The 288358-nt window shown below is 40.7% G+C and overlaps 2 protein-coding genes and 2 pseudogenes across 3 annotated transcripts; 1 reads left to right on the top strand and 3 right to left on the bottom strand.

Annotated features, from left to right (window-relative positions):
• Nucleotides 1-25265: 25265 nt before the first annotated feature.
• On the bottom strand, nt 25266-88733 carry LOC122556505 (NEDD4 family-interacting protein 1-like). Its single transcript, XM_043703211.2, has 8 exons — nt 88576-88733; nt 75966-76056; nt 47906-48036; nt 42294-42381; nt 37387-37511; nt 35442-35508; nt 26736-26847; nt 25266-25915 (listed from the first exon to the last, which is right to left on the bottom strand). Exons 1-7 carry the CDS (start codon nt 88603-88605, stop codon nt 26744-26746), a joined length of 636 nt encoding a protein of 211 aa, XP_043559146.1. The 5' UTR covers nt 88606-88733; the 3' UTR covers nt 25266-25915; nt 26736-26743.
• A 45175-nt stretch (nt 88734-133908) lies between these two features.
• On the top strand, nt 133909-279289 carry rbm27 (RNA binding motif protein 27). Of its 2 annotated transcripts, none has more exons than XM_043703209.2 (21): nt 133909-134434; nt 151456-151574; nt 156387-156523; nt 159128-159222; nt 160946-161154; nt 172667-172933; nt 173870-174124; nt 178997-179128; nt 195433-195582; nt 197386-197530; nt 198361-198523; nt 201686-201895; nt 204031-204174; nt 205212-205337; nt 209481-209555; nt 213601-213771; nt 216587-216691; nt 220013-220198; nt 243056-243139; nt 252366-252476; nt 255719-256069. In XM_043703209.2, the coding sequence occupies exons 1-21, from the start codon at nt 134376-134378 to the stop codon at nt 255734-255736; spliced, it is 2961 nt and encodes a 986-aa protein (XP_043559144.1). In that variant the 5' UTR covers nt 133909-134375; the 3' UTR covers nt 255737-256069. The 2 variants fall into 2 exon arrangements, with proteins under 2 accessions (XP_043559144.1, XP_043559143.1); XM_043703208.2 differs by lacking the exon at nt 255719-256069 and adding an exon at nt 276123-279289 and having other exon boundaries at nt 133910-134434.
• LOC122557015 (5S ribosomal RNA) lies at nt 145695-145808 on the bottom strand (annotated as a pseudogene).
• Nucleotides 176805-176889, bottom strand: LOC122557008 (U6 spliceosomal RNA; annotated as a pseudogene).
• Nucleotides 279290-288358: the final 9069 nt, after the last annotated feature.

The raw sequence follows: 288358 nt of genomic DNA, 5'->3' as shown, positions 1-288358 counted from the left end.
AGGACATTGGTTATGTCATTTTGGAATATTGTATGCAATTCAGGTCTCCCACCTATCAGAAGGATATTGTGAAATTTAAAAGGGTTCAGAAAAGATTTACAAGGATGCTGCCAGGATTGGAGGATTTGAGCTATAGGAAGAGGTTGAATAAACTAGGGCTGTTTTCTCTGGAGTATCGGAGGCTGAGGGGTGACCTCATAGAGGTTTATAAAATCATGAGGGGCATGGATAGGGTAAATAGACAATGTCTTTTCCCTGGAGTGGAGGAGTCCAGAACTAGAGGGCATAGGTTTAGGGTGAGAGGAAAATTATTTAAAAGGGACCTAAGGGGCAACACTTTCATGCAGAGGGTGGTACGTGTATGGAATGAGCTGCCAGAGGAAGTGGTGGAGGCTGGTACAATTGCAACATTTAAAAGGCATCTGGATGGGTATATGAATAGGAAGGGTTTGGAGGAATATGGACCAGGTGCTGGCAGGTGGGATTGGAGTGGGTCGGGATATAGAAAATAGAACAGTACAGCACAGAACAGGCCCTTAAGCTCACGATGTTGTGCCGACCATTGATTCTCATGTAAGGTAAACCTAATGTATGAACCCTCAAATTTCTGTGACCATATGCATGTCCAGCAGTCTCTTAAGTATCCCCAATGACCTCGCTTCCACAACTGCTGCTGGCAACGCATTCCATGCTCTCGCAACTCTCTGCGTAAAGAACCCTCCTCTGACATCCCCTCTATACTTTCCGCCAAACAACTTAAAACTATGACTTCTCGTGTTCACAATTTCTGCCCTGGGAAAAAGTCTCTGGCTATCAACTCTATCTATGCCTCTCATTATCTTGTACACCTCAATTAGGTCCCCTCTCTTCCTTTTTACAATGAAAAATGTCTGTGTTCAGTCAACCTCTCTTCATAAAATAAGCACTCCGTTCCAGGCAGCATCCTGATAAACCTCCTCTGAACCGTCTCCAAAGCATCCACATCTTTCCTCTAATAGGGCCACCAGAACTGGACATAGTATTCCAAGTGCAGTCTAACCAAAGTTTTATAGAGCTGCAACAAGATCTCATGGCTCTTAAACTCAATCCCCCTGTTAATGAAAGCCAAAACACCATATGCTTTCTTAACAACCCTGTCCACTAGGGTGGCAATTTTACGGGATCTATGTACCTGCACACCAAGATCTCGCTGTTCCTCCACACTGCCAAGAATCCTGTCTTTAATCCTGTACTCAACTTTCAAGTTCAACCTTCCAAAATACATCACTTCGCATTTATCCAGGTTGAACTTCATCTGCCACCTCTCAGCCCATCTCTGCATCCTGTCAATGTCACGCTGCAGCCTACAACAGTCCTCTATACTGTCAACGACACCTCCAACCTTTGTGTCGTCAGCAAACTTGATGACCCATCCTTCAATCTCCTCATCTTTTCGGCATGGACGAGTTGGACCGAAAGGTCTGTTTCCATGCTGTACAACACTATGACTCTAATTTCCTTTTTATCACTGTTTTTTTCCATTTAAATAATATTCAGTTCTTTTGTTCTCCTTTTCAAAATAAACAACTTTGCATTTTTACACGTATTATTCAATTTGCCAACTTCTTGTCCACTTGCTTAACCCATCGAGATCTTTCTGTAAACTGTTTGTATTCCTCTTCCAACCTGCCTACCACCTATTTTAGTGTCATCTACAAATTTGACTACAGTACATTCACTTCCTTATTCCATGTCATTAATACATATTAGTCACAGGTCACCAATCTGAAAAAGAGCCTATCTCCTGTCCATGAGCCATGCCTATATACTACTTTCAACACCATGGGTTGGTATGTTATGATTTAATCTTTAGTGTTGTACTTTATTGAACCCATCTACTGCTTCTCCTCTATCCACTGTGGATAGTTTCTGACCTTGATTTCACTTGGAGCCATATTAGATTTTTTAATATAAACACCCAATAATCTTTACTCAATGTATTCTTGTCATTTTATAATTTTTGGTGTTTTTGAGTAGAGTTCAACTAATCTAGTTATTTGTCAGGCTTGTAAGCAAAGGTTTAAACAATGAATGTAAGCCATGCATTGCTACTGAACTAACATTGTGTTACACTAAAGTTCTGATGAATTTTGATGAAATACACCAAATTTGTATTATCATTGACCTGAAGAGTTAACTCTGTTTGTGTCCCCACTGTTCCTGCCTGACTTGCTGAGTGTTTCCAACACTTCTATTTCAGATTTCTAGCATCTGCAGCACTTTGCTTTTCCATACTGCAGTTCTCTCTGGGTAAGCAGTGGTTTAGTTCCTGATTCCCCCAAAGCCTTCCCATCTTGTTAGAATTTGGTGGTTCACGACCACGGTTACCTAAATACTGATAGTCAACCATGAGGAAAGAATTTTCAGATAGTTTATTAAGTTGGGAAGCAGCAGTTTAGATTGATATGTTAGTTAATTAAAGAACAAAAAGAAACAATTGTGAAAATTAAATATGCTTCACTGTTATACTGTTATATAACGAAAAGGCTTTTGACAAAGAATGTTTCAGTCTGTTTAAAGTTGTGAAGGCAGTATCCAGTTTTCTAACCAAGGTGTTAGGAAACTCCTCCCTGGGTCTTCCCTCAATCTCTTCCTGGCCATCTTTCAGTTGAAGAAGACAGCTCCCTGATAACGACTGCCCTCTGACATTGAGAACTTGTTGATGAACCGTGTTTTTAGGGGCTAGTAATGTGCACTGTGTTAATCACATTTTTTTAATTCACTTTGGGAAATAGTTGTCTCTGGCTGGGCCAGCATTAATTGTCCATCCCTAGCTGCCCTTGAGAAGGTGGTGATGAGCTGCCTTCTTGAACCATTGCAGTCCATGTACTGTAGATAGACCCACAATGCCCTTTGAGAGGGAATTCTAGGATTTAGACCTCTGGACAATGAAAGAAGAGCAAAAAAGTTCCAAATCAGCATTGAGACTATTTTGGAAGGAGATTGCAGGTAGCAGACTTCCTATGTAACTTCTGCCCTTGTCCTTCTAGATAGAAGTGGTGGTGGGTATAAAGATCTTTGGTGAATTTCAGCTAAGCATCTTGCAGAAAGTGCAGACTGCTGCTACTGAGCTTTGGTGGTGGTGGGAGTGGACACTTGTGGATGTGATATCAATCAAGGGGCTGTTTTGTCCTGTATGGTGTCAAGTTTCTTGAATGTAGTTGGAGCTAAGCCCATCCAGGCAAGTGGGGATTATTCCATCACACTCCTGACTTGTCCCTTGTAGATGGACATTCTCTGGGGAGTCAGGAGCTGAGTTACTCTCCGAAGTATTCCTACCTTCTGACTTGATCTTGCAGTCACTATGTTTATGTAGTGAGTCCAATGGAGTTTTCTGTCAATAGTGGTAACCCCAAGGATGTTGATACTGAGGATTCAGTAATTGTAACATCATTGAATGTCAAGGGGCGGTCATTAGATTATCTCATGGTGGAGATGACCATTGCCTGGCACTTGTGTGGCGTGAATGTTACTTGCCACTTGTCTACCCAAGCCTGGATACTGTCCAGATCTTGTTGCATTTGAACATGGACTGCTTCAGTCATGAATGATGCTGAACATTGTGGACTCAGCCAAGAACATCCCCACTTCTGACCTTATGATGGAGGGAAGGTTGTTAATGAAGCAACTGAAGAGGTTGGGCCTAGATAACCTGGAGCTGAGATGACTGACTCAACCATTTGCACCTTCCTAAGTACCAGGTATGACTCTAACCATCAGAGTGTTTGCCCAATGATCCCATTGATTCCAATTTTGCTGGGGCTCCTTGATGCCACACTCAGTTGAATGCAGCCTTGATGTCAAAGACTTCACTCTCGAATTGAATTGAATTGAATTTATTGTCACGTGTACAGAGGCACAGTGAAAAGCTTTGTCTTGCGAGCATACAAGCAGATCACAGAGTTAAGTAGCATAGTTAAGTAAATAATAGGTAAACAGCAGCAAAAACAAAAACACATGTACAGTCAAATGTTAAGAGTTTGTGAGTCCATTCAGTATTGTAACAACAGTAGGGTAGAAACTGTTTTGAAACCGGCTGGCGTGTGTGTTCAGGCTTCTATACCTTCCCCCCGAGGGTAGAGGTTGTAGAGAAACATTACCAGGGTGGGATGGATCTTTGAGAATGCTAGCAGCCTTTCCTTGTCAGTGGGCCTGGTAGATGGATTTATAGATGGAAGGTTGGCCTTTATGATTGTCCGGGCTGAGTTCACCACTCTCTGTAACTGTCTCTGATCTTGAATGGTACAGTTGCCATACCAGGTAGTGATACATCCAGACAGAATGATCTCGATGGTGCATCTCATAAAGTTGGCTCGGGTATTCACCATTATGCCAAATTTCCTCAGCTGCCTGAGGAAGGAGAGACTTTGGGCCTTTGTAACCAGAGTGTCCACATGAAGAGTCCAAGAAAGGTTGTTGTGGATGACCAATCCCAGGAGCTTGATGGTCTCCACTCGTTCCACCTCTGTCCTGTTAATGTGTAGTGGGGCATGAGTAACATCCCACCGAAAGTCAATAGTGAATTCCTTGGTTTTGCCGGCATTGAGAGCTAGGTTGTTCTCAGTGCACCATTTTTCCAGGTCTTCCACCCCCATCTGTAGTCTGTTTTGTCACCATCTGAGATTCGACCGACTATGGTGATGTCATCAGCGAACTTGTAAATGACATTAGTCTGGTATTTGGTGAAGCGGTCATGGGTATACAGTGAGTACAGTAGGGGGCTGAGTGTCCACCTCTAAGGGACTCCAGTGTTGAGTGTTAGTGGCGCCAAAAGGAGAGAGGGTGCAGTTAAGTCATGAGAACACCAGCACAAATAGCGAAACATAAACCAAGTTTTGTCTCTTGATATCAATCCAGTAAGCCATTGGGAAATACATGCATTTGGACATTGCTTGAGGACAAGACTCTCTATGTGATGCCAACCCAGTCAAATAACCTGCTGTTTCTGAGGGCTTTGGCATAAATATGAAGAAAGTGCATGAGGATGCAAAGTTGGAAAACATTGAAAAGTATTAAATGATACTCCAGGAGTGAGAGCTGGCGTGGAAGAGATGAAAACACAAAGTTATGAGGAGAACAGGAAAACACAGAACAGCTGCAATATCTGTTGGTGGCACGGTGGCTCAATGGTTAGCACTGCTGCCTCACAGCACCAGCGTCCCAGGTTCAATTCCAGCCTCGAGCGACTATTTGTGCGGAGTTTGCACATTCTCCCTGTGTCTGTGTGGGTTTGCTTTGGTTTCCTCCCACAGGCCAGATGAATTGGCCATGCTAAATTGCCCATAGTGATAGGTACATTAGTCATAGGGGAGTGGGCTGCTCTTTGGAGGGTCGGTATGGACTTGTTGAGCTGAAGGGCCTGTTTCCACACTGTAGGGAATCTAATCTTAGTATTTTTTTTAAATATCAAAACTAGCTTCTTACTCCATCAGTTAGCTTCATGTAACTTGAAGATGGAAGTAAAGAAAAAGAAGCAAGGTAGCCCTCAAAGGATGCATTGTGTGTATTTATTTTCCAATTTCAAAGGCAAGTTGGATATTTAGTGGCTGGGAACATTACGTTGGGTATTTTAATCCTTTTTTCTAGGGAACGATGATTTGCATGTCGTTCTCTCTCATTCTATTTTCACTTGGCTTTTCCAGTGAATCCAGTGCCTGTGTCCAAGCACTCACTACTCATCCTGTCAAATCTGATCAGTGGAAGATTTGTAAACGCGGGCACTTCCTGCTGAAGGATGATGTTTTATTTCACTAAATGAGAAAAATTGCATGTCTTTCTGTTCTCCATTGTGTGCACTGTTTATGCCAATTAAAGGGTTAACCCTCAACTTTCATATGTCAGCACTTTCAGAACACAGGCCTACAATAAAGATTTCATTCATTCACAAAATTCTCCTTCCCCTTCCATTATTCTCCCTGTTGTCTCTGAAATTCCTGTGGGTTTCCACCATTTCCCTGAAGAGGTGCCAGATATCATCTTACACTCAGCCAAGCAAATTTCTGAAAAGGAAAGAAGGCAGACAAATTGCTTAACGAGCAGGTGAACTGAGTCCTGGGAACAGTAGGTTTCTTTAAGAACATCGGGCCACACCATCGATATTATGCACCTGGGGCTAAAGCCTGTTCACCTCCTTAAAACACTTTGACAAAAAAATGTCCGTCTGTCCGACTGTTTTTTTTAAACATATTTTTATTGAAAAATAGATTTTTTAATATTACAACAAATACAAAACAATACAAAGAAAGAGCACTCATAAAATGTAAAAAACCCAAACTGCCCTCTCCCCGCCCCCGACCTATCACCTTCATCCCCTCCCCCACTCACCTATTGTACTCTATGCTACTTTCTCCCCACCCCCACCCTCCTCTAGTTTATCTCTCCACGCTTCAGGCTCTCTGCCTTTATTCCTGAAGAAGGGTTTTTGCCTGAAATGTCGATTTTACTGCTCCTCAGATGCTGCCTGAACTGCTGTGCTCTTCCAGCACCACTAATCCAGACCCTCCTCTCTTTGTCGGATTTTAGGGATCAGTCAAAAGTGTAGTTTTTTTAAATAAAATCCCTAACTTGAAAAAAAACGAAAGAGATCCCTATTAGATAGCTTGTATTTCCATGCTAACTGATCAAAGGACAGTGTCTCCATCAAATAAATCGCCCATGCAAGACACACCCCTAGCTGCCCAATGTTTGAATCCTGAATCCAGCATCCCCGGTTGAAAACCTGGCATACCTACTATAGGTGTAAGAAAAGATGTTTTGCCAATATTGCCTTCCTTCTACTGATTTGCCCTCCATGCTTTAACAGTTGGGTGATGGCAATATTCCCCAACTGTCCAAAAAAACCAGCAAGCTAGCAAAGGGGCATTCTGCCTGAGAGGTTTCAATATCTAACATAGAACATAGAACAGTACAGCACAGAACAGGTCCTTCAGCCCACGATATTGTGCCGACCATTGATCCTCATGTATGCACCCTCAAATTTCTGTGACCATATGCATGTCCAGCAGTCTCTGAAATGTCCCCAATGACCTTGCTTCCACAAATGCTGCTGGCAACGCATTCCATGCTCTCACAACTGTCTGTGTAAAGAACCCGCCTCTGACATCCCCTCTATACTTTCCTCCAACCAGCTTAAAACTATGACCCTTCGTGTTAGCCATTTCTGCCCTGGGAAATAGTCTCTGGCTATCGACTATATCTATGCCTCTCATTATCTTGTATACCTCAATTAGGTCCCCTCTCCTCCTCCTTTTCTCCAATGAAAAAAGTCCAAGCTCAGTCAACCTCTCTTCATAAGATAAACCCTCAAGTCCAGGCAGCATCCTGGTAAACCTCCTCTGAACCATCTCCAAAGCATCCACATATTTCCTATAATAGAGCGACCAGAACTGGATGCAGTATTCCAAGTGCGGTCTAACCAAAGTTTTATAGAGCTGCAACAAGATCTCATAACTCTTAACACTCAATCCCCCTGTTAATGAAAGCCAAAACACCATATGCTTTCTTAACAACCCTGTCCACTTGGGTGGCCATTTTAAGGGATCTATGTACCTGCACACCAAGATCCCTCTGTTCCTCCACACTGCCAAGAATCCTATCCTTAATCCTGTACTCAGCTTTCAAATTTGACCTTCCAAAATGCATCACCTCGCATTTATTCAGGTTGAACTCCATCTGCCACCTCTCAGCCCATCTCTGCATCCTGTCAATGTCCCGCTGCAGCCTACAACAGCCCTCTATACTGTCAAGGACACCTCCAACCTTTGTGTCGTCTGCAAACCTGCTGACCCATCCTTCAATCCCCTCATCCAAGTCATTAATAAAAATTACAAACAGTAGAGGCCCAAGGACAGAGCCCTGTGGAACACCACTCACCACTGACTTCCAGGCAGAATATTTTCCTTCTACTACCACTCGCTGTGTTCTGTTGGCCAGCCAATTCTGTATCCAGACAGCTAGGTTCCCCTGTATCCCATTCCTTCTGAATGAGCCTACCATGGGGAACGTTATCAAATGCCTTGCTGAAGTCCATATACACCACATCCACAGCTCGACCCTCATCAACTTTTCTAGTCACATCCTCAAAGAACTCGATAAGGTTTGTGAGGCATGACCTGCCCCTCACAAAGCCATGTTGACTGCATTTAATCAAGCCATGCTCTTCCAGATGGTCATAAATCCTATCCCTCAGAATCCTTTCTAACACCTTGCAGATGACAGACGTGAGACTTACTGGTCTGTAATTGCCGGGGATTTCCCTATTTCCTTTCTTGAAGAGAGGAATTACATTTGCCTCTCTCTAGTCCTCAGGTATGACTCCAGTGGAGAGCGAGGATGCAAAGATCTTCGCAAGTGGCGAAGTAATCGCAATTCTCGTTTCCCAAAGCGGCCGAGGACAAATCTGGTCATATTGAAAGAGGGTCCCCACAAGCCCAATCACTCATGTAAAATAAAAGCGAGCTTTGTTGATAGTTTTTAATGTCTGGGAGATCCACTTCCCCCAATCTCTGAGGCAATTGCAGTTTAGCTAATTTAATAAGGGAATGCTTACGATGCCAAATAAAAGAGTCTCCTGAACATTTGCTTGTCGCAAATCAGAGGAGCATCCAAATGGGTTCAACAAACGAGGGAGAATATTCATCTTAATAAGTGCTATCCAACGTAACCATGAGACCGGAAGCGCATCTCATCTTTGAAGGTCTTGTTTGATTTTGTCGAATAATTGAACAAAATTAGCTTTGAACAACCAATCAAGAACTGGAGTGATGAATATGAACACAACCCCCCCCTCCCCCCCCGCCGTAACCACTTTAATGGGATTCGAGATTCATCCTCAAGACCTAGCACCTTCGTAAGACCACCGATAGGCATAGCCTCTGATTTTGCAAAATTAATCTTATACCCCAAAAAGGTGCCAAATGTGCTGATGCATTGTATCAGGAGAGGCAACGAAACTGCTGGATTTGACAAAAAAAATGACATCATCCGTAAACAATGAACTCTTATGTAATTTTGACTCCATTTCTGGAACTGATATATTGATTAGATTAGATTACTTACAGTGTGGAAACAGGTCCTTCAGCCCAACAAGTCCATACCAACCCGCCGAAGCGCAACCCACCCAGACCCATTCCCCTACATTTACCCCTTCACCCAACACTGTGGGCAATTTAGCATAGCCAATTCACCTAACCTGCACATGTTTGGATTGTGGGAGGAAACCGGAGCACACGGAGGAAACCCACGCAGACACAGGGAGAATGCAAACTCCACACAGAGAGTCCCTACAAATGGCCTCCGCCAATGATTCAAACCCCAATGTAAAAAGCAATGGCGAAAGGGGACAGCCCTGCCAGCTGCCCCTAAAAATGTTAAAATTGCTTGATTGTACCCCATTGGTGATGACCGCAGTGAGAGGGTCACTGTAGGGAACTTTTACCCATCGTATAAAGGCTTCGCCCAAGTTAAACCACTCCAGTGTATAAAAAGGTGCGGCCACTGAACTTGGTCAAATGCCTTCTCTGCGTCTAGAGAAATCACCAATCCATGTGTTGACTGTTGTTGACACGCTTGAAATATATTAAGCAGCCTCCTTACATTATTGGAGGATCTGCGACCCTTTATGAAGCCTGTCTGGTCCTCTTTAACAATAGAAGATAACACAGTCTCCAGCCTTAACGCAAGAGTCTTAGACAGGATTTTAAAGAGTGAAATGGGCCTGTACAAAGCACAGTCCTTCGGGACCTTCCTTTTTTAAGAATAAGCAAAATATTGGCCTCTCTCAGAGATGGCGGGGGTCTATCATGACTGTATGATTCATTGAACATGTTGAGTATCGGGCCTGACAATATGTTTATAAATTCCTTATAGAATCCGCTGGGAGGTCCATCATGACAGGGCACCTTTCCACTCTGAAGCTGCTTCATGGCCTTCTGCACCTCTTACTCTCATAAGGGGGCATTGAGAAAGGACTCTTGTTCAGGTGCTCCAGATCCTTGAGAAAGGACTTCATCTTGGCATGTCCCTCTTCACAACCCTCAGATTGGCATAACTTAGACTAAAATCACTGGAATGCCACATTAATCTTTTTGGAATCACATTAGGTTCCCAGACCCTTCCCTAATCGACGTAATGGCTTGAGGGGCACTCCTTTTCCTGGCGAGATATGCCTGGCTTGTCACCATGCTCATATAACCTGTGTTTTGCAAAAGGAAGCTCCTTCTTTGCTGTCTGCATGAGCACAGAATTCAGAGCAGACTGCAGCGCCGTAACCCTCTGTAGCTTGGCCAACAAGGGCCTGTCAGTAAGCCTTCTCAACTGCCTTCAACCGTGCTTCGAGGAGATGTTGCTGCTCACCCTTCTGCCGCTTCTAACTGGCAGAGTAGGAAATAACTAACCCCCTGACATAGGCTTTGGCAGTTTTCCAAAGGACGGACGGGCCACTAACCGAGCCTAAGTTAATATTTAGGAACGCCCGAAATTCCCTAGAGAAGCACTCCACAAACTTATTATCCTTGAGGATTAAGGGATCCTTTCGCCTGTGCCTTGAACCCACTGTAATGTCCTTAATCTTAACCAACAGGTACACTGGAGCATGATCAGAGATGGTAATATTACCAATTGTATAAGATGCCACCAAATCCAGGGTTTCCACGGGGGTCAGAAAAAAAACAATCCTGGTGTGACATCTGTGTGGATTGGTAAAAAATGTAAAATCCCTGCCTCCAGATGTCCACCAACCCTAACTCCACACACAGATCCACTAATTGTTTAGTTTGTACAGAGAGTATGGGGGGGTCTTTGGGCAACCAGTCTACTGCAGGATCCACGAGACAATTAAAATCTCCCCCATAATAATATGCCAGGACTCATAGAATCATAGAGATGTACAGCGTGGAAACAGACCCTTCGGTCAAACCCGTCCATGCCGACCAGATATCCCAACCAAATCTAGTCCCACCTGCCAGCACCCTGCCCATCTCCCTCCAAACCCTTCCTATTCATATACCCATCCAAATGCCTCTTAAATGTTGCAATTGTACCAGCCTCCACCACATCCTCTGGCAGCTCATTCCATACACGTACCACCCTCTGCGTGAAAAAGTTGCCCCTTAGGTCTGTTTTATATCTTTCCCCTCTCACCCTAAACATATGCCCTCTAGATCTGGACTCCCCGACCCCAGGGAAAAGACTTTGTCTATTTATCCTATCCATGCCCCTCATAATTTTGTAAACCTCTATAAGGTCACCTCTCAGCCTCCGACGCTCCAGGGGAAACAGCCCCAGCCTGTTCTGCCTCTCCCTGTAGCTCAGATCCTCCAACCCTGGCAACATCCATGTAAATCTTTTCTGAGCCCTTTCAAGTTTCACAACGTCTCTCCGATAGGAAGGAGACCAGAATTGCATGCAATATTCCAACAGTGGCCTAACTAATGTCCTGTACAGCCGCAGCATGACCTCCCAACTCCTGTACTCAATACTCTGACCAATAAAGGAAAGAATACCAAACGCCTTCTTCACTATCCTATTTTACATTTTTTACCAATCCACACAGATGTCACACCAGGATTGTTTTTTTTCTGACCCCCGTGGCAACCCTGGAATTGGTGGCATCTTATACAATTGGTAATATTACTATCTCTGATCATGCTCCAGTGTACCTGTTGGTTAAGATTAAGGACATTGCAATGGACGCGACTGCACTTTCAAGGAGCTATGAACATGTACTCCAAGGTCTCTTTGTTCAGCAACCCTCCCTAGGACCTTGCCATTAAGTGTAGAAGTCCTGCTAAGATTTGCTTCCCAAAATGCAGCACCTCACATTTATCTGAATTAAACTCCATCTGCCACTTCTCAGCCCATTGGCCCATCTGGTCAAAATCCTGTTGTAAGCTGAGGGAACCCTCTTCGCTGTCCACTACACCTCCAATTTTGGTGTCATCTGCAAACTTACTAACTGTACCTCTTATGCTCGCATCCAAATCATTTATGTAAATGACAAAAAGTAGAGGACCCAGCACCAATCCTTGTGGCACTCCACTGGTCACAGGCCTCCAATCTGAAAAACAACCCTCTACCACCACCCTCTGTCTTGTACCTTTGAGCCAGTTCTGTATCCAAATGGCTAGTTCTCCCTGTATTCCATGAGATCTAACCTTGCTAATCAGTTTCTCATGGGGAACCTTGTCAAACGCCTTACTGAAGTCCATATAGATCACATCTACTGCTCCGCCCTCATCAATCCTCTTTGTTATTTCTTCAAAAAACTCAATCAAGTTTGTGAGACATGATTTCCCACACATAAAGCCATGTTGACTATCCCGAATCAGTCCTTGCCTTTCCAAATACATGTACGTCCTGTCCCTCAGGATTCCTTCCAACAACCTGCCCACCACCGAGGTCAGGCTCACTGGTCTATAGTTCCCTGGCTTGTCTTTACCACCCTTCTTAAACAGTGGCACCACGTTAGCCAAACGTCTTCCGGCACCATCCCTGTGACTATTTGATGATACAAATATCTCAGCAAAAGGCCCAGCAATCACTTCTCTAGCTTCCCACAGAGTTCTTGGATACACCTGATCAGGTCCTGGGGATTTATCCACTTTTAACCGTTTCAAGACATCCAACACTTCCTCCTCTGTAATCTGGACAATTTGCAAGATGTCACCAACTATTTCCCTACAGTCTATATCTTCCATATCCTTTTCCACAGTAAATACTGATGCAAAATATTCATTTAGTATCTCCTCCATTTTCTGTGGCTCCACACAAAGGCCGCCTTGCTGATCTTTGAGGGGCCCTATTCTCTCCCTAGTTATCCTTTTGTCCTTAATATATTTGTAAAAACCCTTTGGATTCTCCTTAATTCTATTTGCCAAAGTTATCTCATGTCCCCGTTTTGCCCTCCTGATTTCCCTCTTAAGTATACTCCTACTTTCTTTATACTCTTCTAAGGATTCACTCGATCTATCCTGTCAATACTTGACATATGCTTCCTTCTTTTTCTTAACCAAACCCTCAATTTCTTTAGTCATCCAGCATTCCCTATACCTACCAGCCTTCCCTTTCACACTGACAGGAATATACTTTCTCTGGATTCTTGTTATCTCATTTCTGAAAGCTTCCCATTTTCCAGCCGTCCCTCTACCTGCGAACATCTGCCTCCAATCAGCTTTCGAAAGTTCTTGCCTAATATCGTCAAAATTGGCCTTTCTCCAATTTAGAACTTCAACTTTTAGATCTGGTCTATCCTTTTCCATAACTATTTTAAAACGAATAGAATTATGGTCGCTGGCTGCAAAGTGCTCCCCTATTGACACCTCAGTCACCTGCCCTGCCTTATTTCCCAAGAGTAGGTCAAGTTTTGCACCTTCTCTAGTAGGTACATCCACATACTGAATCAGAAAATTGTCTTGTAAACACATAACAAATTCCTCTCCATCTAAACCTTTAACACTATGGCAGTCCCAGTCGATGTTTCGAAAGTTAAAATCCCCTACCATAACTACCCTATTATTCTTACAGATAGCTGAGATCTCCTTACAAGTTTGTTTCTCAATTTCACTCTGACTATTGGGGGGTCTATAATACAATCCCAATAAGGTGATCATCCCTTTCTTATTTCTCAGTTCGACCCAAATAACTTCCCTGGATGTATTTCCGGGAATATCCTCCCTCAGCACAGCTGTAATGCTATCCCTTATCAAAAATGCCACTCCCCCTCCTTTCTTGCCTCCCTTTCTGTCCTTCCTGTAGCATTTGTATCCTGCAATATTAAGCTGCCAGTCCTGCCCATCCCTGAGCAATGTTTCCGTAATTGCTATGATATCCCAGTCCCATGTTCCTAACCATGCCCTGAGTTCATCTGCCTTCTCTGTTAGGCCCCTTGCATTGAAATAAATGCAGTTTAATTTATTAGTCCTACCTTGTCCCTGCCTGCCCTGACTGTGTGACTCACTTCTGTTCTCAGCTGTACCAGTCTCAGATCAATCTCTTTACTCACTATCTCCTGACCTGCTGCGCTTTTCCAGCAACACATTTTTCAGCTCTGATCTCCAGCATCTGCAGTCCTTACTTTCTCATAGTTGCTTTTTCTCTGCTGGCCACAGAAACGCCTGTCTGTACCTCTGACTACAGAATCCCCTGACACAATTGATCTTTTGGAAGCTGACATACCCCTCGTTGCATTAGAGCCAGTCTCAATACCAGAAACTTGGCTGTTCGTGCTACGTTCCCCTGAGAATCCATCACCCCCTACATTTTCCAAAACAGCATACCTGTTTGAAATGGGTATATCGACAAAAGACTCCTGCCCTAGGTGCCGACCTCTTTCACCCTTCCTGGAATTAACCCATCTCAAGACTGATCAATTTAGAGAACGCATCTACCAGAAATTTGAGGGGGTGGGCCGGAGGGCAATAAATGTTTAAAACACCACATTCTTCCCCATTTATCAGGACTTTGAGAATCACAAACCTCCCGCATGTGTCTTTAACACACTCTGGTAACTTAAATGGGAGGTTCCTCCTAACCAATATAGCCACTCCCATACTTCTCGTGTTAAAAATGAAAAGTAAACCCGATTAAAGCCATTCTGCTGTAGTTTCAAATGTGCCCTATTATCCAAGTGTGTCTCGTGTAACAAAGCAATATTCACCTTTTCCTTTCTAAGACTCGAAAGTACCTTCTTCCTCATCATTGGTGAGTGACTCCCCTTGATGTTCCAGATACAACATTTAATCAAGCCATTAGCCATAAGCTTCAGTGGTAACATTTAGATTCCAGAGAGGAGGAACTCAAAACACAAATTGCCGAGCCTTATTATTGCAAGATCAAACAAACACAAAAACTACATAAACTAAAACCACTAAAGAAACCTACAAAGCTATCAAAGATTATATACAACAAAAACCAAAAAAAAAACAACATATAAAGCGCCAATGGCGCTGAATAGGGCAACTCATCCACTGCTCAAAACGGGCAACCATACATCCCAAAACCCAACTTCCCATCCCGCTGCCAATACTGCAGCCAGGGCCCTTAAATATCTGAACCGGGCATCAACTGCCTGTAAGTAGGCATCTAGCCATTCCAACCATTTTCCCTCCTCCTAGCTAGAGTCGCACCGCAAACGCAAGCAGAAAAGAATGAAATACACAATGGAATAACAATGTGAATAAAGAAATTTTGAAAAAAAAGGGTAAGTACCCCACTCATCCTTTGGTATAACTTAGAAATTGAAAGTACACATCTCAACCGCTGCCAAACATAGTTTCGACCAGATTATTAACAATAAAAAAGATAGGAAAAAAAAAGCCCCAAACAGACTTCCTCTTTTTTTAATAAAGAAAAAGAAATGACAAATCCAAACAACACTACTATTTGTACATACTAAATTGTTCAGATTAAGTTAATTTGTCAAGTCTCTTGCCTTCTCTGACATGTCAAAGAGATGTACAGATCCATCTAACGTGACTCGTAGCACCGCTGGATATCTCAGAGATTACTGGATCCCAAGCTCCCTCAGTCTTCTCTTGACACCATCATAGGATTTTCTTTTCTGAATCACCGCTGCTGAGAAGTCCTAGAAGAACATGATCTTAGAGCCCTCGTAAACTAGGACCTTCGGATCCTTCCCCTGGATTCTGGAAGCTTCCACGATTCTCCCCTTATCACTATAATGATGAAACTGCGCCAAGATAGGACGAGGACGTTGATCTAGATCTGATCTCCGCACTGTGACCCGGTGAGCTCTCTCGATCTTCAAGCCCCTCATTCCAGCCTCCAAGTTAGGAATTTTGGCAACCAGTTTGCAATAAATTCCGCCAGCCACTCACCTTTCTTACCCTCCAGCAGACCGACAATCCGAATATTTTTTCTCCTACCCCTGTTCTCAAGGTCATTGACTTGGTCAAGCAAATTATGGACCTGCGTCTCCAGGGCTTGAATCCTATCCTTGGAGGAACCGATATCAGCTTCCACCACTTCGACTCTGTGTTCTACCTCATCCGTCCTTTTCTCCAGGACTCCCAGTGGCTGTTAATGCTTCTGCAGCATGATAGAGATCAGGGCCAGCTTCTCCTCTATTTGTTTAACCAACATCTCGCAATGGGCCATGGTAATAGATTTTAATAGTTTCCTGGGACTCTACGACCTTTCCAGAGTCCCAGGATATTGTGGTGGTCTGGGTAGGGCGGGTTAAAAGTTTGTCTAGCTTGCGCTGCAGTGCGGAGCGTTTTTAAGCTTTCACTGCACAGCCAGTTAGTCTTGTGCTTGAGGTGTAGCAAACAATTACTGTTGTTTCCTCCCCAACTTTCAGAATCTGGCAGTTTTAGTGGTTCAGTTCTGAGGTATACATCCTCACCTAAAACAATTGACTATCCTTCTCTTTTCAGACACTGATAGGACCTGCTGTTTATTACCAACATTTTCTGTTTTCATCCCAGGGCTTTTGATAGCATTAGAATTTCTTCCCTATTTCTGCCCTCCCTGTCTAAAGCCATTAGTTTATGCTGACAAGTGGTTCCATACCCACCTAACCAATGTTCTGACGAAGATCGCATTGCTTGTGTGGATCATTGCAAATTGGCTCACAACTGTAGCTACACTTTGAAGTAAATTTATTGGCCATAAAGCATGGGATGTCCTGAGATTGCACAATCTAAATTCCAGCTCTTTGCTGTGACTCAGTGCCAGATTGGAGCAGGGCTTTATTCATTGAACTCTAAACATTAACTATGGTTCTCTCCCCACAGATGCTGCCAGACCTGTTGAGTTTTGCCAATACTTTGTTTTTATTTCAAATGAGGCGTCGGTTTTTTGTCATGCAGGGTGAGTTTTTTAAATTCCCTGTCAAAATGATAAATGGGTTCTTAGAAATCTCACAGCAGGTCACTGCCAAATTTGCATTAAATTGGCAGCTGAGTCTGCTGTCTGACTAGCTAGGGCTCAGCTCATGTCTTTTTTTTTGTTTCAGTTTAAGCTTTTCCAAAGGCAGGTCTTTTAGCATTAGTTGAGTTGGCATAACCTGTGACTTCCACTCCTGCTGCCCTAGAGCATCAGTCCCATATTCGATTTGTGACCCATTGGTCCATCTTCATGTGTAACCGAGAAGTGAACTTCAACTGGCAACTACTCCCAAGAAACAGCTTCTGCGCAGTTACCAAGAGCAGGAACAGAAATCACAGACTATGGTGCGGCTCTAGACCAAAGCCCCCACACCTCTAACACATGCACTGCCAGACACATATAGCCCCGTTATTGGGCTGTGATATACCGTGCTGTATTAGGCTGGTGGTCAGAGTGAGAGCAAGCCAGCCTGCACATTTTTGGAAGTGAACACAATGGCCAGGAAACCCTCATTTCAATAATTAACAACTAATTTAGGGCAAACCAAGGATCAGACATAAAGGTAGATTATAGAGTTATACAACATGGAAACAGATCCTTCAGTCCAACTCATCCATGCCGACTAGGTTTCCAAACTAAATTAATCCCATTTGCTTATATTTGGCCCATGTTTCTTCTCACCCGTTCCTATTTGTGAACTTGTCCAAATGACTTAAATATTGTAACTGTCCCTGCATCTACCACTTCCTATGAAAGTTCATTCCAATTATGAACCATTCTAACTGAAAAAGTTGTCTAGATTAGAGTGGTGCTGGAAAAGCACAGCAGGCCAGGCAGCATCCAAACAGCAGCTGCCTGACCTGCTGTGCTTTTCCAGCACCACTCTAATCTAGACTCTGGTTTACAGCATCTGCAGTCCTTGTTTTTACCTGAAAAAGTTGTCTGTCAGGTCCCTTTTAAATCTTTCTCCTCTTACATTAAAAATACGTCCCCTAGTTTTAAAATCCCCTACCCTAGGGAAAAGGCCTTTACTATTCACCTTTTTTATGCCCTTCATCATTTTATACATTATGCCACCCCTCAACCTCCTACGCTCCAGTGAAATAAGTCCCAGCTTATCCAGCCTCTCCTTGTAAATCAAACTTCCAGTCCTGGTAACATCCTTATCTGTTTTCTGCACTCTTTTCAATTTAATATCCTCCCTGTAACAGGGCAACCAGAATTGTGCACAGTACTCCAAAGGTGGCCTCAATGTCCTGTACAACTGTAATATGACATCCCAATGCGTATACTCAATAGATTGAGCAAAGGCAAATGTACCAGAAGCCTTCTTTACTACCATGTCTACATGTGTCAACTTTCAATGGACTATGTACCTGAATCCCTAGGTTGTAGGAATCCGAGTAACATGAGCTCTGTTGAAATTTGTGGCCAAAATGGATGAGAATTCTGGCGAGGCCTATCTCAATGCATCTCGCTTCCATTTTTACGTTTTTGATGAGCAGGTTTCCCATGAAGCAACAGTTCAAATGAATCAAGTTTCTCATTAGGCAGCAAAGAATTATTAATCAAGGGGGAATTTTGCTTGTTAAACACCTGATCAATACAATAATTTATCTCATTAATATTCACATTCCCATCTTACCAAAACAACCAAAGAAGCTAGGCATTGAGCATTCTTGATATGGAGGTCAGAGCATGTACCTGGTGACTTCAGTCAACCTCTTGCTCCAAAACAAACTCCACATTGGACAGCTGGCACTAAGAGTCCTTCGGCCTTTCAGGTCTGAGCAGACCTATGTACTTGAACCCCACTTTCCAGCACTTGGCCCATACCTTGGGTGTTATTACAATTCAAGGGCTCATCCATTTACTTTTTAAAAGGTTGGGAGGTTTCCTACCTCAACTATCCTCTCGGGCATCTCCAGGCACATTCCATGGGCAACAGCCAACACACCACTCATCCACAGACTTTGATATCTGACATGTGCCAGCCTCTAAGGATCTTCATGGCACATCTACAATCCCACTTACAGGCCACTTTGTACTTCAATTCTGAACCTTGGGCTGCACCGACAACTCTCATTGCAATGCTGCTGCAAAGACATTGGGCACTCATTGAGCTCATGGACTGGACCAGGCTATATTCTCAGTCTGTTCATTTACTGACATAATGCTCTCCCACTATGAACTGACCTAGATGCTCACAGCATACCTTCCTTGCTTTGCCTTTTTTGATCTTTGCCCCCTCAGCGAGAGATACCATCAGCCAGGCTCACATTACTTCTGTTCTGCTTTACCATTTTACACAGACACAAAGTCAGCAACAGTCCTCACTCACATCAAGGGAGAAAGCCTTTGTTCACGGGGTACCAGCATAGTACGTCCAGAGCAGACTTTCTGATACCTGTACAAGGATTTGGATACGGTCAGTCAGCTACTTGGGGCAGTCAAGAGTCAAATACTCTCCACATAAAGGTTAAGGAGGCAAATGTCAGGTAGTCCAACACCTGTCTTGACACGTTCTGGCCTATTTGGGCTGCTTTCCTCCTGAATGAGAGAGGTTGCTATTATGGGAAATGAAAGTGGGTGGCACAGCTGTTATGAATCAGGTAGTGTCTGGAGCAAATGAGTCAGCAGCACACAAAGGAAATGCCAGGTTAGTGCTGTCAGAGTTGGGGTGGGTGACAATGAACAGAAAAATGGTACAGACTTGTGAGGGTGGTAGAGCATGGGCCTAGGTGGGAGATGGGCATAGTAGCAGTGAGAGAATGTAAGGTATCAAAGAGAAGATGGTGGGACTAACACTAGCGAAATGTAAACGATATTGACCTTCTCCCTACACTGCTGGATATTCCTCCAGATGGCTGAGACTGCACTGACCGTAATAGCAACTTCAGACCAAGCTCACGTGGTTTGATATCATGGCTTTCAAGGCTGGTACTAGAGGAAGAGAACATCCTGCCTGTGTATCAGATGGTCCAGCAGGATTTCCAGATCTCTGCCTGCAAAGTGAGACACCAATTTCCCATCACCCAAGGCAAATGTCCAGAGCCATACAGAGCTCCAGGCTGTCTATCAAAGTGCACAATGTGCTTTTAAAGATGGCATAAGTTCCAGTGATTCCAGTTAACTCTGGGATAGCTAGTGAGTGGCAAGTCGTTCTGGGAAAGTATCTCGTAAGTTGAAGGTAGAATTGGATGACAGGAACACCAGAGGAGAAGGTAGGTAATTAATGAGGTGAGTTTGGTAAGATGTGGCAAGAAATCCCACCACGCCTTGTGATTGAAAAAAAACTTTCAGAAAATTTGATCCAACTTGCACTTACCTAAAAAAATGGAATATTCAGCTCAAGGTCTTCCTACTGTAAAGGGTAGCCATCATGTGGAGTTGCTGGTAGCGCTACAAACGCTGCTGATTTCAAATAAACCTGGTATCATGTGACTTCTGACTTACACTATGGGGATCAGTGACCTGATCATTGAACTCTACAATACTTTGGGGAACCAAATATAATACAATTCCTTCTGTCAGAGATGTGAGAATATATTTCACTAATGCAATAATATTAAACTCTTGTCTTTATGGTATAATATTCCCGAGAGATGCACTGAGGCGTGATATGCCTGGATTAACTATGTTTACTGGGGGATTAAAATTCAATTTAAGTGCTATGGCACGGGTTTAATATGCTACAATTTCCATGATTTAGAACAGATTACAGTCTGATGTGAACCATTAATATATTGGTTTACACAAGGGAACAATTCATTTGACATCACATAAATCTGAACTCACTTTCTAATTCCAATTTTCTGTATTCTTATCTCTTGAAAGCATCATGTTCTTGCACTCTGTTTCCCAGATAAATCTTTACATGTGAATGTCATGTGCTCACTGGGGAGGAAGGAGTGGGTCTGATGATATCACTATGAAACCGTCTCAGCATAACTCACAGGTGAGATGTAGTGCTATTTCCCCCTTACCACAAGATTACTGACCATATCACTACATCTCCATTTTAGAACTTCAGACTAGCAAAGAATAAGAGATTAAATGTGGAAGCTCCCTGTCGAGGCGTTTATCCAGAATTTAATGTTTTTCCCAACCACATTAAAGTTTCTGATACACTTATCCAAGGAAGTGTGTGGGTTTGCGTGTGGTCATACAGAGTCAGTATATTTAGATTCTATTTAAAGTCTTTTCCAAAGTAACTGATGCTTTGTTTATTGAAATACACTAAGGATTATTTCCCAAGCTTCTGTTTGGCTGTCCCTCTAGTTGTGCAGCAGAGGTGCCAAGCAGAAAAGAAAGCAGTGGCAGAGTGGTAAAATCAGTGGACTAGTGATCTAGAGACCCAGGCTAATATTCTGGGGACATGGGTTTGAGTCCCACCATGGCAGATGATGAAATCTGAATTAAATTAAAACATTGGAATTCAAAGCTGTTCTGAGGGGGCCCTCTTGTGGTGCAGTGGTGGTGTCCCCATTGGACCAAGAAGCCTGGAGACTGAGAGCATCACGGTGATTAGCACTGCTGCCTTACAGTAGGGATCCAAGTTCAATTCCAGCTTCAGGGGACTGTGATGATTAGCCATGGAAAATGCAGTGTTACAGGGATGGGGGAGGAGTGAGTCTGGGTGGGATGCTCTTCAGAGGGTCAGTGTGGACTCAATGGACAAAATGGCCAGCTTCTGCACCATAAGGATTCTATTCTGTGAAGGATCATCCCTCAGGGTCCAACGCTCCAGGGAAAACAGCCCCAGCTGATTCAACCTCTCCAATCCTGTCAATATCCTTGTAAATCTTTTCTGAACTCTTTCACGTTTCACAACATCCTTCCGATAGAAAGGATACCAGAATTGTGTGTAATGTTCCAAAAGTGGCCTAACCAATGTCCTGTACAGCCGCAACATGACCTCCCAATTTCTGTACTCAATACTCTAACCAAGAAAAGGAAAGCATACCAAACGCCTTTTTCACTATCCTTTCTACCTGCGACTCTACTTTCAAGGTCTCTTTGTTCAGCAACACTCTCTAGGACCTTACCATTAAGTGTATAAGTCCTGCTAAGATTTGCTTTCCCAAAATGCAGCACCTCACATTTATCTAAATTAAACTCCATCTGCCACTACTCAGCCCATTGGCCCATCTGATCAAGATCCCGTTGTAATCTGAAGTAACCTTCTTCGCTGTCCACTACACCTCCAATTTTGTTGTCATCTGCAAACCTATCAACGAGAATAAGAGCTGAAAATGTGTTGCTGGAAAAGCACAGCAGGTCAGGCAGCATCCAAGGAGCAGGAATTAAAGACTTATACATTATTAACTATTATTCAGGGATGCTGCATAAATGTGGGTTTATTTTGTTAGGTCACAGTACAGTTATGATCTCAATGGTGGAAAAAGCTTACTCTGGCTCCTATTTTCCTAAACACGGTGCAAAGAGGACAAGAAATGAAATGCAGGGATCTTTAAAGGTTGCATGGTTAGAAAAATTGGTAGATGGATGGGTGTGAGACTATTAAGGGAGTTGACAAGAAGGATAAGAAAAATAAAGGCTTTGCCAGACAGAGGTCAGCAACAGTTTAATTTCAAGCTAGTTTGGATCAGCTTCCTGTTAAACTTGGTTTAAACCCAAGGAGCAGGAGAATCGACAATTCCTGAAGAAGGGTTTAAACCAGTTTTTTTTGATTTGCTGTCAAACTGAAGATTGGTCAGGGCAGTGTTCAGTGAGAAATGATTAGACAAGGGAACCAGTATCTTCTGCTAAATACTACAAATCCTTTCGGATTCGATGTTCATTCATTCAACATTTTTCTGAATCTGGCAACCAAGGACTTGCTAACATGGTTCCACCCATATAAATAAAGCCAGGCTGTAGCTGCTACTGATATTGCAGTTCAAAGTAGTGCTCATGAACATGTTGGAAATTTGTCCCCTCTCTTAGCTCAACGTGAGTCTATTCTCATTTTGGTATCCAGGGCAAATAATTATCTCTAGTCTCATTCCGACTTTTCTTTTCTAATAGTGGTAACTGGTAACTCTGAAGGCCCAGAGGGTTGCATAAACTTTCAAGCTTTTTTTTGCTTTGCACAGAAACTACCCTTATTCAACAAGTGCATTTTGTGTCACTGATCACTCAATCTCAGTTAAGTAAAACCTTTCTCAACAGCAGTAAAAGCTATTTACATGGTATTGATAACACAGACCACTCTGTGACTCTATGACTCTCCCCTGCTATCCAGATAAGCACAAATTGCTTTTTTAACTCCTGGGCTACGGAATAAAACATGAAACCATTGCTGCACAGAGACATAGCTAGAGAACAAAAACCTCCATTTACACAACCAAGTTTATACAGCAATGAAAGCAGCATTGAGACCATTCCAACACATAGCTGGTTTTGTAGTGCAAGCTAGTATGCATGGGAATAAAAACTTCTTAGCTCCAACAAAGTTTCCTTTTGCGTTGTAGCTTTTGTTACAAAGTTACTTAAAATTAATCAACGCTAGTAATCCAAGAGCAGGGTTAGAACTAACAAGGAGACAAAAGAGCAGTTACATTATGTCATGCTACAGAATTCGAGATTTCCTTCCATGCAGTTTATATCTTGAATACTCCAGCAGTGACACCATTACATTGAAATGTACTCTAATTCCGTTTGCTGTTGCCCAAAAGTTGCTGTGCCTCTGAAGGTGTCAACTCAGCAGGTGGTGTACTGTCACCACAATGGTGTACCTCTAGTAATCACTCTCAATGCAGCTAAGACAGCAAGTGTGTTGTTTAACTAGACATCACAGAGAAGCCTCGTTCTGCTGTTGCTAGACAGCCACACAGCTGGACATATCAGCAGGAGTTACATTATTTGCATTATTGGGAATTAGGTTTCTCTCCCCAAAGTCCAGCATTTCTGAAACAAGCGTTAGCACCTCCGCCATCTTCCGTGCTTAGATCAGCTAACACAGCAAAAGGTCATAGGTAGCACTGTCCCATTACCAATACAGCAGGTAGAATCCAAAATAATTGGGGCTGAAAAGTTCTAAGTGATTAACTGTAAAAATGCTCAATTGTCATTACTTAAAAATAATAAGCTTGTTAACCTATAACAGAATCCTCCTTAAGTAATAACTAACTTCCTCCTGGATCAGATAACTCGATCTTGGATAAATGGGGTTAAACAGATTTGAAGCTTCACATCAGTAATGGAAATGCATCCGTACCCTGAGACGAGTGGGGAATTTCTTTTAGTTGGATGTTAGAACTTAGTCATTGGTTTTAAGTGTTGCCATATCATAAAGCATTTAAATCATCTCAATAAGTTGAGCTTGTTTACTTAAGTGCCACTGTCGTACTGTTAAATGTATGCAAATAAAATCATACCCTCAATGATAATTAAAGCTCTTGCAGGGGTTTAAGAGACATTGTATTATTAAAAGTTATTATTTTGGATCGGGGTGAAAAGGCTACTTTAATTCTAATAAATAGCAGACCTTTTGCAATGGATAGTTTGCCTCCAAGGATATTACTACTTCATTTTTGTTTTAGAGTTAATCTGTATAGCTCAGTGACAGATAACAATGAAACGATATCCACAGGCTGTTATTTTAATCAGTTAAGAAACTAAGAGGACCCTATAGGAAATCAATGATCAATACAATCTACTTTCCAATTATCACCCTTGACTTTACACAATTGGTATTTTTAAACATAACATCCACCACAAGACATAACCAAAAACAAATTAATAGGATAAATCAAGGGTGAGATGCAATTTACAGCTTCTCTGTTTGAAGTTAAAATGCTGAATCCCTGGAGATTTGGTGCAACTACATATTTTTGGCAAATTATATTCCTTCAGTCTGATTCAGGTACTGATCCAATATCTGATTGAGTTTACACTGGTACTTTTCCAGTATTTTGTCCAAGTACCAAATCTTCCTGTGTAAAAACTAGTAAGTGTGTTGGCAAACTGTCTGACCTATCACTGCCAAGATCGATCCTCATCAGCGATCCATATGTGAACATTCAAGTACGTGACACTGAATAATAATGAGTGGAATCTGCTGACTACCTTTTTTTCCCTATTTGAAACAGTTAGCATTTCTAGCACCCTCTGTTGACACAGGCCACACACTGGAAAGCAAACTGCTGCTCTCAAGTGTCCATACTATTTAACAGAGTCTTACACAGTCAGCTATAATGCAAGTGAAATTTGCTAGCATTTGCCAAGGCCAGCGGTTTAGAGATGCTGTTAAAATAAACATCAATGTGAAAGTGCATCAGGAGGAAGAGTGAGAAATAATTAATACTGAAACTATGGAAGGATAGAAATTAGAATGTCAAAATGCTTTTTTCACTGAACAAGCACTGATTCAGAAGGCTGTTATAGAATTTACATTTATTAGAGGTTCTGATCTATTTACAGTCATATACCAGAGAACATAATAAAACCAGAAAGTACAGTCCAATAACTCTTGGCAGAAAGCACAAAAAGTGCATTAGTCTGTTCTTAAAATGCAGGAGTGTTCTGCAAATGATAACACATCATCTCACCACTAGCCTCCAAGGAGTACAATTATTTTAAACATATATCATGACCAGCATCATTTCTACGCTATGTTGTCTTCTTAAAATTCACTGATGATAAAGCCCAAAGGAAAAAGAAAAGCAATTGTGCCCTCTACTGGTTATCAGGGCAAGGTGCATGCTAGGTAATGAAGCCAAATGAATAAGGCATTGTTAGTACATCACAGACCAGTTTTGCGATAGCACTTCAACAGTAGCCACTAAAACAGTATAATGATTACTAGTTTTCAGCATTCACTATTAAAATTGTACATCTAAAAACAGATACGAAACACTGTTGTCCTTTGTTGTCCTTTTCTGATGCAGTAATTTAACCAGCCGCGCCCCCCATCCCCCCACTTTTTTTGTGCCCCAGTTGCGAGGTCCGCTTCCTGCAGGTGTCAGTTGCTAGTGAACAAGTTGTTCAATCTACGGATGCAGGAAATCACTCTCCAGGAAACCATCTGTAGTGAGGAAGAAAAAAAAGACATTATGAACTATAATGGGACCCATTCTATTTTCAGTCAGAACAGGAGAAAAAAGCAGCAAGAGAATTACAGAGCTATGGTCAGACATGGAAGTATCCAATTCTATATAAATAAAAGATAGTGAATAACACAACACTGAAAAGATGAATTCTGTATTCCAATCCCTTCCGATCACATGGTATTGGAATCTTTCATCTTAAAGCTGGCATCATTCTTCTTCTTTTCATTTGATTTCAGTGACAAACAGCACAATAGAGCTGCTAAAATGAGAGAATCAACACTGCCTGCTTATTCCTGCCGAGTGACACATCCAAAGCACATTTTGTTCGACTGAAATGGTAAATTTGGTGTTCAAAGCATACAGCAAACTGCAAACCAAATTGTACTCTTCCACCACTTGCCCACCCCCACCGCTCCCTGGTGGAGCTGAACGACCTCAGAATAAAAACAGCTAAAAATATGTAAGTTTCAACATGGTAAATAAAATACACTTGTAAAACATGGAAACAATTTCTTTGGTTGTGCTGGAGAGTTTAATATCTCCTGTGAACCTTAGTATGGTTTAGAAAATACACAGGTCCCTCATTTTGAGCTGCTTTCAGAAAAAGTAAACTCCTACTTAATTCAGTACTTTATACGAATCGAATCACCATGCTTTTTTTCCATCCTCTTCCCTAGGTTAAAATAGTGCCATATGAATTTCAAATCAAATGGATAAGGTCTTTTGAGACCTTGTTGCCTGAAAAGCAGTTATTTGCAATGCAAGATTGTTAGTGAATCTGAATTGGTAACAGACCTTAATTCTCAGTAGATGAAAAGGACCCTAGTCCTTGGCAGAGGGGCAAAACTGTCTGGCATTTTCCGAACCTTTGCATAATTAATGAATCCTCGGAGAAACAGTAGAAATCCTGCAAGATAGTGAGCAAAACTATTAGACAAATTTGTCATTATTAAAAACAATGGAATTGGCTGCATTATGGTTCCCTTTTGCATGATTTACAAGAATACGCTCTCATTCAGCTGGTACACTATTAATAATATAATCTTATATAACACAACCCTGCAGTTCAAAGATTCTTACCGACATGGAACAATTCAGGTTACACTTTTTTTTAATTCAACAATCCTACAAATTCTAGAAATAAAATTGTGGAAATAAGATCGACAAATTGTTTGTGACGAGGAATACAAACATCATACATGAATCAGGGAATGCAAGTCAATTTATCCTACTGGTTGACATTTGGTTTTTTCATAGTTATATATTAATAAGCAACAGTTACAATTGACTTACATAATAGAAATGTTTAAATCAGAAGACTCAGCTTAAGGTTTAGCTCTCTGTCATCTTAAAGAGTTATCCAGCTTAAGCTTAACATCCAACTCCTGGTTCTCTGGCCGTACATTACATCACTTCAAGCCCATATTCAAGAATTGTAACCTGCCCACCCCGCAAAAATCCTGAGTGAAAACATTTCTCAACACCTCTATAAATTTTCTCTCAATTTTTAAATTTTTTACAAAAAATGGGATATGGCCATCGTTGGCAAGGCTAGCATTTGTTGCCCATCCTGAGCTGCCCTTGATTAAAAGCAGAAGACTGATAACACTGGAAATCTGAAACAGAAGTGCTGGTTAAACTCAGCAAGTCTGGATGCAGCTATGGAGACATAAATAGAGTTAGTGCTTGTGTCCAAAGAGTATTCTTTGGAAAAATGCCCTTGAATTGATTGGATCTCTTCAAAATTTCAGGAGGCAGTGGAGCCATGGGCTCAAATTCCACCCAAAGAGATGGCGAAACTTGAATAAAATCTGGAATTAAAGGCTAGTTTAATTGCAACCATGTAAAAACGATCATAAAAACCAATCTGGTCCACTCGTTGCCTAAAGGGAAGGACAGCTGTTGTCCTTACCAGGTCTGGCTTACACATGACTCCAGGCCCACAGATTAGCAAGCAACATGTTTGTATACTTTGGCATTTACATATTGTTAGACAGGGCTTTGCTCCAGGCAAGTCTGAACACTGAATGCTGCCATCAGTCTGCTTTAACACAATTTCCAACATCCTTTCTGTTTGATTTTGGAGGCAAAATCAGAAAGTACTGCTTGTTGGGAGAGCAAAATCACGGAGGTAAAGTTTAATGCAAGTTAGTGATCCAGTACAGATGTCAGTAAGTTGGATGCAACATTTAGTAGAGAAACATGATCCTGGCATTATGGAGCATTTGCAAAATTATTGACTGAGCTCTGCTAAAATACACAAAGCATTCATCTGCAGCAGCATTTGTGGTGCAATTAGGGCAACTGGCCATACGAAAATGGAGGACACAATGTTAATTGGTGCAGCTTAAAAAGGTTAACGAATATCATTCAGACCAGGAGCAGAGACACCCATGTCACCAGGAAGTTTTAGTGATTATGAACAAATGAGAAGACAAGTCAGTAAAGGCTACAAAACAGCAAGGACTTTAATAAGCTAGGGAGAATTTGGGCATATGCAAAGGTAGTAGATTGTGATAAGGCTGGCAATCCACTTTGAAGGATATGTGCGGGGCATATAAGGCTACATCTAAACTAGAGGCATGAGATTTTGACAATAAACTAGGGAGACCAAGATAGGAATATAACTCACAAACAGCAAGAGAAGCAATTTTGAAAATGTTCTTCACATTATTAGCCACAAATGCATGGAAATATAGATCAATTCAGAATAAAATGGCATTTCAGAAGGGACCATCTGCTGAAGGAACAGTGCTCCGAAAGCTAGTGCTTCCAAATAAACCTGTTGGACTATAACCTGGTGTTGTGATTTTTAACTTTGTACACCCCAGTACAACACCAGCATCTCCAAATTATTTCAGAAGGGAGGTCAGCTCAAAAGAGAAGCTTCTCGGTGCCCTCCAGAGCAGATCTTTGATGTTAAGTGTTTATATGGCATTAAGAATGATTCTAGTAGAGCTTGGTATTAAAACTGGGCTGTCCCAGTTGAAAACAAACCTGCAGTGTTTTAATGGTATTGGAATGGGGGTAGGATAGCTTTTGTACATTTTCATGATGCACCTCAATGACTTCTTATAGGAAGGGAGCAGTGAATTTGAAAGCATGGCCATAAATGGACTTGAAGCAGAATTACATATTGTAATTCAGGTTCTGAGGACTTCATGTTCATCAGATTGAAATCAGGAAGGATGCACAGTGTGTTGCTGTGCATCATCATTTATTTGGAAAACGTCTTTCCCATTTAACTAAGTAGAAGTGGAGCCTCACAAAACGATACAGCAGCTTTCAAAATGGAAGAATCATTAGGTCGAATTGGACAGCTGAATTAGCTGAGCACCCAAATGAAGCCAGATGTCAGTTTTCCAGTCTTAGAGTTGAGAACAGCTATGAAAACTCCCAAAGGTGGAAAATATTATTTGGACAAACAAAATATTAAAAGAACTCAAGATGGAAAGTTTAAAATTTCGATCAGTGGGAGATACCAAGAACAGAGTTTATTGATTTTAGTGATATTTGTTATGCAATGTGATGGATTCTCAAGTCCAGGAGATACCTAATGTTTCTTTTCGTAAATGCTGCCTTTAACTCGGAAATTTTAAAAAAAATATCAGGACAGATGTAAAAATCTTAATTTAGAAACTCCTGCTCGTGTTGGTAGATGGGGATGGATTTAGGGAGAAAGGAGCAGTTTCTAAGAAACTATTAGAAATATTGGATAAAAGACATATGGAACTTTAGTGTACAGTAAAAAAAAATAATCTTAAAGAACAAAAAGGCAAACTCTGAACATGAGGGGTGAGCTTATAGAGGTTTATAAAATCACGAGGGACATGGATAGGTTGAATAGCCAAGGTCTTTTTCTGGTAGCGGAGTCCAAAACTAGAGGGTATAAGTTTCAGGTAAGAGGGGAAAGATTTAAAAAAGGGACCACTGAGTCCACTGACACTCCAAACAGCATCCCATCCAGAACCCCCCACCCTATCATTGTAACCGTGTACTTCCCATGGCTAATTCACATAACCTACACATGGACACTGTGGGCAATTCAGCATGGCCAATTCACCTAAACTCCACTTCTTTGGTCTGTGGGAAGAAACCAGAGAACCCAGAAGAAACCCATGCAGACACAGTGAGAACATGCAAACTCCAAAGACAGTCACTCAGGGTGTAACTGAGCCTAGTTCCCTGGCAATGTGAGGCAGCAGTGCTAACCACTAAGCCACTGAGAGCGGCTTTAGAGGGGTATGGGCCAAATGTTGGCAAAGGAACTGGATCAATTTCAGGTATCTGGTTGATATGGACAGATTGGACTGAAGGGTTTGTTTCTGTGCTGTATAACTATGTCTCTAGTGGGGTGTGGCAGGGATGGAATTAGTGAACAGGTAGTACTTATATTAAGGGGAGCAATTGAATGTGTACATATGGAAAATAAGGGTGGGCTAGTGTGGGGTCGTAGTAGTGTCCCTAACTCCGGGCCAGAAGGCCTGGGTTCAACTCTCATAACGTGTCTGAGCAGGTTGATTAAAAATAACTGTAAGGGAAAGAAGAATCAACTAGGGATTTTGTGATGCAAGTCAAAATAAAACTGATTAGAAAGCTTGCATTCTGTCAAGTATTTTTTAACCTCTGGTGATTAATAGTGTGTACAATCTTCAAGATACACATTTGGCAAGGCCCTTTCAACAGCACCTTCTGAACCAACACACTTCACTAGCTACAAGCACAAAGGTAGAAGATACATGGGAACACCACCACACGCAGGTTCCCACTAACTCAGACTTTTCTAACTTTGAACTACATCACTGTTCCTTCGCTATCGCTGGATCAAAATCTTTGATTTCCTCCATAACAGTCCTGTGATTGCAGCAATTCAAAACGTTGGTTATCATCAACTTCTCAAAGGCAATTAGGGACGGGCAACAAATGTTGGCCTCAACAGCTATACATTCATCCTATGAATTAAACATACTTCCTATTAAATCAATTCAGTAAGGTTAGTAATCAAAGCTGGCAGTTTTTGGATCTGTATAGCTCAATTACACACGAGACACAACTATTGGGCTCTTGGATCAAATTATAATTTTAAACGAATAATTGCCAGTCATGAATGGTGGGGCAGTGGGTCTACCTAAATTGTTCATGTTTGTGCTGGCTTTCTGCAAGGGACCAAATGGCCTTTTGAGTTGTAACCTTCCATGACATTTTGGGGGCAGAATATAAAGGTACAAACCCTTTCCTGGACTATTTCTTTGATAGGCTATTCAATAAAAAAAAAAGTTCAAACCTACAGCTTTGCCTTTTATTTGTGAGGACAGTTTGGTTACGTACATAATGGCTTATGTCAGCCTGAGTTGTTCATTTAAACGTTTAAATAAAAACTAACGGCAAAAACTGATAAGATTCTAGCTGAAAGCATTATTGAAAGTTGTAGAGATTCGTAATAAATGAAATATTGCACATTGAATTATTTCATATTTTCTCCTATATTTACACAAATAAAACTATTGGAAAGCCTGGCCTGCAAAACAAAATATTGGTTCACTTTAAGTAGTATGCAATATGAAAGTACTCAGAATTCACAGATTTGCAAATGTAACCAATTTTTTTTTTAAAGCTGCTTATTTTAAGTAAGGTCAAAAAATACTGGAAAGATAAAATTGCTGACACAAAATGTAATACAAGCCTGTGACCAGTTCAAGACTGACGTCAAATTGCTGCACTCAGCTTGTTACATCCCTGTTTAATCAGATTACTTGTGGGAACACAAATGGCTCAATATATTTTCACAATATGTATAATAGCTCTTGAAATACATTAAACTGAATTAATATCACAACCTGGAATCATCAAAAATCATGCAGTTCCCTGGAGCTCTATATATATTCTCTGCAATTAGACTGTGCAGCAACCACAGAGAGAGAGAAACAATCAGTCAAAATGGTAACAATGACAGGAGACATCTTCAAAGCTATAGCTAATCTTTTCATCCTGGATGAGAAGCTTTGCTCTTGCAACGTACCGTACTTTGTGGCTTCAAGCAGAATCTGCAATATTAGTGTGACTATGGCAGAATTCCCTACGATTAATCTAACTACTTAACCAAGTATTCAACAGATTATGCATGAAACATTTTATTAAATTTTTCATGAGATGTGGGTGTTTATTGCACATTCCTCATTGCCTTTGAGAAGTTGAAGATAGGCTGCCTTCTTAAACTACTGCAGTCCATACAGGGTAGGTACACCCACAGTGCTGATAGGAAGGGAATTTGAAGATTTTGACCTAGTAATTCAACTTTCTCTTGCCATGTGATTTTGTGAAGCTTAGTTTTCTTCCTTTTATAGGAGCAATTTGTTTGCCCCAGTGCTACACAGGTAGTTGCATGAAAATCTGCTCCCTAGAACTGACATATTATCCTGAACTATTTTCGATGGTGAGCAAACATGTCTTATTCCTCATGCAAATACCTTAAAATCTTTATTTTCAAAGCACTTCTCCCAATATTATATGCATCCTGGTCAAATGTATACTTTCCTCTCATTTAGCAAGATGAATATTTATCAAGGCTACATGACAATTAAGAAAGAGAAGCAGATCAGAAAAGGAAGAGGCACTGCCCTGCCAATAAAGGTATAACATTGGTATAACAGTAAGAGATTACCTTAGCTTGGGAGATCAAGATGTAGGATCAATTTGGGTACAGATGAGAAATAGTAATGGTGAGAAGTTGCTTGTGGAGCAGTACACAGGCCCATAATCTTACTCACATTGCAGCCCAGAGTACACGAGAAAAAATAATGGGGGTTCATGAGAAAGGTACAGTCATAATTATATGATTTTAATTTACAAAAAGAAAGATTGAACAAACCAAACTAGCAAAGGTAGCCTGGAATGATGAGTTCATGGCACATTTTTGGAGAGCTTCTTAAAAGAACATGTTCTGGAGTCAACCAGCAAGCAGGCTATGCTAGATCTGGTAATGTGCAATGAAACAGGACCAGTTAGTGATCTTAACAAAGGTTTGCAGTGGGGAGGAGTGATCATAACATGTTTGAACCTTGAATTAAGTTTGAAGGAATGAAGAATTGATCTAAAATCAGTTTTTAAAACTTCATTAAGGTCAAATTCGAGTCAGTGTCAGAGCTGGGTAAAGCGAACTGGCATATTAGGTTACAGGATAGCTCATGCAGATGCCGTAGCAGATATTTAAGGATATATTTCAGAATACCTGTAAGAAAAATATTCCAGTGAAAAAGTACAAACTCCATTGGAATAACACCCCATCTGTGGCTAATGGACAAGTTAAAGACCAGTACTAAATTGAAAGAAAAAGCATATAAATCTACAAAGATGAGTGCTTGGACAGAATATACAAAACAGCAAAGAATGACAAGGATTAATAAGGAGGGAGAAATCAGAGTACAATAAAAAAAAACTAGCTAGTAATGCAATAAGATATTACAAGTTTCAACGGATATTTGGATAGGAAAAAATGAAAGTGTGCATTGATCCTCAATTTTTAGGGTTGAAAAATGGAGAAAATGGAAGTAGTAGATGAATTAATAGCTATTTCACATCTGTCTTCACTTAGAGGTGACAAATCACTTCCTAGAAATGATGGTCAATCGGGAGGTAAAAGATAGCAGGAACTTTAAAAATTGTATTCACCGGGAAAGGGTACTCAGAAAATGAACAGAACTGAAAGCTGATAAGTCCCAGGTTTTGATGGACTTCACCCTAGGGTCTTAATGGAAGTGGCTGATGGAATAATAGATGAAATAACAGTTTTAAAGTTTTCAAAATTCTCTCGACTCTAGAAAGGACCCTTCACATTGAAAAATAGCAAATGTGGCTCCTTAATTCAAGAAAGGGGAGAAACAGAAGATAGGAAATTACAGGGCACTTAGATTAACGTCTGTAATAAAGAAAATACTAAAATCTATAAAGGTAAACATTATAGGACTCATAAAAATCTCAGTTGACATTGTTTTGTGAAAGGAAAATAATGTCTAATTAATCGACTACACGTTTTTGAGGAAGGAAGATGCAATGTGAGTAAAGGGGAACCTGTGGATGTGCTGCACTTAAAGTTTCCAGACAGCATTTGACAAGGTGCCATATTGAAGATTACCATGCAAACTAGGAACTCATGGCATAGGGGGTAATAATTTGGGGATGGAGAATCAGTTAGCTAACATGGAACACAGAAGGCACAAATGGGTCATTTTCAGGCTGGCAAGATGTGATGAGTGAAATATCACAGATCACCAGGAGGCCTCAACCTTTTACAATTCATATTCATGACTTTTGGGGCAGCAGAGTGGCTCAGTAGTTTGCACTGCTGCCTCAGTGCCAGGGACCCAGATTCGATTCCACCCTTTGGTGACTGCCTGTGTGGAGTTTGCACAATCTGTCTGTGTTTGTGTGGGATTTCCTTCGGGTGCTCTGGTTTCCTCCCACTTTCCAAAGATGTGGAGCATTGATAAGGTCACAGCTGGAGTATTATGTACAATTTTGGCTTTCTTGTTTAATAAAATAAATAGATACATTACAGGCAGTTAGCAGAAGGTTCATTTAATTGATATTTTGGGTGAGAGGGTTAACTTAAGAGGAAATGCTGGAAAGGCAGAGTATGCATTCATTTGCGTTCAGAGGAGTAACAGGTGATCTTATGGAATCACACAAGATTCTGACAGGACTTGACAAGGTGAATGCTAATAGGATAGTTCCACCTGTGGGAGAGACTAGAAATATATGACAGTTTAAAAATAAGGAACTTTTTTTTAAAAAGATGAAGACGAGGAGAAATGTTTTCTGAGAGTTGTGTATTTGGAATTCTTTTTCCTTAGAAAATAGTGGCAGCTGATTAACTGAACACTTGTAAGTCAGAGGTAGTTAGATAGTTGACTCACAAGGGAGTCAAAGGTTACTGAGGGATAATAGGAATATATTGGGAATGTGAAGTTAAGGCCACAGTTAAATCTACCATAATCTTAGTGAATGGCAGAGCAGGCTTGAGGAGCCACATGACTTCTACCCTTAATTTATGCCTATGTATGTTTGTATGTTCATTCTGTCCCCTATGGCACAGCATTCAGCTACTGCATTCATTCTGAACTTAATTTCCGAAATATGCTAGTTAACTTTCTTTCAAAAGTCCCCAGATTCCATTCTCAATTACTTTTTATCACATCCCCAAAATAACTGCTTCCTCTTCCTTCTTGGATACCTTATAAAGCACTGAGTTGCTTCATTGTATGAAAATGTGCTGTACAAAACAGCAATTATTATTATTTAGTAGACACGCAAGATGCTCAAGATTTTCCTTGCCACATGAGGAACTGCACTGCAAATACACTGCATAGATTCTTAGTCTGGTATACAAGAAATGCTGAGTTGAAAACAGCTAATACATCACTAGATTATTCAAGTTCTGCATGTCTGTTTAAAAAGAATGATTAAAAATAGCCACGTTTCTAAACGTGATAGTAAGTCACTTACCCAGGACTAGGAACACCCACCAGAGCCAGTATTGACCATCAAAGTATCCAGGAAAATAAGTAGAGAACTGAAAGACAAAATTTTGTTTTGATTAAAGTCCAGAGATGTAAACGAATATATAGCTTTAAATCTTGCAGTGCCATCTTTGTATCAGCAATAAAAAAGGTAACTTAAATGATACTTAGAAAGCATTACTTAAAGTAAACAGGAAATAATTTCACCTATTTATCTCATCTCTCTATAGTTACCTACGACATTTCAATATTACAAATTCAATATTAATATTCAATTCTATTGCTGCAATGTTTCCTTCACTACAAAATGACTATGCTTTGAAAGCATTTCATTGGCTGTCAAAAACTTTGGGATGTCTGGAGATCCTGAATGATGCAATGAAGGTCTTTTTTTTCTGACCACACAAATGGATTTTCCTATTTAAATCAAGGACAAAAAGGAAATTCAAGACTCTAGCCTAAGCAACAGAACAATTTGAAAACCATGAAAGCCAATAAACTATGGTTGCACAGATCCAAAATCAGTGTTGAGAATATTTGTGAAGAAATTGTTTGTACTTGATGTTGTCAGGAGCACCACATAGTTCAGTACATTTGCGGCTGTTATTGCTTCAGAGTTTGTATTATTTTCTAAGGTTACTCGTTAGATTTCAGAAAATAAATCTAAGTCTTGCCAAAAAAAAAGACGTTTTGTTAAAAGCTTTTCTTTAGTTCATTTGGACAATCCATGAGAAATGCTAGTATAAAGGGAAAACAACTTTTCATGTGCATGAATATAATGTTGTTATTTCTTCACACTGGTATTCCTTGCAAATTTCCCAGTTAAGTGCAGGCAAATAACTTCAACAAAATTTGCCTTTTTCCTGCAATCCTCAAGTTCTGTATTACTAAAAACTATTTGTATACATAAATCTAACCTGGTTTACATGGAATTGTAACTCTGCTTGTTGGTAATACTGCATGCATTGGTAATTCGCATAGCAAATGTGAATACAGTGTGCGCTAGCTATTAAAAATTGTGCAAACTCTCAATCCCATAGTCACATGCTGCTGCTACAAAAATGTAGGAGTAAAACTTCAACTCCTTATGGGAAGGAGCAGGAACTCATTCAAACTTTGAATTAGATCACACTTACAGCAGCAAGTTGAGATTTTCTACTGTCAATTTAAGTCATAAAAATGACTTCAGACCTGTCAAAAGTCTCAAAAATATTTGAATATCTCAAAGTAGGGGTGGCACGGTGGCTCAGTGGTTAGCACTGCTGCCTTACAGTGCCAGGAACCCTGGTTCAATTCCTGCCTTGGACAACTGTCTTATTAGAACATTTGCACGTTCTCCCAGTGTCTGCGTGGGTTTCTTCCGGGTGCTCCGGTTTCCTCCCGCAGTCCAAAGATGCAGGTCAGGTGAATTGGCCTTGCTAAATTGCCCATAGTTAGGTGCATTAGTTAGGGAATGGGTCTGGGTGGGAGAGTCAATGTGGCCTTGTTGGGCCAAAGGGCCTGTTTCCACACTAAGGAATCTAATCTAATCTAATATAACCTAATCTAAACTGGAATTACAATTTACAGAACACATCATTTGACTGCAACAGCTTCTTTCATTTCATGAACACCTCACTATAACAGATCTAATTACATGACATCATCAAAATTACACTTACATCTCTGCTGAAACATTACTATTAAATGGAAAATAGTATGGTGTAAGAGTGAGAATATTGCCTTAAAGACTGGGTAAAACATATTCTTTTGTCATTACACAGCAGCATAATTTTCACCATATAGCATCAGTAAGCTCAATGATCACAAAACCCAATGGAAATTTAGAACTGTTACTAACAAAGCTCAATTTCATCTTATTTCAGGTTTGGAAGCAGTTTGATTTTTTGCTTGGGAGGGTCAAAATGAGATGTAAAAAGTATTTCACTCACCCGGACAATGAGGATCCATTTTATCAGAGAGAGGCCAAATCCAGAAATGGCCCCATACCGACCAGCAGCTGAAGTGGTCAAACAAAATGATAAGAAGAAACCAATCCAGTTGAACAGGAATGCCACTAGGAAACACAGGTAAAGAATGTTTAATTAAAATCATGATTTTCCTTCATACTTGTGACTCCTCTAACACTGTCAGATTTCTCAAATAATAACTTCCCAAATAAACCAGAGTTTTGAGCATGCGGATTTAAAAAAAATACCTTGGGTTGAAATTTTAAAACAATAACTTCAACAAAGAGTGAGGCAGGACATCAGATCTAGCCACCAGTCGACCTTAGACTTGCCAGGTTCCAGACTGAAATTGAGGGAACAGTGTCAATGACATATGGGAGGGCTGCCTGTGACATTTTCAGTTATTATATGTAGACTGTACAGGAATTTCAGAATGACACTTGGAATCTGCTACTCTAATGGGAGGGGTGAGTCATTCAGTGTCAATACTAGTGCACTGAAAAAAAAACATCCATTCTGGAGACAAAACTTTGCTTGCACGGAGTCCTAATTACTACCCCAGAATGCACATATAGGTCCCATTTACCTTCAGAGTAATAGTGGTGAAGGATTTCCTATGGGCAATTTTACGACTTCCACTTCTTCAGAGGTGAGCATGTCACTGTGGCAGCAGAAGTAAGTAGAGATTTCATGCTGGGCAAAACAAAATGGAGTCCCGATCCAAATTTCAGCCCGCTCATACATTTTAGTTACAGGATTTTCAGGCCTCGAAATGGTAAGGCTACTCACAGTAATGTGTGCACATTCAAATTGTAGAAAAAGGTCCAACTCCATTTCAGATAAGGAAGTTCTAAAGACTTAAGGGGAGATGGTGATACAGTGCCAATGTGACTGAACTAGCAACCAGAGGTTAATGCGCTGGGGATGTTCTTTAGGGAAGGAATTCCATCATCCTTAGACACAGACATAGAACAATACAGCGCAGAACTGGCCCTTCGGCCCTCGATATTGCGCCGACCTGTGAACTATTCTCAGCTCGTCCCCCTACACAATCCCAAAATCATCCATGTGTTTATCTAAGGATTGTTTAAATCTCCCTAATGTGGCTGAGTTGACTACATTAGCAGGCAGGGCATTCCACGGCCATACCATTCTCTGCATAAAGAACCTGCCTCTGACATCTGTCTTAAATCTATCACCCCACAATTTGTAGTTATGCCCTCTCGTACAAGCTGACGTCATCCTCCTAGGAAAATGTCTTTCATGGTCTACCCTATCTAATCCTCTGATCATCTTGTGTGTCCCTATCAAATCCCCCCTTAGCCGCCTTCTTTCCGATGAGAAGAGACCCAAGTCTCTCAGCCATTCCTCATAAGACCCCCCCCTCCCCCCAGACCAGGCAACATCCTGACAAATCTCCTCTGCACCTTTTCCAATGCTTCCACATCCTTCCTGTAATGGGGCGACCAGAACTGTACACAATATTCCAAGTATGGCCGCACCAGCATTTTGTATAGTTGCAGCATGATATTGCGGTTCCGAAACTCAATCCCTCTACCAATGAAACCTAACACACCGTATGCCTTCTTAACAGCACTATCCACCTGGGTGGCAACTTTCAGGGATCTATGAACATGGACTTCAAGATCCCTCTGCACATTCACACTACCAAGAATCTTTCCATTGAGCCAGTACTCTGCCTAGGAGAAAGTGAGGACTGCAGATGCTGGGGATCAGAGCTTGATGTGTTGCTGGAAGAGCGCAGCAGGTCGGGCAGCATCGAAGGAGAATCGATGTTTCCTGAAGAAGGGCTAATGCCCGAAACGTCGATTCTCCTTCGATGCTGCCTGACCTGCTGCGCTTTTCCAGCAACACATTTTTAAGCCCAGTACTCTGCCTTCCTGTTATTCTTCCCAAAGTGCATCACCTCACATTTAGCTGCATTGAGCTACATTTGCCACCTCTTAGCCCAATTCTGCAGTTTATCCAAGTCCCCCTGCAACCTGTAACATTCTTCCAAACTATCCACTACTCCACTGACTTTAGTGTCATCTGCAAATTTACTAATCCATCCACCCATGCCTGCGTCTAAGTCATTTATAAAAATGACAAACAGCAGTGGTCCCAAAACAGATCCTTGTGGCACACCACTAGTAACTGGACTCCAGACTGAATATTTTCCATCAACCACCATTCACTGCCTTCTTCCAGAAAGCCAGTTTTTAATCCAAACTGCTAAATCACCCTCAATTTCATGCCTCTGCATTTTCTCCATCCGCTTACTATGTGGAACCTTATCAAAGGCTTTACTGAAGTCCATGTATACCACGTCAACTGCCCTACCCTCATCTACATGCGTGGTCACCTTCTCAAAAAACTCAAATGAGGTTTGTGAGACACGACCTGCCTTTGATGAAATCATGTTGACTATCCAAAATCAAATTGTAGCTTGCTAGATGATTATAAATCTTATCTCTTCTAATCCTTTTCAAAACCTTTCCTACAACAGAAGTAAGGTTCACTGGTCTATAATTACCTGGGTCATCTCTGCTGCCCTTCTTGAACAAGGGCACAACATTTGCAATCCTCCAGTCCTCTGGTATTAAACCTGTACACAATGACAACTCAAATATCAAAGCCAAAGGCTCTGCTATCTTCTCCCTAGCTTGCCAGAAAATCCTCAGATAAATCCCATCCAGCCTAGGGGACTTGTCTACTTTCACTCCTTCTAAAATTGATAACACCTGTTCGTAACTAACCTCGATCCTTTCTAGTCTAATATCTCGTACCTCATTCTTCTCCTCTACAATATTCTCCTTTTCCTGAGTGAACACCAATAATAAATGTTCGTTTAGCACCTCTCCGATCTCTACAGGGTCCACACTCAACTTCCCACTTCTGCCTTTGACTGGCCCTATTCCTACCCTAATCATCCTTTTATTCCTCATATATCTATGGAAAGCTTTAGGGTTCTCCTTTATTCCATTTGCTAAAGACTGCTAGTGTCCTCTCTTTTCTCTTCTTAACTCTCTCTTTAAATCCTTCCTAGCTGATCTGTAACTCTCCATCGCCTCATCTGAATCATCTTGCGTCATCAACACAAGTCTCTTTCTTCTTCTTAAGAAGAGATACAATTTCTGTAGTAAACCACAAATCTCTTACCTTATCACTTCCTCCCTACCTGACAGGGACATACCTATCAAGGACACGCAATACCTGTTACTTAAACCAGCTACACATTTCGATTGTCTGCATCCCTTGCATTTTGCTACCCCATTCTATGCATCCTAATTCTTGCCTAATCGCATTATAATTGCCCTTGCCCTATCGATAACTCTTGACCCGTGGCATGTATCTATCCCTTTCCATCGCTAAACTAAATTGTATTATGGTCACTTTCTCCAAAGTGCTCACCTATAACTAAATCAAACACCTGGCCTGGTTCATTACCAAGCACCAGATCCAGAATGGCCTCCCCTCTTGTCGGCCCTTCGACATACTGTGTCAGGAAACCCTCCTGTATACATTGGACAAAAACTGATCCATCTGACTTACGAGAGCTATAACATTTCCAGTCAATGTTGGGGAAGTTAAAGTCCCCCATAATGACCACCCTGTTCCTTTCACTCCTACTCAGAATAATTTTGCTAATCCTCTCTTCCACCTCCCTGGAACTCTGTGGAGGCCTATTAAAAAAAAAACTCCAAGCAGTGTAACCTCTCCTCTCCCGTTTCTAACCTCAGCCCACACTACCTCAGTAGACGAGTCCCATTAAAAATTCTCTCAGCCACCATTATACTATCTTTAACTAACAAGGCCACACTTCCCCCTCTTTTACCACCTTGTCTGTTTTTAGTGAAAGATCTAAACCCTGGAACTTGCAGCATCCATTCCTCACCCTGCTCTATCCATGTCTCTCAAATGGCCACAACATCGAAGTCCCAGGTACCTATCCATGCTGCAAGCTCACCTTATTTCGAATCATTCTGGCGTTGAAGTAGACAGACTTCAAAACAGTTTGCTGTTTGCCAGCACAAATGGTCTGGTCTACATGTGACTCCAGACCCACAGCAATATGATTGACTCCGAATTGTCCTTTGAAATGGCTAAGAAAGCCATACAATTCAAGGACAAATACTGACAAGCACAAATTGCTGGCATTACTAGTAATGCCTACATCTCCTGAAAGAGAAGACAAACAAATCACATTGTTTGGTGATTGGAAATTGGTGAAACAGGGCAGCATGCTGCCTCTCAGCGCCAGGGACCCAGGTTCAACGCCTGTCTTCGGCAACTGTGTGTGGAGTTTTCGTACTCTCCCATGTCTGCATGGGTTTCCTCCGGGTGCTCTGGTTTCTTCCCACTTTCCAAAGATGTGCAGGTTAGGTGAATTGGCCATGCTAAATTACCTATAGTGTTCAGGGATGTGTAGTTTAGATGCATTAGTCATGGGAAATGTAGATTAATAGGGTAGGGGAATGGGTCTGGGTGGGATATACTTTGAAGGATCAATGTGGACTTGTTGGGCTGAGTGCCCTGTTTCCACACTGTAGGGATTCTTTGATTGTTAACGTAGAAGATCAAAATGTCTATTAACGCTCATATCTAATCTCCCTTCATATTATCAATACTCAAAATTACTGGAGTTGCTAACTCAAATTAAACACACATCTTTTAAAAGAAAACATGTTTCAGAGTTTAGCGCTAAATTATACAGATACCAATAAATAACATGAAATGGTAAACTAAAAAGCTCATCTCTGTTGATATGCAACATACTTCACATTATATTTGTAGTTTATTTTTTGTTTCAAAGGTCTGCCTTATTATTAGGACATAATTCTAAAAAGCTTATTTTAAAATAAATGTAATTTTAAAATAATCCTTACTGAAGAATGTCAGCATGAATATGCCATCATTCCCTATCCTGAGCTGATCTGCATCATCAAAGTCATCCCTTCCTGAAAAATCATCATCCTGTTTGGATAAAAGAAATACATTTTAGATTTGTCTTCTTTCTGAAAGATTAAAAACATGTAAACAGGATGAACACGTTCAGCATCTTGAAATTTTGAACAGAATGCTAGCAAACAAATCACGTTATCAAATTGAAATCTAATGCTATTTGTAATCCGGAGCCTTTACCTATTTTACAACCTCTAGCCTTTCCTCCCTTTACAACTTTAATATGAATTTCCCTTATATTATTGATTTGGAACCAACTTATGGCTGAACATGCTTTCTCCAGGAGTATCTGCACCTACTTTATGTCCCTTGTCCTAATGGTCAATACATCATCCAAAGCTTGTGGTTAGTTGCTCCTCCTGCACTCAAAGCACTGATTACTATTCAATTTCCACATTCAATCTTCTCTCCTTCACCTGCCTCCGCAACCTTACACTCTCATTTTCACAGCACAGCTGCACTGCTCCAAGATTTCCCTCCTTTAATCACTGTCCTTGGAAAGATTGCAGCATTGACTACTTGTTTGCTGAAACATGTTCACTGCACTGGCTTCTTAGTTTTGTACCACCTTGAATAGTTGCTATATCCATCTTTTAATACTCTTACCTCTCTCTCTCTCTACCCTTTGGGCAAACACCATCTGGACCTTTTCACCTAGAACAAAACTTTTTAAAAAATGTATTCTTTCACAGCATATGGATGTCACTGACTAGGCCAGCATTTACCAGCCATCACAAATTGCCCTTAAGATAGTAACAAGCTGCTTTTTGAACAATTGCAACTCATCTGATGTACTGGACTGCTTTAGTCATTCTTGACATTTTCTGTCAAGACCTCTTGTTCTTTAGGGGTATACCCTGGTTTTGAATAATATATAGTTTACATAATTTTGCCCAGTTTCCCGCACACAATTTTTGCTTCATTGCATTGAAGATACTTTACTTAAATTTGGAATCTTAATTTGCAACTCTACCTTTTAAATATTTAATTGAACTTGATCATACGACCATTAAGTCGGATTCAGTGATGGTAATGCCATTGAAAGTCAAGGAAGATACCATTGCCATAAAATAGGTTTGCAACATATAACCAGTGGGGCTCCCACAGGGATTAGTGTTGGGACTGTAATTGTTTACAATTTATATTAAAACTTGGAGGAAGGAAGTGCTGTACTGTAGCCATATTTATAGATGGCACAAAAATATGTGCAAAGACAAGTTACAAGAGGAATACAAAGAAAGATTACAGAAAGATATTGTTAGGTTTAGTAAGTGGGCAAAAGGTTGCCAAATGGAATATAGTGTGGGAACATATGAAACTGCTCATTTTGGAAAGGTGAACAAAAGAACAAAATATGATTTAAATGGAGAAAAATGCAGAAAGCTGCAACACAACAGGACTTGTGTATGAAACACAGAAAACTAGCACACAAATCAGCAAGTAATCCAGAAGAAGAATGACTGTTTGAGTACAGAGTAGGCAAGTCTTACTGCAATTGCACAAGGTGCTGTTAAGGCCACATCTGAAATACTGTGAGCAGTTTAGGTCCCCTTATTTAAGGAAAGAAATGTTTCATCAGAGGCAGTTCAGAGAAGGTTCACCAGGATGATTCCTAGTACAGAGGGATTGTGTTATGAGCAAAAACTAAATAGGTTGGAACTCTCCTAATTAGAGTTTAAAAGAATGAGACGTGATCTCATTGAAACATATAAAGATTCTTAATAGGCTTGACAAGGTAAATACTAAGAGGATGCTTCTGCTCATGGGAAAATCCTGGACTAGAGGGCATCATCTCATAATAAAGGAATGACAATTTAACATTGAGATGAGGAAGAATTTCTTCTCCGAGGGTTAAGTGTCTTTGGAATTCTATGCCAGCAAGAGGTGCAGTTAGCTTGTGTACATTTAAGGCTGAGATGTATAGATTCTTGATCAGTAGGGGAATCAAGAATGGGGCAACTGAAGAAAAGTGGATATGAGGAATGTTAGGTCAGCCATGATCCTGTTGAATGGTGCAGCAGGCTCAAGGGACTGAACAGCCTCCTCTTGTCCCCATTTCTTATGGTCTGATCTGGTTTAACAACATAATCTTTAAATATTTCATTTGACAAACAGCAAATACATTCATTTAAAATTGGAAGATGATCAGCCAAATATGAAACTAAAAACATTTCCAGCTTTCAAGGTTGCTATAGACTGTAGCAGTACATGTTAGGCTGTTGAATCCCTTTAGTACACATTAGGCCATTTGAGAGTAATTTCCTTTAGAGCTGATAAGACTTGGAAGGATGAGCCCATGCTCAGGTCAACAATAGGTTGTTTGCAAACTGAATAAAATGACCTGGTACTGAATCTCTGGATTCGCACTATGGATGTACAATTGCACTGACTGAGAACAAAGTGATAGAACATTTCTGCTTGTTCTCTCTCTTGCTTTCCACATCATCCCCGCCCCCCCCTCCATAAATCCCTACAAATCTCATAAGTTGCTCATATGTTCATGAACATACCAAATAAACAAGACCCTGGCTAACACAGACCAGGAAGAACTCAAATTTGATCCCTTTCTACACCATGAGCTAAATATAGCTCTTGCTGTTCTATGTAATAGTTACGTTTTCAAAACTACACATTGGCACAATTCATGCTTGAAGGTCATTTAAATATACAGTAAAGTTAAAATTAATACCAAGAAATAAACTGGTCATCATAATTCATTGTCAAGAGTTTAACAGAAGAGAGGGTCAGTCACTTGATACCAACAAGTTTGGCATGATATTTTTTATTTTCTTGTGGAATATAGGCAGCACTGGCTGGCCAGCATTTATTGCCCATAGATAATTGCCCTTGAGAAGATGGTGGTGAGCTGCTTTCTTGAACTGCTACAGTCCATTTGCTGTTAGGTAAACACACACCACCATTAGGGAGGGAATTCTAAGACTTTGACCGACCACACTAAAGGAACAGTGATATATTTCCAAGTCAAGATGGTAAGTGGCTTGGAGGGCAACTTGCAAGTCATGTCCCCAGTATCTGCTGTCCTTGTTCTTCTAGGTGGAAGTGGTTGTGGGTTTGTAAGGTGCTGTCAAAAGATCTTTGGCGAATTTTTGAAGAGCATTTTGTAGATAGCAGTCACTACTGCTAATGAGTGTCAGTGGTGGAGGTAGTACATGTTTGTGGGTGTCATGGTGCCAATCAAGTGGGCTGCTTTCTCCGAGACGATATCAAACTTAGAGTGCTCTTGGAGCTACAGATGTCCAGGCAAGTGGAGAGTATTCCATCACACTCCTAACTTGTGAATTATGGATGCCAGACAGGTTCTGGGGAGCTAAGAGGTGAGTTACTTGCTGCAGTATTTCCAGCCTCTGACTGGCTCTTGTAGCCACTGTTTTTATATGGTGAGTCTAGCTGAGATTCTCCCAAGGATGTTGATAGTGGGGAATTCAGTAATGCTAACACCAGTGAACATCAAAGGGTGGCAGTAAGATTGTCTCTTAATGGAGATGGAGTGATGTGAATGTTATTCGCTCATTCAACAATTTGTGAATTAACATGCTTTGTTTTCAATGCATTCTAGTTAATTTCTGATGCTTGAATTTCAAAAAGATCAGCTTCAATCTGTTAGTAGCTGACAGTATCACTATATAATGACAATATGGCCACTGCCAATGTGAAGGAAAGCCAAATTTAGTTTAATTTAATAGCGAGATGCAATACAAAGATATAAATGTTACAGGGGAGTTGGTGGCATGGTGGTAATGTCACTAGACTAGCAACCCAGGTCAATGGCTTAAAAACCACCATGGCAGATTGTGAAATTTGAAGTCAATAAAAACTGGATTAAAAACAACAAGCCTAACATTGTGGACTGTTGTGTAAAAAAAAACCTGGATCACTAATGTCCTTCAGGGAAGCAAATCTGCCATTCTTACTTGGCCTGGCCTACGTGTGACTTCAGACCCTCAGCACTTATGGCATTTTGGGCAATTAGGCATGGGCCATAAATGCTGATATGCTATAAGATGAGCAATTTGGGAAGCACAATACTCAACTCCATTATCAATGATCAAACATGCAGTGTTTCATGATATAACAATGTGTTCAGAAGGATAGTTATCTTAAGAAACTACTAATCATGCTTGCCTTTGATTGCAAGTCTTTTAGAATTTTGCTGCTCAACTTTGTAACAGATGTGTTGTAACATTTCTAATATTTGTGCTATTGGATGAATTATATCCACCCTAGCTAATTAATTCTATCTGAACAGCAGCATCACAAAATTGTGTGATCATGAGAGAACAGTCACTGCCACAAAATTTAATTGGATGAGGTTTAAATAAATGCATGATGCTTCAGAAATTGCAATACAATTTAAAAATTCCAGCAAGAAGAGATTTAACAGTCAGTGATGGAAGTTAAGTCAATATTGTTTTAATTGGCAGCAGATCAATAATCCAGTAACAATGCCAGTTGCTACTTTAGTGTATCGGCATTTTACTCAATACGGTCCGACCTAATTCACGCATTTAAATGTGTGGAATAAAACAAAGCAAAATAAAATGGTTACTAAAATTAATCATCACTCCACAGAGTTAACCAATCTTGTAGGTTCTCCATTGTCACAAGAGGTTTCTTGTATTTATAATGCTAAGAGGATCCGAAACAAAATTAGATTAGAGCATAGAAAAGTGAAGCACAAAACTCATTTCTTGGTTTATTGGGAAAAACAGACTACCTTTCTGCATTATTTTGCATTGTCACAAACAATGCTGTTTATGTACATTTAAAAAATGTTTGTTTTAAAGTGAAAAAATATCAGCTACAGCACTAAAATTATAAGTATTTTGAATCACATTGAGCCACATTTTTAGCACAGGTGGAATTCAACTCACTAAAATTGTATCCACCACCTCAAAAAACACAATTCTAGCAGCTGCAGAAAAGCAACCAAATCCTTAGGAAATGCAGCTTTTAAATAGCAAACCTCGAGGTGGGTTACTGATTGGGGTTTCATAGCGACAGAATCTACAACTAAGAATTGCTGGTGTTTTCTCAGAAAATCAAACTCCTCCAGCATTTTATACAAAGAGTGGAATACATAACTGACTGAACTGAACATATGGGTTTGAATGCAGTGGCTTAGTGGGCACAAACTTTGAAAACTAAGAATAAGTGCCTGTTGCTATTAGAATTGTATGCAATTGGGACATTAGGGAACATAGATTAACAGAAAATCATTTGAGTAATTTCTCGGAGGATGTTTGAAATAGCAAAAATTATATAAATTTCATGGATATCCTGACACCATCTGAGTTATCATATTAATGAAATTGCAGGGGGCTCCTTCTCAAAGGACAAATCATTTTAACTTAAAGAAATGGTAAAGCTCGTACACAAAGTAAGTGAGGTTGGGAAATATTTTATTCTCTACAGAAGGCTACGAAAATTAATATTCTCAAAAATCGTTAATTAGTCCTATACATATTTTGTATACAGTGGTCTAGCTTGTGTATATAAGCGTAGGTTAGATTCTCACCCTTCCAGAGACTAGGGGCAAGGTTGCTTCAACTTTCGTTCGTTCAGCTTCATCATAAGAAGGGAGCGTGGTTGCCACACTGTAGGAAGGCGGCTTTGGAAATGCAGGATCCTCTTTGTAATCAAAATAAGCTGGAGAACATATCAAACATTAGAAATTAATGCTCAACATAATTGGTCTTTTGCAGAATAGCATTTTTTTATATAAACATTAATAGGATGGTGGACAAAGTTACTCTAAATCTCTGCCAAAAGCACAACACAACTAGCTACGTGGTCAAAGGACGTTCACAGCCATTATTCCTTTGATCTTCTCTTCATTTACACAAAGCTAACCTCAATTTTCTTTTCATTAAGATACTACATAGCCTACACCAAAGTTTTCAACTACTTCACAATAAAATCCAAAAGTCAAATTTGCTGTGCGGAATATTTTTTTAAAAAGTTAGCCAGAAGCAGCCTGGGATCAAACATTTTCAGCTGCATTCTTTCTTCACTAATAGATGGAAACATGATGCAGCAGTGATTGCCAGATATGCTCCAAAACCATTCTAACAAATCATGTGTGCTAAAAAACATCTTTCCTTCAATACCTATGCTTACTACGATCCAGTCACGATTGTAATGCTCCAACATTTTCTACCCTTAGATGGCCTCAGGGAGCTACAGAAGTTTAGTAGTGTCAAAATACAGAAGCTCTCTCCATTCAGTTTGCACAGCTCCGTGAATTTCAGATTGAAGCACTTTCAAAATCTGAGAGGAACATTACGGATTTAAAAAGGACTGAATAAAGACGAATAATTTCCCAGTGGATCACATGACATCTAACTTAGTTGTAGGGAAGTGTATTTATGCTGCACTAGCTTGGATCACAAAAAGATGCATGAAATGTTAGAAACGTGGAGAGATTTAAACACAGGATGATGCCACATTGGGAATTATTACATAGGCACATTCTTCACATTTGACTCTGCAAAACTTTCATTATTATCTGGAACCATGCATCAAAATTGGGAGAAATGTCATACAAACAGTCAAGCAATATCTGACAGTCACACATAGCATACAGCTACGGCAAGTGATTAAAAAGACAAATGGGATATATTTTAAAAGGGAAAGGGGTAGAGATTTTGCTTTGGCTGTATAAAACTTTGGCGATACTACACCACGAGTACTGAGAAAAAAGTTAGTTCTACTGATTCTGATTTTAGCAAATTGTTTTATGAGAAAAAGTTGGACAAGTTGGCCTTATATTCATTGAAATTTACATGAATGAGATGATGTTGTGGGAACATGTGAGGCGTGACTTAGCAAAGTCAATGTGAAAAGCATGTTTGCATTAGTAGGAGAAATAATAACTAGGTCCATTTAAATATAAGGGGTCCCCATTAAAGAGGAGATATTTTTTTGAGAGCTGCTGTCCGTGGAACACTTCCCTAAAAGGAAGCGAAGACAAAGCCAGTGAATATTTTTAAAGCAGGGGTAAATAGAATCTTGACGAACAAGTGAGTTTAAGGCTCCAGAATGCTGCCAGGATTGAGTATTCGGGCCACAATTGGATTAGCCATGATCTTATTAGTTAGTAGATTGAGGCCAAATGATAAGGAGACATAAAACGGGTAACAATGAAGCACTTATCTTACCAGCTTAACATCTGCTTTTAGGAAAATGCTAGTGAATATGAAGGGTGAAAAACTACAGTATTTCAAAATATATAAATGAATCAAGCAGTGTTGATATGGATCCTTGAAGAGGAAATTGTGCCTGACAAATTTAGTACCATTCTTTAAAGGTGGTAACAAAGCATTTGGATAAAGGAGAAGCAATGGATGTAACATATTTAAATTTCCAAAAGGCGTTTGATAAAGGTTTCATAAGTTAAGAACCTATAGTGTTGGAGGGAGCATGGACTTATGCATAAATCACCAAATGCTAGCATACAAATTCAGCAAGTAATAGGGATGGCAAGTAGAACGTGAGCTTTTATTTCAAAGGGAATGGAGTAAACAAAACTGCCATGTCTTACTAAAACTACAAACTACTTGTTTGACATCTGCTGGAATACTGTGACCAGTTCTGATACCTTTATGTAAGGGAAGATATATTGGCAATGGATGCAGTACAGAGAAGATTTGTGAAGATGACCATAGGTATGGAAGGATTGTCTCAGGAGGAGAGACTGAGTAGGCCTACACTCGTTGGAATTTTGAAGAATGAGGGGTAACTTTTTTGAAATAGGGTACATGAGGACATGTCATTTCCCCTTGTGGGAGTATCTTGGACCAGAGGGCATAATTTTAAGAGTAAAGGGTCGCAGTTAGGACAGAGATAAGGAGAAATACTTTCTCTCAGATGGTAGTGAATCTGTTAATCTTTATCATAGAGGGCTGCTGAACCTGCTCATTAACTATATAGACAGCTGAGACAGACAAGATATTTAATCAATAAGTAAGAGAATCAAGGGTTCTGGGGAAAAGACAGGGAAGTGGAAATGAGGATTCAGATCAACTATAATCTCATTCAGTGACAGAGTACACTCAATGGGCTAAATGACGTACTTCTACACAAATCTTATCTCTCTGCAACTCAGAATTCTGAACTCATGTGCTACTTAAGTAATACTATGCTTTTTCATTCTTCCTGAAAAATTTCATATTTCCCCATATTATACTCTGACCTTGTGGTATCTGTGAAGTTATCAACTATGATGTAAATTGTAAGAAGTAGAGACCCCAGCAGAGACCCATGTAGGACTCCACTCGACAATTCCTGATTATCAAACAGCAACTGGCAATTTGATGTTTTTGTTTTAATTTTATATGTAGATTAAAACCACCCATGGTTATTACTGTCCTTTTATCAAAACTACACAATATTTTTTATATACTTTCCTACTTGTGCTTACTGTTAGGGGACCTCTCAACCACTCCCACTTAGGACTTCTTCTCCCATCTTTAATTGTTGCTCAAATGCCACACCTGCTCAACAATCAACCTCTTCACATTTAGCTAGCTTCCTATGCCACTTCAATATCATAAACCACTCAATATTAAGAGCTCAATCTTTATCATCTTGCAGCCACATATCTGTAATGGCTATCATCTTTATTTATTTCAAAGCACATTATTAATTTGCTTCCTTTGTCATAAATATTCAGTATATTCAGCTGAACAACCTTACCTTTGCTTTTATGCTATCTTCTTAATATCTCGTACTAATTGTTGTGATTCCATAAATATTGGACAAAAAACTTCAGACAGACAGAGCTATAGTATCAAACCAGGCCTGTTGCACAAAGTATCCTTATTAGTACAGTGACATGGATGTCAAGCCTAATTGGATGGCTAACGAATCTGCAGATAACACCAAAAGTAGCATGCTATAAAGATGCAAAATCTAGTTAAGGTTTGGCAGAAAGATGATTGTCAGGCAACAGTGCAGTGAAATAGCAAATAAAGTTCAATATTGACAAATGGGAACTGTAATGATATGGAAGGTTGAATTGGTTAACCAACAGAACAAGTAGTAACAGATTTTTGGACAATGGGGTTTTAGAAATAAAGTGACTTATGAAAATGACACCTAATTCTCAATTTTCAAAGTGAAAAGAATGGAGCAACAAACAAATACACTTCCTCTATTTTTGTCTCGAAAACAAAATTGATATGCATCTAGTTAATGGTACTTTCTAACATGGAAACATCCAAACAAAATCTGAGTGTTTTTTTTGAGGTGACCAAGCATGTGGATGAGGGCAGGGCAGTTGATGTGGTGTACAAGGACTTCAGTAAAGCCTTTGATAAGGTTTCACATGGTAAGCTATTGGAGAAAACGTGCAGGTATGGGATTGAGGGTGTTTTAGCTGTTTGGATTAGAAACTGGCTTTTTGTCAGGCAACAAGTGGTGATTGATGAAAAGTATTCAGCCTGGAGTCTGGTTACTAGTGGTGTGCCACAAGGATCTGTTTTAGGACCAATGCTGTTTGTCACTTTTATAAATGACTTGGATACAGGCATTGGTGGATGGGTTAGTAAGTTTGCAGATGACACTAAAGTCAGCGGAGTGGTGGATAGCATGGAAGAATGTTGCAGGCAGCTTGGATAAACTGCAGAAATGGGCTGAGGGGTGGAAAATGAGAATTCAATGCAGCTAAACAGGTGGTGATTCATTTTGGGAAGAATAACAGGAAAATAGAATACTGGGTCAACAGAAAGATTCTTGGCAGTGTGGATGTGCAGAGGGATCTTGGTGTCCATGTACATAGATCCCTGAACGTTGCCATCAGGTTGATAATGCTGTTAAGAAGGCATACGGTGTGTTAGGTTTTACCGGCAGAAAGATTGTGTTCCTGAGCAGTGATGTCATGCTGCAACTGTACAAAACACTAGTGTGGCCTCACTTGGAAGACTGCGTACAGTTCTGGTTGCCCCATTACAGAAAGGATTTGGAAGCATTGGGAAAGGTGCAGAGGAGATTTACCAGGATGTTGTCTCGTCTGGCGGGAAGGTCTTATGGGGAAAGGCCGAGGACTTGAAGTCTGTTCGCACTGGAGAGAAGGCGGCTAAGAGGGGATTCAATAGAGACATATTAGATGATCAGGGGATTAGATAGGATAGACAGTGAGGATCTTTTTCCTAGGATGACGATGTCAGCTTGTACGAGGAGGCATTGCTGCAAACTGAGGGGTAATAGATTTAAGACAGATGTCAGAGGCAGGTTCTTCACTCAGAGTGGTAAGGACATGGAATGCCCTACCTGTCAATGTAGTTAACCCAGTCACATTAGGGGCAGTTAAGTAGTCCTTGGATAAGTATATGAACGGTGATGGGATAGTGTAGGGCAGAGGTGGGGAACCTTTTCATGTTGGAAGGCCGCATTATGTTAGTTGTAATCGAATAAGGCTGCATCCAAGAAACTTCAATTATATATTCTTCAAAGTTCACGTTATTTTGTAAAAATCTAACTACTATGTACTAACTAACTAAAAAAAAATGAAAAAACAAGTTAATTCTAAAGTTAACTAACCTTTTAATGACTTTGTTGTGACTGCTTTTTGTAGGAAAGCATTTGAATATTTGGGTGCAGCATGGAGGTCTGCAATTTTAGCTGATCCTCCAGATGGGTATCCGTCATTTGTGACCTTAAGGGCATCTTGATTTTGGTTAAGTAGGAGAGAATGTAGATTCGCAGCAATAAGTGGTTGAAAAGCAAGAAAGCACTTTTTGTGCATGTTGCCGAAGGCATGGGTATTCTATTGCATTTTTCCATATTTCAATCAGATCTTTCTTAGCGTCAAATAAGGACTTTAAAATGTCATCTTCTGAGAGCTCAATCAATTCCATCTGTAGTTCTTTAGGCGCCTTGGAGACATCAACTAGGTGAGATTTAAATGCTAATTTAAGTTGATGTCATGATTCTCAAAGTCAAATTACCTTTCATTGTATTCTCCAATTAATAAGTCTATAACAAAATTTGGATTCATTCAAAAGACCACACACAATGGTCAAGAGGGCCGCATGTGGCCTTAAGACCGCAGGTTCCCCACCGCTGCTGTAGGGGGATGGGCTTACATTAATTCACAGGTTGGCACAACGAAGGCCGAAGGGCCTGTTCGGCACTGTATTGTTCTATGTTCTATTTATAGCACCAAAGAGGCCATTTGGTCCAAGTTATCTGAACCTGGCTATAATCATTTTTGCAGATACACAATTGGACCCAGGATACTCTTACCCAGATTACTGAAAATGTAACAAGGTTGCAGCAGGCAATCATGTTCTAGCCACCGTCCAGATGAAGCACAATACGTGCGAGAAGGTAGCTAGAGCTCCTTCTGCTTTGCCATAAAAACTCAATTTCAGCACACACAAACAGTAAGCAGGAGGGAAACACATCATTTAAGTGCAGCATTGCAATAACTTAGTAAGTACACTACCTGACCTGTAATGCTGCCATCTTCTTTTCTACCCACATATCACAGGACTCAAACTGATTAATTTAGTGTTAGCTGAAAATGTGTTGCTGGAAAAGCGCAGCAGGTCAGGCAGCATCCAAGGAACAGGAGAATCGACGTTTCGGGCATAAGCCCTTCTTCAGGAATGAGGAAAGTGTGTCCAGCAGGCTAAGATAAAAGGTAGGGAGGAGGGACTTGGGGGAGGGTGTTGGAAACGCGATAGGTGGAAAGAGGTCAAGGTGAGGGTGATAGGTCAGACTGGGGTGGGGGCGGAGAGGTCAGAAAGAAAATTGCAGGTTAGGAAGGCGGTGCTGAGTTCGATGGATTTGACTGAGACAAGGTGGGGGGAGGGGAAGTGAGGAAACTGGTGAAATCCGAGTTCATCCCTTGTGGTTGGAGGGTTCCTAGGCGGAAGATGAGGCGCTCTTCCTCCAACCGTCGTGTTGTTGTGGTCTGGCGATGGAGGAGTCCAAAGACCTGCATATCCTTGGTGGAGTGGGAGGGGGAGTTGAAGTGTGGAGCCACAGGGTGGTTGGGTTGGTTGGTCCGGGTGTCCCAGAGGTGTTCTCTGAAACCCTCCGCAAGTAGGCGGCCTGTCTGCCCAATATAGAGGAGGCCATATCGGGTGCAGAGGATGCACCCACCCCTTCGCCGATCTACGACAGCATGCCTAACCCCGCCCCCACGCCGATATCCGTCACCACGTCTAACCCCGCCCCATGCCGATCTCCATCCCCGCCCCCAGGCCTAACCCCACCCCCACACCCAGCTCCAGCCCCAAATCAGGTCCTAGCTCCCAGCCCTGCCATGTTTTCACCATCTCTCCAGACCTACCCCTCTCTGAGGATGAAAGATCAGTCCTCAGTAGAGGCCTCACCTTCATTCCCCTACGCTCTCGGATTAATGAGTTCAACACGTGGCGTGACATCGAACAATTCTTCCGCCGCCTTCGCCTCCGTGCCTACTTCTTCAACCAAGACTCTTGCCCACCCTCTGACGATCCCTTCTCACGCCTCCAACACACCCCATTCACCTGGACACCCCGTGCTGGCCTCCTACCTGCCCACGACCTCTTCATAGCCAACTGCCACCGTGATATTAACCGCCACCTGAACTCCCCCACCCATCTCACCCACTCCAACCTCTCACCCTCTGAACGCGCAGCCCTCCACTCACTCCATTGCAACCCCAACCTCACTATCAAACCAGCAGACAAGGGAGGCGCGGTAGTAGTTTGGCGCACCGACCTTTACACCGCTGAGGCCAAACGCCAGCTCGCAGATACCTCCTCCTACTGCCCCCTTGACCATGACCCCACCCCCCACCACCAAACCATCATCTCCCAGACCATCCATAACCTCATCACCTCGGGGGATCTCCCATCCATCGCCTCCAACCTCATAGTCCCACAACCCCGCACCGCCCGCTTCTACCTCCTGCCCAAAATCCACAAACCTGACTGCCCCGGCCGACCCATTGTCTCAGCCTGCTCCTGCCCCACCGAACCCATCTCTGCATACCTCGACACGGTCCTGTCCCCCTTAGTCCAAGAACTCCCCACCTACGTTCAGGACACCACCCATGCCCTCCACCTCCTCCATGATTTTTGCTTCCCCGGCCTTATCTTCACCATGGACATCCAGTCCCTGTACACCTCCATCCCCCATCACGAAGGACTCAAAGCCCTCCGCTTCTTCCTTTCCCGCCGTACCAACCAGTACCCTTCCACTGACACCCTCCTTTGACTGATTGAACTGGTCCTCACCCTGAACAACTTCTCTTTCCAATCCTCCCACTTCCTCCCAACGAAAGGCGTAGCCATGGGCACCCGCATGGGCCCCAGCTATGCCTGCCTCTTGGTAGGATATGTGGAACAGTCCATCTTCCGCAACTACACTGGCCCCACTCCCACCTTTTCCTCCGCTACTTCGATGACTGTATCGGCGCCGCCTCGTGCTCCCATGAGGAGGTTGAACAGTTCATCCACTTCAACACCTTCCACCCTGACCTCAAATTCACCTGAACAGTCTCATATTCCTCCCTCCCCTTCCTCGACCTTTCTATTTCTATCTCAGGCGACCGAATCAGCACGGACATCTACTACAAACCGACCGACTCCCACAGCTATCTGGACTACACCTCCTCCCACCCTGCCCCCTGGAAAAACGCCATCCCATTCTCCTAATTCCTTCGTCTCCGCCGCATCTGCTCCCAGGAGGAGCAGTTCCAAAATCGTACAACCCAGATGGCCTCCTTCTTCAAGGACCGCAATTTCCCCCCCGACGTGGTCGACGATGCCCTCCACCGCATCTCTTCCACTTCCCGCTCCTCCGCCCTTGAGCCCCGCCCCTCCAACCACCACCAGGACAGAACCCCACCGGTCCTCATCTACCACCCCACCAATCTCCATGTACAGCGTATCATCCGCTGTAATTTCCGCCACCTCCAAACGGACCCCACCACCAAGGATATATTTCCCTCCCCTCCCCTATCAGCATTCCGTAAAGACCACTCCCTCCGTGACTCCCTCGTCAGATCCACACCCCCCACCAACCCAACCTCCACTCCCGGCACCTTCCCCTGCAACCGCAGGAGGTGCAAGACTTGCGCCCACACCTCCCCCCTCACCTCCCTCCAAGGCCCCAAAGGAAACTTCCATATCCGCCACAAATTCACCTGCACCTCCACACACATATCTATTGCATCCTCTCCAGCAATTTCTGCTTTTGTTTCAGAGTCCTAGTATTCACAGTTCCTTTTTCTTACCCCTGTTAGTTTATGCCTCTATTTCAAGGAAACAGATATAAAGTCCCATAATTTAACAGAGAGAAAAAAAAAAATCTTTAAATACTGCCATGGAGATCAGGCTAACTGCCTTGAAAAAATGTTCAGGTATGTCTTGCACCACAAAAAGCAAGACAAATCCAACCTGGCTAATTATGTCATCAGTCTATCCTTGATGACGTCAGCTTTGGTCCAAAGGCAAAAGAGAAATTCATAAGGTGAGAGATACATGAGAGGTGGCAGCATTTGACAAAGTCTGGAAACTGCAAAGCTGAAGTCAATGGGAATTTAGTGAGTATTCCCCACTGGCTGGAGTCACAATTAGCACAACAAAAGATGCTTGGGATTGTTGGTATCGATTGTGGTATCAATTCTTTAAGTCTCAAGACATCACTACAAGAGTTCTTCAGGGTAATACCCTAGGCCCAATCATCTTCAACTTCTTTTGTCTTCAATTCTGAAGTGGTGATTGGTCATCAATGATGGGGCTAAATATTGCACAATTTGCAACTCTTCAGATCCTGCAACTGCCCATGTTCATAACAGCTGGACAATACTCAGACTTAGACTGATAAATAGCAAATAACATTTGCACTGCACAAGTGTTAGGCAATAGCAATTTCCACAAGAAAATTTGACCACTAAAAAATTACTTTCACAGAACTGGAACCAAAAACCCATTGACTTTACTTTCAAATCTAAATGACCAATTAACAAAACATTACGCACCTTTGTCACAACATTTTGGGGGAGGGATCACCATTCACCACAAAGTAAACTGGGCTAACCACAGAAATACTGTGGCTACGAAGGCAGTTAAAATTCCAAAATACTAGAGCAATGAACTAATCTCCTTACTTCCTAAAGCCTGTCCATCATTACAACTCTCAATTCATGAATGTGACAAAATACTTTCCCCTTGCTTGGACAATTACAGCTCTAATAATATAAGTTTGAAAAACCATCCAATCGAAACAGTCTACATTGTGACATCATATAGTGACAGGAACTCACCAAAGATCCTTCGACAGCACTTTCCAAACCCATGGCCTCTACCACCTTGAATGGTACCATATCATCTTCAAAATCCACTCCAAACCACACACCATCCTGACTTGGCATCAACTTCACTAGTTTCCAAACCCCCACTTCTCAAACTGCCCAAAAATCAGAAATTTTTCTTTTGAAGATTCAACTGTGCTGCAAAGTGAATCTAATCTGATACATACACACATGAAAGAAAAGTAAACTGCATTATTTTAGTTTTTTCCTCTTCTTTCTATTAACAGTTTGTTTAAAAATAAACTTGTTATTCCTTTCCTGTTATGAACTAGGCTGTGGCACATTTTCCCAATAGCACACTTTCTGAAGTTGGTAATAATGACCTGTAGGATTAAAGCTGAAGTGTGGTTTATTCATGCATTCAAACCTGAAGGACAATTGTCAAAACACATATACAAAGAAGAAACAAAAACAGAAAAGAGAGATTTCACTGAAGAACAGTTAAAAGAAAACAAAAATACAGATATTGATTTATATTATTTGAGAGTCTGGAAAGACAATATTCAATGAGGTTCTTCTTTTCTGCAGGAATGTGGATGCAGATAGGTGCAATGGATTGGAGATACAATTCTGTGGCAGAAATTATTTCACATTTGTTGAAGGCACAGCAATCAAGTTAATCCGGTTTACAGATGCATATAAGATTTCTTCCAAAAACCTACGTTTTCAAAAGATTAAGAACGGAGGTGAGCTTAGCTTTGCCAGCGTTCTGACTGTGATGTTAATTATGTATATTCTTCGCAGATTGGGATGGTAACTAGATCTTTCCCAGACCTGACCAAGGGTCCCGAAAATGTATAATCAAACCCTCTTATCAAAGACCAACAGCCAAATAGATCAATAAACAGACTACCAAATATAATGAGATACAGTAATGCTGTCTAACAATATTTAACATTTGCATCATAGCTGATCCTGAAGCTCAATGCAAAAGGTGTGCTCAGTTACTGAATGGTAGGGGAGTTACATTAACCATAGGATAAAGATCAGTTAACATGCCTTCTCATTAGGGGTGCTTGTTGCCAAGTGCACATGAATGGGTACTGCGTGAGTGATAGAGCTGGCTTGACAATGCTCTAGTCTGCAGCTTGGATTTACATGAAACAAGGGAACTTAGAAAAGATAACGAAAGCCAATCAAGTAATATCTAGTAGTAAAGGATTCAGTGCATAGGAAGAGTTGTTTTCCATCAGGAATGGACATTGTCTAATTTTTCACTTCCCATTGCCTGAAAGGTACCAAGGTGATTTGCAAACAACTCACTGTAACTCATTCATGATTTAAAATCAAATAATGGAGAAAGTGTATAGGGTATAAGCAGGTAGGGAAAGAGTTAAGTTCTGAGTTTTGTGAAACAAGAGGTTCAGCTGAGCATGATTCAAATCAGATAACTTGCAGTTAACAATGGGGTGCTGGAGGCAAGGGTAATAGGTTAACAAGGTGGAAACACATTCATTATGTTGAGCCATTTAACAATATTGGAAGCATTCAGTATGTAAGGTCAGTTTAATAAGGTGAAAAGTATTCATTATGTGAAGCCAGTTAATGTTAAGAACATTCATTGCGTAACAGCAAATGGCTTAATCTCTACGATCGACACTCACGGATTGTAACTGTCACCCAATCAATATGGATGCTGCCTTATCTTGATGCCCCTCCCTGTAAAATAACTACATAATTCATTAAGAATGCTGTTCGAGAGAGAAGACTGAGAACTCATGTCTCTGTGCACGTGGACGATCGTTCTTTCTCCCCCCGGGCGCGGAATAAAGATGGAAGAGGTAAAGCCATACTGTCTCCGAGCGTTTTGCTTCAACTGAGGGGGAAGTGGGATGACAATGTCTGTACAAAAACTGTATAAAAAGACTCAAATTAAAAAAAACAAACAGAATCGCTAGTGGTACATATGCATCAGGATAGACAAAGATAAAAACATCAAAACTAGGCTGTTTCAAAATTTCCATTATGCGAGACAAAAATTCCATTTCATTGCTACCATTTGGTATCATGAAAGGTAACTCTGCATTTCCATTAACAAAAACAAAATTGCATTGAGGAAAATAAGAAATAACATCGCAAGCTTAAATTGCAGCATTTGCACATCTAACAGATAGATGATTTTTGTTTGGCACAGTATCCAGCCAAGCTGTAACTGAGCACCCTTAGGCAGATAAAGTGAAAGAAAATGAGAAAAATCCATTTAATTAAGCAGAATTGCTGGTTGGTAAAAAGACCAGGGACTGACTCGTTTATCTATTAACAGGATGCATAAGATAGGGTCAGTTAGTTCAGTTACCTGGATGGTGGGGTTGCAGTGTAGTGGTGTCAATTGCACAGGTTCAATTCCTCTACCAACTGAGGTCACAGTGAAGGTCCCACCTTCTCAACCTCAACCCTCACCCGAGGCATGGTCACTCTCAGGTTAAACTCACCACCAGTTGTCACATTCTAATGAAAGGACACACCTATGGTTTTGTGGGACTACAGAAACGTTAATCTTCAGTGAGTGGTGTTTACCGATCATGGTAAATTGGTTATGATCCTGCTGAAGGTAATACAGGACAAGTCATATTCCTGAATGAAACCTGGCTTAAATAACCTTAATGTTCAACCTTGAAATATGGCTACTTTGCTTGTCAGTCACTCAAAATGATCATACAAGGTTGCCAATGTACTTTTAACACAAGAGTCCAAGTTTATCTCACAAAAGAATGTTTGGATCTTATAAAAAGCAAAAATAAACATTCAATCCTTTTACCCAGCAATATCCTTTACAGGTACTCAATCCATGAAATGTCATTCGACTTTCACTTCAAACTTTCTTACTGAACCAATTAGTCTGTAAGTATTTCCTTTTGGCGACATTCACCAAATGTGATTGTCTCCAACTTTCCTTGACAGAGAGGCTAACTTTTCTGAGAAAAGCTATGTTTTTTTTCCTCTCAAGCCCGGTTTACTTGGACTACTGAAACAGCTTAAGACTTCCTTGCTGCAGTGCTGGCTTGGAGGCTGCCAAAACCAAAACTGCCCTTCTGTTGTTAAGAATCTTTTCTTCCAAACTTAAATCAACTCGCGTGCCCCCGACATCCTCTTCTCTGTAAAACTCAAATCAAAAATTCCCTCACAATTATCTTACCAGGTAGCTTGCTGAGTCAGAGTTTAAAATCACAATTTCTTTTAAAGGCTATCTTCATCTTCATGCTCAAAATGACCTTTTAACCATTTCATAAAAACAAAATCAGACTTTCACAGCACTAAAAGCCATAAATGCATTTTCCTCTACTTTAAAATCCAACATCCCAAATATTATAACTTATCATAAATCAATTATTATTGCTGAATCTTTTTGTTTGTGCCTACGATGCAAGCATCACTGGTAAGACCAACATTTGTAGTCTATTCCTGATTATCTTGAGAAGCTGGTGGCATGCTGCAATCCATGTAAATTGCAACGATATAGAACGAGCTTTTGGATTTTGATCCAATGACAGTGTAGAAATTTAGAGCTGAAAATGTGTTGCTGGAAAAGCGCAGCAGGTAAGGCAGCATCCAGGGAACAGGAGAATCGATGTTTCGGGCATAAGCACTTCTTCAGGAATGAGGAAAGTTTGTCTAGCAGGCTAAGATAAAAGGTAGGGAGGAGGGACTTGGGGGAGGGGCGTCGGAAATGTGATAGGTGGAAAGAGGTCAAGGTGAGGGTGATAGGTCAGACTGGGGTGGGGGCGGAGAGGTCAGGAAGAAGATTGCAGGTTAGGAAGGCGGTGCTGAATTCGATGGATTTGACTGAGACAAGGTGGGGGGAGGGGAAATGAGGAAACTGGTGAAATCTGAGTTCATCCCTTGTGGTTGGAGGGTTCCTAGGCGGAAGATGAGTCGCTCTTCCTCCAACCGTCGTGTTGGTGTGGTCTGGCGATGGAGGAGTCCAAAGACCTGCATATCCTTGGTGGAGTGGGAGGGGGAGTTGAAGTGTTGAGCCACGGGGTGGTTCGGTTGGTTGGTCCGGGTGTCCCAGAGGTGTTCTCTGAAACGCTCCGCAATAGGTGGCCTGTCTCCCCAATATAGGGGAGGCCACATCGGGTGCAGAGGATGCAATAGATGATGTGTGTGGAGGTGCAGGTGAATCTGTGGCGGATATGGAAGTTTCCTTTGGGGTCTTGGAGGGAGGTGAGGGGGGAGGTGTGGGTGCAAGTCTTGCACCTCCTGCGGTTGCAGGGGAAGGTGCCGGGAGTGGAGGTTGGGTTGGTGGGGGGTGTGGATCTGACGAGGGAGTCATGGAGGGAGTGGTCTTTACGGAATGCTGATAGGGGAGGGGAGGGGAGGGAAATATATCCTTGGTGGTGGGGTCCGTTTGGAGGTGGTGGAAATGACGGCGGATGATGCGCTGAAAATGGAGATTGGTGGGGTGGTAGGTGAGGACCAGTGGGGTTCTGTCCTGGTGGCGGTTGGAGGGGCGGGGCTCAAGGGCGGAGGAGCGGGAAGTGGAAGAGATGCGGTGGAGGGCATCGTCGACCACGTCGGGGGGGAATTGCGGTCCTTGAAGAAGGAGGCCATCTGGGTTGTACGATTTTGGAACTGGTCCTCCTGGGAGCAGATGCGGCGGAGACGAAGGAATTAGGAGAATGGGATGGCGATTTTACAGGGGGCAGGGTGGGAGGAGGTGTAGTCCAGGTAGCTGTGGGAGTCGGTCGGTTTGTAGTAGATGTCCGTGTTGATTCGGTCGCCTGAGATAGAAATAGAAAGGTCAAGGAAGGGGAGGGAGGAATCTGAGACTGTCCAGGTGAATTTGAGGTCGGGGTGGAAGGTGTTGGTGAAGTGGATGAACTGTTCAACCTCCTCGTGGGAGCACGAGGCGGCGCCGATACAGTCATCGATGTAGCGGAGGAAAAGGTGGGGGGTGGGGCCAGTGTAGTTGCGGAAGATGGACTGTTCCACATATCCTACCAAGAGGCAGGCATAGCTGGGGCCCATGCAGGTGCCCATGGCTACTCCTTTCGTTTGGAGGAAGTGGGAGGATTGGAAAGAGAAGTTGTTCAGGGTGAGGACCAGTTCAGTCAGTCGAAGGAGGGTGTCAGTGGAAGGGTACTGGTCGGTACAGCGGGAAAGGATGAAGCGGAGGGCTTTGAGTCCTTCGTGATGGGGGATGGAGGTGTACAGGGACTGGATGTCCATGGTGAAAATAAGGCGTTGGGGACCGGGGAAGCGAAAATCATGGAGCAGGTGGAGGGCATGGGTGGTGTCCCGAACGTAGGTGGGGAGTTCTTGGACTAAGGGGGACAGGAGCAGGCGGAGACAATGGGTCGTATTTTCAGCTCTGATCTCCAGCATCTGCAGACCTCACTTTCTCCTCAGTGTAGAAATTTATACTGTTCTACTTGGAAATAAGAGACATGGAGGTGAACTTGCATCTAGTGGTATTCCCATGCTGCTCTTACTCACCTCAACTCTTGAATTCAGTTTTGTCTATTTTTGGACCAAGGCAATACTGGGGTCTGGAGCTAAATGCCTCTGGCAGAACGCTGATGAGCAGTGGGTAGCAAGCAGCTTGACTTCACTCTCAAAGATGCCTTCTACCATTTCGTTTGTAATTTTAGAATTTCAAAATGTTTCTTTGCTCCACTGCCCTAACTCACCCTCCTCCCCTAACCCCCATTCTTCCTTTGAAAATGAATCACTTTCTACTTGCTATGGATCAGGCCAACCCCCTCAAAATTTATTGAGAAGGTAGTCGAGCCTAACTTTTTTTCCAAAAACCTCAACTTCCACCTCATTCAACACTTTTTTAAAAATCAACTTAAATTACAGACGCAATTGATTGCTCAATCTACCAGGCTCAAAACAAAACAGACTTTACTCTTACACTATAATTAAAATACAGACAAACTAACAAAATACTTAGCGAAATAATATATTAACGAATTATTTTGCTCCAATGTAGCTAAATCCCATAAACACACCCTTAGCAACGGTAAATTCAGCAAAATAGACCGACTCACATGCAATTCTAGCAGCACTAAGAGAATCTCAGCTTTTGGCTGTAACAAAGAGGAATAAGAGCTTTCACATTTGGCTTCAAGACCCCTACAACCGCTACTGAAGACTAAAACTAAATAAATCCTGGTTCTGTAGAAACTTGACTCCATTCAAGTTGTTCCTATTGTTCCATATTTTTCAAAACATCCAATGCCTCACAAGCTGTTTATTGGTTCTGGAGCACATTGCTCGTCACCTCTGTCTCAACCTTTTGAAAAAGTAAACCGGGACAAAATACACCTCTTAAAGCCATAGTATCAACACACCCTTTAGTCTGCCATGTTTCCCCATTCCCATCAACCCTGTCTTTGTCTTAGAGGTTCATCACTATTTGCAACACAGCTCACAATGGTAAGAAATTTTGCATCATTTGCGAAATTTTAAATATTGCCCCACACACTCAAGTGCAAGTAATTAAAGCTCACAAGCAGTGGTCCTCAAACACTGCCATGGGGAAGTGCACTATATTCCGTCCACCAGTCTGACAAACAGCTGTTCAACCACATTGGTCCCAAATATTGTTTCCCATTACTCAGTCAATTTTGCACCCATGTTGCCATTGTCTTTTTATGTTTGCTGATATATCTGTTATAGATAAGTTTTCAAACATCCTTTGGAAGTCATTGCACACCACATCAATTGCACTATCTATCTTCAACAACCCTCTTGGTTACTTACTTGAAAAACTTAATCAGGTTAGTTAAATAATTCACTCTTATCAAATCCATCTGGCATTCCTGAATTAATCTACATTTATCCAAGTGACTGTTCATTTGGTCCGAGATTATTGTCTCCAGAAGTTTTACCACCACGGAGTTTAATCTCACCAGCCCGCAGGTACTGGATTCATCCCTTTTTTCTCATTGAACAAGGGTGAAACACTGCAGTTCTTTAGGTTCATAATATCAACCCTGTATCTGAGGAGCATTTCAAGGGGAGAGCAAGTGTCACCTCAACTTCTACCCTCATTCAGTCTTTTTTAAAAATCAACTTAAATGCACAAGACTTTATAATATTCCCTTCATCAATTTTTAATTGTCATTACTTAGTTGTATGTTTATAGAAGACTTTTGAATTCATCTTTTATGTTTACCCCCCCCAACTCTTCTCCCACTCTGCTTTTGTCATTCACTTTCCATGGTTCTCAATTGTATTATTTGTCTGACATAGGTCATAACACCATCCCACCACATTCCTTTTATAGCTTTGTATTACTCTACTTCTCTTGCATCTACTGTTTTATTTTCCCTGTCATGGAAATGACAACATTAATAGCCAAGGCAACAAGCACTATACACCTTCCAATTATGTTACATATATTACTCATATTTATTTTCTGCCCCAGTTGCATAATTAGAAAGTTAGGGCTATGATGTTGTGACTCAATCTTTCAGACAGCACAAAAAGACACATTATGCTGAAGGTGCAAAGTCCAGATATGAAACACACTTATGCTTGATATACATTATCTGTGCTTCTGCCTAGCTACCTACAGAACTGAAATGCATTCTTGAAGAATCATTAAATCTGCAAACTTGAATTGCACAAAGTTGCTGAACACTGTACAGAGACTTCAGCCAATGAATCTTACTAAATCCAGTGTCACCTAGTAATTCTTGAAGTCTGCAAAAGTGCTATTAAGCTTTCAGTGTATGAAGTTTTAAAGAAAACTGTCCGCACGATGTGTTCATACAAATCCAATTATCTCATTTGCATCACATCCAACAGATTTTTTCCAATATCAATGTGTGCTAAAGAACAAAAAGACAATAAATGGAAAGCAGACTCGTGAATTGTTCTTCCCTCTTAGTTGTGGTCAGGCCAATAAAGTAACTTTTTTTATCCTAAGTGTTATTACTGTAGGATTTAAACTAAATTGGCAGGGGGACAAAAACATGCAGGTTAAATAGACAGTGGGAAGATAAAATGCACAAAGAATTGTGAAACACAGTTTGCACTAGAACAAGAAATACCTAAGGTAAGAAAAAGAGAGAATTCATTAATAGCGAACTACATGGAGGATCTCAGATAGCAATTTCTCTACCTCAAATACTACGTACATCAAGTTTTTATTTCAAATTTTTCTTATGCACGTGATACTTTTTAAGCACGATAACCATTAGTGATATGCAATGGTTCATTCTTGTCCCAGGTCACACCACAAAATACAACATCCATAAAAATCTAAGGAACTGCTCAAAAGCTCAATCAGGTATTCTGATGTATTCATTATCCATTGCTTTCTGCCATATGCATAAAAATAAAATCAACACTGCTTCTATTTATTCAACGATCAAGTTACAAAATCCACCTCGTTAAAATCCTATACTTTGCTGAATTAAGTTTTCAATTTCATATACAGTTGACATTAGTTTAATCCATATTTGAAAGCAAACAAAACTTGATAATGATCATTTTCATTACCTACAAATAATTTCTATTTTTCTAACATTTTATATTCAGGAACTAAAGTTGTTATTCTCTTGGTTAGTATAATGCCACAAATGGGATACGTAGGACACTGGAAGCAGGTAAAAAGAATTTGCGAAGTGACAGGAAACAGTAAACAATTGTTTTTTTAAAACTGAAAGCAGGTCTACTAGGGTTCCAATGACTCGAATTAGGATCACTGCTTTGTGTAATCTACGTTCATGACATAGACTTGGGTATATAGGATATTGTTTCAAACTTGAGAGATGAGAAAAAACAAAATATTGTGAAACAAAGGATAGAGATAGACTTCAAGACTCCATAAAGAGGCTGAAGGAATGGAAACACACGACAAGTGAAGTTTAATGCAGAGAAATGTGGAATGATTCATTTTGGTGAGGAGGACAAATAACGCAAAGTAAAGGGTGCAATTCTAAAAGAGATGCAAGAACAGGGAAATCTGGGGTTTATTGCATAAATTATTGAACAGGGCAGAACATGATGAGAAAGCTGTTACTAAGGCATAAAAGATCTTGAAACAACTGGTCAAAAGTTCAACTTTATGAATAGAGGCTGAGAGTACAAAAGCAAGCAAGTTATCGTCAACTTGCATAAACATGTTAAGGTCTCAACTGGAGTCCTGTTTCCAATTCTGGGCAAAACAATTAAAAAAAAAGGCACTGCAGAGGACATGGAAAATAATTACTAGAATGGCTCCCGGGCTGAGAGAATCAAGTTACAACTTGGCATTTTTGGGGCTGTTCTCCACTAAAAAAGGATGAAAGGAGATTTAAGAATCACAGAGTCCAACAGCACTGAGATAGGCCCTTTAGCCCAAACTGGTCCATGCTGACCAAAATGTTCAAAATCACAGGTGTCTGTATAGAGCAGATTCAGAGAAACGGTTCCCATTGCTAGAAGGATTGAAAACCAGAGCTTTATTGCTTTGGCCACACTGTGAAAATTATTTTTTTACACACAATGTTTACTATATGGGAGTGTAGCTGAGGCAGGTTCCATTGATGCTTGCAAAAGAGGACTTAATAATTATCCCAAAAGTAAACAATATGCACATTGATGTAGAAAATTGCTTTCAATTGTTAATTTTGTGGGTTACCAGACAATTTGCCATCACTAATTGCTTTTGTCAATATTATAATAGATGACAACATGTTTAACATTGCAGGGATCGTAACTTAAATTCAAGTTAGAATGCAAATTGAAGATGGTACTAAGTTTTGACTGAAGGTTTTGGAACTTGCATATTCTTCAAATTATTAAAACCAAAGATAAACACAGATGCTGTTAATCAGAATCAGAAACAGCAGTTGATAGAATAGCTCAACAGGTACGGCAGCATCTACAAAGAGAAATCAGAGTGAACGTTTTGGATCCGGTGACCTTTCCTCAAAGGGTCTGAACAAGGGTCACTGGCCCTGAAATGTTAACTTTGATTTCTCTGCACAGATGCTGCCAGACCTACTGAGCTTTTCCAGCAACTGCTGTTATTGTTTTTCAATTTATTGTTCAGTTACAAATGTCACTGACCAAGCCTGTTTTTACTGCCCTTCTCTAGCGACCCAGTCATAGACCAGATATCCTAAATTAAGCTAGTCCCATTGGCCAGCATTTGGTCCATATCCCTCTAAGCCCTTTCTATTCATATACCTATCCAGGTGTCTTTTAAATATTGTAATTGTACCAGTCTCCACCAGTTCCCCTCGCAGCTCATTCCATACATACACCACCGTCAGCATGAAGAAGTTGCCCCTTAGGTCTCCTTTAAATCTTTCCCCTCTCACCGTAAACCTATGCCCTATAATTTTGGACTCCCCCTGGGAAAAGAGCTTGACTATTCACCCTATCTCTGCCCCTCATGATTTTATAAATCTCTATAATATCACCGCTCAGCCTCCGACACTCCAGGGAAAATACGCTCAGTCTATTTAGTCTCGCCCTATAGCTCAAAGTCTCCAACCCTGGCAACATCCTTGTAAATCTTTTCTCACACCTTTCAATTTTCACAACATCCTCCCTATAGCAGGGAGACCAGAATAGCATGCAATATCCCAAAAGTGGCCTAACCAATGTCCTCTACAGCCACAACATGATTCCCCCAACTCCTATACTCAATGCAGTGACCAATAAAGGCAAGCTTATCAAATGCCTTCTTCACTACCTTGTCTACTTGGGAGTCCATTTTCAAGATGCTGTGAACCTGCACTCCAAGGTCTCTTTGTTCAGCAACATGTCCTAGGACCTTAGCATTAAGTGTATAAATGCTGCCCTGATTTGCCTTTCCAAAATGCAGCACCTCACATTTATCGAAATTACACTTCATCTGCTATTCCTCGGCCCATTGGCCCATCTGATCAAGATTCTGTTGTAATCTGAGGTAACCTTCACTGTCCACTACACCTCCAATTTTGATGTCATCTGCAAACTTACTAATCATATCTCCTCTGTACACATCCAAACCATTTGTATAAATGGACCAATCACCAATCCTTATGGCACACTGCTGGTCACAGGCCTCCAGTCTGAAAAGCGAGTCTCCACCACCACCTTTTGTCTTCTACATTCCAGCCAATTCTATATCTAAATGGCCAGTTCTTCTGGTATTCCACGTGATCTAACCTTGCTAACCAGTCTACCATGTGGAACCTTGTTGAACACCTACTGAAGACCATATAGATCAAGCTCACCGCTCTGCCCTTATCCAGTCATTGTGGATCTTCTTTGTAGCAGTTTGATACAACTGAGTATCCATCCGGATAACACAGACGTAAATCATAATGGAAGAGGAAAAGAGTCACATGTAAACTAGAGCAGGGGTTTGCTTCCACAGCACAAATTACCCAGTGTCTGTTTACAACAATCTACCAGTATCACAGCCATCTTTACTCATGGCTTTTTGTTGTCAAAATTCTGTTTAAACACTTCCAGTTTTCAAAAATGCTATGGTGTTGGAGCTCTCATTCTTGGATTACTATTCTGGTTTGTGAATTATTAGTTCAACAACATCATCACGATACTAACATACCCCAAACTCAAAGGTAAAAGACAGAGGGTGATGGTGGAGGGTTGTTTTTCAGACTGAAGGCCTGTGACCAGTTGAGTGCCACAAAGATTGGTGCTGGGTCCTCTACTTTTCATCACTTATATCAATGATTTGGATGCGAGCACAAGAAGTACAGTTAGTAAGTTTGCAAATGACACCAAAATTGAAAGTGTAGTGGACAGCGAAGAAGGTTACCTCAGATTACAATAGGATGTTGATCAGATGGGCCAATGGGCTGAGGAGTGGCAGATGCCGAGTTTAATTTAGATAAATGCGAGGTGCTGCATTTGGGGAAACTAAATCTTAGCAGGACTTAAACACTTAATGGTAAGGTCCTAGGGAGGGTTGCTGAACAGAGACCTTGGAGGGCAGGTTCATAACTCCTTGAAAGTAGAGTCGCAGGTAGATAGGATAGTGAAGGCGGCGTTTGGTATGCTTTCTTTTATTGGTCACAGTATTGAGTATAGGTGTTAGGAGGTCATGTAGCGACTGTATAGGACCTTGGTTAGGCCACTTTTGGAATATTGTGTGCAATTCTGGTCTCCTTCCTATGCAAAGGATGTTGTGAACCTTGAAAGGGTTCAGAAAAGATTTACAAGGATGTTGCCAGGGTTGTAGGATTTGAGCTGTAGGGAGAGGCTGAACAGGCTGGGGCTGTTTTCCCTGGAGCGTCGTAGACTGAGGGGTGACCTTATAGAGGTGTACAAACTTATGAGGGGCATGGATAGGATAAATAGACAAAGTCTTTTCCCTGGGGTCGGGGAGTCCAGAACTAGAGGGCAGAGATTTAGGGTGAGAGGGGAAATATATCAGAGAGACCTATGGGGCAACGTTTTCACACAGAGTGGTACGCGTATAGAATGAGCTGCCAGAGGAAGTGGTTGAGGCTGGTACAATTGCAACATTTAAAAGGCATTTCGATGGGTATATGAACAGGAAGAGTTTGGAGGGATATGGGCTGGATGCTGGTAGATGGGACTAGATTGGGTTGGGATATCTGGTCAGCATGGACGGATTGGACTAAAGGGTCTGTTTCTGTGCTGTACATCTCTAAGACTGTAATAGTGAGCCAATGTGGCCTTAAGAGAAGTTATTTGAAAACACAGGTTTTGATGATCTGCCAACTTTTGGTGAGTGTTGAATACTCAAGCCAAAGAAACAAACGGGATCATAACCACTTAATTGTTTATAAATCCCTTTTCCAATTCTGCTAGAGATCAAATAGATCCTCGTTCTAATAGTACACGTCACAACAAATTACTATTCTTCCCACATTTGTTAAAAAATTAACATTTTCACAGGTTTCCTGGTAGATTAGTAGATAAGTGCAGTGCCCAGTGTAGTACAAAATTATTCAAACTACTTTCAGTTAAATTCATGATCATATCCAAGCATTAAGAAATTGAGAAATGGTCTCAGCATAACAAAGCTTTGCAGTAAGTCAAAACAAAATCATAAGAAATTATAACACAACCATCTGATGTAGGTACAGCACTCCAAAAGCTAGTGCTTCCAATTAAACATGTTGGACTATAACCTGGTGTTGTGTGATTTTTAAACTTTGTACACCACAGTCCAACACCATCATCTCCAAATCATAAAAGATCCCATCACTCATCAGGATATCCAGTGGTTTAGCTAAGTGCATGTCTCCTGATGTTTGAAGAGATTTGGACTTGCCTGCAAAGCTTTTCTGAGTGATTGTTGGTATTTGTTGTCTTGACTCAGAATGAATGGCCATTTGACTAAAATATTGGAAGGCAATTAAGCATGGAATTAAGTCTAGTTCATGTCACAGACTTCAAGAGAGAAGGGAAACAGGATTTCAAAACGGAAATTCTTTATTTTGTAAATCTTAAAATTACAGTATTTTGCTTGGATTAACCATAATTTGAAATGGTCTTAAAATAATTATTTATTTAATAACACAAGTTATGCTAAAGGAACACAGGATGTGGAAAGGGTTTGGACAAGAAAGGAATTGTTTAAGGCTTCTCTATGAAAGAGGAATATACAAGTACTCACAAAATGAAACACATGGAATGAAACCATTTCAGCAAGATTTCATTGTTAATTTTCATGTATATACAATAAGATCCTAAACCTTTTGCACACATACCACATCTTTAATGCACAACATTTAAAATTACTTTTCACATAGGAAACTGTCTCTACCTAAGTTAACAAAAATAGCTACCATACTTTGTTCAGTGCACAGCAGTCAAAAACAACCCCTATTGATGAAGGGTCAGAGTAGTTTAAATTCATGTTAATTAATAGCCCCATGGAACTACCTTCTATGTTGGGACTGACCTGTTTAGTAGAAATACTCAAAACTATCTTAATAAACTGCAGTAAGATTAAATGTTGTAAGATTAAACAATGTTCCAACTACTAACTACGAAGGGCCAAGTCGTGATGCAAATAAATAATTTTCTTCATGACATCATGTCATTCTGTAGCAGAGTGGTTATTTGGCCCAAAACCCATGTAAAATATTCTTGCTTTCCAAAATCACAATCTCTTAGGAGCACGATTAATCACATGTAATATTCCTCGTGAAAATGCACTTAAGGTTACTTTCATTTTCGCCTTACATCAATTTGAATACAAAGAGCCCTATAGATGGGAAAGATAGCCAAACATGTAAACAAGTAGATTGGGAGCCTCTACTTGTTGAGAATTATTGATGTGCAAATATTTTCACCAACCATTCAATTTCAAACAAAAGCTGAAGTTAATTAAGTGGAGCACAATACAGCTGATGCAAGGAAAGTCATAGACTGATCATCTATTACACAAATTATGCTATATTTCAATGATGCTGCAACATAACAGGTATTAATGATTCAGTTTTTTCAATATTGTGATCAGTTTTGGGTCCCATATCTAAAAATAGAATACGCTGGCCTTGGAGGGGATCCAGAGAAAGTTTGGAAGAATGAGGGGCTCGTCATACGCAGTAGTCATGGAGTCAGAGATTTGGAGCACAGAAACAGACTCTTCGGCCCAACTCGTCCATGCTGACCAGATATCCCAACCCAATCTAGTCCCACCTGCCAGCATCTGGCCCATATTTCTCCAAACCCTTCCTATTCATACACTCATCCAAATTCTTTTTTAAACACTGTAATTGTACCAGCCTCCACCACATCCTCTGGCAGCTCATTCCATACACGCACCACCCTTTGCGTGAAAAAGTTGCCCCTTAGGTCTCTTTTATATCTTTCCCCTCTCACCCTAAACCTATGCCCTCTAGTTCCGGACTGCCCCACACCAGGGAAAAGACTTTGTTTATTTATCCATGCCCCTCATGATTTTGTTAACCTCTAAGGTCACCCCTCAGCCTCCGACGCTTCAGAGAAAACAACCCTAACCTATTCAACCTCTCCCTATAGTTCAAATCCTCCAACCCTGGCAACATCCTTGTAAATCTTTTCTGAATCCTTTCAAGTTTCACAACATCTTTCCGATAGGAAAGAGACCAGAGTTGCACTCAATATTCCAACAATGGCCTAACCAATGTCCCGTACAGTCGCAACGTGACCTCCCAGCATCCAGTACTCAATACTCTGACGAATAAAGGAAAGGATACCATACGCCTTCTTCACTATCCTATCTACCTGCGACTCCACTTTCAAGGAGCTATGAACCTGCACTCCAAGGTCTCTTTGTTCAGCAACACTCCCTAGGACCTTACCATTAAGTGTAGAAGTCCTGCTAAGATTTGCTTTCCCAAAATGCAGCACCTCACGTTTATCTAAATTAAACTCCATCTGCCACTTCTCAGCCCACTGGCCCAGCTGATCAAGATCCTGTTGTAATCTGAGGTAACCTTCTTCGCTGACAACTACATCTCCAACTTGGGTGTCATCTGCAAACTTACTAACTACACCCCTTATGCTCAAATCTAAATTTTATATAAATGACGAAAAGTAGTGCATCAATCCTTGTGCTCCACTGGTCACAGGCCTCCAGTCTGAAAAACAACCCTCCACCACCACCCTCTGTCTTCTACCTTTGAGCCAGTTCTGTATCCAAATGGCTAGTTCTCCCTGCATTCCATGAGAGGTAACCTTGCTAATCAGTCTCCCATGGGGAACCTTGTCGAACGCCTTACTGAAGTCCATGTAGATCACATCTACTGCTCTGCCCTCATCAATCTTTTGAGCTTTTTTGAAGAAGTAACAATCAAGTTGTGAGACATGTCTTCCCATGGACAAAGCCATGTCGACTATCCCTAATCAGTCCTTGCCTTTCCAAATAAATGTACATTCTGTCCCTCAGGATTCCCTCCAACAACCTGCCCACCACCGACGTCAGGGTCACTGGTCTATAGCCCCCTGGCTTGTCCTTACCATCTTTCTTGAACAGTGGCACCATGTTAGCCAACCTCCAGTCTTCCAGCACCTCACCTGTGACTATCGATGATACAAATATGTCAGTAAGGGACCCAGCACCACTTCCCGAGCTGACCAAAGTTCTAGGGTACACCCGATCAGGTCCTAGGGATTTATCCACCTTTATGCGCTTCAAGACATCTAGTCGTTGAGAACTCTGGGTTTGTACTCTATGGAGTTTAGAAGAATGAGCGGGGGGAACTGATTGAAACATACAGAAAACTGAGAGGCCTGGACAGAGTATGTGGAGATAGCGACTCCACTAGTGGTAGAGACTTGAATCCGAGGGCACAATTTCAGACTAAAAGGGATGATCCTTTTGGATTGAGGTGAGGAGGAAGTTCTTCAGCCACAGTGTGGTTAATCTGTATAACTAATTGGTGCAAATCCACCAAAGATCTTCAGACAGCTTCCAATCCACAAACACCTCCATCTAGAAGGAGGAGGACACCGGATACTTGTGAACACCACCATTTGCAAGTTCCATTCCATATCACTCACTGTCCTGATTTTGTCACTGTTTCTTCATTGTTGCGGGATCAAAATCCAGGAATTTTCCTTCCTCTGGGATTTGGGGGGGGGGGGGGGTGTGGGCGAAAAAGAGGAGGAATGCAGCAGTTTAAGATGGCAGTGCACCACCATCTTCTCATGGGCAACAAATGCTGGCCAGCCAGCCACGTCCAAGCCCCATGAATAATAAATAAAAAATGCTGTGGAGGTCAAGTCATTGCCTTTCTAAGATAGCTCGATTCTTGATTGGCAAGGGAATTGGGAGATATGGGAAGAAAGCAGGAAAATGGGGTTCAATGATCAAATGTAAAAACAGACTCGACGGACCAAATGTCCTAATTCTGCTCCTTTATCTTATGGTCTCAAAATCAATTCTGAAAATGTGTGTAGTTTGTACAAGAAGCTACCCATCTCATGTACTCATGGGGCAGTCCATCCGTTCCTCCACAAAATCCCACAGAATTCAGTCACAGTAACAGGGTCTGTATTCACTTCTTTTGAATTTGAAAAGGAATCACTTCCTTTATTTGCCACAAGAAGTTAGAGATTTGCATCAATAGAAACACAACTTGTAGTTACATAGCACCTATGAGCATGGAACAAAAAAGTTTTACAAATCTACAAATAGAAATAAATGCCAACCCAGATAAAGAGAAAAGGATGACCAAAAGCCTGGTATGATTGATGCAGAGAAAAAGCATATTTTTGTGATTATCCTTGCTCTTAAGGTGTGATTTACAAGGTTCAAAATTATGACATAATTAAGTTGAAATATAGATGCAAACCTAAAATTAAAAGAGTCTGTAACACCGGAAAGGAGGTGATTGCAGAGAAGAAAAGAATCCTTATGTCATGAATTTTAGTTGCCTGATTTATCAAATATTTTTCTGACTTTACATTTGAAGAAAATTTCATCAGGTACTCAGCCTTCATTTTGCTGGAAAAGTATTGACGAAACAGTATTAAAACTGTGACAAAGGACTGTGAAGTAAGTGCGTTTAATGTTTTAATCTGCAAAATACACCACAATCACAGGAAAACGAAACAGCACAATGAGGGACATCAACACAGGAAGTCCTGAATACATGAAAAAATCAAATCAAGATAAATCATGCTGTAAATTCTCTATCCTTGACTGGATAAAGAGGTCTGGAGATATGAGGTCAAGCGCTGTACATCAACAATTGAGGGAAGGTGTTAGAGGGGTAGGTTGTGTTCAACTGTGTCAAATGTTACAGAATGGTCAAGGAATACAGGAGAACTAGTGCACTACGGTCAATTCGCAGGGGTGTTATGTTACTGTGATAGAGGCAGTTTCAGTGCTGTACCAGGGAGAAAATCTGACGAGTGAAATACAAACAGTTAACTCCAAGAAATATGGGCATCGAGACTGCAGATGAACATGTATTTGGTATGGTAATTGGGGATGGTAAATCAAGATGGAGTTTTTTGGGAGATGATGGTAATGTGAATTTTGAAAGACCTGAACTAACATTGTAAGCAGCTATCCTAAAAAGAAATCATGTTGGGTGGGCAGCAGTGGACAATTTGTTGAAAACAAGCATTTTTAAAAATGAGTCCCTGAAGAAAGTTGGCCTTTTCAAGTGATCGCTTGGCTCAGAAGAAAGAAGGCTGAGATGAAAAGCTCCTGACTTTCCTCTGGAAAATATTTTCCAACATGTAAATAAAATGTTTATTCACACCCATATCATCATTCAAGACCTCAGTGAAAAACTGGTGAGCTATAACATATGCTCATCCTATAAAACCACTGCAGAATGCGTGGCAAAGTGAGGTGATACTTTCCTTCCAGTTAGTGCACAATTCAACATACCTGCACTTTCCACTGCAATACTGCTGTAAGGTGGAGGAGCAGCTTCAGCCCCAGATTCTGACACCTCCAATGGCTCTTCTTCATTCTGCAACTGCATTGACAAATGACAAATTAAAACCTGTGAAATCTGAAGTATTATTTAAAAGCAAACTTCAGGAATCATCATAAAATACTTGATGACTAGTTTGTTTTCAACCTCCAATGCAATACAGTTCAACAGAATGATTGCTTTCTCCCTTAACACACACAAGGCTATTCAGCCTGCTTACTTCATTAAACTAAAATGAAGTTGCTCATCCACACCCCTAAAAGGAGCTGCCATATGAGAAACTGTTAATGAGTTCAGATATTTTCTTTGTGTGCAGGTAAAACACTTTACATGTAATTAGTTTCGCAGCTGAAAGCATTGACTCTTTACTGAGCTTCAGCTCCATTTGAAACAGAACACCAGTCACCTCAATGTGAAGCTGCACGTTGGGTGGAGAAGGGAGAAAGAGATCAGTCGGCTCAATGCCCTCTTCACGACAAAAGAAGTGTCCAGATAGTGACCAGTAAAATAAGTCATAGTTTGTATGTTTTCCTTTCTCAATCATTGGTCCTGAGGCCCGATTTGGCTGGGATGAAATCTGTTGACATCCCAGCTCAACAACTTACTAAACTATTTAATCATCTGGGGACACTGTTCGAAAATTAGAATAATTCTTACTCTGTCTGGATATCATGGTCATAGAAATCCATAAACCTCACATTTCGGTTAAATTATTTTGGCCAAGGTAGGTAGCATTTGTAAAATTTTAAATAAGGGATTTTGGATGTCTGTTTCTGGCAGAAACTGTTCTTGGAAGTGTTCCTTTAATGTCATTTTTGATAAGAAAACAGAAGGACTTGATTTCAGCCAAGGCAGCAATGTGTAAGGTCAAGATCCCCAACCTAAAGAAAGCAGAGAAAAAAAAGACACTTATCAGCCAATCCTGCTGAAAGTGAAAGAATGGACAGCATCCACGACCAGGATTGGACTTCGTTGCGACATCCTACATATTACATTCTGTAATCATTAGCTGAAAAATGTGTTGCTGGAAAAGCGCAGCAGGTCAGGCAGCATCCAAGGTGCAGGAGAATCGACGTTTCGGGCATAAGCCCTTCTTCAGGAAAGAGGAGGGTGTGCCAAGCAGGCTAAGATAAAAGGTAGGGAGGAGGGACTTGGGGGAGGGCGTTGGGAATGCGATAGGTGGAAGGAGGTTAAGGTGAGGGTGATAGGCCAGAGAGGGGGTGGGGGCGGAGAGGTCGGGAAGAAGATTGCAGGTCAAGAAGGCGGTGCTGAGTCAGAGGGTTGGGACTGAGATAAGGTGGGGGGAGGGGAAATGAGGAAGCTGGAGAAATCTGCATTCATCCCTTGTGGTTGGAGGGTTCCTAGGCGGAAGATGAGGCGCTCTTCCTCCAACCGTCGTGTTGCTATGGTCTGGCGATGGAGGAGGCCAAGGACTTGCATGTGCTTGGCGGAGTGGGAGGGGGAATTAAAAAGTGTTCAACCACAGGGCTGTTGGGTTGGTTGGTGCGGGTGTCCCAGAGATGTTCTCTGAAATGTTCCGCAAGTCGGCAGCCTGTCTCTCCAATGTAGAGAAGGCCACATCGAGTGCAGCGGATGCAGTAAATGATGCGTGTGGAGGTGCAGGTGAATTTGCGACGGATATGGAAGGATCTCTTGGGGCCTTGGAGGGAAGTGAGGGGGGAGGTGTGGGCGCAAGTTTTGCATTTCTTGCGGTTGCAGGGGAAGGTGCCGGGAGTGGAGGTTGGGTTGGTGGGGGGTGTGGACCTGACGAGGGAGTCGCGGAGGGAGTGGTCTTTCCGGAACGCTGATAGGGAAGGGGAGGGAAATATATCCTTGGTGGTGGGGTCTGTTTGGAGGTGGCGGAAATGACAAAGGATGATACGATGTATCTGGAGGTTGGTGGGGTGGTAGGTGAGGACCAGTGAGGTTCTGTCCTGGTAGCGATTGGAGGGGCAGGATTCAAGGGCAAAGGAACAGGAAGTGGAGGAGATGCAGTGGAGAGCATTGTCAACCACGTCTGAGGGGAAATTGCAGTCTTTGAAGAAGGAAACCATCTGGGTTGTTCGGTATTGGAATTGGTCCCCCTGAGAGCAGATGCGGCGGAGGCAAAGGAATTGGGAATATGGGATGGCATTTTTACAGAGGGCAGGGTGGGAGGAGGTGTAATTTTTCTGTAATCATTATCCAAGTTCAGAACAACGAAAGTTACAGGAGACTGCATGTGCTTGTGATCATTGGGTTTCCTAGAGATAGGGGAAATAGGGCAGGGTCATGCAGAGTCAGAGTCACAGAGATGTACAGCATGGAAACAGACCCTTCGGTCCAACCTGTCCATGCCAACCAGATATCCCAACCCAATATAGTCCCATCTGCCACCACCCGGCCCATATCCCTCCAAAACCTTCCTATTCACATACCCATCCAAATGCCTCCACCACATCCTCTGGCAGCTCATTCCATACACGTACCACCCTCTGTGTGAAAAGTTGCTCCTTAGGTCTCTTTTATATCTTTCCCCTCTCACCCTAAACCTATGCCCTCTAGTTCTGGACTCCCCGACCCCAGGGAAAAGACTTTGCCTATTTACCCTATCCATGCCCCTCATAATTTTGTAAACCTCTATAAGGTCACCCCTCAGCCTACGATGCTCCAGGGAAAACGGCCCTAGCCTGTTCAACTTCTCCCTATAGCTCAAATCCTCTAATCCAGGCAACGTCCTTGTAAATCTTTTCTGAATCCTTTCAAGTTTCACAACATCTTTCCGATAGGAAGGAGACCAGAATTGCACACAATATTCCAACAGTGGCCTAACCAATATCTTGAACAGCCACAACATGACCTCCCAACTCCTGTACTCAATACTCTGACCAATAAAGAAAAGCATACCAAACGCCTTCTTCACTATCCTATCTATTTGCAACTCCACTTTCAAGGAACTATGAACCTGCACTCCAAGGTCTCTTTAGAACATAGAACATTACAGCGCAGTACAGGCCCTTCGGCCCTCAATGTTGTGCCGACGTGTCATACCAATCTGAAGCCCATCTAACCTACACTATTCCATGTACGTCCATATGCTTGTCCAATGACGACTTAAATGTACTTAAAGATGGCGAATTTACTACTGTTGCAGGCAAAGCATTCCATACTCGTACTACTCTCCGAGTCAAGAAACTACCTCTGACATCTGTCCTATATCCATCACCCCTCAATTTAAAGCTATGCCCCCTCATGCTCGACACCACCATTCTTGGAAAAGGGCTCTCCCTGTTCACCCTATCTAACCCTCTGATTATCTTAGATGTCTCTCTGTTCAGCAACACTCCCTAGGACCTTGCCAGTAAGTGTAAAGTCCTGCTAAGATTTGCTTTCCCAAAATGCAGCACCTCACATTTATCTAAATTAAACCCCATCTGCCACTTCTGAGCCCATTGGCCCATCTGGTCAAAATCCTGTTGTAATCTGAGGGAACCCTCTTCACTGTCCACTACACCTTCAATTTTGGTGTCATCTGCAAACTTACTAACTGTACCTCTTATGCTCACATCCAAATCATTTATGTAAATGACAAAAAGTAGAGGACCCAGCACCAATCCTTGTGGCATTCCACTGTCACAGACCTCCAGTCTGAAAAACAACCCTTCACCACCACCCTCTGTCTTGTACCTTTGAGCCAGTTCTGTATCCAAATAGTGAGTTCTCCCTGTATTCCGTGAGATCTAACCTTGCTCATCAGTCTCCCATGGGGAACCTTGTCGAACGCCTTACTGAAATCCATATAGATCACATCTACCGCTCTGCCCTCATCAATCCTCTTTGTTACTTCTTCAAAAAACTCAATCAAGTTTGTGAGACATAGTTTTCCACACACAAAGCCATGTTGATGATCCCTAATCAGTCCTTGCCTTTGCAAATACATCCTGTCCCTCAGGACTTCCTCCAACAACTTGCCCACCACCGACTCAGGCTCATTGGTCTAGAGTTCCCTGGCTTGTCCTTACCACCCTTCTTAAACAGTGGCACCACATTAGTCAACCTCCAGTCTTCCGGCACCTCACCTGTGACAATCGATGATACAAATATCTCAGCAAGAGGCCCAGCAATCACTTCTCTAGCTTCCCACAGAGTTCTCGGGTACACCTGATCAGGTCCTGGGGATTTATCCACCTTTCCCCTTTTCAAGACATCCAGCACTTCCTCCTCTGTAATCTGGACATTTTGAAGATGTCACCATCTATTGCCGTACAGTCTATATCTTCCATATCCTTTTCCACAGTAAATACTAATGCAAAATACTCGTTTAGTATCTCCCCCATTTTCTATGGCTCCACACAAAGGCCGCCATGCTGATCTTTGAGGGGCCCTATTCTCTCTCTAGTTACCCTTTTGTTCTTAAGGTATTTGTAAAAACTCTTTGGATTCTCCTTAATTCTATTTGCCAAAGCTATCGCATGCCCCCTTTTTGCCCTCCTGATTTCCCTCTTAAGTAAACTCCTACTTCCTTTATACTGTAAGGATTCACTCAATCTATTCTGTCTATACCTTACATATGCTTCCTTTTGTTTTCTAAACCAAAGCCTCAATTTCTTTAGTCATCCAGCATTCCCTATCCAGCAAGACCTACCAGTCTTTCCTTTTACCCTAACAGGAATATACTTTCTCTGGATTCCCGTTTTCTCATTTTTTAAGGCTTCCCATTTTCCAGCCGTCCCTTTACTGAAACTAAACAATAGACAATAGGTGCAGGAGTAGGCCATTCAGCCCCTCGAGCCTGCACCGCCATTCAATATGATCATGGCTGATCATTCCTAATCAGTATCCTCTTCCTGCCTTATCTCCATAACACTTGATTCCACTATCCTTGAGAGCTCTATCCAACTCTTTCTTAAATGAATCCAGAGACTGGGCCTCCACTGCCCTCTGGGGCAGAGCATTCCACACAGCCACCACTCTCTGGGTGAAGACGTTTCTCCTCATATTATCTCAAACGGATAATATGTGAGTACCATATATTCAATGGAGCCTTTTTAGGAACTCAATGTATTTTACTGGGAAAAAAAAATTATTCATTGGCTCTCAGTCCATGGGCAACACAAGTAAGGCCGTACTTACTGATGTTCCCTAGATACATTCAAACAAACATTTTGGACCTTGAAGAAACAGTCATCTTGAGAGTGGTGACTGCTTCCATAGAACGCCAGATTAGCATTCAAAACATGTTGACAAATGCACAGTGAAAGAAATAGGGATATGTGTCAAGATGGAGTGGCAATTGAAGGTGATGATGCTTCCAGGAATTTACTGCTCATTCATCTGCGAAGGTGGAGATCATGGATCATTGGGAGCATTTAATTTATCATATACTACCGGTGTTCTGAAGGAGGGGCTCTGGACTTGAAACACTTATTGTGTTTTCTCTCCACAAATGCTGCCCGACCTGCTGTTTCTCTAGCATTTCTTTAATTTAGGGGACTGAGCACTCAATACTGGACTGGTCATTCCAAATGCCCATTTATTATTCAGCAATTAATTTCTTAATGACTACAAAGACAATAAGATCAATACAAAACTACAGTAATTCACACAGAAGACTAATCTAATCTGAAAACATTGCTCGAAATGTTACTTGCCTGTATTACCTGTAATATATAAAAGTTATTCACTGCATATGCTTTGGAAATTGAGAGGAAAACTGGGATAAGCAGCTATTAACTACTCTAAATAAAGCGGCAATCAAACAGGAATTCAAATCGAAACTCCATTAACACATATAAAGATTTGAACCCGATTAATCAACCTCTCAGAAACAGAACCGAAAGCGATATCACCCACCTTAACAAACCAAGACACACATAGCAAGCGGGACAGAACACCAACGCTTCATCAGAGGCTGACTGATGATATTACCTGGTATGGTGACGGAACGTCTGAGAATAAATCTAACAGCTCAGCAAGCAAACTTAAAACCTCAAGCTGCAATCTTAGAATTGCACTTGTAACTTCTAAAATAGTGAAAAATTGTTCTGCGTTCTGGTTACCAACAGCCAGTAATATTAAATTCTCCAAACAGCAAAGGGACAATCAAAAGAAATTCTTACATGGTATGTGGCCTAGCAGTTGTTGCTAGGCCATTTCAGAGGGCAGTTAAGAGACAACCAAATTACTGTGAGGATGCTATCACATGTAAACAGACCAGCTAAGGTTGGCAGATTTCTTTCCCGAAAGAAATGAGTGAACCAGATGGATTTTTATAATAATTGCAATGGCTGCATGGTCATAAGGCTACCTTTTAATGATCGACATTATGATAACAACATAAAATAAGTCAGCACAAATTCAAGAACAAGTCAGACAAGCTGAAGGAGATGAAGATTACCAAGACACCTCACGAGGAAAGTTAACCAATAACGCAGCCCACAACCAAAAAAAAAATCAATCCTTCAGGTAAGCATAGTCCTCTGATGGCTTGATTGATAACATATACAAGAAGCTTGACGTGAAGTAATTATTTGTGGCCAACCAGATAAACAAGATCATACCATAAAATACAAAAGGATGCATTGGTGCCAAGACAACACTAAGCTGTCCTTACCCAAATAAGTCACTGTCAGTATTAACAAAGACGACAATATGTATTGCACAGCTCATCAACATTCTATTTACAAAACACCTAAGTAATGAAAGGAATTGGATCTAAATAATAACCAATACAATGATACTGTCTATTCCAATTACAGTTTGCTTCCATAAACCATTAGTTAATACAATGCCATCTGTTCTCAACTACAAGGTTGAATGCAACAACAGCTCATGGAGGTGACATACTTACACATACATCAAATTTACACCTTCCATTTTCTTTGAAATGTTGCAAGGAATGCACTGACAGGAGTACTCAAACTATTTTATTGATCTATCATCAATTCCTTAAAAATAATAAAAGGGATCATGCATCCAATATTCTTGTCCTCCTTGGACAAGGTTAGTGACAATTTCCTTCTAGAGTGGAAGGGTTGGGGCAGATATTTGTAAGATATGTAGAGTTCACAGAGGTCAAGTTGGCTTCAAGATAAATTGACTGATGTCAGCTCAAGGTCAAGAGTGTGGTACTGGAAAAACACAGATCAGGCAGCATCTGAGCATGATGAGAAAGTCTATAGCCTTAAAACTTGTCTTTAAACATTTAGACTAAAATATAATGCTGAATTATAGAACACATTTACTGCACTAGAAAACAGACAGGCAGGAAGGCTCAGAAAAAGGGGGGATCTCAAGGAATGCAAAAGATAGGGACATCTGTGCTCACTAAGTGATAACAGGATGCTATAAGGCAATTAAGAACATTTGCCTTAGCATCGGTGAATCTGTGTGAACAGGACACCAAGTGATAACACAAGGCTGCTCCCTTGTGAAATTAATGAGTGTGTTTGATTCTGACCCTGAAACAAAACTTAGTACTATCAAAAACCTTGTAATTAACAGTCAGATCCTGTCAATTATAATGTATTCTTATTACCCCTTGCAAGTGGGGCAGATACAGAAAAACATCTTTGCTGTTATAAGACCATGACTTGAGAGTTCAAAAGGACACGAGAGAGAGACCATTTTAAGGCTGAGTCTGCTGAAGCCAGTAGAAAATTAACTCTTAGTATTTATCTGCTATGGATTGAATTTAAGCATTTTCAGACTTTATGATATTGAATAGCCAATACCGGTTATTAAATATAAACTCTGTAAAAGGTAATATTGACAAAGCTTTAACTTACTTGCTGTTCTTGCAGACCATTCTACAGACCTTACAGACTGCCCCACTGTCAATTCTAACTCATCAGATCTTATGTCTTATTTGAATTTGAATCACAACCCTGAAAAGAAAGCATGTTTAATTCAAAGACTAATGAATCAGTTTAAATGCAACCTTACGGTAACATCTCAGTCTCAGTACACAATGATTCAGTGCTTAAAAAGCTGGAGTCTGTTCCTAACTTTAATAAAAGTTATTCTAAGCCTAACATTGAAAAGATTCTGGCACATTTTGTAAAATAATTGTATCAGACATGTGAGCTGAGCAAGGTTACCTTATGAACGCTCCAATTAGCTCAGACTAGTACCTCTTTATGATAGGAGTTTATCTCACTAGTAGGCGCCTAACTCGGCTGGACATGTTTTTTCCACTTGATGAATTGCTTAGGGGCTGTAGGAGTGATTAGTCAAGCATACACAGACCTGTCAATTAACTTTTCTTCCTTACGAGTTATTGTCTTTCACTGTTATCTGTCTAATTAAGAACTTGCAATGTTTTTGTAAACTTTTGTATAAAGGAAGCAACTTTGTAGCAGTACATCGGAGTAGCCTGCGGGGCACTTGAAAAGCCGGTACCCAATCTTATTAGAACATTGGGGAAACTGAGCAAAGGCTACAACAACGGATGAATGGGCACCGCACAACAATCAACAGACAGGAGGGTTCCCTCCCAGTTGGGGAACACTTCAGTGGTCCAGGACATTCAGCCTCGGACCTTCGGGTGACCATCCTCCAAGGTGGACTTCGGGACAGGCAGCAGAGGAAAGTGGCCGAACAGAGGCTGATAGCTAAGTTTGGTACCCATAGGGAGGGCCTCAACCGGGACCTTGGGTTCATGTCACATTACAGGTGATCACCATTGCACTACACACACATACACAGATATTCCTACACACACACACACACACACTCACATGCACACGGACACAGATATACACAGACACGCATACAGACACCCACACACACCCTTATAGACACACAGACTCCCACACATGCACGCCCTTACAGACTTAAGACACTCTGCACTCACTACACACACACACATTCTCACACTCAACCCCCACCCCAGACGGACACACACAGACAGACAAAGACCCACATGCACACATATATATTGTGTGGGGTGAATTTTTTTGGTACTTTCAGAGTTATATTACACTTTGCTCAAAAACCACATAGATTCATGTCGAACTCTGAGCTCAAAAACTGCATGAATTTATGTAAAACTCTGTTATCTCACTTTTTAGATTGGAATCAATCTAAACATGAGGTCACAGACAGAGAACACAGGGGGCTAACGCCTTCAACATATTGTCTAGCTATCACCATTGTTAACAGCTAACCCGAGAATGCAACTTTAAAAAAAAGGGTTTTGTGATTTACACATGAAAGAAGTGAAACTATCACTGTATTCTAACAGATGAAAGGCTTAACAGACAATCAATTCTTCAATGTATAATTTCAGTTACATCACACTGCACATTTTTGCTATAAATTCTGTGTTACGATCGAGCCCTCCACAATCACCTGATGAAGGAGCGTCGCTCCGAAAGCTAGTGTGCTTCCAATTGAACCTGTTGGACTATAACCTGGTGTTGTGTGATTTTTAACTTATTAGAACCTAGTTAGTTTAGCTTATAGGCATCAATGTTATGTGTAACAGTGACAGTGATGCTATTGGTAAATAAAGGGGATGACTAAAATTAAACTAGTCTCTCAGTAAGAGGTTTCTTTTATTCCAGTACGATCTCCGGGATGAACCAAGAGAGAGGCTAGCAGGTCCGAGTCCATAAGGGATTCCCTGGGCCGTCTCAAATCTGTACTTTAACAAGGAGAATCGATATTTCGGGCATAAGCCCTTCATAAGGACTTATGCCTGAAACTTTGATTCTCCTGCTCCTCGGATGCTGCCTGACCTGATGTGCTTTTCCAGCACCAAACTTTCGACTCTGATCTCCAGCATCTGCAATCCTCACTTTCTACCACCTGATGTTAACTCAAGGCAGCTAACCAACACTATTGCAAACTTGTCAGTCCAAATCTAAGTTAGTAGCTCAACCAAACCAAAAGGATATTTTTGCTGGTTCACCAGCCAAATTTAACTCTATTCTACCATTATCACTAGTCAACATATTGGGTTCTCCATTGAACATTATTGTGAGAGGACCACGTAAAATAATTTGCATTTATTTGATGTTTTTAATGGCTGTACAACACATCATGATGCATCACAAGAAGCAGATGGAAAATGGACAGATCGTTAGGAGTGATTGCCAAGACCTGGTTCCCAGAGAAGAGTTTCAAAAATGGTCTTAAACACAGGGGAATTTAAGGACAGACTTTCAAAGAATGGCTTCTCTAAGATTTTCAATTCAGTAGAGGGGAGGGAATTCTTCTTTCAAAGGTAGGATTCATCTTTCAAAGCAAAGGCGTGTGTTCCAAAACAATTCGCATTTGACACAATGTGAGAACATAATCTCATATTGGCATTCACTGCAGGTGGGAATAAAAGAAATTGTTTAAAAGAAACACAAATACCCTTCCAAACTGAATTACAAAATGTAAAGTTTGTTTTACACATGACCAAACAAGATGATAACCTCCCAACCCAAGGGGAAGTAGAATCTCTGACAGTACTCTTATAAATGTAACAATCAATTTGATGGCAAGTTATCTAACAAAACAGGCAGAGGGCCAATATCTAATGGAGTCATGTTTCTGGGAACTAATCAGTTCAAGAGTAGAGATACAAATCTACCTTTGGAAAGCTCTGCCTACTGGAACAAAAGTAGATTATGACATTAGTTCCAGTAAATATAAAGGGAAGACAAAAAAAAACCCAAAAAGTATACGACTTATTTTACTGTTTTTAGTAATATGTAGCAATTCCCACAGAACACTAATTTACATATTTCCAGAAAATTTCAACAAAAGAAGTGAGCTCTTATGATTTGAATTATGCCCAAGTCACCTCTTTAACTTCCAAAAGACAGTAACACAACTGGTCACAAGTTTGCCTTTAAAATGCAGAGTCAGCTATTTAAATGAATCATGCGCTGACTCCTTCCTGATCATTTTCTTCTTCAGATATAAATTGTGTGTTTCTGTATTAATGCTGATAGTCTTAAAATGTCTTACTTCTCAAAAACTTCCTGTATAGATCCCAGGAATGAATTCTTCCTAAGGATTAATCAGCTGTCCAATCAAACACTATCAAACATTTAAAATCTAAACGCTTTAAAAGAGGACAGTTTTGTTCCATTTTGTCAAGTTCTACCATTACAGCATTTTATCCTAAAGTCATTATATATCTGGAACAAACAAAAATTATATCCCTTTCTATTCAACCACAAAATAACATGCCTACGAAGGTTTACAAGTCACAACAACTACTTAAGATAGAACTCACATAGCTTTATGCCTTACTGTGCAGCACCTCCTATTCAATTATTCTGCACTGTATTCTAAAAATGCATACAAAAATATTTTACTTAAAAAACAAATTCTAAATCAAGAATGGAGATTATCATCATAGAACTATGTAGTAAATGAGGCAATTAATTAAAAAAAGCTTTCACAGCCAAACTGAATTTTATAACATTTAACATAGTAAAACATCCCAAAGCATTTCATTGAAACTTGTACAAACAACATTAAAAAGGCACAGTGACTTGCAAAGAAGCATAATTACAGATTAAATTGGATTCAGGAGTGACTTGTCTGCAGTGTCTGGTAGCCACCCTCTACTGTCACAAGCTAATACTGTTGGAAAACATTCCTGGTGCTTTCCTTCAATATTAGTTTCCATTAGGGGTGGAGCAGTCACTATATCAAGGTTGCACCTCACCACTCAAAACGTAAACTGATCAGCTGTGAAGTATTTATAGTACTGGCAATTATTTATAAAACTGGTAAATTAGACATCCTGTTCAGACGGTCTTAGTCTTTCCTTGTTTTTAAAATCAGAATTCATGTCTCCAAATGTTGCTTTGGGCCCCATAATGCGTTCTACCCAGACATCAATGTATTTTTGCTTAAAGTAAAACTTTTTTTCTTGTTGGAAATAATTGACTTGCAGTGTCCTTGAGGGACAGACTGTGAGAATTAGACATTCCAGTCGTTTGTGGGAAAGGTCTCAAAAGTAGATTTGTGACTCCAAAGCGTGCAACTTGTAATCTAATTTCAAGCAAGTCGCTCCCCCAAAAACGTTTGCAATTCTAATCAAGAGTGTTTTAAACTGCTAGTCTCAGCACTGCAATGTTGACAGCTTCCGCAATCCTTTTACCTCAGGTTGTCGACAAGAGATTGACGCGGGCTCTCACCAGGACTAAGAGACTGTGAAACCTTATTTCAAGGCTTATGGGGACGTTTTTGGCGAGTGACATGAATCCAGTCCAGATGTTAAAACAAGGTGTGTGACCGTGACTGGCAACGATCAAGGTGTTCAGAAATGCTAAATTTCCCAACACCGGTAAAGGCATTTCCGGCCCAAACACGACCTTTGGTACGTAACACTTTTAATAAAAGGACTGAATAGCACCGGATGAACAACCATATTGTTTCCTATTGATCACCGATATTTATTAAAGCCAGTGCCACGTCCCACAAACGCTTTCGTCGTCTCCCCCACCCCCATCCATTTTAGAGGGTTCTCGGCCTGGAGGAAAACGCCAAACCTCGGTGTCGCCCAGCTATCGCCAGCCGGGCCGCCTGTGCGGGGCTGATAGACTCTCCCTCCCCGGGGGAAACGCCACTCACCGCCTGATATCGATTACTGCTGTCCGCCATGGCGCAGCGAGCGAACAGGTCTTCCTGCGACGGAGCGGGAGGATGGATGAGAGGGAGGAAAGCCGAGACGCCGCTGTTTATTTTCCTTGGGATTTCCGATCACCAACTGGTTCACGTCGCAGCCGCACCGGATGTGAGTGCCACAGATTTCGGGGACAGAGGCTGCCAACAGCGCCTCCCAGCCCGGCAGTATAGTCACTGCAAGCGCTGCAGACCTTGACAGAGCTTCGATCTGAGAATGCTGATACTACAATACTTTAGCAGAAGTAACTCTACTTTGCAGAGAGTGTAACATTTGCTCTTTTACTTCCTCCCTACTCAATATCTAAGGCGCCAACGCAGCTTCCAGGTGAAACAACGCTTTACCATCTAGTCTGTTGTACTCGTTGCTCACAATGTGGTCTTCTCTACATTGAAGAACAAATCGTAGGCTGTGTGACCAGTTCTCAGGACACCTATGTTCTGTATACAAAAAAGACCCTGAGCTTCCAGTTGCTGGCACTTCAACACACACCATGTTTCCTTGGCCAATTTCTGTCTCAGGTTTTCTGTAGTGCTCCAGCGAAGCTCCACACAAGCTGGCGGAACAGCACTTCATTTTCCACTTAGGAATCCTGCAGTCTCCTGGACTTAATATCAAGTTCAACAATTTTAGGATTTGAGCACCTTCCCCATCCAGCAGGCCTTGTCATCACATTGGCTGTTACCACACACTAATCATCGTCAACCACTATTTGTCTCCATGAACAGCCCAGATTGACCTTCAACTACTCCTTTGTCTGTCCAACTGTTTTTCTCTCTCATTGGGGTCTACCTTCACCAATCATTTACTCTCCCTCCACCCCATCTTCTATATAACAAACATCCCTTTCCTAGCTACCATCAATTCTGAAGAAGGGTCAATGGACCCAAAACGTTAACTCTGATTTCACTCTACATTGCTGCCAGACCTACTAAGGTTTTTGTCTTTGTTTCTGGTACTGCAAGTTTTGGATGCAAGGTAAGAAACCTATTCAGCAATATACCTGTAATCTATGCTCACTTTGGGTTCCACCACAACTACCACTTGGCTCCAGACCTCATGCAGCGTTAGTCCATACACATACAAAAGAACTGAATTCGTGAGACAAAATCCTGAATTCCATCCCTAACGACATTGTGGGTCTGCAAATGGAGTCTCCAGTGGTTGAAGAAGGCAGCTCACTACCACTTTCTCAGGAGCAACGAGGATTGGACAATAAATGCTGGCCCAGCCAATGATGCTCACATCTCGTGAATACATGGTAAAGAGTCAATGTCTGCCTTTGACATCAAGCAAGCATTTGACCAAATGTGACTTTGAGAAGTTCAAGTAAATTTGGGAACTTGAGGATAATTATACACTGGCAAGTGACATACTAAGCATGAAAGAAGACAGTTGTAGTTGTTTGGGGCCAATCATCTCAGCCTCAGGATATGGCTGTAGCAGTTCTCTATGGCAATGTGCTAGGCCCAAATACGTGCAAACACTTCAGCTTCCTTACAATAAAGATAAAATATTGCAGATGCTAGAAATATGAAAATACAAACAGAAAATGCTGAATAAACTCAGCAGCTGTGGCAGCTTCTGTGAAGAGAAAAACAAGTTTAACTTTTCAAGTCTGATATAACTTCTTAAGACCAACAGAGTTACTCCAGCATTCTCTGTTTTCTTCAACTTCCTTGTCGATCATTGTTTGGTTTGAAATGTAATCCTGTGCAAATGATTATTCTGGCTTTTTGTCGTCATGTCACTGCTACCATGAAGCACAGTCACGGCTTACATCCATTTGGACCAGTTCAATAATGGAATAGGTACTCTGAATGCAAAAATGGCCACTGACCACCTTGCTTCCATGTTCAGATGTGACCAGTAACTTCAGATTGCTCACCTTTATTTCATGTTAATTGGTTTTTAAAAGCCGTTACCAATCCCCAGGCTGCCTTGGTCGCTTCAATTTGTGCTTCCTCAAAACTCTTGGCATCAGTTCAGTCTGGGACATCAGGGTGGGACACAGCATTGGCCAGTCCTTCATGACATTTAATTTCTTTCCCCTTGGCATTTACATTCTACTATTTAAATATATAAATTAGTTATTTAAGCAATAGCACAGGCTTAGTTAATACATTCGGTTCTCTTGCTATCCTTCTTTTAAGGAACTGATCTCCAGGACATTACTGAAATAACATGGTAAAAAAAATCCTAGGGGCTAGGGGCAATAAAAGTAATCAATTTCTAATTCCATTTGAAAAACTTTGACAAAGTGCTGGGTCTGTAGATTGAAAAAGCAAAAATGGTCTCTAATAGATTGATATGCTGTTCTTGTCGGATGTGGGAGTTTAAGGAGAGTTTACATGTCACTGAGGATTATATCTGCAATAAATGCCGTTGGTTGTGAATCCTATCAGATTGAATGGATCGGTTGGAGAGACAGAGGCAATGAGGAATTTACAAGAGCAAGGGGATGTGATGGATGGCAGTTATATGAAGGGGGGAAAGTCTCGGATACGGTCACATAGATGGGTTAAGTGCAAGAAAGGTAAGAGAGGTAGGCAGGTAGCGCACGGGTGTTCTGTGGCTATCCCTATTTCAAACAAGTGTGCTGTTTTGGAAAAGGTAGGGGGAGATGGATTATCAGGGGAACGTCGCATGAACAGCCAAGTTTCTGGTATTGAGACTGTAATGCAATGAGGGGTACATTGGGTTCCAAGAGATCAATTGTGTTAGGGGACTCTCTAGTCCGAGGTACAGACAGATGTTTCTGTGGCCAGCAACAAAAACTTAGAATGGTCTGTTGCTTCCCTGGTGCTAGGATCAAGGATATCTCGGAGAGGGTGCAGAATGTTCTTGAGGAGGAGAGGCGCCAGCTAGAGGTCATTGTACACATTGGAACCAACCTAGGAAGGGAAAAGGTTGAGCTTCTGAAGGGAGATTACAGAGAGTTAGGCAGGAATTTAAAAAGGAGGTCCTCGCAAGTAGTAATATCTGGATTACTCCCAGTGCTAGTGAGGGCAGGCATAGGAGGACAGAGCAGATGAATGCACGGCTGAGGAGCTGGTGTATGGGAGAAGTATTCACATTTTTGGATCATTGGACTTTCTTTTGGGGTAGAAGTGACCTGTACAAGAAGGACAGATTGTAACTAAATTGGAAGGGGACTAATATTCTGGCAGGGTGATTTCCTGTAGCTGCTCGGGAGGATTTAAACTCGTAAGGTGGTTGGGGCGGGGTGGGGGAGGTGTTGGTGGGACGCAGGGAAATAGTGAGGAAAGAGATCAAGCTGAGACTGGCAGAGTTGAGAACAGAAGCGAGTCAAACAGTCAGGGCAGGCAGGGACAAAGCAGAGAACAAGGTAGGACTGATAAATTGAACTGCATTTATTTCAATGCAAGGGGCCTAACAAGTAATGGCAGATGAACTCAGGAACATGGGACTGGGATATCACAGCAATTACAGAAATATGGCTCAGGGATGGACAGGTCTGGGAGATTAATGTTCCAGGATACAAATGCGACAGAAAGGACAGAAAGGGAGGCAAGAGAGGAAGGAGTGTGATGCTTTTGATAAGGGATAGCATTACAGCTGTACTGAGGGAGAATATTCCCAGAAATACATCCAGGGAAGCTATTTGGGTGGAACAGAGAAATATGAAAGGGATGATCATCTTATTGGGATTGTATTATATACCCCCTAAAAGTCAGAGGGAAATTGAGAAACAAATTTGTGGGATCTCAGTTATCTGTAAGACTAATAGGGTTGTCATGGTAGGGGATTTTAACTTTCCAAACATAAACTGGGACTGCCATAGTGTTAAGGATTAAGATGGAGAGGAATTTGTTAAGTGCGTACAATAAAAATTTCTGATTCAGTATGTGGATGTACCTACTGGAGAAGGTGCAAACCTTGACCTACTTTTGGGAAATAAGGCAGGGCAAGTGACTGAAGTGTCAGTGGGAGACCCCTTTGGGGCCAGTGACCATAATTCCATTAGTTTTAAAATAGTGATGGAAAAGGATAGACCAGATCTAAAAGTTGAAGTTCTAAATTGGAGAAAGGCCAATTTTGATGGTATTAGGCAAGAACTTTTGAAAGCTGATTGGGTGCGGATGTTTGCAGGTAAAGTGAAGGCTAGAAAATGGGAAGCCTTCAGAAATGAGATAACGGGAGTCCAGAGATAGTATATTCCTGTTAGGGTGAAAGGAAAGGCTGGTAGGTATACAGAATGCTCGATGACTACAGAAATTGAAGGTTTGGTTAAGAAAAAGAAGAAAGCATATGTCAGGTATAGACAGGATAGATCAAGTGAATCCTGAGGAGAGTATAAAAAGGCAGTTGGTGTATACTTAAGAGAGAAATCAGGAAGGCAAAAAGGGGACATCAGATAGCTTTGGCAAATAGAGTTAAAGAGAATCCAAAGGGTTTTTACAAATACATTAAAGACAAAAAGAAAACTAGGGAGAGAATAGGGTCCCCCAAAGATCAGCAAGGCAGCTTTTGTGTGGAGCTGCAGAAGATAGGGCAGATGCTAAACAAGTATTTTGCATCAGTACTTACTGTGGAAAAGTACATGGAAGGTATAGAATGTGGAGAAATGGGTGGTGACATCTTAAAAATGTCCATATTAAAGAGGAGGAAGTGCTGGATATCTTGAAATGCATAAAAGTGGATAAATCCCCAGGACCTGATCAGGTGTACCCTAGAACTCTGAGGGAAGCAAGGGAAACGATTGCCGTGCTTCTTGCTGAGATATTTGTATCATCGATTGTCACAGGTGAGGTGCCGGAAGACTTGAGGTTGCTGACGTGGTGCCACTGCTTAAGAAAGGTGGTAAGGAGAAGCCATGGAACTGTAGACCAGTAAGCCTGATGCCGGTGGTAGGCAAGTTGTTGGAGGAAATCCTGAGGGATAGGATGTACATGTATTCAGAAAGGCAAGGACTGATTAAGATAGTCAACATGGCTTTGTGGATGGGAAACTATGTCTCACAAACTTGATTGAGTTTTTTGAAGAGGGGAGAGCAGTAGTGATCTGTATAGACTTCAGTAAGGCGTTCGACAAGGTTCCCCATGGGAGATTGGTTAGCAAGGTTAGATCTCATGGAATACAGGGAGATATAGCCACTTGGATACAGAACTGGCTCAAAGGTACAAGACAGAGGGTGGTGGTAGAGGGTTGTTTTTCAGACTGGAGGCCTGTGACCAGTGGAGTGCCACAAGGATCGGTGCTGGGTCCACTATTTTTGTCATTTATATAAATGATTTAGATGTGAGCATAAGAGGTATAGTTAGTAAGTTTGCAGATGACACCAAAATTGGAGGTGTACTGGACAGCAAAGGTTACCTCGGGATCATGATCTGATGGGCCAATGGGCTGAGAAGTGGCAGATGGGGTTTAATTTAGATAAATGTGAGGTGCTGCATTTTGGGAAAGCAAACCTTAGCAGCACTTATTACACTTAATGGTCAGGTCCTAGGGAGGGTTGCTGAACAGAGACCTTAGAGTGCAGGTTCATAGTTCCTTGAAAGTGGAGTCACAGATAGATAGGATAGTGAAGATAGCTTGTGATATGCTTTCCTTTATTGGTCAGAGTATTGAGTACAGGAGTTCGGAGGTCATATTGCAGCTGTACAGGACATTGGTTAGGTCACTGTTGGAATACTGCATGCAATTCAATATCGGAGAGATGTTGTGAAACTTGAATGGGTTCAGAAAAGATTTACAAGGATGTTGCCAGGGTTGGAGGATTTGAGCTATATGGAGAGGTTGAATAGGCTCGAGCTGTTTTCCCTGGAGCGTCGGAAGCTGAGGGGTAACTGAATGAGGGGCATGGGAGAGGATAAATAGATGAAGTCTTTTCTCTGGGGTCGGGGAGTCCAGAACTGGAGGGCACAGGTTAAGGGTGAGTGGGGAAAGATATAAAAGAGACATAAGGGGCAACCTTTTCACACAGAGGATGGTACGTGTATGGAATGAGCTGCCAGAGGAAGTGGTAGGGGATCGTACAATTACAACATTTAAAAGGCATCTGGATGGGTATATGAATAGGAAGGGTTTGGAGGGATACAAGCCGGGTGCTGGCAAGTGGAAATAGATTGGGTTGGGATATCTGGTCGCCATGGATAAGTTGGACCGAAGGGTCTGTTTTCGTGCTGTACATTTCTATGATTCTGTGACTCTACAACAGTCACTTGTTGCCTTCCTCTTTGTGCATATATGCTGTTTGCACCCCCTGGAGGTGGCATGAGCCATTCACAGCTGTTCAAAAAAGATGGAGTACAAGCAACTATTGAATTCAAAACATGGAGTAAGAGTGAATCTGAGATTGAGTGTTAAAGAGCTGTATTGAAATACAGCTTGTTAAAGACAAATACAGGAACGTTCAAAGCTGCTAAAAGCTGCAGGAAAATGAACAAAGAGGCACTGGGTAAGACACATTCCGATAACTTTCCTCTTCTGGCCCTGGTCAAATTGAAAAACAAGAGAACTGGCGGTTTTTCCACTCCTCAGTGAAAATTTCTGAAACATAATGAAAAACCAGAGAAAGGGAGGCAGTGGCATTGTGGTCATGTCACTGGTCTAGTATTCCAGAACCCTAAATGGGACAGACCAAACAGATCTAGCAATTCAAAAGTGGGCATCCATGAGGCGCTGTGGGCCATCAACACAGCAGAATTGTATTCCAGCACAATCTGCAACTTCATGACCTGGCATATCTCCCACTCAACCATTACCATCAAGCCAGAGAATCAACCTTGGCTCAAAGGAGAGTGCAGGAGAGCATACCAGGAGTAGTACCAAAAGTAACTGAAAACGAGGTGTCAATGTGGTGAAGCTACCAAACAGGACTACATGCATGTCAAACAGCATAAGCAGCAAGTTTGGATTCCGCCAGGGCCACTCAGCTCCTGACCTCATTACAGTCTTGGTTCAAACATGGACAAAAGAACTGACTTTTAGAGGTGAGGTGAGAATGATAGCCGATGTCAAGACCGCATTCAACCAAGTGTGGCATCAAGGAGCCCTAGAAAAACTGGAATCAACAGGTATCAGGGGTAAACTCTCCACTGGTTTGAGTCATACCGGCAGATAGGAAGATGGTTGTGCTTGTTGGAGGTCAGATATCTCAGCTCTAAGACATCTCTGCACGAGTTTCTCTGGATAGTGTCCTCGCCCCAACCATCTTCAACTGCTTCAACAAGGACCTCTATCCATCATAATGTCAGAAGCGGGGATGTTTGTTGATGATTGCATAACGTACAGCACCATTTGCAACTCCTCAGATACGGAAGCAGTCCAATTTCAAATGCAACAAGATCTGAACAACATCAAGGCTTGAGCTGATAATTGACAAGTAACATTCGCGCCACACAAATGCCAGGCTATGACCATCATCAATAAGAGACAATCTAAGCATCGCCCTTGACATTGAACGGTGTTACCATCACTGAATCTCCCGTTATCAATATCCTGAGGGGTTACCATTGACCAGAAACTCAACTGGACTTGTCACATAAATACAGTGGCCACAAGAGCACGTCGGAGGCTTGAAATATTGCGGTGATTAACTCAGCTCCTGACTCCCCGAAGCCTGGCCACCATGTGCTAGCCAATGTCAGAAGTATGATGGAATACTGCCCACTTACCTGAATGAATACTGCCCCAACAACACTCAAGAAGCTTGACACCAGGTCAAAGGAATCTGCTTGATTGGCACTGCATCCATACACATTCATTCCCTCTACCACTGCGCTCATTAGCAGCAGTGTGTACAATCTAAAAGATGCACTGCAGAAATTCACCAAAGATCCTCAGACAGCATCTTCTAAACCCACAACCATTTCCATGTGGAAAGACAAGGACAGCAGATTCATGGGAACACCACCGCCTGCAAGTTCCCCTCCAAGCTACTCACCATCCTACTTAGAAATACTGTATATCGTCATTCCTTCACTTGCTGGGTCAATATACTGAAATTCCTTCCCTAATGGCATTGTGTTTCAACCCACAGCATGTAGACTGTAGTAGTTCAAAGAAGGCAACTCACCACCTTCTCAAAGGTAACTGGAGATGGGCAATAAATGCCGATCAGGTGAAAGAGAGGACTGCAGATGCTGGAGATCAGAGCCGAGATTACAGTGGTGCTGGAAAAGCACAGCAAGTCAGGCAGCACCAGGAAAGCCCTGGTGAAGGGCTTTTGCCCAAAACGTCAATTCTCCTGCTCCTCGGATGCTGCCTGACCTGCTGTGCTTTTCTCGCACCACTCTAATCGAGACAATAAATGCCGATCAGCCAGCGATGCCCAAATCCCACAAATGAATGAAAAAAAAACTAAGTTAGTGCTCTGGGAATATAGATTTAAATTACGTATGATGAAATTTAAATTCAATAAAAACTAGATATTAAAAAAATTGTTAGCCTCAAGGCACTCATATTACTATTGTTGATAGTCATAAAAGCCCACCTAGTTCATGAATGTCTTTTAGGGAAGGAAATCTGCCAACTTTACCTGGTCTGACCTATATGTGACTCCTGACCCAAAGTAAAGTGGCAAAACCAACAACTTGCATGCATTCACAGAAATAAAAAAAGGGAATAACTAAAATAATCAACACACAAAAACAGAAATTTCTGGAGAAACTCAGCAGGTTTGGTAGCATCAGTGGAGGGAAAACAGAATTCATGTTTTACCTTGAACTGGAATTCCACTTGGAATTTGAACACAAAAATCAAAGCTGGTTTTCTCGTGCACTAATGAGGATGTATTGGCCAATATTTCTCAATCGACATTACAAAAGACACAGATTATCTGCTCACTATTTCTTGATAGTTTGTTACGGACAAACCGCCTGCTGATTTCCTCCAAAAATAACTGAACTTCAAAATACTTCGTGAATTCTTAAGTGGTTTGGTAAGACTTGGTGTCACAAAAGGAACGATATAATTGAAAAATTTAGCTTTTCTTCAACAAAGGAGAATCTAATAATCTATCCTCGACTTTCAACAGAATTAATATCATTGAATTCCCTCACCCTCAACATTCTGCGAGTCACCAGACCAGAACCCGAAATGAACCAGCCATATAAATACAGTGAGTAAAAGTATAGGCTAAAAGTAGGATAGTCTGCAAGAACCAACTCATCTCCTGACTTCACAACACCCTTACATTGTAGATGGTGCATCAGTAATATGCTGAAATGTTTTCCACATGTTCAAATGAGTGTAGCTCCAACAATATTCAAGAAATGTGACACCATTCAAAAAAAAGCAGTACTTTTTATTGCCATCGCAATTCCTCTTTCAACATTAATTCCCAGCACTGTGGAACTTTCAAACTGTCAATTTCTTGTTATCAGCTGCCCTTTCATGTAAGGATCACACCTGCTCAGAATTACTAGTTACTGCCTTGGGTGTTCATGTGACTGGGCAGACCTATTCTCCAGATTTTTGAGAACAAGTGGTAGGACAGCCCACAAGGTAATCAGATCTAGAAAGTAAGATCTGCTCCCTTTTCACTCCTTCTGTGATGCCTCATTATCTCATGATTAAGGCATTTGAACTCAAAGCACGGTGCAATTTGATGGAAAGGTTTTTACCATTTGCAGTGATTCGCAACAAGGTATTAATGTCAATTCTGTTACAGTTCAAGGACAGCTCCAGAACATCATTCCAGCATTTTCTTTATTCTCCCCTGGAACTCTGGCCATCTGAGAGTTGAGAAAACAGGACCCAGTAGGGGAGATGTTATTTGACCATTCAAACACTTTGTCCAGTCTAGAGTTTACAGATTTTCCTGAATACTTCTGGATCTGGCTTCAGGATGGCACTAGAGTTTGTTCAATGGAGAACCATTGAACATGGAGTGTGCAGCGAAGGCAATGCTGGGGCCTATGTCATATATATGACCTCTAACGTGGTTGAAGTGTTGAGCCACGGGGTGGTTGGGTTGGTTGGTCCGGGTGTCCCAGAGGTGTTCTCTGAAACGTTCCGCAAGTAGGTGGCCTGTCTCCCCAATATAGAGGAGGCCACATCGGGTGCAGCGGATGCAATAGATGATGTGTGTGGAGGTGCAGGTGAATTTGTGGCAGATATGGAAATATCCTTTGGGGCCATGGAGGGAAGTAAGGGGGGAGGTGTGGGCGCAAGTTTTGCATTTCTTGCGGTTGCAGGGGAAGGTGCCGGGAGTGGAGGTTGGGTTGGTGGGGTTGTGACCTGACGAGGGAGTCACAGAGGGAGTGGTCTTTTCGGAACACTGATAGGGGAGGGGAGGGAAATATATCCCTGGTGGTGGGGTCCATTTGGAGGTGGCGGAAATGACGGCGGATGATACGCTGTACATGGAGGTTGGTGGGCACCTTCCCCTGCAACCGCAAGAAATGCAAAACATTTCAGAGAACACCTCTGGGACACCCGGACCAACCAACCCAACCACCCCGTTGCTCAACACTTCAACTCCCCCTCCCACTCCACCAAGGACATGCAGGTCCTCGGACTCCTCCATCGCCAGACCATAGCAACACGACGGTTGGAGGAATAGCGCCTCATCTTCCACCTAGGAACCCTCCAACCACAAGGGATGAACTCAGATTTCTCCAGTTTCCTCAATTCCCCTCCCCCCACCTTGTCTCAGTCAAATCCCTCGAACTCAGCATCACCTTCCTAACCTGCAATCTTCTTCCTGACCTCTCCGCCCCCACCCCACTCCGGCCTATCACCCTCACCTTGACTTCCTTCCATGTATCGCATTTCCAACGCCCCTCCCCCAAGTCCCTCCTCCCTACCTTTTATCTTAGCCTGCTGGCCACACTTTCCTCATTCCTGAAGAAGGGCTTATGCCCGAGACGTTGATTCTTCTGTGCCTTGGATGCTGCCTGACCTGCTGCACTTTTCCAGCAACACATTTTCAGCTCTGATCTCCAGCATCTGCAGTCCTCACTTTCTCCTCGATGAAACATTGTCCCCAATTTTCATTGATTGTGGCCTCTGGGCCAGGAACTTAGGATCCAGTTGCGGAGAGTGGGGTTTAGACCGAGATCACTAAGTTTAGAAATCAGTCTCAAGAGGATAATAGTTTTGAAGGCTGAACTGTCATCAATGAGTAGGATTCTCACATAGCTGTTCTTGGTGTCAAGATGTTCTAGGGAGGAGTGAAGGACAAGTGATATGGCATCTCTCGTGGATCTGTTGGTCCGATAGGCAAATTGGAGTGAGCCTAGATTAATGGGGAGGCTGGAGTTGATTAATGCCATGACCAACCTTTCAAAGTATTTCATGACCACCGAAGTTAGGGCCACTGGGTGGTAGTCAGTGAGACATGCTGCATAGCCTTCTTCGCCACAGGGATGAAGTTGGCCCTTTTGAAACAAGCAGGGACAGTGGCCTGCTGCAGGGAGAGGTTGAACATGTCTGAGAAGACCTCTGCTAGTTGATATGCGCGTGCTGTGAGTGCACGGCCTGGTATTCCGTCTGGTCCATCGCTTTCCTTGGATTCACACGAAGGAAATCTGATCTGACCTCTGATGCAGTGATTGTTGGGATATCAATCAATGACAGTTGTCATGGCCATTGTTATTTAGACTAACATTCAATTTCAGATTTGTTGTTTGAATTCAAATTCCATCAAGTGCTATGGTGAGATTTGATTCCATTTGATCTGAGCCTCTGAATAGCTATCACCACAATGCTATCATTTCCGCAGAAATTCAGATAATGCAGATAACTAGTGGGTATGGCAAAGCTGGGATGCAAGTAGGTGGGAGGAACGAGTTGAAGAAGATGTGGGAAAGAGAACTGTTGTATGTCTTCCTTGCCTTTAAGAGAGTTCGCCTTTAAGTATTCCATGTGCCGTTTATATACTAAGTATTGCCTTTCACTGGCAAATAGACTGCTATGAGTTTATAAGCTGTAGACACAGAAACAAGTTGATTTATTGCAATATCTGCATCATAACTTGTAATGAATTTTACTGTTTGAAATAAACAAACCCACTGTCCCCATGACTTGTCCTACCTGCCTATCTTCTTTTCCACCTACCTACTCCACCTTCCTCCCTGACCTATCACTTTCATCCCCTCCCCCACTCGCCTACTGTACGCTATGCTACTTTCTCCCCACCCCCACCCTCCTCTCATTTATCTCTCCACCCTTCAGGCACTCTGCCTGTATTCCTGATGAAGGGCTTTTGCCCGAAACGTCGATTTACTGCTCCTCGGATGCTGCTTGAACTCCTGTGCTTTTCCAGCACCACTAATCCAGAACCATGGTGTTAACCAATCTCTGTTGAATGATTGACACAGGTGGCAGCAATGGAAAACCTTCCATGCTCGAACAGACAGCAAATAAGTTATTTTATCAGTGAAACACATCGTTGACATTTTTAAATGATGTTAAAGTCATCACAGTGCAGAGACTGTTAGAAACACAACTTTAATGGTAAGCAGACAAATATCTATCCAAAGTAGACAAACAGGAGGCTGGAAGAACACAGCAAGCCAAGCAGCATTAGGATGTTGAGCAGTCAATGTTTCTGGTATAACCCTTCTTCAGGACTAGATGTGGGGGTAGGGGAGGAACTTGCTGTGTTCTTCCAGCCACCTGTTTGTCTACTTTAGATTCCAGCATCTGCAGGTTCTTTGTCTCCAACTAAATATCGATCCAGAGGCCAGTTTACCACCCTTGAGAAATATATGTATGCCATATTGATAGCAAGCAAAGGAAAGTCAAAAGCATATTATCAGAATGTGCACAAAATTTCCTACATTAATTTAGGATACAGTGGACCGCCTAACAGAATTTAAAATGTTTAAACTGTATTCAGAGCTTCTCAATTTGAATGTATTCAATGTAAAAAGGCAAGCCTTTAAGATTTTCTTAGCAATTATGAATGTCTACACAGACTTGTCAGGTGATGATTAACAGCTGAAGAGCTAAAGGATCCCTCAAGATATTCAGCACATTAGACAAAGTCAGAATCAGATTAAACTTCTGCATTGATTGATTGGAATTTATGCCACTTAAAATTTATAATTAATTTCAACAGAATCCACACACCATTTTCTGAATAGATACATATAATGTGGCTCATTATGTAATTTTTCAGACGGGAAGTAGATGGCAGAATTGTTGAATTGGGAATTGTATCTACCCTCATGAAAATCTACCAGAAAAATAGACAAACTGAAGTCTTGCAGCATCAAAGATCTACTGAAGGGTGAATGTAAGTATAAAGTGATCCTTGCAGGTCAATGAAACTGATCGGTCCTGACTGCAAACTCAATAGTTGACACAAATCAGTAGAACAGCCAAATATAGCATTCACATGGAAAGTGTGGACTTCTGCATGTATCAATTGATTACCCACTTGCAATCAATTTGGCAACTTGGGGCAAAAATAGCCATTGGCAGAAGCAGTGCACGAGAGCAAAAACATTATGCTTCAGTTAAACATGGCACTGATGTGACCACATATGGAGTATTGCACACAACATTGATCACCTTAAGGAAGAATGTGAATGTGTTGAAAGGAATTCAGAGAAAGTTTAGGAGTCTAATACCTGGAATGAGTGGGTTGTTGTTTGATGTAAGATTGTGCAGACTAAGTTAATATCCATAGGAGTTGAAGAGTAGGAGGGGACATGATTGAAATATAAGATCCTGATAGATATGGAGAGAATGTTTCCATTTTTGAGAGAATCTAGATCTTGGTTCACTGTTTAAAAATCAGGGGTTGCACAAAACATCTTTTTTTCACTCAGAGGATTGAGAGTTTAGAGAAGTCTCAACTTGAAAAGGTATTGGAAAGCACAGTCCTTAAATATTTTTAAAGCAGAGGTAGATGGATTCATGTTGAGGAAGGGAGTGAAAGGGGTTTAAGGTAGCCAAGATCATTTAAATGGTTTCAGCTGGGCCCAAATGTGCACAAGGAGTACTTTGAAGCTAGAATAAAAACAATTTGGTATCCCACCAAAAGTGTTGACATGAAGTGATCAACAAATCTAAAACTGATTATGTGCCCAACAAGACAAGATTTGATGATCAAGTGTTTTACACTGTCAATGTCATGTAAAAAAAAATCAGTCAATACTCCATCTGAAGCATTTCCAAAAATGCAACTTATCCACCCTCAGAAAACTGGTGATGATTCTTTAGTTGCCGAAGATTGAACAGGAGCAAATGCTAATACACTACTCCTGTGAATTTTAAAATACATATTCCAACAGATATTGGAACCTGTGCCAAATCCTACAAATGTTAAATTTTCAGTGTACAATGCTCCAGCAATTCCATATGTAAGATGAATCATCCTGAAGTGTAAGTAAGATCAATCTGCCTGGATATCACAGATGTTCTATATCATTGTCACAGCTGGACCAATAATTGTAGGTATGCCAGGAAGCAGTGACCTCATTCTAATCATAATCCACCAGACAGACATCAGCCACACAAGACTATTCAAGATACATTTACAGAAATGAATATAAAAGAAGACCACAACTTTATTTTCCTCTGAATTAATAGAGCTAAAAACTCAGTTCTCTGTTGTGAAAAATGAAATTTCAAAAGAAAAGGCTGAACTTGTTCAGGTTAAATACAAAATTTATAATTTAATCTCTGAGACAATGGAGAATTTGAGGCAAACCTCTGTTCAGGTCTCAAGGGATGAATGAAGACTTGAAAGGAAGCAAGATGATCTACCAACTCAATATCATCAGTCCAATGAAAAGATTGGCAATTTTAAGGAAGATTTAAAGTAAATAACATAGTTACTATTTAAAGTAAATAGCACAGCCCCAGCTCAGCAGGAGCAGCTACAGAAAACACCATGGCTCACCTTAAAGCAATGCTGGCAGAAAATGGTAGACCCACAAAAATGGATGCACCACCTGTGCAATGAGGAGCTATAAGTCACCCATGAGACAATTCTTCCAGAAATAAATGCCAGCAATGATGCCCCAGAGAATGAACTCAGGCAAGAAATAAAGGAAACCAAACAATCATTGAGCAACTAGTGGAAGAAGTCCAGGCTTCCTAAAAAACAAGAAAAATAGTTGGACAGTTATTAGAGCAGGGTATGAAGAAGAAAAATATATTGATCAGATGACTCAGACTTTAGTAGAATTGGATGAATCCAAATAACTGTAGTGGATCAGGATAAGTGAATACTGGGATAGCAGCCACAGCCTGTGAAAGTAAAACTTGACAAGACAAACAAGAATAGCATACAACATCACTGATGACTATAGAAGTCAATGTACCTCCAAAGACACCATCACGAGATCTGGACATATTAGCAAATTACCAACACATTAGACAAACTGATAAGTTCACTTATTGTTGTAAATAGTGAGACTTTATTTTAGAAAGAAAGGTTTCTTTTTTCATTCATGGGATGAGGGTATCATTGGCTAATGCTCATCCCTAATTGTCGAGTTGGTAGTTAAAAGTCAACCACATTCCTATGGTTGAGACACATGTAAGGAAGGCCAAACCAGGTAAGGATGGCAGTTTCCTCCTTTATAGGACATCAATGAAGCAGATGGGTTTTTCTGACAATCAACAATGGATTCACTGTCATCATTAGACTCTCAATTGCAGGTTTTCTAAAAATTGAATTCAAATTCCATTATCTGCTGTGGTGGGATTCAAACCCAGAAGGGTTTGTGTACCTTGTGTTTAAGGACTCCATATGCATTGTGCATATAATGTTGTGACTCTTTCTGGTAGTAATTCTGCTATGGGTTTGTAATCAATACACACATAAATCACTTGGGTTTTTGTAGTGTCTGCTTCGCAACTTGGAATGTGATTATTCATGGTGCAGTGATTGTAACAAGGTCAGTGAGGTGGATCTCATAGAAACCAACAGAACTCGGATGCTGGAAGTCAGAAGCAAAAACAGAAATTGTTGGAAAACCTCCGCAGGTCTAGCTGCATCTGTGGAGAATCTGAAATGTTAACTCTGATTTCTCTCCACAGATGCTGCCAGACCTGCTGAGCTTTTCCAGCAATGTCTGTTTTTGTTTATGTTTGGACCTCATAGAATATGAGTTCCCTGACTGGGGCTGTTAATCTGGTCCAGTCAGGAAGCCTTGTCTGACAGATATAAATAAAGTGTCAGAAGTTCTGTTCACTCTGAGAGCTGGCTCTGAGGAAGCTAGGTCAGTGTCAAGCACTCTCCATGTGTAAATAAAGGGTGACTTGGCAAGTGGACACGAGCCTTTGTGGAGTTATTTTACAGGGATCTAATCATCACTGATGAGCAATTGATTACTGGACCATTGATACTAACATGACAGGAACAGCCTCTTCCAGATGGTAGAACAGAGGAAAATAGAAAATTAGAAACAGGATTAGGCCTTTCAACCCTTCAATTTGAAATGGCTGTTCTTAACTCCACCTAACGCTCTCTGGGTCTGTATCCTTACCTAACAAAATCTATTAATCTCAGTTTTGTCATTTTCAGTTGACACAAGTTCAACAGCTTTTGTGAAGGAGAATTACAGATTTCTACTGCCCTTTGTGTGAAAAGTGTTTTCTGAGTTCACCCAGAACTGCTTGGCTCTAATTTTGTTATGCTCATGTCTGGTTTCTACCACCAATGGAATTTATTTATCTCTAATCCTATAAAATCCTTTAATCTTCTTCAACACCTCAGTTCATCACTTGCTAATCTTCTATATTCAAAGCATGTCAAACCAAGTCTCTACGATATATTATAATTTAGCTTAAGTATCATTTTGGTGATTTTGCATATCAACATATGCTTCATAATGCGCAGTGACCAGAATTCAAAGCTATACTCTATAACCAGAGCTCTATAAAGTGATGGCATGACTTCTGTTCTTTGAATCCCAGCCCTCTTAAGATGCAGTAGGTAATGAAGAAGATTTTACAAGATTTCAGAAGTAGACAGACATTGTGGTGAAATAAGCGGCACATGGCAGATGAAATTATATGCAGAGAACTACATTTTGTTAAGAAAATAGGAGGTGAAATAGGAAGGAAATTGTACATATTCAATGTGGGTGTAGAAACAGATACCCAGAGATATATGTACACATAACGTTGAAGTTGGCAGGCTAAGTTCAGAAAGCTGTTAAAAAGCAAATCGGATCCTTGGGTTTATTAATAAATGTGTATTGAACAAAAATACATAATCATCTTTTATATAACACTTGTTAGGTCTTAGCTGCAGCTACTGTATTCATTTTTGGGCACTGTACTTCAGGAAAGATGCCCAGGTCTTGGAGAGGATGCAAAAAGATCTACTAGAATGGCACCAGGGATGATGAACTTCAGTCACATGGAGACACTGAGAAAACTGAAGTTGGTTTCCCTCAAGTGAAAAGGAGATAAGATGCACATGTTCAGAATCATGATTGACTTTCATAAAATATACAAGGAAAGTCTTTCCAGTAACAGAAGGGTCAGTAACCAAAAAACACAAATTTAAGGTAGTTGGCAAAAGAACTACAGGCAATGTCTGACATGACCCTCTCTCCCTCATAGCCCTACACACGGATGAAAAAAACCACCAATTCGACTGGGACAACACATCTATCCTGGGACAGGCTAAGCAAAGACATGCCGGAGAATTCCTAGAGGCCTGGCACTCCAACCACAACGCCATAAACAAACACATAGATCTATATACTATCTATCAACCCCTCAGAAAATGAACAGAAAATGACATCACCGCAAACCCAGGATCCCCTTCCAGGACAAACATATAAATAGAAAGCAGGAGACAACAGCTTTGCTTCACTTGGAGGTTGCCACTGATGATGTTACCTAGCCAGGTAATGAAACATCTGGATATCAAACCTACAGCTCAGCAAACAAAGCTACACCCTAAATGTCTGTAACGTTGTTAAGCATAGAAAATTGTATTGATCTAGAATGTGCTCCCTAAAAAAAATGGTAAATGTGATTCAAGAGTCAATAAAGAACTGAATAAATATGTGAAGGGAAGGAAATACAGAACCATGTAGAAATAGAAAGCAAGTGGGTTTAACTGGATGGCTGAAATAACGAGTCGAGAGTGTCGCGCTGGAATGCACCAGTGTCCTGTTGAAGGGCTTTTGCCCGAAACGTCAATTCTCCTGCTCCTTGGATGCTGTCTGACCTACTGTGCTTTTCCAGTACCACACTCTCGACTTGGATCTCCAGCATCTGCAGTCCTCACTTTCCCCTTGCTGTAATTACGAGTCAGCTCAGGCACAATGGCCTCTTTCTATGCTGTATGAATCTTTTGTCTTCTTAATTATTTGATCCTACCCCCTTATTTAGTATTTCCTGTTCTTGGATCATTAAATTTCTCTGCCTGTCCATAGATTTTAGCTTCTCACTGGTTTGAAATTATTCTGATCTTTCATTCTTAGGTCCTCAGTGGATGACCTCACACATGTGACCTTCCACAGTGATCTTGAACTGCCACTTATTCGTGTCTCTTTCAAATTTTATGCTCTGAGATGCACACTACTGTGCTGCCTGATTTGGGGTCATGGCTAAACTTGGATATGTGGTTCTTCACTGACTCCATATATAATGAAATATAATGAAAGGCTGCTTTGCCAGCATAACTTCTTGTGGGACACCGAGTCACATACTGCTAATTTGACTGCATACTCATTATCCAACTACTTAAATATTACCGATTCTGTATCCAGCTACTTACCGATTCTGTATCCAGTGAGTTGGCTCCAATTCCATATTCTCACATTTTGTAGAGTCTTTTATGTGGGATCTTATTGAATAGCTCTTAGAAGTACATAGACTTTCCCTTTATCTGTCATGTTTGTTCACGCTGAAAAAAATTCAAGGTTACTTGTGAATGATCCCTTTGCAAATCTGTGATGGTGCATCCTGATCAAGTCTGGTATTGTGGTTTCCTGTGGCGGTGCTGAGGGAAAAGGGTGGCCTTCATCTCTCCCAGAACCACCAAGTTGGGTATGGGGCGATAACTTCCCTTTGTCAGCCATATCCCTCAGAATTGTGCAGTAGCACACTGTGAATGGCAGTTCCTGGCTTTCAGAGTTTGACCTGGTGCACAAGTAGACTTTAAATATGGCGCTGGTAGGGCAAATCTCAGATGGCCCTGGCAGTGGCAAGGACCGTCACCATTGCAATGAGAGTGGCTTGCTGTGTACAAAGCAACAAAAATAGTGGAGCATTGCGTGAGAAAGCTCAATGGCATCCATAGAGCAAACCTCAAATGTGTTGATCTCAGTTATCAACACATATGACTCATAAATAATTGCAAATTGCTTCAGTACTAAGATAACACTTTTCAATCTCATTGCATAATGATATTGCTTTTTAGCAATTTATTTGAATGTGCGAGCCTTGTCCATCTTGGGACTTGATGGAATGCTCCCAGTATTTATGTAATTTCAAGACTGAATACCTGCATTGGTCTTTGGTTAACTGATACATTTTCTTTTCTGCCTTGCTGTATCTTTTTGTCCATTGCATTTTCCATCTCTTCCTGACTTCTTCACTTCGGGTACACTAGTCAGCAGTAAAGGCTCCAAATCCAGCTGGTAGTTTGGCGCACTGACCTCTACACTGCTGAAGCCAGATGCCAACTCAAAGACACCTCCTCCTACCACCCCCTTGACCATGACCCCAGCCCCTCATCACCAAACCATCATCTCCCAGACCATACAGAACCTCATCACCTCAGGAGATCTCCCACCCACAGCCTCCAACCTCGTAGTCCGGGAACCCCGCACGCCCAATTCTACCTCCTTCCCAAGATCCACAAGCCTGACGACTCCGGCCGACCCATTGTCTCAGCCTGCTCCTGCCCCACCGAACTCATCTCCACCTACCTCTATAATGTCCTATCCCCCCTCGTCCAGGAACTCCCCACATACGTTCGAGACACCACCCACACCCTCCAAGACTTCTGTTTCTCCGGCACCCAACGCCTCATCTTCACCATGGACATCCAATCCCGCTACACCTCTATCCGCCATGACCAAGGCCTCCAAACCGTCTGTTTCTTCCTCTCATGACGTCCCCAACAGTACCCTTCCACCGACACTCCCATTCGTTTGGCTGATCTGGTCCTCACCCTTAGCAATTTCTCCTTCGAATCCTCCCACTTCCTCCAAACCAAAGGGGTAGCCATGGGCACCCGTATGGGCTCCAGCTATGCCTGTCTGTTTGTTGGCTACGTTGAACACTCCATCTTCCGGAATTACACCGGCATCACTCCCCACCTCTTCCTCTGCTCCACTGATGACTGCATTGGTGCCACCTCGGGCGGCCACAAGGAGATTGAGCAGTTCATCAACTTCACCAACACATTCCACTTCAACCTTAAATTTACCTGGACCATTTCTGACACCTCCCTCTCCTTCCTGGACCTCTCCATCTCCATTAATGATGACCGACTCGACACTGACATTTTTTACAAACCCACCAACTCCCACAGCTATCTGGATACACCTTTTCCCACCCCACCTCCTGCAAAAATGCCACCCCATATTTCCAATTCCTCTGCCTACGCTGTATCTGCTTCCAGGAGGACCAGTTCCACCACAGAACACACCAAATGGCCTCCTTCTTTAGAGATAGCAATTTCCCTTCTCACATGGTTGAAGATGCCCTCCAGCGCATCTCATCCACATCCCGCACCTCCGCCCTCAAACCCCACCCCTCCAACCATAACAAGGGCAGAACTCCCCTGGTCCTCACTTTCCACCCTACCAACCTTTGCATTAACCATATCATCCACCAACATTTCCGCCACCTCCAAAACGGACCCCACCACCAGGGATATATTTCCCTCCCCACCCATTTCCGCAAAGACTGTTCCCTCCGTGACAACCTCGTCAGGTCCACACACCCCAACAAACCACCCTCCGGTTCTGGTACCCTCCCCTGCCACCGCAGGAATTGCAAAACCTGCACCCACACTTCCTCCCTCACCACCATCCAAGGCCCCAAAGGAGCCTTCCACATCCATCAAAGCTTCACCTGCACATCCAACAAAGTCATTTATTGTACCTGTTGCTCCCGATGCGGTCTCCTCTACATTGGGGAGATTGGACGCCTCCTTGCAGAGCGCTTTAGGGAATATCCCTGGGACACCCGCACTGATCAACCCCATCGCCCTGTGGCCCAACATTTCAACTCTCCTTCCCACTCTGCCGAAGACATGCAGGTTCTGGGCCTCCTCCACCGCCGCTCCCTCACCATCCGATGCCTGGAGGAAGAACGCCTCATCTTCCGCCTCGGAACACTTCAACCCCATGGCATCAATGTGGACTTCACCAGTTTCCTCATTTCCCCTCCCCCCACCTTACCCCAGTTCCAATCTTTCAGCTCAGCACTATCCTCATGACCTGTCCTACCTGCCAATCTCCCTTCCCACCCCGGCGCTGCACCCTCCCCTCTGACCTATCACCTCCATCCCCACCTCCATTCACCCACTGTACTCTTTGCTACCTACCCCCACCCTCCTCTCTGACCTATCACCTCCATCCCCACTGCCATTCACCTATTGTACTCTATGCTACCTTCTCCCCAGGCCGACCCCACCCCGATTTATTTCTCCACCCTGGAGGCTTCCTGCCTCTATTCCTGATGAAGGGTTTTTGCCCTAAACGTCTATTTTCCTGCTCCTCGGATTCTGCCTGACCTGCTGTGCTTTTCCAGCACCACTGTGATCTAAACCCTAAGGCTCCAAATCCAGTCAATTTCATATCTTATTTGCAAACATACTTGTATCACAGATGCAAGCAACCTCTTGGTCACATGCCAAGAGCAAGTTCACCACAGAACATGTCTTTGGGAATTTGAGTCGAAGAGTGTGGTGCTGGCAAAGCACAGCCAGTCAGGCAGCATCCGAAGAGAAGGACAGTTGACATTTCAATCATAAGCCCTTCAACAGGAATGAGGCTTGTGGGCCAAGGGGGCTAAGAAATAAATGGTAGGGGTGTGGGGCTGGGGGAGTGTTCTGACCTTGTTGTGATTGGAGGGTTGGGGGTACGAGGCCAGAGGTGCGGGAAGTGGAGGAGATGCACTAGAGGGCATCATTGACCTCGTGGGAGGAGAAAGTGCGGTCTTTGAAGGAGGCCATCTGGGATGTTCTGTAGTGGAACTGGTTGTCCTGGGAGTGGATGCAGCGAGGCAGAGGAATCGTGAATAAGGGATCGCTTTTTTACAGGATGCAGGGTGGGAGGAGGTGTAGTTCAGGTAGCTGTGGGATTCTAGAAGGAGGAGGAGAACTTCTTCGGCATAGGCATTCTTGGAAGAGGCTTCGCAGTAAGGTTATAATTGGGAATGTGACCATCATTCATTCTGCCTAAAAACTCAGCCAAGGGAGTCACTGTTGATTCAAGAGAGCCAAATAAGACACCTACACTTCAGAATTCGTCCATACTCAACAGCTTCTCCCACCAGGAAATTACCAGTATTCATCTCAGAGCAGCATCCGAGGAGCAGGAAAATCAACGTTTCGGGCAAAAGCCCTTCATTAGGAATAGAGGCAGGGTGCCTGCAGAGTGGAGAGATAAATGAGAGGGGATGGGGGTGGGGAGAAAGTAGCATAGAGTACAATAGGCCTCCTTCTTTAGAGACCGCAATTTCCCTTCCCACGTGGTTAAAGATGCTCTCCAATGCATCTTATCCACATCCCACCCCTCCAGCCATAACAAGGACAGAATCCTCCTGGTGCTCACCTTCCACCCTACCAACCTTCACATAACCACATCATCCGACAACATTTCCGCCACCTCCAAACGGACCCCACCACCAGGGATATATTTCCCTCTCCACCCATTTCTGCTTTCCACAAAGACCGTTCCCTCCATGACTACCTGGTCAGGTCCGCTCCCCCCAACAACTCACCCTCCCTTCTTGGCACCCTCCCCTGCCACCGCAGAAATTGCAAAACCTGTGCCCACACTTCCTCCCTCATCTCCATCCAAAGCCCCAAAGGAGCCTTCCACATCCATCCAAGTTTCACTTGCACATCCACCAATATCATTTATTGTATTTGTTGCTCCCGATGCATTGGGGAGACTGGACGCCTCCTAGCAGAGCGCTTTAGGGAATATCTCCAGGACACCCGCACCAATCAACCCCACCACCCTGTGGCCCAACATTTCAACTCCCCCTCCCACTCTGCCAAGGACATGCAGGTCCTGGGCTTCCTCCGCCGCCGCTCCCTCACCACCCGACGCCTGGAGGAAGAACGCCTCATCTTCCACCTTGGAACACTTCAACCCCATGGCATCAATGTGGATTTCACCAGTTTCTTCATTTCCCCTTCCCCCACCACACCCCAGCTCCAGCCTTCCAGCTCAGCACAGCCCTCATGACCTGTCCTACCTGTCTATCTTCCTTTCCACCTATTCACTCCACCCTCCCTGAGCTATCACCTTCATCCCCACCCCCATTGTACTCTTTGCTACCTTCCCCCACCCTCCTCTCTGACCTATCACCTCCATCCCCACCCCCATTCATCTATTGTACTCTATGCTACTTTCCCCCCACCCCCACCCCCCATCTATTTATCTCTCCACTCTGCAGGCACCCTGCCTCTAAACCTGATGAAGGGCTTTTGCCCAAAACATCGATTTTCCTGCTTCTCGGATGCTGCCTGAACTGCTGTGCTTTTCCAGCACCACTCTAATCTAGATTCTGGTTTACAGCGTCTGCAGTCCTTGTTTTTACCCAGTATTCATCTCAGTCTATTCAACAAAATTTCACTTCACCTGATGAAGGAGCAACGCTCCAAAAGCTTGTGATTTTAAATAAACCTGTTGGACTATAAACCGGTGTTGTGTGACTTCTGACTTTGCTGAAAATGTGTTGCTGGAAAAGCGCAGCAGGTCAGGCAGCATCCAAGGAACAGGAGAATCGACGTTTCGGGCTTATGCCCGAAACGTCGATTCTCCTGTTCCTTGGATGCTGCCTGACCTGCTGCGCTTTTCCAGCAACACATTTTCAGCTCTGATCTCCAGCATCTGCAGTCCTCACTTTCTCCTCAATGACTTCTGACTTTGTCCACCTAAGTCCAACACCAGCATCTCCATATCATAGATACTCATGAATGAAAGAGAATGCATTTAAACAATAGATTAATCTTTGTCTGCAGCTTCAATAATGCATCAAAAAAAATGTTCTGAAATGATTCTTCCAACTATTAATTGTCTCAAGAACAGACATTGCCATTTGATTTTAATTCTCTTCAAATATAAACTCCTGACTATTTAAACTTCCCAACGGGCTGCTAAAGCTATGAAAAAGTGATTAGCCTGAGTTAATCCTTCAATATTACCTGCAAGCAATTGAGGTTCTGAGTCCACAGTTGTTTTTGTGCTGGGGTCAAAATGTTCTACTGTGCTGGGAAACAGAATGCCCCAGGCTCAAACTGTCTAACATTAGAGATTCCTTTGTTCTGCAACTCCCTACAACTGAATATAGAGAAAATTGAGTCCATCATTTGCAGAGTCGAATATAAAATCTATGACCACAATCCTGGACAAGATGATCGGTGAGAGTTGTTGATTGGAGAGGAAGTTTGGAAATTGTTGAGTGGGATGGGGAAGTCATTGTGCAGGAGGTTTTTAAGTTGTTCGCTTGCCCTGTTAAAAAAACAATGAGCCACTTTGTACAGTCTATGGCTGCAGCAGTATTAGACCTCAGTGGACAGACTAAACCATACCCATCAGGAGAAAATTAAAAATTTAATGGAGCTTCTCAACTCGGAATCCACTGCTGTCTCGGAACTTATGTCTCTAAAACCTCACCTTGTGGCCACAATTACAAACATAAGACATAGGAACAGATGTAGCCATTCAATCCATCATATTTGCTTTGATACTCAATGAGATCATGGCTTATCTGATAATCAATAACTTTACTTTCCTTACTTTTTCCCCAGTCATAGGGCTGGACAGCATGGAAACTGACCTTTCAGTCCAGTTCATCCATGCCGAACAGATCTCCTAAATTAATCTAGTCCTATTTGCCAGCATTTAGCCGATATTGCTCTCAACCCTTCCTATTTATAAACCCATTCAGGTGCCTTTTAAATGTAATTGTACGAGCCTCCACTACTTCCTTTGGCAGCTCATTCCACATACGCACCGCCCTCTACATGAAAAAGATGCCACTTACGTCCCTTCTAAATCTTTTCCCTCTCACCTTAAATTTACACCCTCTAGTTTTGGACTCCACTAACCTGGGGAAAATACCTTTGCTATTAACCCTATCTATGCCCTTCATGATTTTATAAAACTCTATAAGGTCACCCATCTGATGCTCTGGGGAAGCCTATTCAGTCTCTCCTTATAGCTCAAAGCCTCCAACCCTGACAACATCCTAGTAAGTCTTTTCTGAACTCTTTCAAGTTTCACAACATCCTTCCTGTAGCAGGGAGACCAGAAATGAATGCGGTAATGCAGAAGTGGGCTGACCAATGTCCAGTGCAGTTCCAAGATGACCTCCCCACTCCTACTCAATGCACTGATCAACAAAGGAATCAATTGCTTCATCAATGAATTTCCTTCTATCAAAATGTCAGAAGTGGAAATTGAACTAACTCAACAGAGGCTGGAATGCTGTCACCAAGTGACCCTTTATTTATACATGGAGAGTCCTTGACACTGATCCAGCTTCCTCAGAGCTAGCTCTCAGAGTGAATAGAACTTCTGACACTCCTGGTTATATCTGTCAGCCAGGGTACCCCTATATTGGACCAGATTAATGGCCCAAATTAGGGAACTCACATTCCATGAATGCCACTTGGCTGACCTCATTACAATCACTTACAGGGATGTTCACCAATGATTGCACAATGTTCTGCACAATTTATGACTCCTCAGAATCTGAAGCAGTTCAATGCAACGGGACCCGGACAATATCCAGGCTTGGGCTGACACGTGGCAAGTAACATTTGAATCACACAAATGCCAGGCAATGACCATCTCCAACAAGAGACAGTTTAATCTCTGCCCCTTGACATTCAATAGACAATAGGTGCAAGAGTAGGCCATTCAGCCCTTCGAGCCTGCACCACCATTCAATATGATCATGGCTGATCATTCCTAATCAGTATTCTCTTCCTGCCTTATCTCCATAACCCTTGATTCCACTATCTTTGAGAGCTCTATCCAACTCTTTCTTAAATGAATCCAGAGACTGGGCCTCCACTGCCCTCTGGGGCAGAGCATTCCACACAGCCACCACTCTCTGGGTGAAGAAGTTTCTCCTCATCTCTGTCCTAAATGGTCTACCCCGTATTTTTAAGCTGTGTCCTCTGGTTCGGCACTCATCCATCAGCGGAAACATGTTTCCTGCTGTCAGGGTGTACTTTCAATGGTGTTACCTTCATTGAATCACCCACTATCAACAGCTCTGACCAGAAATTAAACTGAACTTCCGAAGAGGAAAAGGGAAGCATACATAAGGTCTAGGCAGCTAAGAACAGAATGGGCCGTGTAAGAATATCGGAAGAGTAGGACAAGTCTAAAACGAGGAATCAAGCGAGCTAAAAGGGGTCATGAAATAGCTTTAGCGAGCAGAATTAAGGACAATCCCAAAGCATTTTATTCTTATATAGAGAAAGGATTGGTCCACTAAAGGATAACGAAGGAAGGCTGTGTGTCGAACCTAAGAGACTGGGTGAGATACTGAATGATTACTTTGCATCAGTGTTCACTGAGGAGAGGAACATGATGAATGTTGAGATTAGAGATAGAAGTTTGATTAGTCTGGATCACGTTGACATAAGTATGGAAGATGTGTCGGGTAGGCTAGAGGTTATTAAGGTGGACAAATCCCCAGGACCGGATGGGATCTATCCCAAGTTGCTGAGGGAGGCGAGGGAGGAAATAGCTGGGCCCTGACAGATATCTTTGAGGCATCCTTAAATACAGGTGAGGTGCCGGAGGACTGGAGGGTTGCTCATGTTGTCCCACTGTACAAGAAGGGTAGTAAGGATATTCCAGGTAACTACAGAACTAGTGATGGGCGGCACGGTAGCACAGTGGTTAGCACTGCTGCCTCGCAGCGCCCGAGATCCGGGTTCAATTCCCGCCTCAGGCGACTGACTGTGTGGAGTTTGCACATTCTCCCCGTGTCTGCGTGGGTTTCCTCCGGGTGCTCCGGTTTCCTCCCACAGGCCAAAGATGTGCAGGTCAGGTGAATTGGCCATGCTAAATTGCCCATAGTGTTAGGTAAGGGGTAAATGTAGGGGTAGGGGTGTGGGTGGTTTGCGCTTCGGCGGGGCGGTGTGGACTTGTTGGGCCGAAGGGCCTGTTTCCACACTGTAAAGTAATCTAAAGTAATCTAATCTAAAATCAGTGAGCCTGACATCGGTGGTGGGGAAGTTGCTGGAGAAGGTACTGAGGGATAGGATCTATTTATATTGAGAAAAGAATGGGCTTATAGGTGATAGGCAACATGGTTTTGTGCTGGGGAGATCGTGCTTTATCAACTTAATAGAGTTCTTCGAGGAAGTGACCAAGTTGATAGATGAAGGAAGGGCTGTTGATGTCATATACATGGACTTTAGTAAGGCGTTTGACAAGATTCCCCATGGTAGACTAACGGAGAAAGTGAAGTCATATGGTGTGCAGGGTGTTCTAGCTAGGTGGATAGAGAACTGGTTGAGCAACAGAAGACTGAAAGTAGTAGTTGAAGGGAGTTTCTCGAAATGGAGAAATGTGACCAGTGGTGTTCCACAGGGGTCAGTGTTGGGGCCACTGTTGTTTGTAATATACATAAATGATCTGGAAGAGGGCACTGTTGGTATGATCAGCAAGTTTGCAGATGACACAAAGATCGGTGGAGTAGCAGAAAGCATAAGGGACTGTCAGAGAATACAGGAAGATAAAGGTAGACTGGAGAGTTGGGCAGAAAAGTGGCAGATGGTTTTCAATTCAGACAAATGTGAGGTGATTCATTTAGGCAAGACTAATTCTAGAGCAAATTATACAATGAATGGAAGAGCCTTGGGAAAAGTTGATGGGCAGAGACATCTGGGAGTGCAGGTCCATTGTATCCTGAAGGTTGCTGCACAGGTGGATAGAGTGGTCAAGAATGCTTGCCTTCATTGGACGGGGTATTGATTATAAGAGCTGGCAAGTCATGTTAACATTGTACAAGATATTGGTTCAGCCACATTTAGAATACTGTGTACAGTTCTGGTCGCCACATTACCAAAAGGATGTGGACACTTTGGAGGGGGTGCAGAGAAGGTTTACGAGGACGTTGCTTGGTATGGAAGGTGCTAGCTATGAAGAAAGATTGAGTAGGTTAGGTTTATTTTCATTAGAAAAAAGGAGATTGAGGGGGGACCTGATTGAGGTTTATAAAATCATGAAGGGTATAGACAGGGTGGATAGAGACAAGCTTTTTCCCAGGGTGAAGGATTCAATAATGAGAGGTCACGCTTTCAAGGTGAAAGGTGGAAAGTTTAAGGGGGATACACGCAGCAAGTACTTCACACAGAGGGTGGTGGGCATTTGGAATAGTTGCCATCAGAGGTGGTAGAGGCAGGCACATTAGATTCATTTAAGATGCGTCTGGATAAATGCATGAGTAGGTGGGGAGTAGAGGGATACAGATGTTTAGGAATTGACCGACAGGTTTAGACAGTACATTTGGATCAGCTCAGGCTTGGAGTGCCAAAGGGCCTGTTCCTGGGCTGTAAATTTTCTTTGTTCTTTGTACATAAATACAGTGGGTGCAACAATAGGTCAGAAGCTGGGAATACTGCAAGTAACTCACCTCCTGCTTCCCCTGTCCACCACCTGCAAGCTCATCCCCAAGCACTTGCCATCCTGACTTGGAAATATATCACCACCTCTGTCTCAACCTCACTTCATAAGGAAAAAATACACATCTTGAAGCCATTGAATCATCACAACTGCTTCTGGTTCAAAATCCTGAATTCCTGGCCTTAGAGCATTGTCATTCATGGTGTAAAAAGGCAGTTCACTACCTTCTGAAGAGCAACTAATGACTGGCAATAAATACTGGCTGGCCAGCCAGTGACGCCCACAGCCCATGACCGAATTTAAAATATCTTTGAAAACCTTACTGATTATCTCAGCCTCAACAGCATCCTGAAAATAATTCCAGAGATTCATAACTACTTGAGAGAAGAAATTCCTTTGCATTGCTGTCTTAAGTGTGCAACCTCTTATTTTGAGGTTATGCCCTTGGGTGCAAGACTCTCCAAACAGGGTAAACAACCTGACTACATTTCACTTGTCAAGCACCCTAAGAATCCTGTATGTTTCAATAAGGTGGTCTAATATTTTCTGTACTCCAAAGAATACAGATCCAACCTACTGAACCTCTAGTCATAAGACAGTCCCTCTATGCTCAATCTTGTGAACATAGATATACTCAATGCTAGTATATCTTTACTTTGCTAATGGGCCCAAAATTATTCACAATATTTCAGCTGTGATCTGATGATTGCCTTGCATAGCTTTAGCGAAACTTCCTTACTTTTGTAGTATATTATTTTTTAAACGAAGGCTAATATTCCATTTGCTTTCCCTGTTACCCACTGTTCTTGATTGCTAGCTTTTTGAGATTTGTGGATGAAAACTCCTGGTGTTCTGTACTTTTCTGCATCTTTTCTCCACTTAAATAATATTCAGCTCCTGCATTCTTCCTCCCAAAGTGCATAATCTCACATTTCCTCATATCATATTCCATCTGCCAAGTTTTTGCCCATTCAATGGTGGGATGATGTGACTATCATATGTCCAAAGATTGGAGTGACTGGGCTTGTATAAACTTGAGTTTAGAAGGATGATAGGGGATCTGATTGAGACGTATAAGATTATTAAAGAATTGGACACTCTGGAGCAGGAAGCATGCTTCCGCTGATGGGTGAATCCAGAACCAGAAGACACAGTTTAAAAATAAGAGGTAGGCCATTTAGAACAGAGTTGAGGAGAAACTTCTTCACCCAGAGAGTGGTGGATACATGGAATACGCTGCCTCAGAAGGCAGTGGAGGCCAAGTCTCTGGATACTTTCAAGAAAGAGATGGATAGACCTCTTAAAGGTAGTGGAATCAAGGGCTATGGAGATAAGGCAGGAACAGGATACTGATTGTGGATGATCAGCCATGATCATAATGAATGGTGGTGCTGGCTCGAAGGGCTGAATGGCCTACTCCTGCACATATTGTCTATTGTCAATTAAGCTGTCCAGTATCCTTTTGCAGAGTTGTGTCATTCTCACCATTCGCCTTCCTACCTGTTTTTGTGCCATCCACAAACTTGGCTATAGTGCATTCACTTTATTCATTCAAGTCATTCGTACATATTGCCAATAAGTATGGACCTAGCACTGATCTCTGTGGGACACCACAATTTATACGCTGCAATCCTGGAAATGCTACCCTTATTCCAACTACCATTTTCCATTAGTTAGCCAATCATACACCCATGTTACTGTACTACCTTGAACATTATGGGCTCATATTTTAGCCTAATGTATGGTACATTTTCAAACATCTTCTGAAAATTAGAACATATTAGATCCACTTTTACCTTTTATATATATCCTGCTTGTTGCTTCAAGAATTTTAGTAAATTCTTCAGACATAATTCCACTTCATCAAGCAATGCTGACTCTGTTTGATCATTTTATGTATTTCTAAATGTTCTGCTATTGCTGTTCTTTATAATAGACTCTAACATTTTCCCAATTAAAGATGTTAAGCTGACTACCTGTTTTTCTTGTTTCCTACCGTTTTCAAATAAAGGTGTTACGTTGGCATTTTTCCAATCCTCTGATACTTTTTCAGAATTTAACAATTCCTGGAAGATGTTTTACTGGTGCATCCACTATCTGTAACTACTTGCGTTAATATTCTAGGATGTGTCAACTTCAGAGTGTTGGTTCACACAAAGCTAAGTGTTTCAAATGCCATGTGGTTTCAGGTACTGGAACTAAAAATGCCATAATAATTGGCACTTTTTTTGGCCTGCTGTCAATGGATTTTTAAAACATATTGCTGAGAAGTTATGAATGAATCACTTTTTAAAGCTTTTTAACCACTTACAGCTGCCCTATGTGGTTCGTGTCTGAAGAATATATAGTTTGGTGAATGGGCATAGAAGGGGTATATCTTGGCATCAGGGGCATAATAGTCTATGTTTGGGAGCATATGTTTTCATGGATGACATGGGGGGTGTGATTGGAGGCATACCTTGGCATGGGCAGCATGGAGTTGTTTGGGGCCATTCAGTGTCAGGAGGAGCGTTTTTTTGAAATTAGTATTCAAGATGTTCCCTCATGTAGGCTAACGTACACAACACCTCTGTGCTGCTGTGAACCACGACCCTTTAAGAAGCTGGTCTGCCTCCATAAAAATCGTTGAGGAGCAGGCCATGCCGGGTTCTGCAGTGGTGCATGCCAAGTCAGGACTGCAGAGTGTAGGCTCATGACCTGAAAATTGGGATCTGTTGAAATAAATCATTGAAATGTTACAGATTGTATCAAAACAAAATCAATAATGCTAAAGCAATACTGATGTTTATATTGTGCAGACTAGAAAACAGGGAAGTAGAATTTAATGCAATAAAATTACAGCTTTGATTCATTAGAACAATAGCTGACCTCCAAAGGTTAAATCACAAGGAGAAATTCTATAAACTGGGATTGTATTCCTTGCAAATTAGAAGGCTCAGGGATGATTTGATCAAATTTGTCAAGATATTAAGATGAATTTATAAGGTAGATAGAAATGGTTTATGCTGCTTGATGAATCCAAAGGTAATAAATTAAAAATTAGAGGCAGGCCTTTCACTAGCAAAGCTCAGAAACATTTTTACTTTTAAAGGGTGGTAAAGCTTCTAAGTCTCTTCTTGAAAAAGCAGTTGATACTGAGTCAATTATTAATTTTAAATCAATGAATTTCTATTAAGCAAAGGCATTGCGGGGCCTGGAGCCAAGTCAAGAGTTATATATTCCCATTGCAATACGGGTATGATCCATTTGCATACATGAAGTGGCACTTGACATCATGCCAGCTCCCATTTTCTGCACATGGAAAGTTTTAACCCAGAAAATTGAACTCTTTAATTTTGTTTTATACCTGGAATATTGTAGGCACTTTTGGTTTCCTTATCAGAGGAAGAATGTTCTTGCTGTGGAGGGAACCCAACGAAGGTTTACTAAATTGATTTCTGGGATAGCAGGACTAACGTAGGAGGAGAGAATGAATTGGTTAGGATTGTATTCATTGGAGGTTATAAGAATGAAAACCTTACAAAATTCAAACAGGACTAGAAGATTTAATGCAGGAAAGGAGTTCTTAATGGTTGGGAAGTCCAGACCAGGATATAGCTTAAGGATAAGGGTAAACTTTTTAAGGCTGAGACGAGGAGGAATTTCTTCACCCAGAGAGTAGTAAGCCGTGGAATTAACTACCACAGAAGCATTATGTGCTTTCAAGAAGGAGGTAGATATTGTGGTTGTGGCTAAGGGGGTCAAGAGAAAAGGGGGGAGGGCAGGTTAAGAGTTTTGAGCTCATTGATCAGCCATGATCATAATGAATGGTAGAGCAAACTCAAGGAGTCAAATGGCCCACTCCTGTTCCTATCTTCAATGTTGCTATGTTTCATTGAGAAATAAAGTCAAAGTTGTTGTTGATAGATTATCTGTCAGAAACACAGAAGTGCCTCAACTAGCAACAAACTAAAAAAAATTGCCCACACACAAACAGTAAAAATTTCAGTCATAAATAATCACTGAAATTATTGGGGTTCTCTACACTTTTCTCAGCTTTACACGGGAAATTTGGAATCTCAATGATTCCCTTTCAAAAAATGCAAAACCTTGATACATGGCCTTTAATATTAAAACCATCTCAAAGTATGTCACATAGGTGTAATCAAAAATAAACAAGTCTCAAGCCAAAGGAGGTGTATTTGCATGTTATTGGCTCCACCTAGTGGCAGTGCTGGCCAATCCTGTGCAAGCCTGTGGAGTTAGGTCACAAATCTGCCATGGCCTAATTACAAAGCAGAGCATTCTTGTTGAAAGTAAGCGGCCTACTTCTGTTTCTGTGGGCAGATAATCCAGATGTTAGGCTAAACATGGAGAGAACAGGAGTTCAATTTCTACCATAACAGTTCAGATTCAAAATCAGAGTGATCATAAAGCTGCCAGGTTGTCTTATACACTCAACTGGTTCAGTAATGTCCTTTAGCTATGGAAACCTACTGTCCTTACTTGAATTGGATGCTGCATGATTCCACTCATACAGCATTGTGGTTGAATGTTTACTGCCCTGCAAAACCACTCTGTCAAGTAAGTCCACAATCGCCAGCTTAGGGCAACCTCAGATGGGTAAAAAAAACCTGAGAATTTAAAAATAAACTTAGATTTACTATTCACAACTACCTGACTTCTTAAAGTGCTTTGCAGTTAACTAAGTTCTTCTGAAGTGTAGTCAACATAATCATGTAAAACATTTGGCATCCAACTTGTGCACAGCAAAGTCCACAACCAAGGTGATGCTTGGCAGAAAATCTGCTTTTGTGATTGAGGGAAAAAATATTGCCCTGGACATGAAGGCTATTTTTATTTATTCATGGGATGTGGGTTTCACTAGATTTATTCACTAGATCCAGCATTTATTGTTCATCTCGAGTTGAGAAATAATTCCGCTGCTCTTCTTCAAAATGAGCATAGGTTTTGTTCTGTCCACCTGAGAGGCAAATTAAGCCTCTTCACTTTTTAAAAATCCTTTACAGGAATGGAAGCAACATCAATAATGTCTCTTATCCCTCATGCAAGGAATGCATGTTTCTGGAACAACTCTTAAATTTTCCCAGTAATATGCTACTGTACCAATTTTCTTCCTTCAAAGATTGGATCTCCTCATTCAAACTGTCATGCACACGTGCTTTTTCTGTTGCCTTAATCTGAAGGAAAGTTTCTTCCTCCTAACAGTCTCAAGAGACAGCCTAAGCAGAAAAACCTTTAACTTCATCCTTCGTTAATGGTGGACTATGTATCTGACCCATTTTCCTTCCTTTGTACACAGGAGCAGATGCAAGCCATTCAGTCCTTTTTACATATTCTGCAATTCAGTGAGATCACTGCTAATCTGTCGCTAAGCTCCACCCACCTACCTTTACCTCATATCCTTTACTATTACAATTGCTATTTATTTCAAATTTAAAATTATTACTTTTTTTTGTGGGAGAGGATTTCATAATTCCCAACCTTTTTCACCTGAATGACACAGAGATTTCCACCTTGTCTGAGACTTGCCCACCAGCAGAATATTTCTTTCTATTAGCTTTTTGATTTTTTTTTCAAATCCTAAAAGCCTTGATCACTTCAACCTTAACTTTCTCTATTCTGAGGAACATACAACTAGTCAATGGACTCTCTGATCATGATCCAACCCTTGGTGCCTTGGTGAATATGCTCCATAATTCGTCAAAGGCCAATATCTTCTTTCAAAGGTGTATTGTGTCGTCAATTTAGTATTTTGTAGCTATAACAGATCTTCCTTTGTTTTCTATTCAAGTTCTCGAGATATAAAGGCTCGCATTCCATTAATTTCTGTGATTAATTTTTGTAACAAACAATTACATTTTAGTGATGTGTCTACATAAGTTCCAAAATCTCTTCATACCTTTACCATTCTTAGCTTTTCTCCATTTAAATATTATTCAGATCAGTTGTGTTTTGGCCAAAACAAATGATCTCCCACACCCAACATCAGAGTTGAACTGGATCTTAGCCAGAAGTCATGAACTTACTGTGTTCAGCTGTGTTGCTGGAACTTCCCTCATGCTTCACCTCCACTTGCTGCTTTGTAAAGATTTGCCTTTTCAAACATTGCATTGCTGCTGATGGCTTCCATGTTCCAGTATTATGAGAACTTTTGAGCTATGTTAATTTGAGAATGTGGACTTCTAATTTTAATCAGGGCAGAAAATGTACTATTTGTACCAACACAGAGGGAGGCAGTGATGTAGTAGTAATGTCACTGGATAACTAATCCACAACTCCAGGTTTATGTTTTGGGAACATGGGTTCAAATGCCACCATGGCAGATGGTGAAATTTGAATTCAATAAAAATCTGGTAGAAAGCTTGCCTAATAGCCTACATCTGACTCCAGAACCACAATAATGTGGCTGACTCCTGGCTACCCTTGGGACAATCAAGTCTAAGCAATTATTGTTAGTCTTACCAGCGACGTCCACATCCCATGAATGAATACCAAAAAAGGCAAACTCCTTGAAACCTCCTGCAGAAGTAGAGCCCAGGTTCTGAATCCCTGATTGAAACCAGTTATAAGTATGACTTCACACATTTATCAGCCTTAAGTCTCAGCTGCCACTCATTCTAGACTACCTTCCTCTAATTCTGCCCATTTTAATGTTTGCATTATTATCAATTTTGATAAATCTTAGCGAGGTTTGAGAAGATTTGAAGCTCAGGTTGAGGTTCTGGATGTAGGTTTGCTCACTGAGCTGGAAGGTTCATTTCCAGACATTTAGTCATGCTATTAGGTAACATGTTCAGTGGGCGAAGCTCTTTTGATAATTCCTGTTTTCTATTTATTTGGGTTTCTTAGAGTTGGTGATGTCATTTCCTGTAGTGGCATCATTTCCTGTGGTAAAGTCACTTCTGGTTCCTTTTTTCAGGGGGTGGTAGATGGGGTTTAACTCGATGTGTTTATTGATAGAGTTCCAATTGAAATGCCATGCTTTTAGGAATTCTCATGTGTGCCTTTGTTTGGCTTGTCCCAATCGAAGTGGTGTCTTTCCTCATCTGTATGTAAGGATACTAATGAGAGAGGGTCATGTCATTTTGTGGCCAGTTGATGTTCATGTATCCTGGTGGCTAGTTTTCTGCCTGTTTGCCCAATGTAGTGCTTGTTACAGTCCTTGCACAGTATTTTGTAAATAATATTAGTTTTGCTTGTTGTCTGTATAGGATCTTTCAAGTTCATTAGCTGCTGTTTTAGTGTGTTGTGCTTTTGTGGGCTACCATGATGCCAAGGGGTCTGAGTAGTCTGGCAGTCATTTCCAAGATGTCTTTGATGTAGGGGAGAGTGGCTAGGGTGCTGGATGATTTTTGTCTGCTTGTTTGGGTTTGTTGCTGAGAAATCTGCGGACTGTGTTCATTGGGTACCGTTCCTTTTGAATACACTGTATGGGTGATCTTTCTCTGCTCTGCGTAGTTCCTCTGTGCTGCTGTGTGTGGTGGCTCATCGGAATAATGTTCTGATGCAGCTACGCTTGTGGATGTTAGGATGATTACTTCTGCAGTTCAATATTTGGTCCGTATGTGTTGTTTTCCTGTAAACGCTGGTTTGAAGTTTCCCATTGGCTGTTCGCTCTACTGTGACATCTAGGAATAGCAGTTTGTTGTTGTTTTCGTCCTCTTTAGTGAATTTTATGCCAGTAAAGGTATTATTGATGGTCTTGAAGGTTTCCTCTAATTTGTTTCGTTTAGTGATGACCAAGGTGTCATCCACGTAGCGAACCCAAAGTTTTGGTTGGATGGTTGGCAGAGCTATTTGTTCGAGTCTCTACATTACTGCCTCTTTTGGATATAGGTTTGCTCACTGAACTGGAAGGTTCATTTCCAGATGTTTCGTCACCCTACTAGGTAACATCTTCAGTGGGCCTCAGACGAAGCACTGCTGAAAATTCCTGTTTTCTATTTATAAGTTTGTGTTTCTTTGGGTTGGTGATGTCATTTCCTGTGATGTTATTTCCTGTGGTAAAGTCACTTCTGGTTCCTTTTCTCAGGGGGTGGTAGATGGGGTCTAACTCGATGTGTTTATTGATAGAGTTCCGATTGAAATGCCATGCTTCTAGGAATTCTCGTGCGTGCCTTTGTTTGGCTTGTCCTCGGATGGATGTGTTGTTCTAGTCGAAGTGGTGTCCTTCCTCATCCATAGTGAGAGAGGGCAGTGTCGTTTTGTGGCTAGTTGGTGTTCATGTATCCTGGTGGCTAGTTTTCTGCCTGTTTGTCTAATCTAGTTTTTGTTACAGTCCTTGCATGGTATTTTGTAAATGACATTAGTTTTACTTGTTGTCTGTGTAGGGTCTTTCAAGTTCATTAGCTGGTGTTTTAGTGTGTTGGTGGGTTTGTGGGCTACCATGATGCCAAGGGGTCTAAGTAGTCTGGCAGTCATTTCCGAGATGTCTTTGATGTAGGGGAGAGTGACTAGTGTTTCTGGGCGCGTTTTGTCTGTTTGTTTGAGTTTGTTGCTGAGAAATCAGCAGACTGTGTTCATTGAGTACCCATTCTTTTTGAATACACTGTATAGGTGGTTTTCCTCTGTTGTGCATAGTTCCTCTGTGCTGCACTGTGTGCTGGATTGTTGAAGTAATGTTCTGATGCAGTTTTGTTTGTAGATGTTGGGATGATTGCTTCTGTATGTGTTGTTTTCCTGTAGACGCTGGTTTGAAGTTTCCCATTGGTTGTTCGCTCTACTGTGACATCTAGGAATGGCAGTTTGTTGTTGTTTTCCTCCTCTTCAGTGAATTTTATGCCAGTAAGGGTATTATGAATGGTCTTGAAGGTTTCCTCTAATTTGTTTCGTTTAGTGATGACAAAGTTGTCATCTACGTAGTGGACCCAAAGTTTGGGTTGGATGGTTGGCAGAGCTGTTTGCTCAATTCTCTGCATTACTGCCTCTGCTAAGACCCCCGATATTGGAGATCCTATGGGTGTTCTGTTGGTTTGTCTATAGGTTTTGTTGTTGAAGGTGAAATGTGTGGTATGGCAGAGGTCCAATAGCTTGATGATACTGTCCTTGTTGATGAAGTTAGTGGGGTTTGGTGTATGTGCATTTGGTCTTCTAATAGTGTAGTCAGTGTTTCCTTGGCCAGGTTAATGTTGATTGATGTAAACAGAGCTGTTACATCAAAGGAGACCATCATTTCGTCCTCTTCTATGTTAGAGAACCGAATTATAGCCCTACTCAAAACACTTCAGAAATCTGGAGAAATAAATAAAGCCAACTTCCAAAAAATGAAACCAGATGGATCCAACACACCACGCTTCTACAGATTACCCAAAATTCACAAACCAGGAGCCTGCCTCAGCCCCATAGTCTCACCACCTGGAACACCAACTTACAGATTGGCGAAGGAGCTACACCAAAGACTAAAACACTTAGTAGAAGATTCACGGCACTCCATCCACTCCATCCAAGAATTCCTGAAGACCATCAAAGACACTAAGAAGGACAACACATCCATTCTAGGACAAGCCAAACAGAGACACACGCGGGAATTCCTAGAAACATGGCATTCCAACTGGAACTCTATTAACAAACACATCCAGTTAGACCCCATCTACCACCCACTGAGAAAAAGCACAGAAAATAATGTCACGACAGGAAATGACATCACCAACCCAAAGAAACCCAAATATATAAATAGAAAGCAGGAATTATCAACAGTGCTACGCCGGGAGGCCCACTGAACATGTTACCTAGCAGGGTGACGAAACGTCTGGAAATGAACCCTCCAGGTCAGCGACCAACCTATATCCAGAATTTTGATAAATTTCCTTGAGGTTCTGAATCCAAATCTTGAACATAGAACAGGAGTAGTCTGAACATAGAGTCAAGGAGCACTGCCCCCCTACCCCCAATGACATCTTTGATCCCATTATTCTTCTAATCTGCACCAATTTTTGTCTATCTTTCAATATGAGGGTATTTCCAAAATGGACCCTGAACATTTGAACTTAATTTGTTGACTTCTGTTTGGAACTTCAAGTGTCTAATATAAAAATGGTAAATACTGCAAATACTAAGGACATTTGGATCATCTGTGGAGAGAGGAAGAGAGTCAGTGACCCTTAATTGGAAGTTGAAAGCAAATACCTTTTGAAAATCAAACTACACAATACGGGGTTTACTTCAGTTATAGGAACAAACCCTTTGTCACTGCTTGGTTTTGTGCAGTGATGAAATCCACCTTGGAGATATTAAGTATTGCACACAAAAAAAAGTTTTTTTTAACTTATAGTTGCTGAGGCCGACATACATGGTTTTGGTTGATGTGCTTTTGTAGATTTAGGTGGGGAAAAGGGGAAAGCAATTTTGCTTTTTCCAGTCTTCTAAAAGAATCTGGGATATACAAGGTACCAACTAATATGTAAAAAGTAAATCCACACGCCAACTTTGAACTTGTTCAACATCATAGCATGGGGGCCATAGCTTCAAAGTTGATCTGTGACAAATGTAGAGGCCTAACAGAACTGACGACAAGACATCCTGGGAGTGCTGTGGCCACAACCCATACTCATGAACACATTGAGAGCACTCACATACCTTCCAGAGCAGCAGACTTCCATCTCTGACATTCATCGTAGCCAGTGACTTCAACCAGGCCAATCTCAAGAGGTGCTACCAAAACACCATCAATATGTCACCTGTCCCAGCAATCCTTGATCATTGCTACACAACCATCAAAGATGCCCACTGCTCTATACCTCATCCGCACATTGGACAATCAGATCACAATGCAATGCTCCTCCTCCTAGCTTACAAGCAGACGTTAAAATGTGAAGACCCAGTACAGAAAGTAATGCTAGTCTGAGGCAGCAGGAAAGCTTCTGCGGGACTGCTTGGAATCGGTGGATTGGTCTGTGTTCAAGAATTGAACTAACCTACATGAATATGCCATCACCAACAAGGATCTCATTATGAAGCATGTTGAGGACTGCATGCCAAACAAATCAATTTATATGTTCCCCAACTGGAAACCATGGATGAACCAGGAAATCCATTGCCTACCAAAGACCAGGCGTGCAGCGTTACAAGTCAGACAACCCTGACCTTTACGATAGATCCAGATATGACCTCTGTAACGTTTTTATAGGTGCCAAGAGGCAATACTGAACTAGGCTAGACACACAAACTAACCACACAGGCACCTGCCATCTCTGGAAAGGGCTACACAACATAAAAGGCTACAAAATGAAACCGAACAGAATATCAGACAAAAATACATCCCTCCCTGATGCGCTCAATGCATTTTATGCTCAGTTTGAGCAGAAGGTCAGCAAAATGGTGTCATCTGTCCCAACAGAATGGGATGCACCTCCTTCCTCAGTCACCATTGCAGACGCTTTTTGAGAGTGAACCTACAGAAAGTGACTGATCCAGATGCAGTGCACTCAGATCCTGCGCAGACCAGCTGGTGAGAGTATTCGCTGACATTTTTAACCTCTGCTTGCTACAATGTGAAGGCCCCACCTGCTTCAAGAAGACTACCATCAACTCAGTACCAAAGAAAACACATGCAACGTGCTTCAAGGACTACCACTCAGAGGCTCTGGACTCTATAATTACGAAGTGCTTCAAGAGGTCAGTCATGGCACATATCAACTCGAGTCTGTAAACTTGCCTCGATCCCTTGCAATTTGCCTACTGGCGCAACAGGTCCATGGCATCACTACACTTTTCCCTGGAACATCTGGATAATAAGCCTACCTATGTTGAGCTTCTACTTATTAACAATGGCTCCTCCAACACTACAATCCCAAACAAACTCAAGTCCAAACTCCGGCTCCTAAGTATCTGTTCCTCCCTCTGCAACTGGATACTTGACTTCCTGATCCATAGACTGCAATCAGTGAGCACAGGCAACAGTCCATCTTCCATGACAATCCTCAATACCGGCACTCTGCAAGGCTGTGTACTCAGGCCCTTACTGTACTCCCTGTACACTCATGACTTTGTGGCCAAATTTCATCTAAAAGTTCGCTGACGACACCACTGTTGTAGGCCAGATATCAACGACGGGAAAGAATGCAGGTAAGAGATAGTGCTTGATGGCGAGGGTAAAACATAACAATCTCTTCCTCAATATCAGCAGAACTAAATAGCTGATCATTGACTTCAGAAAGCAAGGAGGGCAAGCTTCATCCATATCAATGAAGCTGAGGTAGAGATGGTTGAAAACATCAAGTTCCTGGGAGTGACGACCACCGAAAATCTGTCCCAGATCACCCGCGTTGATGTGATGGTCAAGAAGGCCCAACAACGCCTCTTCTTCCTCAGGACCTGAAGGAAATTTTGCACGTCCATAAGGACTCTCACCAACTTTAATAGATACACCATAGAAAGCATTCTATCTGGATGTATCACAACTTGGTACAGCAACTGCTCTGCCCAGGTCTGTAAGAAATTAGAGAGTTGTGAACAAAGCCAGTCCACGCAAGCCAACCTTCTACCCATTGACTCCATCTACACTTCTCATTGCCTTGGAAAGGCAGTCAACATCATGAAAAGCCCTTCCCACTCTGTTTATAATCTCTTCCAACCTCTTAAACACGTGTATCAACTGGTTGAAAAACAGCTTCTTTCCCCGTTATTGCACTTCTGAATGGACCTCTCAAATCTAATGTTGATCTTGTTTTTTGTGATAATTTGGAGATGCCGGTATTGGACTGAGGTGTACAAAGTTAAAAATCACACAACACCAGGTTACAGTTCAACAGGTTTAATTGGAAGCACACTAGCTTCCGGAGCGACGCTCCTTCATCGGTTGATTGTGGAGGGCTCGATTGTAACACAGAATTTATAGCAAAAATTTGCAGTGTGATGTAACTGAAATTATACATTGAAAAATTGATTGTCTGTTAAGCCTTTCATCTGTTAGAATACAGTGATAGTTTCACTTCTTTCATGTGTAAATCACAAAACCCTTTTTTTAAAAGTTGCATTCTCGGGTTTTCAATGTATAATTTCAGTTACATCACACTGCAAATTTTTGCTATAAATTCTGTGTTACAATCGAGTGCTCCACAATCACCCGATGAAGGAGCGTCACTCTGAAAGCTAGTGTGTTTCCAGTTAAACCTGTTGGACTATAACCTGGTATTGTGTGATTTTTAACTTTGCTTTTTGTGCACCTTCTTTGCAGCCATAACTTTGAACTCCTCGCTCTGTTCAATTACCCTATGATGTTTGTATGGTATGATTTGCCTGTGCTGCACACAAAACTTTTCACGGCACCTAGGTATTGTTTTGCATACAATATGATCAATAGGTGGAGTAGATGTTTGGGTTGAACAGACAGCCAAAAACTGGAAACATTTGATTGATGTGCATTAGTGTAAGTGGCTATGATACTACACGTGTAATTCAGAAGCCTGGCCCTGAATGATTCTCTGAACAATTCAGAGAGCAAAAATTCAAAATTCACAATTGCTCTTTGAGAAATTGAATTCAATTTTTAAAGCCTGGAAATAAAACGTTATCGTAAAAGACAACTGTGAAATTATTGATTTGGAATATAACCATCAACAAACAGGAGTTCATGAACAAGCTCCTCGCACTTTTTGTAGATTATAATCTTCTAAGGGTTTTTCTCAGTTCTAAATCACATCACGACTTTGATTTTGAGGTTATTGAAATCCTTAAGAAACATGCATAGCATCAAACAAAATGATGACAAGTCATGGTGCCATGACATATATTTACCTAAAACAGTTTGCAATAAGAAAGGAGCTGGAATTATACTGATTTTCCTTCACTCTCGTCATGATGGAATAATTTAACCACCACAACTAATTTCTTTGAACACCCTGGAGAAGAATTTCTAGAAATTCTCCTCCAGTGTGGAATGCCTTCGTCAGGTCACCATAAATTTAAAGATCTACCTTTACCTTGGAGTTTTCTGACGGCTTCTCTCATTACTTTTGTTTGAGTGCTCACGTCCTACCCTCAAATATTAATAATGCGAGTTAATTATCCAGTGGAATACAAAGGAAGTGCTACACAATCAGTGGTGTTGTCTTTCAGGTAGGATGTTGAACCAAAGTCCTGTACGCCTTTGCAGATAGATATAAAACATGTCATGGTAATGTTTCTAAGAAGGGAGATATCCCTGGTGGCTGTGCTTAGTTGATATCACAACAACAAATTATCCAGTTATTAACATGTTGTTTGTGGACGCTTGTTGTGTGGGACTTACCGGCCACCTTTCCAATGTTACAAAAGTGTCTATAGTTCGATGATTGTGAAATGTTTCAGGTCAGCCCAAGGGTGTGAGTGATGCTACACACATACAAATCGTTTCATTTATGGATTCTTATTGCCAATTAAATTTGGTCTCTTCTGATTGCCAAAAATTACTTGTCAGTCAGTCCTTCAGGATAGAAGATCACTTGCTTCCACTCTGATTCTATGGGTTCTGAGATGACTAATAAGTTCAATACATAATCAGCAGATTCTGCCACATGGAGTCATAGAGTCATACAGCATGGAAACAGACACTTTGATCCTGATGAAGGGCTTTTGCCCAAAACGTCAATTTTACTGCTCCTCGGATGCTGCCTGAACTGCTGTGCTTTTCCAGCACCATTCCAATCTAGACTCCATTCAGTCAATGTTGACCATAATCCCAAACTAAACGTGTGCCACCTGCCTGCGCATGGCCCATATACATTCATATATTTATCCAAATGCTTTTTAAACATTGTAATTGTATCTGCATCCACCACTTCCTTTCGAAGCACATTCCGCACACAAAAATGATTTTCGTATTTCAAAACCCAGAATACAAATTGTAAAATGAATTATTCTTTTATCTGTTCCTCATCTATTTATCAAATTTGTGCTGTACTTTAAGTTGTTTCAACAAAAGACTTCTTGAATCTAAGGAAAGCAAATTTGCTAAGTAACATGATGTAATTTTAGTTTCTTCTTTTGTTCCCTTTTTCCTCTGACAGTTATTTGTGAAGCAGCTATGGCTCAAAAAGTTAGAAATATAGATTGTTTGGAGACTTGTCTGTGCCCTTCAACATTTTGACTCTACCTCTTTACTTTCCCCAATGAAATGCCTCAATGTGTTTGATCACACATGTCAATAAAGCTATTGGAGCTGCTGTTGTTGGACTGCCTTTTTTGTCACCAGATTTGGTATCTCACTAGTGCTTAAGAACTTTCACTATGCACAACTCCTTTGGGAGCTCCTTACAATGTCTATCAGTCTATAGCTCTCTGGGAACAATCATTTCTCTTTCCTCCTTCTAAATCATAATTTCTGCTTAGAGCATATCTGAGCACCACATCTTAGGAAGGATGTATTTCCTTAGAGGTTGTAGGTTTCCAAAAATGATACCTGGACTCCTGTGGTTAAGTTATACAAGGAGATTATAAAATTAGGCATATTTTCTCTCGAATTTAAGGTAAGGGGTGATCTGATTGAATAGACAGAATAGAAAAAGCTAAACCATTTCCAATGGTTGGAGATTCTTGTAAAATTGGGGTAGGCCATTCAAGAGATGTCAGGAAGCACTCAACACACAAAAGCTGGTCGACGTTTGCAACTCACTTTCAGAAACGGTAGATGATGCTATGCCAGTTTTTAATTTTAAATCTGAGGTAAATTAAACTTTTTTGTTGAGAATAACTATTCTGGGACATGTGCCAAAGGCGGGCCAATCGTGCGAGGACACAGATCAGCCGTGATCTCCTTGTATCGCGAAACACGGCTCGAGAGCCTGAATGGCCGATTCTTGTACCTAACTGCGGACTCATTATAATCGAAATGCCGAGAAAATTAGCTGATATTTTTGATGCCTTGAAAAAAATGACTCCACAACGCGAGCAGATGATCAAAATGCTGTGAAGAACCTGTCACGGGATGTGGTTGCTCAAGAAGGTGGCCCAGCACGCAGCACAAGTTGCGATGGGCAATAAATGTCATCGATGTCAGCATCTCAGGAATGATATTTACGAAAAGTAGGCTGTGGAAAAGCATGTGCCTGCAGAGTCTTTTCATTGCATCCTGCATTTATCTAGCACTTCATTTTGCTGACGGGTTACCGCTGTGCAATTGCCGCCTCCTCTCGTTGCTAGGAGACAGCTTTGCCGCAAAAAAAGGTGAGCCTGCTCTCGCGATAATAGATTTCACAGCTATACGTCGGGGAAGGCGTGGCCTGACTGGCGTCCGATCACGTGGTGACGTGCCTCGTGCGTTTTGTTCAGTAATTCAGTCATAATTTTTTGTCCCTCTCAGTAAATACATTAATCGCCAAGATCAAAAAGAAAAGATCTCAGCCTGCCGCTTTTTTTTTTCTCTCCCTCCTCGTCATCACGAAACGTCTATTTGTTCCGTTGGTCGCGAGAGGCGTCCGGTCGTCCCGCCTTCTACGGTTCGGCCGTCCAATGACTAGGCGGTGCCGTCCGTCCGCCCCGTTCTGATTGGGCGATCCTGCTGTCTATCACACAGTACGCGCCGGCACGACGTTTTCAGGTTTGATTGAGCAGTGCGGCATCATCGTTTTTTTTTCATTTCTCCTTCTCCCAATCCCCCCTCCCTTTCTTTCGCCTTCAAGTAAATGTGCCGTGCGTCTCTCATATAATATCCATTCTATCAAAACCCGCGTTTTAACTTTTTTCCCTACTTCTCTGTGCGAGAGCGGGGAAAGGAAACTGAAATTGGGATTGATCGATTGCTCCTTTCCTCCCCCCTTCCCCCCCTCCCCCCCATGAGGCGGTTGGGTACAACCTAACTCGCTACTGTCTCCTTAACCCGCGCAGCTCCCCTTTCTGATTGGCCCGCGCCGCGGGGAGCTGGTCGGTGATTGGAAAACAGTTCTGTCGATCACACACTGGTCGGTGTTTGGTCGCACGGTGCGGTGCGGCCTGGGTTTTGCTCCGGTTTGTTGTCATGTTCGCTGGTGGATTTCCACTAAAGGCTCTGACATTCTGATGGTGCAGCAGCGACCGGGGCCGTTCACCTTAGGAAGATGATCATAGAGAATCTGGACGCTTTCAGATCTTGGTTATCAAGGGCCCTGGATCCTATGTGAGTATTACTGTGCTCCTTCGAATCTATCTCGCACTTTTTTTTCCTGTTGGCATGGAGGTAAAATATATATTCTGAAGGGGGCGGGGACTTTTACACTTTTCAGGCCTTCAGGCTGCCTCATGAGCCAGGCTCGTCAGGCCACACGCTAAGATTAGGATCTGTCACCGGAATTAAAATGAGGCAAATCAACGTAATCTATCAGTGTTTGCCTCGGTAGACCGTTTTTGGGATGTGTTAACTCTTTGGAAGCACTCCGTTGCTTTTACGAATCCAAAATCAGTGAGCTCGCATTTCGGGTAAATGTTAACGAGGGGCCCTTCACTTTTAGCGATTTTAGGGGGTTTGCTTGTAAAGCGTGAAACAAGAAAATTTACTGGGCATAAAGGTTTAATTTGAAATGCTGTACCGACCTTATGCTTTGGGTTTTCATTCTCAAACTCCGAGCAAACTTTCAGAGTATCTCCTCGAAGTGCAACATCTCGCTGAAGTTTGGTGGATGAGCAAACAAAATTATGCGTTTGCTGATTGTTTAATTTTCAAACCTTTATGTGAAAAGAAAAGGAATACGTTATACAGTTAGTTGACCAGTAATGATGAACAGTAATTAGGAACAACACCATCAATTATCAACAATAATTATTAACTTTTTTGGTCAGGTATTAGTGGAATGTGAGCTCCTGATCATCAGTATGCATCGTGTAATCAGTGTGACTAACATGGGTTATCTAATTACTTTTCCTGATTTTTTTTTGTGGGGACTGATGTGCTTAAATTGGCTGCCATGTCTACCTGCAGAGTAACATCTTCCAGCTATCACTATCTACACTTCTGGGTTACATAGGCACAAGTCCATGTCAAACCTCAACTGGGAGAGTACTTCTGCCTCTCCCACCCTTTCAAATGACTTCAGGTGACTTAGAGTCGTACCATCTTTTGACGACGAAAAGTAACTTCTCCATTCCTCTGTATTCCATCAGTCAATCATTGTAAATATATAGGTAAAAACAAGGATTGCAGATGCTGGAAACCAGAGTCTAGATTAGAGTGGTGCTGGAAAAGCACAGCAGGTCAGGCAGCATCCAAGGAGCAGGAAAATCGACGTTTCGGGCAAAAGCCCTTCATCAGGAATACATTGTAAATATATGTCTACTATTCATTGACCTATCCAAGCTACTCTATACTAAATTAAATCTCATCTCTTCCACAGAAAATAGCCCCAGAAATAGCCTTCTCTGTTGCAAATATACCAGACCAGAGCTGTTAAATTCTAATGAGGCACAAACTGTGTTTACTTACAGCGGTTAGACTTTGTTAAAAGAATGAGGGCATCTTAAATGTAGATCCACAGCATTTAAAAAAATCCTTTCCGTAATGATACTAGAAAATCATTAAACTTTCTGTGAATTCTGCTACTGTAGAGTCCCAAATCTGTCTTTGTTTACAAAAAAGGCTTTGAGTTCTATGAAAAGTCTAAAAATGTGTTGGCAGCATAACACTTCAAATTTCATAATCTCATCTGTAATTCTGATGTGAAAATGAGTAATTTTCCATCTTGAGATTTATTTGCTATTATCTGTTAATAACTTGAAGCACAGTTTAGGATAATGGATGAAATTCTAATGCGGGGGTGGTGGGGTCGCAAAATTGAAAAAAGTTTTAAAAATTGAAACTAAGAATCTTTTAAGGTAGAACATGAAACATGTAAAACTTAGTTGAATTTGACTAAATTTCACTTTCTCGATGGAGATCGTTCTTTCTCCATTCATGACAACTTGTGTTGCTGCTTTACATTCTTCTGCAACTGGCTTTCCAGAGGATTTTATTTTCTGGAAGGAGTACTGGGTGCAGCCGAGGCCTTCTTTTTTATTCTCCCCAATACTACATTGTTCTAGTCAAGTTTTCTCCATACCCTTGTGCAAGCAATAATTTCAACTTCAGGTAATTCCTTTTGGTGTAGGACCACATCCTGAATTTATTTGTTTTTAAAATTAAATCCTGTTATGGCAAAATCAAATGTGTAAATTCCATGTAGATTTAGGATTTTATGATTTATAAAAATTTTTATCTGGATACTAATGCCTTCTTGTCAGTCTCTCGAAGTCACTCTTGGTCCACATTTTTACTAAATGAAGACTGGTTTGTTCAAGAATGTTTGTGCGAAAGTAGTGACAAAAAGAAATTATTGGAAATTGCAATCTGGCAGTATCTATGCAGAAAGAAGCTGAAAGAACAAGTTAATAAGCTTTTGCCTTAGTTTGTGGAGAGTGTGCAAAACATATTTACATTATGGTAAGGCCTTTCACAACTGTAAGCCATTCCAAAGTGCTGTACAGCTTATCCACAACAAGAATTGTTATTATTGGTGTAATGTAGGAAATGTGACCAACAGTTTTGCACAGCCAGATCACACAAAAACACTGTGATGAAAACCAGATAATCTGTTTCAATGATGCTGATTGGTATTGCTAAATATTGGTCAGAGTGCTGAGAAGAACTTTGCTATTCTATGAAATTGTGTTGTGAATCTTTTGTTTTTTGCCCAGGAACACATCACCTAAAATCTTTGCCAGTGCAGCATTCTCTCAGGACAGCACTGAAAGGTCAATCTCGATTTTTGAAAGCAGGGCTTCAGTCAGTGAGTTTATTTGAGTAAGCATGCTGCCAACTGAGCCACAGCTGCTACCCCCCAAACCATTGCTATTACTAGATAGGAACCTGGAATCAGAATTATACTAGTTGTTTCTATAACTTCCCTCTGTGCAGTACACTTCTGATGACAGCAACAAACAGTTTAAAAAAAAATCTTCATTTGGGCAATCGGGTATCTGTAACGTCTGATTATTAACTTTTCTGTCCTTTTTATGGGAAAAGTGATAAACACACCAGAAAATGACATATTTTTCATTTACTTTGTTATCATCGCTGCTATTGTTTCTTTAGACCAGAATAAAGGAATGGAAGATCTAGAAATCAAAATTACATCACATTTGAGGTAGTGAGAAAAAAGCTATGAAGGAAAAGTATAGTCATTAGCTTCTTTCAAGTATTTATTATGGATCGCTCGAGGTGTTGGTGGTTGTTACAAAACATTATTATATTTTTCAGTGCACAATAGATTGCAATGGTCCTGACTGCAGTTATTTCAAACTGTGACTTTAATGGAAGGGGTGAGGTGTGGAGGGAGTGAAGGAGAGGAGAAGTACAGAGTGTTGTTGCAGAAGGAGCTTGATCATTGTTACTTCAACTGCTCCCTCAATTTTTTTCTTTTTTTGCAAGTGAGGAAATTGGATTCAGCTTCTTTTTAGAAAGTGGGCCATTAGAGTGATACTTTGATTAATTACTTACCTTTTATACCCATAAATTGATAGTTTTAAAGCAGGGTTGAAAATTGAGTGTGGGTCTCTAAACTGTACTGTTGTCTCTCCTTGTAGTTGGAGGAATGTGGAGCAAGGTATTGGGGAGATCTGAAGGCAAGCTGTTTTAAAAAGTCAGAAAACAAATCTTTTGATTAAATAAAACAGTTGGTTCAGCATCCAGCGTGATTGGGATTTAAAAAGTCAATTTTGCACATTGGCAAGTTCTATTCATCACCTAGTTTGTCTTTTGTGCATGGTGAAAAAATATAAGTAATAAATGTGTAATAGGTAATATTTATCTGTAGAAATTATAGATCTAGGAGTGATAGTAGTACTTATAGCCACAAAAACCAAAATGCTGGAAAAGCTCAGCAGGTCTGGCAGCATCTGTCAAGAGAATTCAGAGTTAACATTTCGGGTCCAGTGATCTTTCCTCAGAACAGTCATCGAGTCATATAACACAGAAGCAGACCCTTAAGACCAACTCATCAATGCTGATCAGGTTTCCCAAGCTAAACTAGTCCCATTTCCCAGTGTTTGGCCCATATCCCTCTAGGTTGTTCCTATTCATAAACCTGTCCAAAAGTCTTTTGTAACTGTACTTGCCTCTACCACTTGCTCTGGCAGCTCATTCCATATACATTCCCCTCTCACGAGAAAACTATGTCCTCTGGTTTTGAACTCCCCTACCCTAGGGAAAAGACCTTTGCTATTCACTTTATCTATGCCTCTCATGATTTTATAAACCTCTATAAGGTCAGGGGACAAAGGTCCCAGCCTATTCAGCCTCTCTTGATGACTCAAACCATCCAGTCCCAGTAGCATCCTTGTCAATCTTTTCTGCATTCTTTCCAATTTAATACTTGTAGAGGGATGACACTACTCCTGGCCTAGGTTGTTTGCTAAGACTCAATCATCCTTATGACTGAGGACATAATTACAGTTGCCAGATAGTGGGAAATAACTGGGACTGTTAGCAGAAATTATATTGTAATTGTTTTTGGAATGATATTTTTACACTGTTTGGCCTGGTTAATACTTATGCTTATGCATTAGGTACTGCTCAATACTGTGCTTTCTGTTTGAAAAGATGCATGATATTAGCTACAGTTTTACAAGAAGGTGTGCTTAGGAATCAAGGGATAATGAATTTAGGGATAGACAAGATAAGGAAGTCTTCAGTATGACAAGTTTAACATTTCTTTTGTGCAGCTCGTAAAGGTTCAGTTTCGTAAGTTCCAGATGTTCTGTTTGTGAATTCACTCTTCTCATCTTTTCACTGAAAATGTCATCACTAAAAGGTATTGAGTTTCTTTACAGAATACAGATGTTCCCAATTTCACAGCATAACTGTTTAACTTCTAGCCGAATTTCCAACATTATGTGGTCAATATCATTGCAAAGTGCTTCCTTTTAAAACAGTACAACTATCCCAATTTTCTGTTGAAATTCTCATCCCCTGACTCTGCTGCCACCACCATAGTCATCAATACCATTCTCAATTGCTTTTCCTGTTAGATAGGAATGCATAAAGGAAAGTCGAGGAAAGAGAATGGAGATGCTGCAGGAAACATTGTTGCATTAAGTTTAAAAGGTCCAATTATTTCAAGCTACTAGAAATAACTAAGCACGAGAGTATTTGAGAACAACAATCTCTAATGCACGCTTAATCACTGGGCAGCTGTGACACCTATGCATCCAATATGTTTTTGAGATTTGGACAATCTACAGCAGGCATCTCAAAGCACTGGAGAATTACCCCAGTGATATATTTGTCAGATCCTCCAAATCTGATGGTAACCCAGCAGCTCTCAAGCTTGCCCAGCACAAAGTGCTCATCACTCACAACAAGTTCTGTTAGGGAGGATGTCATGTTTATGCCTGACTTCAGATTTCTAAAGGAACTGCTCTTCACTGAACTCAGCAGCTGGAGAAGCTAGTAAGACAACAGAAAAGCTTTAAGATATTTTCTCAGCATTCTGAAGAGGTTAGACATTCCTATCAACTTGTGTACATCCCCAACTCGTGACCAATCAAAATAGAGAAGGTTCATTTTGGAAGTCACCAGATGCACAAAAGAAGCTTCAACACAAATGTGCAGAGGTAAAGTCAAGACATTCATGAGGATGCTCAAACCTTCAAATACCCCTTCTATCCAACCCTTAAGCAATAATTGCCTAATATATTGCTTAATTATTATAGCAGAGCAGATCATTCATTCGAGTCATCAGCCTCGAGTCACCAACCCTTCATAGTACAGTGGAAGCAAATCATCTTGATCCTGAGTGATTGCCTAAGGAGGAGGAAAGGTGCATTTATCTCAAACTGTTAGTGTATTGGAAGATATGTGTTCATTTGGCACCCTTAAATCTAGATGAAACTGTACCTTGATAAGTATGTTTGACAGATGTGGCCTTAATTATGAGTCCTATGATTGGAGTGGCCTTCATACTGCGCTGTCTTTGGTTTGGTGAGTGTGTCAACAACTGAGCCAAGATAATAGCTATATAGACCTCTTTGGTTATGTCATGATGTGCTTTTGTTTCTTAGTACTCATTTTGCTGACTGTGTTCTTTTTTTCCAATGACTAGGCCCTCATTTTTGTGAAACAATTATTCAAGTGTAGGTTCTTGCGATTTTAAAAAATCGGACATCAGCTTTTTCCCAGTTTACTTGGGGTTGACATTTCTTTCTCCTAGTCTCAATTAAAATTTTTTTAGTTGTCCAAATTTGAAAAGTTTGCATGTCTGTTTTTCCATTCTTAAAGGAGATATGAAGACTTCTGTCCAAACTGTATAACCTATTTGCTGTCTTTGTGGCAGAAACAATTCATGTTTTTTCAGGTTGCCTTCTGATGATCTTTAAGGAAATTAAGATTCTTGCAGCTCCTTTTTATTTGACAGTGTGAATTCAAGTGGTGTGTGTGATTGAGTGTGCTGGAGTCAACTTTTTTCCTGCAAAAACAAATGCTATTGTGACATCAGAGCAATAGCCACAGAAGCCAGTTGGCTACCTCCTCTCTCAACCAAAACTGACCAAACATTTTACAAGAATTATCTTGTTGATGTAGAAAATGGAAAGTCCTGTGAATACAGTTTTTCAGATCATTGGTATTGCCTGAACTGTGCTGATTCCTGTATGGTCTGACTGACATGGGTAGAGACTCTGAATTCTTCCTGAGCCTTCAGTTAGCCTTTTTAAACTTGAAATGCCCTTGAATGATTAAAGTGGGAAAGTTTTATGTTTTGCAAAGTTACTTGATCTCTGTGTGGATAAGTGTTTAATGAACTCTTTCAGGATGTGATAGTTAGATTTTAAGATTTGAAGAAAATGATTGTCATTTTTGATGAAGTTATGCCGAAGTGCATTTGAATAAAGAAATCGATTATTTAATTTGCATTTTCTTTTTAATATTTCTTTTCAATGAAAAGTTTGGAAATATGGCAGAAAGCTAAACTCCTTTATCATTGGCATACAGAAAAGAGAAATCTGCGATTTCAAAAAGTGTTCACAAGGAACACATCAGTACTGTACCATATCTCTAATGGAAGGCTCATTATACTTGGCTGAACTCCTGATTTGGCATGGCTAGTTTGATTAAATGTTGCTGATAAACTCAATTTCCTTGTTTATTTTGTGGTGAGGAGGAACCTGTATTTCATAATATTTGATAAGTACACCATATTAATAAGGATTTGATGTTTTCACCACAATTTTGGTCACATGATACACAAGTTAAGCAATGTGATTGCTGCAAGGCCTTGTGAAGGCTACTGTCTACAATTCTAGACAGAACATGCTTAGCATAGATCAAATCTTACCTTTTTTGAGCTCTGATTTATGCAAAAACTTGGAATATTGACTTTTTCACTGGTTACTTTCTGCAACTGTTGGGCACAAAGTGACATTTCAACTTAAAAAAAGATGCGGTCAGAGGCAGCTTGCTTTTCTTTTTTGAATAGTTGTCCAGAGCGTGAACATTGAAAAATAGACACATTTGATTTTCCTTTTATTCATGGTATTACAAATTGTCCTGAGTGCAAGATTAAAATCTTTGACAATATGTGGTTTCCTTGCTGTAAGGAAAAACACTTCATAATGTATAGAAACAGAAAACAAGAGTATGTGTTCAGTCCTTTGTGCCTGCATAGCTATTCGATATGATCATCCTGCTCAGTACTCGGTTCTCACCCCCCTCCTCCCATATATCCTTTAATCCCTTGAGTCCCAATAACTCAATCAGTTTCCTCCTTGAAATCATTTGATGTTTTGGCCTCAACTGTTCTCTATGGCAGAGAACTCCACAGGCTCACCACTATCCAGGTGAAGAAATGTCTCCTCATCTCGGTCCTAAATGGCCTACCCTGTATTTTTTAGACTGTGATCCCTGGTTCTAACTTCTTGGCCATCAGAAACATTCTTCCTGTGGTTACCTTGTCTAACCATGGAGCCATGCAATGTGAAGACTGGCTCTTTGGCCCAACTTGTGCATGCTGACAACTGAGACTGGAAGGCCCAAGCAAACCAGGCGAGGCCTGATGACCTGCAGATCCCGCTGCCCAAGCACAGGAGACCGCCCTCACAGAGGTCTACAAAACCATGAGGGGCACAGACAAGGCAAACGGCCAATACAGGCCCTCCTGCCCTCCTCCACCAGAGCAGGATAATCCAAAACCAGAAGATGCAGGTTCAAGACGAGAGGGGAAAGAACCAAAGTCCTGCTGGAATTTGAGGTTCCACTCCTGCCCCATTATTCTTCTGAACTCCAGTGAATATAGTCTTTACCAATCTCAGACTTCAATCCTACCATCCATGGAATCAGTCTGGTCAACCTTCATTGCATTCCCACAGTAGACTCTGCTAAGTAGTCCAAAACTGCACAGCCAGTCAGGCAGCATCCGAGGAGCAAGAGTGTCAATCAGAGCTTATGCTCGAAACGTTGAACATTACTGATGAAGAGCTTATGCTCAAAATGTTGACTCTCCTGCTCCTCAGACGCTGCCTGACTGGCTGTGCTGTTCCACAGCCACGTTTTAAGACTGTGATCTCCAGTATCTGCAACCCTCACTTTTACTACCAAAACTGCATGCATTTCCTCAGGTGTGGTCTCCACAAGGCCTGTACAATTGTAGAAAGACATCCCTACTCCTGTACTGATCCTCTTGCGCATACCTTTTGTCAGCTTCACAGACCGCTGCACCTGCATGCATTCTTTCAGCAACTGAAGTATGGGGACACCCATTGGATGGGAGCCATTGCCCTAAGCTAATGTAACAACTGTTAATGGTGAATTAATCAAAGGTTTTCTGGAAGTCATTTTTTTCATAGAATAGGTGAACATAAATGCTGTATTATTCTGTGCCTCGGATAAGGAGCAATATCTTTGAATATTGCAGAAGATCTTTTGAGTTGCTGATTGCGACGTCAAGGGATCCCTGTATGGCATTCTAGCATTCATTCCGATATTTCTGCCATTTATTTTATTTGCAGTTCTGGCAACAATCATTTTTTTAAAATGTAGTTTGTTTTATTCTTTTGAAATCTTGCGTGTTGTTGCCCTTTTGAAATGGACTTGCTTTTTGTTCAAATAAGATTAGACTGATTTTTCAAGATTTTGAAGATTGTATGTACTCTTATGAATGAAATTCTAATAAGAATTGGAATCTTTGATTCTGAAAACAATATTCAAAACCTAATTCAATAAAAAAGAGCAACTTGTATCACATCTAAAGAGTAGAAAACATTTGAGATGCTTCAAATGTGTCTTTGTTACTAAAGTTTAGTGTCATTTTCTGTAATTGTGTGTTGATTTCATTGTACACTTTATTAATGCTAGAAATTTATTTCAGGTTAGGTTCTGCAATTAGGAAGCCTGCACAAAACTTGGAAAGAAGTTTTGAATAAATATGGTTGGAGACTCTGAAGTAAGAGTCTTATGTAAGATTTGAGAAACTCATTCATCAGTGATGTTACAAGACATTTATTAATTCAATTGGATAAAGCTATTGTTTATTTTGAAAAAAGTCATGAAATGTATTGCGTAATGTTTATTCTCCTAAGATAGGGTTGTGTATCTTTAAGATTTAAATGTTTAATTGGTAGCTATTTGTATACATTCTTTCACTTTGGCATTTATTTGTTCATTCCTTCTATGAAGATTGAGATTGTTCCGAGGTTAATTTTATCTGCGAACTTGGATTGAATGTGCTTGTCATCTTCAGACTACACATATACATACTCACAAGTCTCCTACACTAATGTTTATGTCAGGTGATCCAAATAATACATGCATAAGCTTATGGTGGTTTGGAACTTGCTCTGTAAGACATGGTGCAGGTTGCCTTGTTATGAAGAAGGTACAAAATGTTCACAAATGTAGGCAGTGGAGCAGCTGTGGTGACTGCAGGCAGATGGCTAGGCACCTTGTCCAGTAATGAGGTGTTAGGAATGTTGTATTTTATACATTTGTACTTTTAAACAGTTCAATTAATGCCAAGATGCAAATTTGCTGGAGGCTTAGAAGGCTGCTCATTGGAATTTCTACCTGGGTTCAAGACAGAAATTATTTACTTGATATGGGGATGAGTGTGAGAGAGGCAAAAGTCTATAGAAAGTCATTTTAGTTTTGGATTACAGGGTTCCTAAGATAACACTGAAACTTTCATGACACAAGTAAGACTGCAGCTAACTGAAAGAGATCAAGTAGTAGTTCGAAGCACTTCAAACTTTATTAACATACAGGACATGGATGGGAGTTCCCACTCGGATCGAAGAGACTGAGTTTGAGAGGATTTGAAAGAATCTAGAATATTCACCTCCACTGAAGTAGCAGGAAGAAATTTCCCTAATTTAATGATGTATGTCAGTTCTGTGATTAGAATTACTTGGCTGGGAAAAAAAAAAGAAAGGAAGAGAGCACTTTGGAGCTGAGAGTAACTTGGGCTGGAAGGTATTAGTGGGTCGAGAAACCTATTGACGAAAATAATACGTGAGGTTAAGGTAAAACCCATGCATTTTGGGAAAGTTGAACTTCATGATTCCTTATCTGATGCTCAGCCCCTACCTCCAATCGAAACTGGGAATGATAGTTAAAATGCTAAATTCTAAATATTTCATTGTGAAATATATAAAGTGAAATTAAAGAGAAATGAGATGATCAGAAAAAGTAAAAATAGATATTTTGTCATGAATCCTTGCCATCCTTTGTAAAAAATTACTTAAGTTAAAATGCACACGTCTCAAGTTTTCTGACTTGGGTACATTTTTTGGGTTAGTACAGCAAAACCATGCCTTTCCATGTATATGAATATCCAACTCCTTGGTAAGGTATAAATAAGGTGGAAGAGCAAGGTAACTCACGCAGAAATTCCTTGATTTCCATATTTACATGCATTTGTAGATGCTGTAAATTGATTTTACTTAGTGTTAACTGCTTATGGAAATATGAGGCACTACATATAAAAATCATGTTTTATTCTGCTACAATTCATGATGTGACATTTTAGTAGTATCATTCCTAAGTTAAGGAATCTTAATACGTTAGAGGCTGTAAAAACTGGAAGTAAAGCCTGGCATTGTTTATGTTGGAGACATATATGATCTGGTCATGAAGGATTTTATTTTACTTACAGAAGGTTGCCATTAGGCCAAACACAGATTTGCATTAGGTATGTGAAGGACCTATTTCAGGTATCTGTACTTTTGTTTAAAATTACTCAACTTTTCCCTTGGTAGGGAAGGGTATTTGCTAGGTAAAAACAATGACTGCAGATGCTGGAAACCTGATTCTGGATTAGTGGTGCTGGAAGAGCACAGCAGTTCAGGCAACATTCAAGGAGCAGTAAAATCGATGTTTCGGGCAAAAGTCCTTCATCAGGAATAAAAAAGCTGATTTAAAGCCTACTGCGCCTGGTATTCCCCGGCGGTCTCCCACCCAAGTACTAACCAGGCCTGAGTCTGCTTAGCTTCCGAAATCAGACGAGATCGGGTGTTTTCAGACTAGTATGTATTTGCTGTCTATAAGGACAGGAAAATTTCATTGTAAATTATTCTTGGGTGGCATGGTGGCTCAGTGGTTGACACTGCTGCCTCACAATGGCAGGGACATGGGTTCAGTTCCAAACTCAAGCGATAGTCTGTATGGAGTTCGTAGTTCTCCCCGTGTCTGTATTGGTTTCTTCAAGTTTCCTCCCAGAGTCCAAGGATGTGCAGGTTAGGTGCTTTGCCCATGCTAAATTTCCCACGGTGTCCAGGGAGGTGCAGGCTAGTTGGATTAGAATGGGAAATGCAGCGTTAGAGGAAAAGGGTAGGGGAATGGGTCTGGGTGGGATGCTGTTTGGAGGGTTGGTGTGGTCTCAATGGGCCAAATGGTCTGCTTCCACACTGGAGGGATTCTATAATTCTGCTGCTGCTGAGGTTTCAGTGCAAATAATTTTAAGACCAAGCTGAATTAATAAGAGCCATTGCAAGTCTGGTGTGCTGCTGTCTGATTTCTGTTGAAACAAATAGGATGGTGGCCAAATTTGCTGCTTACAGAGACAAATCAAAGATTTAATCATCTACCTGTCTCTCTTTTAGATGTTTCATGATCGATTTTTCTCTCTTGATTTTGTTTGCTTTGTGCCAATATCTTTTTTTTGACAGAAAAGATACTGTTGCAATTCATCAAGGGTGAGTGTGACTGGACTTTCTTTTGTCATGTTTAGAAGTGTAGTAGCACAAAGCTTTGTGATTCTCAACTGTTTTGCGTTAAGCACCTAAGGCTTGAGGAGTTGAAGTACATGTTAAAATTTGTGTGTGGAGCATATCTACAATGCCTTTAAAACTGGGGTAGAAACTTTGCAACTGTCTTATTTAGATCTGGTTGGCAAAGCAAAACTTCATGATAGACTGCTCTGAGAAGAAAATTAAATTGTCAGACGGAGGACTTGCAGTGATATACAGTGAAGACTGTGTTTCACCAACAAATGAATATCAATAATTGCATTTGCAAATACACATTTACACTTGCTGTGGATTGCAGTATTGACAGATTTACTTTTTGACAAAGTCTATAAACAGAGAATTGGAAATTGAAATCCCACCTAAGCCTTGGCATCTCCACCATTGCCATATTCCCTCAGAGCTTCAGTTCACCACCAGTGTAGATAGATTAGGCATCCAAAATTAATTTTCTCAGTATCAGTAGTAATAGAGCTTTAAGAAAATAAGTGATACTCACTTAGGAATAATGAAGTAAGCAGATATTGGCAGTAAAATTCATTTTATAATGAATTTGTCAAGTTATACCTTTAGTGTTGACTTGCTAAAAATTGTTTAGATTATTGGACAGTTGCTTTGTTTGAACTCTGCGCTTGACAGAACATTACCAGAATGTTTATTGAGCAGGCATAAAATAGTTAATATTTTAGCAAGAAACCCTTTCTTAGAGTGTAAAATTGCAGCAATTTATCTTTCGGGTTTATTTTTAACAGCAGTAGGGTATATTTGGGTAATGACTCATTCTAACTTGACTCTACCTCTCCCGAAGTAAGTGTGCTAATGTATAAATCCAGTACCAACCTTTCTGAATGTATTTTAAATACTGTATAAATCAATTAATCCAAGATTAACCAAGTTCTGATGATTTGTGGCCTTTTACTTAATAGCATATCGATGTTAAACTAAAATGGACATTGTAAAGCTAGAAAATGATATAGGAACTCAAACTTCTTCCAGTCTTGTGTTCACACTTTACTAGCTTTAAGAATCTGCTCTTAACCATGGTTTGTGGAGGCTCCAACTGTTTCACTTCTACTATTTGAATCACTCTCCTTAAACCCTAAAATTTCCTCTGCTGTTAAAAGCCTTCTCAATATTCAATCATTTGACCAGTCTTTGTGTTTTAACACTTCAATTAAGATAATTTCAATCCTCCTTCTGTGTTAACATAAAATCTTTGCATAAATGAAAATGGTTGGCCAGATAAGAATGATCTCCCTTTGTTTGAAGGAAGAAGTAATTCAAATATTTAGACTAAGTAAGTTCAAAGGCTTGACTGAGTTGGGAACTGTAAGGATTAAGGGAATTGTAACATTTCAGGAAGTGCCTTGGTGCTCAGAGATGAAGATGAGAAATGGCACAGAGTTATGATTGCTGAAAGTGGATGTTTCTGGGTGTTGAATAAGGACAGGATCGTATATTATTTTTAATGGTCCTTTCCATTTTATTGTACCATGTGTTCAGACGTATTGACAAGTTTTACCCATCAATTTCCTTCCTTCATTTAGCAAATTACTCCGTTAACCAAGAAATTTAACCTGTACAAGAATAGGAACTATAATATAGAAGGCCTTGATGCTGATTTTTCACTAGTATTGTTTTCCAATGCTTTGGAATGTTGTGTTACATTATGTATTTATGCAACAACTTTATCAAGAGTTGCTATCAACAGTAATTGTTAAAACAGCAAAATGAATTAAGCAATTGTCAAGAAGCTTCTGAATTACAAATTGAGGCAGAAATTTACATGTTAGCATTTTAAATAAATCCTATTTCTTGTGATGTCTGAAAGTTATTTGAATACTGTTCTATTGCGATATTTGTGTTTAGTCACATAATGAAGATATCATTTTGATACATTATCTAATATTTTATCTATTCTGCCAAAGGGCTTCAACAGTGTTTTTTTTAGCCTTTTCCTCATCTCTCCAATTTTCGAGGGTTTTAACATCCGACATGATTAATATTTAACTAGCATTTCATAATGTACCTTGGTTCAATCTTTTGGTAATTCTGTTGAATTATAATGATTTTTTAAAATTCAATTTTATGATCATAGAAACTTTACTTGGAAAAATATTTTGAAGAGGGTAATGTTAGTGGTTTTCAGGAGGATAGAACCTGGGTGTTGAATAAGGACAGGATCGTATATTATTTTTAATGGTCCTTTCCATTTTATTGTGACACAAGGCTGCCTTATAATGCCTTTCAAATTCATGACTTGTATCACCTAGAACAACAATGACCATTGGGATCACTACCACCTGCAAGTTTTCCTCCAAGTCACACTCCAACCTAATTGGATCAACATCATGGAACTTGCTGTTTAACAACACTGTGTATGTACATGACATAGACTACATGGTTCAAGAAGCTGGGACATCATTACCTTCTTGAGTGCAGTTAAGAATGGGCAATAAATATTGGCTATCTCAAGGGGGGCAAAAAAAGCTTTTTTGACTTAGCAAAAAGAGGGAACTCTGGGATAGTGGTGACTTGATGATGATGACATGGAGCAGTAATCCAGATACCGAGGCTTGAGGGATGTGGGTTTAAATCCACAGCTAGTGGAATTTGAGCTCAATGAATTAAGAACCTATTCCAACAGTCACTGCATTAGAGGTCAGATCAGTTTTCCTTTATGTGATTATGTGAATCCAAGGAATGCAATGGGACCAGACGGAGTACCAGGCCGTGCACTTAGAGCATGCACAGATCAACAGGCAGAGGTCTTCTCGGACACCTTCAACCTCTCCCTGCAGCAGGCTACTGTCCCTGCCTGTTTCAAGAGGGCCAACGTCATTCCTGTGCCTAAGAAGGCTCATGCAGCATGTCTCAACAGCTACCGCTCAGTGGCCCTAACTTTGTTGGTCATGAACTGCTTTGAAAGGCTGGTCATGGCATTAATCAACTTCAGCCTCCCCACTAATTTTGACCACCTTAATTTGCCAATTGGACCAATAGATCCATATCAGATACCATGTAATTTGCCCTTCACCCCTCCCTAGAACATCTTGACACCAAGAACAATCCTACTCATTGACTACAGTTCAGCCTTCAACAGTATTATCCCCTTGAGACTGATTACTAAACTCAGTGATCTTGGACTCAGCCCCACTCTCTGCAACTGGATCCTTAGTTTCCTGACCCACAGGCCTCAATCGGTGAAGACTGGGGACAATATTTTATCCTCACTAACACTCATCCTGAAGCCCCCGACGGGTGCGCACTCTATACCCATGACCATGTCACCAAACACCAGAGTAATGCCATTTACAAGTTCGCTGATGACACCACCATTGTCGGTCGAATCTCATGGGGCGACGAGACAGACTACAAATGGGAGGTGGAAGACCTGGAAAAATGGTGCACTGGGAACAACCTAGCTCTCAATGCTGGCAAAACCAAGGAACTCTTTATTGACTTTACGCGGGATGTTACTCATGTCCCCCTGCACATTAACAGCATGGAGGTGGAACAAGTGGAGAGTGTAAAGCTCCTGGGATTGGTAATCCACAACAGCTTTTTTCGATTCTTCTTGTAGAAGCTCTGGTTACAAAGGCCCAACAATGTCTCTCTTTTTCCTCAGGAAACTGAGGAAATTTGGCATGACGGCAATTACCCTTGCCAACTTTCATAGGTGCGCCATCGAGACCATTCTGTCTGGATGTATCATTACCTGGTATAGCAACTGTAGCATTCAAGATTGGAGACAGTTACAGAGAGCGGTGAACTCGGCTAGGACAATCACAAAGGCCAACCTCCCATCTATAGATGGCCAGCTATCAAGGAAAGGCAGCCAGCATTTTCAAACATCCATCCCACCCTGGTAATGTTTTTCTACAACCTCTACCATCAGGGAGAAAATATAGAAGCCTGAACACATACACCAGCCAGTTTCGATATAGTTTCTTCCCTTCTGTTGTTGGAATACTGAATGGACTCTCAAACTCTTAGCATTCGTCTGCTGCTGTTTATCTATGCTACTTAACTATGTGATCTGCCTATATTGCTCGCAAGACAAAGCTTTTGACTGTGCTTTGGTACTCATGACAATAAATTCATCTCTATTCAAGAAAAAAACTGCAATTGATAGTTTCATGGTCACCATGATTAAACTTACCATCAGTTCTGTCATTTGCTTGACTGAACCCTTTTTGAGAAGGGAAATCTGCTGTCATTAGCTGATGATTCTTTCATGTGACTTCAGATCCATTGTAATATGATTGATTCTAAAATCCCTATTGAACTGTGTAAGTAAGCCACTACCATCAAGGGCCGATCAGGATGGGTGGCAGATGCTGGCTTTAGCGTAAGACTCACATCCTATCAAAGAATAAAATAAAGTTAGCGTGTTCACTTCAAACTTGAAGTGTTGTCTTTTATACTCACTTGAAAGATGCTTAAGATGGCCAGGAGGTAACCCAGATGCCCTCAGTTAATGTAGATCAAGTGGAGGTGTATGTGCGTTACTTTTCTGCTGCTGGCACATTTTGAGACCGGTTACAATCTGTGATATAACACAATTGTGTGTTAATATTATGAAAAATATTCAATAGTAACTTGAATTTCTGGGAGACGGTGAAATGAACAGCTTTTACCAATGGAGATCCAGTATAGAAATTAAATTTATTTGCAAAAGCAATAGAGGTTTGGACTGAGAATTAGCTTGTTGCAGGTGTTTTCAGTAGAAAGAACTGCTAGCAGCTTTGTGGATGAAGTTATGGAATGGTCTCTACACAAAAGGAAACCCTTTGCACATTTTGAAGACCCACCCCATAAAATCAAGATTGTTGTTATGTCAATTTTAGTGTTTGATATTTTTCTTTATGGTTTAATTTTTTTTTTCCTTTTGTGGTTGAATTGTTTTAATTTTCTTTGTCTAATTGTTTTATTTTTCAGCTGTGATGCTGACCCATCAGCTTTAGCTAAATATGTAGTGGCTTTAGTTAAGAAAGACAAGCCAGAAAAAGAACTGAAGGCCTTGTGTGTTGATCAACTGGACGTATTTCTGCAAAAAGGTAAGAATTATGTTTTGTTTCTTCTCCTGACAGTTTTCTTGTGTCTTTTTTTCTGAAGTTGCTAATGTATGTTTGGGATTCTCTTAAATGTTGTTGCAAGTGACATTCATCACACAGCAGTATAGATAGTAGTCACTAAATAAATTATTAACATGAAAAAGATCATCAAATTTGAGTTTTTTCATAGTATTTTGCCTAATTGGAAATGCATTTTCTCAGCAAATGGAAAACAGAGAAAATTATTTTTCACCTCATACCCTGCTTTTGCCAATTGTGGTGTCTCCCCTGTTGATGAGAAACAAATCAGCTAATTTATGTCTTAGCATGGTTTCAACATGGCGTTTTCTTGATTTGTATAATCCAGTGAAACAATTAGCTGTACATTTACTAATTGAATAATTAGGGAAGCAGTTTTGTTTATCTTCTTTCCAGAACGTATCAGCCTCACCTAACTAATTGTTAATGCTAATAAATATTTTTTGTTTTTAATTTGCCAGACTGTAATTATGAAAATGCTGTTTTAATCTCTGTCATGTGCATAATTTGTAAAATTTACATGAAGGAAAGATAACTTTCTTTGTAATGGTATCATGACTTTTAAAACTTAGGTATACGCCAACGCTTTTTGTTTTGGACTTGAATATTACAGCAACAGAGACAGTTCAAGTACATGGTTAATATTTATCATGTAGCAGTCTAATGCATAGTACTTTATGAAAAAAGACTCAATACTTGTTGGCCTCCCAGCTGAAAATATTTTATTATTGTAAAAATGACCGAAAGCAAAGATGGTTGTTATTGGGATTCCCTTTTTAAACCTACCAGTTTGAGAAAATATAATAGCATGTTTATTTGAAATACATGACTTGAATATTGGACAGGTGATTAGATGCTGACTGCAATCTAAATATATATAATGATGCAGCTCTTGGCAAATTAGATTTGTTTTCTAAAAATAACAAGTTTGTTTTGTGGTCTACCATTGTTTGCCTGAAAATATCGGGTAGAGAGTCAAAGTTAATTGGCTCCTATGGACTGGACTATCTTGTTTTCCTTTGTTCGCCTTGGATCACTGCATATGTGGTCCCAGAGTGTGCACTGTTTCAGAAGTACTTTAAAATAAAGAAGTACTTGAATGCAACCTCAACTAAAAAACAAAAGGTATGACAGTTTATTTAATTGGTGATATGAAGCATGCTACTTCTTTAAGGATGTGTTTTTCTTGACATTGTTGTTTACACATGTGCTAGAACTTTCCCTCGTTCACTCATGCGCATGAAGCCTGCAAATGAACAAAATATACTTTGCTTTGTTGAAGAAAGTACAGCTGTTCAGTAGTTCATTTTCCTGAACATTATTTTAATTGTCCCTAATATTTTTGTTTTATATTCAAATTTACATTTCTGCATGTAAAATGTACTTTAGCGGTTAGCTGTGTCTCGGTGAATAGCACTCTTGAGTGAGAAGGTTGTGAATTCAAGCCCCAATCAAGCAAAAAACAAAAAAGTAGGTTGACATGGCAATGTAATACTCAGAGTGTTGTAACTCCGTAGCCAAGGCATTGCCTTTCGTATGAGATGTTTATCTGAGATCCTCTCTTTCAGGGATGTGTATAAGATGCCATGGCAATATCTGAAGAAGAATAAGAAAGTTACCTGTAGTAGTCTGGTCAATATTTATACCTTAACCACATTACTAAAATAGAGGATCTGTTCTTGATTTTAATGTTCATATTAATAGATAATCACCTTCATACCCTTTTGAAACTCTGAGCAACTTCTGGAATCTTCCTTCTTTAATATTTGTTCACGTAATGTGGCCATTGTTGGCTGAGCTAATATTTTTTGCTAATCTTGAGCTGCTCCATAAATTGCTCAGGCATTTCAGAGGGCAATTAAGAATGAAACACGTTACTTTGGGCCTAGAATCACAGCTAGGCAAGACCAGCTTAGGATGCAGATTTTGCCCCCTCCAGGATATTCATCAACCAGATGGGTGTTTACAACAAACGAGGTATGGTTACATGATCTTTATTAGGCTAGTTTTTTAGGCTAGATTCAACCTTTGTCCCCAGGGCTGATGCCTTGTTCTTTAGATTAGTAGTTTAATGATATTCCCACTATGTCATCGCCTTGTGTAAATTCAGAAGTGAATAAATTGCAATAATCCTGTTTTCTATTGTGTGTACTATTGAAGTGCCCACAGACTGCAGTCAAATATAAATAACTGAACTGACAAGAACTTGTTGCTTTTAACTATTAGTCTTTCTATAATAACATTCCCTAGCATTAGGAGAGAGAAGATAGCAGTGGTTTTAACAGGCTTCAAAGTGGATAGATCCCCAGGCCAGCTGAGAGTATCCAGGCTGTGTGAGAGTCAACAGAGGAACTTCAGGGGCTCTTGACATTAATTTTCAAATTTTCTATGGCCAAAGGAAATGTGCCAAGGACTGGAAGGCAACTAATGTGATGTGGTTATACAAAAAGATAGTAGGGTTAAACTAGGAAACTACAGGTTAGTGAGCTGACTATTTGTGGTGGGGAAACTATTAGAAAAAACTATTAGGAACAGAAGACATATCCAGTTGGAGAGGCAGGGATTAATCAAGGATGGTCATCATGGCTGAGGGGGAGATCATGTCTAACAAATTTGATTGCGTTTTTTGAGATCATGATCGGTTTGTCAGGGATGGTGTTGAAATTAATGAAGCCTACATGGACTTCAGTAAGGTTTTTGACAAGGTCTTGCATGGCAGATTGATTAAAAAGCTAAAAGCCCAGAGGATCAAGTGCAATTTGGCAAATTTGATCCAAAATTGACTTTGTGGCAAGAAGCAGCAGGTGATTGGTGAAAGGTATTTTTGTGGCAGGAAGCTTACATCCAGTGGTGAACCACAGGATTAATTGTAGATCCCTTGCTACTCGTTGTGCGCACTAATGATCTAGACTTTGGGGATGATCAGTAAGATTGCAGATGACACGAAAATTGTTGGCATGTGAAGAGGAAATCTTTGGATGAAAGCATGGTACAGCTGGGCTGATACAGCGACAATGCATTACCTGATTGTTCAGGATTAGACTAACAAGACAAAAAGTGCATGTTGAATGTTAGGGCCATATGAAGCATAGATGATCAGAGTGACGTTGGTGTCTATGTCCATAGATCCTTGAATTCAGCAGGACAGACCGAATCATAGAATCCCTACTGTGTGGAAGTAGGCCTTTTCGGCCCATCAAGTCCACACTGAAGGTCTGAAGATCATCCCACCCAGACCCACCTCCCTATTTCATCCCTATAAACCTGCATTTTCTGTGGCTAATCCACCTAGCCTGCTCATCCCTGGAAATTATGGGAAATTTAGCATTGCCAGTCCAGCTACCTGCATACCTTTGGACTGCAGGAGGAAACTGGAGCATCTGGAGGAAACCTACACAGGCACTGGATCAGCTGGTTAAAAAGGTATATGGAATATTTGTATTGATTGGTCAAGGCATTGAATACAAGAGCAAGTAAGTTATGATGGAGCTGTATATAATGTTTGCTATGCAAGAGCAGGAGCACTGTGCACAGTTCTGGTCACCACACTGTAGGAAGGATGTGATTACACTTGAGAGACCAGAAGAGATTCACCAGGATGTTGCCTGGGCTGCAGTGTTTGAACTGTGAATAGAGATTGGATCGGCTGAGATTGTTTTCCTTCAAGCAAGTAATGCTGAAGGGAATCTGATTGAGGTAAATGAAGTTCTGAGGGTCATAGACAGGGCAGATAGGGAGAAACATTACCTCTCAGAGGGGTTAATAACCAGGAGCAATTTTAAGTTAAGGAACAGGAGATTTAGAGGGGATTTGAAAGTTTTTTTTCACTCAGTAGGTTGTGGGTCCCTAGAACTCTTTGCCCAAAAGAGTGTTAGAGGAAGGAACTTTCAAGACATTTAAGAACTACTTAGATGAACACTTGACTACAGGGCAAATCGACAGGCCACATGCTGGAAATTGGCTGACAATAGATGGATGTTTGGTGACTGGTGCCAAAAGGATGGGCTGTAGAGTCTCTCTCTGTTCTGTAAAAACTCTGACACTGTGATTTGGAAAGTTGTATCTCATAAAATGAGGTGTAACTGGATAAGTATCATAAATAAGAGCATAAGACGTAGAAGCAGAAGGAGGCAATTCAGCCCCTTGAGCCTGCCAGTAATCATGAATGATCTTACCTCTGCCTCAAATCCACTTTCCTGCCTGCTTTCCATCCCCTTCAACCCATTACTAATTAAAAGTCTGTTTGACTCTTTTTTTTAAATTCATTCATGAGATGCTGGTGTTGCTGGTTAGAAGCATTATGTTCATATGTCATAGAACCATAAAATCTTTACAGTACACTGACCCTCCAAACAGGGTTCCACTAAGATCCACACCTCTACCCAATCCCATCCCAGTAGCTTTTAACATGGCTAACCCACCTAACCTGCACATCGCTGAACATTATGGCCAATCCACCCTACCTGCGCATCTTTGATTTATGGGAGGAAACCAGAGCACTCTGACCAAACTCACCTAGACAGAGTGCAAACATGTTCCAGTTCCTTGTGAGACAGTGGAGTTTGCTAAGTCAGTTTTGACTGTTTTTGAGAGTTCTGAGTAGTGCTGATTTGGAAGTGATCATCTTGTATAAATAACCAAGTCCTGTCTGAAAGCATTGCTTTTGTTTGTTGAAAGGTGCACTCGGTTACTAAATTACAAGGGTTTTATTTGTGTGAAGTATGTACAAATTGTTTCCATGGCATCACAACTCATGATTTGTCATTGTTTTGACAGAAACTGTTGGATTTGTGGACAAACTTTTTGATGCTTTAAGCACAAAGAACTACGTGCCACGACCAGAACAGCTTGTCCAGGCGACAATAAAGCAGGACATGCAACCTACATGGCAAGAGAGAGAGGACAAGAAGGAAGTGAGTTACTTATGTTTACTTGTGAGTTTTACTTTGAAGTAGGTTATGGCTAACCTAGTAAATATAGTTTTGAACTATAAATTCCAAGTTCAAGAATCTATTAAATATTGGAGTTTATGGGATGCCACATTAAAGATGCGTTTAGTCATAAAAACCTTCTGGTTCATTCATTTTCATTAGCAGATGAACCTAATAGTACTATCTGAGAGAAACCTACATGTGATTTTCATTATCCCCTGTCCATTACATAGGGAAAAATGTACAGTGATGTCCCATTCAGTACAAGTGAAAGAAGCTTTAGTTGTTCTGGCAGCATCTGTTGTAATAGAAACAGAGTTAATGTTTTAGCTGTGTTTTGAAATGAAGGATGCTTGATGGCTGGCATGGACATGATGGGCCAAAGAGTCTCTTTCCATGCTGCAAAACCTCTCACTGTATGATGGAAGCACTCAGGTTTGAAAAGTTACATTGGATTTCATGCAGACGAAAGGGTCTCACGATGGAGTCTGGTAACACTTCTGTTGAAGGAGACCCAACATCTTTTAAGTGCTGCTGAGATACCTAACTGGCCAGCAATGGATCCTCCCTTGGATTTAGGATCCTGCAGGTATAAATTCCACCTACCGTAAGTTGGTAACTAATCAGAAGGCTGGCCAGTCTCCATTTCCATCAATAACATACTTGTTCCTAGTGCTGAGTTCCTTGAATCCCTGTCATCCAAGCACTCTGACTCACCCCGTCCCAATTCTGTTTTGAAATAAAGTTATGCTTTTGTTTAACTTTAGTTTTCAGGGTTGCCATTTGCCGTTTATAACTTAATGAAAATTTGAGAAAATAGTTCACTGAGTCATACAGCACAGAAATAGACCTCTTGGCCTAACTTGTGCCTGCCGAACAGGTTTCCTAAACTGAACTAGTCCCGTTTGTCTGCGTTTGGCCCATAACCCTCTAAACCTTTGCCTTTTCATGTACCTACATAAATGTCTTTTAAATGTTGTAATTGTATTAACCTCTACCAATTCCTCTGGCAGCTCATTCCTTACACACACCACCCTCTGAATGAAAAAATTGTCCCCAGGTCCCTTTTAAATCTCTTCCCTCTCAACATAAACCTATGCCGTCTAGCTTTGGACTCACCTACATTGGAGTAAAAAAACCTTAGCCATGCAACTCGTGCTTTTATAAACCTCTATGAAGGCACCCCGAAGCTTCCTAAGCTCCATGGGAGAAAAGTCCCAGTCTGTCCAGCGTTTCCTTATAATTCAATCTCTCCAGTCACATAATGTCCTCTTTAAACCACAATCTGGGTAATGTTTTGCACCAATGGATCACTGTTTCTTTGGCAAATAATCCGTAGAATCTTGTTTCGTATCTCTTAGTATTATTTCTGACGTTAGAACTCATGAAGATGATATCATTTGGAAGCTGGTTCTGAGCCCTTGTTTGTTTATCATTTATATAAATGGTTTACATGAGAGTATAGAAGGCATGTCTAGTAAGTTTGTGGATTACACCAAAATTGGTGGCAAAGAAGACATTGAAGAAGGTTTCTAAGATTACAAAGGGATCTTAATCAAATGGGTCAATGGGCTGAAAAATGACCAATGGGGTTCAATCTGGATAAATGCAAAGTATTGCATTTTGGTTCAACAAACAAGGTTGGGGCTTATACAATTAAAGGCAGGGCCTTGGGTCGTGTTGTAGAACAGAGGGACCTAGTATATAGTTGTTTAAAGTTTGTGTCACATTGTAGACAGTGTGGTTAAAAAGGCATTCAGCACGCTTGCCTTCATTGCTCAGTTCTTTGAATATAGGATTTGGGAAAATAAATTGAGGTTGTACAGGACATTGGTGAGCCCTCTTCTGGAATACTGTGTCCAGTTCAGGTCGCCCAGTTATAGGAAGGATGTTATCAAATTGGAAAGGGATCAGAAGAGATTTACCAGGATATTGCTGGGTATGGAAGGTTTGAGTCATAAAGAAAGGCAAATTTGAAGACTAGGGGGCACATTTTTACGTTGAGAAGAGAGAGAGTTGAAAAAGACATGAGACAATTCTTTTTTACAGAGGGTGGTTCACGTGTGGAATGAACTTCCTGAGGAAGTGGCGGGTGTGTGTACAATTACAACGTTTAAAGGACATTCGGATAGATACGTGCATAGGAAAGGTTTGGAGGGATGTTGGCCAGGAGCAGGCAGGTAGGACTAGTTTAGTTTGGGATTACGTTCAGCGTGGACTGGTTGGACGGGAGGGTCTCTTTCCGTACTGTGTGACTATGATTGAGGTTGGGGAGTCGGGTGGAGTGGATATCCGTAAAATCTTTGAATTCCATTTTTTTTTTGGATTGAGTGGTGACAATACAGTATTAAGCTTAAATAAGTTACAAACTCCGATGTTTGTAGAGTAGTCACGTCTTGTGCTTAAAATTTGTGAGTTGTGACAGCTGTCTGAGAGGCCAACCTCTGGAGAGGCTTGTAGGATGTCCCGGCTGGCAGTAACGTGTCATGAATAAATTCCCATTGGAAGTGAACAGTTAGTTTTTAGCTTCTGATAATTTTCTGAACGTAAAACTGCAGTAATCATTTTTTTTCACTGCTCCTTTAGGTGCCTTTATATGATGAAGAACAAGATGGCAGAAAATCTTTGTTAAAGAAAGGCCACAGTCCTTTCAAACCAGTCCTGGGGCCTATAGAGACAAGGTAAATGCTTTAACCCAAAATAGTTCCTGAAAAAGTCAGGCTTGAATCTGTTTTCAATGCACGTATAATTGTCAGGTATGATTAATGTCATCTGTCATGTACATTTTTCTGATTTTTGCATGTAGAGGAAGTATTCAAATAAACAAAATAAGAATGTTTAATTTTTGTCTTGGAGAATGCTTTAATCTCCAAGATAATGCACATTTATACTTCCATAAAGTCCCTATCCAGCAAAGAGGTACTGCTTGCAGATTGTTTCTACAGATTTTCATGAATTATAGATATGTATTAGTTTTGATATGTTGCAGCATAACATACTTATTCAGCATGATAAATAAGTAATGGTTATTTTGGTTTCAGTGCTTTTCTGATTTAATTTTTGTAATGTTATAATATAAAAGGGATTAAGATATTAGGGAGATGAATTTCCACGGAGAAACTGAGGACTGCTGGAGATCGTAGTCGAGAGTATAGCGCTGGAAAAGAACAGGAGGTCAGGCAGCATCCCAGGAGCAGGAGAATCGACATTTCTGGCATAAGACCATAAGAAATAGGAGTGGAAGTAAGAACATTCGGCCCATCGAGTCCACTCTGCCATTCATTCATGGCTGATGGCCATTTCAACGCCACTTACCCACAATCTCCTGATGAAGGACTTCTGCCCGAAACGTCAATTCTCCTGCTCCTTGGATGCTGCCTGACCTGCTGTGCTTTTCCAACACTATACTTTCGGCAGATGAATATCCTGTTGTAATGAAAAATAGAAGATTTTTTTTTAAAACCTTCATAATCAATGGCCTAAAAATTGGATTGTACTGAAACTGATAGCTGCACCTTCCAGCTTTCCTGAGTGGATTGTAATTAAAGTGAGATGCGACAATTTTGTTTGAGAGATTTTGCATTCAGCGTTATTCTTCCTTAACACATTTCAAGACTAATGTTGCCTCGCAATACACTGAATGCTTGTGCATCCTTTAATGTTGAATACAACTCAATCTGCTGTCCTAATTATTTGATTTGCTCTGGCTCTGGTCCAAGCCTGGCTTAAGGGAAAGCCATTTGAAGAGAAGAATTTCTTTTTTCCATAGTATGGTGACTGCTTCCCATGAACTGAAAACATTATACCTACGCTCCTCTTTCGGTAACACGTAGCCTTGTGATTAGATTAGATTCCCTACAGTGTGGAAACAGGCCCTTCGGCCCAACAAGTCCACACCGACCCGCCGAAGCGTAACCCACCCAGACCCACTCCCCTACATTTACCCCTTCACCGAACACTACGGGCAATTTAGCATGGCCAACTTGCCTAACCTGCACATTTTTTGGATTGTGGGAGGAAACCGGAGCACCCGGAGGAAACCCACGCAGACACGGGGAGAATGTGCAAACTCCACACAGTCAGTCGCCTGAGGCGGGAATTGAACCCGGGTCTCTGGCGCTGTGAGGCAACAGTGCTAACAACTGTGCCACCGTGCCGCCCACGAATCTTTTTGTCCCAATGTTAATATGGATGTGACTCAAATGCCGGTCCCTAGATTGTTAACTGTGAGGTTCCCCCTGTTACTTTTGATTGACTTCCTCACGTTCTGCCCACAGAATTATATTTTTCCATATGTCATTAGCGTTAGTTGAACACAAGGTTGGATTGGATTTTTTACTCATTGTAAACTGAAAGACTAACCTTATTGCAACACAAGTGTGATGAGTTCTTTCAATTTGTCAGAACTCGTGATGAGAAAAAACGTGAAGAACGACGGCGTAGGGACTTTGAAAGATATCCTCACCCTCACCCCAGAGATCTTTATCGAGAGCGGTATGATCGCCGTAGGGGCAGGAGCTATAGCCATAGTCCAACAAAGAGTGCAAGTCGAAGTCGCAGTCGCAGTCGAGACAGGACTCGAGATCTTGGGCGCAGCAACAGCACAAGTAGAGGTAAGTAAGAATGCTTATAAAACATATAGGTTTGACATTTTTGACTTCAGTTCTAAATGATGTTTCTTGTTTAACATGTTACATTTTGGGTTAAAAGTATCTGGAAAAACACAGGGATGAGTAATTCAATTATTGTTCACGTTGATACATAATCATTCAGTCATATGGTCTGTTGAATTCTGGATTTTCCTCCACTCTGACTGACCTCATTTTGGTGCTGGACAGATCTTCATTTGGATTGGTGACAATATCAATTTGCATTTTGTTAGCACCATTTTACTCAGGAAAGTATCTCAAAGTACTTCAAAGCAGCAAAATCAGATAAAGATTGAGTCAGAGCCAAAATAGGAGGCACTATGAATGGTAAATAAAAACTTAATTGAAGAATATTGGTCTAAGATGCACAGGTCCAAAGCTCTGGAATTTACACCATAAACCTCATCTCATCCATCATTTTGCGCAAACATCTGGTAAAGGAGAAGGAGTGATAGAGTGAACGATGCATTATGGTAGGATTAAACACCATCGTTCATTCAACTTGCAATTGCCTTTTCATTTTGGGAGTGTTTTAAAGCAGATATGAGAGTATTTTAGATCTGGAAAGTTTTAGAATTAAATCATGCAAGACTGGCTGATGGAACATGTTAGGGAAATACAGTGGTGACACGTGCATTTCGTGTTGAATTTCAAAATAGTGGCATTTGGGTATTGTTGACTTTTAATGAAGGTTTCATTTATAGTCAGAGTCTTTCTTGATAAGCGACCCAATGCAATAGGTGTCAGAAAGCCATAAGACCATTGGACATAGGAGAGAATTAGGCTATTCAGCCCATCAAATCTGCTCTGTTGTTCAGTGAGATCATGGCTGATCTGATAATCATCTCCAGTTTTCTGCCTTTTATCTTTAACTTTTTGAATCACTTACTAATTAAAAACCTATTATATCACCCGCTGTGGTTCTGTTCGCCGAGCTGCTTGTTGCAAAAGTTTCGTCCCCTGTCTAGGTGACATCCTCAGTGCTTGGGAGCCTCCTGTGAAGCGCTTCTGTGGTGTTTCCTCCGGCATTTATAGTGGCCTGTCCCTGCTGCTTCCGGTTGTCAGTTTCAGCTGTCCGCTGTAGTGGCCGGTATATTGGGTCCAGGTCGATGTGTTTGTTGATGGAGTTTGTGGATGAGTGCCATGATTCTAGGAATTCCCTGGCTGTTCTTTGTTTCGCTTGCCCTATAATGGTAGTGTTATCCCAGTCAAATTCATGTTGCTTGTCGTCTGCGTGTGTGGCTACTAGGGATAGCTGGTCGTGTCGTTTCGTGGCTAGTTGATGTTCGTGGATGCGGATCGTTAGCTGTCTTCCTGTGTGTCCTGTATTATATCACCCCTTGAGTATACTTCTCACCCTAATGTCGACAGTCTCTATGGTAAAGAATCCCATACGTTCTCTACCCTCTTGAGAGAAGAAGATACTTCTAATATTTGTCTTAAATGTGTGTTCCTTTAGTCTGAGATTATGCTCTTTGGTCTTTGATTTCCTCCACAAGAGGAAACACTGCATCTACCCTGTCAAGCACCCTACAAATCTTGCGTTCTTCAATAAGGTTGCCTCTTATTCTTCTAAACTGCAAATAGACTCCCTACCTACTCAACTAAAGTCCCTCCATACTAATGCCATCCAAGTGAACCTTTCCTATGCTGCCTCCAAAATCAGTATATCTCACCTTAGATAAGGGGCAGAAAACTGTTCACAGTTTGCCAGCTGTGGTCTGACTAGTGCCACGTATAGTTTTAGCAAAACCTCGCTACTTTTCGACACCATTCCTTTTGAAATGAAGGCCAGCATTCCACTTGCCTTCTCTATTATCTGCTGAACCTGGATGCTAGCTTTTTGTGATTAAGAACTCTGAAGTCCCTCTGTTCTGTTGTCTTTGTTAAGTTAAATACGATTTGGCTCCCCTTTTGCCTGCCAAAGTGCTTAACCTCATTTTCACATGTTACATTCCTCGGTCAAGTTTTTGTTTCGTGGCATCCCTGTGGCACTTCCTTAGTTACAGGTTGCCATCCTCTCTCTCTGCCTTAGAGAGATTTACAATATCATGAGGGGCATTGATAGGGTGAACAGCAAAGGTTTTTTATCTGGGCTGGGGGAGTTCTAAACTAAGGGACGTACTTTTAAGGTGAGAGGAGAAAGGTCCGTTTTAAACCTGAGGGCAACTTTTTTCCCAACAGAGGGTGATTCATAAATGGAATGAACTGCCTGAGGAAGTGGTAAATGCAAGTACAATTAGAACATTTAAAATAGATTTGAACAGGTACATTAATAGGAAAGATTTAGTCGAATATGGACCAAGTGCAGGCAAGTAGTATAGTTTGGGACACCTGATTGGCACAGATGAGTTGGACTAAACGGCCTGTTTCTATGCTGTATGACTCTCTCTGCCACTCCGTCTCTGAGTCTTTCCCTCTCTGAGAAGTCAGTATCTCCCTAAATCTGCAGGTTTTTAGAAGCTGACAAAGATATATGTAAAGGTTCATGTCGACAAATCTGGCAAAGGCATTGTCATACGTCAGTTAAGTAGAATACAAACTAATGAGATGCAAGTAATCTCTCTGGATTGCATTTCTGTAATGGATAGTGTTGCGCAACAGCTTGAAAGTTTGTTTTTCTATGTGTTTTAAGATGTTTACAACTGTATTGTATTCCTAGATAGCTTGGTTTTTATTTCTTCTTTTATGTAATAATTGACCTTTCTTTTCAAGAAAATTTACAGCCTCGTGGAAATATATCGCCATAAGTAACTGAAAAGGCAGCAAGCTCTTTTTTTTTCAGTATTTTTGACTGAGAACTGACATGTGAAATTTTAAAATCCAGGTATTGTTGAAGGGATTATTTTTTAAAAGTAAATTACTGGCACACGTTATTCGTGCTATTTACAAAGATGCTTGTTGAAACAGTGAGAGAAGCACGACAGATGAGCTGGATCCAGAGGGTGTGTGCAAAGGATGATTCGGCTGGCCACAAGTACTTGATTGGTACGTAGAATAGTTGACTGGTTGTCGATGACAAGAACCTTCTGTCTGCCAACAACAGAGATTCATACCTAGTTAGCTGAAAAGCTTGTGGGTCAATTGCTTGGTCAGTTGAAAAGTAAAATTACCTTTTTTTTCCTTTCATCTCATCTGCTGTTGAAAAGTAAAATGACCTTTTTTTTCCTTTCATCTCATCTGCTGGTGTATTCCCCAGATCATTTGCTGTTGTTCAAATATACAGATAGCAAGCCAAATGAAATCAGCCCCACTATCGCACACAGTGAAAGTAAAGCTTTCAGTAACCTTCAAAATTGCTCAGTTGCTCCTCCATCAGATTTTAAGAATAACAGGCATCAAGTTTAAACCGTAAACAAAAATGAACACTTTATCATGAATAATGTACTTCAGAAGAACACAGATAAACAGCAATTACTACCTAACGTCTAAGCCCAATCTTCTTTGATCATGGTTCATAGTTACTTGAAAGTTGAGTCAGAGGTAGTCAGGGTAGTGAAGAAGGCATTTGGTACGCTTGCCTTTATTGGTCAGTGCATTGAGTATAGCAGTTGGGAAGTCATGTGGCTGTACAGGACATCGATTAGATCACTTTTGGAATACTGCATTTAATTCTGATCTGCTGCAATAGGAAAGATGTTGTGACCCTTAAAAAGGGTTCAGAAAATATTTACAAGCATGTTGCCAGGGTCGGAGGTTTTGAGCTACAGGGAAAGGCTGAATAGTCTGGAGCTATTATCTTTGGAGTGGAAGGATGACCTTACAGAGGTTTTTAAAATCATGAGGGGCATGGATAGAGTGAATAGTCAAGGTCTTTTTCCCAGGTAGGGGAGTCCAAAATGAAAGGGCATAGGTTTAAGGTGAGAGGGGAAAGATTTAAAAGGGACCTCAGGGGCAACATTTTCATGCAGAGGGTGGTGCATGTATGGAATGAGCTGCCAGAGGAAGTGGTGGAGGCTGGTACAATTACAGCAGTTAAAAGGCATCTGGATGGGTATATGAATAGGAAGGGTTTTAAGGGATATGGGCCAAATGCTGGTAAGTGGGGCATAATTAATTTAGGCTATCTGGTTGGCATGGACGAATTGGACCAAAGGGTCTGTTTCCGTACTGTACTTCTCTATTGCTGTATAACCCCACCCTCTCTCAAACAGACACGGTTAAGAATAAATTGAAAGGAAAATAAGAGTTGTAACTTGCCAGCTCAATAAATCGTTTCAAACAATGAATATGAGACATTCAGAAATCTTTGGACGTCGGTTGTTTACTGTCAAGTAGAACTTTATATCCTCCTCGAAATCTGAAGTCACCAGTTAATGCAGTAGGTTTCAGCTGAATTTTAGAAACTTTTTTTAAGAAGGAAGGCTTGCTGGAGTAAATGATAGGTGGTTATGAAGCCCAGAGAGTCAAAACAACTGTTGGGCAAAAGAATGGGTAATGTCAGTCTGGAGGAATGAATAGCTGCTGATTGAAACTGGTACTAGCTGACAATGGGATAGTTGTTGTACCCGCCCATGTAATGACAAGACGTAGAGAATTGGGGTAAGGACATGGGAGACGGTGCTCAGGCCCTAAAAATTATTGGCCCAACATTTCAACTCCCCCTCCCACTCTGCCAAGGACATGCAGGTCCTGGGCCCGCTCTACCACCGCTCCCTCACCACCCGACGCCTGGAGGAAGAATGCCTCATCTGCCGCCTCGGAACACTTCAACCCCAGGGCATCAATGTGGATTTCACCAGTTTCCTCATTTCCCCTCCCCCCACCTTACCCCAGTTCCAACCTTCCAGCTCAGCATCATCCTCATGAGCTGTCCTATCTGCCAATCTCCCTTCCCAACCTCCACTCCACCCTCCCCTCTGACCTATCACCTCCATCCCCACCCCATTCACCTATTGTACTCTTTGCTACCTTCTCCCCAGCAGCCCCCCTGTTTATCTTTCCACCCTGGAGGCTTCCTGCCTCTATTCCTGATGAAGGGCTTTTGCCCGAAACATCGATTTTCCTGTTCCTCAGATGCTGCTTGACCTGCTGTGCTTTTCCAGCACCACTCTGATCTAAAAACTAGTGGTTAAATCAGTCTGGAACACCACAACATGATGATGCAATGATCAAAGCAATCATGGAATTACAATACGAAAGTCATTCCAGAACAATTTAATAGAATTTTGTATCTAGATAATATAACATAGGTGGCATTTTAGATATAATTTGCTTTAATTTTTTTGTAGTTTTATGAGCTTTGACATGGAACTTTAGTTGTAATATGTAAATATTCCTACTTGAGAAGGAGCAAGCTTGACCTTGTCTTGGGTAATGAGTCAGGGCAAGTGACTGAAGGGGGATGCTTTGGGTCAAGTGATCACAGTTTGATTTATTTTAAAATAGTTATGAAAATGATAAGCCTTTCGTTAAAAACTAAAAGTTTTTAATTAGAGTAAGGCAAATTTGAATGGTATGAGGCAAGAACTTTCAAAAGTTGATTGAAGGAGACTGTTTGCAGGTAAAGGAGTGTGTCATAAGTAAGGGGCTTTCAAAACTGCGTGAACAAGAGTTCAGTCATTATGTTTCTGTTAGAGTGAAAGATAAAGGCTGGTAGGATTATAGAACAATGGATGAAAAAAGATATTGAAATTCTGGTCAAGAATGAAAACTAATTATATATTAGATATAAACAGTGAGGTTCACATGAATCACTTGAACAATATAAAGAGTGTAGGGGCATTCTTAAGAGGGAGGTCAGGAAGGCAAAGAAAGGATGTGAGATAACCTTGGCAAATAAGGTTAAAGATAATCCAAATGGATTTTACAGGTACTGTACATTAAGAGCAACTTGAGAGAGTACAGAGCCCCTTAAAGATCAGCGAGGTCATCTTTGTGTTGAACCTGAGGAGATGGGAGAGGTATTAAATGAATATTTCTTGTCAGTTTTTACTGTGAAGAAAGAAATGGTGCCCAGAGAACTCGAAGAAACAAATATTGTTTTGAAAATAATTGACATTGCAGAAGAGAAAGTACTGGAAGCCTTGGAAAATATAAAGGTGAATACAAAGGAACCTCAATTATGTGGCATTCAATTATCCGGACAAGATTGCAAGATCCCAATGTTTGGCTAAACTCTGCTGTCCGGCATTCGATTATCTGAACATTCGATTATCCAAACAAAATTCTTTACGCCTATGTCATTTGGATAATTGAGGTTCTTCTGTAAATTTCCAGGACATGATCTAGTGTATCCCAGGATGTTGAGGGAAGTTGGGGAGGAAATTGCAGGGCCTCTCTCTCAAATATTTGTATCACCTATAACTATGGGTGAAGTGTTGAATGACTGGAGAATGGCTAATGTTGTACCTTTGTTTATGAAGGGAAGTAAGGAGAAGCCTAGGAACTATAGACCTCTGAGTCTGAGTCTAACTTCAATGATGGGTAAGTTGATGGAAGTGATTCTGAAAGCTAGGATTTAAATGCATTTGAAGAGGTAAGGACTGATTCAGGATAGTCAGCATGGTTTTGTGTGAGAGAAATCAAGTCTCACAAACCTGTTTGAGGAAGTAACCAAGAACATTAATGCAAGCAGAGTGGTAGACATTGTTTGCTTGGACTTTAGTCAAACCTTTGATAAGGTTCCGCATAGTAGACTAATGAGAAAAACTAGATTAAATGGGATTCAGCATGAGCTTGCCAATTGGTTACAAAATTGGCTTAACGGCAGGAGGCAGAGTGATGGTGCAGGTTTGTTTTTCAGACTGCAGGCCTGCGACCAGTGGTATTCCTTTTGGTTGTCATTTATATAAATGATTTAGATGAGAATATAGAAGGCACAGTTAGTAAGTTTCTGGATGATTCCAAAGTCAGTGATATAGTGGACAGTGAAGAGGGCTATCTGTGATTACAAGGAGATCTTGATCAGTTGGATCAATTGGCTGAAGTCTGGCAGATGGAGTTTAATTTAGATAAATGCAAGATATTGCATTTTGGTAAAACAAGCAAAGGTGGAACTTATACAATTTAAAGTAGGGCCTTGGGGTTCAGGTACATAATTCTTTGAAGTTTGTGTCACTTATCAGGTGGTTAAAAAGGCATTTAACATGCCTGCCTTCATTGCTCAGACATTGGAGTAAAGTGGTTGAGATGGTAGATTGAGATTGTGCAAGATGTTGGTGAGGCCTCTCCTGTAGTACTATGTCCACTTCTGGTTGCCCTATTACAGTAAGAATATAATTAAGCTAGACAGGGTAGAGAAGTGGTTTATCAGGATGTTGCCAGGAATGGAGGGTTTGTGTTATAAGGAGAGGCTGAATACACTGGGACTTCTTTTTTCACTGTTGTGTAGGAGGGTGAGGGGTGACCTTAGAGATTTATAAAATCATGTGGGGTATAGATAATGTGAATGGCTGGTGTCTTTTCCCGAGGGTGGGGGTGGGGGGGGGTTTCAAGACTCAGGGACATAGTTTTAAGCTGAGAAGATTTAAAAAGATATGGGGGATTTTTTTTTTACAGAGAGTGATTACTGTATGGAATGAACTCCAGAGAGAGTTGTGGATATGGGTACAGTTTCAATTTTAAAAGACATTTAGATAAATATATGAATAAGAACTGTTTGGAGAGGTTTGGGCCAAGCACAGGCAAGTAGCACTGGTTAAGTTTGGCATTATGTTTGGCATAGATTGGTTGGACCAAAGGGTCTGTTTCTGTGCCATATGGCTATATGGCTCTATGACTAACAGATGCCAATTTGCTGGCATGGTTTGAGTTTTGTCTGAGCTATAGAATATCGAATGTTCTCGGTGGAAGGCTGTGTTGAATGGAGTTGTGGGATTCTGTTTGGTTGTTCAGTATTCTTCAATTTTACGTAGCCAATCTGAAAAAGTGTGCAGTTGCCAGAGACCCATGCTGTGACAGTGAAGATGTGCAATCAAAGATGGAGTGACTAAATCAGGCAAGTGCAAGACAGAGTGCAGAATTGGAGGATAGCAGAAATTTTGAAGGATTGTGGGCTTGAAGAGCCAACAAGGATGTCAAATGATGGAGGGATTTGGAAACACGAATGTGAACACACAACTAGTTTGGCTCATATGATAGAAGGTGGGAACAAGTTTTAGAACTATGCAGATGCACTTTAATACAGTTGCTTAAGAAGTTGTAATCAAAGATATAATAAGAGTGAAATTATATCATTGATCACGAAAATATTGACTGAGGTGTATCAAGAAAGGAATTGAACATGAAATGAAACTTCTGTGGTTCCTGTTGAAAGTGCTTAGGATATTTGGGTGCAAATTAAGGAATAGTACAAATTAAAGGATATCTTACCATTGATCAGTCTGCACCTACAAATGATGTAAAGAAGAGCCCTCACAGCAGATAGTGATCTAGAGAGTAAAACGTTTTTATGAGAATTGATTCAGCTGGAACTGTTATTACAAGAGAAAATTGACGGACAAGGTGTTGGAGTCATCCAAATTATAAGGCTGAAGAATATTGAGCAATATTTAGGAGTACTGCATATTGATTTGGGAAGTTGGAGAGGCAAAAATTTGGGCAGATCATTTGATTATTTTGTTAAATGAATGGTTGGTTTTAGAATATTGTAGAAAATAACATGGCTAAAAAGTAGTTGGATATCTTCTGGACAGAGTAGAGCAAGTATCTTGGGTATAAACATATCATTTGTCACTGCTTTGATAGCACGTAGAAAGATTCAGTGGATCATGCATCTTTTCTGGTTGTAAGATTTTATCAGTTTCTGTACTTTCACCTAATTCACCTGTGCTGACTTTACTTGTCACCTTTTAAATCTTTATGCCAAATTACCATTTGGATCAAGTTCATGAATTTTTCTACCATTTATGTTAATGGTTGTATGTGCTTCACCCTGGATGAATCATTGCATGTCTATGATCTGTGCTATGTATCATAACACATGATAGTGACAGCAAGATTTGATTTTTTTTTAAAGAGGCTAGAAATCAGATTCATAGTACCTACTATAATATCAATTTTAGCTCAGCTCAGGTAATAGGATCATCCAACCTCTTGAGTTAGAAGATTCTGTACCTTTTAACATATTTTGAATGAAATATTAAACTGAAACCATACCTGCTCTTTTGATGCAAAAACTCTCAAGCCAATATTTAAAGAATAAGAGAGTTTCCTTAATGTCCTGACTGATATTGATCCCTCAAACATTATCACCAAAACAGTGTCATCTGATCATTATTACATTAGTGGTTTGTAGAATTTTGTGTGTTTATAAATTGGCTGCTTTGTTCCCTAAATTACGACAGGAGCTCCATTCAAAATTACTTCATTGGCTGCAAAACATTTCTCGGAGGCCATGTAATGCACCATCTAATTATTTATTTATTTTGCAGCTCGTGACTTTGAATTTTCTTAGAATTGTAAATTTTACATCAAGACTGGATCATAGCACTTTTGTTGGTATATGTTTCTTCAGTTTAATCTCAGTAATTTATATAATGCAATTGTAAGTCATAATTTCATAGTTGCAATATTAGTACCCCTCCTCCCGCTCTGTTTTCCACCTCGCTCTCTCTGTCTTCCCCCTCCTCTCTCTCATGCCCCGCCCATCTTCCCTCTCACGCTCACTGTCTCACTTGTACGTGCTCGCTCTCTCTCTCATTCCCCTCCATTTGTCTATATGCCTCTCTCATGCTGTCTAACTCCAGCCCCCACCCAGGTGTGCTCTGTCTCATACAGACACATGCACGCCCACACACGCACATGCACGGTCTCATGTTTGTGTGGTTTTCAACACAACAGAGCTGACGTTTCCTACATTTGAAACCATCTACTATTATCCAATGCACAAAGAACAGTTAAGTAAGATACCATTTAGTGACTGAATATTGCTTTTAAAGAAACAGTTCCTTCAAAATAATTTTTTTACAGCGGACAGCTGTTTATGCTAAACACAATCAGAGATGAAGGATTTGAGTATTTATCCTATCTCACACCTGTCGCTGTTTTCTGCATCAGAATTCATGCTGATGATTGAATCCATCAGGTATTGAAGGTTGGAAATAGTTCAGACTGTTCTATTTATAGGCACTTAATTTGATACCTCGGGATGAAGCACCAGCAGAAAATGAACCAAGAACCTGCCTTTGAACAGTCACGGAATGGAAATAGAATATCTCTATAGCTGATACTGTATAATTCTTACAAAGTGGCTAAGTATTGAAAAGGATCAGTCATGCCTAATCTTCTCAGATGCATTTGTAAAATTTTTGTTGTTAAATATGTAAGTTGATAACATTACAAGTCAAAGCACATCATGCTATCAAGAAAGTTACGTCAGTGTTTATGAGGGGATTCTTCTGTTAATGTTGAGACTTTAAGCACTGTATTGCAAGGGAACAGCATGGTCCCTCTGGATTTTGGATCATGTCCCTAGCCGTCAGAATTAAAATATCTCAGCTGTATTTGCTATGGCTTCATAATTTCTCAACCAGAACATTAGGTGGTATGCTCCGCTTAGAAAGTGACTGTATTTTTGAAACGATGGACGATACCAGAACTGACAAAACTTTGCAAATAAAACTCGTCTTTCATGAAGAAAGTCGAATTTTCTGTATTTGTGAACGTTGGCGGGAATTCCTAGGTTTGAAGCCCAGATTTGGAGGAAAATAATGAAAGAATTTAAGCAAAAAGTTTAAATTGTAATTGTCAATGGAATATTTATAGCTATGAATGGTTACTATGAGACTGACTGTGTAAAAAAATTTGTTTCCGTTTACCAAATACTGAATCAGAATCAGTTTCATTTTGAAGTTTGGTGAATGTTTTGACACCAAAACTTAGCATTAAAGCAAATCATAACATGGATTCTAGATGCTTAGATTAAGTGCTGAACAAAGAATAATAATTGAAAAATGACTAAGATAATTGCTAACTTCTTGTTTTGCCAAGAGTTAAAGCTAAATCCCATTTCTTAATTTAGTGCACCAGAAGCAATTTAATGAACTGCAAATTTTAATGAAGGTGGCATCCTTGCTATTGCAAAACCCAGTGTGCTGTTTTCTGTTGAAGACAGTTGGATATGCCTGTTGGTAGTATATTCCAAGATTTTTAAAATAAATGCTACATTCCATATAGTTGTTGGATTTTAAAACCAATATAAATGGCAGTCAGCCTTTCATAGGACTGCATACATAATTTTGAAGGAGAAGTTTGACTCGAGTGTTGATTTTATAAGTAATTTTAAGTATTGCTGAAAAAAAAGCTTTTCATCTTGCACTTATCAGGACAATTCACAAGAAATATCAAAGTAAAGGGAAACCTAGCGTACTGTATGAGGAGTTTGCTTGTTGGTTGGCAATTGGACTCTGATTGGTAAAAACTTTGTCACATATTGATTTGTACATACTGGTATTGAATCTTATTTTGAAAATTACACAAAGCTTGCAAACAATATTTGCTTAGATTTTTTCTTCTCTCTCTCTCAAATGAACAGAGCAACATAAAGACAGATCCAAGTTTGAGTTGGAAAGAAATGAGGGCTCGGAGAACATATATGTTCCAAGTTGCACAACATCGAACAGTTCAACTGAACAATATTTTTCTGGAGCACACGCTGCTCCTAGTGCAGTAACTGTGGTAGCTCCTGCCCACCATCCTGACAACACTACAGAGAGCTGGTCTAATTTCTATAACAATCACACGGGCACAAATTCCTTTGGTAGAAATGCAGCCCCAAAGCGACGATGCAGAGACTATGATGGTAAGAAGCATGCACAGCTTTCTTTAGCAAAAAGGTTTTGCGTGAACTCATATCCAACTGTTGCATTTTGAAGTGTGTGAATATTGTCAAGATAACCTGCATTGAAATGGTCGCATAGAAAACTTAGGTTTAATATAAGAATGCTCAAGGGTAATATGATATTTATGAAGATGGTGTGGGTGCATTGAGAATATTTCCAGTTGGGACAAAGAACACACAGAGGATATCAATGTAAGAGAGACATCAGGAATTTCAGAAGAAACTTCTTTACCCCAAGAGTGACTAGAATGGAAGTGACAACTGGGCAACACGTTTAAGTGAATAAATGAATACAAGGAGATGATTAGCCATTCATATGAGGGATCAGGGATTAGAAGGGTAAAATAGGTTTGTATGAGGATAGTTGGGAGGAGTCTGACATGGAGGGTAAACACTGGCTTAGACTGGTAGGGCCTAAGGTGCAGGATATCTGTATAATTCTATGTAATAAAAATGGATCAAAATCAGTGCTTTTCAGGTAGAATTTAATGGGTTTTCCCTGGTGTATGATTTGTTTATTAGGCTTGCTTTAAGGCTTTGCGGACTGAAACACATTGTTATGCCATGTCCAGCATCATGCATGCCCGCTGGGCTGGTTGTCAAAAGTGCAGGACAGATTTTGGAAATCATCACTAATCTGAAAGTACTATAGATGTCTCAAAATATTTTTAGTGTCTTGTTTGTTGAAAATAAATGTGTCAGCTGTTTGTGGTTATGGACCTATGAGTATGTACTCTGTGCAATGCATGTGTAGTACTACAGTAAGGTGATTGCTGAAAAACATTACTTCCTTTTTCTTCACACAACCAGTAGAATCCCTTTTGTGTCCAAGTCCGATTGATATGTTAGAAATAATTTGCAGAAAACATTGCACTGAAGTTCATGTCTTATTTTCAGAGAAAGGTTTCTGCATGCGTGGTGACCTCTGCCTTTTTGACCATGGGAACGATCCACTAATAGTGGAAGATGTGACTCTTCCTGGAATGATTCCTTTTCCGCCGCCACCTCCAGGCTTACCTCCCCCAGCTCATCAGTTGCCTCCACCAGGGCATCACTTACCTCCACCCTTACCAGGTCTCCCTCCTAATTTGAGGTTACCCCCATTACCGCCACCTGGACAGCCACCACCTCCTGGCATCCATCCTGTATCTGGCAAGTACATCATTCTTTTTTGTAAAACACTGAGTTAAACATATTTGTATTTAGTAAACTTTGATTAATTCAATGTAAGCTTTTGATTGTTCTTCAATAATAACTAACATTCATTTAATGTAAGTCTTTTGACCTTGTAGCGACTATTTAATTTCACTCCTGTGAATTAGCATTATGTTTCAGTTGTGAGAAAATCACTGAACACTGAATGTTAACGAAGAAACATGGACATACATCTAATATTCTTCATAAGTGAGGATAGCACCACGTAATGTTAATGCAATTGTGTTTTAAAAGTTGAAAAGGTGTTAGTGAGTTTTGAGAGGATTTGTGGCTCAGGTTGTGGTTCTGGATGTAGGTTTGCTCGCTTACCTGGAAGGTTCATTTTCAGCCGTTTCGTCACCAAACTAGGTAGCATCTTCAGTGAGCCTACGGACAAAGCCTGGTGAAAAGGTGTGCAACATGCAGTCATTACAGAGGAAATTATGGGATTAATCACAAAAATAGTCTGACATTGGGGTGGCACGGTGGCTCAGTAGTTAGCGCTGCAGCCTCAATGCCAGGGACCCAAATTTGATACCACCATTGGATGACTGTCTATCTGTGTGGAGTTTGCACATTCTCTCCCTACCTGCATGGGCTTCCTCTGGGTGCTTTGGTTTCCTCCCACAATCTAAAGATGTGTAGGTTAGGTGGATTGACAATGCTAACTTGCCCTGTAGTGGCCAGGGATGTGCAGGCCAGGTGGGTTAGACATGGGGAAATGCAATGTTACAGGCCCTGGGTAAGGGGATGAGTCTGGGTGGGATGCTGTACAGAGGGTTGGTGCATACTCACTGGGCCAAATGGCCTGTTTCCACACTGTCAGGATGCTGAGATTCAGAGGTCAGTATTATAGTATTCTGAGTCTAGTGCATGCCACATTGTATTTTTTTCAATATTAAAATCTTTCTGAAGAAGCAGGTTTCATTTTAAAAATCTCAGTTTTGGTTTTTTTAATGTGCATGGTTGATTTAAACACCCCTGAGTAATGCAATCTTAAATCATTTTTACCACTGAACTGAAATAGACTTAATGATGGGAGAACTGGGATTATTTTTTGGAAAAGTAAGGAAGGTACAATAACTGAGGATGCCTTGTAAGGTTAATTTGATGGTTAACTTAGCATTCCATGATGATTTGCAATGTTGTACAAAAGGTTATAAAAAATCGGATTAAAAAAGTGATAGCTGAGTGAATAGGTAAAAGCTTCTCAACCAAAGAAAGAACATCTCCAATATGCTTAGTGAGTTGTTGTATTAAATTTTGTAGTTCAGGAGTTCCCAGTAGAATCATGAGTACCTTTTAGAATTACTTTTGAAGAAGCTGTATATTTTTAATTGCTGTAGTAACTTGGGATTTGCCTCTAATGGTATATTTATCATTTAATGTCTATGACATGCTAAGATATGATTTCCCAAGAGAAAAGATTTTGCTTGAAAACCAGCCTGTTCTGTATGTTATAATTGTCATCCCCTTGTTTTGTGGAATAGTCATGGAGCAAAGAAAGAGCTCATTCATTCCATTGAGTTTGGAAGAACCAGATGCTCTTTGGAAAAAAAAATTCAAATTAGCCTCACTCTGAAGCATTTCCTGCATTTCTTTCCATCTGTTAAGAATCTCTTTTCTTCATGAAAGCTACCACCAGATCTGTTTCCACCCTCCAGATGGTTAGTAGATTCCACACCTTCACCAAGCATTTCACAAAAAGTATTTTTCTGGTGCCTCTGGTTATTTTGCCAATAGCCTTAAATCTATGCCTCTTTGTTATAAATCCTTCAGCCACTGGAAATAGTTTCTTTCTTTGCTGTATTCAAATCCTTTGATGTTGCAGATCTTTATCAAATTTCCTGGTAGTCTTTGCTTTAAGAAAATCCCAATTTCTCCATGCTATCCATGTTGATGCAGTCCTTCATTGCTGGGACCAATCTGGTAATATTTTCATACTACCTCTCAAATCTCAACTTCCTTCCGAAAGTGCTAAGATCAGAAGCAATGTTCTGTCTGAGGTTGAACTTGTATTTTGTAAGTGTTGAACAATCACCTGGCTACTTTAATAAAGCCCAGGATTCTATAGGCATTATAACTGTTTTGTTAATTTTGTCCTATGACCTTTTGAGACTCGTGCACAAATTCTCCTAGGTCTCCGTTTTATGCCGCTCCCTTCCCGCCCCATCTCTTGCCGCCCGAATTCTAAATTTGTAATTTTATTTCCAGTTCCATGTGGTTTTTCACTTGGTGCTGGTGTACTTAGTCACCATCTTTGTTCCCTCCGACGTGGAATGCTTGGCCAGCTCTCAGGGCAGCAACTGGCACATGGCAGTCTGAATTTCAGGAGCTGATGGTGCTACGATTGTTGTAATGGGCTCGGTGGCAAGCCTCGCCCGCGATGGCTGTAAAATATTATTGACAAATGAGTTCATGAATGTTCATGACCTTGGAGGAAATGCCAGTATCGTGATGAACCTGCTTCAACACTTTGTAGATCTACATGGCATAACTTTCTTTCTTGGACTTCTCTCTTCTGTTCTCCTCTCCTCTCCGAGCTGTTCTTCACTGTTGCCATCTTCACTTCTTTCAGCACCCTTATGGCAACTTATGCAATCTTTTCCTCAACCATAGTTGCAGTCAACTTCAGATACAGAATATGGTATTCTTCACAAACTTGCATGCCATCCTTGTGAAGGGGCCATGCTAATCTCTGTAGCGCTCCAAATTTAGTCTTGTCTCTCCCCGTTTCTTTCTTTCTTCAAATAGCATCAGTTACACAGATATCAGTTTCATAAGTCTGTCCTCCGACAGTATGTTATCTTTCTCAGTTCTTTATACTTTTCGAAGTTTTATTGCAACTTGGAAATTTTGAAATTTTGCCCCATGACTAACTTGTTAATGTGTATCAAAAACTGGAGTGGCCCTGAAAAATACCAATTTATTGTAACCGTAATCATTTGTATCTGTCTGCCAGTTTTAGAACTACACTATTGCTATTATTCCAGTGGCTTCAATTTTGCAAAATGACAATTATGATACTTTATCATCCACCTTTCAAACTACATGCACTGCATTGACTGCATTGTTCTCATTCATCGTTTCCATTACCTCAACAAAACCTCAGGTTATTCATGTTTGATTTGTGCCGAACAGATCTGTGCTGACGCTATTATCAGTCAACTTTTGTCGAAATGGTTATCCAGTTTTCTTCAGAATTATTATTATTATTATTATTGTTATTTAAGTGTCCTCGTCAAATACATTTAAATTGCTTATAATTGTTAGTTTTCTTTTCCCCACATTATTTCTATTTGTGAATGTTTGTTTGATTGCTGAGATAGAAAAGTTGAATTGTCTAGTTAAAAGGTGATTCTCAAATAGTCATTATTCCTCCCTCAAAAAATGACAATACCTAAAGTTAAAAATCAGAGTTACTTCAATATGTTTCATTTGTCAACATACTTGGGCATTTGAATGGGTGTTCATTTTTGAAATGTCATGGTTGTGGGGACACTGCTGGAAGTAACATTTTTAATTACGAGCAAAAGTAACCACTTTAGCTGATTTGAAGTTTTTATTTCTTTTTCATCACATGAAATACCAGTTATTCAGAGCGTGACTTTTGTCCGAAACCAAAGCCCTATTGTAAGGTACTGCTAACATTAAGATCTTCAGCATATAGAGTATTGCCACTTTTGGGCCAGGGACTATCTTGAGATTTGGTTTAACATTTTCTGTACTGAGTTACCTTATTGTCACACATGCAGAGCTCTTCATCAAATTGAAAACTATTGAACTGGTAATGGATAGTTTTACAGTTTACAGGATGGCCACTAGTAAAACTCCAAGTATATATCCTTTGTAGTTGCTTTTTTGGCAGCAGACCCTGCTACTTCAGTCTCCGTATGGAAAAAGACAGTATGCTCCAGAACCATTCACCTGTGACTTAGCATCTTCAGTCAGTGGCTTACTTTGACTGAGAAGTGTTAATTACACTACAGCACCAGTGCATTTTATTACTTTTATTCTTGAAACCCTTGCCTACCTTGTTAAATTTGTAGTGCCCTAATTTATCTTGAAGCCTTTTCAACAAGTAGGCAATTTGACAAATATCACTCTGCTGACTTGCACAAATAGCTTGACAATCTTTGGCCTTTAGAGAACAAAAAGACATCGCTTCAGTGAAGCAAAATTAAATAATGTTTGGATGTCATGGGGTTGTCAAAAATATTATGCAAAATGTATATCAATCTTTTTGATTTCCACAAAAATGTAAGTGAGGATTGGACATCCTTCACTCCAATTCAACCAGAGTACCCTTCTCTGATCCCAGGTGTAACAAGGCTCAGAAACATAAAAGTTTACAATTAAGCAAAGTAAAAGTAAAGCAGTACACTGGTGCCAGTGCAATTATGATGAAATTATGTGGGATAAAATAACAAACGTTTCAAATGAATGTATCTCTGACTTAGCATTGTAGTCTATGGTGCTCATTTACAAAACCAACCTATTACAAAAGTATCAGTCACATAGGCTTTGCATATGTAACAGTTGAAACCATTGGACTTTTATAATATGACTTCCTCAATCCCTGCATAAAATCTGTGATGAATTTATTTTTGTCGCCCAGAAAAGATCCTCTTTCTTAAGTATGTAAAACACTGAAAGCTTTGTTGCTGAATTGCGAGAATAGTTATGAATAGGGCTAATATGGTCCTTTTGAAATAAAGTTGTCAATCAAAAGCAACTTTATGAATGATTTCTAAACAAATATCTCTACCTTTTTACATAGTGTTATAATTGCTGATACTAATGCTGAATATTTTGTGTTGTCTTTTATAGGACCACATCCAATCCCAAAAAGTGGTGTAGACAGCATTGAAGTTTCTGGGACCAGTACAGTACCTACCTTGCCACCTCCAGGATTGAGGCCACCACCTTTACCTCAGTATCCACCATATGTGACTTCAGAATGTAAGGAGTCATCATCTTATTTATAAGCCAGAATGAACATCATTTTATGATTGTCTCCATTACTCAAGCATATTTTTAAATGGTGATACTGCTGTATTAATAGTAATGTTGCCTTTTTAAACCTAAACGTCAGTGTCAGCTGATCAAAAGTATACATTTTAACTTGAATTACAATATTAAGTCATTTTAAGGTTTTATGTTTGGTTCAATATTTCTTATTTGAGGTCGTCCACTGTTGTGTCCGCACATTATATATGCCTTTTGCTGAATTTATAACTGATTAAATTTTCCTCATTAATATATTCAACAAATTTTAACTGTGCAAGTACTCCTTGAACACCTAGCCTGAACTGCCTGAATCCAGATATGAGTATTGGGTTGTGGACATGTTGTGAATTTAATTATTTGTGCTTTTTAATACCATTCTGTGCATTGTGAAGTGTAATAAAAATGGTTTGAGACTGTTAGATATTAATTATACCTGTCTTTTGGTTAAATCAGTATGATTTTCTTATAAAATCATAATACATAGGAACAAGGCGAAAGTGAGGACTGCCGATGCGAGAGATTAGAGTTGAGAGTGTGGTGCTGGAAAAGCAGAGCAGGTCGGCCAGGCATCCGAGGAACAGGAAAGTCGACATTTCGGACAAAAGCCTTTCAACATTCCTGATGAAGGGCTTTTGTCCGAAATGCCAACTCTCCTGCTCCTCTGATGCTGTCTGACCTGCTCTGCTTTTCCAGCACCACATCCTCTATACATAGGAGCAACCCAGGTATGCTCCACCATTCAGTGAGATCATGGCTGATCTGACAGTCCTCACTTCCAGTTTCCTGCCTTTTCCCCATAATCCTTGATTCCCTTACTGACTACAAATTTGTCTATCCCAGCCTTTCAATATTATTAATTATCTAACCTCAACAGCCCTCTGCATTAAATAATTTCACAGATTCACTACCCTTTCAGTCAAGGAATTGCCCCTCAACTCTGCCTTAAATATGTAATTCTTTATTTTGAGTTTGTGCTCTCTGGTCCTTCACTGTACCACAAGGGGAAACACCTTTCTGCATCTGCCTTGTCAAATCCCTAAAGAATCTTGTGTGTTTCCATGAAGTTAGCGCCCCCCTACCACCCCCATTCCAATGATTACAGGCCCAGTGTATTCTACCCCTCCACATCAGACAATCGTTCCATGCCTGCAATCGACCTACTGAACCTTCTCTGGCTGTTTCCAATGCTGGTATCCCTTTCCTTGGAAAAGGTATCCAAAACTGTTAACAGTGTTCCAGCTGTGGTCTGATTAGTGTCTTGTATAGTTAATTTTATACTCCATTCCCTTTAAAATAAAGGCCAATATTCCATTTGCCTTCCCTATTACCTGCTGAAGTTGGATTCTAACTTTTTGTGTTTCATGAACGAGGTATCCTAAATACCTTTGTCTGTAGCTGTCTGCTGTTTTTCATAATTTTAATAATATTCAGCTCTTCTTCTTGCCAAAATGCATAACCTTAGATTTTCTCACTTTATATTCCATTTGCCAAGTTTTTGCCTACAAGCTTAACCTGTCTTATATTCCTGTACGGACTCTCTCATCTTTGCTGCTCACCTTTCCATCCATTTTTTGTCATTCGCAAATGTACATATAGTACATTAACTTTCCTCATCCACATCATATATTGTAAATAATTATGGTTCAGCACTAATCCATGTTGCACGAGTTACAGGTGACCATCCAAAAGATGTTCCCCTCATCCTAACTAATTGTCTTCTGTTCATTCGCCAATCCTCTGCAGATGCTAATATACTACCTCCAACCCCAAGGGCTGTTAAATTATTAAGCAATCTAATGTCTCAGCAGTCTTAACAAATTCCTTCTGATAATCCAACTAAATTGTATCTCTGCTTCCCCTTTATCTATTTGGCTTGTTACCACCTTAAAGAATTCTAGGAAATTTGTCCAGCATGATTTTCCCTTTTTGAAGCCGTGCTGACTTTGTTTAATCTTATTATGTATTTCTAAAAGCTCTGCTATTACATCTTTTGTAAGCAACTCTTAACATTTTCCCAATCCTAGGCGTTAAGCTGACTGGTCTATAGTTAACTTTTTTTTTTGTTTCCTTCCCTTTCTTAAATGAACCTGTTACATTGGCAGTTTTCCAAATCTCTGGGACTTTTCGGGAATCTAAAGACTCTTGGACGATTACTGCCAGTGCATCCATTATTTCTTTTAGCTACTCACTTTAATATCCTAGGATGTTTCCCATCAGGGCCAGTGGACCTTTTCAATCTTCAACTCCATAAGTTTCACTCATGCTTTTTCTGTAGTGATAGTCGTTTTATTTATTTATTTGGTTTATTTTATCCCCTCACTTTTGCACCATTGTGATTGATATCATAGAAATAGCTCAGTTTTTACTTAAATATGATAGTATTTAATTTTAAAGCTGTGTATGGTTTGTGTAAATTATGTTAATCAACTCTCTAAAACAGCAAGACAAAAGCTGAAAAAATTATTTATAGCTGGATCCTCTACTTTTTGTCATTTACATAAATTATTTGGGTGCGAACATAAGAGGTACAGTTAGTAAGTCCACTACACCAAAATTGGAGGTGTAGTGGACAGCGAAGAGGGTTACCTCAGATTACAACAGGATCTTGACCAGGTGGGCCAATGGTGAAAAATGTGTTGCTGGAAAAGTGCAGCAGGTCAGGCAGCATCCAAGGAGCAGGAGAATCTGCAGTCCTCACTTTCTCCCAGATGGGTCAATGGGCAGAGGAGTGGGAGATGGAGCTTAATTCAGATTACTGCGAGGTGCTGCATTTTGGGAAAGCAAATCTTAGCAGGATGTATACACTTAATGGTAAGTTCCTAGGGAGTGTTGCTAAACAAAGAGACCTTGGAGTGCAGTTTCATAGCTCCTTGAAAGTGGAGTCGCAGGTATATAAGATAGTGAAGAAGGCATTTGGTATGCTTTCGTTTATTGGTCAGAGTATTGAGTACAGGAGTTGGGAGGTCATGTTGCGGCTGTACAGCACAATGGTTAGGCCACTGTTGGAATGTTGCATGCAATTTTGGTCTCCTTCCATTTGGAAAGATGTTGTGAAACTTGAGAGGGTTCAGAAAAGATTTACAAGGATGTTGCCAGGGTTGGAGGATTTGAGTATAGGGAGAGGCTGAACAGGCTTGGGCTGTTTTCCCTGGAGCGTCAGAGGCTGAGGGGTGACCGAAGGCGGCGGAAGAATTGTTCGATGTCACGCCGCGTGTTGAACTCATTAATCCGAGAGCGTAGGGGAATGAAGGTGAGGCCTCTGCTGAGGACTGACCTTTCGTCCTCAGAGACGGGTAGGTCTGGAGGGATGGTGAAAACTCGGCAGGGCTGGGAGCTAGGACCTGGTGTGGACATCGAACAATTCTTCCGCCGCCTTCGCCTCCGTGCCTACTTCTTTAACCAAGACTCTCGCCCACCCTCTGACGACCCCTTCTCCCGCCTCCAACACACCCCATCCACCTGGACACCCCGTGCTGGCCTCCTACCTGCCCTCGACCTCTTCATAGCCAACTGCCGCCGCGATATTAACCGCCACCTGAACTCCCCCACCCCTCTCACCCACTCCAACCTCTCACCCTCGGAACGCGCAGCCCTCCACTCCCTCCGTTGCAACCCCAACCTCACTATCAAACCAGCAGACAAGGGAGGCGCGGTAGTAGTTTGGCGCATCGACCTCTACACCGCTGAGGCCAAACGCCAGCTCGCAGATACCTCCTCCTACTGCCCCCTTGACCATGACCCCACTCCCCACCACCAAACCATCATCTTCCAGACCGTCCATAACCTCATCACCTCGGGGGATCTCCCATCCACCGCCTCCAACCTCATAGTCCCACAACCCCGCACCGCCCGCTTCTATCTCCTGCCCAAAATCCACAAACCTGACTGCCCCGGCCGACCCATTGTCTCCGCCTGCTCCTGCCCCACCGAACTCCTCTCCGCATACCTTGCCACCGTCCTGTCCCCCTTAGACCAAGAACTCCGCACCTACGTTCGGGACACCACCCATGCCCTCCACCTGCTCCATGATTTTCGCTTCCCCGGTCCCCAACGCCTTATTTTCACCATGGACATCCAGTCCCTGTACACCTCCAACCCCCATCACGAAGGACTCAAAGCCCTCCGCTTCTTCCTTTCCCGCTGTACCGACCAGTACCCTTCCACTGACACCCTCCTTCGACTGACTGAACTGGTCCTCACCCTTAACAACTTCTCTTTCCAATCCTCCCACTTCCTAAAAACGAAAGGAGTAGCCATGGGCACCCGCATGGGCCCCAGCTATGCCTGCCTCTTGGTAGGATATGTGGAACAGTCCATCTTCCGCAACTACACTGGCCCCACCCCCCACCTTTTCCTCCGCTACATCGATGACTGTATCGGCGCCGCCTCGTGCTCCCACGAGGAGGTTGAACAGTTCATCCACTTCACCAACACCTTCCACCCCGACCTCAAATTCACCTGGACAGTCTCAGATTCCTCCCTCCCCTTCCTCGACCTTTCTATTTCTATCTCAGGCGACCGAATCAACACGGACATCTACTCCAAACCGACCGACTCCCACAGCTACCTGGACTACACCTCCTCCCACCCTGCCCCCTGTAAAAACGCCATCCCATTCTCCCAATTCCTTCGACTCCACCGCATCTGCTCCCAGGAGGACCAGTTCCAAAAACGTACAACCCAGATGGCCTCCTTCTTCAAGGACCGCAATTTTCCCCCGACGTGGTCGATGATGCCCTCCACCGCATCTCTTCCACTTCCCGCTCCTCCGCCCTTGAGCCCCGCCCCTCCAACCGCCACCAGGACAGATCCCCACTGGTCCTCACCTACCACCCCACCAATCTCCATGTACAGCGCATCATCCGCCGTCATTTCCGCCACCTCCAAACGGACCCCACCACCAAGGATATATTTCCCTCCCCTCCCCGATCAGCATTCCGTAAAGACCACTCCCTCCGTGACTCCCTCGTCAGATCCACACCCCACACCAACCCAACCTCCACTCCCGGCACCTTCCCCTGCAACGGCAGGAGGTGCAAGACTTGTGCCCTCACCTCCCTCCAAGGCCCCAAAGGAAACTTCCATATCCGCCACAGATTCACCTGCACCTCCACACACATCATCTATTGCATCCTCTGCACCCGATGTGGCCTCCTCTATATTGGGGAGACAGGCCGGCTACTTGCGGAGCGTTTCAGAGAACATCTCTGGGACACCCGGACCAACCAACCCAACCACCCTGTGGCTCAACACTTCAACTCCCCCTCCCACTCCACCAAGGATATGCAGGTCCTCCATCGCCAGACCGCAACAAAACGACGGCTGGAGGAAGAACGCCTCATCTTCCGCCTAGGAACCCTCCAACCACAAGGGATAAACTCGGATTTCACCAGTTTCCTCATTTCCCCCTCCCCCCACCTTGTCTCAGTCAAATCCATCGAATTCAGCACCGCCTTCCTAACCTGCAATCATCTTCCTGACCTCTCCGCCCCCACCCCAGTCTGACCTATCACCCTCACCTTGACCTCTTTCCACCTATCACATTTCCGACGCCCCTCCCCCAAGTCCCTCCTCCCTACCTTTTATCTTAGCCTGCTGGACAAACTTTCCTCATTCCTGAAGAAGGGCTTATGCCCGAAACGTCGATTCTCCTGTTCCCTGGATGCTGCCTGACCTGCTGCACTTTTCCAGCAACACATTTTCAGCCATATTCTTCTAGGCCTGACTATTCAGATACCCAATCAGATGTCTTTTAAATGTTGCAATTGTACCAGCTTATTCTAGATGTTTCAGAGAGCAATCTAATTAGACCCAGTCAATTACTTTTACCTCAGAATAATCCAAAAGCACTTTGGATTGGATAAATTCGGACTGGCTGTCTGAACTGCAATAATTGAACAATCTAACCTTTCTTGATTTGGGCGCATCTTTTCATATATCAGTCAGGAAATGTCGGTATGTGCAGTAAAATGTGCCCATACATTCCCTAGCTTTCTGCAGATTTCAGGTTTGTTCAGCTACTCATTGAGGGACTGTGAATGAATTGAAGATAGCTTGCAACTGATTGATTAGTATCATTCATTTTTAAAAATGTTTACAAATTATGTACTATTCTTCAGTAAAGTATTCTTACATCCAAATTGCTAATTCATGGCAGTTGGTCAATAATCAAATTTAAAAACAAAACCTTACATTGAGTGGAAAACACACAAAATGTATAAAACCGGTCAGGAATTTGAGAGAAATGTTTTTACCTAGAGTGGTTAGCATTGGGAATTTATGTCATAAGGTTGCTAAAAAGGGATATGGTGTGTTGGTGCTTATTGGTGGGCGGATTGAGTTTCTGAGTTGCAAGGTCATGCTTCAGCTGTACAAGATCACTGGTAAGGCCGCACCTGGAGTATTGTGTACAGTTCTGGTCACCGCAGTGTCGGAATGATGTGGAAGCTTTGGAAAGGGTTCAGAGGAGATTTACTAGGATGTTGCCTGGTATGGAAGTAAGGTCTTCCACACGAGAGTATGTGAGGAAAGGCTGAGGGAACTAAGGCTGTTTTCATTGGATAGAAGAAGGTTGAGAGGTGACTTAATCACGACGTATAAGATAATCAGAGGGTTAGTTAATACGAGGAGACATAGCTTTAAAATTGAGGGCTGATAGATTTAGGACAGATGTCAGAGGTAGTTTCTTTACATAGAGTGTAGTAGGGGCGTGGAACAACCTGCCTGCAACAGTAGGAGACTCGCCGACATTAAAGGCGTTTAATTGGGCTTTGGACATATGGATAATAATGGAACGGTGTAGGTTCAATGGGTATCAGATTAATTTCGCAGGTCAGTGCAACAACGAGGGCAGAAGGGCCTGTACTGCGCCGTAACGTTCTATGTTCTATATGGAGTGTAGAGATAAATAACATTAATACATAAAGAAGGAAAATGAATAATATTGGTGCCCGGGTGGAATTGTCGTGCAGGACAGTCAAATTCTCCTAAGTCAGAGCAGAATGTCTGCCTTAAAGAAATAAAACTGCTATGGGAAAAGTGGTGTGACTGTGGCTATTGAGAGAAGTTAACAATAGTATTTGAATGAAGGATTGTTACCAATAAAAGGGAAGTCAACCTGAGGTGTGAGAGGATTTTAGAATTCAGCAAAGTATGATCAGGTTTGCTGGAAGAAAAAATAGAGGAAGCAGAAATTAGCATGACATAGAAAAACAAATTGAAAAACTTTGAAATGTAAACATGTTATAGAGATTAGTGAATCTAAATATGGGTCCCCTTAGAGACCAGTGAAATTATAATGGAAATAGAGTTGACAGAAGCCAAAAACTTTATTTACTTTTATCTTCCTGGTAGAAGGACCCAAAAATTCCAGAATTTTTGAGAAACCAAGGTCAATAGAGAGTGATAAACCTATGGCTATTAGCATTAATTTAGAAATAGTTACAAAAATATTAATTGGGTCCAGAAGCCACAAATCACCTGAGTTTAAATGGCCAAATTTGAGGATTTTAAAAAGAAATGGTGGCTGAGATGTTGGTTTTATCTTTCATGTTTTTGCATGGCTACCATATTTGTTTTTCGATAATGAACAAGAAAAGCAGAGAATTTTAGGATAGTGAGTCTGACATTGCGAGCATGGAAATGACGTTGGAGATGTGGGAACAGAGCACCTAGGAAATCATGATATAATTGGGCAAAAATTATGTTTATTTATGAAAGGGAAATCATATTCAACAAGTGTAAACATTTAAGAATGTAATTGCTGGATAGATAAGGTGTTGACTAATGGATCTATCCTACTTGATATTTAGAAAGCATTTTTTGTGAGATTCATGAGTCCATTACGTAAAATTAAGACTTGAGATGGAGTTAATGTGGTCTGAAAGTTTATGGGAAAGTAAGTAAATGGTCATTTCTGAGTTGGTAGGCTGTAACCAATAGGGTACTGCAAATATTTGCTCTTCATTTGAGCTAACTACATAGAGTCATAGACATGTACAGCATGGAAACGAACCCTTTGGTCCAACCTGTCCATACTGACCAGATATCCCAACTCAATCTCGTCCCACCTGCCAGCACCTGGCCCATATCCCTCCAAACCCCTCCTATTCATAGACCCATCCAATGCCTCTTAAATGTTGCAATTGTACCAGCCTCCACCACTTCTTCTGGCTGCCCATTCCATACACGTACCACCCTCTATGTGAAAAAGTTGCCCCTTAGGTCTCTTTTATATCTTTCCCCTCTCACACTAAACCTATGCCCTCTAGTTAGAACATAGAACAATACAGCACAGAACAGGCCCTTCGGCCCACGATATTGTGCCGAACATTTGTCCTAGCTTAAGCACCTATCCATGTACCTATCCAATTGCTGCTTAAAGGTCACCAATGATTCTGACTCTGCCACTCCCACAGGCAGCGCATTCCATGCCCGCACCACTCTCTGGGTAAAGAACCTACCCCTGACATCCCCCCTATACCTTCCACCCTTCACCTTAAATTTATGTCCCCTTGTAACACTCTGACTCCCCAACCGCAGGGAAAAGACTTTTGTCTATTTACCCTATCCATGCCCCTCATAATTTTGTAAGCCTCTATGAGATCACCCCTCAGTCTCCGATGCTCCAGGGAAAACAGCCTTGCCTGTTCAGTCTCTCCCTATATCTCAAATCCTCCAACCCTGGCAACATCCTTGTAAATCTTTTCTGAACCCTTTCAAGTTTCACAACATCTTTCCGAATGGAAGGAGACCAGAATTGCATGCAACATTCCAACAGTGGCCTAACCATTGCCGCAACATGACCTCCCAACTCCTGTACTCAATACTCTGACCAATAAACGAAAACCTACCAAACGCCGCCTTCACTATCCTATCTACCTGCGACTCCACTTTCAAGAGCTATGAATCTGCACTCCAAGGTCTCTTTGTTCAGCAACACTCCCTAGGACCTTACCATTAAATGTATCCGTCCTGCTAAGATTTGCTTTCCCAAAATGCAGCACCTCACAGTAATCTGAATTAAGCTCCATCTGCCACTTCTCAGTCCATTGGCCCATCTGGTCAAGATCCTGTTTTAATCTGAGGTAACCCTCTTCGCTGTCCACTGCACCTCCAATTTTGGTGTCATCTGCAAACTTACTAACTGTACCTTTTATGCTCGCATCCAAGTCATTTATGTAAATGACAAAAAGTAGAGGACCCAGCACTGATCCTTGTGGCATTCCACTGGTCACAGGCCTCCAGTCTGAAAAACAACCCTCCACCACCACCCTGTGTCTTGTACCTTTGAGCCAGTTCTGTGTCCAAATGCTAGTTCTCTCTGTATTCCGTGAGATCTCACCTGGCTAATCAATCTCCCATGTGGAACCTTGTCGAACGCCTTACTGAAATCCATGTAGATCCATCTACTGCTCTGCCCTCATCAATCCTCTTTGTTACTTCCTCAAAAAACTCAATCAATTTTGTGAGATATTATTTTCCACACACAAAGCCATGTTGACTATCCCTACTCAGTCCTTGCTTTTCCAAATACATGTACATCCTGTCCTTCAGGATTCCCTCCAACAACTTGCCCGCCACCGACGTCAGGCTCACTGGTCTATAGTTCCATGTTTGTCCTTACCACCCTTCTTAAACAGTGGTACTAAATTAGCCAACCTCCAGTCTTTTGGCACCTCAGCTGTGAATATTGATGATACAAATATCTCAGCAAGAGGCCCAGCAATCACTTCTCTCGCTTCCCACAGAGTTCTAGGGTACATCTGATCAGGTCCTGGAAATTTATCCACCTTTGTGTTTCAAGACATCTGGCACTTTTTTCTTGGAAGCAACCATCTGTACAATTTGCTAATCGTAACATAGTTAGGTGAGAAAGTTTCAGGGGAGACACAGAGACTTCGTACAAATTTCAGTAGAGAGTTGAATGGACAAGAGATGATAGATGGTGTGTGAAGATCATTGTTTTAAAAAAAATGGAAAATGAGAATATTTTCTAGACTAGTGGAGACCCACAAAATATTTGTGGTGAAATTAATATCCTTAATGAAGCTATATTTATTTGAGTTGTTGGCTATTTGCTATTCCGTACCCTCTCTTCAATGGCTAATGCCCGAAATGTCGATTCTCCTTCTCCTCGGATGCTGCCTGACCACCTGTGCTTTTCCAGCACCATTTACTACCCTCTCTTGAACAGCCCTTCACTTGCAATTCCTCTTGTATTATAATCATTATCTTTTTTCCATCATCTTATAATACCACCTTTCCACTCCTTTTGATCTTTTACTATGTTATCCCCTGCCATTTACGTTTCCAAGCATTATCTGGCTTGAATAAGGGGTAAGCTCTTACAGGCCGAGATGAGAAATTTCCTCACAGAATTCTGAATGAGAGCTGTATTGAGAGCTTTAAATGCTCGGTCATTGATGATATTCACGTCAGATGTTAATAAATTTTTAGGTGTCCAGGGAGTTAAGTGCAAGTACAGGGAGCTACATCAGCCATGATTTTATTGAAAAGTGGACAGGCTGGAGTCATTTGTCTGTTATGTCCAATCATAGTAATCATTTCCATTTTGGAAAGGTTGAACTCCCTAGTTCAGGAAAAAGTCCGGCATGAAGTGGGTGCCAGGCTCCTCAATGCTCTGACACTGCTATTGGGGTTTCTAGTAGACCTGCCAGGGCAGACGCACATTCACTGTGTCTGCATGTCAGTACACAATTGTAGCCTGTTGCTTTGAACTTCTCATGTAAGTCCTTTGGGGTAGAACTCTTATGAAACTTGACAGTAGCATCTCAAGTCCTTTCATAACTATCTTGGTTTGCCTAATGTTTCAGGATATGCAGATGTTGCCTCAGGATTTTCCTCTAGGTATATATAATGTTAGTATTTGAGCTGGTGGCTGCAGATGTGGAATTGAGTGCCAGTTTGGTTTCTACTGTCCTCTCACTCTCAACACTGTTTGTTCAGGAAGCATTTCATGGGTATCTGGAAGGAAAAGAGCACATAGACAGGTTATTAGTGAGGAATGAGATGATGAAGGTGTGAGGAAAGCAGAAGGTAGATGCTTTCACCACCTGCAGTTAGTAACCCACTGAGGGCCACTTTCTGATTGTCTTCAGTTTTTCAAATTGTAGGAGAAGGCAGACAACAGAGATGAAGTTCAATAGGTTGCCCTGCTCAGGCATCAGACAGGAGGTGAGAGGGGCAGCATTATTAGCTGTTCTTCAAGATCACATTCCCCATCCAACTAAACATCCGTTAAGTTAGAACACCCCCTGACCCATCCTAACTCTGCCATTATCATGGTGGTGCTACTTGTGCTTTGAGGCCGAATGTCCTCCTGAGTGAACGGCAAAAGCCCCCGCTACGGCCAATTAACACTCCAAAAAGTATTAAATAGCTATGTGACTCTCAGCATTTGCAGGATGCAAATTGCCACTGACTGTTCGAGTGGCTGGGTAGAAGACCATAAGATACAGAAACAGAATTAGGCCATTCACCCCTTTGAGTCTGCTCCGCCATTCGCTCATGGCTGATGTATTTCCTAACCCCATTCTCCTGCCTTGATCGCCATACCAATTAAAAGCCTATCCATCTCTGCCTTGCATACACTCAATGACTTGCCCTCCACAGCCCTTTTCAGCAATGGGTCCCACAGATTAACCATTGTCTGCATGAAGAAATTCCTCCTCATCTCAGTTCTAAAGAGTTGCCATTTCAACCTGGAACTGTGTCTTTGGCCCTTGGTCTCTCCTGGTCGTGGAAACATCACATCCAGACCTTTCAGTATTCTGTATGTTTATGTGAGACCTGACAGTCTCCATCTTTTGAAACTCCAGAGTCCTCAACTTTTTCTTCATATGACAAGCTCTTCATCCTCAGGATTATTCTTGTAAACCTCCGCTGGATCCCTTCCAAGGCTAGCACACCTTACCTTTGGTATAGGGCCCAAAACAGCTCTCAGCTTTCCAGATACGGTCTGATAAGAGCGGCCTTCAGCTTCAGCAGTATGACTCTACTCTTGTATTCTAGTCCTTTTGAAATTAGTGCGAACATTGCATTTGCCTTCCTAACTGCCAACTAAATCTGCATTTTAATCTTAAAACAATCTTAGAACTCTGACCCCCCAAGTCCCTTTGGGCTTCAAATTTCTGAAGCCTTTCCCCATTTTTCATCATCTCCATCATCCATTAAATTGTTCTCTTAGAAGCCAACAGCCAAACTTTAGATGAGGCTTTACCAACAGCAGATGAAATTTCTATGTCAGGCCGACTCATTAGTTTTAGTAAGATAAAGGTGCATGTTCTAAGTTTGTCAGTTATCAGGTTCGGTTTTAGAGATATTGCTTGCATGTTGCCTCATCAACTAGTGGTTGTTCATGTGGGGGAAAATGTCAATGAGTATCAGTGTCCTATTTTTGAGGCATCATTGCCAAACTTGATGTGTTCATCAGACAGCAAACAGCATCAAACATTTGCAAGACTTGTTTATATGGTTGTGGTAATGTTGGGCAAGCTTTAAATCAAGAAATTAGAGCTGCATGGAACATGCATAATGCAGTGCCTTCACTTTTAAGCATAAACTAGGTTAACCAAGTCAATGCTAATGCTGCAGAGAATAGGTTGCTGATGCAATGTTTTGAGGAGTCAACTGGAGATCCTGTTCTACTGGAATTGGTGTTGATGGTTGTTACATGATTTTGAGGAGGGGCGCAAAGTAATGGTTGCTAAATTGATAGGTAATACCAAAATGGATAGAAAAATATGCGGTGAAAAAGACATGAGGTTGTAAACAGATATACAAAGGTTGAGTGAATGAGTAAAAATCTTGCAGATCGAGTATAATGTTGGAAACGTGAGATTATTCACTTGAACAGGAAGAATGAAGAAGTATTAGTTAAATAATTGTAGAATTCTGAGGTGTGTATTTCTGAGGTTTTGTGTATTCTAGTACGAGTCACAAAAGCTACAGCTCATAATCAGGAAGACTGTTGCAATGCTATCCTTTATTAGGAGGTGGATCAAAATAAGAGGCTACATTTCAGTTATACAGGGCTTAGTTATTCAGTTATACACTGCGAATACTTTGTGCAGTTTTGTTCTCCTTTATTTAAGGAAAGATGCAAGTGCATTAGAGGTGGTTTGGAGGAGGCTTACTGGATTGCTACCTGGAATGAATGGTTTATCTTATGAGGATTGCTGAGCAGACTGGGCTTGTTCCCACTGAAGATTAGAAGAATGTGAAGTGGCTTAAGTGAAGAGTATATCTTCATGATTGCCTTTGTTGAGGTGGATGTAAAAAGTATGTTTCCTGTTGTGTTAGTCTAGAATTAGAGGATATTGCTTCAATGTTTGAGGTCACCATGAAGGTGTGGTCAATTTCATTATTTTTTAAGGCAGAGATGAGTAGATTCTTATTTGGCAAAGGCAAGCAAAGCTATCTGCTTGCTAAATGGGAATATGAAATTCAAAATGCAGACTGATCAACTGTGATCTTATTGAATGACAGCAGGCTCGGGGGGCTAAAAGTTCTGCCTTTACTCCTATTTTATGTGTTTGTATGTTGTGTAATGAGAAGGAGCTAAGTAATAACCTTGACGCAAAGGAACCTTGGGAAGAACATAACCTAAATATAATAGAATTTGGCATTTTGTACAGTTCATTATGACACTGGGGTCTCCAATATGAAGGAATGACCTTAGAAATGTATAAGAGGCAATTTGGCTATGGTGAGTTGGAGAAATGCCCAAAAAAGATTTTAGCTGCACAAGCAATGGCTCGTATTTAAAGAAATGCTACATTTGTGCAATGGATGCAAGTTTCCTCAAGGCACAAACTTACAAATGGAAGGTACATTAACTGTGATTAGTGAAAGAAGTTGAAGCTTGCATTAGATCAAAGGAAATGGTTTATAAGGAAACCAGAAAAAATTGATAAGCATGAGGATTGTAAGCATTTAAGAACCCAGCAAAAGACAACAAATAAATTAATAAGGAAGGGAAAAGAGAGTGTGCATATAAACTTGAGAAACAAAGGTAGATAGTAAAATCTTCTTTAGGTATTATGAAAAGGAAACAAAAACAAAGATTGTGGACTCATTATAGATTGAGACAGTAGAATTTATAGTGGAGAAACTAAACTGTTTCTTTAAGTCTCTTCACTGAAGAAAGTCTCCCAGGAATACTGGGCAATCAGGGGCTGATGAAAATAAATGGCAGTAGTAAATCGGTAGTTCTTGAAAAATTAACTGAACTTAAGGTTAAATCCTGTGGACCTGTTGAGCTTCTTCAGTTATCTTGTAAAATTCAGTAGATTCAAGAAAGGTTCCTGTAGACTGGAAAATAGCAAACGTAATCCTACTGTTTAAGCAGGAAGGAAGGTGGAACATGTACTACTTAGACCTACTAATTTGACTTCAGCAGTAGTGAAATCATTACCAGGTCCAAGACAGAAACACATTTCTGGAGATTAGTGGCATAAAGAGATTTTAAAATGGCAGGGGAAAATGTGATATTGAGCTAAATGATTAATTGTGATCTGATTGAGCCAGCTCCACCATTCAATGAGCTGAAAAGCCTGCTCATGTTCGAATTTCACTAATGAGTGCTTGACAGCAGGGAAAATGTGCAGTGTAAGTGTGTTTGCTCCTTTAGAATTTGGTTTTCCTTTTTTTTTCTTTTCCCAGCCCTGAGTATTGAGGGCCATTGGGGTATCTATGGCATCAGCACAGTTGGATTATCTGTTTAGGTATAGATTTCGGACTTTCAAGGTCTATGTGGCTTGGTTACTTGCTGTTTTTAACACCAGAACTGTTACGATGGAGTTATGATTATTTTAGAAATTACATAACACATTTCACATTTCACTTCACACATTCACTTTTCGGCAGCTGGATTTATATGCACTTTTAATGTTTGTGTTATAAAGTTTTACTTAATCCTGGTTTGACAGCACCTAAGTGAGTGCTTCCCAAAATTCTTTTCACGTGTACTGTGTATACTCCCAGACTCGGGGGAGCAGTTTGAGGGGGTGGCTTATTTCTTTCCCTTCACCACCACCCTCTCTCTTTTCTCCTTCCCTACCACCCCATCTCCTATCTCAACTTCTCATCGTTTCACCTACCATGGGGGAATTGATGAAAAGAGGTAAAGTAAAGAAAAATATCTTTTCTCACACACTTTTGAAACAGCAGAAATCGAGCTTGACTGAGTAGTTGATTAGCCTACCAGTTCTCAACCTTCTGTATCTTAAATGCCACCAATCCCCACTTTGTCAAAACAAATACTGACGCCATCGTGATAAAAACACAACCCATTTTTTAACACGTGTAATGATAATTAATAATTTCTTAAACAGTGTATCCCATCTACAGCCCTTTTGTACTAGAACATGCCTTCCAGTTGAACCAAAATGCATTTCAAAGGGCACGCGGCTGTTGGCGATAGCTTCACAGCAGCTATCGTAGCACTACTTGGATTGGCAAACCTCAGTTGGGAATTCTTGAGCTAAAACTTTTGGCTGTAGCGTTGAATCATTCATTGTTTTTCATGAGGATAAGAAGGAAACAGTGGTGTCATGGTAATGAACTGGTAATTCGGAATCTCTGCTTAAATGTTCTGGGGTCATGGGTTCGAATTGCACCATGGCAGATGGTGAACTTTGAATTTGGTGAAAATTGGGAACAAACAGCTGACCTAATGGCAATATGTAGCCATTGCTGATTGTTGTAAAAACCTGCTTGGGTATTCTGAACTCAAATTTCTGCAATGTTGGACATTATATTTCTCTATTGTCTAAGATCTTGTAAGTAAATAAGTTGTGCTTTGGTACTTTGCACCTATATCGGTGCAGTAAGTGACGACATATAAACTTTTCACTAAACTCATTGAATATATTTGACAATAAAGGCAAATTCAATTCAATTAAATAGCTTCATCCTTCCATTAATCAACCTTTGCCTGGTCTGGTCTGTATTTGACCCATGACCCACAGCAATTTGCTAAGCCTTATCTGTTCTCTTGGCAATTGGAGATGAGCAAGAAATGCCAGTTAGTATAGCCAGTGCTTTCCATGTGCAGTGGATGAATTTTTAAATAATTCCCAGCAATTATGAAATAGCATATAGTTGGATTCCAGTTAATTTAAGCTTGACTTCTAAAAGTACACTTCTGAGAACCCATGATGACCAGATTCCATACCACCTTTCTGTTCCACTTAGGTTCAATAAAAGATTATTATACGGCTTCTCTGTTTCAGATAACTATGAGCCTGACGGCTATAACCCTGAAGCTCCCAGTATTACTGGTGGTGCCAGGCCTCCATATCGACACTACATCCCACGAATTCAGACTGAGCGCCCAAATCTGATTGGCTTAACGTCCAGCACCATGGATGGCCCGTCACGAGGTAAAGGATACTGCATTTGTCTATGACAAGCAATTATCAGGTGGTCTTTAGTTAGTTTTAGAATTTCTTATTTACAAGATACTGTTGCAGAATTTATGTCACAGTGTAGGAGTTGTCACAGGACTGAAAGTTTGACACGTTTGGATGTTCTGACAGTGTCGAAAACTTTTTTAACATAAGTCTTCATTTTGTACTGTGCTTACATTGTGAAAATGCATTGAGAGAAATACTGTTTAAAGCCTTCAGGTCTGATAATGGTGGTGAGGCTAATATATCTAAATTTTGTTCTTTGCAAAAACATTTCTTGAGCACAACCATTCAGAAGAAGTTTTTCCAAAAATGTTAATTCATGTGCTAAATTGGTTGTAGAGAAACCAAGAAGTTTCTACTCCATGTGAGTTGAACTGTATTGTTAATCTCAATCATTTTAACAGTGTAAAAAACATACTGAAACACTGAATAACTTAAATTGATGATGTGGAAACAATGGTTTGTAAGGTGAATTCATATTTTGGGAGTCTGCACCTAAAAGTCTCTGAGCACCAAGATACGACAATCCACAAAACCTTTAAGAACAGAAAATATACATTGAGCTACAGAATTAGCCAACTCACAGAATCCCAAATTTAAATGACAAATTATACCTGATCCCCCTGTCCCTACCAATTAATGACATTAAACCTTGAGCTATACTTAATTATTGTTTCTAAATTCAGAAAGTTTAATTTATAACTAAGTAAACAGTTTGTACTGTGTTGTGCAATATACAAAAGCAAGAAGGGCTAACAGCTACTCGTGCAAAATTTTATTTTAGTTGAGTTGGCTTGTATTTCAAAGTGATGGTATTGTCTCAATTGGATCATTTTAAATTGCGGAATGAATAGAACATAGAAAAATACAGCGCAGTACAGGCCCTTTGGCCCTTGATGTTGCGCCGATCCAAGCCCACCTAACCTACACTTGCCCACTATCCTCCATATGCCTATCCAATGCCCGTTTAAATGCCCATAAAGAGGGAGAGTCCACCACTGCTACTGGCAGGGCATTCCATGAACTCACGACTCGCTGAGTAAAGAATCTATCCCTAACATCTGTCCGATCCCCCTTAATTTAAAGCTATGCCCCCTCGTAATAGCTGACTCCATACGTGGAAAAAGGTTCTCATGGTCAACCCTATCTAAACCCCTAATCATCTAGTAAAATGCTGTTTCCTATTTTAACTTGACTTGGTAAATGTCTTTAGTTTTAAGTATTTTAGCTTTTCAGTTTAGTGTGAGGCAAGTCTTCTGTTTAATCTGGAGAATTTTAATAGACTTGAACAAGGTGAAATGGATTCCGGTTTTATTTTACTGTCAAGCAATTTTCCAGTACGTTTCAATCTTTATCATATGATGGTCAGGTTAATTGCAGGTCATTGTATTTTGGATTGGGTTTTAGGGATGTTGTCGACCTTGAATGCCAATTAGCCTGAAATCAGATGCAGCAGAACCCCACATGATGGAGGCGGATAATATGTCACCAAGTGCATCTGAAGTGTTTTTGTATCTGCACAGCACAATGTCTTTGTTCTGAGATGCTAGCATGACATCATTTTCTATTTTTACCTCCATGAAGCTGCATGCCGAAGATGTCAATTGAGAATTTGTAACTTCATGGTTTTGATCTGATGGGTAGCTTTGACTTTAACCAAATTGAAACTAAATCACATTTCAGAAGCTATTTGGTATGCTGTGTGCAACTTGGTTATGTTGTTTGTGTATTTAGATGACTAACAGATGTTGTTCATCTTCTAAACACTTGCAGTGCCTGTGAAGATAAACCAAGCCGAGATCTCTCTAGCTACTACAACAAGCAACAATGTTTCACGTGTAGTTATTGAACCAGAATCTAGGAAAAGGACTGTTGTAACTGTGGATGGACCACCTTTGAAAAAACCATGGATGGAAAAGTAATGTTGGACTGTTATATCCAAAGTTGTTTTTGTGAACGTTTGTGTTTTTCTGGGGCAGGAGCTACCACTGTGAGGAATGGATAACATATATTTTGAAGAATAAATACTCTAATCCCGGTTTTACATGGACTGGGTAATGAGTATGGAGGCCAGACTTCTCACATGTGTCTTGCAATCAGCAGCAAGAAGGATTGTGTTCCACTAGTTTGGTGTGGATTTATTCTCACCCATCCCATAGATTAATTTATTAATATAATGTTTCTGTTGCTTCTAATGTAAACATGATGTGACGTATTGCATTAATTTCTCTTCTAATCCCAAGTCAAAGAGCAACTTAGAAAACAAGATATGAATTTGGTTTGAATTTTGAATGCAAGTTTGGTCTTTGCTTTGTACGTTCCCTTGGTATGCTGAAATTGGAAGTTTGTTGTGTTGTGCGTTTTTTGAATTGAAATCTATCATCTTTGATGCATAATACGATTGTGCTACTGCAGAACTTATGGAATCTTGAGGGGAAGGTTAGGGAGTGGGGTAATTATATATTTTATATGTGCCAGTTTGCTATTTTAGCCATTTTCACATCTCTAAATTGGCAGTAATATTTCGTATCATCAGGTTGATGGAAGTTGGATATTCAAGTAGCAGTTTAATGGATGCAAAGATTTCACTTTTTTTCTTTCTTTTCTCCAAAACTGAAACTTGAAGTAGGATTTAACTTTGACACAAGCAAATTTCTCAAGTCTTTGCTGCAGGCAAATCTTTATCCTAACTGAGATGCTTGAGTTTTCTTTGTCATTATGTAAATGTTGCACTTTTTCAAAATTCAGCAGGCAAAACTTCAATCATCAAAACAAGCAAGGATTTCAGAAGAAGACTCAACACACCTATGATAATACAAAGCTAGAAGTCCGCAAAATCCCAAGGGAAATGAATACCATTACCCAGCTCAATGAACATTTCAGTAAATTTGGTACTATTGTCAATATTCAGGTAAGGAGATTGAGCCAGAAGAGTTTTAGTTCCTTTGAAAAAACGTCTTTTTCCCTGAAATTTGTAAAGGAGCATTGATATTAGATATTTCTGTTGAACAGTCACCTGCTTTCAGGCGAAAATCTATACATCAAAGAAAGATGTTTCACTGCTGATGATTGAAATGTTAGCTTATTTTTGACTTCCAACTACACCATTGAGGCAAAGCCTATTCCATATGCAAGATAAAAGCATGCATTACTCTCTTTATCATGCGTTTTAACTCCTTATTTTCAAAGTAACCTTCAAAGTTAACTTTGACAGCCAGCCTTTAATTGTCTCTGAGTATTTTTGGCAAATCAAATCATCCAATCCAAATCAATTTGACTTTTATCAAGATGACATTAGGCTGAATTAAAATACAGCAAATTTGTGTCTTAACTGGCACCTGATCAACCAGCAAAACTTATATCCCTCAAATACCACTATGCCCAAGTATTTATGAGGTAAATAAAGGATAACAGTAACGTGTATACTCCCTGCATTACATTTCTATTACTTAGTGTGTTTTTACATGGATTTTAGGCATGTGTTGATGGTTTTACGTAGATGTTTGAGGGATGTTGATGTCTCAAAGCTTCAGTGTCAGGGCTTGCTATGGTTATGATTATCTTCTTGATTATCCAGAATATTTGATCAACCAGCACGCTCCTCGTCCCACAAATAGCAGTTAATAAAACGTTTGCTGTACTGCATCCTGTATGGTGAAAGAAAACGTTTTATTAATATTAAAGGTCTCTATTTAGTCTTTAAACATTTACTAGATACTTCCTTACAAAGTAGCTGCAAGAACAAGGAAGGATAATAATGATTAAAAATATTGCCATCAAATATTCACCTTTTCAAAATAAAGCCATCAAGTTTAGAATTCACCTTTTCAAAATAAAATGATCCATCTTTTAATCAAATGATTAATTTTTAGAATGTGGTCTTTAGCTACAAGGTTAGGTTGGAGAGGCTTGGATTGTTTTCTTGCATTGAAGGAGATTGAGGGTAGATGCAGGTAAAGGTGTACAAGATTATGACCAGTTTGGAGAAGGACGGCAAAGAAACTGTTCCAGTAAATTGGACAAGAGGATATTTCCCAAAATCTTGTTATTGATCTCAGTCAGTTGGGGGAGAGATGTATCATTCATATTCCTGGCACTAAACTCCTGAAGCAGCTATTCTATTCTGAACTCTACATTAGGAGGCTTCTAGGAGAACAGCAGAAAGATTTTTGGGGATTCTTTAAGGGTATCCCGAAAGAGGTCAAGCATTTCTGCCAATTCCAGCCTTGTGACCAACCAAAATAGAGTCATAGAGAGAGTCATAAGGCCTGTCTCTGTAGGACTCTCTGACTCAAACTGGTCCATGTCAACCAAAATGTCCATCCACTCTGTCCATCCACATTTCCCTGCCCTTGGCCCCTATCTTTCTACAGAGATGAAAATGAAGAAGGTTAATTTGAAAGGTACCAAACACGTTGGGAGACTTTGTCAGGGGCATACAGAGGTGGTTGAGGTGTTGGAGAGTTCGTAAACCCCAAAAACTCTACCAGTCTATCAAGCTGGTTTCATCATTCAATGTGAATATGGCTGATGTCCAATTCAGTGTCTTGTTCCAGTTTTCTCATCACATTTTAATCCCTTTAACAGCAAAAACTATATCTGTCTCATTCTTGAAAACATTCACTGTTATGACCTCAACTGCTTTCTGTGGCAGAGAATGCAAGAAGCTCACCATTCTGTGGGTGAAGAAATTTCTCCTCATCTTAGTCTTACCTGGCCAATCTAGTATCCTTAAATTGCAATCACTGCTGGACTCCCCAGTCATCAGGAACATTGTTATCTGCCCAACCCTTGAATTCTGCATGTGGCCATGACTAATGGTTGACTAATAAAATGTAAAGACTAATAAACTGCTTCAGAAAATGTAAAGAACTGATGTGGAAACTGATGTGGAAATGAGACATTCCCAGTTCTGAGGCACTGCTTAAGAAGAGAGGATGTAGACTTTTGACAACAGATTCAAGGGTGATGCAAGGGAGAAATGTCTTTTTTCAACAAGTGCTAATGAGCTGGAACTCTGCCCAAGAGCAGAAAATATAAATGACTTTAAAGTAAGTTGTATGCGCACTTCAAGGGAATAAATCTTCATGGTTTTAGAGATGAAAGGAATTGACTAAATTACTCTACAAAGAGCTGGCATAGACTTGAGACAACTAGATGTGATGAGTGAAGAGAGACTGGATTGGTTAGGTCTATTCACTAGACTCTAGAAGAATGGATGGACATGTTGGTTATCCTATAGAAACCTATAAAGTTCTAATAGGACTAGACAGGGTCAATGTTCCTGATGACTGTTGTTAGTCATGAAGAACAGAGGTGATGAGTGCAGGCTTGGTTGCAAACTGGTGAAATTTATTTCTCTGTAATGTTAAATCTAAACCTTAGTAACAACTTGTAATCATGTAGCAGTCAGCTTTCAAATAGGAAAATTTCAAGATGCATCCTTACCACATGGTATCAAAAAGTTCCAGTTCATGATTCTTAACTAAATCCAATATAATCTGTTTTCTTGATGGTTTTAAAAATCTGTTCAATAATACTGCCATCAAAGTTGAAAGGCAATTCAGGACCATAAATATGATTGCTGAAACATTGATATTGCACCCATATATTTTCTTCTTCAACATGCAGTTTTGTTGTCTTAACATTCAAAACAATAGCCATTGCACTGTATTAGAGTAGACAAGTTTAATAATTTACCAGGTCATGATTTTTATCGCGGAGATCAATGACTATAGCTCTGTTGCTCATACACAAATTGTTTAGAAACATTTCTGTTAATTTTACACCAGGTTTGATTTTTTAAAAATTGTTTTTAATCAGCCTGTTTGAGTGTGTTCTAATATACCTTGGGGACAGGTGGGGCTTGAACGTGGACTTTTTGGCCGAGATGAAGGGATGCTATCACTGCAAAAGATCATTAGCTGTAATTGTAATGGCACAAGGAATCATACTTGGATCAGCTAAAGGTTGTTCCCAGCCAAAAATAAAAGATGAAGCTATCATTTTTCTCAGATCAGTGTACAAGCATTATGTTTTAACATGCAGTTTTCTGCCAATATCCTCCCTCCAGGTTGCATTTAGTGGTGATCCTGAAGCAGCTCTTATTCAGTACTCTCAGAATGAGGAAGCAAAACGGGCTATTTCCAGTACCGCAGCAGTACTGAACAACAGGTTTATTAGAGTATACTGGCACCGCGAGAACAATGGAGTTCAGCAGCAATCACATCAGCAAGTACAGGCACAACAGTTAGCAGTGTCACAACATAGCACTGTTCATAAGGTACTGTTTATTCGCTGCAATTTTAAACCTTTACTAATCAAACTGGCACATGTTTTATACTTGGCATAAAGATCTTTTGATTTCATATCTGGAAGCCAAATCGACATCACCTTTTTAATGAGTTTAAATGTGAACATGCATCCCATTTGGAAAAATTAATTATGCATGTGCACTAATGTTTTGAGAACTAATAAATGTTACCAAGTTATTTTATACTAAGTACTAATCCAGTGAGATGTGAACTTACTGAAATGGGCAGTCCAATTTTTTGTAACTTGGACTTCATATCAAAAGTTCAAAACCAACCCTGGAGCTACTTACTTTCCAATAACCATGGTTGTAATTGATTTTGTACTTTGATTGTATTGGTGCAGTTATTGAAGATCCTGTTTGTTTTGTCTGCTACAGTGTAAAGTAGCAAGATACATTTTAACACCCACAATTACCCCATAATGAATTTAAGCTTTGAATGAGTTATTTCAAAAATGGTATGCTAGTTTGATGTAGTTGGCAAAAAGTGAGTGCTTTTCTCCTAAATCAGTTATTGGTGTAGGATATGCTGACTCACTTTAAAAAACACTGGGAATTCATATATTTTACGTGATAGGTTGCCAAGTACTGTACTAAACTATCCTTTCATCCAGTTACATCTAAATCGAACTTCACTACAGCAAAGAGTTCAACAGTTGTAGATATAATCACTGTCAAAAAGGGACTTTCCATATACTTTGCATAGTGTCATGCTCAGCAGCCTATCATCAGTCCTACTTGTTGAGTGCTTCAGAGAACATCCCCAGGATACCCGTTCCAACCAACCCCACTGCCCCGTGGCCGAACACTTCAATTCCTCCTCTCCCTCCGCCGAGGAAATGTAGCTCCTGGGCCTACTCCATCGGTACTCCCTAACCACCCGACGCCTGGAGGAAGAACGCCTCATCTTCTGCCTTGAGGCCCTCCAACCTAATGGCATCAATATGGATTTCACCAATTTCCTCATTTCCCCTTCATCTTCTTTATTCCAGTTCCAGCCTACCAGCTCAGCACCGCCCTCATGACCAGTCCTACCTGTCCATATTCCTTCCCACCTATCCACTCCACCCTCCCCTCCAACCTATCCCCATTACACCCACCTCCATCCACCTATTGCACTCTCAACTACTTCCTTCCCCCCCCCCTATTTATCTCTCTACCCCCTCAGCTCACAGCCTCATTCCTGATGAATGGCTTTTGCTCGAAACTTCAATTTTCCTGCTCCTCAGATGCTGCCTGACCTGCTGTCCTTTTCAGCACCACACACTCGAGCCTATCATCAAGAGTTATTCAAAACAGACAGCATGTATGATAGTGGATTTAAACAGCATATCTGATTCTGTGTTGTTTGAGGATGGTACAACGAAAGGCTGTCTGCCTCTTAAAGCCACTACCACCAAAAACCATTTCAACACCACCCTCTTTAATAGGATATTGACAGTGTTTCTATCTCCTGTGTTACTTTTCATCTTCTTTGATGTCTGTGATTTCTTTTCCTACATTTTTGCTTTTTTTTATTTTTCCTTCACTTCTCCTCTTTCTCCCTGCTTTCAGCTGTTTGCCTCATTTGAACAACCTGCAAAGGTGATTGTTGCTTGATTTCAATTGGACTAGAAGTGTTTTAAAAAGTGGGAAGTTGGAAATCTGATTTCTGCTGAAAGTTAGCAGCTGGTGGTTTCACTCTGGTTGCATGTGTTATAGGAATTCTTTAGGAAGTTTTATTTACCTTCTATAATCAGTCTAATATAGTTTACTTTGTGCATGTTTGTTACAACTTGTGCTTATAAAATTGCAAAGATATTGTTTCTTAGTAATTCCTCTTAAATTTTATTACTACTTCGGATAAGGTTGTATTTTAAACTTTGAACTCAACAACTAATGTAGACTTCATGGGCCTTAATGGGCTTTTACTATACCATAATGACTCTAACGTAAAATGATATGCGAGTCAGTTTTCGCCCAATTTGAACTGTTTTTGAAATGCTTCAATCACATTCCAAATGTACAAACGTGTGATTATAAGATTTTTAAGATGGATTGTGAGCAAAAAAGCCATGTGTTGAACTTTAACACCTGTTATCACAAATTTATTATCTATGTTCCAGATATTAAACCGAAACCAAAGCCCAGGATCCTTTGTACTAACAAATGCAACAGTAAAGCAACGACTTGGCTCCCTGGTTGGAAATCCGTCTGATGGAACACAAACCTGTTCTAGCCAGCTTGGGGCTGGCGGAGAAGCTTCTCAGGTAATGAATGTTTCACATTAATGCTTCGCTTCTAGCATTTATTTAACATCTTCAAAGCAGAAAAAGTAGAGAGCAGCTAGGTTCTGTAGGAATTTTAATGAAAAGGACAAAAACATTTACACTTGTTGCTTTGTGAACTGGAAGCGAGTATAAGTCAGGCAGTAGAGTTCATTGGTAAGGGAATGATGCTGGGAAGATTGCATACAGTGGGTCTCAGCAGCAGGCCAGATGTAGTTGGAAACTCAGCTGAAGATTGAATATGATGCTGAGGTTTCAAGTCAGTTCAGCCTAATGGTGTCTAGAAGTTAGAACTGGAGCTGAGGTATGGAATTTTTGAAACAAACCAGCAGCAACAGTTTGTGTCCCTGATGTTTAATCTAATTGAACCAAGTTGAGTTAACTAATGTTAATTCTAGTTGAATTAAGACTGGATAGTGAACAGGTACTCTGACAACTGAAGAAGAGTACAAAGTGGGTTCATTGGTGGTGGACTGGTAGAGCTTGTTCTCCTAAGTATGCATATGAAAAGTGATCCAGTGTATAAGTATTGTTGCTCACATGCAGCATGTGGATGAAGAAGGGGATGGGGGCCAAGTAGATATCCTTGATGATGATATTGACAGGCGTGCTGCATTGGCTGGAATATGATGCATTGGTTGGAGATGTTTTGGTTGCACTTGGAATGGAAGGAACTAAGAGTGATTTTGCTAAACTGAAGAAGGACAAATGTTAGTCAAAGAGGGCATAAAGGGGTAGTGCAACACATCAGACTTGCCAGGATATGAGCAAATGAATGAGTAAATCACCTACTGCCATTCTCCTGCTTCTCTCTATATCCCTGCATGTTGTATCTTTCCAAATTATCATGTAGTTCCCTTTTAAATGCTTCACTTGAGCTTGCCATCATCACACACTCAGGCAATGTATTCTATGCACTGACCACTTGCTGTTTGAAAAAGTTTTCTCTGCTATCACTTTGCTTCTTTTACTGATAGATTGGACAAAACAGTTTTTTCTGTTACCTTTGTTTCCCCTAGGGACCTCCTACCTCCACAAGCCTGGTAAAGCCAGGGTATAGTTCTGCAGTCACAAAGACAAATCATAAATCTCCTGTTACATCCAGTAAAGCACTTGAAGCAAAAGAAGCGCTCAAGAAAAAACAGGTACTCTCGAAGTTATTACCCGTATTCTTTGTGATCTTTTACACTTCATTTCATTTTTGAATTAAATTTCCTGCACTTTCAAGTGAGTTTTTGAATGCTGGATTTAATTTATAGTTTTAAGCAGATGTATTGAAAGCTCCTAGAACAGCAAAAGAGTGCAGTGGCATAGTGATATGCAACTGGAATAGTTTAAGAACATGTGAAATAGGATCAGGAGTAGGCCATTTAGCCCATCAAGCCTTCCCTGCCATTCAATAAGATCATGGCTGATCTCCCCCAAGTCTGAACCCCTGTCATGCCAACTCTTCATAGCTTTCAACTCCCCAGTTATTTCAAAAATCTGTGTACCTTCTCTTTGCATAATTTCAGTGATAACAACACTCTGGGATAGAGAATTCCAGACATTTACAATGCTCTGGAAGAAATTTCTTTTTATCTTAGTTTAACATGGGTGTCCCTGACTGTGTAACTGTACTGCCAGTTTGGGATTCTTATGCTAGTTGTAACAACATCTCAATATGTATCCTATCAAGCCCCCTCAGAAACAATAAGACATCTCCTATTTTCCTAAACTGTAATGAATAAAGGTCTAATCTGTTCAGCAATTCTTGATTAGTCAACCTCTTCATTCCAGAAATCAGTCTTTTGAATCTCTTTTGAACCACCTCAAATTCCAGTAAATCCTTTAAGTTAGAACTGTACATAGTATTCCAGGTACAGCCTGGAACATACAACCAGTTGCAAAAAGACCTTACTATTTTAAAATTCTAGCCCTGAGCAATAAAGGCCAAAATTCTATTTGTTACCTTACATTGTCTTTCAAGCAGAAGAACACACCGATCCCCGTGTGCTACATTGGCAGTCCAGAGGCCTGGACATGTAAAGATATTGCACTAAAATGTGAATTTCTATAATTCCTAAACTTACTCATTGTTGTAGCAGTATTTGAATTCAGTTAATTAAATATACCTGGAATAACAATATTGCTATCAAATGATAATGTGATAAAATGATGTACAAAAAATGCCATCTCGTGTACGGAGGGAAGAAAAGGTGCAATCCTTCTCCAATCTGCAAGAAGAATACAATCTGATGAAATATCCAGTATTGACCTATGTACCAGACACAATAAATATGCATTCAGTTAACACTGCAAGGATTTACTCAATAAGCCTTGGAACTTGTGCCAAAATTGGGAAAATCAACAAATCAAAACAACAACCTGGCATAATCAGTGACTCGTACTTTTCAGTCATCACCCAGCCAATGGGTTGAATTACTTGAGGTATCTGATTTCTTACCTTCCGTACTTGCCCATTAGTTGGTTTGAGGCAATGTTTCTGTTAAGTCGTAGGATTTGAGAGGCCATTGGAAGGAGATCAACATTGGGTGGTGGAGTGGGTGGAGAGGGATCTAAACTTTAGGGGAGCTTTCCACTCAGCCTATAAAGCTTCTTAAGGGGAGATTTTACTCATATACAAACAGCCTGCAAATGAAATTTGCGAGGCTGGGCACTTGCTGGGCCTCCCCTATCATTGGTTAAATCCTGGCAGCAGTGAATGAGGCCCTTAATCGCCATCATAAGGGCATCAATTGGTTCACTGACATCCAAGACCATCCCTGTCACTGGATTAATTGTGATGGCAGACAGGCACCAAATAACATTTGATTGGGCATCAAGAAGCCTAAGCAAAATTTAACTGATTGGAAATCCAGGGGAAATCTTTTCAGCGCTTAAGACAAAAGAAGATGATTGTCATTGTTTGAAATCAGTCAGGACTCAACTGCAAAAGTTACTCAGGGCCTTGTCTTGGCTTAATCCATCAAGTTCCCTCCTTCATCAGGTCAAGAGTATGGAGATGGTGAGAAAAATTCTGACCTTCCCTTCGCGTTCAAAAATATTTGCATTCTTCAGTTTGCCATTATTGGCTTTTTGTTAGGTGGGCAGGGTTGGGGGTGGTGGTGGTGTAGGGTGGGGGGGTGGGGGTGTTGAGTTGTTTGTGGTTGAAATGGCTGTTTTTAGTGTGAACAGCATGCTTCCTAACTACCCAAAGCTTATCTTCCATCCCAAGACTTTTTATAAGTATGTTAAGAGTAAGAGTGGGACCTGTTAAAGGTCAAAGGGGCAACCTGCACATGGAGCCTGAGGATGTGGGTGACGTCTTGAGTGAGCACTTCTCCTCTGTATCCACAGAGGAGAGAGACATTGTAGTTGGAATGGTAAGGTTTTAGAACATTTTAAGATTAATAAGGAGGAGATGTTAGTTCTTTTAGCTAGCTTAAAGATGCATAAACCCTCAGGGCCTGATGAAATATGTCCCAGGATGCTTTGGGAGTCAAGGGAGGTGATTGTTGGGTATTTAATACCTGAATGTCGATATTTAATACTTCACTGGCCACAGGTAAAGCGCCAGATGATTGGAAGATAGCAAATGTGGTTCCTCTGTTCAAAACGGACAGCAGGGGTCGGCCGCGTAATTACAGACCAGTTCATCTGATATCAGTAATCGGGAAATAATTCCAAAAAATTCTGAGGGACTGGATTAAACAATACTTGGAAAGGCAGTGATTGATCAGGAGTAGTCATCACAGATTTGATAAAGGGAGATCCTGTTTGACGAATTTAATAGGTTTTTTGAAAGGGGGACTAGATAGACTGATGAAGATGGTGCTGCTGATATTGTTTATGTGGACTTCAGTAAGGCTTTTGAAAAGGTTTCACTTGGAAGTCTGATTCCAAAGGTAAGAGCCATTGGGACAAGGCAAGTTGGTAAACTGAATCCAAAATTGGCTTGCAAACAGGAGACAAAGGGTGATGGTAGAGAGATGTTTTTGTGATTGAAAACCTGTGACCAGCGGTGTACCACAGGGATTGGTGCAAACCCTTATTGTTTGTTATGTATGTTAATGGCTTGGATGTAAGTTTAGAAGGTATAATGAGAAGCTTTGTAGATGGCGCAAAAATTGACGGTGTTACTGATAGTGAGGAGGATGGTCTCCGGCGACAGTCTGATATTGATCAGCTTGTAAATTGAGCAGAGCAATTTCAGATGGAATTCACTCTTGATAAGTATGAGGTCATGCATTTTTGGAGGCTAGTAAGGGGAGGATGTACACAATGAATAGTAGGTCCCTAGGGAATGCTAAGGAAGAAAGGGACCCTTGGTGTACGAGTCCATATATCCCTGAAGGTGTCAGCACAGGTAGACAGGGTAATGAAGTAAGCATACTGGATGCTTGCCTTCATTTATGGGTGATCCATTTTACCCTGGTTCAGTGGTCCCCAGCGTCACAGATGCCAGTCTTCAGCAATTTTAATTCACTCCCATGTGATTTCAAGAAAATTGGAGGTACCCCCTTGATACTGCAAAGGTTATGGGCTGGACAATACTGTGGCAAAAAGACTGAAGATTCCAGAGCTTGCTGCTCCCCTTGCCAAGATCTTCCAGTACATTACAGCACTGGTATCGACCTGACAATGTGGAAAGTTGTCCAGGTTTGTCCTGTACACAAAAAGCAGAACAAATCCAACCCAGCCAATTACCGCCTCATCAGTTGACTTTTATATCATCAACGAAGTATTGCAAGATGTCATCAACATTGCTATCAAGCAGCATCTGCTCAGCAATCATATGCTCACTGACACCCAGGGCCACACACCTGCTGACCTCAATACAGTCTTGGTTCAAACATGGATCAGAGAGCTGAATTCCCTAGATGAGGTGAGAATGACAGCCCTTAACATCAAAGGCATGTTCTGCCGAGTGTGGACCATTAAGTGGGAAATAGAGAATGTAATATTAAAATTAATTATTCAGTCAAGATGGTAAAAAATTGTGCTCCTAGTTTAATTGAGTGATACTGGAACTGCAGAAGTAGATTCTGTCTTTCTTGTTAAGGAAAAAATAATTATTAAAGCTGTACCACATCGGTGACACACATGATCTTACTTGAGAGTTTTTGGATTGTTTCATTGAGAATCTATCCTAATTTTGAGCAATTACCTTCATAAAAAGTGGAAAGTTTACGTCTTGAGTACTGTTTTCACGAGCGAAATGAAAATTTATCACTGTGCACAGTGTGCACAAACTTTGTTTGAATTGAAGTGATGATCATTCATTTGATTTTGTTTTTCAATTTTAGGAAGCTTTAAAGTTACAGCAAGATATGCGGAAAAAGAAACAAGAGATGTTAGAAAAACAAATTGAGTGCCAGAAGGTAAGAACATCTAGACTAATTTTGATGAAATTTCTGTCCATCCTCACTTTTTGCTGTGCATTCAAGAATATTTGCTTGCCAGATTTACCAAGCAAATACTTTGTTATTAAGTGGCTGCCTAACTATTCACTGGGGAAATAAATACTTAAAAGGAATACTAGAATATAATAAAATGAAAGGCAGCATAAAACATTAAAGAATTGTGAAGAGCCTGATGTAGATATTCACAACAGCACGTTTCAACAGGAGCACGTATTTATATTGTGCCTTTGAGGTGAGAAAACTTCTTGGGGTGCTTCACAGGATACTAAACCGCAAAAAAATATATTTGGTAAAAATAGGTTTTAAGAAGTTTCTCAAAAGAAATAAGACGTTTAGAGAGGGCATTGCAAAGCTTCGGAACTTGGTAGTTGAAGGCATGATGGGGCACTTAAAATTGGGAATGAAGGCAGAATTAAAGGAATGTTGATATCTTGGAGGTTGTGGGATGTGTGTGATTGCAGAGTTAGGGAAGGGTAAGGCCAATTAAGAACTTAAACTTAAATTCTCTGGATGAGAATTTTAAAATTTAAGCAGTGTAGGTCATTGAGCAGTGGGAGGTCATAAATTGGATATGCTGCATGTTAGGGTGTGGACAGCAGAGTTAGGAATATCTCCAGTTTAGAGTGTAAAATATGGAAGATTAATCAGCAGTGCTTCAGAATAATTCTGTAAACATATGAGGGTTTCGGCAACAGATGAGCTCTCAAAGGTAAAGACCATAGTTATAACTGGCCATAGATGTGCTTTTTCATTAGACTGAGAACTAGTGGTCGTTTGATCCGAGAGTCACCACAGCAAAGGAAGAGGTTGAGAGAGAGTTCTTCATGAAAACCTCAGCCAGTGTGGGAATTGAACCCATTCTTTTGGCATCATGCTACATCGAAAATCAGCTGTCCAGCTAACTGACCCCTGGTAAATGAATTAATGGGGGTAAAGTCAAGTGTTACTTTGTGGAAGTAGGTGGTCTCTGTGACTATGTGAATGTGTGGCCAAATTTTGTCCTGCGTTGAGATAGGACTTAGGTTGGAAATATTATCATACAGGAGAAAGTGAGGTCTGCAGATGCTGGAGATCAGAACTGAAAATGTGTTGCTGGAAAAGCGCAGTAGGTCAGGCAGCATCCAGGGAACAGGAGAATCGACGTTTCGGGCATAAGCCCTTCTTCAGGAATGAGGCAAGTTTGTCCAGCAGGCTAAGATAAAAGCTTGGGGGAGGGGCGTCAGAAATGTGATAGGTGGAAAGAGGTCAAGGTGAGGGTGATAGGTCAGACTGGGGTGGGGGCGGAGAGGTCGGGAAGAAGATTGCAGGTTAGGAAGGCGGTGCTGAATTCGATGGATTAGACTGAGACAAGGTGGGGGAGGGGAAATGAGGAAACTGGTGAAATCCGAGTTCATCCCTTGTGGTTGGAGGGTTCCTAGGCGGAAGATGAGGTGCTCTTCCTCCAACCGTCGTTTTGTGGTCTGGCGATGGAGGAGTCCAAAGACCTGCATATCCTTGGTGGAGTGGGAGGGGGAATTGAAATGTTGAGCCTAAGGGTGGTTGGGTTGGTTGGTCCGGGTGTCCCAGAGGTGTTCTCTGAAACGCTCCGCAAGTAGACGGCCTGTCTCCCCAATATAGAGGAAGCCACATCGGGTGCAGAGGATGCAATAGATGATGTGTGTGGAGGTGCAGGTGAATCTGTGGCGGATATGGAAGTTTCCTTTGGGGCCTTGGAGGGAGGTGAGGGGGGAGGTGTGGGCGCAAGTCTTGCACCTCCTGCGGTTGCAGGGGAAGGTGCCGGGAGTGGAGGTTGGGTTGGTGGGGGGTGTGGACCTGACGAGGGAGTCACGGAGGGAGTGGTCTTTACGGAATGCTGATAGGGGAAGGGAGGGAAATATATCCTTGGTGGTGGGGTCTGTTTGGAGGTGGCGGAAATGACGGCGGATGATGCGCTGAACATGGAGATTGGTGGGGTGGTAGGTGAGGACCAGTGGGGTTCTGTCCTGGTGGCGGTTGGAGGGGCGGGACTCAAGGGCGGAGGAGCGGGAAGTGGAAGAGATGCGGTGGAGGGCATCATCGACCATGTCGGGGGGGACATTGCGGTCCTTGAAGAAGGAGGCCATCTGGGTTGTGCGTTTTTGGAACGCGTTTTAAATCTACTACAAACCGACCGACTCCCACAGCTACCTGGACTACACCTCCTCCCATCCTGCCCCCTGTAAAAACGCCATCCCATTCTCCCAATTCCTTCGACTCCGCCGCATCTGCTCCCAGGAGGACCAGTTCCAAAAACGCACAACCCAGATGGCCTCCTTCTTCAAGGACCGCAATTTCCGCCCCGACGTGGTCGATGATGCCCTCCACCGCATCTCTTCCACTTCCCGCTCCTCCGCCCTTGAGCCCCGCCCCTCCAACCGCCACCAGGACAGAACTCCACTGGTCCTCACCTACCACCCCACCAATCTCCATGTTCAGCGCATCATCCGCCGTCATTTCCGCCACCTCCAAACGGACCCCACCACCAAGGATATATTTCCCTCCCCTCCCCTATCAGCATTCCGTAAAGACCACTCCCTCCGTGACTCCCTCGTCAGGTCCACACCCCCCCCACCAACCCAACCTCCACTCCCGGCACCTTCCCCTGCAACCGCAGGAGGTGCAAGACTTGCGCCCACACCTCCCCCCTCACCTCCCTCCAAGGCCCCAAAGGAAACTTCCATATCCGCCACAGATTCACCTGCACCTCCACACACATCATCTATTGCATCCTCTGCACCCGATGTGGCCTCATCTATATTGGGGAGACAGGCCGTCTACTTGCGGAGCGTTTCAGAGAACACCTCTGGGACACCCGGACCAACCACCTTTAGGCTCAACATTTCAATTCCCCCTCCCACTCCACCAAGGATATGCAGGTCTTCGGACTCCTCCATCGCCAGACCACAACAAAACGACGGTTGGAGGAAGAGCGCCTCATCTTCCGCCTAGGAACCCTCCAACCACAAGGGATGAACTCGGATTTCTCCAGTTTCCTCATTTCCCCTCCCCCCACCTTGTCTCTGTCTAATCCATCGAATTCAGCACCGCCTTCCTAACCTGCAATCATCTTCCCGACCTCTCCGCCCCCACCCCAGTCTGACCTATCACCCTCACCTTGACCTCTTTCCACCTATCACATTTCCGACGCCCCTCCCCCAAGTCCCTCCTCCCTACCTTTTATCTTAGCCTGCTGGACAAACTTTCCTCATTCCTGAAGAAGGGCTTATGCCCGAAACGTCGATTCTCCTGTTCCCTGGATGCTGCCTGACCTGCTGCGCTTTTCCAGCAACACATTTTCAGCACTATTATCATACAGTCCTGCAGTTGACCAGAAGAGAGTTGCCTAAGGAGTGGTATTTGCAGGGGAACCAAAAGAAATGGTGTGACTGTTTTGAAATTTAATTGGGAGAAATTTCTACTCTTCCAATAATTGGATGTTGTATATGCAGTCTGACAAAAGTCTTGCCAGAAACAGTGCAGGTCATTGAGCACAGTGGGACGTAGTAAATTGGATATGGTGCATGTTAGGATATGGACAGTAGAGTTTGGGATTATCTCAAGTTTAACTACAATTTCTATTTTTGTTTCAAATCTCTAAGATCTGCATTTTTTTTGCTTTATTTTCAGAGTCTTGCAAGGGTTGGTGAAACAAATAATCCTTAACTTGAGGAGTAGGAGGTAACAGAAATAGCCAGGGGGAGGGTTGGAATAAGATGAAGTCTGCAAGAACAAAGCGTGCAGAGTGGTGGGGAAGGATGAGGATGGATAATGTATGAAGATCATGGTCACAAAGGATGTGAAACATTACTTTGATTCATAGGAGGGTTGAAACTTCAATCTAGGATATTCAAGCATGTGGAGTGTTGCCCTTTTGAACTGGTTAATGTATAATGGTGCACATTTTCCACCCATAGACTGTATCCAGTTTAGACTAATCAGTATATCTGAGATTAAAGTACTTCTCTTTTTTTTTTAATGAATTCAGGTATTAATTTGCAAACTGGAAAAAAATAAAAGTATGAAAGCAGATGAAAGAGCTAAAATAATGAAAACCATTAAAGACTTGACGGAAAGAATATCTCAATTACGTGATGAACTGAAAGCAACATCAGCATCAACGTCATCGGCTCCATCACAACTGAAATCCAAATCTGATGTTAGTCCTTTTTAAAATATATAATTAACTATTGTCTCACTAAAACAAAAATGAAGAAATATGTTATTTACTTACTCAAAGGGTTATAGTAATGGAATAAGCTTTTTCGAAGAATGTCATTTAATCAGGCATGTGAACAAAGAACAAGAGCCAATCCATCGGCCCTTCAAACCTGTTCTGCCATTCAATAAAAGCAAGGATGACCTGATTTTAACCTCAATCTACATAGAGTCATAGAGATATACAGCACAGAAACAGCCCTTCAGACCAATTCATCCATGCCGACCAGTTATCCCAACCCAATCTAGTCCCACCTGCCAGCACCCGGCCCATATCCCTCCAAACCCTTCCTATTCATATACCCATCCAAATGTCTTTTCAATGATGCAATTGTACCAGCCTCCACCACTTCCTCTGGCAGCTCATTCCATACACGCACCACCCTCCGTGTGAAAAAGTTGCCCCTTCGGTCCCTTTTATATCTTTCCCCTCTCACCCTAAACTCATGCCCTCTCGTTCTGGACTCCCCCACCCTAGGGAAAAGACTTTGTTTATTTATTCTATCCATGCCCCTCATAATTTGCTTGCATATCCCCAATAATTATTTAGTCCCCTTGGTAATCAAGAATCTGTCTACATCTACCATAAAAATGTTTAAGGATTCTGCATCTGTTGTATTTTGAGGAAAGGAATTCCAGAAACACTTGTGCTTTGAAGAAAAAATATTTTCCTCATCCCTGTCTTAAAGGGGGGCCCTTTATTTTTAAACTGTAAACCCTAGGTCTAGATTCTCCCACAAGAGGAAACATCCTTTCCATATCTACCTGACCAAGATCCTTTTGTATGTTTCAATCAAGTCACCTCAGACTCTTCTAATGAGAAGAGAATACAGGCTTAGACTGTTGAATCTTTCTTTGTGAGGCAATCTGCCCATTCCAGGCAGTATAAATGACTGGAAAATACAAATAAATCTGTTCTGGTTTATAAATAAGATTGAATAATATGGTGATCAAGCGGTTAAATTAATCTGTTTTAAAAAATAAGTATTTGAACTGAACTGTTTTGTCCTGGTCTTAGAGACTTTGTTTTTGTACCAGACTGTGTATTGTTATCTTGGGGAATAAGTGCATGAAGGAACAAGACAAATTAATTGATTTGCATAGCTAACAGAGTTACCGGACTTGTTTTTTTTTTTATTTAATGCTTTCTAAGAATGATTCTTTTCTTCTGACTACCTTCCTTTTCAGCTCTGGACTGTACTAAAGTCCACACAGGTTCTTCTGCATCAATTTCAAAAATGCCAAAAGTCTAAGTATTGTTCTTTTGCCTCTGAGGTCTTTTCTCTAACGTGTTGATGAAGTGTGGTTACTTCATGAGCAATTGAAGCTGAGTTTTCTGGTTTCCTGAAACTGTAGCAAAATGAGTAAATTGAAATGATTCCTGTATTATACTTAGACGATATTTGAATACAGATCTCTCAATGGAATTTGAACAAAGGCAGTCACCATAGAAGTCAGCTTTAAGATTAATTAATGAGAGACACTGTGGAAACTGAGCAACCCATGCTCGAGTGTGCAATTCTGAGACCCCCAAATGAGGCACAGTTAGTAATAAATATGCATAAACATTTTACACATCCTTGCAATTTCTGTGATGAGTAATGAGTGCCATCATTAATCTTTTAGTAACAGTTGTTGTCATGCATCACGGCAAGTTTGACCCCTGTGCACTTTGCAATAAGAACGTTAAAGAAATTTAACCAAAGAGTAGTTGAAAAGATGCTGGAATTAGCACAAAGCACAGCACGATTGTGACAAAATGAATAACTTGGGTTTGTTTGATTCCTTTGAGAATATCTGTGTGGTTTATAGCCTTGGAGCTACTTTTGGAATGTAATTGCTATTGTAGGAAACAGAATCCAATATGCACACAACAAGGACTGATGAGCAACATTGAGATAATGATCAGCTAACTGAAGATTAAGGGATAAACATTGGTCAGGATTCAGGGAGAATATACCTGACCTGCTTCAAATAGTGTCATCGAATTTGTTACATCCGCACGTGCAAACTAACAGAGCTTTGGTTTAACATCTCGTCCAAGAGACAGCATCTCTGACAACACAATACTCCCTCAATGTTGCAAAGCCCAAATTGTGCTGAAGCCTCCACAGAGAGATTTAGAACCCACAATCTTCTCATAGATATTTACATAATCCTTTTCAATACATCACAAAACCAATTAGATAGTTTTTTGAAATGGATCCTGCAGTATGGTGTAGGAAAATGTGACAATTAATTTTCCACACAGCAATATCCCACAGTTAATTATAGGATAAAAGGATATTTGGTTTTGAGGATATTTGGATTAAGGAATACATTAATGTAAAGATTGTACATCTTGTATTAAAATACTATTTTTGTTTAAATTTGGTGATGTAGTGGTCTTGATTCTGGACTAGTAACTGGGGACACAAGCTCACATGTTGGTGGAATTTAAATTTAGTAATAATTCTGGAATATAAGCTTTGTCTCAGTAACTATGCAATGAAACAGCCATCGGCCTCTGCAAAACCCACTTGGTTCACTAACATCTTTGTGGAAAGAAGGTCTGTCATCCTTGCCTAGTCTGGCTTACATGGTTTTCCAGATCCAGAATAATATATTTGATTCTGAACTAACCTCTTAAATGGTCCAGCAGGTTACCCAATTCCAAGGCAGGTAAGGATAGAAAGCAAATGCTGGTCTTGCCAATGATACCCACATTCATGAGGTAATGTGTTTCAAATGTTTTATTTTCTATTTTAACTGTTCAGGCACAGAAGGAATTACTGGATGCAGAGCTGGATTTCCACAAGAAGCTTAATTCAGGGGAGGACACAACAGACTTGCGAAAAAAGCTGAATCAGCTCCAAGTCGAGGTAATAGTTGTTTATTTGATGTCTGAGTCTTCCAGGTTCCTCAAGTGTAGTTCTGTGAGACGAGCAGTGGGTTAAAAGTTTGTCTTTCATAGTGATTCTGGATCAAGCAGTTTGGATGGGACTGTCCTATGATTAACTGAGGCCCATTGATATGTGTGTGCACACAATTTAATTTTTTCCTTTGCTGCAAGGGATGTGGCCTAATTGCTGTCTTGAATAAATCCTGCAATAAATAGCTTTTTAAAAAAGAAAATTGATCCACTACCATACTCTTACAATTTCACCTCCTTGCAACTCTCTGCTCCTACATCTGTCACTTTCCAAAACCCACAATTGCATTTCATTGTACCTCGTTGCAGAAAGACATCAGAAATGATAATAAATCGCAATGTTTTAGTTGATAAGAATCAACTTTTGCTGGGGATGATACTGTTTTAAATAAATTGAATGTGAATTTATATGTGAAAAAGTATTGTATAGATTCATAGACTTTTACAGCATGGTCTCAGACTCTCCCATGAGGGGAAGTATCCTCTCAGCATTTGTCTTGTCAAACCCTTAAAGATTCCTATGTGTTTCAATGAGATCACCTCTCCAGTGAGCAAAGTCCCAACCTGTTTAGCTTTTCCTCAAAAGACAATCCTTCCAGATCCTGGTGCACTTGCTCTGAACAGCCTGCCATGAAATAATCTTTCCCTAAATAAGAGGATCAAATTGTTCACAGTAGTAAAAGAGTATCTTGTATAGTTGGAGTAGGAGTTCCCTATCCTAATACTCCGATGCCTTTGAAATAAAGGTGAACGTTCCATTAGGCTTCCTGAATATCTGCTGTACCTGTGTGCTAGCTTTTGTGTTTTGTGCACAAGTATGCCTAAATCCCTTTGGCATACTCCAATTTTTCTCCATTTAATGAGTTAAAGTATTGTGAAAAGAGGGGAAGAAAGTAGGGTTGAGGCTGTGATGAAATCAGTCATGATCATATTAAATGGCACAGCAGATTCAAGGGGCAAAATTGCCTATTTCCACTTTTAGCTCTTTTGTTCTGAAATGCTACTTACCAGTTGTTAGTCACACCTGGATATTGTCCAGGTTTTGTTGTATTTCCACATGACCTACTAAAGTATCTGAAGAGTCACAGTGGTGTTGAACAACTATCACCAAACATCCCTACTTCTGACTTTATGATGCTGGGAAGTTATGGATAAAATAGCAGAAGTTGGTTGGAACTTAGACACTACCCTGACAAACCCTTTTAGGATATCCTGGTGTTGAGAAAACTGACTTTGAACAACCATGACTATCTTCCTTTTTAGCTGGATATGGCTGCACGCAGGGGAGAATCTCACCCGATTTTCATTGACTTTATTGTTGTGAAGGCTTTTTGATGCCATAAATATACTGCATACTTTCTTAAAGATCAGATTTACCTTTTCTGCTGCTCTAAGAATTATGTATATTCTACGCCTTGTTTCCTTTTGATTTCTTGTCTGTTCAGTATGTCTGCTAGATCAATGTTCATTTTAATTTCTGCTTTTAGTTATGCAGTGAGCACTAACTTTGGTTCCTCTTTCTGTTTGCCTTGTGGAAATCTGTATAGTTTGCAAACAAAGTAGTTCCTTTGAAGGATGTCATTTTTTTTTCCCTGCCAGTCTTTGATTTCCATCAACATCTCCAAATCCCTTTTTTATTCAGTTAAACTAGCCATCCTCAAATTGTTTTATGCTTCTTCTTGCTTTTGCTCTCTGCAAGAATGAACTCATGCAGAATTCTGTTGCTGTATCCCAATTCTCAAAAATCTTGCTTGACCATTATCTCCTGTACTCCTTGATCTTCATGGCTTCCAGTCTCGCAAAGCCTGAACTTCTTCTAAATTGTCTCCCTTGTGTTCAAATCCCTCTATGGTGTTGCATTCCCCAATCTCTAACTTTTAGTTGCCTGTTGAGACCTATGAATTCTTCCAATTCTGGTGCTTCCTGGTTTGCTTCTCCAGTGGTTGGCAGCTGTCTTATATTGGAATTTCTTCTCTTAAACCTTTATGAATAACTTTCTTTTTAGATGCTGCACTAAATCTTTCTGGCAAATTTTGTTTTAAGAAAGTACTGTGTATTGTCTTGGGATTTGTGCTATTTTAAAGCTACTAAATGCAGGCTATTAACGTTAATCTGATTTGCCCTTTTCAGGCCATAAGGGTTTGGGGGGAATGCTCTCTCTCCTAACTTCAGTTCTGGTAGAAGCATTACAGAAATTGCTCCTGCTATAACAAATTGTCTCGATTGCATAACTTCTAGGTTATATTAATTACCATTATTTTTGTTTTCTTAATGGATGTAAATAAAAGCAACTTCTGTAACTGTTGAATGTATCACCATGTCCACCATTTCTACTATAGAACTTGGCATTACACGAAATGTTCTGGAAGCTGCAGTTTCATTGTTTTAAATTGTTCACCCTTTAATATTGTCTTCCGTGTATTGTGGGTAAAAAAAAATTCAGTTTACGTTCTCTTTTTGTAAAAGAGCTTCTTTTGAAGGTATTTTAATGGGAGCAACAAGTTCAGAGCAAATGCTGAGTGCTGTCAATTATAATTCTTTCAGTTGAATGGACCCACAACATTCTGTGATATCTAGTCTGCATCTCCTGAATTGGAAGGTATTAAATTACAAAAGCACACAAAGTTGAGGTTTTGGCTTACCCTAGTGGTAGGCTGTTATAGTATGTCTTTAAATGGACATGTACACAATCTATATAATTTGGCAACATAATGTATCATCAGTGTAACACAGTAGCTGGACTGTTAGTTGAATGAGCGAGGTGTACAAGTACAAGCTTTCCAGCAATGTGTATATGCTTTGGTCACCTTTGAATAAAGAACTTCCAAAAGCTTGCCAGTCCCACTTAGGCAATTGTTGAGTTTGTCTTTGAAGAACAGAAGTGTGTGCAACCCACACATATAGTTGAAAACATTACTGCAAAAAATCCTATGGCATGAAGAAAATACTCACTTTTGTAAAGAAACCAAGATGGTAACTAAAATAATTTAATAAATATTTACGTTAGTATGATTCGTTGACTTTCTTCATTTCTTGTTTTCCTGTTTGATTGAATTTGTTTTATTTATCCTTGATTCTTCCTCACAGACAGTTTATCTACTTGTATTCTTCAAGGTTTGCTTGTATATTCCTTTGCTCTTTTATTTTTTGCTGCTGTGAGAAGACACAATATGAGGAACTAGGTTGTAAAAAGAGATCACAGACACTGGCTCAAATGAGCAATACTTGTATTTCTGCAAAAGGATATAACCAAATCTGTTGCTTGTTTTAGGCTGCAAGACTGGGCATTCTCCCTGGAGGACGTGGTAAGACTATGCAAACACGAGGCCGAGGTCGAGGCAGGAGTGTGAGGGGAAGAGGTGCACAGATGCACATGGTGGTTGATCACAGGCCCAAAACTTTAACGGTATTCGGCTTCACACAGGAGGAAAAAGATGAATTAATGCCACATTTCTCAGTAAGTTCAGACCTAAAATTAATTCAACATTGAAATTTAAGTAATCCAATTGGCAAAAGATTGCATGTGTTTTGATTTTGTTCATTTCCAAGCATTCATAACATCCTGGGGTTCACAAACTCCCTGTGCTATGTTTTGCTATTTACCTATAATTTAGGAAACATAACCAAAACTTAAAGTTTAAAAGTTATACTGTCAATGAGAAATACTGTTCATTGGGGTTAAATGTTGTGGGGATAGGAAATTGTCTTGTAAGTAAATTGTTCTGACAAATTTAAGTTCATAATCCCAGTCTGTTCTAGTTTCCAAGTCTATTTGAGGTTGTTTAATGCTTCTATATTCCATAATTTCTTGGCCTGTTACCTGACTGTGCTGCAGTGGCAGTGTGGAGTTGGTATGCATAGAACACAGGTTTCCTATTGAGGAATAATTGAGGGGGTTAGCCCACTAATCTGTGAATCACCTCAGACTTTAAATTAGCTCTACTTACATACCTACTCAGAAACTCTGTCTTTTATTTTCCTGTTAAACCAGAGTGAATAATGTCAATAGTTTCAAAGACTTGTCAATTACTTGCTATTGTAAATGGTCTTCCTTCTACTAAAGGGCTATTCTGTTGTCTCCAATCTGCTGAAACACATTCAATGTCCACCGTTCATGAGTACCTTCTACAAGCAAGACAATACTTGCAAATCTATATTGTGTTGTCCATTATTTACTATTAATATTTCCAAGTGCTATAATGAATTGTCTAGATTGCATGACTTCAGTCTCAAATGTTAGATCAGAAATGCTGAATTTAGCACAAGAAATATTATAAATTAGCAAAACTCAATGCAGACCAAACACATACCATACTTTTTTGCATATAATATATGCATCAACTTGAATGGAAAGTCAAAATTGAGTTGCCACCACCATGTACTGAGCATCACTTTAATAATTCTGTGATGAAAATGTCATTCTTAGAAAACCACCACCTGCAAGTTCCCCTGCAAGTCTCTCATCATCTTGACTTGTAACTATATTGTCATTCTATCATTGTTGCTGGATCAAACAGAGTTGTTATCTCTGGTTTGTTGCCTGTGCCATGTGCGAGTGAAGCGAGGAACAAGGAGAGAATGGAACTGATCACGTAGCTACAGCAATGGTGCAGAAGGGAGGGGTTTGGATTCGTGGATAATTGGAGCCCTTTTTGGAGAAGGTGGGACCTGTACAAACAGGATGGTCTTCATCTGAACTAGAGGGGTACCAATATCCTGAGGGGGGGTATTTGCTAATGCTCTTCGGGGGGTTTTAAACTAGTGGGATAGGAATCTGAATTGTAGCTCCAGTGTACAAGAGGTTGAGGGTAGTGAGGTCAGGGATGGGTTTACAAGGTCATGAGAGGGCAGCGGTAATCAGGGTGTTGTACTTCAATGCCAGGAGCATCTGGAATAAGTTGGACGAACTTGTAGCATTAGTTGGTACCTGGGAATATGATGTTGTGGCCATTTCAGAGGAATGGTGGTTGGACAGTCTGGGATTTAGATGTTTCAGTAAGAACAGAAGGTGGTAAAAGTGGGGAGGTGGTTGTGGCATTGTTAATCAAGGGTAGTATTACAGCAGCTGGGATAATATTTGAGGACTCCTCTACTTAGGGCTGAGGTTAGAAACAGTAAAGGAGAGGTCACCCTGTTGGGACTTTTCTATGTGCCTCCGAATTCTTCCAGGGATGTAGAGGAAAGGATAGCAAAGATGATTCTTGATAGGAACAGGGTCGTTGTTATGGGGGGGTGGTCTTTCACTTCTCCAACATTGACTGGGAATATTATAGTTCAAGTAGTTTAGATGGATCGGTTTTTGTTCAATATATGCAGGAGGGTTTTCTGACACAGTATGTAGACAGGCCAACAAGGGGTGATACCATATTGAATTTAGTACTGGGTAATGAACCCGGCCAGGTGTTCAATTTGGAGGTAGGTGAGCACTTTGGCGATAGTGACCACAAATCAGTTATGTTTACACTAGCAATGGGCAGAAATAGGTTTTTACCGCAGGGAAAGAGGTATAACTGGGGAAAAGGCAATTATAGTACAATCAGGCAAGATTTAGGATGCATAGGATGGGGAAAGAATCTGCAGGGGAGGGACACACTTGAAATGTGGAACTTATTCAAGGAGCAGCTACTGCAAGTCCTTGATAAGTATATACCTTTGAGGCAGAGAGGTAGTTGTTGAGGGGGGAGCCATGGTTTATCAAGAAGTTGAAGCTCTTGTCAAGAGGAAGAAGAAGGCTTATGTGGGGATGAAGCATGAAGGCTCAGTTCGGGAGCTTGAGAGTTAAAAGTTACCCAGAAAAGATCTAAAGAGAAGGTTAAGAAGAACCAGGAGGGGACATGAGAAGTTGTTGGTGGATAGGATCAAGGAAAACCCTAAGGCCTTCTATAGGTATATCAGGAATAAAAGAACGACTAGAGTAAGATTAGGGCCAATCAAGGATAAGAGTGGGAAGTTGAGTGTGGAATCGGAAGACATAGGGAAAGTGCTTATTGAATACTTTTTGTCAGTATTCACATTAGAAAAAGGCAATGTTAGTGAGAATACGGAGGTACAGGCTAATAGATTAGATGGGATTGTGGTGACAACAAGGAGGTTTTAGCAATTTGGAAGATCTGAAAATAGATAAGACCCCTGGGCCGGATGGATTTATCCTTGGAATCTCTGGGAAGCCAGGGAGGTGATTGCAGAGCCTTTATCTTGGATTTTTATGTCATCATTGTCGACAGGAGTAGTGCCAGAAGACTGGAGGCTAGCAAATGTTGTTCCCTTGTTTAAGAAGGGGAGTCGAGACAATTGTGGTAATTATAGGCCAGTGAGCCTTACTTCAGTTGTGGGTAAGGTATTGGAATAGGTTGTAAGAGATAAGATTTATAATCATCTGGCAAGGAATAATTTGATTAGAGACAGTCAGCTTGGTTTTGTGAAGGGTAGGTCGTACCTCACTAACCTTATTGAGTTCTTCAAGAAGGTGACAAAAGAGATGCATGAAGGTAAAGGGGTTGATGTGGTGTATCTGGTCTTCAGTAAGGCACTTGATAAGGTTCCACACGGTAGGCTATTGCACAAAATACGGAGTTTCGGGATTGAAAGTGATTCAGTGAATTGGATCAGAAATTGGCTAGCTGAAAGAAGGTGGTGATTGTTGAGAAATGTTTATCCTGGAGCTCAGTTATCAGTGGTGTGCCACAAGGATCTGTTTTGGGATCACTGCTGTTTGTCATTTTTATAGATGATCTGGATGTGGCTTAAAAGGATGGGTTAGTAAATTTGCAGATGACGTGAAGGTAGGCAGGGTTGTGGATAGTGCTGAAGGATGTTGTTGATTACAGAGGGAAACAGATAAGATACAGAGCTGGGTGGAGAAGTGGCAAATGGAGTTTAATGCAGAAAAGTGAGGTAGTTCACTTCAAAAGAAATAACCGGAACGCAGAGTACTGGGCTATTGGTTGAATTCTTAGCAGTGAAGATGAGCAGAGAGATCTCTGTGTCCAGGTGCATAAATCCCTGAAAGTTGCCACGCAGGTTGGTAGGGTTGTTAAGAAGGCATATGGTGTATTGGCTTTTCTTGGTAGAGGGATTGAGTTTCTGAGTCACGAGTTCATGCTTCAGCTGTGCAAGGCACTGGTGAGGCTGCACCTGGAGTCTTGCGTACAGTTCTGGTCACCGCATTATAGGAAGGATGTGGAAGTTTTGGAAAGGGTTCAGAGGACATTTACTAGGATGTTGCCTGGTATGGAAGAAAGGTCTTCCATACGAGGGTACATGAGGAAAGGCTGAGGGAACTGAGACTGTTTTCGTTGGAGAGAAGAAGATTGAGAGGTGGACAGTGAGAGCCTTTTTCCTTGGATGCTGAAGGCCAACAGCTTATAATTAAGGGTTGATAGATTTAGGACAGATATCAGGGGTAGGTACTTTACTCAGTAGTTGGGGGCATGGAACGGCCTGCCTGCAACTGTAGTAGATTCGTCAATGTTAAGGGCATTTAAATGGGCATTGGATATATATGTGTGTGTATAAATGAATACTAATGGAACAGTGTAGGTTAGATGGGCATCAGATTAATTTCATAAGTCAGCGCAACATCGAGTGCTGAAGGGCCTGTACTGTGTTTTAACGTTCTATGTTCTATGTAAAATCCCAAAAATTCTTTCTTGGCAGCATTGTGGGTGTGCCTATATTCCAAGGATTGAAGCATTTCAAGAAGGCAGCTTCCTACTACTTTCTCCCGGGCAATTAAGGATGGGCAATAAATGTTGGCTCAACAGTGAACCCACATCCCAAGAATGAATGGGAAATTCCCAGGGACATGACAGGACAGTTGTAAGTGGTGGATGTCATTTGTGGCATCTGTAGGCCACATTTGTAGATTAGTTTCGGCACTGCCAAACTTTTACATGTTTAATTACACACTATACCAACTAAACCACCTGGAAGGGTGTAAAAAAACAAATCTGCAATTATGAGAGGTGAAGGCATTCAAGTTGTTATAATGCGAACTTCAGTTACTTGACTGTAGACTGGGATAGTGGTAGTTTTAAGGGTAAAAGGGGCGTGTCTTCTACGAACATCCTCCTGAACACTTCATGGCTTAAACATATATAACAAGAGAAGTAGGGAAGCACTGCTTGACCTGATTTTTGGGGACTGGGATAGGTGTAAAATAAAAAATGAAATTGTCAACCAAGCTAACTATAAAATGTTCAGAAGGGAGGTGAAAAGCAAATAAAAGAAGCTGAGAGAGGTGGTGGGGTAAAGAGAAAGACTGATAGCTAAAGTAACGCAAATTCACCAAGTCTTTATAAATAGCAAAATGAGTCGTCTGGCTGATTAGGAACCATAAAGGAGGCAGAGGCATGGATTGTGTACTGAATTAATATTTTGCATTTGTGTTTACCAAAGAAGCAGATGCAACTGAAGTCATGGTGGCGGAGGTGGAAACTCTGTTACTTTAGTGTTCAAAATAAATCCAGAGAAGGTATTGGATTAGCTGTTGGTGTTTTAAAGTTGCAAAAGCACCTGGACCAGATACGATGAGCCCAAGGATACTGAAGGAAGTGAGTGTGCTAACTTAGGCACTGGGGTGGTGGGAGGGTGTTGGTTGTACCAAAGAAGTGGAAAATGGCAATCGTTATACCCTTATTTTTGAAAAAAGTTATAACGCAGCAATTACAGACGATTTAAGTTTAAATTTGGCTGTGAGGAAACATCTGGAAACAAGAATCCTGGAGAGAATTAATAGTCACATGGACAAATGTGGGTTAATTAGAGTGAGCCAGAATTGTTTCTAACGGGAAAATCATGTTGAACTAACTTACTGGTCTGCTTTGAAGAGGTAACAGAGAGAGAGTTGATGAGGGGAAGATATGTGATGTACATATACTTCCAAAAGGACTGGATCGTAACACAGAATTTATAGCAAAAATTTGCAGTGTGATGTAACTGAAATTATACATTGAAGAATTGATTGTCTGTTAGAATACAGTGATAGTTTCACTTCTTTCATGTGTAAATCACAAAACCCTTTTTTTTTAAGTTGCATTCTCGGGTTAGCTGTTAACAATGGTGATAGCAAGACAATATGTTGAAGATGTTAGCCCCTGTGTTCTCTGTCTATGACCTGATGTTTAGATTGATTCCAATCTAAAAAGTGAGATAACAGAGTTTTACATAAATTCATGCAGTTTTTGAGCTCAGAGTTCGAAATGAATCTATGTGGTTTTTGAGCAAAGTGCAATGTAACTTTGTACCAAAAAAATTCACCACACACAATATATATGTGTGCATGTGGGTCTTTGTCTGTCTGTGTGTGTGTCTGTCTGGGGTGGGGGTTGTGAGTGTGAGAAAGTGTGTGTGTGTGTGTAATGAGTGCAGAGTGTCTTAAGTCTGTGAGGGGGTGTATGTGTGGGAGTCTGTGTGTCTATAAGGGTGTGTGTGGGTGTCTGTGTGTATCTGTGTCCGTGTGCATGTGAGTGTGTGTGTGTGTGTGTGTGTGTAGGAATGTCTGTGTGTGTGTGTAGTGCAATGGTGATCACCTGTAATGTGACATGAACCCAAGGTCCCGGTTGAGGCCCTCCCTATGGGTACCGAACTTAGCTATCAGCCTCTGCTCAGCCACTTTCCTCTGCTGCCTGTCCCGAAGTCCACCTTGGAGGATGGTCATCCGAAGGTCCGTGATTGGTTTTGAGAGCCTGGATGGCATTGCGTTGGGAACGTGTGATGTTTTGCTCTACCTTATGGGTACGGCTGATGAATCTGCCATTTATATATTTCCTGACAGTTTGAGCACACATGTCAAGCCCAGGGCAGCGGCCCTCCGGTGGGGTCCATGTTGACACCTTCTTTGGTCGGACCTTGGGGTCACCATGCTATAAATTCTGTGTGTTACGATCGAGCCCTCCACAATCACCTGATGAAGGAGCGTCGCTCCAAAAGCTAGTGTGCTTCCAATTAAACCTGTTGGACTATAACCTGGTGGTGTGTGATTTTTAACTTTGTACACCCCAGTCCAACACCGTCATCTCCGAATCATGAGTACTTCCAAATGGTGTTCAGTCCTGCTTAGTGGACCTTTATGTACAGTTGTAGCTCATGAAATATAAGGGACAGCAGTAATGCAAATACAGAATTGGCTAAATGATAGAAACAAGTTAATTAGTGATATTTTTCACACGGAAAGAACACTTGAAGTGGAATTTGATATTGATGCCCTTCCTTTTCCTGATTTGTGTACGTGATCTAGGTTTTAGAAGAGACAATACTAAAGCTTATGGATGATACCAAATTTGTAAACATGGTAAACTGAGGAAGACAGTGTAGAACTTCATAAAGACATTGATAAAGTAATGAAATGGGCAAATAGATGGCAGAAGTCATTCAATACAGAGAAGCCCAAGGTAATGTATTTTGGTAGGAAGAGCTTGGACAGACAATATAACATAAGGGGATACGATTCTAAAGTGGGTGCAGGAGCAAAGGGAACTGGGTGTATGGGTGCACAGATCTTCAAAGGTGGCAGGTGTTAAGCTAATGTTACAACACAAAGACACAGAGCTGAACCAAATGTTTCTCCCTCTATATTACCAACACAGTAAAATTCAAAGACCCTCAAAATTGACACCAATCCTGACCAGTCATTTTTGAATAACCAATTCCAGACTCTCTGAATAATTAATTCTCAGCATTAGTTTTCTAGTCTAAATGAAAGATTTATCAATTTATTAATAATACAGTAATTTTGAGATCACAATTATACAAAGTAATCTAATTAATGCCTATGTTTTACACAAGTATCACAAAGCTGGTCCTTTTCTCAGGGATACCATGTCCTTGGTTTTTTTTCAGAGACGTCATAAAACACTCTGGGCTCCAAAACGGTTGCATTTAGTACAGAGATTAAAGGCCTTTTTGTTTATAGGAAACAGATGAGTCTTTCGGCCAAAGCTTTTATGTTTTTAGAAGTAACTTGTATAAGTCAAGGGGATGTAGCCAGCTCTCAAGCTGAGCAGTTCAGTCCCAGAACTAGTTAGGAGTTCAGCTGTGGACTGTGCGCAAACAGGTTGCTAAACTCTCTCTCCTTCTGCCCTTCTAACTTCAACCTGTGAGCCTTTGTTTCATTTTTACTGTGTTTAAGGGGTTTGCTTATTGGGACTGTTTTGTATGTTGGGAACAGCATAATTAAGTCTAGTTGGGATAGGCTGAGTTCTGTAGGTGTTCTTTATTCTATTCTTGGATCATTTATTGGATCATGGTTCATCATGATTCTATTTTTCAGTCTTTGTTCCATATTCGTTGATGACCTTACCTCTTTAAAAAAAAATCTAACAAGCACACTGAAGATTTCTGTAAATCCAGTATCTACAGCCTTTTGGAGAGGAAAAAAAAAGTTCCGCTTCTACTCACCTTTGTGTGGAAAATGTTTTTAAACAATACCACAATGACATAGCTCTAATTCGATGATTGTACACACTCGTTCAAGACTCCTGCACCAGAGAAAAAAAGTGTCATTATCTCTACTTAAATTCAAGCGAATGTAACTCAAGCTTATGCAATTTGTCCTTGTGATGTATACAAATCTTGGTAGCAGTCAGTTTTTCCTGTGAGGACATAGAGAGACCCTGCAAAGGGTTGTAGATTGTGTGTGATTTGCAAAGTGATGGAGGCACGTTAAATCTAATGTGTTCAACGATGAATTTACCCACTTTGATAGTAAGCTTGGAAAAAGTAATATTTTGAAAAAGATGGGGGAAAATAAGTGTTGGTAGTCAGGGGATGTGTACACTTACTGAAACAAATTGCAAAATTATGGTCTGGGCTGCCTGCTTAACAAATGGTCTGGCCTAGTCCAAAACACAAGTAACCTTTATTTTCAAGCAGTCACCGAAAAGACAGACAAATAAACCCAGTTGAGAGAGAAATAAAAGAAAATAACAAAATAGTTAGATTACTTAAGTGGTTTTCATGAGTTGTTGTCTACAAGCATAGATGGTTGTTTCTTGTTGATTTTCTGAAGATGTTGATCAGGGCCATTTATTTCAGTTCACGCAGAGAAAGTCAGTGATACTTGGTTTTTATTCTCTGAAATTGCAATAACTGACAATGGGAGGCCAGGCATAGAGCTGCAAATCTTCACGCTGTTACATCAGCAGCAAAAACTCCTTCTCACGGAAAACACAGTCCAGAACCTATTTCAAAACTCTGGCCTCTCTCTGTCACACTGACTGTCTCCCCACGAGTTCTCATTTTCTATTCAGCATCTGCCATCTGCAACTGCCTAACATCTCTTCTCGAATTGCTGGAACCAATTCTCAACCAATTAACTTCAGACCTGGCTTCAAACAAACGATAGTTTGTTTTTTTTAGTGCAAGCCACTGCCCACAGTCCAAAGGTTATTTTAAGCTCTCATTTCACTGCTCCAAATCAAAATTGATAAAATAAGTGAGTGTTCTAACAGCATTAGTACTGGTGGCTATTCAACTCATCATGCCCACGTAGATGGCCTGCAAGAGAATCTTACCTCATCGTACTCCTCTGCCAATCCTCTGCAGACCTGTACTTTATTTCTTCAGCTACTTACCTAACAGGTAGGTACAGGATGATTAAAAATTATAGGGAACACTTCAATGACTACAAAATGAAGCAACAATAAGTGAACCTGGGCCATCTAAAAAGAAACAGAATGTGCAGCTTCCACATAGGACGGGAAAGTGAATGTCACCAAATATACTGCTAAGTGAAAAGGGGAATTTGAAATATTGCTAACAATGATTGCAGCAAATTCAAGGACAGCTTTCCTTTGAACAATATGCTTTGAATAAAGAAAACTGATCAATTGAAGGCAGTTTTGATTTTGTTTTTCTCAACCAGCAGCAAATAGTAATAGCAACTACTATAGGACTGGTCAGAAAATTAATGCCGCTGCAGTTGGAAGAATCCATTAATGTGACTGACCCAACCCAGCTGATTGTTTCTGTGCAAATGGATTATGTGGACATAACAACTAAACATCTTCTCATCCTTTTGCCTGTAAAGGAAAGATCAAAGGGCATCTACAATAAGTTCAAAATGGATGTGTTAAGAAAAATCATTATAGTCAAGAATCTGTTTTTTATCACAAGTGAGTGCACCAACCATGCTTGGTACAAATGCAGACTTTGTCGCATTTTGCAAAATTTCCCCTCTCTTGTCAATTACTGATATATAATCCATCAACACACATCAGCAAGTAAAGTTATGAAGTTTTCTCATGTATTGAAAGTTGTTAAGATTGTAAACTTTGTTTGAGCAAACCTGATCAGATGTACCTGAGAACTCTGTGGGAAGTTAGGGAAGTGATTTCTGGGCCCCTCGCTGAGATATTTGTATCATCGATAGTCACAAGTGAGGTGCCGGAAGACTGGAGGTTGGTTAACATGCTGCCCTATTTAAGAAGGGTGGTAAGGACAAACCAGGGAACTATAGACCAGTGAGCCTGACATCTCCGGTGGGCAAGTTGTAGGAGGGAATCCTGAGGGACAGGATGCACATGTATTTGGAAAGGCAAGAACTGATTAGGGATTGGCAACATAGCTTTATGCATGGGAAATTCTGTCTCACAAACTTGATTGAGTTTTTTGAGGAAGTAACAAAGAGGATTGATGAGGGCAGAGCGGTAGATGTGATCTATATGGACTTCAGTAAGGCATTTGACAAGGTTCCAATAGAGATTGGTTAGCAAGGTTAAACCACATGGAATACAGGGCCAACTAGCCATTTGGGTACAGAACTGGCACAAAGATAGAAGACAGAGGGTGATGGTGGAGGTTTTGTTTTTCAGACTGGAGGCCTGTGACCAGTGGAGTGCCACAAGGATCGGTGCTGGATCCGTGACTTTTCATCATTTATATAAATGATTTCGATGTGAGCATAGGAGGTATAGTTAGTATGTTTGCAGATGGCACCAAAATTGGAGGTGTAATGGGCAGTGAAGAAGGTTACCTCAGAATACAATGGGACTTTGATCAGATTCGCCAATGGACTGACAAGTGGCAGATGGAGTTTAATTCAGATAAATGCGAGGTGCTGCGTTTTGGGAAAGCAAATCTTAGCCGGATTTTGCACATAATGGTAAGGTCCTAGGGAGTGTTGCTAACAAAGAGATCTTGGAGTGCAGCTTCATAGCTCCTTGAAAGTAGAAGTGCAGGTAGGTAAGATGGTGAAGAAGTCGTTTGGTATGCTTTCCTTTATTGGTCAGAGTATTGAGTTCAGGAGGTCATGATGTGGCTGTACAGGACATTAGTTAGGCCCATGTTGGAATATTGTGTGCAAATCTAGTCTCCTTCCTTTTGGAAAGATGTTGTGAAACTTGAAAGGGTTCAGAAAAGATTTACAAGGATGTTGCCAGGGTTGGAGGATTTGAGCTGCAGGGAGAGGCTGAATAGGCTATGGCTGTTTTCTCTGGAGTGTCAGAGGCTGAGGGGTGACCTTATAGAGGTTTGTAAAATCATGAGGGGCATGGATAGGATTAATAGACAAAGTCTTTTCGCTGGAGTGGGGGAGTCCAGAACTAGAGGGCACAGGTTTAGGGTGAGAGGGGAAAGATATAAAAGAGACCTATGGGGCAACTTTTCACGCAGAGGATGGTACATGTATGGTTTGAGCTGCCAGAGGAAGTGGTGGAGATTAGTACAATTGCAACATTTAAAAGGCCTCTGGATGGGTATATGAATAGGAAGGGTTTGGAGAGATATGGGCTGGGTACTGGCAGGTGGGCCTAGATTGGGTTGGGATATCTGGTCGGGATGGACAAGTTGGACCAAAGAGTCTGTTTCCGTGGTGTACATCTCTATGACTCTAAAGGCCCTTCACTGTTTTTGTTTAAATCCTGTCTCAACGAACTCTCTGGTGCCGACAGTGAACTAATTCTCCAACCTGATGTCAAACTTGATTAAGTTGAGAAGGTTCGGCAAAGACTTTGATTTTTTTTTGTTCTTTTGTGGGATGTGGGTGTTGCTGGCTGGGCAGCATTTATTGCTCTTCCCTAATTGCCTTTGAGAAGATGGCAGTGAGCTGCCTTCTTGAACTGCTGCAGTTCACCTGCTGTGGGTTGACCCACTGTGCCATTAGAGATAGAATTCCAGGATTTTGGTCCAACAATTGTGAAGGAACGATTATGTATTTCCAAGTCAGGAAGGTGACTGGCTTGCAGGGGAACTTGGGTGGTGTTCCCAAAAATGTGTTGCCCTTATCCTTTCTAGATGGATGTGTGTTTGGAAGATGCTACCCCGAAGATATTTGGTGAATTTCTGCGGTACATCTTGTGGATAATGGACAATACTGCGACTGAGCTATGGTGATGGAGGGTGTGGATGCTTGTGGGTGTAGTGCCAATCAAGCAAGCTGCTTTATCCTGGATGGTGTCAGCTTCTTGAGTGTTGTTGAGTCTGCACTCATTCAGGCAAGTAAGGAGTATTCCATCATGCTGCTGACTTGTGCCTTGTAGATGGTGGACAGGCTTTAGGGAGGCAGAGGGTTGTTAGGTTCTTTTCCTGAGATTTCACACACACGATGCAATTCTCACACACCAACTTCTGTAAACAGTTAAAGCCTGTACAAGCTTGGTGACCCCCTCCCCCTTTGACGTATTTCGCAGGCGTGCAAAGTAAGTCAAAAGAGGCCCCAAAGAAAACACATCCCCTTTATACAGGTCAGTTGGTGATGCTCACAGGTACTCCTGCCATTCCTCCCCCCCCCCCACCCTCCCCACCAATAACCACATTACCCCAGGTACCATGGTAGGATGAGATTATCCTCGGAGATGATGTAAATGCCCTAATCCTGGGGAGTCATTACGCAAACAACTTACTGAAACAGTGATCCCTGAAGACAATGTAGGTGTGATATACTTCAATATCAGGGGATGGCTATGAAAGCATTTCTGCATGGAAGGAACTGAAAGAGTTTAATTTGATAATAGCCATGGAATAGTAATAAATGGCTGCCCAGATGAATTGGAGTCATTCACATTCCTGCATGAATGTCGCCCCCACCCACTTCCAGAATGTTCACTTTCTTGGAGAAAGACAGTACAGTTTAACCCATTAACATTGCATTAATGTCCAGAGAGGTAGTATAATTTAATGTTTTAACATTACAGGTTGAGTCACTTGCCACAGAGTCCTAGCCTCTGATCTGCTCTTGTAGCCACTGTGTTTATGTGGTGAGTCCACTTAAGTTTCCAGTCAATGATAACTCCCGGGATGTTGATAGTGCTGAATTCAGTGATGGTAACACCATTGAATGTCAAGAGACGATGCTTAAATTGTCTCTCATTGATGATGGTCATGACCTGGTATTTGTGTGATGCGAATGTTACTTGCCACTTGTCAGCCCAAGCCTGAATATTGTCCAAATCTTGTTGTATTTGAACATGGACTGCTTCAGTATCTGAGGAGTTACAAACGGTGCTAAATATTGTTTGCTGATTGTTGCATACTCCTGCCTCTGACCTTGTAACGATGGGAAAGTCATTGATGAAGATGGTTGGGCCTAGGGACACTACCCTGAGGAACTGCTGCAGAGATGTCTTGGAGCTGACCTCCAACAACCACAACTGTCTTCCTTTGTGTCAGGCATGACTTCAACCACTGGAGAGTTTATACCCTCTGATACCCATTGATTCCAGTTTTGCTCGGATTCTTTGATGCCACATTCGTCGACTGCAGCCTTGATGTTAAGGTCTTTCACTCTCTGAGCTGATGTCTGATGTCATCTTCCCTTAAATCAAGGAATGAAGTGTGCAGTGAAATAATGTCAAATAATGACAGACATTTGCGTTCACCTTCAGATTTCTCGCTGACGTAGAACATAGAATAATACAGCACAGGAACGGACCCTTTGGCCCAAGATATTATGCCAACACAATGCCAAATTTAACTAATCCTTTCTGCATGCCCTTGTTCCATATCCCCCCATTTCTTGCACGTTCATATGCTTACTTGAAAGTCTTTCAACACTCTATCATATCTGCCTCCACCACCACCTCTGGCATTCCAGATTCCTGCCACTCTCTGTGTAAAACAAAAACTTGCCCCTTGCATCTCCTCCAAACTTTCCCCTTAGTTCTAGACACTTCAACTCTGGGGCAAACAATTCTGGCTGTCAAACCTAACTATGTATCTCATAATTTTAGACTTCTATCAAGTCTCCCCTCAGCCTCTGCTGTTCAAGAGAAAACAACTCGAACTCCTCCAGCGTCTCTCCATAAATCATACCCTGTAATCCAGGCAACATCCTAGTAAACCCTCTCTGCACCCTCTACAAAGCCTCCACATCCCTCCCACAATGCGGTGACCAGAATCAAATGCAATATTCTAAGTGCGGCCTAACCAAAGTCCCACAAAGCTGGCAACACAACATCCTGACTCCCGTACTTAGTTCCCCAACCAGTAAAGGTGAACATGCCATATGGCCTGTCCACCACCCCATCTACTTGCATGGACTCAAGGTGCTGTGGACCTGAACAGTGTCCTGCCATTAACTGGGTACTTTTCCTTAACATTTGATCTCCGAAAGTGCTGTCAATTAGTTCTTTGATTTTTGCCAACATTGCCAACTTGTTATCATTGCAGCATGTCACCAAGCCCTCTATCTCCTTTCTGTGTTCTGACTCATTTGTTATTTGGTATCTGTCCTACCACAATGCTGCTGTCAGCAAGCTTGTAGATGGCATTCGTTCAGAATTTGGCAACACAGTTAAGGATGTGTCGGGAGCACAATCGGGGCCTGAGAACACGTCCCTGGGGGGGCTTCAGTGTTGAGTGTTATCGTGGAGGAAGTGCAGTTGTCCATCTTCACTGATTGTGGTTTATGGGTCAGGAATCTGTGGATCCAGTTGCAAAGGGCAGAGCTGAGACCTATATCTCGGAGTTTTGAAATCAGTCTGAAGGTATTGACCTTTGTTAACCTTTGTTACGGTGTAACAATGCTTGTACCTTACAGAGAAAGGTGAGTTATTAGGAATGATAAACTGAGTCTTTCGGATCCTTGCTATGATGCCAAAACTGAACAAGCTAACACTGATCAGTGCTGCGAATGAATTCAAATTGAAACAGGGTATGTGATCCTCCCAACTAAACAAAAATAAAACATGGCAACATTTATAGAGTTGGGAGAAAACATGAGAAAAAGAATCAAAGCCAAAGATAATTGACTCCACCCAAAAAATTCCCATACGCAAACAAGGAAGGTAGCAGAAGAATTCAACGAGTGATTTTAATAATTAGATGTGATGGATGAAAGCATCATGTTTGTCTCAAATCCATTCCTTTACTTCACAGGAGTAGTCAGTTGAGCCACTCAAGCCTACTTCGCCATTCAACAGGATCATGGCTGATCTGATAATTGTCACATTCACTTGTCTGTCCTTTCCTCATAACCTGTGATTTCCCCTACTGATCAAGAATGTATCTATCTCCGTCTTATTTATCCACAAGGACTCTGGCCCCATAGCAGTCTGTGGCATGGAGTTCCAAAGACACTCAACTCTCAGAAAAGAAATATCTCCTCATTTCAGTTTTATATTGGCATCCCTTTATTCTGACACTATGCCCTGTAGTGCTCGATTGCCCTATGAGAGGAAACATTGTCAGTATTTACCCTGTAAAGTCCCTTAAGAATCCTTCATGAGATCACCTCTCATTCTTCTAAGTTTCAATGAGTCAAGTCCCAAACTTTTTAATCATTGATAAGACAGTTCCTCCATACCAGGGATCATCCGAGTGAGCCTTCTTTGAACTGCCTCCAATGAAATGATATCTTTTATTAAATAAGGGAATCAAAAATGCTCTCAGTACTCCAGATGTGGTCTCACCAGAGATTTGTACAGTTGAAGTAAGACCCCCCCCCCCCCCCCCCCCCCCTGAAATAAGGGCCAATGTTCCTTTAGCCTTCCTGACTACATGCTGCATCTGTGTTTCGTGCACAAGTATCCTCGACTCCTTTTGCATTGCAGCTTTAAGCAGTTTTTTTACCATTTAAATAATACTCTAATGCTTTGTTCTCCCTTCCAAAGTGAACAATTTTGCCCACTTACTTAACCTATCAGTATGTCCCTGTAAACTTGATTTGGTGTTGGACTGGGTGTACAAATCACCCAATGCCAGGTTATAGTCCAACAGGTTTATTTGGAAGCACTAGGTTTCAAAGCGCTGCTCCTTCACCATGTGGTTATGGAGTATAAGGTCATAAGACACAATTTATAGCAAGAATTTACAGTGTGATGTAACTGAAATTATATACTGAAAACAAACAATCCAGGTATTTTTCAATATATAATTTCAGTTACATCACACTGAAACTTTTGCTATAAATTCTGTGTCTTACGATCTTATACTCCACAACCATCTGATGAAGGAGCAGTGTACCGAAAGCCAGTGCTTCCAAATAAACCTGTAGGACTATACTCTGGTGTTATGTGATTTTTATCCCTGTAAACTGTTTGTATTCCTCGTGCAACTTGTCTTTCCACCTATTTTTGTGTCATCTGCAAATTTGGCTACAGTATTTTTGTTTCCTTCCTCTCTGTCATTCATATATATTGTAAACAGTTGTGGACCCAGCACTGATCCCTGTCAAACCCTCGAGGTAACATGTTGCCAATCTGAAAAAGAATCCCTTCTCTCCACTTGATGTGTCCTGCCTATTAGCTAATTCTTTATCTATGGCAATATACCACATCCAATACCAGGCTTTTGTCCTACAGCTTAACTTTCTGGAAGTTGAAATACAACAGGTGTTGGCTCCCCTCTACCTATTTTGGTTGAGACTTCTCAAAAACAAAACTCTAAATAAACTAGTCAGGCGTGATTTCCCTTTTCATGAAGCCATGCTGACTTGGCATGATCAGATTGTGATGTTTCAAATATATACTATTACTTCCTTAATAATTGATTCCAACTCTTTTTCAACAATAGATTTTGGCCTAATCAGCTTTTATAGTTACCTCCTTTTTGCTTCCCTCCCTTTGTAAATAGGGGTATCATAAATGCAGTTTTGCAATCTTCCAGTACTTCTCCCGCCAATAGATATTGGGTACGAAATTCCATTAAGTGTTGGATTTTCAAAGCAGTAATGATATGGAGATACTACCAAGCAAAATGATATTGAGGTACAAGTCCTGAGGTAGATCAAAACATTTGAGGTACATGTAACCAGGTCACTGCAGTACTCGATGGATGACTTGTTTACATGTTAAACCTGATAAGCACCAATATTGAGGAGTATAAATTCCAGCAACATGTGTAAGATGGCTGGTTAAAGCAGTATTATAAAGATCCAACTCAGGAACAAGTTATTTTAGATCTAGTGTTTTGCAATGTGAAAGAGCGAATTAAAAGAACATTAATGGAATGTGATCGTAATATGCAGGAATTTTCAATTAAGTTGGGTGGTACAGTAGTTAGCACTGCTGCCTCACAGTGCCAGAGGCCAGGGTTCAATTCCTGCCTCAAGCAACTGTCCGTGTGGAGTTTACACATTCTCCCCATGTCTGCATGGGTTTCCTCCAGGTGCTCCGGTTTCTTCCCACAGTCCAAAAATGTGCAGGTTCGATGAATTGGGCATGCTAAATTGCCCATAGTGTTAGATGAAGGGGTAAATGTGGGGGAATGGGTCTGGGTGTGTTGCTCTTTGGAGGGTCGGAGTGGACTTGTTGGGCCGAAGGGCCTGTTTCCACACTGTAAGTAATCTAATCAAGTTTAGAAGCTATGTAATTCAACCCAAATTAAGGCTTTAAATAAAGGAAACTGAAGGTTTGAGGGACATGTTTGATGTGGTTCAATATATTATGTGTGACAGCAGCCAGGCATATCTTCAAAGGACTGAAATTATTTACAGAAACATACATTTCTTTCAGGCGCAAGAAGCCAACAGGGAAAGTGAGTCAACCTTGGCTCACAAAAGAATTTTTAAAACCTCATTAGTCCAAAGAAGGAGACTTCTAAACTTGCTGTAAATGAGTAAAGTGAAGGATTGTGAGCACTTTAGCATTAAGCAAAGGAAGACCAAGAGACTGCGAAAGAGAGGGGGAATAGAATTTGAGTGTAAACCAGCAAGGAAGATTGAAATGAACTGCATAGCTGCTAAAGTTTTTGAAAAAGAAAGTGATTAGCAAAGACAACAGTGGGTCCAGTGCGGAGAGAAAGTGAGGATTGCAGACGTTGGAGATCAGAGTCAAAAAGTGTGCGCTGGAAAAGCACAGCAGGTCAGGCATCTGAGGAACAGGAGAGTTGATGTTTCGGGCATAAGCCCTTCATCAAGAATGAGTCCAGTGCACGCAGAGGCGGGAAAATAGTAGAGAAATTAATAATTGCTTTGAGTCTGTCTTTGTGGAGGAGACTACAAGAAATCTATCAGATTGTATAAAGATTGGATTCCACCAGAGTCACTCAGCTTATGAACGGATTACAGCTTTGTTCAAACATGGACAGAAGAACTGAATTCTGGAGGTGAGATGAGAATGACTGCCCTTGATGTAAGGCTGCATTTAACAGAGAAGTTTTAGCAAAGCTAGAGTCAGTGGGATCTGGGGAAACCACATCACTGATTGGATTTGTACTTGGCATAAAGGAAAATGGTAGTTGCTGTTTGAGATCCGTCATTTCAACTCCATGACATTTCTGCCAACTTTGGTCAGGATAATCTGTGACTTTCCCACAATCATAAACTCGGGTGCAGGGATGTCAATGATATTTGCAGATTATTCGGCACTAGTCATGACCCCTCTGATACCAAAACATTCCATGTCCAAATGCAGCAAGACAACATTCTATAGGACCTTAGCATTAAGTGTATAAGTCCTACAAAATTTGCTTTCCCAAAATGGAGCACCTCACACTTATCTAAATTAAACTCCATCTGCCACTTCTCAGCCCATTGCCCCAGCTGATCAAGATCCCGTTGTAATCTGACGTAACCTTCTTCGCTGTCCATTACCCCTCCAATTTTGGTGTAATCTGCAAATTTACTAACTTATACGTCTTATGCTCAAATCCACATTATATATATATATATGATGAAAAGTAGTGGACGCAGCACCAATCCTTGTGCTCCACTGGTCACAGGCCTCCAGTCTGAAAAGCAACCCTCCACCACCACCTTCTGTCTTCTACCTTTGAGCCAGTTCTGTATCCAAATGGCTAGTTCACCCTGTGTTCCATGAGATGTAACCTTGCTAACCAGTCTCCCGGTTAGGCCACTGTTGGAATATTGCATGCAATTCTGGTCTCTTTCCTATCGGAACAATGTTGTGAAACTTGAAAGGGTTCAGAAAAGATTTGCAAGGATGTTGCTAGGGTTGGAGGATTTGAACTTTAGGGAGAGATTGAATAGGCTAGGGCTGTTTTCCCTGGAATGTCGGAGGCTGAGAGGTGACCTTATTGAAGTTTACAAAATCATGAGGGGCATGGATAGGGTAAATAGATAAAGTCTTTTTCCCTGGGGTGGGAGAAGTCCAGAACTAGAGGGCATAGGTATAGGGTGAGAGGGGAAAGATATAAAAGAGACGTAAGGGGTGACTTTTCACGCAGAGGGTGGTGCATGTATGGAATGAGCTGCCAGAGGAAGTGGTGGAGGCTAGTACAATTACAACGTTTAAAAAGGTATCTGGATGAGCATATGAATAGGAAGGGTTTGGAGGAATATGGACCGGGTGCTGGCAGGCGGGCCTAGATTGGATTAGGATATCTGGTCGGCATGGACGAGTTGGACTGACGGGTTTGTTTCTGTGCTGTACGTCTCTCTGACTCTGACTGCTCCATTTGACATGTCAGTCGTAACTTTGATACTGTTCAAGTGGCAGGTAACATTTGTACCACACAAGTACTGGGCAATGATTACCTCCGACAGGAGAGAATCCAACCTTTGACCATCACTGAATCCACTACTATAAAAAGCTTGAAAATTACCATTGATCAGAAACTAAACTGGACTAACCATGTAATTACTATGGATAGACGAGCAGGTCAGAAGCTAGGAACCTTGCAATAAGTAGGTCACTGCCTAACTCCCCAAATCCTATTCACCATCTATAAGGCATACGTCAGGAGTGTGATGGAATGCTCCCTACTTGCCTAGAACAGTGCAGCTCCATAACACTGAAGAAATTTGATACCATCCAGGAGAAAACCGTGTACTTGACTTAAACTCATCACAAATATTCACTCCTCCCATTGATGCTCAGTATCAGCAGCATGTATCATCAGCATGTAGCAACATGCACTACAGAAACTCACAAAAGCATCTTGGACATCACCTTTCAAATTTAGAACCACTGTTATTTAGAAGTGCAAAGGCAGCAGATACATTGTAACACCACCACTAGCAAGTTCTCCTCCTAACCATTCACCATGCTGATTTAGAAACATTTCTTAGCGTTGCTTGGTTAAAATCTTCGAATTGCCTGTCTAATGGCATTGTGGGTCTACTTGCTATAAATGGACTACAACGGTTTAAGAAGACAATTCATCACTACCTTCTCAAAGGCAACTAGGGATAGTTAATAAATGCTGCCCTGGCTGAGATACCTGAATCCTATGAATGAATCAATTAAAAAAAATTCCAAGGAACTAATTGGAAATGAGTAAATGAAAGAATGTGGTAGTATTAGAAAAATCAATGCAACTGCAAGTTAACAAATCCCAGCACTGAATGATCTACAACCCAGAGTGTTTAGAAATGTGTCTATAGAAATGGTGAATGCATTGGCATCTTAATTCTGAAAGCAGTGCAGGAATAAATGAGTCATTTATCTAATGAGCATTTCTATAGAAGTCCCTCAGGGTAGTATCCTAGGCTCAACCATCTTCAGCTTCTTCGTCAATAACTTCTCCACTTCTCAGCTTATAATGGAAAGATGTTGGCTGATATTTGTACATTGTTCAGCACCATTGTGATTCCTTCGATGTTAAAGCAATCCATGCCCAATTCCAGCTATTCATCGATTGTATCCAGGTTTGGCCTGATGAGATTAATGAGGTATTGCAAGGATCAGTGCTTGGACCCTAGCTGGTTACAATCTCTATTGTTGATTTGAATGTAGGGTTCAAATGGAAAATATCCATGTTTGCAAGTAACACAAGACTCTCTGCTAATGTGTGATTGAAAAAAGGCAACACAGTGATTTGGTCAGGTTTATTATTTGGGGAAGAACATGAAATATAATTTGCATAGATTATCTACAATAATAGGGACAATGGGAATGCAGAGTATTCCTCAAATTGTGAGAGTTGAGGTTTTCTGATGTTTAAAGGTGTCTGGTTGTAGTTGTTCATAAGGCTAACATGCAAGTGTCGGAAGGCAACTGGCATGTTCTCTGCCTTTGTAAGAGGATCTGAGTACAACAATAAAGGCACCTTGCTGCATTTGTCCAGAACCTTGGGGAGATTGTGCACAGTTTTGGTTCCCTCCGATAAGGAGTGGCACACAGCAGAGGTTCACCATATTAATTACTGGGATGAAAGGACTGTACTTTGAGGAGAGATTGAAGAGATTGGGCCAGTATTCTTTGGGGGTTAGAACAGCGAGAGATATCTTGTTGAAACTTCAAACTTTCTTCGAGGGGCTAAAGAGAGTAGATGCAGTAAGATTGTTCCCCTGGTTAGATGGCATTGATTGAAGGGGTAAAGCCCCAGAATAAACCATATCAGATTGAGATGAAGAATTTCTTCACTTGAGTGTATTGAACCTTTGGAATTTCCTATCCTATATAACTGTGGACGGTGAGTCAGTTTAGTATTTTCAAAACTTAATTCAGTGATTTTCTAAACATTAATGATGTGAACAGATATGGGAGTAGCAAGAGAAAATAAATCTTTGAGGTAGATGATTAGCCATATTTTAAAATGGTGGAGTAGATTGAGTCGTTGGATTCTTGATACCAGGTTCCTTTGAGAAGTATTTATAATCAGGTCATTAGTGACTAAATGTCACTAAATAGCATTGATGTCTGTTGATCATTCTGACCGAATTAGATTTTGTTCTGCATTTTGCGTTTGTATCTCTATTATTCCTTACATTGCTGTGTAGATGTTAGGACTGTATTGATATTGTACAGCTATACCTTACTATTGCTCCAGCACAACAGCTGGGATGTTGTCAAGGCCCATAGTCTTTGCAGTGTTCATTGCATTCATGACTGCATGACATGTTTGCTACTCACAAGGGAAGGAACCCCATGAATATTCAAAATGGTATGATGTCAGAGAGATCATTTGTTTCTCTGAACAATTTTAAAGAGGAGATTTAGCCACTGGAATCCCATTTTGGAATTAAATTTATGATCTTTCATTCCTTCTGAACTCCTCCTCACGGCCTTGTGTTGTGATTTTGCCATGTCACTAAATGCTGAAGTCCCATTGAGAGAAGTTGTCATGAAGGAATTAGTAAGTTAAACACTGCAGGTGATCTGATTTAATGCAACTGGGGAATAGTCATTAACCCAACTATAGTTCAGTTTCAGCTGTGTTTAATTCCATTCTATCAAGTAGGGCTGAATAGTTCCTCCAATCAGTGTCCCCTTACGGGATTACTATCATCAGGTGCTAAATATATTTTTAAAAAGCTATAGGAAAATAATTAACATGAAAAATAAAGAGGCTGAGCAAGTTGTTAGGTCATTCTAACCTGATGTCTTAAATGATATCTTTTAGAAGGTTGCATTAAAAATAATATCCTTTGTATGAAATCTACTGTGTATATTTCTAATTACAATTTAGATTGAGCTCCCTGACATCAATACACGTCCAAAAGAGGTACATAATTTTAGGCTAATTGCATCGTTTTTGAGAAGCAGAGCCCTATTTGTCCAGTCTAATGAATTAAGAGCATTTGCACATACAGATGTCTAAGCTCAAATAAACAGTTTCATCATTTTTTTGTTTCACTTATCAATGAAATTGATAATTTGAATTTCATTTCTGATATGATGAACTAAGCACGATTGAACTTTGACACACTCATGCATTTTTTTAAAAAATCAATCTCCTTAGTTACATTCTGTTCAGTTTTTCCGGTGTTGGTACGAGAGAAATAATCAGTAATCCTGTAATACTGGCACAATGTGTATTGCCATGATATGTAAGTGTTAAAAGAACTAAGATCAGTGAAGATTCACTAAGTCTGTCCTTAGCATCACAGTAAGGTTTAATTGGAATTGAAATTAACGTTTCCAAAACCAGTCTCTGAGCTGTTAGCTATTTGGAGAAAACAGACTGATATTCAAAGGATGTTAGAAAATCTGACTCCTACCTGTTTTTTAAATTGTCTTTTATTTGCTTCTTCTAGAAGTTTGGAGAAGTGGAAGATTTTCAAGAAGATACTCCTTTAAATGTTAGAGTTGCATTCAAATCAAGAATTGAAGCAGAAAATGTAAGTTCTTTTTTGTTTATCTGTTCTTGAACTGAGTTTGTCGCTGTAAGGCCAGCTAGAATTTTCTATCCGTAATTGTTTTTGAGAAGCTGATGACTCCTCTTGAGACACTGTTGTCCGCGTGGTGTAGATTCATATTTTTGTGAATGGGAAATCTTATTTGATCAATCAGTTGAAGTTCTTTGACATGCTATTGACAAAGAAGAAGCTGGTGGATATACTGTACTTATATTTCTGAAAGGTATTGGATAAGATGCCGTATCAAAGGTTATTGTGGAAAATAAAAGTGCATGGTTTAGATGGGAGCATATTGGCATGGTCTGGCTAAGTTGGTTTGACTAACAGGAAGCAGAGAGGAGTCATAAATGGGCCATTTTCAGGCTGTGTGCCACAAGGTTTGGTTCTGGGACCTTAACTGCTGATAATTTATAAAAATGACTGGGAGAAGAGACAGTTGGTATGGTTGCCAATGCCATAAAGATAGATAGGAAACTAAGTTGTGAAGAAGACCTGAAAATACAAAAAGATTATAGATATTAAGTGAGTAGGCAAAGATCAGACAAGTGGAGTATTGTGTGGGAAATTGTCTATTCTGGCAAGAAGAATAAAAAGGAAGCATGTTACTGAAATGGCGAGAGATTTCAGAGCTCTTGAGACATAGAGGGATCTAGATGCCATTGTGCATGAATTACAAAAGGTTAGTTTGCTGCTATTGCAAGTAATTTGAAAAGCATATGAATTGTTATCATTTATCATGAGAAATTAATGTGAAAGGAAAGAGAGAATATGCTTTACCAATGTGAGCATCCTCTCCCTGACCAGTCTCAAGGCATTGGTCATGCATGACCAGCTGCAATGAGCAGACCACATTATCCAAAGACACTAAACAGGTGCACTACTCTGAACTCCACACTGGTAAGGAATCACTGGGAAGACAGAGGAACCACAACGAGGACACTTTGAAAGTGTCCCAAAATAAATTCAACAGCCTCACCGGCACATGTTAATCACTTGCCTTAGAACACACAAACTGGAGAAGAAGCATCCACAAAGATGCCAACCACGAGTTCGACTGAAAGGTCTGTTTCCATGCTGTATATCTCTGACACTTTGAGCATCTGAACAGAGCACCTGGAGGCCAAGGGCAAGCAGTGGAAAAAGCGCACACAATCCAGAGCGACCCTACCCAACCACCTCATTGAACATTACCTGCCCAACTTGTGGCAGAGTTTGTGGCTACAGCATCCTATTATAAAGTCACTGCAGAACCTATCAACCCCCTTCCTCCTCCAAGCCCGAGGAAAGGAAGCAAATCATCCTTGATACCAAGGAACTGCCAGAGAAGAAGGGGCCGCTTCTGGAGTATTGTGTACACTATTGATCACCTCATTTAAGGAAGGATGTATTAGAAGCAGTTCAGAGAACGTTTACTAGACAATCTCTTGGAATTGTGTGTTATGAGGAAAGGTAATCACTGTCATTTCCTTCCAGAAATGGAACTCTCGGGTTTTTGAGGTGTTTCCAAAGAGGCGAGTTGCTGCAGTGTACTTTCTCAATGGTACATGTTGTTGTAACTGTGTCCCAGTAGTGAGTGAGCAGGTTTAAGAAAAACTCCAAAGCCTTTTATTCATAAATAAGAAACAAGAAGGTAACTAGGGAAAGAGTTGGCCCACTCAAGGACAAAGGAGGAAAGATATGTGTAGAGTCAGAGAAAATTGGTGTGATTCTTAATGAGTGCTTTGCATTGGTATTTACCAAAGAGAGGGACATGGCGGGTGTTGAAGTCAGGGATAGATCTTTGATTATTCTAGGTCAAGTCAGCATAAGGAGGGAGGAAGTGCTGTGTATTCTTAAAGGCATTAAGGTGGACAAGTCCCCAGATCCGGTTGGGATCTATCCCAGGTTATTGAGGGGAGCAAGAGAGGAAATAGCTGGGGCTTTAACAGATATCTTTGCAGCATTCTTGAAAAGGGGGAGGTCCCAGAGGACTGGAGAATTGCTCATGTTGTCTCCTAGTTTAAGAAGAGTAGCAGGGTTAATCCAGGTAGTTACAGACCTGTGAACCTGTTGTCAGTGGTAACGAAGATACTAAGGGATAGGATACATACCCATGTGGAAAGAAATGGGCTTATCAGTGATAGGCAACATGGTTTTGTGCAGGGAAGGTAATTTCTTACAAACCTAATAGAATTCTTTGAAGAGGTGACAAAGTTGATTGATGAGGGAAGGGATGTAGATGTAATATATATGGACTTTAGTAAGGCGTTTGATGAGGTTCCCATGTCAGGCTGATGAAGAAGGTGAAGTCGCATGGGGTTCAGGGTGTTCTTGCTAGATGGATAGAGAACTGGTTGGGCAACAGGAGACCGAGAATAGTAGTGCAAAGGAGCTTCTCAAAGTTGGGACCTTTGACCGGTGGTGTTCCACAGGGATCCGTGCTGGGACTACTGTTGTTTGTGATATACAAAAATGATTTGGAAGAAGTTGTAGGTTGCCTCATTAGCACTTTTGCAGATGACACTAAGATTGGTGGAGTAGCAAATAATAAAGAGGATTGTCAGAGAATATAGCAGAATATAAATAAATTGGAGAGTCAGGTGGAGAAATGGCAGATGGAGCTCAATCTGGACAAATGTGATGCATTTTGGAAGATGCAATTCCAGAGTGAACTATATAATAAATGGAAAAGTCCTGGGGAAAATTGATGTGCAGAGAGATCTGGGTGTTCAGGTCCATTGTTCCCTGAAGGTGGCAATGCAGGTCAGGAGAGTGGTTAAGAAGGCATATGCCATGCTTTCTTTCATCAGACGGGGTATTAAGTACAAGAGTTGGCAGATCATGTTATAGTTGTAAAATAGTTTTTTGGTTCGGCCACATTTGGAATACTGTATACAGTTCTGGGCATCACATTACCAAAAGGATGTGGATGCTTTTGTGAGAGTGCAGAGGAGTTTCACCAGGGTGTTGCCTGGTATGGAGGGTGCAAACTTTGAGGAGAGGTTGAGTAGATTAGAACTATTTTCACTGTAAAGAAGGAGGTAAAAGGGGGGCACCTGATTTGAGGCCTACAAAATCATGAGAGGTGTCGACAGGGTGGATAGCAAGAAACTTTTTCCCAGAGTGGAGGACTCAAATACTTGGGGTCACGAGTTCAAAGTGAGATGGGAAAAGTTTAGGGGAGATATGTGGAAAGTTCTTCACGCAGAAGGTGGTGGGTGCTTGGAATGCTTCTCCTGCAGAAGTGATAGGGGCGGAAACGATGGCATCATTTAAAATGTATCTTGACAGATACATGAATGGGCAGGGAGCAAAGGGATACAGATCCTTAGGAAATAGGCAGCAAATTTAGATAGAGCATATGGATCAGCGCAGGCTTGGATGGCCGAAGGACCTTTTCCTGCGCTGTAATGTTCTTTGTTCCAGTGAATGTTTCAGGCAGCTGATGGGTTGTAATCAAGTGCACTCCTTTGTCCCAGGTAATGTTGAACTTTGAGTGATTGTATGAGACATTCAAGCCAGTGGAGAGTGTTCCATTAACTCCTGTCTTGTGCCTTATAGATTGTGGACAGACATTTGGAGTCATGAGTTATTTGCTGCAAAATTCACTGCCTTTGATGTGCTCTCTTATTCACAATTTTTATGTGGTTGGTTCTTTCGATGTTTGGGTCATTCAGTAACTCCCAAGATGGGGATGATGATGCCTTTTCAAGTCAAAGGAAAATGATTACATTATCTCTTGTTGGAGATGATCATTGTGGGGTGAGAGGTGTGAATAATACCTACCACCCGTTAGGTCCAATTAAATGTTGTTTAGGTCTTGCTATGTGCAAGTAGGGTCTCCTTTAGTGTGTCAGGAGTTGCAAATTGTGCTGAATTGTGTGCAGTTATTAAAAGTGTCTTCACTTCTGACCCTTATGATTATACACATCCAAAAACATTCACTCCCCCCACCATTGATGCTGAGCGGTTTGTACCAGCTCTAAGATGCACTGCAGAAATTTACTAAGGTTCTTAGGAAAGCACTCGAAATTCACGACAATTACCATCTGCAAGGACAGTAGATACATCAGAACACCACCACCTTCAAGTTCCTCTTCAAGCCACTTGCCATCCTGAATTAGAAATTATGTCCTTCAGTGTCCACGGTCAAAATCATGGAATTCCTTCCTTAATGGATATTGTGGGCCTGCCTATATCACACAGACAGCAGCGTTTCAAGAACTCAAGTAGGTTTCGAGTGTTGGTCAATAAATGCAGGCCAGTGACACCCACACCCCATGAATAAATTTTTCTTAAAGTAGAAGCTAACATGTCCAGATTGAGCAACAAGCCTCATCTGCAAGCCCGACTCAGGGCTTTTGGTTATTTACTGCTTTGAATTCCTGTTTTACGGTTGCATCTACCTTTTGGCAATTTCCGCACTTCCATTGAATCACAGCACAAGCCCAATGACCTGTTACTTACCTTTCTACAAAGCACTTTACAGCCCACTGGCATCTCAACTTCGAACACGCTTTGATATTTAACAGTTGATTTTTTTTTTCTCTTCAGCAATCTCGCACATTGTGCTAGTATTTCCAGCATCTGGAAGAAGGAATGGATTTTTACTTCAAGGGTGTGGATTAGGTTTTGGACTATGCGTTGGGGAAATTCAAAAATTCCACTTGTTCGCCTCCCACCCCCTCACACTCATGTGTTGACTTACTTTTACATTGTAAATAAGTTGAACCACATTTTTAGATGCTCATGGGATGCAGGCGTCACTGGCTACCCAGCATTTCTTGCCTATCCCTCGATGCCTTTGAGAAATTGGTGGTGAACTACCTTGCTGAACTGCTGCAATCCATGTGCTTGGTAGACCCACATGTCTAATGTCTTTAGAAAGGCAGGTCCAGGATTTTGAACCAGTGAAGGAATGGCAATATGTGTCCAAGTCAGGCTGGTGGAGGGGAACTTGCAGGTGATGGTATTCCCATGTATCTGCTGCCCTTGTTCTTCTGGATGGAAATGTTGGTGGGTTTGAATGGTGCTGTCTAAAGATTTTTGAATTACTGCAGTACATCTTGTAATTAGTACACAGTGTTGCAACTGAACATTGATGCCAATCAAGTGGCTGTTTTGTCCTGGTCGGTGGACACCTTCGTGAGTGTTGTTGGAGCTATGTCCATCCATGGAAATGAGGAGTATTCCATCACACACCTGACTTTTCCCTTTGTAGATGGTGAATAGGAAAGTCAATAGGTGAGTTACTTGCTGCAGTACTCCTAGCTTCTGACCTACTTTTGGAGCCATTGTATCTACAGGGTGAGCCCAGTCCAGTTTCTGGTCAGTAGTAAATCCCAGATGTTCATTGTGGAGAATTCAGCAATGGTAACACTATTGAATGTCAAGGGCAATGGTCGGATGGTGATTGCCTCGTATTTGAGTGGTGTGAATGTTACTTGCCATTTGTTAGCCCACATCTAGATCTTGCCCAGGTCTTGGTGTTTTTGAAGGTAGACTGGTTCAGTATCTGAGGACTCAGAAATGGTACTGAGCATTGTTCAATCATTGGCAAACATTCCCATATCAACCACCTGATGAAGGAGCGGCGCTCTGAAAGCTAAGTGGTTCCAATTAAACCTGTTGGACTATAACCTGGTGTGTGATTTTTAACTTTGTACACCCCAGTCCAGCACCGGCATCTCCAAATCATGATTCCCATATCTGACCTTATGTTGAAATGAAGGTCATTGATGAAGTAACTGAAGAAGGTTGAGCCGAGAACACTAACCTGAGAAACTTCTGCAGCAATGTCCTCGAGCCAAGTTGGCTGACCTCCAACAACTACAACTATCTTTCTGTGTGGCAGGTATGAGTCCAACCAGTTTTCTCTGCTTCCGATTGATTCCAGTCTTGCTAGGGCTCCTTGATGCTACACTCAGTCAAATTTGGCCTTGATGACAAGGGCTGTTGCTCTGGAATTCAGCTGTTTGTCCATGCTTGAACCAAGACAGTAATGAAGTCAGAAGCTGACTGACACTGGTAGAACCCAAACTGGGCATCACTGAGCATGTTATTGTTAAGCAAGTGCTGTTTGATTGCACTATTGATGACACCTTTCATCACTTGACTGATTATTGAAAGTAGAGTGATGGGACTAGATTATATTTCTCCTTTTTGTGGACAGGACAAATCTGGGCAATTTTCCAATTGCCAGGTAGAAAGAGCTGTAGCAGTTTCTAATTGGTCCTTCCAAAGAACCAGCTACATTAACAATTTTTCTGGAAAATATGTGTCTGCTGTGTATCTCTCTGCTGTGTCTGATTTGAAAATGTGTGTGATTTGAACGTATTCTTGAAGTGATAAATTTCTGAAGGGATATCAGAGAGAAAGTGGGAATATGGCATTGAGATTGAATGACCGAGCAGGCTCAAAGGTCCAAATGGTTTACAGAACAACCTCGAATATCCAAACATCAATTATCCAAATTTCGAATTATCCGAACAAGATCTCCAGGTGCCTTAAAAACACTATCCATTATCTGAACAATCCAGTACCCAAACTCTGTTATCCAATCAAAATACTCCCTGCTCATCTTGTTCGAATAATTGACGTTGTTCTTTATTCCTCCTCCAAGTTTGTTTCCCTGATCTAGCCATTGTCAAGCAGTGTCCAAAGCTTACAGTGTGAACCTGGTGCTTTCAGATTGGAGAACAGTGCTCACATTCCCAGGTTAGCAGTGCTCACGATCCTGCATTTTACTGGATGGAGTGTTTTGTATGAAGTAATTGTTCTTGAAGGGGTCAACTTCATGACTGCATCTATTCTACTGAAGTCCCACATAGTCTGTGGTTGGAGACATACTTCTCCTTTAGCTTTGAGCGAGCAGACATATCTGAAGCAGCTCTCTGAGGACCTCGTAATTATGCTGACCAAATGTTTTGGGCATATTACTCTTGTGATTACGTTTTCTTGTTATCTCAGAATAGTGGTTCTTCTGTCAGTGCTGTAGTGCTAGAGGATACAGCACCATAATTACTAGATAGGTGTAAGACAAAGCAAAGACAGAAGAGGGTTGATCGTAATGCAGTGCCTCAAATAGCCTGTACCCTTTACCAAATGCTGGTAGAGGTAACAAATACCATGCAGTGCCAGCAATGATCGCCTGGGAAAATGCTACGGTTGGAGGTATGACAATGTGAAGGGAATTTTAAATTTGATGCATTGCTACACCAAATAGGTCAATGAGGCAGGCAGAAGTGGTGGATGCGGGTACATTACGGTGTTTAAGAGACATTTAGATAAGTAGATCAGTAAGAAATGTTTGGAGGGATATGGGTCAAGTGCAGACAGATGTGACTAGTTTAGTTTGCGATTATGGTTGGCATTGTCTGGTTAGACTGGAGGGTCTGTTTCCTGCTGTATGACTCTCTAACTAAATGCAGAACAATACTCTATAAGTGGATCCAACCAGACCTTCATACAACGTAACAACTTTTACACATCCCTCCCTCAGCATTTTAAACTCAAGCCAAATTTCATATTTTTCGTTGAATCCCTGCAGTGTGGAAGCAGGCCATTTGCCATTTGGCATTTCGAGTCCACACCGACCCTCTAAAGAGCATCCCACCCAGATTCACCCCATTACTCTATCCTTGTAACACTGCATTTCCCATGGCTAACCCACCTAGCCTATATATCCCTGGACACTACAGGGCAATTTAACATGCCGAATCCTTCTAACCTTAACATCTTTGGACTGTGGGAGGAAACCAAAGCACTCAGGAAACCCACGCAGTCATGCGAAAAATGTGCAAACTCCACACTGACAGTCACCAAGGGTGGAATTGAACCCGGGCCCTTGGCATTGTGAGGCAGCAGTCCTAAACACTGAGCCACCCATTTCCTTGATCGTTGTTTCTATTTCTGGGGATAGGTTGGTCATCGATATCTACCAAAAATCCCCCTCAACTCCCATTGTTACCCAGACTATACATCTTTGCATCCTGCTTCCTATAAAGACTCCACTCCACTCTCCCAGTTTCTCTGTCTCTGTTGCGCACATTCCTACAATGGCTACCTTCTACAATGGGTCTCCTTGAAATGTCTATCTTTCTCCTCAACCCACTGGTGATGACTTTAACCAATCTGGTTGGCAAACCATCCGGGCAGGATTTGATTGAAGCAGCAGCCAGCTGTACTTCTTTTCCCATCCCCTCCGAACATTTTGTAAGAAAGAAGTGAGGGTCTCGAGAGGTGCGGAGGAAGATTGACCAGAACAGTTCCAGGGATTTTAGCGACGAGGTTAGGTTGGAGCAACTGGGACTGTTCTCGGAAGGAAAGGACATTTGGAGAGGGGTAACAATACAAGAGATTGAGATAAAGGAGAGGAGCCAATCCCTTCAAGTGATTGGGTAGGGTGGGGAACGGGGGTGGGGGGGACGGGACGGCGGGGAAGGGGTAATGGGGAAGCACAGATTGAAGTATTTTGGCAGGGGCTTCAGGGTGGTGGATATGGGGGGAGGAATATTTTATCTGTAGTGAGCTGGAACTTGCTGTCCACAAGAACAGTAGAAGTAGCGACGATGAAGGACTTCAGAAGAAAATTAGGTGGAGGGAAATGAACATGCAGGGGGAGTGGGAGCTAGGTGAGTTCAGGGTGTCATGTGACTGTGCTTCAACGGGAATCAGCGCTCAAGACAAAACTGAAGAGAGCTCCAAACCTCAAACTCCTGCTGAGTCACCGCTCCCTCGGAAATGAATTCTGCATATTTCTTCAGCACGGCCCTCAGTTTCTTGATCTGTTTGTAAGTCAGGGGTTGCGTGAACATTGGATTGTCCACCTCGTTGTGACCATTGCGTTGATAACAGACCACCACCAGTTTTGTGGCTTTCTAAAATTTAGGATCCCCAAATCTTGTTGCCATTACACAGTTTGTAGCTTAATGAGTAGGGCAAAGCTATAAGACATAACTTGAACTTAGCTATTGGTAACTATTTGTTTGCGCTTCATATGTCTGGCCACATGTGCTACGTAGCATTTTGGTACTACAGTGTAAGTTGAACCACATCTGTCCTTGTTACTAGTAGAGTTTTATACTGTGACTTTTTTATTTTGTTGTATTTTAAAATGATTCAGAAGAAAAAGTTGAAAAGTGCTTCAAATTTTTTCTTACAATTATATCATCAATTGACTAAAGTTAAACTTTCTAATTTTTGAATCATATTTCTAAATTATGTGCAGGCTGCCAATCAGGGTGCAAAGTTCAAAGGCAGAAATCTTCAGATCTCCTGGTACAAGCCAAAAGCACCTTCAGTATCAACAGAACCGGAGGAGGAGGATACAAAAGAAGAGGTACTGCACTGGCCATAGAATTTCCCACTGCTTGGAATAATACAGTAGTGTTAGTGCTGCTGAAGTTCTTGTCAGGCAAACAATTTGCACTGAAATCAGGACTACTGTTAATTATAGAAAAGATTTCAGAAATGATTACTTCCTAAGGCAATATTGCTAGTAGTTGAAGTAGAATAATGTTGTAAATATATAATGTTTTTATATATGTGTGAAAAAAAATTACCAAGTAATTTGGCTTTGGGTAGAAGAGAAAAATAACTGTAATTTGTGTATTTTACTTATTTATGCAAATTTCTTTGTTACTTGAGTAAGCACTAGTGTGTACTGATTACCGACACAAGCTTTCAGACCATGCTTGTTGCCGTTGCATGTACACTACAGAAAACTGCTGCGTGCCCATAAATCAGATTGATGGGGCCATCATCACTGTGGTAAACTACAGGCAAGCACATAAACAACTTGAATATGTTTCACTCCATCTCTCTTGAAGGTACAAGTTTGTGCTGGATCATCGATCTGTGGGTACTAGGCCATTCCATGTACGAGCATCAGTAGGTTATCTGGCCATGAGGGGCCTTGCAGCTTACCTCAGCCATGACCTAGCCAACAACTCTGTAGTTTTCAGTAGGAGTCATTTGAGTGCCTGAAACTGCCTTGATTTGTAGCTTCCCACCTTTCCCTCCAGCACTACACCTAATTGAAGTACTTCTCTTTCTCTCTGGGTTGAAATCTCACAGACCAGCTAATAATAAGTATCCGTTCTTACTTGTGAGATCTTGACTGTATTAGGGTGATAAATCGATGCACTTATTTCTAGTTTTTATTTTTAAATGTCTATAAATGTTAAATTATCAATTCATAAAATAGTAAGGCTATTTCACATTGTCCTTGAGAAACTCTTTGAGGTCAAATATTCTCTCTCAAATAGGCAAGTTGTGTTTCAAATGCAGTCCATTATAAGCTTGTTTTTTTTCTACATTAAATGAATAATTACAGGTTTACGAGTAATGTCATGTTTCGTGACTTCATACCTCAGCACATTATGCAAGAATGAAACTGCTCAACAAACAGTAGAACAAGTAAATTTATTGCCTGCAATACTAGTTAAGCTACTTCAGTGTACATGTTCACATTTTTTGTTCATCTGATTTCCAAGTTTTCAATCTATAGTCAGAAAGGATTTCACATTCAGCAAATTGGGAAACCGTTTTAATTCAGGAATGTGAATATAGTTTTTGGAGAACTCTAGTTCATTCCTTGTAAAATAGATTAAATGTACAAGCCCCTGCTGCTTATCTAACTCCAGGCTTTCTCATAACTTGCACCATAAGTTATTAATCTGCAATACTTGTACTTATTGTATATTCAGTAGATTTGAAGATATTAAATTGGTCAAATTCCCAATACTGGCTTTTGTATAGTGCAAATGAAAAGGAAAAACTGAATCTGAAATGCTGGTAGGATGCAGTAGCAATTCGGAATGTACTATGTATGAAATATACAAACATATGAATTAAGAGCAGGTGTAGGCTGTTCAGCAGGTCCCTGACCAAAATATTAACTTTTAGAACCATGGAAAATTTACAACACAGAGCTCATTCAGCCCATTGTGTCATTAGAATCGGGAGCAAACTCTAGTATGATACCATCCATGTTTATGATATCACAAATTGTTTGACTCCTTCCCCTCTTGTGTGAGGCTCAAATTCCCATGTCAGTGCTGCTTGAAAGATGGACATGGTGCTATCCAATAGATATGGAGCTTTCTTTCAGAAACCTCTGTACCAAAAACTCTTATAAAAATATGCATTGTTACCCTTTTCTTTGTTATTTGATTACTTCTCATCTGTAGGGAGGGTTTTATGTTTTATTCAAAAAATCTCCAAGTTCTATTTATGCATCTGGAGTTAGATAATTTTTAATAACAATTGGTGAAATTATTTTGTAATAAAGTATCGTATTTATCCCCTAACTATTAACTCAGTGCATCGTTCATAAATAAGTAGCTAATGGTGAGGTTTAAACTTGATTTCGCTTCCTAACAGATCACTGCAAAAGGTTCACAGAAGAATTTAAATCTGAATCAAGCCATTGATCACAATGATGACTTTTAGTCAAATTTGGATCCATATTTTTCAGAGATATTTTGGGGATTCTGGTTTGATGCAATTCAAAACTAATGTTTTGGGAAAAAAAGTCCTTTCATCAAGCTAAAAATCAAGCTAGAGGGACACTAGGACATAGGAGACAGGGGCAAGTAATAAAGCAATTTTGATTTTCTGTTGATTAACTTTTAGAGTATAACAGTTGATTTCTGACATTGATTTGGTGCTGTCACTTGTCTGAATGGCAATCATTTTGACTTTCAAGCTTTGTCGAATTGGGGAGCAGTTGGATGGTTGTTTCTGAAAGGAAAATTAAGTCTTCTATAAGTTTAAATTTAAGGTATTTTAAATTTTAAAACATTAGTAAGTTGTATATGTAGAGTTGCATTGTTTGACTTTCACAAAACAGCATACAGTTACAGATGTTACTCATTTTTGGATAAACTTCGTTTCCAATAGATCAGGATCAAATATCACTAATTTTAGGAACCGAACTTAAGAGAAAAAAATAAACACTTGATTTAGAAAATTCTTTTGTGTGTGTTACTATCAACTTACAAAGTTGTAAATTCTGCAGCCCAGAAATGAGATGACAAAGTCAGAGTGTGCTTTATATGTTCACTTAGAAATTTGTGTCACTGTTAGTTTAGTGAATAATGCACTGTAAAACTTCTATCTTAGTTCAGAGAGAAAGCCATGTTAACTCTGTTATCATTCTTAAATTTGAATCGTGTGGGAGCATCAGAGTTCAGAAAATTAGATGCAGCACACGATATCAAACTTGATGCATTTTTAGAAAAAACACTTCCTTTTCCTACTTTTTAAGATTAATTTGAGTGCTTCGTTTTTTTTTTAAACTGGAGCTGGGCCTTTAAATAAATATCTTTGTTTCAAAAAAAAAGTTCTTTAAATTTTCCACTTGCATCCTCATAGAAATAAATCCTTATGCTTAAAGGATTTAGCTTCTCCTTAATTACCTGGTAAATATATGAAAATTTAATTCTAACTGAGAAGCTGTGATATTCCAGAAATCGATAGTTAAATGCAACATTTGGATTAGTTTATTACAGGACTGTAGCTACGGATATTTCCAGTCCGATCTGGGTTTGTTTAAATAAATATTATGTGTCGTTCCAGCTCCAGGGACATCAATAGGAAGGAGATCAATGATGAGGAATCTGTAGCTGTAATACATCAGGCATTTGATAAACACAGCAATTAATTGGAAGGCCCAACACTTGTTGTGCGATTATGTGTTATGGCACCTACCCAAATGCATTATATACTATAACTACAGAAAGAAGTGAAACAGGGAAAATGTGAATGTAGTAAATCCAAACAGCATATATTTCCCATCCCTCCCAACCAAAAACACTTTCCTTCAGAAAACAGGATAAAGATAATACTGTGATGCATGCATGTATGTATGTAGTACATGAACATTATGTATCAAACAATCTTGAAATAAAACATATTGTTGCCACTGGTTTGGAAGTATTAGTATGATGTCATGTGTGTTAAAGCTAATACCATTTAATAAAAAGTTAAACAAAAAACTACTTTCTAGTGGCACTGATTTGCCAAAATGATAAAGATTTGGTGCTACTTTGTTCTGATATGAGATGTTTGGTAAGTACAGAAATGAGAAAATTTCATTTTAGGGCTAATGTTTCAATTTAAAGATGAATAATTAACCTGTAAAAGTATAATCTTCACTAAATTTTTAGTGGTTCCGACAGATTATTAGTAAGTAGTATTAAGCCACTATGACATTTTCAACTATTTGCTATCTTCAAGAGGTAAAATTATCAATTAATGATCTAATCAGATTGCTGGTGCTGCTAAGGGCCAAAATGTTGGGGGTGGGGGGTGTTCTGGTTCAACAATGGGTGTATCTTGTTGATTGCTTGCTTCCTTTCCAAAAGTTTAGCATTTTCTTTATGAAATGTATTTTCAATACACATGCAAGTGGAAATACTGTTTTCATTTAATAGTCTGTAGACTGGCTGGAACGTTTAAGATCATTCATTACCCATTGAAGAGACACTATCCTGTATACATAAATGTTTTGTTGGCAAAACCTATCGAGGGTGAATATGTCAACAGAACAAGAATTCATTCCTTGAGACTGATTTTGAGTTATCTGGTCAGTTCAGGTGATGTTCAAGACGCCATCAACTGAAACCTGTGAAACAGTTCAACAGATTGGCAGTCACGCTCTTGGATTTGCATTTTCAGATGGTAGAGATTATCCTTCAATGACATAACGTTCATCTCGCAGCATGACCTTCCAAGTGCTTTAGAAATAAAACTTCCCAAATATTCAATATTTCTGTTTTAGTCTGTAAGATGCAGAGAGAAATTGCATATTACAGGTCTGTTGAAATCCCAAATACTAGAAGTTGATAATCTATTTTAGAATTGGTTTTTGCAATTTTTTACATAAAGTGCTGAAGAAACACAGCAGGTCTGGCAACATCTGAAAAGGGAAATGATTAACATTTTGAGTCCCTTGGACTCTCTTTCAAAATTAGAGAGGTGGAAAAGTAATCCGTTTTATACTGTCAAAGATCGGGAGGAGCAGGTGTGCCAGAAGGCAGCTAAGGGGAAGATTGAAGTGAAATTAGAGATCATTGGTGTTGCAGAACAAAGGGCAAAAGGAAATGGTTGTAGACCATTTGCTATAAGTGCAGAATTAGGCCTTCAGCCCATCAAATCTTCTGCCATTCCATCATAGTAGACAGGCAGGAGGCTGGAAGAACACAGCAAGCCAGGCACCATCAGGGGGTGCAGAAGTCGACATTTCAAGTGTAACCCTTCTTCAGGACCTAATGCTCCTGGCTTGCTGTATTCTTCTAGCCTCCTGCTTGTCTACTTTGGATTCCAGCATCTGCAGTCTTTTTGTCTCTACCATTCCATCATCACTAGTATGTTCCTCAACTCCATTCTTTTGCCTTCTCCCAATAACTTTTAATCCTCTTATCATTGAGAGAGAGAGAGGTCCAGAGGACATGTTAATAGTAGGTATTAATTGCATATTCAAAGCAAACTCAGCTGAAAGCTGTTCCAACAAAATCAGGCACTGGCGGGAGAGGTGTGGAGTCAGAAGAACAAAATGGAGAACAATTCATGGCATGAAGCTGTTGAATTCAACGTTGAATCCAGAAGACTGTCAAGTGCCAAGATAGGAAATAAGGTCTATTCCTCTAACTTATATTGGGTTTCACTGGATCAAGGTTGGAAATATTGCCATGAGAGCAAGATGCTATTAAATTTGGAGGTTACTTGGAAGGTTGTGGACACACTGAGAGGATGTGTCACCCAGTCTGCTTTTCACCTCCCCAGTTTAGAGGAAACCGAATTGTATGCAGCAAGTACGATGGATCAGATTGAAAATAGTACTGGCAAATTGGTGTTTTATCTGGAAGGAGTGTTTGGGATCTTTGAAAAGAAGAAGGGAGAAGGTAAAAGAGAAATGTCGCAGTAACTGCAATTTGACGGCAAGAGCCTGTGGAAGGAGGATAAGGTATTGGGGTAATAGAGGAGTGGATGAGGGTATAATAGAGGGAATAGTATCTTCAGAATACTGATGGGGACCAGAAGATGTGATAGTTGTAGCACAGAAAATGAGGAACCCTACCATGCCTCTATGAGGAACAGCAGAGTTTAGGGGGAGAGGGCAACTAATAATGACCCTATCCACCACAATATGGGGGATCAAGGGTAAAGGAAGTTATGTCAAAAATACCATTGTGGAAGGTAGCATCATTTGAACAGATGTAATGGAGACTGAGAAGCTGGGAGAACGAAAGGGAGGCTTTTCAGGAAGCAGGGTCTGAGGAAGTGTAACTGAGGTATCTGAGTGAGTAAGTGGTAATGAATATGAATAGACAGCCTATCCCACAGGATATGAGGCCAAAGAAGTCAGATCATATTGGTGATGGATGGGAGTGTAGAGGGATTGGCTGTCAGTAATGAAGAGAAGGCACCTCAGGTATTTTTTCTGACATTGTTCAAATGATATAGGGCAACAGAAGAATCTTGAAAGAAGTTGGGTAGAGACTGGACAAGGATAAAAAAAGTCACAATAAGAAGAAATAAATTCAGTGAGGCAGGAGCAGGATACAATGTTGGGCTGCCAAGGCAATCAGGTTTGTGAATTTTGGGAAGAAAGTAGAAGTGGATTGTTCAGGGTTGATGAATCCAGTGATTTTGGATGCTCAGTGGTTGGGTCATGTTCTGGTGAGATGGGAAGAGGTGTTTGAAAGTGAGTACCTGGCCTCTTCATGTTAAAGACCAGTACAACCAGATGACAGAGCAGCACTGTTGTTGATAGTGAAGATGTTTAGACCTGAGGGAATGGAACAGCAAGCGTATGAGAGGAATAGAAAAAAAACTTGAGGTGATTGCGGTCATGCTGACAACTCCTGAGGAAAAGATTGAGAGCAAGAAAGAGGGTCAGAGGGAGGAGTCCAGGTGAAAGGACAGTACTGGAGACAGGTTAAAGGGTTGGTGCAATTTGGAGATCACTGCTATTAAAAGAAGTGGGCATGGAGACACAGGCAATGGAAGAATTCAACATCATGTCATGCCTGAAGTTCGTAGAAGTTGGGGGCCTAATGGGCTATGACTGAGTCATTCAATGAATATTGATCTTTCACTCTAACATTGAATGATATCAGGCTATCGTGAATACATGTTGAGGTGAGATGAGAAGAAGGGCTGGGGTCAGAGGGAGCAGCATGGAAGAAGGATCTGGAAGCATCTTGATACCCTTAAGTTGTTGGAGCTTGTGTTCCTTAATACCTGGGAGGAAGAGAAAATGTTTCTTATTAAAGTGTCAGATGAGGCGAAAAATAAAATAAAATTGCTGATAGAGTCAATGTTGATAGAGAAAGAGGTTGAGTGTGCATGCGGTGGCATGGCACTGCATGTGGATCTCAGGATGCATTGTGAATAGTCCAAGAGTGTTTTATGCCTTGGGATATCTGTAATCCTGGGAGGATTCGAAACATGAAAGATGGAACTTTAGTTGGAAACCATATGGGGTAAGTCACTGAGGGAGATGTGTGGCTGTGATGGTGAATTTTGGTAAACACCTTATCAAATACCACAAGGAAAATGGAAGGCAAATGAAGGATAACAAGGTGAAAGAGATCAATGGATATCCCATTGGAAAGAGAAGCAGAATTTCAAGGTAGGTATTTTTGGGAGAGAACTAGCAATGAATTAAACACTAAAATGAGCAAAATACCATGGATGTTGGAAATCTGATTTTAAAACTGTAAGTGGAGAATTTCAGCAGGTCTGGTAGCATCTATTGAGATAGAAAAATAAAGTTAACATTTCAAGGCCAATATGACTACTTCAGAGCTGAAGAATGAAGCAGAAAAGTGATGGGTTTTATACCATTTTTAAAGGAAGTGATGGGGAGGAACAACTGTTTTTACACAAAGTTCTGCAATGAACATTTCAAATGATCTTGCGTAATTTGATACCTTTGCAAATTGTTTCCAAAATTGGAATGCACTCAACATCCTAAAGGTTCCATGGATAACTCTTTGAAATAAATCTGTTTAATAGTACAGTCTGCTGTAAAGAAGTATTTGAAGTATCCTCTCTTCTGCAGAGACTTTGAAAGAAGTCTCGGGTTTTGAAGGGGTAGGAAGGAAAATTGAGTTGAAACTGCAAAAAGACCACAACAGTTTGATCTTATACATTAGCAGAGCAGGTTCAGCTGAATAGCCTATACTCCTGTTTTCCAACGTTCCAATAAAGTGACATACAGTAAATGGGTTTGTTGTTTGCTGGGGCCTGCTACCCTGATTATTTCATGCTGACGTTTGCATATTGGGCTCTTAGTGCAGTGTTTCCTTAAGGTAAGTAACTTTTGATTTGGGCTTACAATTCTACAGTGAGCCTACATCATAACAATTATTAGAAAGGGAAGTATAAATTCTATTTCAGAACAATAATGAGAACCAATAAGACCAGTAAAGCAGAACATTTACAATTTAAGAATTTATTGAGTAGTTAGGCAAAATATCATACTTGTATTAGACTGCATGTGAATGATGATTAAGGAGGCAAAAATACACTCCGTTTTATTCAGTTAGAGGAATCGGAGGAAATTTATGTGACAAGCAAATCATTTTTGGTATCTTTATGGTCAGAATGGTGAATTTATTAATACTTCCAAGATGCTTAATTTGACTGCCGTCTTTTCAGTGAAGTTTGTGTTTCAGTGTGGAACCTTGAATTCAGCATAACCTAATTATTTGATAAGTTTATGCTTTTCACTTCAATATATTCAAATAGAACTTGCACAGTACATCTAAGCATTGTTTTGGGTGATGGAGATAACTTTCAGACTTTAAAAAAATGAATGTAGACTCTTGCAGATGACCCTTTTAATATCTATTTTCCACTTCCATTTATAAACTTAAAAACCAGAATACTTTTGTGGAGGTATTATTTGTCTGTTTTTGTTGTTGTATTTCTGATGAGTAACATTTCAATAGTTTCAGTTCTTTTTCTTTAGCATGATATTTGCATTATAACTAGTTACCATTCTGTTTGAGCTGAAATGTATTGTCAATAATAATAATTTAAAATAAGCTATTTAGTTCCACAGAGATTAGTATTTTACCCCCTCAAATCAGATGATCGAAAAAATGCAGTTACTTTTAACCTTTGTTCAGATTGTGTTATTGGAGGCTTTTGGTATTGTTGTGCTGTTGAAGGTGGTGATCTTTGGATGAGAAATTAAATAACCACCTTATGTGCTCCTTCAGATGCACAACAGATCTCATGGTGCTATTTTAAAGATACAAAATAGTTATCCTCAATGTCCTGTCCAATGTTTATCCCACAAAAATCATTAAAAACAGAATGTGGAGTAGCAATGGATATGATCTCTCTGGATTTCAGTAAGGCACTTGACAAGGTTGCTCACAGTAGGCTGGGAAGCAAGGTTAAATCATATGGAATGCAAGGAGAACTAGCCATTTAGATACAGAACTGGCTTGAAGGTAAAACATAGAGGCTGGTGGTGTAGGGTTGCATTTCAGATTGGAGGCTTGTAACCAGTGGTGTGCCATAAGGACTGGTGCTGGGTCCACTGCTTTTTGTCATTTATTTAAATGAATGTAAACAGAGGAGGTACGATTAGTAAGTTTGCAGATGACATTAAAAGTGGAGGTGTAGTGGACAGCAAAGAAGGTTATCTCAGATTACAATGGGATCTTGATCAGATGGGCCAGTGGGCTGAGGAGTGGCACATGGAGTTTAATTTAAATGTGAGGTGCTGATCTTGAAAAGGCAAATCAGGGCAGGACTTAGACGTTTAATGTCAAGAGTGTGGTGCTGGAGAAGCACAGCAGGTCAACGTTTCGGGCAAAAGCCCTTCATCAGAAAACTGAAACGTTGATTCTCCTGCTCCTCAGATGCTGCTTTATCTCCAGCATCTGCAGTCCTCACTTTGTCCTTATACATTTAATGGTAAGGTCCTGGGGAATATTGCTGAGCAAAGAGACCTTGGAGTGCAGGTTCATACTTCTTTGAAAGTGAAGAGGCAGGTAGATAGGCTAGTGAGAAAGGTGTTTGGTATGCTTTCCTTTATTGGTCAGAGGATTGAGCATAGGAGTTGGGAGATCATGTTGTGGCTCGACAGGACATTGGTTGGACCACTTTTGGAATATTGTGTGCCATTCTGGTCTCCCTCCTATAGGAGGGATGTTTTGAAACTTGAAAGGGTTCAGAAAAGATTTACAAGGATGTTGCCAGGGTTGAAGAATTTGAGATATAGGAAGAGGCAGAAGAGGCTGGAGCTATTTTCCCTGGAGCGTAAGAGGCTGAGGGGTGACCTTATAGAGGTTTATAAAATCATGAGGCGCATGAATAAGGTAAATAGACAAGGTCTTTTCCCTGGTTTGGGTGAGTCCAGAGTTAGAGGGCATAGGCTTAGGGTGAGAGGGGAAAGATTTAAAAGGGACCTAGCAGGCAACCTTTTCATGCAGAGGGTAGTGGATATATGGAATGAGCTGCCAGAGGAAGTTTGGCTGGTACAGTTACAGCATTTAAAAGGCAGATGAATGGGTATATGAATAGAAAAGGTTTAGAGAGCTTTGGGCGAAGGGCTGGCAAATGGGACTAGAATAGGTTAGGATATTTGATCGACATGGACGAGTTGGATCAAAGGGTCTGTTTCACATTGTTATCACATTGTTTATGAGAGCTTGCAGAGTTCAAATTAGCAGCCATGTTTCTACATGACAGCATGAATTATACATCAAGAATCCTGTATTTTGTGACTGTGAAAAGATTTAAGCAGTCTGATTGTGGAAAATGTGGTATAAGTGCAATTTTTCCATGTCTTGATATACCAACCAACAAAGAACACCTGTTTTTGATTGATTGCATAACCTAATTACCTGCATCTGACAGGAGACAAAGAAACATGATTCAAGAGAGTTTTGCCTCTGATCTTAACATTTGGAATTAACAATAATATACCTTGCAAAGCAGTGCATTGAAGATGTTTACATATATGAATGAATTGAAAATAGGATGTGGAAAGGTGAGCTTTTCTAATTCATATGTATGGGATGTTTTCGGGAGGCCAAATGAATAACAGTGGCATTTCATGTAGAAATGTGAGGTAATTTGTGCAGATATTACAGTATACAGGCTACAATGTTTTTTTAAAATTTGTGCGTGATATGTACATTGCAGGCTGAGCCATTGTTTATTGCCTGTCCCTAATTGCCCTTGAGAAGGTGGTTATGAGCTGCCTTTCTAAACCGCTGTAGTTATTGCTGTACAGGTATACCCACAATACTATTGGAATGGGGTTTCAGGATTTTGATCCAGTGACACTGAAGGAATGGTAATATAATTCACAGTAGGGATGGTGTGTGTCTTTGAGGGGACTTGTGGCCTGTGGTTTTCTGTGCGGTTGCTACCCTTGTACTTTCGAGGTGGTAGGGGTCATAGGTTTAGAAGGTAGTGTCAAAGGAGCCTTCATGGGTTGCTGCAGTGTATCTTTTAGATGGGACCAACTGCTGCCGTTGTGTGCTAGTGAGGGAATGAATTTTGAGAAGGATGCTATGTGAATGAAGCAAACTGCTTTGTCATGGATAATGTTGAGCTTTTGTTTGAAGAAGTGTTGAAGCAGCATTCATCCAACCAAGTGGGGGTATTGCTTTGTACCTTGTAGTTGGTTGCCAGACATTGGGAGATAGGAAGTGCATTACTTCCATAGAATTCCTAATCTCTAATCTGTCATTTGTAGCCACAGTATTTATTTGACAGGTCAATTTTAGTTTCTTGATAATGGTAATGACTAATGCCTTGAAAGTGGGGGATTCAGCATATGTAATATTAATGAATGTCATGGGGAGGTGGTCATTGTCTGGCACTTGTGTGGTGTGAAATTTATTGCCACTTAATATTGCAAGCCTAGATGTTGCTGCATGTGAATAATGGCGACTTCAGTATCTGAGAAGTTGTGAATGGTGCCCAAAATTGTGCAATCGTTCGCCATCAACCTAATTTCTGACCTTATGCTGGGGAGAAGGTCTTTGCTGGAGATGATTGTAGCTTGGAACTCCTCCAAAGATATCCTTAGACTGAAATTATTGATTTGCAACATCCGCAACTATTTTCCTTGCTATGTTTCCAGCTACAGTGAATTTTCTCAGATTCCCATTAACTTCAGTTTTGCTATCTTGCCTTACCTTTGGAATTAAGTTCTTCTGTCCATATTTGGACCCAAGGCTGTATGGGCTTGGGAACCAAATGATCCTGGCAGAACCCAAACTGAGCGTCAGTGAGCAGCTTATTGTGGAGAAAGTGATGTCTGTTAGCTCTTTTAATTTCCTCTTCCATCACTTTCCTAATGATCAGAAAGAAGATTGATAGGGGGAGTAATTGGCTGATTTGAAGTTGATCTTTTATTATCGTTTAAGGCAAAAATTGAAAGCATGATTTTGTGTCATATTGATGAATTTTCAACTTTGAGAGTGAATGTATTACGCAACAGTTTTTTTTGCATTGGTGGAATTCTTAGAATATCAATTTATTTCCGTTCTAGATTCAAAGAAGCTGAAGATGGTTGGTCTAGATTGCAATAATTTGGATTTTGTGTGCTATTGAGCATTAACTTGGAGGAACACTGGTGGAAATCTTCAGAAGCAAGCATCATTTCTTACATCGAGACTAGCAAAAGTTGAAACAATGTCTCCATTCTCCACTTGGAGGCATTTCTACTCTTTTTGGCCAGGCCTAGTGGGCATCCTTCTGTATCTGATCCTTTGTTCAAAGATAATTTGAGACAAAAGATTGTTCTTGACCGTTATAATAGAACAGTGATAAACAGTTATAGATCAAAAGGTATGAATTTCCAATGTAATGTCTGCAAGGGAGTGGTTTTGTTTTTTTAATTATACAGCTCCGTTAACCATGAACCTTTTACATAATGCTCCAAGAACAACAGTCATAAATCAAGTGCAACATTCTGCTTTTGTTTTCCACATTAAGTGACCATTGCTCACCTTTGTCCTATGAGAAAAGAAAGCAGACTGTATAGAACATTTTTGAATCAGATTTTAAGAGTGATTTATTTAGATTCAAAGCCTGGGCCCTAAATCTAAACTAAATAATGACTTGAGAATGAAGGATGACTTAGCTCAGGTGGATTAGAAAACTAGATTAAAAGACCATAGCTCACAATGGCAAACATCTCAATAAATAATTATTAATTCACAATAAATGTAAAATACATTAAGAATCTTCATTTTGTACAATCTAATACTGTGGTCCAACTGTCACTAATTGGTGAAGCTAAAATAGTATTAGATAAAGGCAAGAAGCTTCTGATGTCACCAAAAACAGTAGCTATCCTGAGATTTTCTAGACTTCAGAGTTCAGCGTGGCGACCGAAAATTATAAGTGAGAGTAAACTGAAGGGAAAATGAGGTAAGATAGATTGTAAAAGTGTCTGGGCTGCTGGTGGTGGTGGATGTGTTGCACTTGGGTGTGTAGAAAGGAAGAGGTTTAGCAAAAATAAACATAAGGCTGTTCGAGGCATTGACATTAGACGTTATAGTGGAGAACAGTGAAATTGCAAAGATATTAATTGAATGCATTTTATTTGTCTTCACAGTAGAAGACATAAATGTTATGGAAATAATAGGGAGACAGGTGCCTACTGAGAATGTGAAGCTATTTTATCAATAAAGAAGGAGTAATGGAGATATTTTACAATTCATTTTTTGGGATGGGGGCGTTGCTGGCTGGCTAACATTTATTATCTGTTCCTGGTTGGCCTTAAGGTGGTAGTGAGCTGTCTTCTTGAACCGCTGCAGTCCATTTGCTGTGGGTTGAGGAGGGAATTCCAGGATTTTTGATACCGTAACAGTGAAAGAATGGCGATTTATTTCCAAGTCCAGGATAGTGAGTGGCTTGGAGAGGAACTTGAAGATGGTGGTGTTTCCATATATCTGCTGCCCTTGTCCTCGGTAGAAGTCATCATGGGTTTGGAAGGTTCTGCCAGGAGTTTTTGGAAAATAGCAAACCTAACGCCTTTTTTTAGAGAAATGACAGTGTGTGAGAAAATTCAGAAAGATGTAAGGAGATCTCAATGAAACCTATAAAATGCCTGCATGGCTTGACAAGGAAATGCTGGGAAGATTTTCCACTTGTTGCTGAGTTGAGAGCTAGAGGTCACAATAAAAGATTTGCTCTTTAGGACTGAGATGAGGAAGCATTCTTTAAACTCAGCTGTGCAATACATACTTTACCTCAGAATAATATTCAGTTTTGAGGAAAACTAAAATGTTCTGTTGCAAAGGGTAAAATTCGCACTGACATTTAGTGGCTTGCCAAGAAAATGGCTGACTACCTTCTCTAAAGGTAAGGGTTTGAGCTAAAATATGAGTACAATGAAGTGAAGAAGAAAGTTAAATACTGTGGAAGATTTTAGCTTTATTTCAATCACTTATTGAACACTGCATCATACCTTGGCCACGAAATAAAATATTAAAGATTTACTGGGTCTCTATACAGCCTTTTAAGTTAAGTACCTCTGACACCCTTTAATGCACTAGTCAGACCTTGTGTTGTATCAGGTTTTTAATAGTATTTGCAAGTGATGGAGAGCTAAAAGAGTCTGGACATCCTTAAACTATAAAAGGCAGGTAAGAAAACTCATGTATTTTCCACATGAAAATGAAATGAGGAAAAGGTGTGGTGATGCAATGTCATTTGTTTTCACTGATGAAGAAAATCAGTAAAATAGTTGTAAAAATATTTTCCATTCATCCAGGAAAAATGAATTAGTGAGCAGGTCACTCATTAGTTGTAGTTTGAACAGTAATGTTTGAATTTATATTTGGAACAGTATATAGTGTTCCAGTGAGCACTGACTCAGCAAGAGCATGACATTAATAAGTCAGTAGTGTACTTTTTTAGAGCAAGGCCTGCATATCCATCTTTGTCTTGATTTTAATTTCACTTGCCCCATATTATTGATTGATCCCTTTTCCTTTCGTTTTTACAATTCTGGTGGAGCTAACTGATGCCAGAAAAGAACAAACCTGTTCAGTGATAAATGTTGATTTTACCTATTGTGCTGTAAGGTCACATTAGTTGGACTTGACCGACAGCACTCGGACACCCCTGCTTTTGTTAGAAAGGGAATTGATTTTCCAGAGTCAACCTCCTGGAAGTATGGAACGCAGTATTCCAATTTTGGTTGCAGCAAATCCTTTATCCCTCTTTTGTCCTCCTCAATTACCAGATAAATTTACTTATTCCTTTTGTAGTTAAACAGATCCAAAGTTCCATTTAATGGCAGTAATTAATAGAATCACTGGGTGGCCCTCCAACATCCTGGCTTCTGTGTTAGTTGACATTGTTAGTGGTTCTTATTCCTGAAATACAGTCCCATCTGCTTCAAATCTGCTGCTATTATTTCACTGCTCAGAAAAAAAAACAAACTCTTGATCCAACTGCTTTGGTAAATCATCTTGCCAACTTCAATTGCCCTTTCTTTTTAAGTCATTGGACATGTTGCCCTCCAGACCCACAAAGCACCATGTTTGAATCCCTCTAATTAGATTTCTTCTCAAGATTAGAATTGGATTTCATTACCAAAATAACCCTTATCAACATTATAAATGATATCCTACGTGACTGATGAATGTAATCGGTTCCTCCTTGTTGTTCTTGGCTAGTCTGCAGCCTTTGACATAAATTATAATTTCATCCTCTTCCAACTCTTCTCAACCATTACTTAGATGGGTAAAACTGTATTGCTTGATTCCATTCTTTGTCTATCGATTTGACAATCACCTGCAGTTGGTTCACTTCCTGCTCCTGGATTTTTGCCCCCTCCTCCCAACCCCACTTTCTCTGCCACAAGCTTCAGCTTGATGATGTTATCAACTTCATTCCCATCCTATTTCGTAGCCCCTCCATTGTCTTGAAATAGTCAGACTATTTGTCTAAATCCAGATGTGCTGCAAATTCATCCTTTTATGTTTGAAAGACAGAAGTAATTTTTTTATTCCCTTTACAAACTCTATTCTTTAGCTATTGACTTCATCCCTCTCCCTGGCAACTGTCCAATGTTAAAAAACAGCATTTCCAACTTTGGTTTTCTGTTCCATCAGTGCCATGAAACTCAACTATGCCAATGCATTCCTGATGAACTTCCCATGCTCAATCCTCAAACTTGAGGTCATCCAAAGCCCTGCCACTTATGTCTTACCTTTCACCAATTCGTCTTCACTCTTTCTAGTGTGCTCACCCAACATCATTGGCATTGGCTTAAGCATGTCCATAATTTTAATTTCTCACCCTTGTTTTTAGATTCCATTATGGATCCCACCAACACTCCTCCAGCCCTATATCTCTTCTGTGTTTGTGTACTTCTACTTCTACACATTCAGATTTAGTTCTAATCAAATCCCTAAGCTCTGGAACTCCCTCCATAAACTTCCCCACAATTTATTTTATCTATTCAAGAGATGTGGCTGTTGCTAGCTTAGTCAACATTTATTATCCATCCCTAATTGCCCTGAGTCGAAGAGTGTGGTGCTGGAAAAGCACAGCTGGTCAGGCAGCATCCAACGAGCAGGAGAATCTACGTTTTGAGCGTAAGCTCTTCAGGATGAAAAGCTCATGCTCGAAACATTGATTCTCCTGCTCCTCAGATGCTGCCTGATTGGCTGTGCTTTTCCAGCACCACACTCTTAGACTCTGATCTGCAGTGCTCACTTTCTCCCAGTCTAATTGCTCTGAGGCCAGTTAAGAGTCGGCCACATTGCTGTGGTTCTGAAGTCAAGCGTCAGTTAGATAAGGAAGGCAGTTTCCTTCCCTAAAGGACATCAGTGAACCTAATGGCTTTTTCTTGACAATCGACAATGATTTCATAATCTTCATTAAACTTTAAAATTGAAATTTTTATTGAATTCAAATTCCACTATCTACCGTGGTGAGATTTGAACCTGGGGTCTTTGGATTAATAGACTAGTGTTAATAGCAGTAAGTCATTGCCTTCCCATTTAATCCTGTAAGAAGTTCCTTAAGGCCTTTGACAGGGTTAAAAAAGTTTTGACAGGCTTTTGGTCATCTGCCAGAGTATCCCCACATAACTGTTTATTTCAGTGCTTCCTTAATGAAATTGTAATTGTTCCAAAATTGAGATTGTTCTTCTCGTTTTGCTATAGAGATCCTTTTTGGATAGCATGCTGGTTCTGGGAACATACAAGTTAGGAACAAGAGTAAACCAGTCAATCCCTTGAGCTAGTGCCATTTGAGAACACCATGACTGATTTGATTATGACCTCAGCTCACCTTTCCTGCATATCCCCGATATCCTTTGACTCTTCCATTTATCAAGAATATATCTAAGTCAGACTTAAAGCTATTCAAGGACCCTACTTTCCCCGCTCTTTGGGAAGAGAATTGCAGTCACTATGAAAGAAAACCTTACCCCTCAGATAATGTACATTATATCATCAATCAGATGTCTTGCACTTTACAAATTGTTTCTCTGTATCTGGCAGCAGCAAAAAAAGATGCATGTCAGTTTTGGTAACTTTCAAATGTCCTTTATCAAAGTTCTGACCTGTTTCATTAGTTCATTTTTCTCTTATTTTCTTGGAAGTCCTCTGCAAAGTATAACATCTGCCACTTAATATAAGTAATTTAGCACACTGGTTTGTTTCACTCAATATTTCTCAGTATTATTGCTTTGAGGTTTGCTTGACAAGATCTTGTGATGAGCCATTTGCTGGGTGAAGCCTTCATTTTTGTCATATCCCTTTCAGAACAAGTAGACTGCAAACTATTTTGAAACCATGTGAATTGGTTTCTTGATAAAGACATAATTGGGTTGCGCAAATGCTTATGTGACTGGTTGCCAGGGGAATGAACAACTAAGAAGCTCATTGTAGTCAGGTAGGGTAACCCATTTTTTAATTTGTTAGTTCAGGAAACCTGGGAATCATACCAAGAGTAAGCAAGATAGGTTGTCTCTGAATGGAACCATTTTTAATTGACAATTTGATTGATTTCCTGGTGTTGAAAAGTCTCTGAAAATAGAGCAGATGTTTTTATTGTATGTGTTTTCTAGTTGGAAAAGATAGGATAAGTGAAGGATTGTGCCCATTGCTGCTGTTGAAATAATACCAGAGTCTCTGCACCATTTAAAGGAGTTGTGAAAGTGAGTTTCTGGGATTCTGTGCCATCAGGACTCCTGACCCAAGTGAGAGAGTTTGTAGAAGGTGCCTTGTTTTTGGTAACAGTGCTTGGGAACTTTGGTTCCTGGCGACCAAAGTGGCAACATGATCGGATGAGAAGTGAGATATCGTACAAAATGGAAGCAGAGTGCAAAGATTCTGAGATTAATTATTTGCAAGGGAAGTAATGGGAGTGCTCATAAACACCTGCATTGTTTTCCTGAACTATTTAAACTGCCACTTGATATTATTGAAATAACCCTTGCTTGATTTTTTTAAAATGTTTTAATTCTTGATTTTATATGTTTTGTTACAGTGTCAGTTTTAAGAAGTGAAGTCTTGTCCACTGATTTTTCTGCCCATTGACTTTATGTGGAATTGTTCATTTTTAAAAGTTATTGGTTTCTATGGGGATTGTAATATAGTCCACAGTTTTTTTTGAGTACTTGAATGGCATTGTTCTGATGCTCACAATTTGCAGGAGATTTTGATTTAACAGTGATCTGAATAGATAACAGTAGCAACTCTCATAGCAGAATTTAACACTGAATTATTTGCTTTAGAACTTATTAACATGTGAGTACAAATTTATCCAAGTATCAACAGGCTCCTTTAAAAGAATTGTATAATTATGAAGAATGAGTAGTAGTACTCTTTAAACATTGTCACTTTGCATGAATACATTATTCACTATTCGACAGTAGAATTTCCCTGTGAACTCTTGGAGCAAAAGTAGTTGTTTGAAAGAGACTAAATGCAGTGACTTCACTTTAAACCTGGAAAGGTCTAAACAAAAAATGATTTTCCAGTGTTCATTCCTTCACATCATGTAGACTTAATTGTTTCAAGGAGTACTGCTTCTCCATCTGACTTCTTTTCAAGTATTATTTGGACAGAGAGATTTGAATCTATTGTTCATTGATAGGAATGTTACTAATCAGCCAAGTGTCATGCAACTTTTCAGACGACTGGACAAATCCTGGCAGTTCAGCTGCAGATAGAAGTTTTGAACACACATTGCTTCAATAATATTGTTCAGGATCAATGTTTTTGAAGAATGACACTGCACAAATTTGCCAATCACACCATGGTTTTAAGTCCTACATCTTTATCGCTGTTCACTGTCTCAGGGTATCCCAACATATTATGTAACCAATTTGGTACTTGTGTAGCAGCAGTTGTAATATTGGAAATGTGGCAACAGAAGTACAAACAGGAAAATTCCTTCCACAGGAAATAATTTGATAATGACCAAATAATCTCTTCTTGGTTTAAGAGGCATTTTATACCATATTCCAAATAATGATGCCAGCCCATAGCATTTACTATTACCTATATCTTATTCTTGTTGTCACTATAATAGTCCTTCACGTAATTTGAATGTGTGGATAGTTAGCATGATTGCACTCCCCAAGGAGCTTGTGCTTTTAGTAGTCAACTTCTGACCAGGCTGTGAAAGTCATGTGTTTTGGATGTTGATTAATGGGAAACCACTAAAATCTTGCAAGAGTGTTCAGGATAGTAAGTTGCAGTCTTAAACTGGAGTCCTCATCTGGTCAATATACTGGAGTCTTATTGTACTGTGATTGTTCAGGCATTCCTATTTCTTATAGTTTAAGAAAATATTACATAGAAATAGGGCTTAGTTCGGTGGTGAAGCAAAATTACAACAATCCCATGTTTTCAATTCATAAATGAACCCAGAACTCTTACTGATTACTACAGGATCTCCTTTCAAAATGTTTATCCTAGTTCAGCCTACTGTTTGGTACTTGGGTGACTTGATATATTAAGCAGTGGAACTTTCAAGGATGCAGTGCTCTCTCTCTTCCATGCGCATTGAAATTTAACTTAGGATTTAATTTAGTTTACCATCCAGATGAGAGCATTTAGTTTTGCTGCAGCTTTCCAATTCTTGTAATTAATTTTTTTAAAAATTTGAAACTGTTTGCTGTCCTAACTCCAACCCATGTTGTTGAATACATATCTGAGAATGTCAGAGATTGCAGTATATGTTTGCCTTGAGGATATGGCTATAACAAGCTATGATTGATGCTGTTTGCATTATATTGTGCAATATGCCTGACAATTGAAAATAAACTGCTTACAAAACAACTTGCATGTAAACCGAGCAGGTGCACATTTCAAAATTATCTAGTCATACTTTGCACTTGCTTTATTTAGAGCGGCTTTTTTTAAAGCAAGAAAGCTTTAGACCTGAAACTGCCAGTGAATCTCTGTTCGGGCATGATTGTTCCCTTTGTATTTTTTACATTCCATTAAAATTTCTGAAAGATTAGACATTGCTTTGTTAGTTTTTTTATATTGTACACATTGAGAAATAAAGCAGCAAATGGAAACTGAGCAGAGGATGCAGAAACAAGAAACTTGAGTTGCTAAGCTGACAGAAGAAAATGCCTTATTAACCAAGCTCCATCTTATGTGGTGATGATTGAATCTTCTGCCAACATTCATGCAGTGGACCCAAAATACTGACTTCAAACATGTGAATATGATGACACAGGAGAAGTATACAAGTTAAAATTGTTTCATTCAAGAAGAATTCTCTTTTTTCCCAAATTCACATCACTTTACAGGGATGCAAATGAAATTGTTTGATTCTTTATCACAAATAATTGTCCAAATTCTAACTTTGAAACGTATTGATTATAATCCTTCCATTTCTTTATTGGCCCTGGACAATATCTGAGCTGATATGACAATCATATTAATGCAGTGTGCATAGGATGTGACTTTACTCTGACAATACGTGAATCCATGACTCCCCTCAGAGCCAAATATTTCCTTCATTTAATTCCGTTTCAGCTGCAAAATAGTGAATTTTTATTTTTTTTTTTGCTAATCACTTCCCCATTTCTGTCTTTCCTGGGTCTGTCATGTTCTGTTCCAAGTGTTGATTGTTAAAATGTGACCTTGAGCAATGAATAACAGAAGCAGAACAAAATACTGAAAAATAATCAAAATGTCAGCAGCATCAGTAGGAAAAAAAGTTAATGCTTCAGATCTGTAACTTTTATTAGAACTTAGCAAAATGGCAGACGGTTATTCTTACTGTCGAAAGTAAGACAGCCGAGCAGCTGTGCATACACACTCGTGTACACCCTAGTCAGAAGGAACTCTGGCTGATTCGACCACCACCTTGATCTAACCAGTTGTATTGATACAATTGTAATTCCCATATCTACTGCCCTTCTTGAGATGGAATTTCTAACCAAAAGTCAGGAGTCTGATGGAAACAGATTAGTTGTATCTTGGGTAATACTGTTACCTATTAACTCTTCAGCCACCCAGTTCCCAAGATTTCAGCTGTTAAAGCTCAAGCCACTCTAGCCTTTTTATACTTCTAATTTGCAAGTTTGTCCAATGGGCATTTTGTAAGGCTTCTTTAGGAATTAATTTGGAAGGCAGATCTTTAAACCGGCATGCCTTAGCTATGGTAACAGCAACAATTTGAGGTGTATATTATTATTTAAACATCGATTTAAACTCTGCAACGAATCTTCAAGATTCCAGAATATATTTGCAATCTAAAGTTTGGAGTTTCCTGCAGTTGGCCTTTGGAGTAAACACTAGATTTTTTTTAACTAAACATGTATTACCACGTAAATATTTTAAAAATCATGAATTGATTCAATGTTTTACTTGTGCTAATAGGGCATTTCAACTCTCTTTTGTTTTATTTGCCACTGTGACATAGTCATAGAGATTCTTTCTGGCATGGAGAAGAATGAAGTATTAGTAATGGATTAGTAATCCAGAGACCCAGATTAATGTTCTGGATTCAAAACCTACTATGGGTAAATGGTAGAATTTTGTTTGGAAAAGCAGTAATGTTTTAAGTTTTTTTTTACTAAGCTAACTGAGTGTTGATGAGAGCTAAAATTTTTGATGCATAGGTGTTGAAAAGCTTATGATAAAGACTGATATACCAAATTTGTCAGCAAAGCTGAAGCACATGAAATAATTGGGTAGCATGGATGTCAAGCTAATTGAGCAACTAATCAGAGCAGTGATGGACAGGAGGAATTCATATTGTATATAATCCATATAGGGTTACCAAAAGGTTACGTATATGGAATGAGCTGCCAGAGGAAGTGGTGGAGGCTGGTACAAATACAGCATTTAAAAAGCATCTGAATAGTTAAAGGAATAGGAAGGTTTTAGAGGGATATGAGCCAAGTGCTAGCAAATGGGAGTAGATTAGGTTAGGATATCTGGGCGGCATGGACGTGTAGGGTCTGTTTCTGTGCTGTATATCTCTATGACACTATGGTGTTAGGATCTTTGCTTTCCTTGCTATGTAATAATGACTTAGACTTGGATGGAAAGGCAGGTGTTTCAAAATGTGCAAATAAAACAAATCTTGAAAGTATTGTGAACAATGAGGAAGGTGGCGTTAACCTTCAAGAGGATATAGACATGCTGGTGGCATGTGAGGACAAATGACATAAAATTTAATGCAGAGATGTGTGGGGCAATATATTTTGAAAGGAAGAAATGAAGGAGGCAATACTAAAATAAAGGTTACAATTTCAAAGGAGTATTGTATGATTGTATAATTCTGCAGGAGCAGAGGCACTTTGAGTGTATAAGTGCATAAATTATTGAAGGAGAAGTTACTAAAGCTTGTGGGATCTTGGGCTTTATGTTCAAGAACCTAGAGGACAAGTGCAAGGAAATCTTTTGTGAATCTATATAAAATATAAATGGAGTAATGTCTGATTTTCAGATGGATGTACTTGTGTCAGAGAGGTCGTAGAAAAAATTCACATGGATGTTTTGAAGGATGAGAAACATCAGTTACTTAGTTTGGAGATGCTGCCAGGAAAGAGGAGATTCAGACAAAATTTGGTAAATGGGCTCACATTCACCAGATTTATAGGCCAATTGCACCAAGAGGAAGGAAGAGTTCCCAGTGTTGGAAGAATCCAGAACTAGTGGCCACCGATTCAAAGTGAATAAACGGAGCAATGCCGCATGACAAAAACTTCATTAAATAGCAGTGGTTATGATCTGGAATGTACTGCCTGGGGATGTGGTTGCAGTAGATTAAATTGAGATGAGCAGTGCATTGGATAATCATTTGAGAAAATATTTATAGGGAAATGGGAGAGAAAATGAGACAAGTTAACTTAACCTTGCAGAGTATGGGGAGACACACAAAATAGCTTTTGTTGCTTTTTTTTTTGATTTATGGGAATACAAAGTATTCCCAACTAAATTTCTGCTACCATGGTATTAATCTGCATCATCAAAACTTTGCCTTTCCGATCTGATCAAATTGTACTCTTCAGACTCTAACTGTCTCATTTATAAGGTACGTTGAAGTTAAAGAATGGAAACAGCTCTCCGACCTGACATAGCCGAGCTGATGTTTATCCTCCAAATTGGTCCTGCATTCATCCTATGTTCTCATATCTCATTAGTAACCTACCTGATTTAATTCTAATTGGTGTTTGTGCGTTCTGTTCTAAATGTCACACAAGTTTTAATACCTACTCAGCACCACCAACCATTCCAATCACCTGTAGCTTTAATCACTCTATTTCATTTCCTCCTAATGCCAAACGTCTAGTACTTCCAAAAGGTGTTTGTGCCATGTTGCTTTTGTTTGCTGACTTTATATCTGGGGGAAAAAAGGGACAGATATGGGATTTATAACTTTCTACGGAAGTGTTTAATTATCCCACTTACCGTTTACATCAAATATGGTTGATTGTTCCAAGGTTTTAAAGTTTAGCTTGTAAGCATTTTTCTTTTCTTGCCTTCCCAAGGCATCAGAACCTGTGGATCCTTTCTTTCGTGAAGATGACGATGATGAAGATGATGATGATGAATCTCGCTCCTGGAGACGATGATGGGATTTAGAACACTCACTCTATCGTCATGAACTTTTGTGCATTTTTTTGTGTTTAAATATATTTACTAATTTTACAGAAACATTTTTATTGTATTTAAAGAAAAAAATGGGTTTGCAACATTTTTGTGAAAATGACAAAAAGCTTAGTATTTTGCTTTCAATGCTTTTAGGATACCTACCCCAAAGGAGGAAAATCACAGAATGTGTCAGGAAATAAAATGGGAGATAAGGAATAACTAGATGTACATTCTGCTTGTAGCAGAGGTTCTTGTATGAATGTATATTAAAATTGTGTATATACTTAGCCTTTTTTTGATGAAAAGAAAGAGCATTTAAGCTTGTAAGTAAATTTTTGATAGTCTTTTTTTCCTCCTTTCAAAAAAAGATTAAGTCACCAGAATACATCTTGCAAGGAAAGTGAGCTTGTAGCAGGTATTGAGTTCTACATTTTAAAAGAAGAACTGGTTGGAAAGGCAATAGAGTGGTTGCTATATTATTTGGGGAATTCAAAGAACTTTCATGTTTCTCCTCAGCAGTTTTGATGGGCCAGACAGTGACTTTTTGGTAAACATATGAAAAAGAAATGCTGTAGAACCAAGAGGACCACTGTTAATCGATAGGAAATTTAATTTGATTGAATATAGTAATCCTTGATGAGACATATAAATGGTAATTGTTTACAAAAGTGAAATGCATTTAAAGCTGCAGTGTCCAACTAATCAAAATTTCAATACTAGACTAAATTTATTAATTTACTATTTATTGAAACCATTTTTTTGTTTAAAATTGCAATTTATATGCATATTCATTGCTTGAGTTTTCTATGGTTCCTGTTGACTGTTATTGATCCATTTTTTACATTTAGTCCTCACTGCTGTCATCTTATGACAGTTAAAGTATTAAAATGCTAATGAATACATCACGTTTGATATCCCACTGATGTGCTGGTAGGGGAGTGACATTGTACTTCGGTGGATTCATTTATTCAGCCTCAGCTGTTCCCTCAAGTCAAGATGTTAGTTTTGTTAAAAGAGCAAGATTGCTCTTTATATTTCAGTCAATTAGTAGATCAGAAAAAAAGTATTACTTATATCTGACAATATAGATGCTATGAATAGAAATGCTTCATGTACAGAAGCAATTTTCATTGTCAAAGAATCTCTTAATAACCTATCCCCAATTGCTATCCTATGATTCAGTCTGGCAAGTGTAGATATTTGGACATCAATTAAAGACAGGTTGAAGACTTCACGTATCAAGTTCCATGGCAAGTTTAAAAAATAGTAGTTATTTCTTTCTTATCATATCTGAGTAAGCGGTAAATTTGAATTGTTATGATTATTTTTACAAGTAAAATGGCTCACTGTGCTCTTGTAAGTCTTTATGTGGAGTACTTCATCCACAATAACAATCTCCATGCAGTTGCATCCAGTAACTTCCAGTCAACATGTATAGTAATAAATTTCTTTCTTTTCTTGCTTTTATAACCCGTTTGTTGCAAAATTGGACTTGCAAATATTTGAATCCAGAGTAAAATATTGAATTCTCATAGATCGTCATGGAGTTATACTTTCATGTATTTTTACTTACAGTAAAACATTGACTATTTCTTATTTCACAAAGTCCGATAGAATCACAGAATCAGACAAGTCATCACGTTTATACAGAATATCTTAGAGACCCTATTAATATGCCTATTGAAGGCAACAAACTGGAGATTAGAAATAAATCATTAAACAGAAATACAAAGTATCAATGTAAAACCCTTCAGGATTTTAATATCCTTAAATAAATATGCACTTAATGGGTGCATATTTAACTACATTCTAGTCTTCATTTTCAATTTTAAGGAAATGCAGCTTTAAATGAAATATCAACAGAGCTTACTGCAAATGTAAAAGACAAAGGAACTGGTGAAATACAGATGTGTAAAACATTGTATTAAGTGTGGGCTATTTGCAGTTACTGAAACCAAATCTTAACTATACCATTTGTACCATTGTCATAATGTTTCTGGATTGTGGGAGATTCCAGCATACAGGGTAGTATCTTTTGGCATATTGAAAACCCCTGAATTTTTAACATTTGTGTTGCACAGTTTCTTTAAAAGAGAACGCTACTGTTGACTGGAATATTTTAAACATAGTTTTGATGACTATTTCATAAGAATACATTTAAATGTGAAGAACTTGAAACAGTGCCATCTTGTGACTAAAAATATAACCTACCATCACTGTTCTACCACAACCTATATCTGAGTAACTTCATAAATTCCTGCAGAAAGCAACCACTTTATGTAGATACTAGTTAACAACAATAATGGTCTGATAGTAGAATTCTCAGTAACATTTATTTAAGAACATTGCAGCACCATGAAAAACTGTCCTTGGAACACATGCAGTTGCTCCTGTATGTTTGCAAATGTAATTGATATACTGTAAATCATATGGCATGGCTGACATGAAAAGTAACCAGATATTGATTAACATTTTTCCCTCCCACTTTTCATCAGAGTGAATGGTCCTAGAGAGTATTTTCAAGACAGGAATTTTATTTTTGGTATCAGAAAATTGTTTGTTTAAATAAATGATGGGAGAAAATGCATGATTTTACGTTTCATGGTAAATTGTATCATCTGAGCCCCTTGGGGTGGTGTTTTATAATTATAGTATCTGCCTTACAGGAAGTCATTTCTGGTACAATATTTATTTTACCATAAGTTATGCAACTCAAGCTACCATCAATCACTTCCTAAACATTTAAAGTAGAATCCAAGAGTCAAAGTTTAGCTATCTTAACCTAGCTGAGATTGATTTTGACTATAATAACCCTTTAACATTAACCTGTAATGCACAGAGTTGGATTTGTCATTTCAACTTCTCGTCAACTATTCTGTAGGATTTCTATAACGTTTTTCTTTGGCCTGTCTACTCCTTTCAATCTTAAGAAACTATTGTTTCTTTTGCTTTATACTCCTGCATTATTCATTTAGAATGTGGTTGGAAAACTCATGAATAGAACACTGCAATTGTCTCTTCCAATTTTTATACACAACATTTGCCAACGTGAAGAGGGAGGAGGGATAGAGTGAAGCTATAGTCTGAGGTCATTGCCATTTGATCTTCAAGGGAAATATCTATGTGGATTAAATTTTAAAAAGTGCATAGTGTGAAAGGAAACTCATTGCAGTTTTTTTGAAGCTGTTAAAAATTGCGATTGTAGATTTTTTTTGTGGGGAAGAACAGTCAGATATCATATCTTTTTTCTTTTGTAAGTAAATACTTGTATAATAGAATTTGTTCAGAATTGTGGACATGTAGAACATCAATGTATTTTTAGGTTGTTTATGCTAAAATGTGAATTTGGTGCAGGTTTCTTGCACTTTTCAGTAAAATGTTACTTCTTTGGGTGATATTGTTGCTGAATTTGTAACAGTTTATACGTTCAAATTTATGTCTTTATTTCTGTTTTACTGATTGTATCTGAATTTCTAATAGAGGCATGTTCACATTTGAAATAAAGTCTCGCAGTGGAATGGTTTGAAATATGACATTAAAAGATGCAAATTATACTACATGGATATGGAGGGGAAAAAAATGAAAAATATTGAAAAGAATGATTAAAATGAAAGAAGTTTAAAAGAATGAAATAAAAATGGAAAAAACTTTAGAAAAAAAGATTTTAAAAAAATTAGTCATCTTAAAAAAAAGAACCATTCCAAAAAAAAGTAACAAATTTCACAAAAGAGCTATAACCAATTGCAATATTCTGTTTATTTGCTAATTATGTTTTGTTTCAGCTGGAGAGTAGCTTGTTTTTTGCCAGAGACTGTAAGTATAAAATTCACCAACTGAAATATGAGTATGTTCCATAGCCAATTGGATACAAAATTATCTTGTAAAATCACACCAGAGTGTGGTGGTAGAGGGTTGTTTTTGGACTGGAGGCCTGTGACCAGTGATGCGCTGCAAGGATTGGTGCAGCATCCACTGGTTTTTGTCATTTATATAAATGATTTGGATGTGAAAATAAGGAGGTATAGTTAGTAAATTTGCAGATCACACCAAAATTGGTGGTGTAGTGACAGTGAAGAAGGTTATCTCCAAGAACAACAAGACCTTGATCAGATGGGTCAGCAGGCTAAGAAGTGGCAAATGGAGTTTAATTTAGATATGTGTGAGGTGTGGCATTTTAGTAACGAAAACCAGGGCAGGACTTGTATGGTTAATGGTAGTGTCCTGGGGAGTATTGCCGAACAAAGAGACCAAGGTGTGCAGGTGCGTAGTTCTTTGAAAGTGGAGTTGCAGGTACACAGTGGTGAAAATGACTTTTGGCACACTTGCCTTCATTGCTCAGTGTACTGAGTATAGGAATTGGTGAAGCCACTTTCAGAAAACTGCGTTCAGTTCTTGTCTCCCAGCTGTAGGAATGATGTTAAACTTGAAGGGTTCAGAAAAGATTTGCAACAATGTTGCTGAGATTCAAGGGTTTGAGCTGTAGGGAGAAGTTGAATAGGCTGAGGCTTTTTTTTTTACTGGAGTGTCAGAGGCTGAGGGGTGACTTTAGAGGTTCATAAAATCATGAGGGACATGGATAGGGTGAATAGTCAAGATCTTTTTTTCCCTAAGTGGGGAGAGTCCAAAAGTAGAGTGCATTGGTTTAAGGTGAAAGGAGAAAGATTTAAAAGGGGCCTAAGGGTAACTTTTTCACAAGGAGGTTGATGCGTGTTTCAAATGAATTGCCAGAGGAGATAGTGGAGGCTGGTACAATTACAACATTTTGAAGGCATCTGGGTGGGTACAGGAATAGCAAGGTTTAGAGAGATATGGATGACAGGCTGGCAAATGGGACAAGATCAGTTTAGGATATCTAGTCCCAGTGGATGAATTTGATGGAAGATCTATTTCCGTGCGGTATAACTCTGTCGAGGCACTAAATTTAGAAATGCTTTGTATATATTCATGATCTAACGTAAAGAACTTGTAGTTACAGTCTTTGGTTGTGAGTTTTTAACTAGCTCCAAAACAAAATTTATAAGTAAACTCTATGAAAGCTAAAAGCTGAAATTCTGAGGCCAAATAAAATGGCAAGTTTCTTCACATCTATGAAGAAAAAATTGGATTTTTTCTTTTCAAATTGACCTTTCATCAGAATCATATAACAAGGAGTCTGCCAGAGGTCAACTGGTTAACTCGTCTTTTCTCTCAAGAAGCAGATATACCTGCTGTGCATTTCCAGTAGTGTTTGGTCTTATTTCAGTTTACAATGGCTTAGTCAATGGCAGACTTGCTTATCGACATCTTTCTGACCTGTCATCATATTTTGGTGTGCTTATTAACTAGGGATCTGTTGAGCTGTTCAACTTCAAGAGGAGGAGATCTTGTCCCTGTGCAGTTTTTTTTTATATAGCCGAGTGACAATTGTTCTGATTCTGATTTTATAGGATGAGGCAAAATGACAGGTACCTAACTCTGATCATTGATCATTGTTCCTGAGCTCTTGATTGTCCTGAGCCAGACAGCTAACATCTGTATTCTTTCAACCTGAAGCATTAACTTTATCTATCTCTCTCTCTCTCTCTCTCTCTCCCCACAGAAGCTGCCAGATCTGCTGAGTATTACCAACATTTCCTGTTTTTGTAACTGACATTTGAATTTTCCTCTGTTATCCATCAGGAGATGTAACAAAGTACTGAATTATCGAAGAATATGTAAGTACGGGATTTTTTTACTTTAAAAGTTGATTCTGCTTATGATAGAATTTACAGGAAGTACAATAGTGCATTATGCAGTGTTTTATTTTAACCTTATTTCCCTAACTTGTTCCAGAATATTATTTCCTTTTCAAATATTTAATTTTGTTTCAAAAATTTGTTTTGGACTTGCCTTTCATAGCCTTTTCTGGTAAAATGTTCCACATTCTATTATATTCCCAATGAAAGAAAGAAAACTCCCAAATTACTCCTGTATTCTTTATGTATAACCTCAGTCTTCCTGGATGTTCGAGTTACTTAAGGTAGTTATTTAAGATTGTATTTAGTGTTTGTTTTTAATTAAAATGGTTAAAATTATTTTATTTTAAACCCTGGAACCAAATCTTGTGGCTCCATTGTTTCAGGAAATAACTGGAGGTGGCAGAGTGGTCTAGTTGCTGTCCTGGTAATTCAGAGATTAGGTAATGTTTCATGGTTCTGAGTTCACAGCATCTGGTGGAATTTGAATTTTAAAAATCGGGACTTAAAAATCTAATGATAATCAGGAGAATAGGTGTTTATTACAATCAATGTAGTTCACTCATATCCTTTAGAGACAAAAATCTACCATCTTTACCTGCACTAGCGTACAAGTGACTCTGGACCCACAGCAATGTGGATGACTCTTAAGTGCCTAAGCCATGGCAAGCTAGTGAGCTATATCAAACTGCTTAAAACATCTTCAAGAATGTAACCAGATGGACTACCTGGCATCAATCTAGAACTGGAAAAGGTAACTGCATGCTTAGCCCTGGGGACCCTGCGAAGCCCTTCCTATAGACAATTCAAGAACTCTTTCAAGCTGCAGCCTGACATAGTCAAAATTTCAGATTTTACTTTACAACATCCGAGGTACCACATTCAACATCCCCAGTGGAACAGACCCAACAGAGTTAGTGGCATGGTGCTTTACAGTTGCAAGAGAGTGGCCCCGGGTATCCTCAACATCAACTCCACATCTTGTGAAGTCTCATAGCATCAGTTGATGCACCTCCATTTAGAAGAATCATTCAGAGTGCTGTGGACACAGAATGTACTCCAGACCGTGATTTTGTTGTCCATCATCACAAGTGGCTCAGGAGCACGATGACTGACTGAACTGATGGGTTCCTAAAGGACATAGTTGCTATAGTGCATCTCGGTCCAATGGTGAGGATGCCAACAAAATGGAAAAACAAACTTGACCTCATCCTCACCAATTTACCTGCTCCTGATGCATTTGTTCACAACAGCATCTTAAGTTTGACTGCTGCTTAGGCCTTCTGGAAATTCAGTCCTGTCTTTACATTTAGGATACCCTCCATCTTGGCACTAGTATCGTGCCAAAAGGCATAAGCTTCACAGATCGAGCATTTCAATATTGGGCAGGCATGAAGCTGTTTGGGTTGAGACTGTGTTGCTTGAAAAGCACAGCAGGTCGGGCAACATCCGAGGAGAAGAAAAATCAACATTTCGGGCAAAAGCCCTTCATCAGGAATCAAGGGCTCCAACCCGAAACGTTGATTTTCCTGCTCTTCGGATGCTGCCTGACCGGCTGTGCTTTTCCAGCACGCAGTCTCAACTCTGATCTCCAGCATCTGCAGACCTCACTGTCTCCATGAGGCTGTATGGGCTATCTGCATCTGCAGAATTGTGTTCGCACACAATATGCAACCTTGTGCCCTAGCATATCCTCCATTCTACCATTAAGCCAAGGGTCCAGTCCTGGTTAAAGAGTGCAGGAGGGCATGTTGGAACAGCAGCAGCATAAATAAAATTCAGCCTGGCTATTCTGTGTAAGAGAGGACAATTTGTGTACAAAATAAATAAGCAGCAAGTAACAGGCGGAACTATGTGAATTCATAACCAATTAATCAGATCTGATTTCTGCTATACTGCTATATCCAGTTGTGAATGGTGGCAGACTATTTAAAAAAAACTCACTGGACAAGGAAGTTCCATAAATATCCCCATCTTCATTGATGAACGGGCCCAACACCACAATGCAAAATGCAAGACTGAAACATTTGATATAATCTTCAGCTGACATGTTGAATAGATCATCCATTGCTGCCCTCATTCCACCCCCCTCCCACCCCTCTGAATCTTTAGAAGTGGAGATGTTCACTGATGATGCACAACATTTAGCATCATTCACAAATCATCTGATTTGAAGCAATTCATGTCCAAATGCAACAAATCATGGGCAATATTCATGCTTGAGCTGACAAGTAGTAATTAACCTTCCTACTTCACTCATGCCAGACAATGACCATGTTCAAAAAGAGAGCATCTAACTATCGCCCCATGACATTTGATCATGGATATATCCCCTACTATTAACATCCTGGGAGGGTTACCATTGACAGTGGCGGAGCCATATAAATACTGTGGTTACAACAGCAGGACAGAGGCTAGAAATGCTGCAGCCTCCGACTCCTGAAGCCTGGTACAAGTCAGGAGTGTGAAGGAATGCTCCCTATTTGCCTGAATGAGTGCATCTCTGAAAACACTCAAGAAGTCTGTCACCATCGCGGACAAAGCAGCCCACTTGATTTGGCACCGCATCCACAATCATTTGCTGCAAAAATTCACCAAGGCTCATTAAAGGGAACTTGCTGGTGGTGCTATTCCTGATTCTGGATTCGTGGTGCTGGAAGAGCACAGCAGTTCAGGCAGCATCCGAGGAGCAGTAAAATCGATGTTTCAGGCAAAAGCCCTTCGTCAGGAATACAGTGATATTCCTGAGCCAAGCTGACTTGGAGATGTATTGTCATTACTTCAGTGTCATTGGGTCAATGTCCTGGAACACTGCACTTGCAGGAGTAGGCTATTTGGCCTCTTGAGTCTGTCTGCGATTCAATTGGATCTTGGTTGATTAGACTGTGGCTTCAACCCACTTTCCTGCCTACTACCAAACCCTTTGACACCCTTGTTGGTCAAGAATCTGATTTAACACTACTTTTTTAAAACAAAATTCAATAATCCAACCCTCTGCTGCTCTATGAGGAGAGAATTTCACAGACTCACTATCGTCTAAAAGATACAATTCTAATCCAGTCCGCCTTAAATGGGAGACGCCTTATTTTTAAACTGTGTCCCTAATATATAGGAAAACATCCTTTCAGCATCTATTCCGTCAAGTCCCCTGTCAATGTTCTGTGTTTCAATAAAATCATTTCATTCAGTTAAGCTTCAGTAATATAGATCCAACTTTTCTAACCTTTCCTCTTAAGGCAAAACCTGTTAGCCCACAAATCAGTCAAGTGAACCTTCTGTGAGCTGCATCAAATGTACTTAACTGTTTCTTAAATACGGAGGTCAAAACTGTACACAGTAGTTAAGGTATGGTCTCACAGCTGCCCTGTACAGCTATAGCAACTGATTATTGATTAAGTTAACTGTGTGACAGTTTATAATGCCATGAAACTTTACATTCACTCAATATTGTTGGGGTATCTTGTTATAATGTGAAGTTTATCATTGACTTTTTTAAGGGTTGACCTGAGTGAGTGCGTTGAACCAGTAGAAACTGACCAGCAGGCCAAACCAGCAGATGGTAATGTAGATAGTAGGTGTAAGACAAGCACTGCTCTATTGAGGCAGTCATGATCAAACCTTAATACAACAGCCAACAACACTGCTGCTACACTTCAATTTTAACTCCATAAGCAGGATCATCGATGGACATGTATAATTTCATTTCATTGGAAATACAAATCCCAAGACAGTAGTTTGAACAAAAGTGACCAAATCTCTACATCTGCATCTTCTCATTGCTGTTTGTGTGGAGTTTGCTGTGTGTAAAATTGTTTCCACGTTTTCTACATTACAGTAGTGACCGCATTTCAAAAGTGCTTGATCTGGAAAATGTCATAAAACACACAGGCATTGTGAAAAGCTCTATATAGATGCAGGCTTTTTCTTCTTTGATTACCTGAATGGATTAATTTATGTTACACATATAGGTTATTTATCAGGTGAATTTTCAACACTTAAGGCTGGTGTTTAGTGCAAAGGTACTGCACCTTCTGCAGGAAACTGGATCTAGAGTTTGTCATAACAAAACTATGAGGTACATTGGTCCAACAGTGGACAAGAATGAGAATCACCGTATCCCTCCTGCGTGGAAACAGACTATTTGGCCCAACAGGTCCACACTAACTCTCTGAAGAGTAACCCACCCAGACCCATTCTCCTAACCTATTACTCTAATTTATCCCTAACCTACACATCCCTGAATGCTATGGGCAATTCACCTAACCTGCACTTCTTTGGATTGTGGGAGGAAACCCACAGAGATACTGGGAGAATGTGCAAACTCCACAGCTTTCTGAGGCTGAAATCGAACCCAGGTCTCTGGCACTGTGAAGCTGTAGTGCTAACCACTGAGCCATTTCAGACAGACAGTAATGGCCAGGCCAAAAGGAATCCCAATGTAACCTCAGGTCAGAAGAGTCCAAACCTTACTAATTCCCCAAGAGAATGCAAAGGTGATAAAATTGTGCTGCCACTTATGAGATGACAGCAACATTTTTCAATAAAAATGTAATGTGGGAGCACACCCAATACCTAATTTGATAATAGACAGCATGTGACTGGGCAATCATGGCCAGAAAGTCCCAGGTATGATTTTGAATTACTGCTGATTCGACTGATCTTAGAAGACCGTAAATCACAATAAGGCTACTGGAAGTGAGCCAGGTAAAACAGCAGGGGGTTCACTGTTAGATATTTATCAATGGAGTGTGCATATTTAGATGTTGTAGATTAACTTCCTTACTTTACTTTCAGGTTACTGCACCCTGAAATCTCAAGGTATTGCTTTTCTTGCAGTACTAGCTGTCTGCTACTTGAGATGATCCCACTGTTAGTATGAACAATTGCCTGTACAATTTTGAAATTGTCTTTCAAACTTAATCTAATATTGCTGCAAAAATAAGGTAATATCAGGCCGTCCATATGCAACAAACGAAATTGCTCTAAAAAAATCAACGTATCTGGCAGCATCTGTGGAGAGAAAACAGTTAACATTCAGAGTCAATCTGAAGAAGAATGAATGCATTCAAAACATTAACACTCCCTTCTCTCCACAGGTTGCTGGACTTGCTGAGTTTTTCCAGCACTTTCGATTTTTCTTTCTTTTTGGATCTCCAGCATCTGCAGTTCCTTATTTTAGTCCACATGTGCAAATCAGTCATTGTATTTTTTAACAAGCTTCATCATTTTTGCAGCAGTATCATGTACAAACATCACAGCTGGCAACAGAGTTAGGTCATTCAGTCCTTCGAACCTGTCCCACCATTCATCGAAATCGTGGCCAATCTGTTCGCAGTCTCAACCTTACTTTGCTGTCTGCCAGCCTTGTCAATCATAAATCAGTGTCATGTTGTTGTACTAGTGACCATCAGAGGGCACCACAGTTCCATGCAGGTGACCATTTACTGGATTAAGTTTCTTCAGTTGATCATTTTCTTGTTTTTGTTCTCAAGATATTTTCATACACTTGTCAAATTTCACCCTGAAGTGTACTACAAAAGAAAATTGAAACAGTGACGTTAGAAAAGGTACATAAGTGCTCTTAAAAAATAAAAGTTTGGGAAATTGAGGAAAAAGACATGAAATTGAAAACTTAAAACAAATCATAGATTCAATTTTAATTTTAATTTATTTAAACATTGTACACTTAAAGGATGACAACAATCAGCTTTGGGCTGATGAGTATTGGCAAGAAACATCTTTTCAGGCCAAGATAATGCAAATTGTTTCAAAAAGTGATCTTGCAAACCAATAGGCCATTCTACCACTTGCATGTGGCGTAAAATGTAATACACAGCTTTCCTGGAGCTGATTAAACAAATTACACCAAAAGTTCCTGCTGGGTTGCTCCAATAATTTCTGTTTTTGTTTCAGGTTTCCAGCATCCACAGTTCTCCTCTATTACCGCTCCAGTTGGTGTTTCATGTCTTTGAAGAATATTTATATTCTGCAAACCATAAATAATTATTTTTAATCAGTTTGATAAAATCCAAATTCTGTATTTGCATTCTGCGAATTAAGTGCAAGTTGCTAACAGTTGATTTGTAGAGTGATTTTGATTCTCCCCTCTCTTTTCTGACGGCATCACGTTGTACTTACAGACCAGGGGCTGAGAGAAAGCAGCTTGGTGCCCACCTACATGGAGGAGCTTAACCACCTGGAGGTAACAAAATGTTTAAGTTGAATTAACGTTGTTGGTTTACGGCATTTTGTGTACGTTAACAGATTTTGCCTTTTATACTTCCGCTATTTACCCCCATGTGGAGTGTTCCGAAATTACATGCAACCGGCAGCTCAAACTTGTTTTCACTGTTAAAAATCACACACCACCAGGTTATAGTCCAACAGGTTTAATTGGAAGCAAACTAGCTTTCGGAGCA

Source organism: Chiloscyllium plagiosum, unplaced genomic scaffold, assembly GCF_037043375.1.
Source record: "Chiloscyllium plagiosum isolate Xiang-an unplaced genomic scaffold, Cpla_swu_hap1 HiC_scaffold_16, whole genome shotgun sequence".
Lineage (NCBI taxonomy): Eukaryota > Metazoa > Chordata > Chondrichthyes > Orectolobiformes > Hemiscylliidae > Chiloscyllium > Chiloscyllium plagiosum.
The sequence above is the reverse complement of the archived record's forward strand: the minus strand, read 5'-3'. Positions and strand labels throughout refer to the sequence as shown.

Bases quoted from the DNA above. Each gene is read 5' to 3' on its own strand.
- LOC122556505 (XM_043703211.2), bottom strand. From the start codon at position 88,605: ATGGCGGACAGCAGTAATCGATATCAGGCG. The intron at 35,509-37,386 runs GTGAGTGAAATA...TTTGTCTTTCAG, and splicing joins AATGGATCCTCATTGTCCGG to TTCTCTACTTATTTTCCTGG. The intron at 26,848-35,441 runs GTAAGTGACTTA...ACTATCTTGCAG, and splicing joins GTGGGTGTTCCTAGTCCTGG to GATTTCTACTGTTTCTCCGA.
- rbm27 (XM_043703208.2), top strand. From the start codon at position 134,376: ATGATCATAGAGAATCTGGACGCTTTCAGATCTTGGTTATCAAGGGCC. The intron at 159,223-160,945 runs GTAAATGCTTTA...TCAATTTGTCAG, and splicing joins CTGGGGCCTATAGAGACAAG to AACTCGTGATGAGAAAAAAC. The intron at 209,556-213,600 runs GTAAGAACATCT...TAATGAATTCAG, and splicing joins AACAAATTGAGTGCCAGAAG to GTATTAATTTGCAAACTGGA.